At 39.3% G+C, this 288,358-nt stretch overlaps 4 protein-coding genes, 1 long non-coding RNA gene and 1 pseudogene across 8 annotated transcripts; 1 reads left to right on the top strand and 5 right to left on the bottom strand.

Moving 5' to 3' along the window:
- The first annotated feature begins 84,246 nt into the window (after positions 1-84,246).
- On the top strand, positions 84,247-219,155 carry Abca1 (ATP binding cassette subfamily A member 1). 3 transcript variants are annotated; one of them, XM_058581593.1, is made up of 51 exons: positions 84,247-84,533; positions 102,232-102,280; positions 104,367-104,528; positions 115,880-115,973; positions 119,654-119,795; positions 121,084-121,202; positions 138,270-138,391; positions 140,439-140,615; positions 153,489-153,581; positions 158,039-158,279; positions 160,574-160,713; positions 161,043-161,159; positions 164,904-165,101; positions 165,790-165,995; positions 166,569-166,745; positions 168,165-168,387; positions 169,679-169,900; positions 170,994-171,198; positions 172,265-172,378; positions 174,756-174,927; positions 176,051-176,182; positions 177,185-177,327; positions 177,545-177,682; positions 178,395-178,615; positions 179,897-179,975; positions 180,778-180,980; positions 182,094-182,142; positions 182,379-182,492; positions 183,551-183,699; positions 185,378-185,502; positions 186,697-186,795; positions 195,131-195,320; positions 196,220-196,314; positions 197,444-197,476; positions 198,508-198,613; positions 199,474-199,548; positions 200,047-200,216; positions 201,727-201,904; positions 203,845-203,960; positions 204,070-204,214; positions 205,720-205,843; positions 206,866-206,995; positions 207,255-207,375; positions 208,351-208,413; positions 209,026-209,132; positions 211,755-211,896; positions 212,238-212,372; positions 213,410-213,513; positions 214,116-214,208; positions 214,875-215,118; positions 215,721-219,155. In XM_058581593.1, exons 3-51 carry the CDS (start codon positions 104,463-104,465, stop codon positions 215,859-215,861), a joined length of 6,792 nt encoding a protein of 2,263 aa, XP_058437576.1. In that variant the 5' UTR covers positions 84,247-84,533; positions 102,232-102,280; positions 104,367-104,462; the 3' UTR covers positions 215,862-219,155. The 3 variants fall into 3 exon arrangements, with proteins under 3 accessions (XP_058437576.1, XP_046307467.1, XP_046307468.1); XM_046451511.2 differs by lacking the exon at positions 102,232-102,280; XM_046451512.2 differs by lacking the exons at positions 102,232-102,280; positions 179,897-179,975 and adding an exon at positions 179,797-179,869.
- On the bottom strand, positions 182,475-211,759 carry LOC124097199 (uncharacterized). Its single transcript, XR_006853151.2, has 3 exons — positions 209,008-211,759; positions 187,070-187,177; positions 182,475-183,883 (listed from the first exon to the last, which is right to left on the bottom strand). It is a non-coding gene; the product is annotated as an uncharacterized LOC124097199 (long non-coding RNA).
- Positions 219,156-224,780: 5,625 nt separating the features above from the next.
- Positions 224,781-235,567, bottom strand: LOC124097195 (protein NipSnap homolog 3A). 2 transcript variants are annotated; one of them, XM_046451508.2, is made up of 6 exons: positions 235,436-235,567; positions 232,229-232,439; positions 230,781-230,939; positions 228,426-228,575; positions 225,720-225,806; positions 224,781-225,630 (listed from the first exon to the last, which is right to left on the bottom strand). In XM_046451508.2, exons 1-6 carry the CDS (start codon positions 235,532-235,534, stop codon positions 225,554-225,556), a joined length of 783 nt encoding a protein of 260 aa, XP_046307464.1. In that variant the 5' UTR covers positions 235,535-235,567; the 3' UTR covers positions 224,781-225,553. The 2 variants fall into 2 exon arrangements, with proteins under 2 accessions (XP_046307464.1, XP_046307465.1); XM_046451509.2 differs by lacking the exon at positions 235,436-235,567 and adding an exon at positions 234,645-235,048.
- Positions 235,568-250,119: 14,552 nt separating this feature from the next.
- Positions 250,120-263,726, bottom strand: LOC124097196 (protein NipSnap homolog 3A). The gene is made up of 6 exons (XM_046451510.2): positions 263,566-263,726; positions 258,023-258,233; positions 256,161-256,319; positions 254,607-254,756; positions 251,182-251,268; positions 250,120-251,091 (listed from the first exon to the last, which is right to left on the bottom strand). The coding sequence occupies exons 1-6, from the start codon at positions 263,623-263,625 to the stop codon at positions 251,015-251,017; spliced, it is 744 nt and encodes a 247-aa protein (XP_046307466.1). The 5' UTR covers positions 263,626-263,726; the 3' UTR covers positions 250,120-251,014.
- A 3,289-nt stretch (positions 263,727-267,015) lies between these two features.
- Positions 267,016-269,461, bottom strand: LOC124097189 (WW domain-binding protein 11-like; annotated as a pseudogene).
- A 14,952-nt stretch (positions 269,462-284,413) lies between these two features.
- On the bottom strand, positions 284,414-285,304 carry LOC124097194 (olfactory receptor 13D1-like). The gene has a single exon (XM_046451507.1). The coding sequence runs from the start codon at positions 285,302-285,304 to the stop codon at positions 284,414-284,416; it is 891 nt and encodes a 296-aa protein (XP_046307463.1).
- Positions 285,305-288,358: the final 3,054 nt, after the last annotated feature.

Here is a 288,358-nt window from a genome sequence, read left to right as displayed (position 1 = left end):
GGCTCTTGTAAGATTATTTTTTGAGATGGCAGTTAATTGGAATACCGGAAGATTGAAAGGCAGCCCAGCCTAACAGGCAAAGATTGAACCAGGTTTTCAGTCTCTAGCTTGAATTTTGAAATATTAATTTTGTGTGGTCTCAATATGCAACCTTGTATCACTGTGACCATGATTTGATAACTCTGTGGCTAGGTTTGTTCAACAAAATTAAGGTATTACTACCCAGGCCTTCATTTTGCCGTCAAGGGAAAGTTGGAGACACAGTGGAATAAATTTATTAAATCAATTTGATTTTTGCTGAAATAAAATGGCTTCTACTAAATGAAAGGTCATATTATTTTTATGAGCTCGAGAATCATATGGAAATCTATAATTGACAAGGTTAAACCATCTCATTTTTTTGTATCAAAATTGAGATCTCTGAGAGTGTTTGAAGTGGTAGACTAATTTCTTATTTATCTGGGAGAGCAAGGTAGTGAGCCACCATTGATCTAATATTTTCATTAGATATTAGTTTTCCTGACTCTGTACAGGAAGTTTTAGAATGCATATTTTGTTTTTTGGGGGCAAATTATGATTTTTTTTTTTTACTCTTGTAGCATTGGGTCTTCCAGTTCTCTTTCTTACATTACCCTGTGAGTTTCTCAATCAACTGGAAAACAGGGAGTGCTAAAGATGCAGAGGAATGGTGGAATTGATGGCTGTAAGTCTTCTCTAAAATCTAGATTTTATAGCAATGGGACCATGAGCAAGTGGAGGAAGTTATAGAGTCCTTGCAGAATTAACTGGGATGCTTTCCATGAAATCCACCATGGCAATTTGAGTCTGATAATATCCAAGGAGGTTAGAGCTGGTGTTTGGATAAGGAGAGGGAGAAGAGCAAAGATAAGTAGTAAAAAGAGAAAGGATTGGAAAATCTATGAAAACAAGCCCAAATTTCTCCCTATACATGGGAGGGCTGACCTCTACACCCCATTCTCCCCAGCATCAACTTCCTCCATTATTTTCAAACCTGATTTCTAGCCCACACCTCTCTCTAGAACCCCAACTTTAGATATCCAGCAGCTACATGGTTGTCCCACACCACTTCCACACGACCCAAACCTAACTGAAATCATTTTCCTCCACCCTAAGCTGCTCTTCCTATTACATTTCATACTTAGTTTAATCAACCATCTGAGTACCCAAGCTGAAAAATCTGCAACCATCCTCAACAAATCCTTCTCCTTCACCCGACACCATTCATTCAGTAAATACTTACTCAATATTTACTGCGTAACACTGTCAGATACTGTGCCATAACATAAGGCATACTGATTAAGACATGACCTGGGGATATAATCAGCTCAACTTGGCAAAAGAAGCATACAGGCAACCGAAATATACTCAGATACAAATCCTTTTTGTTCAGTTTCTTTAAATGATTCTTGAATCCATTTTCCCCTGTCCATTCCTGCTGCCAATTCTGTCATGCAGACCTGTTTTGGGCCTATTTTCTGGTATAGCTCCTCCTTCTCCTATTCTGGAAACACTTGTGCCAACTAGTTATTTTAAAGACGTGATCTGGCTTCAACACATACCTTTTCAGTACCTCCCAGCATTCTCTGTACTAGTCTCTGCCCAATTTGAGTCACTAGAGCTTTTGTGGCCTTGAGGATATTATTTCTCTGCCTAGGATTCTCTTCTTTATGCAGTGAGTTCCTATTTATCCCCAAAGAGGCATTAATGCCCTTTCTTCCATGAGGCCTTTCTAAAATTCTCAGGCAGGAATTGATGCTCCCCAGATAGTGTTTCTATCTCTATTTATATGAACTATCATGATGGGGTTTTGTTTGTTTGTGGGTTTTTTCTTGTTTGTTTTGTAGTGTGATCTCACCGGCATGTGGCCTTATCAAAGGAATGTACTTTACTTCTCATCTAATCTCTAATAGCCAGATTAGTGATTGGACTAGGATAAGAGCTCAGAAGTGTTAGAATGATGAATACCTTGTAATAAAGCATGATTGTGAACCAACCATGGCTCTCAGTATACCAAGCCTTAGAACCAGGAAAGGTTGGCTTCTTGGGCATTGTCCCTGGAATTGCCTTGTAACAGGGGTAGGGTCACCATTACTCTGAGCTTCCATCTATCCTTCCACAATGGAAACCATGGCAGAGCCCAGTTTTGTAACAGTAAAAGGAAACTAAATACCAGATAATAATGCTAGTGCCTGATATTATAAATATCACCTAATATAATCCCATTAATTGTATGAAAGAGATATTCTTATTTTCATTCTATGGTAAACAAGCTCATGAAGTGAAGGAAGTTTCCAAAGATCTTGCAGCAACAAAGGGCTGAGCTGGGTTTTGAACCGAAGTCTGATTCACATGGAAGCTACCACTTTTTACTGATGCAAGTTACATGTCATGATTTGAGTAGTAGTCAATTATTAGCTACCTCAGAGTAATAAGATCATCAAGTCAAGTCCTTGGTAAGAATTGGCAATTATTTGGTGAATTACTATTCTGTAGAGTATGAACCTGGAAATTTTAAGGTTTCCAATTTTGGGAGCATCCAATACATAGTCATTTGAGCTTGTGTTCTAGATTACAAATATGAATTTGGGGTTATAAAGAATTAGGATGGTATAGTAATTCCTTATGTGCAACATTTATATATTCCATTTGGGTTCCTCCACCACCAGATAGAGTAGTGGTGATGATCTCATGCAGTTGAACGAAGTGGGTAGATAAACCATTCTCATTAATTAGGATGTGATGTTTGACAATGAGGGCTGTGAATAGAGAATGAAGGCATGATCTCTCAGGAATCTGCAGAATCTACGGACCAACCCAAATGTCAAGAGGTTACTTAATACCAGAGCCAGGATAGAGAAGCCAGGTTTTAACTTAGAATAATGCTCAATTTACTCTAAGCTACCTTCATGAATATGATGGTAGTTCACCGTCAATCTGGACACATCAGGACAAAAGTGTATTTTAAAAAAAGTAAATTCACTTGTTTATTGTTTCATTAGCCCATTCATAGTCTCTTTCATGTAGTGGGGTCCACTTAATGCTTTATAAACCTTGTTGTTTGACTAATTGCACCTTATTTTAATGCTGATGTGTTTTTTCCCCTCCTCTTCTTCCTCTTTTTCTTCCTAACTGTGGGGGAAGCAAGATTAACATTCTTCCTTTCCTAAGCCAAATTATCTGTCCTTATGTTCACTGTCCACAGGATAAAGAAACTCTGAACCTAGAAACTAGAAAAACAGCTCTCTCAAGGGTATAAGTTGAACATTAATTAGATATACAGATAACGATACTTAGAATAGCCCTTGTATTCCCCCACTTTAAAAGCCATCTATTTCCCTTGGCAGTTAGAATTGCAGCCTTTGAGACATGAGTCTGCTGCATTTTCTCATTTGCCAACAAATCAATAAAAACTTCTTCTCCTTTCTTTTCTCAAAACCTTGTCTTCATTATGGGATCTGCATCAGGACAAGAACCAAGCTTTTGGTATCACATTTTGTGTTGCTATACCAAAATATCCGAAGCTGGGTACTTTATAAAGGAAAGAAATCGATTTAGCTCATAATTCTGTAGATTCAAGAGCCTGGCACTGGCATCTGCTTGGCTCTGGTGAGGGACTCAGAGTGGATGGCATCACAATGATGAGAATGCATGCAGAAGAGATTGAATGGCAAGACAGGAAGAGAGAGAGGGGGAGAGGGAGAGGGAGAGAGGGGAATAGAGGGAGAAAGACAAGAACCAAGCTGAGACAATCAAACTTGCTTTATAACAACCAATTCTAGTAAGAACTAATCCACTTCCTAAGACCAACATCAATCAGTTGCTTCTGAGAAATGGTGCCCCAGTTACCGCAATACCTTCCATAAGACCCACCACTTAAAGGTTCTGTCATCTCAGCACTGCCATGGGTACCAAGCTTCTAGCACATGAGCCTGTGGAAGCCACAGTCAAACCATAGCAACAGTCAAGTTTCTTTTTTCCTTATGTCTTGCTGATTTTTGTCTATAGTTGTCACAAACTAAGTTTTTTTGTTTGTTTGTTTTTTTAAGTACTGGGAATTTAACTCAGAGGCACACAACCACTGAGCCACATCCCCAGCCCTATTTTGTATTTTATTTAAAGACAGGGTCTCACTGAGTTGCTTAAGCACCTCGCTTTTGCTGAGGCTAGCTTTGAACTCTATCCTCCTGCCTCAGCCTCCCAAGAGGCTGGGATTACAGGCATGCACCACTATGCTTGGCTACAAACTAGGTTTTTATACCCTAATCTATGTAGGGATAAAATTCCCTTGTGTGGCTGTATTAGACTTATTTACCTGCTCTTCTATTGATTGACATTTAAAGTTTATTCAATCTTTAGTATTATAAAGAATGTGCATAGTGAATATTTTTAATGGCTAGAAGTTTTTAATTGACAATTGATTCATTGATCAAATACCTATCAAAAATCCATTATGTGCCTGACCTTGTGCTTTTTACATCAGAAGAGCAGCCTCTCCTATCAGCTCATAAAATACAAATGGGAATTCTGCATCAACTGCCCAGTCCTTAATATCCTTCATCATGAGAGCTATAATTTCAGGAGGGCTTGTTTTGTGCCAGCAATTGTGCTAGACATTTTATATGCACTAATCTGTAGATAGGGAACTAGTATTCTCAAAACACAGAGAAAGAAACAGCACTAGAGTATTATGTAACTTTTGCATGGACACATAAAGAATAAATTGTAGAACTGAATTTGTTCATTCATTCAAAAAAATTAAAAAAAAATTGTTTTGCACATACTTAGCACCATCCATTATGCCAGTCACATTGGTAAATAATACAGTGTCAAATAAACCAGGTTTAAATCCCATACTCTATATAACAGACAGAAACAAGTAAGCAAAGGTAGAAATGCATAATTATAAACTGTGACAGTGCTGAAAAGGAAATGACTGGGGGTGAGTTAGAGATGCTCAGGCTGGATGGTCAGAGAGGCTTTTCAAAGAAGTTGGCTTTCTGCTGAATCCATGAAAAGAGAAGGCAGAGTTCTTCCAGGCAGAGCCTATGGCTAGTTCCAAAACTCTGAAAAAAGGGAGGGGGATGGGGCTTGGCATACTTGGGAAACCAAAAGGTTTTCCATGTGGCTGCAGGAAAGGCCAGAGAGGAGGGTGGGGCGATGGCAGCTCTAAGACCCTGAGGGATTTTTCTAGACTATGAAGACATATATACATTTTATTTGCCATGGAATGAGACAGTCTTCAAGGGTTTCAAATGGGAGAAAATGTTCTTATTTATGGCTTAAATAATCACTTTGACCTTTCTGTAAAGAAAAGGTTAAAGAGAGAGGGAAGAGTGGAAATGTTGAGATAGCAAGGCTGACATGCCAATAAATCAGGTTAGGGACAATGAGGACTGGGGTTCAGGTGGTTCTATTGAGGAGGGAGGGAAGTCCAGATCTGTCTCCCTCCCTCTTCCCTCTCTCCCTTCCTTCTCTCTTGCTCTATGTCTTGCTGACTCTCTTTTTCTTTTGATCTACTTGCTTTTTGGTGGTATAAATGATAGGACTGTGACCCTCCACGATCTTTCCTCTTTCTTGTGCTGTAAAATTATACCTCACTGGCTGGAAATGGTGAAATCTTATGGAAGATACTTATTTCTGAAAAACTGAACCTTCTATGTTGGTTTCTGAAAGTTGAATACTCTTTTCTTTCCGAGGACCTGAAGATTTCTTTTGTCCTCGGTGACATCAGCCCACATTTATGATGCACTGCTGAAACATTTCTGCAGATGGGGGTTATGCATATTGTTCTCTCTTAGAGGAACATTGCTCACACGACTCCTGAATTCATACATTTTGCAAATGCAGAGCTCAAGTGAATGTGACTTCTTGCTGCTTGTGGCTTACAAGGCTGCAAGGGATGACTTTCTATGAGGCAAATCTGATAATGGGCTATTATTTTAAGTTACAAAGAGTTGGGTAGCAAAGGAGTGGGGAAGGAGACCAAAATGCTTTGAATGAATTATTGGGTTTGTATGGTCCAATGTGACATTTCTTATTTTTCCTTTGTAAAATATGTTTCTTTTATTATTTTTTGCCTTTTCTCAAAAACAATGAATATTTATTACTGGAAAATAAGACACTATACAAAGAACAAAACTCACCCAGGGATATCCACTATAATGACTTATAATGTATATGACTTGTAATGTAATGTATAATGTATATGATTTATATTGAATATAAAGATAAGTTTTAAACAATTTGTTTTATTCTTATTAACATGAAAAATCAATTGTGCTTAGGGCTGGGAGTGTAGCTCAGTAGTAGAGAGTGTGCCTATCATGTGTGATGTCCTGGATTGTTAAAAGAAAGGAAGAAATCATGCTCATTATAGATAGTTTAGAGAGTATAGAAAAAATTCCCTGTTTTCATTTCACTCCAGTCAGAATGGCAATTATCAAGAAAACATGTAAAAATAAATGTTGGCAAGAATGTGGGAGAAAAGGGACACTCATACATCGCTGGTGGAATTACAAATTGGGGCAACTCCTCTGGAAAGGAGTGTGGAGATTCCTCAGAAAAATTGGAATGGAACCATCATTTGATCCAGTTGTTTCACTCCTTAGCATACACCCAAAGGACTTAAAATCAGCATACTATAGTGACACAGCCATATCACTGTTTATAGCAGCACAATTCACAATAGCTAATATGGAACAAACCTAGGTGCACTTCAACAGATGAAGGGATGGGAATAGAAAAGATAGTAGAATGACTCAGACATAACTTTCCTATGTTCATATATGAATACGTGACCAGTGTAACTCCACATCATGTACAACCACAATAAAGGGAAGTTATATACTCCATGTATGTATAATATGTCAAAATACACTCTATTGCTAAGTATATCTAAAAAGAACAAATAAAAAAAATTTGAAAAAGAAAATATTCCTGTTGTCCTCATCAAAACTGAGGTCCACCATGTAGAGAAAAAAAAAAAAAAAGAAAACGTTCACTGGTGGTATTGTACATTAGACTTCAAAGGACCACCATGTGACCCAGCTATAATGTTCCTTGGTATTTATCCAAAAGAATTAAAGTCAGCATATTACAATGATACATGCATACTCATGTTTATAGCACTCCTGTTCACCATAGACAAGTATAGCATCTGCCTATCTGTTCATCAACAGATGAATGGATACAGAAAATGTGGTGTACATATACACAATGGAGTTTTGTTCAGCCATAAAGAAGAGCAAAATTATGTCATCTGCAAGAAAATGGATGAAACTTGAGAGCATTATATTAAGGGAAATAAGCCATACTCAGAAAGTCAAGAATCATGTCTTTTCTCTCACTTATGGAGACTGGAGAGAAAACAGAAAAAAAAAAAGAAGAGTGGGGAATGTCATGAAAATAGAAGAAACACCAGTAGAAGAGAGGAAAGAGACCAATAGGAAATGAGAGGGCAGGTACTGAGGAATGAACTTGACCAAAGTCTCTTGTGTGTATGTAGGAATATGCCATAAGGAATTCTACTACTATGTGTAATTATTATGCACCAATTAAAATTAATTAAATTTTTTAAAAAGAGCATGTAGAAAATGAGAAAGAAAAAAATAATTCATCATCCCTGGACAGCTGTTGGTAACAATTTAATATGTTTTAAGTCCTTTTCAATGCATATTTTATATATTCAATATTATACCATCTATTTACTTTTCCAATTAGTATTGCTATTAATAATTTTTCCGTTATTACAAGCTCTTCATAATTATTATATTTAATCAGTGCATTACACTGCCATCTGTATTGGCTACTATGAACCTTGAATTACTGATTGTAAAACAATGCATATATAGAATAAAAGCAATACCAATTCACTGATTTGCTGGGGGCATCAAGTGGGTCAGATGAGTTACTATACACAGGACAGTGCTCATCATTTCCTTCCTATGAATGTCATCTGTTTCATTTTTTTATTATCTATGGGTTATTCCTCAATGAAAATGATTGTCGATAAAGCTTGTTCTTGCACAGATTATTTCCATTTCTTTTCGAGTCAATGCCCAGAAGCAGACTTACCAGGTCAGAGGGTAAGTGTAATATTAAGAATTTAACATGATGTTTCTAAGTGTCCCCACGAGACACATTGGAAGTACTGTGATTTAGACTGTTGTGAGTGGCCGCCTTGTCAATGACCGTGAATGGATGAGTAATGTCCCGCTGGATGATCCACGGTGTTAACATTCTGTATTTAGAACAATATTGATTCTGACTGGCAGCACAGGGGAGAGGGACGAGTGCCTTCCTAAGGCAGTCCAGCAGGACCATCAAGGGCTCTCAGGAAACATTCACCCTACCTTACTCTCAGCATTCTAATATTCCTTGCCAGGGCAGCCTGAAACATGCCTTTCCCTCTGAAAAATCCCACCACCCTCTGCCACTCAAATCACTGATATCTAAATGCCCACTTTATAGATTGGAGTGCATTGTTTCTTTCAGATATACTGGCCAGGGAAATTTTTTTGAGAAGCCCTCAGTGGTTTAAGAGATGGCAAATAGTGTTTAGGACTCAGGGTCTGAAGCAAAAGAGGAGATAGCTTTTGTCCGTTTGAGAAAGATTGCTCAGTCCATCCCTGTTGGTGCCCAGAGTAGTCCACAGTTGTGCTCTGGGTACCGCCTTAGATGCTCTGGAAGACTATCTGCTGGATTTAAAGTGTGTGGTGCTAACAGCTATCACAGAGCCACAGTGATCTTTTAGTTCAGCTCTGAGATCCATTTCCAGACCCAGGGTTGTGTCTTTTTCATTCCCTCAACCTGACTCTACCTGGTTGCTTTCTCCTGGTCCAAGTCACTATTCCTCATCTACCTCCTCTTCCTCATTCAGCCTTTCTATTAACAGCACACAGCTCTCTGGTTCCCCTTTCCACATTCTTTGAGTAGGGTTTACTTAGCTCACCCCCAGCAGCCAACCTGGCCAATCATGTCCTTGGCCACTAGGATTGGTTCGGGTGCAGGCATGTGCCCAATGGGAGCTTTGTTTCTAGGGAGGATCAGGAAAGATTCTTCCTCTGAAGTGCAAACTGAGTGGATGATGTAAGCACCAGCTGTTGGAAGCCACTGAGCAGGAACTTAGCTCGCAGAAAATCTGGCCAAATGCACAGGGAAGAAAAGCTGAGAGCTAGAAAGACAGAAAGCACATGGACATTGTTTGAGCTCCTGGGTTTGCCTGTAGACGTTGCAGGCTTCTCTTGAATCTCTCTCAACTCTCTGTTTTTTTTTTTTTTTCACAGCCCAAATCAATGGTTCTCACTAAAAGAATCAAATACAAATCAGCATCATCTTACTTTTGATGAGTGGAGAATATTATTCACTCCTCTAATTCCTTGTGGGCATGGACACATGTAGCTGAAAAATTGTTAAGTGCTCAACATATATTTAGATATGAAATATTAAGTAAATAAGTGAATGAGTCGATGGTGTCCTGTCCTTAATCAATTCAGTTTCAGAGCCAGAATCTTAAAGATTAGATCATTAACCCAGAATAGACAGGGGAGATGAACCCAGGGCATTGAATAAGATGGCCCAACTGTTAAGAATTCTAGGCAGAATCAGATTCAGGTGAATTGAAATGCAAAGTTCCATCTACTGCCAAAAAATGTCTCACAGCTGCCACTACTGTTTGTCAAAATAGCATCTCAGAAACGGGGCCTGAGTCTAGGGAGCATTTCTATTTTCCCTGCCAGCACACATCTCTGTCTCTCTGAGGGCTCCCAGCAGTTTTGTCCAGGGGCTTCTTTATGGGTGGTGCCAACTGACAGGAATGAGACTACAAGGACATTGAAACAGTAGCCACACAAGGTTCAGTTTGCTGCCACCCAAGAGAATCAATCCAAAGGCAGATCGATGGAGGAAGCAACACGCCAACATTGTTGAAAGATGGTTGGTCTCACCCTCAGAGACGGTCTGACCCCTTGCCCTAAGGGAAAATATTTCATATGGTTTTTCAAGGGAAGATATGTGGGTCTCAGACAGGTGGGCGCCTCCGTTGTTTGGAAAAGTAGCCTCTTCTGGACTGTGGGCTGTGTGCATCTTGTCACATTCACACAAATCAGCAAGAGTTGCAGTTCAGTGGACCTAAAAAAAGACATAAATGATCAAAGTTTCTGTGTTGATTAGAGTGGCTGATGGCTGGTTTTAGTTGGGTCAGGGTCACTGATGAGTACCTCTTCATGTGTGACCTTCTTCTGTTACTTGGGACTAGGGAGTCTTTGGTGGGGGAGGGTTTTCACAGGGCGGGGCATTAAGAGGACTTTCAAAACCATAAGGCTATTCAGAGATCACATCAGGCAATGGGCTATGTACATTTAACCTGTTACTTATGCTGACAAAGAGTCCTAAAGCCCAGGAATGTAAATTAACTTACTTAAATTCATACATCTTGTGCAAGAGCCACATTATGACCCAATGTGCCGAGATTACCTGTGAAAGGCTCCTCTCACTAGGTTAGTGATCTCCAGACCTGGATGCACATTCACAACACCCAGCCTTCCTACAGACTCATTAATCTGAATGGGAGGAGGACAGAGTTTCTCAAAAAAGCTCCACATTTGATTTTACTGGGTAGCAAAGTTTGAAACCACTGCAACATCTGTGTTTTGTTTTTAAACTTTCAAGACCCTTGGTGACAAACACCCGAAACATAAGACACAGGTTTCAGTCCAAGTAATGTCCTAAGCTGGGGACACCTGGGTTTTCCAATGCTTTGTGCTTAGACAAACACATGGAAACAATTTATTTCTTATAAGCAATCTTATATTCAATATCTCAAGTGTCCTCCCCCAAATATTATGTTATCCTTCTATTTCCCCCCAAAGAAACAGAGATTCAGAGAAGAAAAATCACTTGTTTGGGGTCATCCAGGTAGTCAACAGCGGCCGGACCTAGCACTCTAACTTCAAATGGTGTGTTCTTCTATATTGTGCTTTCTTTGTTAAAGACGTCATCCTATTTTTAAATAGGTAATCATACACCAGGGACAAAATTCAACAAGTACAGTGGGTGAAAAAGCATATGCTCTGTACCCTACCCTGATTTCCCATCTGCCCATTTAGCTATTTGAGTTGTGTCCTTTCAGAGATTACCATGCATTCTCAAACTCAGAGGTATTTCCCGCCCCTCTCCCAGTGGATGGTAACTTAGTATTCATACACAGCACCTTGATTTTCTTAAAGGAACTCATTTTGGAGATCTTTCCTCCTCAATATGCACAGAGCAGTCTCATTGACTATATGTTACATGGAGTCCACTGTCTGGATGTGCTATACATTATTTGACCACTTTCATTTTGACTGGCATATGTGTTGTTTATGAGCTTTTGGTATTACAAACAATGCTGCAGTAAATATCCTAATACATACATTATTTCAACGTGGTAAGCTAAATTACTAGAAACAAGCTTGTTGGTAAAAGGAAATGTATATTTAAAATTCTGATAGATCTTGTCAAATTGCCCTTCACAGAACTGTTCTGCTTTGCTCTGCCTTCAGCATCTATAAAAGTATTTTTCCACATTCTTGGCTATGATCTGTTACTAGTCTTTTTCATCTTTGCCAATCTGATAGGTGAATAAATAGTAACTCATTGGAATTTTAATTTGTACAGAGGAACTTTTAAACTTGACAAGCTTTAGGGATTTGAGAAACAGGATGGGATTGTGGAACTTGGAGAGTTTGAGCCTTTTCTTGTTTTCCGTTCTTGCAAAGCAGTTAATGTAGTCCCTTTTCATTCAGTATTATTTTAGGATTCCAAATCATTCTAGAATGATTTCTGAAGTTTGGAATCTTGCAACCCTAATAGGTTCTCTGGTGTGGGTTCATTCTAAAAGTAACCATAATTAGTAAGTATCTATCATCTGTCAGTCTCCCTGTAGGTTCTATCACATATGTATTCTCATTCATAGCAAGTACTCCTAACAACCTTATGTGGTAGGTGTTATGACCCTAAGGTTATAGTTGAAGAAACGGAGTTCCAAGGACTTGCCCAAAGTCGCAGATTTAGTAAGAGTCAGGGGCATTTACAGCCTGAACCACTTGATTTAGAGGCTGTCCACTGCCACCCCCACCCCACTCCCACCATGCTACTTCTAGATGGGACATAATCTACATAGCTTAAGAAGTCCCTGAAGTTCATGCAGCTCATTCTATCCACAACCACATTTAAAGAAGAAACAAGAGTTTTCCCGAAGTTATTAAATGTGAAGTCACTTTTAAAATTCAAGTCTTTTATGGAATATTGAAACAGATCTAATTTCTAGCCCAGAAATGCACTTCTCAAAAATCCTTTTCCTCCATCTCCCAGTTCTATTAGACCTCAAAATTGCTCTGGAGTTTTCAAATACACAACTCCCAACCTCTTTTACTGCTGTTTCTTCCTCTTCTTCATCTAAAAAGAAAAAAAAAAAGCAATATGACTTCTACCCTCTTAAATATTTAAATGTACAGTATATTATTGCTAACTCTAAGCACAATGTTGTACTGGAGATCGTTAAAACACTTTCATCTTGCATAATCAAAACTTAAAACATATTGATTAACAACTCCCCAATCACCCCCTCTCCCAGCCCCTGGCATCCACCATTCTACTCTCTGTGTCTGTGAGTATGACTGCTTTAGACATGTAAGTGCAACTACATAGTACTCGTCATTCTGTGTCTGGCTAATTATACTTAGCATATGTCCACAAGGTCCATTTTCTTGTATTTCCTTTTTCTCCCTATATCCCAATTGGAGGTTTCACTGGGAAAAAGAAAGAGGTCAGTACCTTTTTTCTCTGTTATCACAGAGAAGATTGGAATATTTGGGGTTCTAGAATTGCAATAACCTCTATGGTAGTTGTTAGCCGCATGTGGCTCTGGAGTATTTGAAATCAACATGTGCCATAAATATAAAACATATACTGGATTAAATGAAAATAGAATGAAATGAAAATGGAAATATTTCATTAGTGATTTTAATGTTGTTTATGGTCAAATTGACAATATTTTGGATGTATTGGGTTAAGGAATTATGAAAATGAATTTTTTTGCTTTTTAAGATGTGGAACCTGAAAAATTAAAAATTACATATGTGGCTTGCATATTACATTTGACAGAGTCATTCTAGAAGGATTCTCAGTAGCTAAAGGGCAAGATTACAGCAAGGTGCTAGGGTTAGGTAGGGTTTGAGAAGGGTGGGGGACTAGGAAGAGGAAGAACAAATTATGGGTTCTAATGACATTTTTCTAGTTTTTCAATTGTTTTAAGGTTTTCCTATGTTACATGTGCACTGCTAACATAAGCACGTTCATAGGCCTATTTTATTATAGATTATAATTAATATATATAACCTATAATTTATATATTTTATAATTTCATAATTGACACTTTTTGTGGGAACTCTTTTTCCTTTGGCTCTTTATCATTTGAAAGAATGGATTGTTAACAATATAACCTTGATAAAGAGACTTTATGTTTCAGAATCTCCATGTCCCTAACCATTACATAGGTATTAAATTCTTGACCTATATATTTAATGAGGTTTTTGTGAGTGCCAATTGTAATTTAGAAAGTGTTTGAAAAGTGAAATTTGTTATTCTGTATTGTTTGAAAGAGCTAAAGATCCTCCTCAATTCCATCTTGAAGAGAATCTTAATAAAATTTTTATAGATTTTGACTGGCTGATTATGCTGCTTTACTTTCTATTCAACAGAACATTTCTGATAAAGTGGGGGATGGTGAGGGTTGGAAAGGGACTGATTGAAGGTGAAGTTGCACATTTATATTTACAGATTGGTGTTACCTGGAGTATTTGCTTTATATTGCTACAAATAGGTGGCATTCTGACTTGGGCTTTAAACATTTGCACATGAAAATAAGCCTACATTCAAGACCACAGAGTCTGCAATGCTGAAATCCCCAAAGAACATAATTTTATTTTTATTTGGCAGCCAACCTGGACATAAAATGATGTAAAACTATCATCTTTATCTCACTTGCCATGAATACATACACACACACTTCACTGCAGAAACAGTAGTGTGCCTGAGTGTTTTTCCAGACCTTACTGGAGTGTTATGTATAAATAGTAAATACATGACATTTCCTTTTGAAAATCTGAACCTAAACTAATCAGGTCCCAAGAATTCACATAGGGATTATAAAGTTGCAAAGGGGGGTCTTCACTTACTGATTATAGCAGGTTGAAAAGCCTCAGCATGTGACATTATTGAAAATAAGATCTACACAGATATAATTAGTTAAATCAAAATGAGGTTATATTGGATTAGAGTGAGCCCTAAATCTAATGGCTTGATGTACTTGTAAGCAAATACATGCAGAACAAAGGCACATGATGGTGGGGTCAGACATTGGAGTGATGCATATACAAGCCAAGGAATGTCAAGGACTGCCAGCAACTACCAGATTCTAGGGGAGGGTATGGGAGTGCTTCCAGAAGGAAACGACTGTACTAACCCCTTGATTTCAGACTTCTGCGCTTCTGAACTGTGAAAGAACAAATTTCTAGTGTTTGAAGCCACCTGGTTTGTGGTAATTTATTAAAGTCATCTTAGAAAATTAATACCCTGGACCATAACCAATTTAGTTGTAGGAATAACAATAGGAATGTGTTAAAATATCGAATGTTTTATTAATTTATTCAACAGAATATATCTTTTCAGCAAAGGAATGACTGCAGAACTGTAGCTTAATAGTGATATAACATTCTTTTAAAAATAGCATAAATACAATATTCATTGCAACACTGCTTTTAATAGAAGACATAATTAATTATAGGAAAAAGCAAAATCAATTACAATTCATCCGTACTATAGAATAATTACCAGTTAAAATAATTCATGTTTTATGCCACAGGAAATTGCTTGTATTGGGTTGAAAATAGGATCCAGGAGTTGTCAGAACTTATTACATTGAACATGTGAGACTTGTGCACTTTATTGCCTGTATGCCATACATAGGACACATCTAAAAAAAGGGCGACAAACCAACATTCAATTCTAGTTAATATAGTGGCATGATTTAGCAATTCTGAAATTTTCTGTGTATTCTAGGCTTAAGCAAGTGAGTAGATAAAGTAACAATAATGGAAGCCATTTTTTCTGTTGAGAAAGGGAGCTACCAACATGAATAGGTGGAAGTCTAAAGTGAACTTGAAAGGGTTGGATTAGAACTGGAGGTATTAGTTGAATTTGTGCTCTTTTAATATTTGTGTGTATTTAATATATATTATAAGTATGGATAAATGAGTATGGAAAGAGCATAAACATATAGACAGAAGTAATTTTTATAGATAGAGATATTTCCTAGCTTTCTGCTGAGAGGACCTGGAAGCAATGACTAAGTAGTAACCATGAGCACTCCTGTTACACACCCAGGCCTGTTTTTGCCTGTTGCACAGTATGCCATTCACTGAAGCAATGATTTGCTAGTGATAAAGAGTTTATTTACAAGGCAGCCAAACATGAGGAGATGGGAGACCAGATCTCAAATCTGCCTCCCAGCAAGGTGATGTAAGGCATGGGGAAAGGTAATTGGAGTTTAAGTAATCGGTAGTCTGTGAGTGTACAATCAACTTTATATTTTTATAGAATGTATATTCAGAAAATGGTGATGTTGGCATGATCTGAGGGTCATCTACAGCAAAGCTAATGGGAGACTGACCATATATTGCTCAGCTGTATGACCTCCAGAATTAGTGATTTTTAAAGTCAACTTAAAGCAAGTAACTAAAAGCAAGCGAAGCTAGAAGTTTCATTAAGGTTTTCTCTTGGAATCACACCTCGCACCCAGAACTTAGTTTCTGAATCCCATTTTCCAATAAAAAGAAATAAGGCTTACTGGAGAAATAACTGCTTCCTGAGCCAGTTCAGGGAAGTGCAAGATGAGCCTACATCATTTTATACTGGAAAGTAAGGAGTTTCTTAAAGGACAGAGAGGACATATTAAAAGGACAACAAAGGCAACTTGAAGAATTTCCACTGGCCAATATGGAATAATTTGTGCATCAACATAAATAATGATCACAACGATTTATAATCCATTAAATAAAATTAAAATCTATGAGGTCATACTGATATAAATTCAAAAATAGATAAAATAAATAAAAGTAAATTAAAAAATGAGCAGGGAAGAATGTTTTTTTTTTTTGAGTAGGATGCCAACAAACAAATATAGATAGAATGATACAGATGGAAAATCATTAATGGATGTTAAAACAGGTGAAGATCTAATGAGCAACTGAATATTTACATAGTCCCAAAGTATCTCTTCATATATCACTTATTAATTTTAAAGGGAGTCGAAGTGATATTAGATTGTTAGGAGAAAATTGGCAGACTCTACTTTAGCCAAGTGGTCAAATCTAACAAACCAATGTCATTTTTCTCTTGATGAGATCCATTGAGAAGGGTACAGTATGACTTTGGTGGTATTTCTGCCAAAAAGGCGAAACCTGAATCTAATCAAACAAATGCAAATTTATAGACATTGTACAAACTAAATGGCTTTACTCTTCAAAAATGTCAAGGTCAAGAAGCCCAAAAAACAGGCGAGGAACTGTTTCAAATTGAGAGAGATTAAAAAGATGTGAGAATTAAAAAGAATAGTTGAAACTAAGATTTTTAAATCTTAAACCAAGGGGGAAAAATCCATAAAGGAAATTGATGTGATGGCTGATAAAATTCAAATATAGATTATGGACTATGAATTGCATAAATATTAGGTTTTCTGATTTGGGGAGCTGATCTGTAGTTATATAAAGAATGAATACCCTTATTCTTAGGAAACATACACTGATGTCCCCAACTTACTCTCTTGGCTCGTACACAGTAATAGCCTAGACAGATACATAAATAGTTAAAATGATAGATTAGGTTAGGCAAAATGTATTGGGTAAAGGGTATACAAGGATTCTTTGTACTGTCTTGAAACTTATCAATAGAGATTGTATTAAAATAGAAATGGGATACAAATCCCTGTGCCATATGATCATAAGTTTGAAAGAGTAAAACATTAAAAAGATTTACTTACATACACAGGAAAAAATGGAAGGGTTAAGCCTCATTAAAGTTTGTAAGTTATTTTTAAATGTTCTTATTTATATTTAAAGTATGACTTCCTATCACACTTCTAGTAAAACCCAATAACTGTTAGATGTGGTAGTTCATTCCTGCAATCCCAGCTGCTTGGGAGGCCGAGGCAGGAGGATTGCAAGTTTGAGGGCAGCCTGGGAAATTCAGCAAATCCCTGTCTCAAAATAAAAAAAAAAAATGAAAAAGGCTGGAGATGTAGCTCAGTGGTAGAGCGCTTGTCTAACATGTGTGAGGCCCTGGGTGGAATCTCCAATACTGCAAATAAATAAACAAAAATCCCAATACCCAGTGACTTTATTTATTTATTTATTTAAATTAGGTATATATGACAGCAGAATGCATTTTGATTCATTGTACACAATTGCAACACAACTTTACATTTCTATTGTTGTACATGATATAGCATCGCACCATATGTTCAGTCATACATGTACCCAGCGTAAAGATGTCCACTCATTCCACCATCTTTCCTGCTCCCAAGCCCCATCCCCACCCCTTTCTCCATTTGCCCCATCAAAGTTCCTCCATTTTCCCATGTCCCCCCCCCCATTATGGGTCAGCGTTCTCTTATCAGAGAGAACATGCGGCCTTTGGTGTTTGGGGATTGACTTACTTCACTTAGCATGATATTCTCTAACTCCATCCATTTACCTGAAAATGCCATGATTTTATTCTCTTTTAATGCTGAGTAATATTCCATTGTGTATGTATACTATGCAGTTTCTTTACCCATTCATCTATTGAAGGGCATCTAGGTTGCTTCCACAGTTTAGCTATTGTGAATTAAGCTGCTATAAACATTAATGTAATTTTAAATGCCCATTCCCCTCTTCAGAAAGAGGTTTTTATTACTACATTTAAATTAGCCACCCTCCTCTTTCCAGTCATTTCCTATTCCCCCTTTTCTGTGTTAATGGTGTTTTTAGCTGATTTTAATTGGCATTTTGGAAACAATCAAACTTCCAATATCAAGATTGGCATATAATGACATATATGTGTATATACACAGACACACACACACATACACAACATAAAATCTGGTGGATGTGTGTATATATGTGTAAATATATTTATAATGATATATAGTATATGTATAATGGTATATTTATAACATACACATATATACATGCATCTATGTTTTATATATATATATATATATCACTATATTCTGAACTATTAGGCAGTCCACAGCTAGAAAATCTATATAGTGTATTAGTCAGCTTTTCATCATTATAATGAAATATCTGATAATATCATAAAGATACTTATGAAGGAAATAGGTTTATTCAGCAAACAGTTGTGGAGATAAAGTCCAAATGGCATGGTTCAGGCTCCAAAGCATCACCCTTTGGGTGCCTTACCTCACGATGTAGATAGTAATGGTGGCAGTGTAGGTGGGAATAAGCAAGTGATTATATCTTGAACCAGAAGTGGAGAGAAAAGGCAGGGCCAAGGTTACTCCTTTTATAACAACACTTTCCTGAGAATTGAAAGGTTGCACAAGTACTAGACCCCAGGTTCCATACCAACAGGATCACCTTGGGAAACAAGCCTCCAATACATGAAACTTTTCGGGGGACAGAACTAAGTCATATTTAAACCATAGTACTGTGTGTTATCCCCCAAACAGAATTTGGCTACCCTGCTTCCTGGTCTGTGATCAAGCTATTAGAATAAATTCCTTCCTTTCTTCTTTCTTTTCTATGCTGTGGTTTGAACCCAGGTCCTCACACAAGTTAAGCAAGAGCCCCAACAGTGAGCTACATCCCCAGGCTCCAAATTCTCTTTAGCTTTCTTCCCTTTCCTTTTGAGTAGTTGGAGAGAGTCAACAGACCTTGGAATTCAATTCTCATTCTTCTTTGTTTATTAGCTCTCTACAACTTCAGGCGATTTCCAGACTATTGAGCCTCTGAGCTCTAGTTTTCCCCTTGGTAAGTTGGGGGAAATGCTAAGTATCTTACTGTAGTTGTTATGAGAATCAAGTAGGCAATACTTGAAGGGCCCCCAAGCACAGCGCGTGCTTCACTGCGAATGGCCAAATTCAGTTCTCTTGCAAACTCTGATTTATCCTTTTTCTGAGAAGTCTTTACAGGATCTCCAGTCAGAACTAGTTGCTTTATCCTTGGTGCCCTAGTAACTTTTTCTTCTTTTTTTTTTTTCTTAAGAGTATTTGCCAGAGTGAGTTGAGTTTTTTCTTTTTATAAGTTTCTCTTCTCTGGCTGGGATGAGAACTTTTTCCCTGAGTGCAAATATGCCAGTGCCTGGCAGAATCTATCAAGCAGCAGAAATCAACAAATGCTTATAGAAAGTGGGAATTCCAGCCTTTGTGACCCTTCTCTCATGATTTCTTGGTCCTTTAACTAGAAATAATTTTTTCCCTCTGGTGGGAGCTCAGAGTGCTCTGACCGCATTGTGTCTTGAATCATAGTTATTTGTAAGCTTTTTTTTTTTCTCCTTTTCTTTTTAATTTACCCTCCCACTGCCTCACACAGTCTCAGTCATATGATGGCTGGAAATTCATCCTATTCATCTTGGAGGCCCCAGCAGTGTCTGTCCCATGCATTCCCTCATTTGTTTAGGATATAATTCTTCTTGAGCAAGGAGCAAGGGATATGACTCACACATGTAATGTACAATACGGTTTTGACCTTTTTTGTGTAGGCCTGCTCAGCAAACCACTTCCCTATTGCACAATGAGGAGGGTGGGGCTGTTCCCTATGTTAAAACCCAGCCAGGGTTATTAGGAGTCATTCACCTACCTCTAGATAAAAGACACTTTAAAGAAATTAATTCATGACACAACTTCAAATCTGGGCCTTTCTATTTCACTGAGAATGCCAGGATAAAAATCTAAGCCATTAGATATGTGCAAAATATAATATAAACTCTTAGTAGGCTGAGGATTAGTAGAGCTGATGAAAAGATAAAATAAAATTGAGATACAATAATAGCATTGTAGTTCCCATAGATACAGAGTTTAAGTAAAGTTGTCTCACCTTAGCAGCAATTAAATTGGACTACCACACATGACTCTAAGATTAATTGCATAGGTTGGCATTACATTCTATTAAAGTTACATAGTGGCTATAGAGCAGGTGAATAGAGATTTTTCCCCAGCGTCCAATAGCAAATCTGTAAATTTTTCATCCACTCACCAAAGTTTACTGACCTTTTACCATGTGCCAACATTATGCTAGGAATGGCTGATAGAGAGATAAATAAGACTGTCCTTGCCCTTATTTTTTCTTTCTTGCTATTAAATACTCTCCATTGACCATATTTATCCTGGTCATCAAACATGCAGATTGCTACAAGGAATGTAGAGAATGTTTGTAAAGCAGTTCAGATGTTTTGACAGGTATTATGTAAGAACTTTATGTGACTCTTCTCCAGCACAATATTAAGTGTTAAAAATCAACCTTGAAATTGCATTTCTAAGGCCCCTCTTGCTTTCGACTTTAAAATTTCTTAATAGTCAAGTCCAATGAATCTTTTTTAATTATTGGTTTTTAAGATTAAACTTGTTTGCACTGTTTAACAAAGAAATAGTGTTTTGATTACTCTTAGACTATAAATGCACCATTCTGTGTGATTTTTCTATTTTGCTATCCATATTTTCTTCTCAAACTCACAGAACCTTAGAACTAGGAAGGAATTCGGGCACCATCAAATCCAATGCTGGTAAACATTTCCATTCTTTTCATAATCTTTGAAAATCCTCCCTTTTTGTAGATTGGGGTCCTAGAAGACCTTTACTTATCAAATAAATTGTATTTAATTACTAATTACTAACATTTCATCTTCTCAATTTCATTAAAGACACACTACTAATCAATCGGTAAAAGGTAATGAGATTTCCCAGCAGATAGTGTAGCTGTTGATTCTGGAGTCTGATTACCAGAAGTTGAATCCTCCCTCCACCACTAACTAGCTGTATAATCTTGACAAAGTTCTTTAACTCTCTGTGCCTCCGTTTCTTTATATATTAGTGATAACAACAGGACATGCATCATAGAGTTGTGAGGGCTCCTGAATTATCACAGTCCAAACAAAGAAAAAAGTTCCACTTATGGTCCTGTCAATCCTAATGTAGGATAAATGCACATTTTTCACTAGGGTTTCTAAAACTTTAACAATATTTTAGCTCATGAAAACTCATCACTACCTCACAAGACTCCAAAGATGTTCTAAGATTCCAGGAATCGTTGTTTGAGAATAAACTTCTCAAGACAAGGAATTTTGGAAACCTAGAGGCGTGATTTGCCTGAGGACACTCAGCTAGTCAGCGCCAGAACCAGCCCTAGACCCTAGAACCTCCAGGATTTATTACACTAGTTAGAAGTCTGTCCTCAGAGGTCACAAACGCACCAGGATCAGACACAGAATAAAGACGTTAGAAGCACTGGGCACTCTGGCACACCCCTGTAATCCTAACGACTTGAGAGGCTAAGGAGGAGAATCACAAGTTTGAGGTCATCCTAGGCAATTAGCAAGACCCTGTCTCAAAATAAAAAATAAAAGGGGCTGGGATGTATCTCAGTGGTAGAATGCCCCTGGATTCAATCCCCTATGCTGCTAAATAAATAAACACAAAAAGAGAGAGAGAGAGCACTAACTCATTGTCAAGGATTCTGAAAGCACTCAAGAGTTGAAATTCCGTTTCATTTAGAATAACAGCAGACTCTTGACATCTGTAAGGACTATGTCTCCAGAATTTGGAAATTCCAAAGTGTCCAATGTCACTGAGCCAAAATAACTTCCTCCAGAAAAAATGTATCAAAAATAACTGTGAAATTGGAAGTTACCCCCATAAGACCCTTAATAAGTCTCTAATTATTAAGGTCATTTATAAGGCTTTTAAAATGTATTCTGTTACAGATATAAAACTGACCATAACATCATTACTGAAATAAAGCAAACGATGAGCTTACCTGAATGTGCAAAAATAATGATGATGAGAGCTGACAACTGCGTATGACCAGGACTGCACTGGGGTGGAGGCAGGGCTGAGGAGCCAGCAATTTGCTGCAAGAGGAGCCAGTGAGTCCCTCTAAGCTTCTACTGTGAATGCACACTCTGAGCCCCCAGCTAGACTCGCAGGTGCTAAGTGATGTCCTCAGACCAGTCTTGACAGTTTCGTAGTCCTGTCTCAAACAATTACCAAGTACCACATGTCAGAAACCTTCTGCGAAGTTCCTGAGCGGTAGAAATCTGGGAATGATAAACTCCCAAATGCCAACAGTCTATAACTCAGTGCTGATGAGGACTCATTAATACTCATTTATATTGCTGGTGGGACTGTAAATGGATACAAACTATGGGAAAGGCAATGTAATACTATAATAAGTCTTAACACTATTCATTTACTTTGACCAGTAAATCCACATGTAGAAGTCTATTTTAGGGGAAAAAATAGAACCTTACCCAAAGGGATAAAACAACTACCTAGCAGCACTGAACAAAAGCAAAATTTAAAAAAAAACAAACACAATCTTAATTGCCATCAGCAGGAAAGTGATTAAAAATTATTGTATGTTTATACACTAGAAAACTAAACAGCTGTTAGAGATGATATTTTAGAAAAAGTTCATTATTGGGAAGAAATATTTGGGATCTAACATTGAGTAAAAAACTTAGAATACAAATCTATACTTGTACATTATGAACACATTTGTAAAATATTTTGTGTCCTCAAGTAAAAGGAAGACAGAAAGGAAATAGACCAAAATGTAAATAATGGTACATTTAAGAGGTGGAATTTTAAATGATGTTTATTTTTCTGTATGTTATACAGTTTCTAAACTATATAATACAATTAAAAATCCAAAGTTTCTGTATTATAGAATTGTGTACACAATTCTGTGTGTGTGTGTGTGTGTGTTAACATTAATTCTTACACCAATGGAAGAATTTCACAAGCACCGTTTTACACTTCACTTTTATTTCTCTTAGCAATACATCTTGGAAATTGTTCCACACGAACAAGTATACAGCAAGCCCATTATTTTATATTTAAGTTGATTTATTTTTAATTTAATATATAAAAAATTGTACATATCTATGGGTTCCATGTGGTTTTTCAATACATGTATACTAGTATAGTACCTTATTATTCTTAATGACAGTATAGTATTCTTTAATATGAGTGTAATATTGTTTCATTTCATCTATTTAAACTCTTAAAACTCTAAGTTGTTTTCTTTCATCTGTTTAAACCCTTTAAACTCTATTTAAGTTGTTTAAGACATGTAAACTGTTTTCTATCTTTTGCTACCATAAGCAGTGTTACAACAAGCAAACTTGTATGTTTTCTTTACATATAGGCCTAGGTATCTGTGCAATAAATTTGTTGATTTAAAATCACTGGGTCAAAGGCTTATATTACACAACAAAAAATTATATGCATAAAATTTAAAGTTTATCTAATTATAGCAAATGGTCCAGATATACAGTTTTTAAGAAGCCCCAAATATAATAATTCTAAATACCTAGTTTATTTTTATTTAAATATTATTTTGGTTGTTTTGTTTATCCTTATGTGTCTTGCCACTATAATACAAATAATTATAGTTTATTGCAGAGGCGATATCCTCTTGTTCATTGCAAATTTCTTCAAGTCTCTGAAACAGAATCTGCTTCATAAGAGGTAATTCAGTAAGTATTGATTAAATAAATGAATGGATAATGAACGAATGAAATTCAAACATAGGTTTCATTACTAGCCACTCTTAGTAACGATGCATTATTGTCCTAGAAACAGACCCTGAAATGGGGATTTGGGTATATTTATTGAAAAAGTGTTGGCCAAAGAATCCTGTAAGGAATGAGGAAAGCAGGATTGGGCAGGACGAGAGTCAGGCAAAGATGTTGCTTCAGGTCAAGTCCAGTCCTGACCTGACCCAAGGGAGCTTGGGAGCATAAATCACACTGCCAAGTTGGTCCCACCCTAAGGAGAGGTACCAGATATCTAACCTCCTATCAGTCAGATTTTAGTTGCAGGCTGGGTCAGTGGGGAATATGACCTCCTCAGGGAATCAGCTCCCATTCCACAGAGGGCAATTTCTGGAAAAGGGAGCCATTGTGAACCATTAACAGTGAATACTCAAAGCAGCTGAGGGCCAAACAGATGCCTGGTCTACAGGAAATCTGGGCAGGGAACCAATAGTGTTCACTACACCAGCTCAACCATTTCCTAGTTTTATCCATATAAAAAAGCTCATTCATAAATGTACTCATTGTTCTTTCCTAGCTACTGATTTTAAAGTCCTCATTCCTTATCTATTATATATACTTGTGAGGGAAGCAAACAAATTTGTTGTTTCCCCTAACTTGGCACAATATTATGTTTGCTTCTTACCTTTAAAACACAAACTCAACACACAGAAACATAAGTAAAACAAATTTAGCAAAAATAATTAATTTAGTTTAATTATTGGCAATGAACTAAATAATATCCTCATTGTTCTCAAATACATATTTTTCCTGAAGTAGATTTTGTTACTGGATTATGACTGATGTTTGTGGGGTTTTGTGCTCAAATTTCAGTACATATCAGCATTTTTCAAGTCTTACTGGAAGTTTTTGAAAACTCTACTTTTAGTTTTAAAATTCTCCTTTCCTTTGGAGGTAAGCAGTGTATCTACAAGTCCATACCAGAGGTGATCAATAATTAAAAGAGCACGTAAGGAGTGACTAATCCACATCTCTCAGTTTACAGGTATGAAAACAAGCTCAGAGAAGGGAAATGAAATGACTTTGATACACTCATGGCAGTGAATTCAAATGTGAAGAGGGATAAAGAGCAGATAGGGTTGAACTTGGATGTTTCCTTGACACTTCAACAATTTGGATTATTTGGATTATTTAGGAAGTGCCTTAGAGGCTTGGCTTTCCTCAGTGTAATTGTCCTTGGAATTGCCACAAGGCTCAAGGAAGAAATGGGGCTCGTGCTAATTATTTACAGAAACTTTCCAGGGAGACCAGAGTTGTCCTCCGTGGACAGTTTTTTAGGATCCGAGTCCTTCTGCATCTCCACCCTAAAAAGGCTGGAATCTGACAGGCTACCCCTGGGAGCAGGGGAAATCTCAAGGCATGACATCTACACAGAAGGGTAATTACAGTCTTCAGACAGAATGGGGTTATGCTTAATTACAGAGTTGTTTTTTTCCCAAGGGGCCAACACTTGCACAGGTTTCTCTGTGGATAAGGCGGGGGGGGGGGGGCGGGGAGGAAGAAGAAGAAGACATTTTTTGAGTCTAATAGGAGGCTCTGAAGTTTTCTTGGACCTATATATTTAGAAGAAGCTGTGGAGCTAAATGCAAATGAATGGGGTCAGCTTTGTTGGTCTCTGATCTCTGATCTGGCATTGACTCAGAATGGGGAAGGAGGAAGAAGCTGCCATTTCTCTAGAGTTTGTCCCCTTCCTGGCATCTTTACCTCTTTTTTTTTTCCTTGTCCAATCCCATAACATGTTATGAAGAAGGTATGAGAGTCCTTATTTTATAAACAAAGAGAAGATGATGCCCTAAGGCCATGGAGCTGTTTAACAACCCTGTGCAGTAAAGCCTGGCTCCTAACTTTCTTGCAAATGATCAAAAGGCATCTCCTCCTGTTTTCTCTTTCCAGCTCTCTAAAAATCTTAGGGCAAAACAAAGAAAGTATTTTGTGTGGCCAAAGTGGGATTCCATTTGGGTTTGTTTTGTTTTGTTGCACATAGGTATAAGCCCGGGTTTGTTGATTTATTTATTTTTCTTTTCATTCATTCTTTCTTTTTGTTTGTTTGTTTGTTCTAGACAAAATAGGCTTCATCTTTTGCACCCCAGCCAAAGGCATCTCCTTGGGGAATTTCTCATCAGTGAGGCTCCTTTGCTCTTAAATCCTTTGATCATGCTGTTTGTAGACTTTACTATGTTTGTAGATTTTACAAGCATCCACTGTCAGGCCCAATTTTTAGGGCCAGGCATCCAATAAGGCTCAATAAATATTGGCCACTGTGACAGACTTGAGCACAGTAAGACTGAGATGGCAGAGTTCTCACTGAATACAGCTGCTCTGGGATGCTCCTTTCTCCTGCAGCCACTGGAATCAAGTGACACATCCATATCTCAGTACAAAAGAGGAAGATAGACTCAAGGTTCAGGCACGAGACCCAGCAGGCCCTGCTAAGTTCCTCCACTGTCCCTGTGCGGTAAAACTCTATGTCCTGCTATACTTCAGACTAGCTGGAAAACTTCTAGCCCAGAATCCTTCTGAGGTACTGACTGTACAGCAGCCCATTCCACTTTTCCTCGAGAGGACTAGGCTCAGTGCCTAGGTAAGACAACCCCCCCCCCCATATTATCTTGGAATTATAAATTAAATTAAATCAAAAACTACTTATCAACTCCCTCCTCTTTTACATATTCTATATTACTTAATTTTTTTGATATTCTTAAAATTACTCCAGGAAGGAATTTCATACCCATTTTATCCATGGGGAAATGAGGATTGCTTAGGTTAAATAAAGTACAAAAGCAGAAACTCAAATCTAGGACCTCAGACTCCATATCATATGTTTGCCTCATGTGGGAGCAAGAACCATATCTTATTCACCATCCTCCTTTGTACCTCATAAAGAGTGCAAGGTTTTATAGAATGAATGAAGGTCCTTTCCTAAGCTAGCCACACAAATCACACGCAAGAAACCCCACAAGCAGCAATTCAACAGGGAATGGATGTGGACCAGGGTTTTGCTGCCTGATCCACAATATTGTTTGCCAATAACCTGCCAGGATTAGTAAACTTTCCATCAATTGTTCAAAAAGAAAAATTTCAAACTTCAATAGGACTATAAACTCTGTCAGCTTAAGATTGGAAAATGATTTTCCTAACATATTTGCAGCTCATGTAGAAATTCTCCCATCGCTCAGACTTTGATTTATTTTTCTTTCTTTTCTCAAGTATTTGGGAACTATTTTTTGAGCATGTAACATGAGCCAAGCACAATGCTAGGCACTTGATCCAATTCCATTCTCTACCTTCTTTCATTCATTTCTTTACAAACTCACTCAGTCATTTAACCATCTGTAAGGCATGGACTTTCACTTGTTCTACACTTCTATTGAAATCTTCTGGGACAATTAAAGAAGAAAGGGAAAAACCTAGGGATAATTTTCCCAACTAGCTCCAAGAATCTGTCCTACTTTTGTTTCAATACAAAACAATAAAATTAATTGAGTCTCAGCCATGCCTTTTACTGATTGAGTGATGAGAGGAATCACTTAAGCTCCTCTGAGTCTCAGTTTTATTCCCTGCAAAATGGGAATCACACCACTTACTACATAGGACAGTGGAGGATCCCTTGAAAATTCAAGTACTATTGTCTAGCACAGACTCCTGGGTGGTCAAAGTTCTCAGCACATGAGACTTTCAACAGGGCAATGATGTAAGTCCCCAAGAAGCCTTATTTCTGCTAACACCAGCAGGCAGGCAGCTCACAGAGGCATCTAGACAGCACTGAGCAACATATGATCTTCCATGGTGAACTTAGGGAGGCTGCAAGGCAGGGTTACCTTAGGGCAAAGACACTCCAATTGCATTCTCTGTCTTAATCACTGTGAGCAGCAACACAGTTGGGGCACAAGGCAACGACATTCCAATTCCCTGACAGGACACTCAAGGAATGGGATTTCTTGGAAACAGAAGAGTTTGGAGGGGGCTGACCCCCTTTTCTGCAACATTTTGTTTCCCAGACATTTCTCTTTGAGTAGTTGCCTCTGTTTCCAATGCCTTTTCAGAAAAGGAGGAGAGCTGCTTGTTTCCTGATCTTTGTGATTTTGAGGAATAGCTGGGGCACCAAGTGGGTAAACAGAAGTGGGGGGTGGGAGGGAGATTGGGCTCCTGAGCCCTTCCTGAGTGATGTACTTCTTGCTTCACAGGAAACTCTGATGGAGGAGGGGGAATAAAAATCTTCCACCATGCATGAAGGTGGACAAAGTCCCAGATGACCGGGACTGTTATGGACTGAATGCGCTGCTGCAAATCACTATGTTGAAACCCAGTATGATAGTTAGGAGGTGGGGCCTTTTGGATTTAGATGAGGATGGAGTCTTTATGATGAGGACCCTTATGAGACAAGACACTAGAAAGAGATCTCTGTCTTTGCCATATGAGCATACAATGAGAAAACGGCTATTTGCATGTCAGGAAGGGAGCCTTTGCCAGAAAGCAATCAGCTAGTACCTTGAATTTGAACTTCCAGCCTCCAGAACTCTGAGAAATAACCATCAATGGCATTTTGTTATAGCAGGCTGATCAGACTAGCAAAAAGACTCAGAACAGAATTTTCAGGAAAAGCAAGGAATTCTTGCCCTGCATGCCCACCATCCTGTTCTCCAGTTATGTGCACATCACAGTGGATTCATTTCACCGAGTGGATGCTGAGTGTTTGTTGAATGAATGCAAGGGCTCTTAAGCGGGAAAAGCCATGAACAAGCAGTCACTTCACCCATTGCCAGACACAGTTGCAGCTTCCCTCAGGATAGTTTAGGGTTGCAAATGTGTCCATTCAGTTACAAGCTCACCCAATAAACATCAACTTCAACAACTGAAAGCAGGGTAGTCTGTCCCTTCCTTCGATAAACTAACAACCCACTACCTCCTAGAAAAGCTAGTCACCAGATAATTCTAAACTAAAAACCTGCAATCAAAGGAAAACTCCAATAATGAGAACTTCTTGATTTCTTTGTGACCTGGGCCACTCATCTGATGGATGATGTGGCCCAGGTCACAAGATGGATGGTCTTGTGGGCATGCAGGCTAGGAGTGGAAGTGACCTTGAGCTTGAACTTTTTAATCCCTCTTAAATGGGGCAGAAAATCTCAGCTCTGCTAGTCTCTGTGTGAGTCTGGAATAACTTCCTTGAGTCTCACTTTCTCCCTCGACAAAAGGGAAATGACCACAGGGTACCCTACCCACCTTACAGGTTTCAGGGAAGGATGGAGGAGCATAATGCCTATGTGGATGCCTGCAGGTGCACGACATATACTAGTTGTTTAACCTAGGACACCCTGACTCAAACCGCACTCAGGGAACATAGTCCCTTACTGACTGGCTGACCTCAGGCAGTTAAAAGAACTCCCTGAATCTCCTTGTTTTCTTAGTTAAAACTAGAGGTCAAGTTACTTCCTTCAAAAGGTATGAGAATTAAAAGAGCATATGTGATGTGTCCAGTACCACACAAGGAACACGATGATGCGGAGTAAGTGGTCCTCTCCCCTGCACTGTGCCTGGACCTCATTTCCCATTGAGGACTGGGTGACAAGAATTTTCCAAATCTGCTGGAATCCCACACCCCTTGATCACGCACTGCTCCAGGCCACACCCACAGTTAAACGAAGCACAGACTTGCAGAAACTTGGGAGGCCACAACCAGCAACCTAGCCGGCGCACGCGCGCCTCTGCGGACGCCCGGAGCAGCGCCTGCTAGTTACCTTTCACCTAGTTCGACACGACTCGCCGCGCGGGGTAACTGGAGGTCGAATTCTGAACCCCGTGCGCCTGCGCGCGCTGGCTGCCGGCTGCAACTGGGCATCTTGAGCATTTTTTTTTTTTTTTTTTTTTGTGGTTTCGATTCCGTTCTGAAACGAAGAGTGTGGGCTTGCGGACGTGCCCTAATTTCTGGGTTCTGGCTGGGCTGAGCACAATTTCAAATCTGGCCGGGCCACCCAGGCCCCTCAACTGTGATCCAGCCCGACAACGGTTAGCTCCCGTTCCTCCCCACTCCCTGTCTGTCATCTTCACCCTCCCGGGTCTCCCACAGCTGGTCACAGTGCAGCTCTGCCCCTCTCCCCATATCTCCCCCACCAAAAGGAGACCCCGCTCACTCCGGAAAGGAGCACACGCCAGCGAAACAGCCACGTGGCGCAAACTTAACTCTCCTGTTTCTACCAGCAAGGGGCTGGACCTAACCACCAGATTTCAAACAAGAAGGAGCACAGTCTTATTTTTCTCTTCCTAAATGGCTACGTGGAAGACAGCCGAGGCTGCTGCGAGCCTGGGGTTACTCCCGGGCACCGGGCGGGCGGGGCGTGCGCCGCCGCAGGGAAGGACTTCCTCGGTCTCCGAGACCACAGTCGCAGAAACGCTTCTAACAGTCTGCAGAGGTTTTAAGTTCCCAGCCACAACATCCTCAATGATGATTTTCAGGAGTCCCTGTTAGCCCTTCTGCTTCAGGGATCCTTCCTCTCTTGATGTCCCCCCCCCCCCCATTGGGGGAGGGATCATTCAGAACCAGGCTCCTGCAAAATACCTTTTCTTGCAATGGCCTGTCTCCCTCTCCACCTGCTTCAGATCCCTGACGTCCAGCAATAATTCCAAACGAGTGAAGGCAGGATGACTGGATTGATCCGGGCTTCTGCCACAGATTGGGGATTTAGATAAGTTCTTTTCCCACTCCACCAACTGTAAAATGGAGAGGATTAGTCAGGATGATGCCCTGGCCCTTCAGCATTAAAGTTAGGTGAGAACCCCTAAGATTTTCCAGTTCCAAAATGTCAGGTCTCCTTCATTACAGACAGGTTCGCAAGGAATGTCGTTAAGGAGAATTACTATCAAAGTTAAAAGTGGGTTCCATGGGTGGACATTGTGAGGTTTTTGTAGGATTCTTTGAAAGGTTACATAACTGTTTCAAAACATTTACAATTAGGGTTAAGTATGTAGGTCATTTTCCCAAAGGACTTACAGACTCAGGACATACAGCCTTATATTTTTTGACTTTATTGTTGTCCCAGTACAATGTATAATGCAGCCACCTGGTGTGGATTCACTCTTTAATGAATAAAGAAAAATTTGTGACTAGCAAGGGAAGGAGTCCTGTGTTTTCATTTTAAAGATTTTTTAAAAACACATGAACAGATAAATATGTCTCTTGAGGAAAAAAGTGAGAAACCTGAACAGAGAAGCATTTGGGAGCAACCTTAATCTGATAAATACTAAATAAATCTATGCATTTTAGCACGGATTGGTAAGAAGTCCTGCACTTTAAAAAATTCATGAGCACCTTTATGAAGGGAATGGAAATGGGACTTATTTGCATTTCTATCTTGTGTAATCTTCATGATAATGCTGTGAGTTAGGTGAATAAAAAATTATGGTTTCCATTTTATGGAAGAAGAAACTGGCTATGAGCATCTTGCTCCAGGTAACACATTGGGCAGGCTAGAACTGAATCCAGAGTTTCTTAGGCCAGGCCTCTGTTGTAGGAGATCACTTTCCAATAATAGGTTTGGGGTATAGAGTGGCACAGTAGAGAGATCAGATTTATCTGGAGGCGAGGGAGAGAATGGGCATTTGTTATTATTACAGCTAATATTTATTGAACTTTATAATGTTGCTAGTACAGGTAGCATCTTGTATGCATTAATTCATTTAATTGTTCTAACAGCTTTATGAAGTAGACAACAGTGTCTCTTTTAGAGCAACCAAGGCGACTGGGACTTTTAAAAGGCATGAGTTGTCCACATTCTCACTAGAACTGGTGAAGCAAGGATTCACCTTGGGACTGACTCTAGAACTCAGGGAAGAGCTTTGTTTTTTAGGATTTCTGTTGACTGAAGACCGGGGATAAATCAGAAGTGCAATTTGGGTTCAAAGAGCCAAAGGGGCCTTGGGTTGGGTGACTAGAAATCCAGAGTTAAGAATGAAGAGAGCAGGGCCCTTCTCTCTTGTGTGCTGGCCACATCCCACCTGGAAGATTGGACTCAGGTCTGCTTACCACAAATGAAGACATGGACACTTAGATGGCAGCCAGGAGCACAATTGAGCATTGTCCTAGATGAAGGATCTAGGGAGCAGCTGCATTTGCCTTCTCAGATCCCTGCAACTACCTCGGGACACTTTAGGTTCCCAAGATTAAGTATAACAAAATGAGTCAGTGTGCTGTAGTGAAAATTGTGAGGGACTTAAATTCAGACTGATGTGGTCTCTGGCCTTGACTCTTCTCACCCTTTCCCAACTAGATCATCTTGGGTATAGTCCTGAACTTCCTTCAACCTGTTTTCCCAGTTTAAAACGAGAAGAATCAGATCTACCTTGTAGCATTACTATGAGAACTAATTAAAATAAGGTATGTTTAATAATCTTCCTTTTCCTGTTTCCTATCCCTCCCATTCCCTACAAACACCGTGGGAGAACCAGTTTAAGCTTTGGCTAATAATTTAAGAAGTATCATTTCAAATCTTCAGCAAGGTTGTTGTGTGCCTGAAGTGGTGGCCTTTAAGAGTTGAGCTAGGTTTTTAAACAGTTGTGGGCTTCCTAGAACATAAAGGATTCATATGTACTAGAACAAGAGGAGTTTGGAGTCCCAGCCAATCGGAGAATAAAATCTTGAGGAGAGATAGTAGATTCTATAGTCTCAATGTGTACCCCCCTCCCCAATTCATATGTTGAAATCCATGAAACTTATTCCCAGTGCAGTAGTATTAAGAAGTAACACCTTTGAAAAGTGATATGGTTTGGATCTGGAATGTTCCTCCAAAGCTCAGGTGTTGAAGGTTTGGTCCCCAAAGCAGCAAAGTTCAGAAGTGGGGCTTTTAGAAAATGATCTATCACAAGGGCTCTACCTCATCAGTGGATTGAAACCTCTGAAACTGAGCCACAAAAATTGCTTTCTCCTTTAAGTTTTTCTCAGGTAATTGTCACAGCAATGAAAAAGCAGATAGTGATTAATACAGAGGTGATTAGGTCATGTGGATTCTGTCGTAAAAATTAGTGCCCTTATAAGAAGACTTGGGGAAGCTCACTTTCCCCTTCTGCCATGAGACAACTCATAGAAAGCACCATCTAGAGCAAAGAATTCTCACCAGACACCTGCTGGTACCTTGATCTTGGACTTCCCAGCTTCCAGAATTGTCAGAAATATATTCCTATTGTTTATAAGTTAGCTAGCCTAAGGTATTTTGTGGTAGTATTCCAAATGACCAGAGACAGTAAGGAAAAGGAAGTAAGGGGAGAACTAAGGAACCCAGCAGGAGATGGAGACATGGGAAAAGGCCTTGTAAAGAATAGGTATGACTGATATTGAACTTAAATCAATTTAAATCAATATTGGGTTGTTGTAACATAGACCCTCTCTTTACCAAAAAGCCCAGTAAAGGTTGCTACACACATGAAAGTCTTGGCAAGTTTGGTGTGGTTATTGATCTTAAACATCTATAAGACACTCTGGGGAAGGGAAAAATGATCTCTAAACAGAATAATTCTGAAAAATTTGAAGACTGAGCTATCCAGAAATGCAAGACTATCTTTGGAATTCAAAGAACTCTTGGGGGAGGTTATTAGGTTTTTCTAGTCTCCATGGAAAGGGAAGTCTAAACTTCTTCCTATGTCCATCTAAAGAGTTAGGACAGCTCCATCTGACATCCCATCTTCAGATGTCAAGAGGCTGGCATATAGTTTCTATATATGAGGCTTTAAATGTAGATTTAAATTTTAAATGTTGATGATTTTTCAAATTCAATGTATCCAATCATTATGTAGCTTTTTCTGTGTGCTAGAAACCGTTCTAAGTACTTTATATACTTATAAAGCACTTTTAATCCTCCTAACCAGTATGTATATTCATTATTGTTACCCTATTTCAAAGATGTGTACCCTGAGTCCCAAAGAAAGTACCACAACAAACAAGTGGTATAGCCAGGCAAATCTGCATTCTACCTCGCAACAATTGGCATTATTATTCATGCCAAATCCTTTGTGGGAGCTGTGGCCATAGATTGACATTTACTGGAAGAACCCCCAAATGCGGTAAGGTAAAACAGATGCAGGTTTAGATGCTGTTGTAAATGAACTTCTCTAAGCCTCAGTTTTCTCAAGTACAAAATGAGGCAAATGACACCTATGTCACAGAGGTATTTATAATATAAAATGAGATGATGCAGGTGAGCATGCTTTGAAACTATAAATACACTACAGGAATGTCATTTGCATTGCTGAGAAAAAATGGTGTTTGGAACATTGTTCATGATCAGTCCACTCCATTTCCAGCTACATTTTGTAGTGAAAAATCCAACCCCCAAAGAGAAATCAGTGTCCCCTCATCAAAACAACAAAAAAGAAAACTTCAATTTGTTATTAGTTTGCATTAGCTTGCTCGATAGCAGATATTCCATAATTTGTCACACTGAATCTTTCCACTGCTCTATAAGCCAAAAAGAGAAATGAGACGAGCCAGCTGGCCACAGGGGAAAGTGCCTTCTCATCCATTAGCACATCTCCCTCATCCATCACAGGCCTTACCCGCCATTGGATGCATTTCTCATTTGCTCCCCTTTTCCTCCTCTGGCAAGTCTCTCTGTCCTTGGGTCAGATTGCATATCATTTCCCGGATACAGATTACCTTCTCCTGGGCCCCCTCCACCAGCCCAATCAACTCTCTTTAGGTATTGACGAATTTTTCCTCTCATATTTTGGTACCCCTAAGCTCCCAAATAAAGATATTTAAGAGTCGTTCCTGCTCTATAACAAGAAATCAATGTGCTAAAGGAAAATATAGATTTTTTCGGGGTGGAACAAAAAGGTTCTAGGAAGCAGATCATCTGTCACCTTCATAAATGGTGCCAAAGCTTCTCATAAATGAGACAATAAGGGTCCATCAGTTTATGATCTCTTTCACTTCATAAACATTAAAGATAAAGGGCATTGTTTTGTATTCATTTGCTAGATTCAGAGTGACCAAATACATTTATGAGAAAGATAAGATTTTAAAAGTCCATAACTCGGAAACATCAGCCACTAATATAGCATCGTCCAAAGGCATCATTAGCGTGTAAAGACTGTGGGGCTTAAGAGGAGGGATGATTCTTCTTAAATTTAAAGCTGATACAACATCAATAAAGAATGTAAACTAACAAACTCTTTTTTTTGGGGGGAGCAGGTACTGGGGATTGAACTCAGGGGCACTCAACCACTGAGCCACATCCCCAGCCTTATTTTGTATTTTATTTAGAGACAGGGTCTCATTGAGTTGCTTAGCGCCTTGCTTTTGCTGAGGCTGGCTTTGAACTCCTGATCCTCCTGCTTCAGTCTCAGGAGTCACTGGGATTACAGGTGTGTAGCACCATGCCCAGATAAACTAATAAACCCTTGAAGCAGTGAATGTTGGTTATTTGATTCCTGATATTTCTGCTGCTTTGACTTCGACCAACTCCATCCTTTCATTCATAACCACATTTAATGATAGATACAGTTATTGAACATTTATTTTATTCTGAGCATTTATGTAGCATCTTATATACTTGTCCTCATGTAGTCCTCATAATATTATCCAGTGAAGTCCTAACCTTGAAGATGAGGAAGTGGAGGCAAGAGGAATGTTAACCACCTTGTCTGACACCACACTCTAGTAAGTAGCAGGACCAGCAAGTCTACTTGGATGCTCTGAAGTATTGTTTAGAGCTTCTCCCTGTTTATAACACAGTATGTTCACACTTCCCCTCCATATTTGGCTTCTATACTACTTACTCTAATAAATTATTTTTATTGCTTTCTTGAACAAGACCCATAGTTAAAATCATACAACAATATCAGTTACCACTGCAGTATTTATTATGTGTCTTTTGCTGGGCTGGTTTCTCATGGTTAAGTTCAGGTTTGATTGAGCCCTACACCCCCATTCCTTCTTCATTATCATCCTATGACAGGAAATTGGGAAACAAAAATGAAGTAAATAAAATATTGTAGAGACACTCAAAAGTCCTGGAATTCCTAACATGCAAAATTAAAATAATAGCAACATTCTGTTTGCTTCACAGTGTGATTGTGAGGTTTAAATCAGATAATGCATAGAATAGTGATTCAGAAAGGGGTTGTATCACTGGGAGGTATGATTGTGAGCTATGTCAATATTTAACATGTGATCTTGGCAAGCCACCAATTCTGAAGTTTAGTTTCATCACCTGGAGAGGACTCCTAGTTCCTACCACTCAAGGGTATGTGAAGATTAAGGGCCCCTTGGTTCACAATGAAGGGTAGTTGAATCTTTATTTCACTGATACTCTTTTAATTTTGTATTCAAGGCCATGTTCTCTGCAAGTTTTTCAAGTGCCTCTCTTCCTCCTGTTCCTAGTTCTCCTTTACTGTTAGTGTCTTCCACACATCCCACACTCGGCTCTGTGGCCCAATCTGCGTCCATTTCCACAGGGGATCTAAGCTGAAGATTTTTGTTAAAATGCAGTTTCTGATTTAACAGCCATGGGTTTGGGCCATATTTTTCATTTCTAACCAGCTTCCGAGGTGATGCTGTTGCCGGCCCATGGAACTGAGAATCTAGCCTGTGTGTTATTCCAGAAATCATCTGGCCTGCGCTGTGCTGATCCTGTAGTCTTCAAAGCAGTTTCACAGGCCTTTACAACCCTCAAGCCCCCCTGTCCAGTGTGACCGAAACTACTCCCTGCCTCCTGATTCTAGTTTATTCTCCATGGTGATAGAGCCTTTCCTTCCCCCATTTCTAGATAGCCACCCAACCCTCTGGAATAAAAATAAAATGTCCTAATCTCCATTCTGGCTAGCTATGGTCACGTGACTGCATTACGGATATAAGCAGAAGTGATTTGCAATGCTTTCAGGAAGTACCCTTAAGGGAGAGGAGAGAACTTTTATTTCCCTTTCCTTCTTCCTATTGTTCGAATCAAAATATGGTGGCTGATGCTTAACAGTCATTTCAGGCCATGAGACAGGCAAGGCATGCAGAACAACAATGTGGAACAAGCCTGATGGCTTACTCTGTCTTCTGTTGCTATAACTTAACATCCCAGAGTAATTTATAAAGAATAAAGGTTTATTGAACTCCTGGTTCAGATGGCCAGCAAGGCAAGATCAGATCACAGTATCTGGTGAGGTCTTTTCTTGCTGATGGGGACTCTACTGAGTCCCAAGGCAGCACAGCGCATCAGATAGCAAGACAAACTGAGCATCCTAGCTTAGCTCTCTCCTTTTAATGAAGCCACAGTCCCATCATCTTGGGGACCCACCTTTATGGCCTCATTGATTCCAATTACCTCCTAAAGGCCCAGCCTCAAAATATCATAGACAGATCAAACTTCCAGTCTCTTAATACCTCACAATGGAGATTAAGCTTCAACATCAGTTTTGGTGGGGACATTTAAATCATAGCCCTGACTACTTCCAGACTTCTTTCATGTGAGTGGTAAATGCAAGTCTTGATTGTTTAAGCCACTGATATTTGGAGTTCTTCGTTTCTCCTGGTTTAATCCTAATAGATGCTGCTCCCTGACGGATTCCTGTCCATGTCTGTGTTGAGTGGCAGCTGGTCATATGTTCCACCCAGTATTGGAGGGGTATGACAGTGTCCACCTTACCCAGGGCTCCACATTAGTTGTTTCCCCAACTCAGAAGTGTTATCATTTTGTTTTCCACTGAACTTCTTTCTCAGGCCCGACTCTGTGTCAGTGGTCCTGTAGGAATCACTGGTGGCTTTGTTTCAAATATAGATCACAGTCTGTCTGGTCTAGGTCTGAGAGGAGTGCTCAGAATCTGCATTTTAACATGGATTCATCTGACTGATTTTGATGCAGGTGGTCTGTGGACCAAATATTGAGAAACACTGCCCAAAGCTTGCTTTCTTCTCCCCCACCTAATATGTAAATTCACAACATATTTTGATCCTAGAGAAAAATAAAATGAGAGTAGCATAACAAATTCTTTGGTACTTACCCCTAGCTTTGTCAATTTTCACTTATTTTACCTGTTACCAAATATTCCACAGCAAATGAATAAACCAAAATGTATCCGTTCTTCCATTGATGGTTTTCCTGGTTTTGCTCCCGGATTTTAACAACTTGTGAATAATGTCAGAATGAACATATAGTTCCCTGTGCAGACTTGAAGCATTTTAAATACACTTCACATAAAGGAGGTAAACGTGATGTGTGTGCCATCACATCAGGCATGTTATATACATACTTCCATCTGGAAGTCTTATTGCAACCTTGACTATCAACTCAGAGAAGGTATGTTTACCCCCATTTTTCCAGGGAAGTAAATAGAGGCTAAAAAATGTCAAGTGCCAAAGTCAATCAACAGGGAAATGGAAGAACTTGAAGCAAGGATTCTGGGGTCTGAGTGTTTTGCCCTCCCTCAGCCCATGCTGCATCAAGTGGGGTAGACTCCACTAAATCTCCCCAGCATCAGCTCTTCTTCCTCTCACTGTTCTTCTCACCAATTGGCATGTTCTTTCTCTTACCACACCTTCGTGTGTCTCCATAATTCTCATTTTCAAGAACTGGCATAGTAGATACTGTAGTTGTCTATATAATATCCATTCACCCTTTTTTCATTATTACCAGAATTTTAGTTTTGTTTGGCATAGCAATATGTTCAGTTTTAAAAAAAGAAAAAAGATAGAAAGAAACACATTACTCCCCCGTTTCTGTTTCTGGGTTGGGGGACTTGGAGCTTTGCAGGTGAAGCTACATAGAAATCTGCTGGGGAGAGCCTGAAAAGTTTTCTTTTCCTCATACCCTGTGACTTGGCTTTTCTTCTTAATATATTTTCTTTTTTTCTCTCTGAAATAAGGATGGGAAGCTAGAGGTAGAGCCCTCATCTTAAACATGAGACTGAGTGTAACTGTGGAGTCTGTCAAAGCAAAAAGACAGGAGGTATTTGTTTGCTAAGGCTGCCATAACAAATACCACAGAGAGCGTGGCTTAAACAACAGTAATCTATTTTCTCATAGTTCTAAAATCCAAGATGGATGTGTCCGTAGGCTTGATCCCTTCAGAGGCCACCTTGAAGATGACCTCCTGCTTGCTGTGTCCTCCCATGGTCTTTCCTCTTTATGTGCTTTCCCCTGGTGTCTGTCAGGGTCCAAGTTTCCTGTTCTTATAAGGACAGCAGTCAGGGGTTGATCAGGGACCATAATAGCCTCTGAAAACAGAGGGAGAACCTGAGCACTTGGTGGCATCATGGATCCTCCATCCCAACCCAAGGGCCCACGCAGTCCCTGGCTATGTGAGAGGAAGAAGCAGGCATTTGAATATGCCTTTGTAGTTGAGTTTCTGTTCTATGCAGCTAAATTCAGGCCCAAATTGATAGTAAGAATGTCACTTCAGTTACTTCTGCTTGTTTGTATCTTTCTTGGAGTTTTCTATGAACTGGAGATCTCTCTTCCATTAGAACAGAATCTTAGGCTGTGTTGGTCTACACTTAGGTGAGTGTCTTTGGCTGGCTAACTAAAATTTGAGCTTAAATATAATAAAGTCCAGGCAATTTGAGGCCATACCAAGTCCATTTAATGGTGTGATTCTGGTTCTCTGCTATAAGAGAATCTAATTTTTACCTTAATCTGACTTTTAGAAAAACTTCCTGGCTAAATATGAAATCCTGATTAAAACATTTTGCCTTTTATAGACTTCTGTGTACTTAAGTTTTAAATGGTAGCATGAACCCTGACACCAAAAGTAAGATCTCATATAATAATTACTTATTTCTTTGAAAATCGGGATTCATTTATAAGGTTGGAAAGTCAAATGAAACAGAAAGCTTTGCTGAAATGTATGTGGAGAAACCACTCCTCTGAATATTGCACATTAGTTCATTGACATTTCATTTAGATGCTATCAGCATCTTCTTGATAAGTGCACACTGATTTTTACGCTTGGCTTCAGTAATGCTGAGCTGCCTCACAGGAGAGCTTTGCAGAAATACCAATGAATATGATTGTTATGCATTTTTTTCAAATATGAAGTACTACAAAAATGCACAGAACAATAATATGGCACCACCTAGGCTAAAACATGCTGTCCAAGGCAACTCTAGAAGAAGTACTGAAGCATAGCCATCTAGCTATGTTCAGTGTACAGCCAAAGCTAAAAACTGGATCTAGTCTTTTGAGACACCATCAGATAATAAATAATTTTAATTTTTCATTTTAATTTTTCTTGTGTTTAGCATAACGTTATCTCTAATTTAAACAATAATTCACTGGGGAATGGCAGATTCACACTCAATAGTACATCCATATAGGATCAACTATGCTGTTAAAAACAAACAGTTAAAATTAGTCTAGTTCATAAGTGGGCTGTTATTTATGAAAACTTCTTAAAAATTAAGATTTATCTCAAAACAAAACAAAATAAAACAAGAATTAGAGAGCAATTTTTTCTCCAAGGCATCCTTTACCTACCCAGCTCCGCAGTTAATTTATTAATTAGCAAATATTTAGATAACTACTATATGCCAAGCATGGAGAAAGGAGCTAGGGAGATGAGGTGAATATTAAGTTGGACATCATATATGAAAACACTTAGGACCCTCTTGATTTGTATGAAAGAGAACCAATAACACAAGTGCATCAGAGAAATACAGGAGGCAGTTTAGAAAGAGAAGATGGAAATAATGCCATAGTCTGGTCTGATAAGATCTCTGAAATGCAAGGTGAGAATCTGCAGATGTTACAGGAATAACAGTGGACAAACTACTACAGCACCTCAGGAAGGTAAGTGAGGCCAGGAAACAATGGAACTATAATGTTTAGTGGGAAGGAAGACTAGGGATAATGAATCAAAGAAGATGAATGTTCACTATGAATGGTTTGAGAACATTCTTGACCAGTGACCACCGGACCTAATCAATATGACTTTGAACTGCCCACAGTGTTTGGGGGAATATGCCTAGGTATACCTGTTAAACCTGTTAGAGAGAGAAGAAAAACCCTGTAGGAGTAGCCCAGTGAGTCATAAAAAGATAATTGTAAGGGGAGCTGGAAGCAATACTTAAGAGCTTGAGGTGTCCATATACCTATAGGTTGTACCTAGGTCATAAACAACATGCTCTTGAAATTATAACAGGATATTAAATATGATCTTTTAAGTTGTTATTTGGTAAGATGGGAATCAACAGCCAGTTTCTGTAGTATCAGAGAAGAGGATGTCTATGATATTGGATGTGAATTATCTAGTATGTTACCTTATTGCACAGGGTAGTTATTATTTTAAACATAAATAGCTATAATTATTTGTACATTTCTAATCTACCTTCACCTCTACTCCTTTTTTAGTAAACAGACCATAATCTATCCATTTCTGCAAGCCTAGAAACTTGTCATTCTCCTAATTTTTGAAACAAACATCAGCTCTTGTTATTCCACCTCATAAGTGTTTATGGCACCCTTTCACTTCTCTGCCTCTCCCAATATCACCACTTCATTATACTTCGGTCATTTCTGGGTCTATTCCAATCATTTCTTAACAAGTCTTCTCAATTCGACTCCCACCACACTCACATCTAATGCTCTTCATGCATTCAGGACCATTGTTTTAAAATGAAATCCATTGATGTCACTTCCTATGTAAAACCCATTTGCTATTTCCCAGCACTTTGGGTAAAGACAAAGAGAACACCTCAACACAGCCTATCTACAGCATTCATGAGCTCCAGCCTTCACCTGATGCTCCAGCCTTTTTTTCTGTCTTTGTCTGCTATCTTTGGGCTCCTAAAATATGCCGGCCTCCTTCCCACCTCAGGTCTTTGCATGCACTATTTCATCTGCCTAAACATGTTCTCTTGACATCTTTGCCCAGTTAATTCCTACTTATCCTTAGATCTCAGTTTACCTGATGGTTTTCTTTGGCAGTTACTTTCCTGACCATTCTAATCCATTATAATTCTGCTTTCCTTCATCACAGTTTGTAAGTAATTTTTTTTGTTGGTTAATTCGTTCTTTATTGGATCTCTCTACTGTTAGACTATGAACAACATAAGGGTATGAACCAGGTTCATTTTGCTCACTGTTATGGCCCTAAGCCCTATGAAAATGCCAGGCAAATTGTGAAATACTATATATTTGTTAGGTATAAAAAAGATATATGGGGGGGGGGCTGGGGTTGTGGCTCAGTGGTAGAACACTTGCCTAGAGTGTGTAAGGCACTGAGTTCGATTCTCAGCACCGCATATAAACAAATAAATGAATAAAGGTCCATCAATAACTAATAGAAATAAAAAAACATATATAACCTATATCTGATTTATTTATTTATTTTATTGGTGCATATTAATCATACAGAATGGTGTGTTTTATTGTGGCATATTCGTGCATAGATAAAACATAATTTGATCAATTTTGTTTGCCAGAAACTCTCCACCCTCTTTTCTTCCCTCCCCCATCCTCTTCCTCCACCTCACTATATTCCAATCTAATTTCACGAATCTACACACACCCCTATTTGTTGTTGTTGTTGATGTTGGTCCTCAAAATTATGATCTCCTTTTCCACCTGTTTTCCTCAAAATGACATAATTTTCTTCTTTATGGCTAAATTAAACTCCAATGTGTGTGTGTGTGTGTGTGTGTGTGTGTGTTTGTGTGTGTGTACATTTTTTTTGTTGTTGTTTTTATCCATTTATCTGTTGATGGACACCTAGGCCGATTCCTTAACTTGGCTATTGTGGATTGTGTTGCCATCAACATGGGAATACATGTATCTCTTTAGAGTCTATGTTGATCTTACTTATTTTGGATAAACACTAAGAAATGGAATAGCTGGATCATATTTTTAGCTTCTTGAGGAATCTTCATACTGATTTCCATGGTGGCTGCGCTAATTTACATTCCAATCAACAGAGTGTAGGAATTTCTTTTTCTCCACATCTTGCCAGCATTTATTGTTATTTGTATTCTTGATGATTGTCATTCTGACTGGAATGAGATGGAATCTCATCATTGTTTTGATTTGCATTTCCCTGATGGCTAAAGATACTAAACACTTTTTTCAAATAATTGTGCTTATTTATACTTATTTTGAAAAGCATCTGTTCAGTTCATTTTCCCATTTATTGATTGGGTTATTTGGTTTCTTTAATGTTGAGTGTTTTGAGTTCTTTTTATATTATGGCTATTAGTCCTCTGTTGGAAGACTAACTCACAAAGACTTTCTCCCTTTCTCTCCATTATCTCTTCAGTATGTCAATTATTTCCTTTGCTATGCAGAAGCTTTTTAATTCAATACAATTTATTGATAATTTATTTCTTGAGCTATAGGAGTGTTATTCCAGAAGTCTTTTGCTGCACATAAATGTTGAAGTGTTTCCCCTATTTTTTCTTCTAACAGTTGCAAAGTTTCTGGTCTTCTAGTTAGGTTTTTGATCCATTTTGAGTTTACTTTCATGTAGGGTAAGAGATAAAGATCTTGTTGCAATTCCCTATGTATGGATATCCAGTTTTCCCAGCACCATTTGTTAAGGAGGCTATCTTTTCTCCAATGTACTTTACTGGAACTTTTGTTAAGGAACAGATGACTATAGCTGTGTGGGGTTGTCTTTGTGTCTTCTGTTTTAATGCCAATATCATGCTGTTTTAGTTACTTTAGCTCTGTAGTAATTTGAAACCAGGTAATGTGATGCCTCCAGGATTGCTCTTTTTGCTCAGAATTGCTTTGGCTATCTGAGTTTTTTGTTCCTTCTATATGAACTTTTGGATTGTTTTTTCTAGTTCTGTGAATATCCTTGGTATTTTGATAAAGACTTCACTGAATCTGTAGAACCAACCTATATCTGATTTAAAGACTAGATTTACAAAGAAACCTATTATGGTACTAGATGCTGATAGTGAGGGAGGCCATGCATGTCTGGGAATCAGGCTTATAAGAGCTTTCCATATATCCTGCTCAATTTTGCTGTGAATCCAAAGATGCTCTTAAAAATAACGTATGTTTAAATAAAAGAAAATAATTATGGAGAATTTTAAACTTATACAAAATTAGAGGAAATAGTGTAATGAATCTCCATGAACCACCACCTTATAGATTTTAATATAATTTGGGTGTTTGGGATGACCAGTGAAACCATTCCTCTTTAAATTAACTTCATCTTTCATGACTGATATCATCCTAATAAAATGACTTATATTTAATATATCTTATGGAAATGGTAATGATGACTCCTTTTTAAAAGAAGAACAATATGAGCCTACGCAATTTTGTACTTTCCAGTCTCTAAAAGATTCAAGTGTGTTTTCACAGCTATCTGAACTCCAAACAACAGGACATGTGCTGTTGGCCACTTCACCATGTTATTTGGATATCAAAATGCACTGTCCCTTCAAGAGCATTCAGAATCAACACGAAAGACCCTAATTCACTTCAATGACTATCCCATCCTTACACTTCAGCACTTTGGGACAAAAGTAAAGACAGTTGGCCAGGGTAAGCTATAAAAGTAAATAAATAAATAAAAGATTTGAAAACAGAATACTATAGTCAGATCTTTAATGTCCCTCCAAAAGCAAATGTGTTGAAGGCTTGGACCCCAGGCCATGCTGCCACTGGGAGGTGGTGAAATCTTTAGGAGGTGGGACATAGTGGAAGGAAGTTAGGTAATTTGGGAAATGCCCTGGAAGAGGATATTGGGACCTGACCCCTCCTCTTTCTCTCTCTTTTGCTTTCTGCCCACCACGAGGTGAACAGGCTTCCTCTGCCACAGGGCCAAAGAATTAGGGCCAAGAGACCATGGACTGAAAACTTTGAAACTGTGAGCCAAAATAAACCTTTTCCCATATTAAGTTGATTATCTCAGGTATTTTGTTATGGGCATAAAAAGCTAATACACAGAATGACTAAGATTTTTACCCAAAGAAATGCTTACTGTTCCTTGAATATGTTGGGCTTCTTCCAACCCCCAAGGCTTTGTACTCACTGCACCTCTGTCCAGATGAGGTTCCTGTCTAGATCCAGAAAACTCCTATTTATCCTTTGAAATTCAATGCAAGAGATCCTTAACCTCCCCCTAACATAAAAGACCTTGCCTGGTGCATCCTTTGGTAACCCCTGACACACTTGTTTATTCCAACTCCCTGTAAGTTGTATAAAAGAAAAACCATTGATCTGTATAGTGAGGCATTATAATGTAAGTCACAATAAACAAACTTTGGAGTTTGTGAGAACTGGGTTCAGATATGATGCCAGCACTGGGTGGCTGTGGCTTCAGCATCCTTTTGAATCTGAGCCCCTATTGTGGCACACTGTAAGTAAAGATGCTAGTATCTATACCAGCATTGTTGCAAGGGTGATGTGTGAAGCACTTAGAAAAATAAGTATCAAGCACATAGTTGTAGTTAATGCTCAAGGAAGATGTACTGCGTGGAAGAAAAAAATAAACAAAGAAGAAAGGAAAAAGAAAATGGAAGAGAGAAAGAAAATGGAGTAATGTTTACTCAGGCAAAAAACAAGCATGAAAAATCCCCACAGCTGATAAGAGATGGGACCTTCACATTCTGAAGCTGAAAGTATATGTTTACACTTGATCTTTTATGGAGGAAAACACATTTTTCAATTCCTAAAGGGGAATTTGCTGAGCTGCCTTTCTATTTCTCCTCAGGGGCTAATGTGGTTTTCATCTTTCTGCTGTTCTTCGGTATCTTTGGACTCATCCATTTTTTAGTAGATTTCATAGCCTTTATTAATTTGAAAATGACATTTACTGGGCATTGGCTACCTCAGAGCACTACAGCGAACACACGTATGACATAAAACGGTCTTTTCCACTCTGCCTTCCTATCATCTGGGCGTTGGCAGCATTGAGCATGCATGAAGTGAAGTAGTGTGTGGAGAATCAACACATGGAGGGCTGTGGCACAGAAGAGGCTGGACGCCCGAGGAATTTTCAGGAAGCAGGTTTATTGACTGCAGTCGGTCCAGAGGGCTATTGGATAGCCTAAAACATTCTCTGGACAATGAGTCTAGAAATTCTTTGAATTTTATACCCAGTGGGAGGAGGGGCTTGGAGGTTTACAGAAAAATATATTTTTTTTCCTTTGAGTTCCCAGAAAGTGCTTTTTAGGCCAGACACAGGTCTTATAAGTCTTTACCAAGAAAACAGAGATAATATCTTTTTGCACAACAAGCTTCCAGACTCTCTGTGACAGCTTTTGTGTGCAAACCTGGCATTTACAGAAAGGGGAAACTACCAACCACAAGTCCCTCCACAGACATCCCACCTGCTGATACTCTTTTTAAAAATCTTTCTGAGGAGAAGAGAAGCTTAATTATGGCCAGGGTCTTCTGAGTGGGGGTCTCTGGCCTGCTTCAGTAGTTCCTGCATGTGGACACTCATCGTTGAAGCAGAGGCTCTGAGTGATGGAGACTTTCAGCTTTCTCAGAAAAATTCAACTTTGAGCACCCGTGATAAGTCTGGCACTGTGGCAGAGCCTCAGGGGACACCAAGGGAAATAAGGCCCAACACATGTCCTCCAGGCGCTGATGTCAAAAAGGGGAATGAGTCAATAAGTATAAGCTAAAGAAAATGCCACAGGAGAAACACAAGAAAGGTCCTCAGGCTTCCAAAGGAGGGAAAGCATAATGTCAGGTCAGAGATATCACAAAAGGCTTTATTTATTTATTTATTTATTTATCCATTTGTTCATTTAATAAAAATATTTGTTGGATGCCTGCTATATGCCAGACACTACACTAGATATTCAGAATAAGATATACACGAGGCAATATTCCTAATACTGACTTAATAATAAAGTGGGAGGGGGACATGTAAACAAATCATATAATTCATTCACTTCTTCAACATCTATTGGTTATATAGTAGTATCCAAGTTGAAGGGTGAAAAGATAAAAAATGTCTCTGTGGGAAAAGAACCTGTAGTCAAGTTCAAGAAGTAAACCCAAAATTTCAATTCAGTGTCTTAGATGCCATGGTAGCTAGGTCAAAAAATTGCAAAGTCACGAAGACAATGAACTCATTCTGGGGTCAGGAAGGCTTCTTCTCCAGGGCACATGGTAGAGGCAATGTGAGAAAATGAAGTTTCCCAGAAACTCTAAGAGGTGAAAGAAGAGTATTTGAGGCAAGTGGCATGTAGCTGGAAAAATAGAGAGGTGTCAGAGACAGAGGCCACAGGTGGAGGGCTTTTAAGCCCTGGAGCTGAAAGGATGGGAAGGTCAAGGTGCAAAGACCATTCAGAGGAGCAGGTGAACAGCTGAGCACAAGAAGCATGGAGGGAAGGTCAGGGGGAAACGCACAGTGCAGCAAGTGTCCAAGTGTCTTAAATGATGTCGAGGGACTTACTAGGAGAAAGGAAAATAAAAGCACCTGATTTAGAAGAAATGGCATTTCTCAGGGAAATTGTCCCCTTTTTGGATTTTGTAGGGGAAAACAGTGGAGAAAAGGGATTCCAGAGAGGAAAAAGAGCTTGAGCCAAAACAGGCAGCAAACCCGTATACGCATAATCAGGAGGTAGTGGACCCAGTTATTCTTGAGTCTCCAATCTCAGTGAACTCCATGTGTCCAGCCCGGACTTTATGGATTGGACAAATTAAACTAGCAGAGGTGTCCTCTAGTCATCCCTTTCTTCTCTTCAATAGGAGTGTGGAGGTCTTGGGTATTCAGAGGTTTTCTTTTTTTTTTTTTTAATTGGTTTTATTTTTTAAATACATGACAGCAGAATGCATCACAATTCTTATTACCCATATAGAACAATTTTCCATCTCTATTTGTATATAAAGTATGTTCACACCAATTCATGTCTTCAAACATGTACTTTGGATATTGATGCCCATCACATTCCACCATCATTGCTAACCCCCTGCCCCTTCCCCTTCCCTGGAGGTTTTCAAGTTTAGGAACTCCAACTTGTTTAAGGCCTCCAGATCAATAGTGGCTGATATACTAGTGACCACCAGCCCCAGTCCCTCCTTCTAGACTGATCCACACCCAGGACTCTGCCCTATGGTGAGGGCTGAAAGGGGCCAAAAAGGAACACCCCTGTTTTCTCCTTCTGAATTTGGAACCAACTGAGAAAGAAGGCTAAGAGGCAGACCAATGGAGATCAAAACATCTGCTTTACTTATTGATAAGCTGATCTGGACCGCAGGGCCTGACCTGTAGCCAAATGGGTTTTCTGAAAGCCTTTCTCAAGCTAGCAAAGTGCTGGCTTCCTGGTACAAGGCAAAGGTAGCTCAGCTACTCTCAGCACAGGGCCAAAAGAATGCAGGTGGCCTCCTGAAGGACATCGAGAGGAGGCAGAGATGAGATCACCAGGCTGGTCAGTCACCCCACCCCTGCAGTGAGGAGAAGCTCTATACTTTTGTCTTTCAGGTGAGTGGAGATTCTTTTCTCCCCGTGGAACATGAAAAATAGCCTATCTCCCCTACCGTGCACTAACTTACCTCCTTTTCTTTGTAGGATTTTATTTTCTAGCCACTAAATACTTAATAATTTAATTCCATAAGTGGGAAATCTTTAGTTTGCAAGCTTCTTAAGGTTGGAAAGTATCATTGTGTTTGTTTTCTCTTTCTTCTCTCACACAGACTAGGGAGGGGGAAGGGAAAGAAAGAAAAGGGAAGAAAAAGGGACAAAGAGCACAGGGAGGCATTTAATCCAAGTAGCCCTGAAAAATGTAAAAGTTTATGTTAATTATTGGTTCACAAACCATTTTTCATGCTGACAGACTCAGATATGAAAATATAGCCCATGATGTGATGGTGTTTCCTATGTTGCACAGATTTTTAAAAAAATATTGTGTATCATTCATAAAAGTTTTTATGCCCAAAACGCAGCGGTTGATGCTGAAGAAGGCTGAAGAAAAATATATTGGCATTGGCATTATCTTTAGGAAAATCACTAATATAAATAAAAATATAGAGACACATGAATGGAAGTAAGAACAAAAGCAGAAGACACACAAATATAAATGATGTAAACCATTCCATTCTTTTTCTTTTTTCTAAGTTGATACTTAAAAAGTGTACTTATGAACAGAGTTCATGTTATATTTTGATACATGTACACACTGCATAATGTTTAAATCATGTTAAACATATTTACCTGCTCTAATATTTATCCTTTCTTTATGGTGCAAACTTTCAAACTCCATTCTTCTAGGTTTTTGAAATGCACAGTAATTATTATCTATAATCACCCTATTGTGCAATAGCACACCAGAACTACTTGTTCCTATCTAATTTTAACTCAGTGCCTATTGGTATTTCCTAAGTCATTTTCAAAAGCACATGCTAAAATATAATTTTTAAAAATTCACTTTGGTTAACAACAGAATCCATATGTTAATGTATGTTGTCTATCATTAGATAAATTGTTCAACTCTTAAGGAAGATGGGATAGAGGAAAGAATGGACCCACAGCTGGTGGTGACTCTCCATGACTAGCTGCTCAGCTTTTCCCTGGATGGCCCTGAGAGTCTCCCGGATTCATAGTTGGAGTCAGCTGCAGGATCTCACTTTAATCCTGATGGCATGGCTTCTGACCTAGTCTCAAGTCACCATGTATCCTAGTCCCTGGAATGGAACTTTTGCTGCCTGGGATTCAGTACCAGCAAAATAATTCCTTTGCTTGAATTCTGTTTAAAATTGGCTCATTTTGGAGAATGAATCCTCTATAAGAATTTTCACTCTTCAGGCGGAACCCCTGTGTCTGGCCTTCTTTACTGCCTGTCTGAGCTGCTGATGGTTCTGCCCCTGGCAGTAGGATACTCCAGCACTCTCTTGCCTCTTTCTAGACTCCCTTTTGTTTTCCAAACTCATGTACTACTCTGAGCAAGTTTCTGTTTTTGAAGCCTCTGCCTTCCTTCTCTGATTTGGCCTGTTAGACAGATTCCTGGTTCTGACACCAGGAAGCTGGTATCTTCGAACAAGTACACTAGCACTTACACACATCCAAATTAAGACTTGAAAAAGTCACTTAGGAAGGTGGCATTATATGCCTGCTCCAGTGATGCTGCTATTTTTTCAAAAACATTTCTGAAATTCCTGTTGAAATTTCAGAGTCACAGACAAAACAGCACCACAGACACTACCCACCCAGTTGTACCCTCTACTTTGTATGTGGGGACATGAGGCTCTGGGAGCTCTGGAACCCACCAGGACCACATATCCAATTTCAAGCAAAGATGAAAACCTGCCCTCTACTCTACTAACACATGACCTTCCCCCATAACCAGTCTACAAGTCACAGAATAAATCATCTCCTAAGTATCTCCTAAGTATCTAGCAGTGGTTGTTAATCTTTATTTATTTATTTATTTATTTTTAATCTAATAAAAGCAAAAGGTATGATGCTTTAGAAAGTATACATACACTGGAAGCTTCCACGGGATGGAGAACTCCTGCCTTGTGTTAACAACAACAACAATAACAACAACAACACCTTTCCCCAAATTTCTGCAGCGACAATTCTGTTGCCCGATTGTCTTTCTCATCCTCCAGACCTGTATCCAAATGACTTCTGGCTGTTCCCAAATTTCAAATCCTTTGAGGAACAAGATGTTCCAGTGCTGAAGAGGTTCAAAAGAATGCGCTGTAGACTTAAAAGGAATTTCCACAAAGAACATTCCAAAGATGTTTAAAGAAAGCTGGGGTCCCTGCACAGTGCAACTTCTGCAGACGACCTGGAAGAGGGGCATCTGTGTGCCTGGGTCTGGGCTGCTGTTAAATAATGAGCCCTTTTTCCTCTCAGGGGAAGCTCATGTGGAGGCTTTGGTGCTGTAACTTCTATCTCCTCATGCAATGAGGCACAATTCCAACTGCAGCAGAGACTCCCTCTTAGCAGATACTGCTTTTCCATGAAGGTTTCTCAGACCTCTCCAGACTGTAATACGTCCTTCTTCCTTCTTGTTCCCAAGCTTTCTATAAACCTGTATCACCACCTCTGTTTTCATTCCCACCTCTCCCAACAGACATTGGGTACAGACCTGAAGGGCTGAAACAGTATTTCTGCATTTCATTATTTATATGCCTATTTGACATTTATGTTCTCACTCTTGAGACAATGGAGAACAAAACAGTGCTGCAGTGTCTCAGGAAAGCCAGACAAACAAGTAATCACACAGCAAAATGTGACTAACCTATCCTTTGGAAAATGCAGAACACTTTACAATATAATGTGGTATTTTTTCGGAAAGGGCTACCCCTTCAGCTAAGATCCAATGTACATCTATCTTTCCAGGGCCCAGCTCAATGTAAATTTTCTGTGTTGTTAGCTAGAGGGGTCTCTTAGAAGGGCAATTGCTCACTAATTTAAGAGTCGGTAGGGCCAGGGCCAAAAAGCAGGTAGGATGCACCTGGTTACCTCTTTTAGCTCTTTCTGAGACATCTAAAGTGGCAGAAAAAGCAGCAGACCCTAGAACTTCTGTAGGTTTCATTCCTAGGGTTCTGCCACTGACTCCATTTATGGGTTTTCACTTGTCCTTTTCTATGATGCCACCTCCCACAGCAAAGGAAGCTATGACAGTTCTTTGCAAACTGAAGGAATATTTCTGTCCATCTGTCTATCTCTAAACTGTTGTGTAGCTGGTTCTATCTCTATCTGCCTGTCTGTCTATCCATCATTTATCTTTAATCTATTGTCTAGCTGGTCCCAGTACTGCAGAAGGCGGCAGTTTAATCATAAATTTAGGAGAAGTGACACGGGTGCTGACTTTGTATGGCCTATGCCTCAAGCCTTTTGCTGCCTCACATGACCTGGATTTGGCAAAGAGGGGACAGCTTGAATTCCAGGCAGGCTAAAAGGCCTTGGCTGAAAAGCTCCAGCGGATTTCACAACACAGCAGGGAAAAAGACTTCCCACGGAGAGACAGGGAGTGGGGGGTGGGGAAATCGGCAATTCTACAAATTGGGAAGAGATAACAGGTGGGATGATTCAAAAGGCAGGATGGGCAACAAGAAATATCCCTGATTATGTACGTCTACCCTAGTCTCTGCGCCAACAACCAAAGCCCACAGCAGTACTATCACAAACTTTAGCCGCAGACCCTACGTCTATCTGTCCCCTTTCCCTCTGCGCAGGAGGGGCGCGGGCGGAGCAGCCACCCCCACCCCACGCCGACGCATGCGCGCCGTTCACACTGTCCCCACTTTCTAAACTTCTGAGTAGCACCCCTATCCGCGTTAAAGAAGGCTCCTCTCTATTTATGCCGGGGACTGCACGATGATCAATCCACTGCAGCTTCAGAGTGCGCAGGCTACTGGGCCACAGTGAGGGGGCTGGCCAAAGGGAGTCTAGAAGTGCATGGGCGTGGAACTACAACTCCCAGCAGACACCGCGCTGGCCCCGCCTTCCCGCCGACGCGCCCGAGGCCCCGGTGCTTAAAGCGGCGAGACCGGCTGGGCGCCCCGACTGCCAGGCGCTGAGGCGTGCACTGTTTCAATGCGGAAGGTGGCTACGAGGTGGTGTTCTTCTGTGTTTGCCTGTTGTGCTTGAGTTAGCCAACAGCACAATAAAAATAAACGATACTTTAGTGCATTTAGAGGCTTCTCAGGCAGAGCCGCTTATTCCCCCTGCTTTGAATTGTCGATTTTACAAATGAGGACCTGAAAAATCATCTATATGTTAAATTTCTGTAAAATAAATGATTTTTCCCACCATGTCAATGAAAAATTTTTTTTTCTCGTTTGCAGGTGTCAGTGGACGATGTCTAGCATCATTGTATTTTCTTTAAAGACTCAGCACAATTTATAAGAGGGAAACCTTTTAAAGACATCTTAAAGGGAATCATCTTGATAAAATAAAACTTGCTTGTTTGATAAAATTCATGCTTTAATTTTCTAAGTTCTAACTTATGTAATGAAATATCTTTAAAATACAGCATATTTGAAAGCCTTTTTGGGAACTGAAGATTTTAAAATCTATTTTAAATGTAACCTTATCTTTGAATAGGATGTGGCAGAATGGGGTTTAAAATTGCTATTCTTTTGCTTCTTGCTATCCGGAGGCAAAACAATGATAGTTCTTAGGTGGCATATTCTAGAAGGGATAGCTACCTTCTAGAATAGTGCTATTAGTTCTTACAGCTACAGTGGTTCTCTTGAATAGGGTGGTTACTGTGATAAGAACTGTCTTGAGATTTTATTGGCTTGAGGCACTAAAATATTTAAGAACTTTTATATTCTCTTCCCCAGCTCCTAACCCTGATTTATTACAACCATTAATAAACAACCTCTACATACTAGCAGTGAACTCCTTTGGTTTTTTGCAAATGTAAATTTTAAGAGCCTCAAAGGGAATCAATTCAGAACTCGAAGGCAGAATCATTTTAGAGTTGGGTTTTTTCCCTTTGCTTTTGGACTCTGTTTCAGTCTGCTGAGTTTTATGACTATGTGTGCATTCAGTCTTAGTGTGGCATTTGTGGATGATATGAAACTGGCCAACTGTGCCAAAAATTAATAAGATGTAGAATTTTTTATTTGTTCTTTGTGTAGGGCAGACCAGCAATAGGCGTGCTGGAAAATGGAAATAATAGTTGATGTATAGTGATTTTAGAGATGACTAAAACAGCTATTGTGCTGGGAACAAATCCCTCCATACATTCTGAAACCGCAAATGGGGAGAACAGTACTCGTGACATTTGGTAATGTTTAGATTTTTCCAAAAGTGTTCTCCTTATAGTCATAAACAGAACAAGTTTTCTGGATTCCAACTTTTCTATTAAATATTCAATTTATCAAGTCCCAGCCAGCACAAAACAAGAATGCATAAAAGACAATGTCATTGTGTATAAGAAATTTTCATGAGAACTTAAAATCAGCAATACTTTTAAGGGAGAACAGCTAGAAATAAGTACAAGATTCAAAAATCTTTTTTTTTTTTTGGTATCATGAGCAGCAAAGGACAAGCATTTATTTGACAAAAGATACCACTTGCAGAAGTACCAAAAATATTGGTAACCTAGAACAAATCTTTTTTAAAAAGAAGTACAGGGCTGGGGTTGTAGCTCAGTGGTAGAGCACTTACCTTGCATGCGTGAGGCGCTGGGTTAGATCTACAATACTGCTTAAAAATAAATAACTAAAGTGATTGTGTCCATCTACAACTAAAAAAAAAATTTAAAAAGAGAAGATGTACAACATCTTTATAGAGGGAAGTATAAAACCTCACTGAAAATCATTAAGAAGGGGCTGGAGTTGTAGCTCAGTGGTAGAGTGCTTGCCTTGTACCTGTGAGGCACTGGATTCAATTCCCAGCACCCTATATAAATAAGGAAATAAAATAAAGGTCCATCAACAACTAAAAAAAAATTTAAAAAACCATGAAGTAAATATTTAAATAAATGGAATGGATAGAACATCATGTTCAAGGATGAATTATCAGTTCTCCTCAAGTTTATACATTTCATGCAACCAGAATCAAATTATTAATAGTAGTATGTGTGTGTGTTGACAGATTTATTTTTAAATTTATTTGGAGACATAACACTTTAGTAATAAAGTAATAAGTTTTACACTTTAAAACTTTTAGCTTTTTTCCTATATGTGTTTATGAACTTGATACAAGAAATCATTTATTAAACAGATTACAGGGAGTTCAAACTAAAAAGGAAAAGAGTGGTGCATTCAACTGCATTAAAAACAAGTGAACTACCATTTGACACAGCTATCCCACTCCTTAGTCTATACCCAAAGGACTTAAAAACAACATACTACAAGGACACAGCCACATCAATGTTTATAGCAGCACAATTCACAGTAGCTAAACTGTGGAACCAACCTACATGCCCTTCAATAGATGAATGGGTAAAGAAAATGTGGTATATATACACAATGGAATATTACTCAGCAATAAAAGGGAATAAAATCATGGCATTTCAGGTAAATGGCTGGAGAATACAATGTTAAGTGAAATTAGCCAATCCCAAAAAACCAAATGCCAAATGTTTTCTCTGATTTAAGGATGCTGATTCATAATAAGGTTGGGGGTGGGGGGCATGGGAGAATTAGAAGAACTCTAGTTAGGGCAAAGAGGAGGGAGGGAAAGGGAGGGGGCATGGGGGTAGGAAAGATGGTGGAATGAGATGGACTTCATTACCCTAAATACACGTATGAAGACACAAATGGCGTGATTCTACTTTGAGTATAACCAGAGATATGAAACATTGTGCTCTATATGTGTAATATGAATTATAATGCATTTTGCTCTCAAATATAACAAATTAAAATTTAAAAAATAAATTAAAAAACAAGCAAACACTTAAATGAAACTTCTGTACCTTAGAAAGTAGAAAACAGGAGTGAGAAGGCAAGGCACAGACTAGAAAGGCATTGACAACTCAGAGAGACCAAGAATTAGTATCCAGAACATTTAACTACTACAAATCAATAAACCAAAGACAAATGATGCAATGTAATAATACATTATAAATGAACCAATGTGATGTACCAAATCCTAGAAGAGGAAAATTGAATGGCTAAGAGATACAAGGAAAATACTCTACTTCACTAGTAATCAGAGAATACTAATTAAAGCAACAATACTATTTCACATTTATCTAATTAGAAAAATTTAAAGCACAAAAATATTAAGTGTTGTCAAAATGTTGAGCAATAGATACTTCCCCAGTGCTGATGTTGGTGTAAATCAGCTCAGTTTGTCAATACTATGAAAGTCAAGATTATGGAGCAAGTCTACTCTGGGCATATATTCCAGAAAACTCTTGTATATATGCATAAAGGGATATGTCAAAACAGTCATAGGTGATGGTAGGCAGAATAGAAAATCATGAAAATACCCCCTCAAGAGAAGAATGGATAATTGATTCAGTGAAAATGAATGAATAAGAACCACATTATCAGCATGTATAAAACTAAAAAATAATTGGTGTAAGAAGAGAAAGTTATAGTTCATGTGTGCAATGCCAATATTGTATCACTTACATAAATATTTTTTATAGATTTATTTATTGGTACTGGGAATTTACTACTGAACTACATTCCCACCCTTTTTGTTTTTTTTATTTTGAGACAGAGTCTCACTAAGTTGCTTAGGACCTCATAAATTTCTGAGGCTGGCCTTGAACTTGGGATCTTCCTGTCTCTGCCTCCTGAGCTTCTGGGATTACAGGCATGAGTCACCGCACCCAGCTCTATGAAGTTTTAAGCATTCAAATTGATACTAGTTGTTGATTTTAAATACTTTCCTATGTGGCGAATGCATAAAAACATACATAGGTTTAATAAAGGCCAGATCCAGTATTCAAATGTGCTTGTAATATTTTATTTTTTGATTTCTTGAAATTGTTCATTGAACTATTTAGGGAAACGAGGCTACATTTACATTTTTAAATAACTTTCTGAGTTTCTCTTATAATTAATCCAATAAGCCATCGCCCTCTATAGATCCTCCTTGGCACAAAGGACTAAGACACGTAGAAGCTTGCTGACTGCCATCTGCCCGGCTTTCTGTCTCCATAACCCTGAAACCCAGTGGGATGAGTGCAGATAACATGGCTAGCTGGCACTAAGGAGCCTAATCTGGCCAAGGATCTTTACCTAGCAGCAGGTCAGGTACAGGCTGAAAGTGTGGCTTTCTGTGGTGGTTGCAGAGAGAAGATTCACTTTACAAAATAATAATAATTATTATTATTATTAGAGCTTTATAGTTATACACAGTACTTGGGTTTGTCCCAACAAACTCATTAGAAGATACCCTTTTAAGCACTTATACACCTCCTCTCTTGGTTGGCACCTTTCAATCAAAATGAGCAGGCTGTTATATTGGAGTTCCAGATGTCAGTGGGTTGGTAGTTGATACAAATTCTCGAATAAGGGTATTTTTTTTCTCCCTGATGCAATCACTTTTCAGTTTCAGAAAACATGTTTTTATTTTTTTAATTAACTAATTAATTAATTTAAGGATTGGCACAGCAAGAGATTCACCTGCAGAGAATGTATTTTGCTTGATTAAAGGTAACTTGATTGTGAAAAATCTAATTCTGCTGAAAGTTATACTCTGTTTTCTTACTATTTGAGTAGCTTACTGTCACTGTTGTAATTGGCTACAGGACTTGTTGACTTGTTGCCATGTTCAACTTTATACCTTGAATCACAGGTCTTCCTGGATTCTCAGGTGACATGTACGGCTTTGGAATGCTTTTCCATTTATCACAAACAAAGTTTATTGATTAGGCACCCACGTTTGCACAATACTAAGTACCTAATAGAAGGGGTTTAAAAAGACACTATCTTTGGCCAATACGGGCTATAGAACTTGTTGTATGGGCTTTTTAGTCTTCCTCCTTGGCTACACCATCATTGCCCATCCTTTATAATCTCCAGAACTTTGGAACTGTTAGAGCCAGGACCCTTGTCTCCATGTCATGGGTAGTTACTAAATGCTTTGCCTGAAGACGGTAGGAAAAAGTTTCTCTGTTCTAGGGGACAGACTGCTAAGTTTTGCCATTAGCAACTCTCTCTGCTGGTTTAAACATGCAGTTTTCTATGAGGCAAAGCCAGATACAGGCTATTTCAATTGAGTTGCACCACAGAAGGGAAAGTAGTCCATGTTTGGACCACAGTGAAGAGCTCCAGCAATCAAAGTCACCAGGGCAGTTATCACCAGCAGCTAATCACCCCCACCCACATATACACTTGGGTTCATTTTATGGGGCTTATTCCCATAAGAAGGAAAGCCAAAAAACATTCACCAGTGTAAACATGATAAAGCTCAGTATCATACGGCTGGAATAAATAACTCGGTTCAGAAAAACATGTCTTAGTTCATAGAACTAGGATCAACACAATTTAATATGAAAAGTTCCATTTTTATAAAAGAAAAGGAAAAGGGTGATGGTTTTAAAAGTGTGTGTCTGTCTTCAAGCTCATTACTTTAGTTTCTTTATCAATTTACAGACCAGGCTGCCTCTTTCTTGGGCAAGTATGCTTTCCAAGGTGGGGGTTTCCGACTTTGGGCAGGAGAGGAAAAGGATTCCCTTCTCTTGAAGAATTGATTAGGTGGGGCTATCTAATTTCAAAAAACAGAAAATCAGGAACTTGTTATGGAGGGTCCCAAGGACTCCTGTGGCCATAGGTATGAGGCTTGCACAGGAAGCCATGGTTATGGGAGGTGGTGTGGTGTCTGTCACCTCATGGCTCACCACCTTCCCAGAGGACCATGTGAGACTTCAGTATGTTTCTCTATTTTTTGTCGGCATAATGTAAGGCATTGTTAGTCATCAGATGCTGGTTATCTATGTAGAAAAGTTTATTTTGAGTTGGGAATTGAAATGCTTCAGAGCATGGTCATTTCTGATTTGCAAGGACTCTATTCACAGGATAACAGAAAGAACTGTTTCTTTCTTTTACTTCTTTCCTTGTTCCATTTTCCTCTCTTCTCTTTCCCTCCCTCCCTCCTTCCTTTTTTATCCAGCCCACCTATCCTCCATCCATCCATCTATCAATATTCACGGAGTATTTTCCATAGCCAAGCCCTTTAGACCAGTGGCTGTGGTCCAGAAATGCAGACAGGAACCCTATTCAACAGGGCAGGGACGGTGTGACTAGGGTAGAGGAGAGAACTGAGAGAGTATAAGAGGCAGCAAACAATGGGAAGTGAAGGATGGTGGAGAAGGAGGAGCCAAGAGTAACTCCTGATGGGAGAACTTTCCCCTGTTCTTGTGTAGGAAAACTCTGGAACTGGAAGGTTTATCATGGCTCACGGTTTCGGAGGCTTCAGTCCATGTCATTGCTTTGGGCCTGTGGTGAGGCAGCACAGCATGGTGGGCAGCAAAAGAGAGAGAGAAAGAGACCAGGCCCACAATCCCCTTCAAGAACACAATGACTGACAGACCTCTCACTGGACCCCACCACTTAAAGTTTCTACTACCTCCCAATTGTGCCTCTCTGGGGACCAAGCCTTTAACATTTTGGCCTTTGGAGGACATTTCAGATGCACACTATAATATTCTGTCCCAGGTCCCCAAAAGCTCGTGTCCTTCTCACAGTGAAAAGGACATTCAGTCCATCTCCCAGAGTCCCACAGTCTTAACTGCTCCAGCATTGCTTTGAAGTCCAAGTCCAGAGTCTCCTCTGGGATATGAGGCACTTATAGAGCTGTAAGCCTCTGTAAGGGGGGGGGGGAAAGAAGTAATGTCTTTCAAGATACAGTGGTGGAACAGGCCACCTATTCCAAAAGTAGGGGCGAAAGGAAAATATTGAGAGGAGGTCAGACAAAAGCAAAACCAAAACCCAGCAAAGCAAACATTTAATCCTACAGCTCCATGTCCAGATCTGGGATACATTATGGAGCATGTAGGCTTTTAAGGGCTTGGGAAGCCCCACACCAAGGGCTTTTCCAGTTGCAACGCACATGGCCACTCTCTTGGGCAGATTTGATCTGCGGCCTAATGCTTCCCTCAGCAGTTCATTCCATTTTCCCAGCATCTCTGACTTCTTGGGGTTTTCACTGCAGCTTTGGCTCCACTCCTATGGTTCTACATGTCACCTTGCCAGGGACTGCCTGGCTTCTGAGGCCTTCCTTTGAAATCTAGGTGGAAGCCTCCCTGATCCTGTAACTCTTGTTAGCACCTCTCCTCCTGATAGCACCACTAGCTGGGAACCAAGCCTTTTAACACATAGGCCTTTGGGTGATGTTCTAGATCCACACTATAGCAAATAGAAAACAAAACAAAAGAGAAAAGGAATTGGATATGAGAAGTGTACAAATACCCTGGGACCAATCAGATACAAATGCTGATGATAAATCATTAACCAACCTGGAAAAGCATAATAAGAATAAATATGTTTTATAACAAAGAGAGCTTCAATGCATGATAATTAACAATTTATGACTGCCAAGACCAGAGGATTTCCATTGACCTACTACTGTTGGAGACACCCACTTTATCACAAGAGCTGTTTATAGTGGACAGAGGCAGAGCTGAGAGCTGTAGAGGATATGCACAGGAGGACAACTCATGATAGATAGCTCTATGTTGCTGAATCCAATCACAGAACCATATGTTGCTCTCTCAAGAGCCTGATTATTGAATACATTAAGGGCATCTAAGAACATAATTGTTAATTTTGCTTATAATGAAACGTATGAATAAATGCATTAAGAGTTTAGTAAAATATATTAACATATGATGGGTTGGGAGGTGCAAAGTACCTAGGGAGGACGGGAAAGGGGAAGCCTTCAGATGGGAAGAGCTGTGGTGTCATGTTGGCAGAGACCTCCTGTGTCCTGGAATAATATACTGAGGTCTTAAAGACACTGGAACACCAAAGACAGCTGACATTCCCTGCCTGCTTGTTCTGCTTCCTAAGGCAGGCACATGTCCTGAAGTAATTTTACAAAGATTTCTATTAATAAAAATAAAAGCAAACATAATATTTGCCCATTAGTTCTAGGAAGGGGAATGGAGCTGGCAGAAGGGGCCCTAGATCACCTGAATCCCAGTGTGGTGATTCTTTTTCTCATGTATCATACAGCAACTTAAAATTTTACTTTATTTTTCAACTTACTATAGGAAAATTCACTCTTCTTAATGTAAAGTTCCATTTTGAAAAATACCTAGAGTCACAAAACCACTACAAAAATTAAGAAGTAGAATAATCCCATTGCCCCCTAAAAAAGTAGTCAGCCCTGTGTCTTACCTTTAACCCCTGGAAACCATTGATCTCTGTGCCCTTACCTTTGCCTTTCCAACAGTAACATGAAAATGGAATTGTTTTGCAACATAGCAACTTTTTAGTTAAGAATTTAAAATAAAAAGAAGAAAACAAACAGCAACAACAAAAAACATTGCTCCATTCTGTAAATATTTCAGTCAAGTAAAATTTACTATATGGGATACCTCACCTGTTCCTAATGCATTCCAAAATATATTTCCTAATAAAAAAAAATTTAGTTTTTGTTTGTTTTGTTTTGTTTTTGTGCTCACCCTTGATTGCTTAAGAAATTGAGGGGGTAACTAAGTTGCTTCCTGTGTGGCCGTGATAGCGATTTTGTCTGTACTGAGACTTGCCTTGCAAGTCTGTCTCTGAGAGGAAGGCAATGTTGTGTTTTTCTAGCAATTTTTATAAATATAATCTGAACCAAAGAAGAAAACTCATTCCATGGGGATTTCATCAGGATTTTTCTGAAAGATGTCAAACAAAAAGGGCATGTGGGAAGAACAGCTAGACACATACAAATCAGAAAAGAAACTCTAAGGGCCAGCTTCCTACATAAAGGACCTAAAATTCCTGAAACATCAAATCACAAGGCATGCAAAAAGAAAAACAAAAACACAGTGCTTATCAAACTGTTGGGATTCACACACAATCTCAGTGGCCTGCTTCTGTGAGGCAGACGGACTAGCATGAGGCACACCATGAGTTAGTTGCTTCTTTCCATCACTCTATCTGTGCTTATCTTTGGAGCATATTGAATATAAAAATATATGGTATAACAGATAGATTTTACCTCAAATTTTCCTTGGCTATTACTTTTATTTCTTTAAGGGACTTGGGGGTATGGGCTTATTTTGTTCCATTGTATGAACTATGTATTTCGACCACACTACACATTGGGGGTGCGGAGGGGGTAAAATGCAGGTTGCACGCTCCATCCTCCTGGCCCTATTGATTGTGCATCCACACTGGCCTGGGGTTGTTGCTGTTGAGCTGGTGCTATCACAGCGGAGTTATTTTCTTTCTAGTATGTCACTGTGTTGGTTCATTTTCTGCTGCAGCAGAATACCACAGTCTGGGTAATTTACAAACAATGAATTTTATTAGCCCCCCAGTTATGGAAGTTAGGAAGCATGGTGCCAGCATTTGGCCAGGTCGTTTGTGCTTCATCTTAACAAGGCAGAAGGGCAAGTGAGTAGAGGAAATTTGGGCTGAACTTCTCCTTTTATCAGGAGCCTGTGATAACTAAGGCTCCCTGATAATGGCATTAATCAGTTCATGAGGGAAGAACTCTTGTGACCTAATCACTCTTATCGGTCCTCCCTCTGAGCATGGCACTGGGGATTAAGTTTCCAGCAATGGGCTTTGGGCAACACATTCAAACCACTGAACTCACCTTGCTTTTCCTACCAATTATTAAACCATTTGCATCAGACCAATGAGTAAGCAGTTGGTTTGGGAGCAGCAAAGGGGACTGAGATAAACACCACATAAACACAGAGAATATAGTGGTCTAGTGACCCTGGAGACACTGTCAGAGTGAGATTCCCATGTTTTCTCAGTTCTCAAGTTGTGGTAGAATCGAGGCCCCGACAAAACAGAAATTTGTATTTTTATTTGTGAATGCATTGTATTCAAAATTGTGCCCCAATATGCTATGCTTTATTAATAAAAACAAAACAAATTTAGTTCTATGTGCAATCAATCTAACTTCTAGTGAAAGTAAATTCGTGGAACTTGTGAATTTAACGTTCAGTCCTTGGCATCTGATGATGAACAGATGGTTTGTCAGCACACAGCAAAGAAAACAGTGTGGGTTTACTAAAAGCAAGCCATGCCGAACTAACCTCGTTTCCTTTTATATTAGGGTTGACACTGACAGAAAAGGAAAATTTCTTAAAAATCAGTGCATCTTGATTTCAGTCAGATTAAAATATTTCCCTAGGGGTGCAAAATGCAGAAAACTCAACTGAATCTAATGTGATAGATTTATTGCTACTTAAACAAGTGGTAAATGGGCCACAGGTTTATCCATAATTTGAATGAAATGTATAGGTCTCTTTACATATGTTGTGAGATACTGAATGCAATGTATATTGAAATAAAGATTTTTTTAAGAACAAAAAAATGGTAGGTTGGAACACTATTCAAAAATTACAAATGATTTTTAGTAAAGATAAAAGTAAATCTGAAGACTGTACTTTTAAATACATAAAAGTATAGGATGCAGCAGCTCCAGAGACTTAGGCAGAAGGATCGCAAGTTCAAAGTCAACCTCAGTAACTTAGCAAGGCTCTAAGCAATTTAGAGAGACCTGTCTCAAAATAAAAAAATAGAAAGGGCTGGGGATGTGATTCAGTGGTTAAGCATCCCTGGGTTCAATCCCTGGTACTAAAAAACTTTTTTAAACATAAAAAGTATAGGATGGGGGAGGACTGACTTCCTATTGGTTTGTGAATACAAGATGAGGATATTTTAATCAATTTCAAATTTAAGTGAATCAACGGTATAAAACTCTTCCTGAATAATAGGAGAATAATATCCTTATCAGATGGAAACACCAATCTTTCTGCTTTCTAATAGCCACACTCTCAGCATCACTGTTTACAGAACCACGAGTCTGAGTTTAGGAAAGACACTAGTGAATTGGAGAAGATCCAGGGGAGCTGGACCAAGTCAGTGAGCAACTAAGGACCCCATCATGAGAATAGGGGAAGACACCGACATGCATCAAGTGTCTACTTCAAACACAAGAAGGACAAAGGGCTGGAAGTAGAGAGGAAGATGAAGTGAATAGAGGTCAGCTTCCTTGGGGTTTGAGTAATAAGTAAACATCATAGGAAGGAGCCCCAGTTCATAGGATTTCAAGGACAGAGAGACAGGCAGGGTAATCTACATTACAGCCACTGCTCTCACCCAGAATAAGGTTAAGGCATGCATGTGTGTGGTTCGCATGTGCCCGCATGAGTGTGCATACTTGCACACAGGTGCATTTGTGTGTCCAGGGAAGTAGACCAAAAAAAAAAAAAAGTTGATCAGAAAGTACATTTCCGCTTCCACTACTCTCAGAGTAGCTTCTCCCAGTAGCATTAAAGCAGATCTTTGTTCTTGGGCACATTGTTTTACTCATTCTGTGTCCATTTTTGTCACCTACTTTGGGCCAGTCCGTGTGTCAAAACTGGAGGTTCGAAGTAGAAATAAGCCCAGGCAGTACACAAACAACAGTCTAGGGGGACAAATGGGCACTGTGGCTGCAGATCTGCCCACTGAGACCTGAGAGGTGAAGTGATGATCCGGAGTTACTCAGTGATCAACAAAGTGATCAAACATCAACTTCAATGACTCTCAGAGCTGGGGGGAATTTTGGACACTGCTCAGCATGTGATTTTCAAACAGTGCCTTGTGCAAACCCAGGGTATTTGCAAAGCTCTCTCAGGGACTGCGATGTGTGAGAGGCAAGATCAGATCAGAAGGTGTCTGGGGTCCTCTGTTCACACTTCCCGAAGAGCAGCTTCACTTTTGTTTTATTTTCCCTTCCTTCCTATGAGAAGTAACTTGAAGAAGGTGGTACTGCTACTGTTTAGTATTTGACCAAGCCCCACACCCATTTAGAGGATAGTGAGAACATTGGCTCAAAGGTGCTGTGATTTCCCTGATGTATTAAAGAAGGATTTTTTTGTTTACCTCTAATGTGGTCTTTCAAAGAGTATGAAAGCTATTCCTGCAGTGACATATTGAAATGCCCAATGATCCTCTTTGAAAATAATTTTTAGATTTTCCCTCAGATGTATAACTTTTCAAACTTTCCAATGGCGTGAACTTTGCCCAACTCATTTTTATTTAACAAGGGTCTAACACAGTGCCTGAAATGCACACACTTTCCAAATGATTGCTAAGTATACAAGGGAGGAATTAAAATAGCATGCTACAGAACCCAAAACAGATCTTCTGACTGATTATGGAAAATGAAAAAATCTCATTAACCTAATAAGCTGAAAATAAATACTATATAGATACATTTCCAGTCATGTATCTCTCACTGATGGAGACATGTGGTAAGAAATGCACCTTTAGGCAATTTGGTGGTTGTGTGGACATCACAGAGTGCGCTCACACAGACCTAGATGGTATACGTCTATCAATCGATATGGCCTCTAGAGGCAATCTAGAGATGTGATCAATACAAGACAAACCCATGAGGCTGTCTGTGGCTGCGGGCACAAATAAGACATTGGTTATATGGCATTCAGTTTTAGAGTAAGATTTTTTAATATGTAGAAGGAGAAACTCTAAACCAGCAAAACAACACATAGCATAAGTACATGAGCCAGGAACAGAGACATTTGTTATCTTTATTAAGTATCATGTTGTTACATAATTGTGTTAGGCTTTTCTATGACTAGCAGTGTCGTAGTTGGTTAACCACCATGTCACCACCAATGTGGGAATTATGCCTTGCCCTGTGACTTAACAATGATCATGGCATCTCTAGGCCATAGGAATTTTCCTATATATATATATATATATATATATATATATATCTCCTATGCCGAAGCATATATGTTGTTGGTCCTATAAAATTACAATGAAGCTGGAAAATTCCTATGACGTAGTGATACCATGGCTGTTGTTAAGTCACAGGCAAGGCATGACCACCACATTGGTGGTGACGTAGTGGTTAACCAACCTACTGCTCTGCCAGTCATATAAAAGCTACGTGTACTTTCTTTAAGTGGAACCTTTCCTAGGTTGTCACCAAATAAGAAATAGCACTAACTATAGCAATCAAATCATATATTGATCTGTGCTGATGAACTGAACATTTGGCTCTGAAGCAGTGTGATTTCTTCCTTCTGCAAACATTCAGTCTCCCGGCCCTCCTTAGTGAAATGAATCCCGGAATCTAAGTGATAAACAAGGACAGAATTCCACCAAAGACATTCCTCAGAGAGGAATACATAAACCCTTTGCTGCAATGCCCTGGCTCATTGAAGAGCTACCCTTGTGAATCCCAATTAGCAACATTTCTTCTCTCTGGTCAGATTTTCAGACAAATCTCAAATGTCAGGGGGTGTGGACACTCCCAGAAGCTCTCAATAACTAACCGATCCATGATTGTCTGACTTGGGCATGGGCAGATCAAAAGTCAGACATTGTGGATTCCCAGAGAAGGTATTCTTGAATGTGAGATAAAGATAACAGGATTAGAGATAGTGCCTGGGGAGAGTGCTTTTTCTAGTTTTACCCACAGCATTAACTTGTAACTTGTTGCTACCAGCACACATACTCCAGCAAACACTGACATACTCATGGGAAACAGTCGTTAGTGAAAAATGGAAGCCAAAATATTATGGACCACAGAAAGTGACAGGTGTTCCTGCAGGAGACTTGATAGGAAATGCTATTAGTTAACTCAAGAAAGCAAAGAAAGTCCCTGGAAAGCTATGGGAAAGGTTAAGTATCCCACTTTTGATAGCAATCCATAGCTCTTAAGTTTTATAGTCTTTGGGGCCATCCCCTTTACCTAGAGTAAATTGTACAAAGTAAACATTACAAATGGTTCCTCAGACTCACATCTGTGCATTCCGAGGTCATGAATTTAAAGGAGGATATGATTTTTGTCATTCTGGACAACTGACTTCTATAACTAAGGACACTGGGATAAACCTTTAGTCCAATGAAGAGTGGGCATATTATTATTTCTTCTCCCATAAATGTCAAATGATGCAGGAAGAGAACCCAATGCCAATTATGGAGCCTATGTGGATATTATCTATTTTCTTCAAATTCCTTTCCCAAATCTCAAGATGGCCTCCATCTTTTCAGTACAGCTCATTCATCCTCTGAACTTGCTTTTCAAAGCTGAAACTATATTTCATTTAATACATATAAAGAATACATTCAATGCACATAAAGAATCTATTGTATTCTGGGTGCTAGAGATACTGCCATTGTCCGCACCTTCAAGAGTATACTGGGGTCAGATACAGTGGCACCTACTTGTAATCCCAGCTACTCTGGAGGCTAAGAAGGGAGCATCATGAGTTCAAGAACAGCACAGGCAACAAAGAGAGACCCTGTCAATGAAAGAAGATATACTGGGAAAAGAGACAAGTGTTCCTGTTATGCATTGCTGTGCACAAAACCACCCAAACTTTCTGCTGAAAACAAGCAACAATTTATTTTGCTCACAGATCTCTAATTAGGGAAGGCTCAGAGTACCAGCTCATCTCTGCCCCACATCTTATGAGAAGGTTCTCAGGATGGAGGCTGGTGGAATCACCTAGAAGCTGCTCTCTACACTCTGTCTGGAAGCTGATGCTGGCTGAGACATTTCCTGGGGCTGGGGCCACAATACCAAAATATGGCTGGTCTGTAAGTCTTTCTACTTCACCACTGCATGGTGACTAGGTTCCAAAAATGAGTTTCTCAAGAGAAACCAGCAAAAGTCACTTGGCCTTCTCTGACCTTCTTTAAAAAGTTACCTAGCACCACGTCCATGGCATTCCATACCTGGAGAAGTGACTATCCACTCACATTCAAGGGAGGAGAATTAGACACCACTTCTTCACTGGGCAAGTGCCAATATGCAGACACGTTTAAAATAGACAACTCCAATAAGTCCTGTGAGGTGAGTTGGGATTAGCCAGGAGCATGAGGGCAGCATGATGAGAAGAACTGTGCATGTAGAACAAAGGGCCAGGTGATAGAAGTACAGTTAATTTGATAAAGTCAAATACAGTGTATAAGAAAGCATAGAAAGGTGTGACATTGGAGAAGGGGTCTATGAAAGGACTTGTTAACTATTATAGAGGTCTGGACTTTAATCTGCAGGCCATGGGGGAGTCATTGAAGTATTTTAAGCAGGAATCAACAGATAGGATTTGTATTTGATAAAAAATATTGTGAGTGTGGTGTAAAGAATTTAATATGCAGGAGGTATGGGGGTTAGACGGACAACAGCCAGTACCAAGGCTGTTAGAGTAACCCAAATGAGAGCGGATGGTGAAGTGGGGTAAGGCAGTGAGAGAGTGGACACTGACAAAAGTCAGGAGATCTGAACAGTTAGGATTGGCTGGACTTGGAGTTGTTAGTTATGGGAGGGAGATAAAGGAATCAAGGGCAAGAACACGATTTCTGCCTTGAGTTACCAGGTGGCATCATTCAGTCTCATAGGGAACACGAGAAGAGGAACACTTTTGGTGATGGATGATGAAATTCTGATGGATCCTATTTTGAGTTTGGAGTGTTTGTGGGGCAGTCAATGGAACTGGACAGCAGCCTCTTGGACGTAAGTGTTGAGGACTCATCTAGGATGCCTGTCTTTAAAAAAAAGTATTTAAGGGTCATAAACACATTGATGGCAATAGGTGTGTTGTCATCTCTGTGTGACAATATAGAAATGGCAATTGAAGTTTTTGGTGAACAGAGTAAAATGAAAGCTAAGAAGGAACCACGAGTTTCACAACTATTTAAAGAATGGGAAAGATGAACAGGAATACACAAACTGCATGGTAAAGTAAATTAGGGAGTTCTTCAGAAAACAAAATAGTGTGGTATCATGGAGGCTAAGTGAAGGCTGTTTGAAGGAAGGAAAGGTGAACAGGAATACAGACTATGGAGAACTGAAGAGAATCTAGGGTAGCTGAGACAATTAGGTTCCTGGCCCTCTCTGTTCTCTCCTGACCCCTGTAAGAGGTTGATATCAGGGATATGGGTGTCCCAAATAATTGTCAAAATCAATTCTAATATCATTATTGAGTAATATGAAGTTTTGCTAAAGATTTTATGGGGAGATGGAGGTGTAAGTGCATACAACCTAGTAAAACTTGATGAAAATCTTTATACTCCTCTCTTTTTCCTCCAAAATTTTCCCTTCCTTTATCTCTTTCCCTCTGTTCTTTATACATAAGCCTTTCCCCCAACTTCCTTAATACAACCCTCCTCCAATCTTTTGTCTCTTATTTATTTCCTCTCCCCTTTGCACTTTGCTCTAAGGGTCTGTTAACAAATAATTTTATTTATTTATAATAATGGTTGTATTTGATAACTGGGGGTTCATCACTAACAAGGCCAAGAACAGTTTTAGTATAGCTGTGGGATAGCAGGGCAGGTTACAGTTGTTGAGAATGAGTGACATTTCTTGCTTAACATTGGATTCAACATATATATGCATTGCCGTAGTCTCTTTCAACCTTGCTAATGAGGTTTCCATGAAACTGTGCTCTTCAGATCTCCTGCTCTAAGGAGCATGACTCTGGCACCTCTGGATTCATCTCTACATTTTGCTTAGGCTGTACTTCCTATGGACTGTTTCTGACAGTGCATGGTGAGGATCTTAATGCAAGCCCATGACTGTGAGACTCATGATTTCTCCAGTGAGTGACATTGGCTCAACATCTCTTTCTTTTAGAAAAATTTTGAAGATCTGTGACTTATTAATTTCCTAAAGTTCATATATCTTAAATCTTAGCTTTATAATTTTTCTTCTGCACCTACAAGGATAACATGATTTTTTTGCCCTAAAACTAACTGTTTTGAATTTTTAGAGAATATCTGAGTTATAGGAGGCCCAAGTACTTAGCAATCTGGGGTCTTCACATGGGTTTCATAATTTTGACATGTCTTTGAGATGCTGTTGGTACTTGTAGAGTAGTAGCACCTACAGTGGTTGCCCTATAGTGGATGCTTCTATCACCTCCGTTCATCCATGCTCACTGGAAGCTATGATAAACAATTTTTAGAGAGTAGATAGCTTCCTACCTCAAATATCTGCATCTCTGTTTTTCTTTGTCTAGGGGCTTTCTTGACACTATGAGAAATTGGCAGAGCCACAAACAGGCTCACCCAACAAATTCAGGGACTTTAGCATTCCTGGAACAGGAAACAGTTTTTGACCAATGGGAGATAAAGTCAGTGGATAAATTTTCCCTTCTTCCCATCCTCCCTTGGGATGACTCTGAACAGGGCTAACTCTGCTTTTGCACAACCTGAGCTTGACTAACCATGAGAGAAAGTGTCCCCTTAAATTTGGTTCACAAGGTGACTCATTCATTCCACTCTAGTTCTGGCTCTGATTCCGAGGCAAAATCCTCTATAGTTTCTGAGAAGATCCACAGCAGGACGGAGCCCAATAGCCCATAGTGAATAGCCTGTTTATTAACATATCTACTTGTATGTAGTCTGTCTGTACCGCCAATAACAAAATACTTGAGTCTTGGTCATTTATGAAGAATAGAACTTTATCTCTCACATCATAGAGGCTGACAAGTCCAAGATCAAGGCATCAGTAGGTTTAGTTGTCTGGTAAGGGCTACTCTTTGCTTCCAAAATGGTGCCTTGTTATTGCATCCTCTGGAGGGGAGGGACACTGTGTCCTCACCTGGCAGAAGAAACAAAAGGAGTGAAAAGGGAAAGGATTCCCTCTGGCATTGATTCATTGATAAAATAGCAGAGCTCTCATGACGTAAACATCCCCCAAAGGATAGGACGGCAGGGATTGACTGAAGAGCTCCAAGACTTTTACTCACTTCAGTCTTATGGCTCAAGGTCTGAAGAGGCGTGGCATACACGGGTCCTGCTGCAGACCAAGGTGGCCAAAGACAGCTCTCTGTTAATGAGACAAGCACTCTGTGGTCCTTCCTACCCCGGCCCCAAACCCTGCCCCTATTCCCAGAATACATTTTGCACATTCTGGTTCAGAGACTGGTGAGCAGAAATATTCAGACCTAGATGGTGCATTAGGGAAGACCAACCATGCCACACTCTCTGTAGGGCATGGCAGCTGGGCTAATGGAGAACCTCATCTCCCAACAAGGGGCTGGGGGCTGCAGACAGTTCCTGAACAGGGCAAAGCAGACCAAAAGTAGGAAAGACTTTGGAAAGGGGAGACATCTCCAAAGTGGGTAGAGGCACAGTGCTTTTAGGAAATTTTGATAATGTGACCTAATCTGTAGCCATAGACAGGTGAAACCTGGACTTGTCAGCAAGGCAATGTTTGCTATAAGCTTGCTGGTATCCCGGTGACTTAATCATCCTGTTTTGCAGAAAGCCTGGCAGTCAAATATCCCTAGCTCTACCTTCTTTATTAAAAATAGCTCCAGGAAAGCCATTTGGCTTCCATGTGCCTCAGTTTCCTTCATTTGTATATGCTCTCATTGGGCAAGATAAGACCTAGGTTTTTTTTTTTTTTTTTTAAATACTGAGTTAACCATAAAATGCTTTGGGAAATGCTGAGGCCTTAGATAATGTGTCTTTTTGTTTCTTGCCCTCCAAGTTCTGAAGTGGCCCATAGTACTGGGATCACCTTTTTTTTTCTCTTTGTTTTTTCAATGATGCTCATGCTCCTGGATGAAATGCCCAGTTGCATCAGACACTGTGTAATTGAAAAAGGAGTATTAGTCACAACTTTTGCATGAACGTCCATACAGGGACTTTGTCAATAATGTGCAAAAAGATAACTCTGAAGTTGCAGTTTAATGGTGCTTGAAACCCATACCTTGTTGAGTCCATCCTAAATCATGAATCAGATTATGAAACAGTCTGCCAAACTGGCAACTAACCACACCCATTTGTGGTTAGTTTGGAAGAAACGTGACAGTATCCTCGCAGCTGTCTACTTATTCCCTGCCTGGTCTCTGGTTTCTCTCCCAGTCTTTATAACTGACACCTTTTTATTATTTTCACTACCCACAGAGCTGGCAGATTGCGGTTTCAGAAAATTAAATGGAATGCCTCCAGTGGGCGTGTGATAGCATGGTGTCCCGCTTTCTAGAATGGAAAGTCTACCTCTATGCTGCTATAATCTGGGAGTCTGGGGTGGAGACTTCTCCTCCTGGGGCTGTGCTCTGGGTGGCACAGCCAATCTGGCTGTAAACTGTACACTCATTTCTGATTAGCAGCCAGGCTGGATGGGGATCACACAGTCCAGCCTGACAATAGCAACACACTGCTGTGCTTCAAAAACAATTTTTAAGGAAGGATGTTGTCCTCAGAGGGGGGTGGGCAGAACGGAGGAAAGAAAACAAAAATCACATGTGGCCAAATCAGAGAGCCAGTGGGAAAGCACATGATGAAAAGAAACTTTTGAAGAGCATATTATTAACTTCAGAAAACTCTATGACCTTCTAATAAAAGAAGAACTAATTATTGTCGACTATCTATCAGCTATGTCCCAAGTACTTCTACATGTATTGACTCATAAATCCTAATTTTGAACCTATGGGGCAAGTACTATTATTTTCCCTGAATTATAAATGAAAAAAAAAAGACACAGAGATGGAAAATAATTTGTCCAAGACACGGAGATGGCAAATAATTTGTCCCGGGTATTCAGCTACTCAAGGGTCAAAGCTGGGTGACGATTTTGTTTCAGGGCTCACATTGAACCATCCCTCTATGGCCTTAAGAAGAAGGATGCTTCCATTCACGTAACAATGAGGATAGGGGCCTCTTTAATTACTAGGATATTTCAGGCTAAGATAGAAGTGGAGAGGTCACAGGGAATCCAAGCCACCAGCCTGGCTCTTTGGACCTTCCTGACTTGGCCTTGGACAACGTTGCTAGTCTCCACTTCCCACTGAGTGGCTTTCCTGAGCTCCAGCTGTAGTAAGCAGCTTTGTTCACACTCACCTGGTTTTACTTGGTTGCTTGTGCTTTTATATTTCACACATCCTTCCTGGAAAGCTCTACTAACTGTAGGGAAATCCTCAGACTTCTAGACTCTGCTCAGTTGTCAGCTCCTTTTTGAAATTTTCTCAGACCTTTCAGACTGGGCTCTTACTCATTTGTGCTTCCTCAACATCTGGCTTACACTTTAATCATAAATTGTGTCGTAGAATATTGATTTCTTGTTCTTTTTCTCTCTCCTCTAAGCTGTGAGCTCCTTTACAATATGGGTTGGGTATAGCACAATGTATACAGGTTATAGCTGGTGTCACATAAATGTTTACTAGAAAAAAAGAATGCCTAAAGCAGTTGTTACCATCACTAGATAATTGTGGACATTCAGAAATTCTTTCTTCAAAATTATGCAAAGAACTTTATTTTTGGCTCTAAGGATCCTGACAATTTTCTCAAACTTTTCATTTATTTTTTCCTGTTTGCATAGATCGCTGACAGTTTGTAAATATTTCACTATTTGACAATGAAGACACTAAACTATGAAGTAAGGAATCACTCTGAAGATAATGATGCTGAAGATAAAATGTATGCACAGGTAACACACTTATTTTCAGGCCCAATCATGGAATCCTCCTTTTCCAGGTCAGCAGGTGAGCAGGTATTGCTGAAAGAGGATATGTTTGCATTCCTTTCCTGGGTATGACAGAAGTTGGAATTTTTAACAGAATTAATGAGCATTTGGGGTTATTAAACAAGCCCTTGAGAAAAGGGACACATTTGAGAATAATTTATATATAATATATAGACAACCCATTAGTTGATTTTACTAAAGAGTTACAATCAACAACTCATTAGAACTTATGCCTTTGCTGTGGGTATAGCTTTCATGTCTCCCTAAACCGTTGCTGACCCAGTCAAGGATACCTGCCCAGGTGCCGTAGGTTCTCAGCTACTGTTTTCTTTTCTCCTTCTCCCTCATGGGGCCAGTCATTTGCTTTTTTGCACATTCTTGCAGATGCTTTTCTCAGGGTGTTTTCCTACTGTGTTCTTTCTCCTGGTGCCATTTGTCCTCCTGCATATAAACATTTTCTCTTCTCTTCTGTAGTTCGTTTCCCTGGTTCTCTTCAACATGGAAGGAGACCCTGCTTCTACATGCATCATGAAGATCTCTTTTGAGGGGTGGCCTCTGCTTAGCTCAGTCATTTACTCACTAAAACTGTTGTTTGGGGTGCATAGCTTCTAAATCAGGATCTCTAGTAATTAGCTCTTGCTTTTTGGAGAGGCCATTGTCTTTCTCTTTGAGGAAAAGAGAGAGAATTCTCACCAGTCTGGACCTACCCGACCTTTACACTCCCCACAAAGCATCAGAATAATTTCCCTACTTGGACTATAGCTTGGCTTGGCTTTCCCTTCCCATCTCTGCAGACCATTTTACATATAATTTTGAGGAGGTGCATAGAATGATCCCTGCTGATAGGAAACATGGTTTGAATTCTTTTTTTTTTTTTTCAGACAATGATGCAGCTGTGTGCCCTGACCCTTAGCCCATTTCTGAGTCTCTCAGCACTGGATGGGGGTGAAAGAAACTGGAGATAAAGTCAGATGTTTAATTACTTATGCAAGTGCTCAAGGAAATGTGGTTCAATATTTCTATAAACTTAAAATAGAGATAGAGTCCTCAAACATCAAAGTCAGAAACTCTAAAGGAAAATATGTAGAGATGAATGAAAAATGGCAATCTGGGAAAAAATGTTTGCAATATATGTAACAATCAAGAGAGAAATATCTGGTTTAACCAGAGCTTTAACAAATAAATAAGAAAAAGTTAAGCACTGGATTTAAGAAGTCTGTACACATGAAAAGATGTTCAATCAAAGAAAATATAAATCAAAATTTATATTAATAAATTGGGTATAACTTAAAGACTGAGAAGAATATTGATAAAGGGATGAAAAACTAGGCATACTCATACATACATATCTATTACAATGTCCGAACTAAAAGATATTGAAAATATTAAGTTATGAGAAGGATGTGTAGGGGTTGGAGCTCTCTCATAGCTGGTGAGAATACAGAATGGTACAACCACCTGGAAAACAGTTTGGTTATTTCTGGTAAAGTTCAACATACACTTACCATATGACCCAGTCATCACCCTCCTCAGTATCTACACTAGAAAAATGAAAATTTATATTCATGCACAAAAAAACTTGTGAGTGTTAATAGTAGTTCTATTTTTGGGGAAAAAAAGTCCTTCAATGGGTGAATGGAGAAATAAATTGGTGTATCCCTATAATGAATTTTTAAAAATTAGAAATATTGATGTTTATAACAATGTGGATAAATTCAAAAGCATTCTGTTAAGTGAAAGAAGTCAGTCTCAAACTTTTCATACATTTCATTCCATTTATATGACATTCTTGAAGAAACAAAATTATGGGGATGGAGAATAGATCAGTGGTTGCCAAGGGTTAAGGTGTGTGTGGGGATATGATCATAAAGGAATAGAGCACAAGGGAGGTTTGTTGTTGTTTTGATAGAGAAAACTGATTATGATGGTGGTAACATAAATCTATGTATGTGTTAAGATTTATAGAATAGTACATCAAAAGGGAAATTTTATTTTATGATAATTCAAACAAAACTAGGCTTTCTCATGTTCATGAGAGTACAGATTGATACCAATTATTATGGAAGACAATTTAGCTATATGTATCAAAATGTCCAGTTGTTTATTCTGCTATTCCTAACTTGAAAAATTATTCTAAGGGATCTTGGAGCATGTGTAGAAACAAAGGTGATTTGGGCTGTATTTTCTAATGACTATTAAAAAAAAAGAGAGAAAAATGAAATGTCTATCAGTAGGGATTTGCTTTCATTTTATGATAGGTTCAGGTGAATATTATGTATCCTTTTAAACTGACAGAATCTACAGTTTGCATGAAAAAAATGTCCAAGATATATTATGTAGTGAAAATAGTTCACCAACAATGTATATACCATAATACCCAAAATATACATATCGAAATATATTTATTTGTAGAAAAAAATTTTATATATATATATATATATATATATATATATATATATATATATATACCACAGTGCTTTTTTTTCTTTTTTTTTGGTACTGGGGATTGAACTCAGGGGCACTCGACCATTGAGCCACATCCCCAGCCTATTTTGTATTTTAGTTAGAGACAGGGTCTCACCGAGTTGCTTAGTGCCTTGCTGTTGCTGAGGCTGGTTCTTCTGTCTCAGCCTCCTTAACTGCTGGGATTACAGGTGTGCACCACCGTGCCTGGCTGTAGAAAATAATTTTGAAAGACTATTAATGACACATTAACAGAAGTCATCTCCTTGGCGGGGGTCCTATAATTATTCTTGTTTTCTTCCTTCTGCCTTTTTAGTAATCATTTTATTTTTATATTTTGTTGTAGTCTGAACACTTGATTATGAGCATGTATATTACTTATGTGTTCTTAAAATTTATTTTCATTTTTTACTAAAATCCACGCAAAGTTTGAGGGTTTGAGTTTGAGACCATGTTAAAATTTCGCCATCAACACAGGCTTATTCAAAGATTATGTACCACAACCCAAAGTGTCCCGCTGAACTATATACCACAAAAGAAAGCATTTAGCTGCATTTTTAGGAGACTGCTGAGCCCAATAATACTATTTTCCCTGTTTAACTTTTCACTTTCAATATGTGTACATTATAAACACTCTTCTATACTTTTGAGAAGTTGTTTTTGATGTTTAAAATGCAAATTCTTGGGCTGAAGAAAATAACCTCCAAATATTTATGAGCTTAAAAATCAAATAATATACTTTATTTAGTAAGAAGTATCATTTTATGTATAGGATGATAGGGACAGTGAAATGGAAAGATTATCTATGACTAAATTTAGAAATTGTGTCCTGATGGATTGATGGTTGATTTAAATATAACTTCTTGTCCAGCATTTGTTTTTAGAATCAAATTACTATGACTCTACAGTTTCCTTGAAATCTCAGTCTCACATTTCTGTTTGCTTTAGCCTGGTTTTAAGAAAATGAAGAATGCAAAACTGCAAATTTAGTTTTCATTGTATTGCATTTTAAATGATACTTTGGTCATTTCTTAGACATGTAAGGTGACTAACAAATCACTCACAGAAGATATAATTGCTGTTATCTTGTTGAATCTCAGGCCACTGAAAATTCTCTTGCCACATGCTGAAGACTCATTTGGGAATGCTTTTGTCTCCCCAGCAGCCCACATGTTTTTCTGATCTATGGCCTTTCCGAGTTGCCTTATTGTGCACCCCCAGTGGAGTGCTGTTTTTCATCTTGCTTTCTTTTGTTTATCTTCAGGGTTCAGTTCAATAAACAAAGTGGCTTATATCAAACTTTGGACTCTTATGGGTTTGATGTGTGCTTTGGTCTCATTTTTACTCACCAAAGGAGAGGCCTGCCTCTGACCTCCTTGACTCTCCCCTGCTGATTTTACTAGGCCTTTGATTCTGGAGAGGGGTGAGATTTTTGAGGCAGTGCTATTGCTTTTGTTAGAGGTAGTAAAGCCTTTTATTGCTTTTTGACTCAAGTAGTGTTCATAAATGTGTGCCTACAGAAGTCAAGCTCAAAGTGGCAAAAGTAGAAACTCAGGTTTCTGTAAGATCTTCGAGGAAAGATGGGATTCTTATTACTAATATAGACACAAAAATCTGGCTACATTTATAAAAGGATTCTCAGCTAGGTTTAACTTCACCAAGGTTTAGGTTAATTCACTGCCTACTATACTCATAAGCTGAGACACTTCTCCAATAAATTGTTGGAGTGCAGGAGGTACTACTGCATCCCAAACTGCCTCCTCTACCCTTGTCATATAGCCCTTCAAGAGCTTTTAGGCCAAAGGGCTACCAGTCCAGAAGACTACAGAGATCCGGCATGTAGTACAAATGAATCAGGTAAAATGTTGAAGAAAAACAGGGATTAGAGAGGTCTTTGGCAGAGTGGAAGGAGCATGCACCTTTTAAAGAGTGTTAGCCATTTGTTGCTATCTGGGAATAAGCATGTGTGGTCAAATTTTCCACCTCTAAAGATTTTTGTGTGACATTTCTAGTCTTGTTGACTACTTCAAATAAAATATCAACACATTCTTCAGCCCAAACCACATGTCAAAGAGCTGGATGTGGACAGAGGGCCCCTAGTGTGCAACTTCTGATAGAAGCTAAAGTATATTAACTTTGGGAGACTGAGGGCACGTAATGGTGAGGCTGTTCTGCCCAGCACGGCCATGGTTTCAGCAGTGGATAAAGCAGGTGGGACTTTGTGATCCAGTCTTTTGCTAAACTGCTATGTGTTTGTGACCATGTCATTGGTCACTAAAAATATGCAGCTTGATGGTGAACAGATTGACTGCTCTAGATGTATAGAACCTCAGAAATTTTAGGCAATTCGGGGTTGTGGGGAGGAAAGGATGTCTTAAAAAAGAGATTCTGAACTTCCTCCTACTATATGGGAAGTATTTGCATAATTAAACACAATTTTAAAAGAGATATGAACATATTTGATATTCAGGCTGATGAGTCATTTCACACTGATTAATTTAATTGAGAACATCAATTTAAAAATCCAGCCAGGCAAGGTGGGATTACATACCTGTAATTACATACCTGTAATCCCAGCAGCTTGGGAGGCTGAGACAGGAGGATCACAAGTTCAAAGCCAGCCTCAGCAACGACGAGGTGGCTCAGTGGTTGAGTGCTCCTGAGTTCAATCTCCAGTACCAAAAAAAAAAAGAAAATCCATAGATTGATGTTTTGAAAAGGAGTCACATTTAACAAGCTATTATTGGATTCTGAATAAATCATATTATATTATTTGAGATAATGATGTTAATGATGACAAATGGCAATAATAGCAACAGTTCCTATTTAACATGTGCATTTACCACATGGCAAGCCCAGTACCAAGCACTTCATATGTACTAACTCATCTAGTACCCATGCAAACCCCATAAGGTAGCTTCTACTATTCCTTCCATTTGACCAATGACTAAACAGAAGCACAGAGATGCAAAGAAACATACATGTTCTACAGATATGAGGGATAAATCAGAAGAGCACATAAGTAAGAAGGTTGAAATATATAGGACTTTTCACTCAGTAGTGAGCTCTTAGGATTGGTTTGAAATCTTCTCTCTTTGTTGTCTTTTATAGTTCAGAAATCCACCTGCCAAAGAGTTCTAGCTGTCTTAACAATTTATTTCTCCAAATTCTCTTCTGTTCTGTTACTGTGAACTCATGTTTTTGAAATGTTTAACGTGCTGTTTTCATTTTATGGTTTGCTTTCTGAAGTTGCAAATTCTCTCCTCCCACTGCATATGTACAAACTGTTTTTTATGTATTTTTATAGTTAAAAATAGCATACGTTTATCCTAGAAATTTTGAAAACTATAGATGTACAAAAAATTACTCATAATTCCACCACCCACAGAAAATTGCTATTAGCATCTAGGTGGGATTCTTCCTAGTCTTTTCTGTACAATGAAATGACTACAAGTATATTAAAATTATTTTTACTAAATATAAATCATATATACACATAACTATAGCTTTGGTTTCTTATTTTTTCAATTAACATTTACCATGAGTAGTTTTCTGTACCACAACTCTTTGAAAATATTTTAGTTTTCATGGCTGTATCATTGTGTTGGTCAGTTTTGGTTACTGAGACCAAAATATCTGATAAGAACAACTTAGAGGAAGAAAACATTATTTTGAACTCATGATTTCAGTGGTTCAGTCTATGGTTGGCTGACTATTGCTAGGAGCCTAAGAAGAGACAGAACATCATGGCAGAAGGACATGCTGGAGGGAAGCTGTTCCATTCATGGTGGCCAGCAAGCAGAGAGAGAGAGAGAGAGAGAGAGAGAGAGGGAGAGAGAGAGGGTGGGATGCGGAAGAGGCTGCAAGAAAGCGGAACTCTTCCAGGGAAGGCCCCCAGTGACCCACCTCTCCAACCATGCTCCACCTGCCTACCATTACCATCAAGTTAGTCTATTCGAATTAGGATGAACTGGTTAGGTTACATCTCTCATATTCTAATCATTTTAGCTCCAAATATTCCTGCGTAGCATATGAGTTGGCGGGGGCTACCTCATACCCAAACCATAACAATAATATTCTATCATATGAGTTTACCAGCACTTATTTTAGAATTTCCACAGTTAGATAATTACATATTTTGATAATGATCCCTCATAAACAATTTAGTGAAAAATATTCTTGAACATTAAGTCTTTAATCATATTTTTGATTATTTCTCTCCAAGTGAAGTTAGTGGATCAAAGATTCTTGATGCATGTTGTAAAACTGTCAGAGTATTAGGCCACTTTGCACTCTGCCCCCCACCCCCATTAGGTTTCTTTTCCCATTTAGGAAGTGTATCCAGGGCTGCCCAATCCCAGTGGTAAGGAGGCAGCTGTGGGGACTTCCTGGGGCACTTTGAAGGCTGAAGGAGCTGATCAAGAGCTGATTAAGTAGAAACCTGCTTTAGGGTGGGCTAAACTGGGAGCCTATTACCCACTAACATACCGGGATAAGTAGCCAGAATTCTAAGAAATGGCTTAGAATTCACTGGGCAACATCAGTCACCAGAGAAGGGCCACAAGGAAGGGAAATCAAAGCCTGCCCCTCCAGTGTGGTGTAGTCACAGCACATGTGGACATTCCTACCCTTCCCCTCATCTTGATGATCATGTTTATCGGAAAGGTTGGAGAAAAATAAAATGCCATTTAGCTTAAGAAGTTGTAAGTTATTTGATAATCAACTCATTTCAGGGGTGGAAAAAACTTTGGGTCATTTGCTCTTTGAGGAGGCATGAATATTTGTTTTGTTCAGACAATTTTTGAGACATGATGAAGGGTCCACAGGATAGGTCAAAACAAAACAGGACAATTAAGAACAACAAAGGGAATGCCATGCATTACTGGAGGAATTGTCCCCAAATGTCCAGGGAGGAAAAGAGGCTTGTCTCTCCAGGGGCATAATAGGCAAGGGAATCTGAAACATTTTTTAGGATTTCTTTGTTTTCTTAAATGACTTACTCTCTTATTCATATGTCAAAGGGAAGGAAAGCTTTTGGCTAAGAAATCATAGCCAGGAATATGGATTCTTAAGTGCCAGAAAAATACTCTGAATAAGAGAAGAGATGGATACTTCATTTCTATAATAAGTAAATGCTTCATTTCTTTGAATCCTGAGTCCAAATATTTTCTTCTCAAAAGTAAGGCTACTGACTACCCACTGTGAATCTACTGCTGTGCTTGCTAATAGATCTGACTGTGCATGGGGCAATATTTGTCTATTAATTTGGACACTTTATAGATCCCACCCTTTGTCCCACAACTTCTCATTTAATGAAAGAAATGGATTCTGTAGGCCTTATAATTTCTGTCCCTCTTATCTCACGCTTTAGAGTGACAGAACAGAACAGAGGTGATGGGGGAGGAGTTTCTAAGCCGCAGGAAAGTAAATGGTAAATTTGTGGGATGGGGGTGGGTAAGGGTGAAATAGGGAAGGATGTGCACACAATTAGGCTTCAGAGGCTTTCAAATGTCATGTTTTCAAAGGTCATCTTAAGGAACTTTGTGTTTTTTCTTTGTAAGCAAAGGACAGCATAGGAAGTTTCGAGTGGGGAAAGATAGGATTAGATTGTTTTTGCTTTTGTGTTGACTTGCTTAGCTTCCCATCCCACCCTCCCTGAGTAAAAATTACTCCACTACAGTTAGGAAGATAAATAGGAAGGGGAAAAACTGGACACAGGAAAGGAGTTTGGAGGGGACTGTAATACAGGAAGGGACAGTTTTAAAAGATTTTGGGAGGTACAATTGACCTGACCTCGGTGTTTTTTTCAAATGAGAAGATTGAGACAAAGAGGAAAAAAGTTAAGCAAGAAAGACTATAGACTATCATTTCCCATAGACAATATCTGGATGATGATGTCATTGGAAGAAGTTTTGTAAAAGGCAAATGAATGAGGGAGTTTTAAAGGGAAGATAAGAAACTTGGGGTTTTCCTTCTTGTGTGTGTATGTGTGTGTGTGTGTGTGTGTGTGTGTAGGGGGGGTTACTTGTACAATGTCTTGATAAATTATGTGCTGGTGTTAACAAGTGTCTTTAGAAAAATAAAACCAAACCAAAATAAAAGGAAAGAAAGAATTCTTTGATGTATAATTTCTAATGGTGTGAATACTCACACTGTTGGTGATGTTAAGGTGGCCCCAGGGAGGTTACTTAGGAGCTGGGAAAACAAGCCATGCAGCCCAGAGCTGGTGTGAGCAGGCTCCAGCACACCACTGGTCCTGCTGTGTGTTCTCCAGTGTGTTAGGTAGCTGGGCAACATGAGTGCTGGCCATACAGGGCTTAAACAAAGCCAGTGTGGTGCTTGGGGAACATGTAGAAATAAAAAGAGGAAAATCAATATTAGAGGACATAGTAAAACAAACAAACAGGAAGAGAAAACATGGCTAACGAGGCAGAGTCAGAAGAGAACCAGATTCAAGAGAAGAACTAGTTTTCAGAAAGGAAGGTGTGGTCAATAGTGTCAAATACCGGAGAGATCAAATAGCCCTTGGGATGGACTTAAAAGAGGTCATCAGCCTTACCAATCAAGCAGTCTTTCTGAACTTGAGATATTTTTCTCTGTAATTTCTACATTAAAAATACTGTAATGACAGTAAATTCTCTTTGGTTCTAACTTTTGAAATTCAGTATTTTTATCATATGAAGCTGTCACACTCGGAGAGTATGCCACTTATGTCCTGTGTAACTTGGCAGAAACGCACACTGAGCCTCTTTAGGGGTTTGGGCTCTTTTGACAGTAGACATCAATAAGACGAATAAACATGTTTCAAACGCTGCCGGGTGTTGATGCGTGCATTGTGGGGATGAGCAGATGTTTTGTACCACAGGTGGTCTTAGTTAAATGCAATCAAGTTTGGCTATGGGCCATAGACTTACATATTTATAATCAATGGTTGTCCTCACTCTGGGGTTTCACTTTTTTCTTGGGCTCCATTCCTTTCTCCGGCATCCTATCTTTATCTTATTCCTATAGAACTTATCGCCACCCATTCCCCATTAGAGCAATCTAAAGGAATGTTCTTAGGAACCATATCCTTTAAAATTCCAAAATGAATGATTTTTGTGGTGGGATTTTAAACTGTAATGTGTGGGGGAGGGTAGAAGGAGACAGAGACTCAGGGAGATCTAATCACTCCCTAAAATCATGCTAGGGGTGGTAGCTCCTCCTGTAGGAGTTGTCCTTTATATACAGAGATTCAGAGAGATTCATTGTCACTCTTTGCTAGTACTGGTGTTGTAAAACTCTGGCAGGAGAAAAACTTTATAGGCCATAGGTGGCAACTGAAAATGACATTAATAGCTAATGTGTCCTTCTCTGTTTATAGTGCTTTCCTCTAAGGAGCTCTAAGTTTTCAACAAAACTCATTTTCAGAAAACTCCTGAGACAGTAAGAGCATAGGTAGAAAGATTACTTAAATTGTGGTTTATGTAGTTTTTTTTTTTTTTCCCAGTTTGATGCTAGCATCCACTCTCTTCACCAGGTTGTCCTTTGATTGAGGTTTAAGGTGTCCCTTTCCTGGGCCCCAACTTTAGAAGGGTTGCTTTTGGCCTTCCTTAAATTCCATTACAGCTTAAGGGCAAGCAGCCTACAGAATAAATGGACCTAGCTACCCTGAATTATGTATCTGGGACCCAAGAATTCCTTGCCCTCTGGCTCCCCAGTGCACTTCCGAGGACTGCTTGGGTTTTTTCTATGGGTCTATCCTGAATGTTGACAGAACCACTCATATTTGCTGTGCCTCAAAAGTGCCTGTTAATTGTGCAGGGCGTGTGTGCAGTTGGGGGTGCACCTGCAAGCAGTAAAGTTCTGGAATATGATGAAACTCAGGGTGTAAAGAGAAGGGGACAGGGAACAGCTTTCCCATTCCACTATATTAGTGTCCAAAAGCACATCAAGCGGTGAGGGGGTCTAAATGTGATCTTGCTTTCAAGGCTTCTGCAAAGTTATCTTTTTCATGGTAGGAGACATTTATTGTTGACTTAAGACCTCAGTATTTAAACATATAGCATGTATGCTCCGTTCATACTCTTGCCTCTGCCCCTCATATGTTTGGGGCAATCTTGTACCTGACTGCCAAAGCCAAAGCCAAGGAAGAGGCTGGAAAATTGGAGTGGTTATATAATTTTACATGCTTAGAGATGGTGATTCTCTACCTGAACTTTGTAAATCTAAACAAGCTAAAACACAAGCCCTGAGTATTTACCACAGGGACCTTAACCAATATAATGAAGGTAAAAAGGAGTCTGGCCCACACTGTTCCTCTGCTCCCACCCATCCATGTGTCCCTCCTCCCTATTTAGGAAGACAAGAAGCAAGATTTCTTTATTGGTACTCCAAGGAACCTGGGGGACTCAAGCAGAGAATCTCAAAAGCAGTAGTAGGTCTCCTACTGAAAACCAGAGTCAAGGTTTGGGGTAAAAATAAAAATTAAAAAAAAAGTTTATCTAGAGACTGTCCACATTTGCCCACATTCTAGGTCTTTGAAAGGAAGAGAGACTAAAGGGTCGCCCGCCTAGAGGGATGCTGACCTCCAGTTCTCTCCCTCAATCCCATGGTTGAGTAAACTAACAAAGCGGGGTGGGGGGAAATGAGATAGATTCAGTTTAGAGGAAGCCATTCCACCAGCGCCTTTGGCTGCCCAGAACACAGACTCGAGTCTTGGTCGCAGCTGAAGCCCAGTTGGTCGCAGCTGAAGCCCAGTTTCCCGCTCGTCTGAGGCTGGCAGGTCAGGGCCGGGGCAGTGGGTGCGGAACACCGACCGCGGACCCTTTGGGTCTGGAGCACTCTCCACCCCAGCCTAGCGCTGCCGGCCGGGTCTGCGTCGCCGGTTTAAGGGGCGGGCCGCAGCTCCACGTGCTTTCTTGCTGAGTGACTGAACTACATAAACAGAGGCCGGGAAGGGGGCGGGGGAGGAGGGAGAGAACAGGCTTTGACCGATAGTAACCCCTGCGCTCGGCGCAGCCGAATCTATAAAAGGAACTAGTCGCGGCAAAACCCAGTAATTCCGAGGGAGAGTGAGTGGGGCCGGGACCGGCCGAGCCGAGCCCACACCTCTCTTCCCCTACGCGCGTGGGCAGGGCAGGGGGCTCCGCAGGACCGCGCAGCCGAAGCCCATTTCCAGGGGCGCTTTGCTCCCCGTTTTCCCACACTTCTTTCTCTGCCCTTCACCGGAACGGTTGGTCAAGGGGTGGGGGAAAGAGACGCAAACACAAAAGTGGAAAACAGGTAAGAGGCTTTCTAGAGACTCGGACATTATTGTTTTGCTTTGGGGCGGAAGAGGCTTTGGGAAGTACCCGGTTTCGGGGACTCTGTTCCCGGCCCCCACATTCCCACTCCTTGCAATACAAATGGGGTAGGAGCGGCGTAAAGGGGGAGAGGATGCCTGCTGTGCAGACCCCGGGTCGCCGCACTGCTGCTACCCTCGGGGCTCGCCCTGTCAGGGTGTCCGGAGAGCATCTTTGGGCATGGAGAACCGGGAGCAGTACCTTGGGCGCAGTGAGGTCGGGGTTTCCTGGGCATGCTGGGGGCGCTGCTACTGAGGTGGGGAGAGTGGCAGATCCGACGCAAAGCGCTTCCCTTTGTTTGGAAGCGCCGGGGCCGGCTGGAAGCCCCTCTAGCTGCGAGTGAGCCGGCGCCCAAGGGGACAAATGCCAGCTTTGAGTCCTCACTCCTTTCTTAAGAAACTGGTCGGTGTTGAGCTCTGAGCTCGGGATCAGCTCAGCGCCCCAGGACTGGAGAGGCTCGTCGTTGTATCCACAGAACTGGAGTAGTTGTGTCCCAAACGGAGTCGGATGTGATATGGCTCGCTTGAGGCCCGGGGGCTTTGTTAGACCTGGGGGTCCTGCCTGCAGTTTCCGTGCGCTCGCGGAGCTGTTGTCCCTGGCACAGAGGGTGGGGGTGGGGGAATGAGTTTTGTTCCTTTCAAGACTTAGAAGAGCCTGCAGAAACCAGAGCCGGGGGACCCATTCTGCTTCACCTTCTGCCCCATCTTCTGCCCTTTGCTGCTCGTCCCTTGGGACAGCTTGAGGACCGGCGCGGGTGGCAAAGCTGGGGCGAGGTGGTGCAGCGAAATGACCGCGAGTAACCCCGGCGGGCGGCGCAGAACTCGGAGCTGGCGGCTGGGCTGGGCTCTGCGCGAGGAGATGGGGGCTGGGCGCCGGCTGCCAGTGGCCCCTGGAGAATGGCCCGCAGCGCCTCCTGGCCGGGTGGTCCAGGTATTGGCCCGTGGCTGGAGCAGGGCGGCCTCCACAGTGGTGGGCTTCACTCCCGAATTCAGACTGTGAATCTGGTGAAGACCGGTGGTTGCAGACTGGAGGAACCCGGAGGCTCAGGAGAAAGAAAGCCCATCTGAGAGAGAGGAGAGAGACAGAGAGAGAGAGAGAGAGAGAGAGAGAGAGAGAGAGAGAGTGTGTGTGTGTGTGTTCGCCTATTTCTCGACTCCCAGGCCATTGCTAAACCAGAGGTTTTTGGAGAGTTGCCTGGATCTGGGTTGTGTGTAGATGCCTGTTTTTATCAGCACTTATCAGAAAGAAGGAAAGAAATAAGATTAAAGTTAAAGAAGAAAGAAACAAATATCTGGCACTAGATAATTGGCCTTCCTCTATTTCCATGGATATCACCAGCTTTTAAATCCTCAGATTTTTCAATAATACTGCACATAAGAAGTGGATGGTATATGTATTCATATAGTAGAGGACAGCTTTGGTATTTTTAAAAAATTTCTTTGGTGATGGGAATCACCATATCACTATTTTGGCTCAGTCCTCATCTCCTACAAACATCTGAAAGTTTTCTCCCCAAGAGCAGAGTTTGACTCTTTTACAACCAAGTTCTGATTTTCTTTTCAGACAAAATTTAAATGCCTACTAAAAAAAGTACTTAGTTTCTCATCTCGCCTTTTATTTCAGCCTGCTTTTCTCAAACTTACCACAAAAATAATGGAGGCTTTCTGTTGTTTGTAGCATTCTTTTAAGAAACTCTTCCCACATTAAAGAAATATTTGGAGAATATTCCTTAATAGAACATCTTCAGTTACTAAAGTAATTTTTAAGTACGAAATTTCCATTTTTTAGACTGTTTCCCATATGTTCCCATAACCCATTAAAATAATTCAGGATGAGGAATTTTTGGAAAACCCTGGTTTCACAGAGTGAATCAGTATTTATTTGAAAACAAGCAGTAGAATCAGAGGAACCAGGGAAGAGGGTCTCTGGCCTTCATGATGACCACAGTCCCTTTATGGGACAAGAATTGCTACTATAGTCAAAGTAATTAAAGAGTCCCTTTGCAAAACAGCATTCTCCCAAAATGACATATCTGACTATGACCCAAGATATATATGTCTTGCCTATAGATGAGCATTTGAAATCTCAATTCTTAAAAGTATTTTGATTGGCATCTAAATGCAGGCTTATAATGGACCTTGGGCACATTTTGGCTTAGAGGGTATTTACAGTTCATGTGAGACAATGCATTAGTCTGGAATTGGAAAAGAATACTTAGGGCTTGGTTGTTTCCAACCTCTGCTCAGGAAAAGTTCCAATCCAAACATTATTAAAAATGAATGAAACTCAGCAACTCAAGCTTTTTATTATCCTTTGTAGTACCTACCTTATAGGAGAGGGGGTTGGATATTTTTACATTTAAACTATTTGAGGGGAGGGTATCTTCTTCTTCATAAGCCAGGATGCATGTGCTTACTATATTTGTAGAGGCAAATTATTAGATCTTTGCTATTTCAAATTTTAGCTATTAAAATAGTTAAATGGACACTGGTCTCAAACTCTTTATAATCATGAACCTTTGGCTATCTAGAAAATACCAAAATGCATGTTGTTTTTAAATTTCTGAAACACTCTAAGTCTAATATTAAAGAACAAAATTATAATGTCCCATATGGTAATTACTCCAGCATCAAATTTTTTTGGGGGGAGGAGTACTAGTGCTTGAACTCAGGGACACTCAACCACTGAGTCACATCCCCAGCCCTATTTTGTATTTTATTTAGAGACAGGGTCTCAGTGAGTTACTTAGCACCTCACTGTTGCTGAGGCTGGCTTCAGGTATTTAAATGTGGAATGTCACAGACTTGCCACAGACCTGTAATCCTCCTGTCTCAGCCTCCCAAGTCACTGGAATTACAGGCAGGAACCACTTCTCCTGGCCAGCATCAACTTTTAAAAGATCATTCTGAATGCTTGTTTTATGTAACTGTGCTGAGAGAGGGCCTACACTAAAAACTGAAGCCATCTTCACATCTGCAAGTGAAACTAGCATGAATGCCCAAGTTATTGCAGTGTTTATGTAGTAGACACTTTATATAGCACTGTGTCAAGTACTGCTCTAAATGCTTCTCAAATACTAATTTAATCTTTACAACAAACTCATTATCTTAATTTTGCAGATTAAGAAGCTCAGAGGCTAAATTGTCCCTGGCCATACAGCTTGCCGGTGGCAAAGCTTATATTTGAACTCAGTTCCAGAGTTCTTAACTCCTACATTAAGTAGACCAATTTCAGCTTCTATGAGAAGGGAACTTTGAAAGATGCCCAGTGTGGTCTCTTTGTATATCCATCTGCTATAGTCCTTATCAGAATCTACAACATTTATTATATATTTCCTTGGCTGCCTTTAGTGGGCCAGCCAAATTCTCTTCAGCTTGTTGAGACCTTAGTTGCAGAGGGATTGTGACACTGCGTGACACACAGTGACATTTACTCAACTCTAATTTTTTAAACTTGGTTTAAACTAAAAATGATATGATTGCTTTAGCCAATTATTTGTGAATAATCTGTAATCTCAAAAGTGTTTTTCTGTGTGATATACAGTATAGAAAATGGAATGGTGGAGTATTTGGCTGCAAATGTAAGGAACAAAGAAAAAGGGAAGAGAAATGTTAGCTTAGCTGTTAATCCTAGCTTTGGTGAATTTTTAAAAAATTGGTTATTATACTGTGTGATTCTTACTTCACTTACCTCCTAAATGGGTTGTGAACCTTTTGAAGTAAGCTGTTTCTGTTACTGCTATTATCGTCTAGAAATGAAATCAGCTTTTTCTTAGGTTTATTCTCTAGAAGTAAGTACAGTTTCAGAGTCCGCCTTATAAAAGTGAAATAGAACAGAACACTGCATTTCTTCTCAATTGGTGTAGCAAATTAGAAATAAACTCTTTGAAAACCCTTCTCGGTAAAGCAGCTTGTATTTACTCTTGACTTAGTGTGTGCTGAATGTCCTTTCAAGGGTTTTACATGTGATAACTCAGTTCATGCTCATGTGAACCACATGAGATGGGTCCTATCATTATCTTTATAGATTGGGAAACTGAGTTAACTAGCCTGGTTATGGTCCCAAGTTATCTCCTAACTAGTTCCGCTTGCATGAGTTTACCAATCTTGGGGTTAAAAACTTTGTTAAAATATAAAAAAGTTTTGATAAATGAAGTACTAGCAAAAGGAAAAAAAATATGGATCTTCCTTTTGAGTATTTTCACTTGAAGATAGTGTCCTGAGTTACCAGCACCGATGTTATTAGAGCTACACTTTAGAAATACATGAAGCTAGTGGATGCAAATCTCATATATAAGTGTTTTCAAACCAGGGCCTTCAGTTACTCTGCATCCCATTAAGACCATAAACTATTAAAGCAAAGAGCTTTTACTGTTAACCATGCAGGAGCATCACATTTGGTTCCCAAGACAAACTACAGTTAGAAGTCCTATCTTTTTTCCATTCTGAAGAGGAACTTGGATTCAAAACCCTGAGAAGTTTTTGCAAACCTGCTTTAAGACCTGATTTGAACATCACCATCCTCACCTGGGTTCACACTTCCCTTCCAACACTGAGTTAAAATTAGTTATCCCCTTCTTGCCCCGCTGTACTCTTCATGTCCTGTATTTAGTATTTTTTAAAATTATAGTTAACATTTATTTGTCTTTCTTTTGCACGCATGCTTCTCTAAAAAAGGTCTTTGACTCACTCTCCCCTGTCCTTAATCATTCCCAGTTATACGGAAGGGGTTTAATAATAAGTGGTGACTTGCACAAATGCAACAGGGAATGGAACCTCATGCTTGTTTCCTGTTTTCTTAAAGTTTTTTGAGTTGATGGGATAACCACTGAAAAGCATTAGCAATAAAATTACAGGACAAATAACTGTAGTTTAAGCTAGGTTTATGATAGATAAAGTTTAGTGCGTATTTAAATTATTTAGGCAAGATTACTTCTTGTAGAACAAACAATTCTGTTTTGCTCAGTTTCATTTCCCTTTTGGAGGCAGCTGTGATTTGAGAAAATGTGCAAGTCTGTGACATTCCACATTTAAATACTTTGAGTTGTACATTGATTTATTTTTATGGAGAAGAAGGAGATAACTCACCAAGTAATTCAGAGATTTAAGCACTTTTTTAAAAAACAAAATAACCTGGTGTGCATAGGATCTATTCCTTTATACTTTTGTTTTTGTTTCTGTTTTTTGGTGTTTGCTGAACTGTGCAATGTTTTCTATGCCAAATACAACTTCCAAGAAGCATTTGGAAGTCAAAGAATTTTATCTGGCTAGTCTTAAAATCAAGATGTTTTATCATAACTGGTATTTATTATATGCCATTTTTCTAGGTAGAATTTGCTGTTAGTGATCCATTTATAAAATACTCTTTTGAGGCTATCTTTAGAATATTTATTTAGTTCTTTCTAAACAAGAAAACAGACATATTGTTTCAGGGCATCTTGAACTACAGTGCAGATATTATGAAAATGAGCATGGATATTAAACTCAAATTAACATATATTGGAATTCTGGTCCTATCAGTGAATATATGCATTAGGCAAGTTGCCAGTCTCTCTTTACCTCATAATACATAGTTAAATATGTATTTTTTGTGTGTGTGTGCAGGGGGCGGGGTACGCGTTTATATAGTGTTAAGCATATGATATGATGCTTGAAATATTGCTATTCATTTTACACTGATTTTTAAAAACTTGATTTTTAGTTTACTTCCACCTCAGACTGTTTTATTGCATGTTACTTGCATTGATATCTCACACATGGAAAAAGTAGATGATAATTATTGAATTAGGTTTTAATCTTACTAATGATTATCATTTTGGGGGACAGGGGCTCCTTAGATAATTTCCTTAGGATGTGTTGAAATTTATGGATTCTCTCTTAAGAAGAAACGTGCATGGGCTCATATACTCCAGATTCTATGTTTAATTACAGTATATTCAGAAACTACTCCAAAATCACTAAGAAACCATGAGGCTCTGGGAAAGTCATTTTACTTTTCTGAGATTTAGATTGTGGGCCTATGATATGAAACTTCATGACTTTTAAAAAGCCCTTCAAGCTTTTAGGTCCTCTGACTCCAGGCCTGTACATAGGAGAAGGGGCAGTCTTTTGATTTTGGACATCCAGAGATGTGTTCTAAGGGACATATTCAGCATTATTGTAATGCCTCGTGTGATTTGGAGTGGTGGGGAAAAGCACCCCAGAAATGCTTCAGAGCATTTCTGAGGAAGTGAGGATGAAAGAAAGGAAAATAATGGAAGAGGAAGGTGGAGGAGAGAAAGCTGTTGAATTTGCCTATTTATCTGTATTGAGGGGACAGAGAGTTGGATCAAAGTCTCAGAATGAGGTTCTTATCTGAAATGCAAAGAAAGAAAGTTGGTTCAGTTTTAATAAAATTCAATAGAGCAAACTTGGTTGAATGAAGACTCTTGTTTTTCCTCTGATTGACCATTTGGAAAACCCCTCCAAAAGAAAGTATGTTTCCATCTTGGACAGCTCCAATTTGGGCATAGGTTTTGCTTTTTATACTTAAGCCAGGTCAAAGGAAAAAAATAAAAGACTGCTAAGACTCATTCAGCCTCCAAGAAAATAGCACAGGTGCTTGTGCTGTATGACAATTGGGCTAACTTTATAGGGATATTTCTAAAGAGCTTGGAAGAACTTCATTGTGAGTAGGTGGATAAGACCCATTACTTCCTAAAATATTTCCTGAATTTGTTGCTTCAAAAATCATATTAGAACTGGGAGGAAGAACAAAAGGTTCTTGACAGGGTTAGGGGATAGGGGAAGGAGCTGCTAAGAGGTTGCTTGGGTGTCAAATCCTTGCTTGTTCTCGTTTTGCGAAGTTCCTTTTGGGGACCAGGTTTGGAATAATTTATTTTTATTTTTAATTTTAATTTTTCTCCACAAATCAAACTAAGCTTGTTTTCTTAAAGAAACGAGTCTCTGGAGGTGGCAGTTTGAAATCGATTGGATCTGGTATTTAGATGATCCAGATTTGACATAAAGGCAATACCGATGAAAGCAGCATTATTGGGAATGCAGAGAGAAAGCAAAGGCCCAAACTGATGAGCTCAGATGACCTGCAGACCTTTCTTCACTTTCAGACACAGGGCATTGGAATGGAGGTGGCAGTTTACTTTAGCTGGAGTGTGGTTGATCGCTGCTGCTGGGAAAAGGATGTAAGAGGAATTACACGATTGACAGTCACAACAACAACTACAAAATATTTACGTATTTTGAAAGTAAATGTGCTAATATCCAAACAGTATTGTTAAACTGAAATTCATTTGTTCAGCAAATGTTTATTAAACACCACGTACCATATAAAATATTAGGCTCTGAACAAACGTCAAGACGTGTAAGGATCTGTCACTGTAAATGACTTCTTTAGCTTGGCATTCAAGGCTCTTTAAAACAAGCTTCAGATCTATTTTGACAACTTTGTCCCAGATTATAAGAAGTGTATTAGAAGGAACTACCTGGTGAGTGACTGACGTATTGTATCGCTCAGTAACTGTTAAATGAATCTCCCTCTACAGTTTTTATCTTTTCTCTGACTTCTGCTTTGAGAACTTGTCCCTCCTTGTTGTTCTAGAATCTCACATCCATCTTTCATGTTTGCCTTTGTTTTCACTGTGTCCTAAACTCATATATTTGCCTACTGAAATTTGACCCATCAACCACACCACATGGCTAATGAAAGCCCACTGTGAGTTGGGGCTTCCTGCACATCATCTTTTTATCTCATTTAATATTCACCCGGGACAGGTAGCATTCAAGATGGCTCAAGTTATTTAAATTGGCTTACATTTTTGTAATCATCAATATATTTTAAAAATTAACATTCCATTAAGCCTACAATTTAAAAAATGTTGTTGTAAATAGAAGGTAATTTAAAAATAATTAGAATGAAATGGAATCACTTTTGTTGATGTCTGTCTATAAAATATTGCTTTCCAAAAGCACTAATTAACTCAGAAACTTGTTCTCATTTTCTTAAAAAGGGAAATTATCAAGAAAAAAGAGGTGCCGAAGAAAAGACTAAACAAAAACTATCTCCTTTATGTAATTAAGTTTTGAGCTAAAGAAGTGCGAAGCAACAATATTTTCCCATTTTGTGATTCAGTGTTTAGTACTGTGCCTGTCCATCTTTTAAACCCCTCTGAGTATTACTTTAATCTGTCTTGTGTGACTCTTTCACATTTGAGGAAATGTTGAGGTTGTCTGTTTTAGTCCCATTTTCCACATGATGCACCTGACAGAGAGAAGTTCATGGTTCCTGTATCTGGCTAATGGCAGAGCCAGGGATTCAAATTCAAGTCTTGCTGATTCCTGAGTTTGTACTGTTTAACTTGCCGCATTTGTGTTAGTTTTCTATCACTATGACAAAATACCAGAGACAATCTACTTGTAAAGAGAGAAGGCTTATTGTGGCTCACTGTTTTGTGGATTCAAGTACCTCAATTGGCCCTGTGGCGAGGCAACACGTCATGGTGATAGTGGCAAATAAAATCACTCACCTCATGGCTAGGGAGCAAAAGAGAAAGAGGAAGTCTCTTAAGTCTTTTGTGTCTTTAGTCCAGGCTTCTTTCTACTGTACCCATAGAGTATTCTTTACAGTGCCATGTGGGAGAGAAAAAAGAATTTGTATCTATAAATCCTGTCCTTGTCAGCTTAAATTGAAACGGAAATCTTAAATATCAGGCTGGTCTCATTTTTTTTTTTTATTCTATCTGTTGGGCCAATTTGAATGAGAAGGGAATATTTGTAGAAATCCTGAATGTTGAGAATTTCCAGGCACTGTTTCTTTATGCAAAAGTATAAAATCCTGTGCTAATTTTGCCTGGTTAAGATTAGTTGTGATTTGAGGCCAGATATGTGTGTGTGTGTGTGTGTGTATAATAATTTTGATGACTGTGTTAATTGTAGTAAAGGACCGTGAGTTCAAAATAAAGAAAGCTTTTGGTCAAGTAGTATTTATTCAGTTGTCAGTCTTGCTGCAGGATTTGCAAATTTAATGGAATTAGTGTCATTTTCCAGTTTATAGTGCCAGTAACATTTCACATGGTCACAGCATGGCTTTCTCCTCTGGGGAGCAAATGGAGGGTTGTCTGACACTTGGTTCAAATGGCTTCCATTAAGGGGAGTAGATTGCCCCAGGAGCCTGCAGAGAGGAACAGAGTTCTTGTCCTCAGGCGGAGCTGCATCTGGGGAAGTTGGCGGTCTCCTGAAGTAGACACTTAGCACACTGTTACTTAAATGCCACCATAAAACCACAGTTGAAAAACAGGAGACTAGCAGAAGTTCCGCCTAATAATTTAGTTCCATTTTTCCTTGAGAACATTTTCTTTGATATATGGAATATTTGACTTGTGAAAATTTTAACCACATTGGCACTTTTTACAAGGAATAAACAGAATCTTTGATAATACTGGAGTAATACAGGTGTATTTCCTTTTGTGGGATCCTCCCAGATCTCAAATAATAGTGTTCATGTTGCAATTTTTTTTTTTTAAAGCTGAAAGCCTTATAAGTTCTTGTTTTTCAGAATCACAAGTAGAATGTGGATTTAAACTTATGATCTGATTCCTCTTTCTTCTCTTAACTTAGGCTGCCAACAAAGTGGCTTGTTTTGGTTTACTTTAGAGGAGGACTTCAGTTATTAGGCTTGGAGGGCAGGACCTGTTCCTCTGTGCCCTGCCTGGCACCTTGATGAAATCCTCACTTATCTCGTCAGCTGGCTCTCACTGGACTGTGAAAACAGAGGTGCCTGGGACACATGACATCCTGCACTGCCTCAAGAGCCGGCTGGTAAAAGAACCCTCTGGAGAAGGGTCCTGGTAGTGGTCACACACTCTCTGAGCTAGAACTAGATGTGAACCTGGAGATTAGATGACTCAGTTTGGCCAAAGTGGAGGGAATAAAGTATTATTACGGAAAAATCTTATACAGGTGTCAACAGCTTTTGAGTGAGTTCTTGACTTGAGCCTGTGGGTTTAGAGTTCAAGCTCTTGAGCAAGACTGAAAGTCTTGTACTTTAGGGTGAGCACCTAGGGAAGGGGTCTCTGTCATGTTCACAAGGGTTCCAGAGCTTCTGCCTGGCCAATTCCATATTCTCTCTTATTCTTACAAAGTTAATGAAGATGAATGACTTTCCCAACAAACTACAGACACTTTGAGGGAAATTGAATAAAATGTTCTTCTGTTTAAACTTGCTTCTTTGAACACAACTGGAAATATTTCGTGGTTTTGGGTACCTGAACCTTTTCTTTCAGTGAAATTTCTGGTTTGTTGCTGTAGTAAATCTACCCTGTTTTCTCATCCCTGAGGTTTTTTCCCAAGGGCCTCATTCTACAAATGTTTATGTAGCACCAGGTCATCCTTGGGCTCAGGATGGCAGGGAATAACATATGGAGACACACTAGCTTGCTGCATACAGCTTATAATTTAGTACGGCCCATCTGATAATTTGATCTGTTGAAGATTATTATAGATATCTTTAAAAAAGTTGTAGGAATTCCAAGGCTCAGATTTCTAATGTAAGGAGTGGAAAACTGAAGTATTTGCTGAAGATTTGGAGGAAAGCAGCTGTGGGTTAGGAAAACAGGAGCTGAGGGCTGGGTTGTGGCTCAGAGGTAGAGCCCTTGCCTAGCATGCATGAGGCACCAGGTTCAATCCTCAGCACCACATACAAATAAAATAAAGGTATTGTGTCTACCTATTACTAAAAACAAATATATATATAAAGCAGGAGCTGAACGCCATGAAAGTGTGGGGAGAACAGTACAGGTGAGTGGGGACCCCTGAAAGGGAATTTTATGGTAAAACAATGGCCAAAAGTGATTCCAGGATACCCAGATAACACTGTCACTTCTTCCAGTGAGTTTGCTGGGCATTGGAGAAAGCTCCAGTTTGCTCTGGAAAGGCCTTTAAGGGAAATGATATCCTGTGAAGACAAAGAAGAGAGATTCCTTTACTTAATGCCCCACCCTCGCTGGGCCCCACCCTGGATGACAGCTTCACTCTGCAGGTCGGCCTTTCTCATCACGGTAATAGCTACTGTGTGCTGTACTTACTCTGTTACAGGAACTGGATAAATGCTTTATACATTATTAGCTCAACTTTATGGAGAGGATACAGGGACTCAGAGTCGCTAGGCCCAGAGCCAGTGAATAGGAGTGTCGCGATTCAAAGGTAGTTTCTCTGACTCCAGAACTGTCTTTCTTCCTACTGGACCAGTTGATTCAGGAAAACAGAAGAATTAAGGATTGGGGGAGTTTGCTGCATAGCAGAATAAATCCAAAGGAAAGGAAAGAGTGAAAGATTTGGGTTTTCCTATCCTTCATATCTTTGAGCATTTTTTAAAATATACGCTCTTTAGGCTTGGGGAATGCTGGATGTCTAAAGACCTTTCAGAGATTAAGCCAAACAAATAATTTTTGCTAAAAATCATTTTCCTAAAATCCTCTTGGAAAACCATACAACAGGGAATATTAAGCCATCAAGTCTTTCTGCAGCTCACAGATGCTGAGTGGGGCTTGTTTGCTGGTGTTTCTATAGCTCACGGTGTTTGTAAATGCGAGAGTCCCTGTTCTTTAGGTTGCCTTTATTCTGGCATTATCATTATGGTTGGAAAATGAGATTTTTTTTTCTTATGACCTAAAATGCTGATAGTTGTTTCTTTTCTAAGAGAAAATTTCATTTTCTTATGTGCTACATAGACTGACCAAAGAAAAAGCAAATAGTTGTTTTGTTTGCTGAAATCTTCCTTTGAAGGTCGCTCTGTGGAAACTAGTAGGGGAAAAGGGGCCTCTCTTAAGAATTCTCCATAATTCTACTACAATGAAACAAGGATGTGGGTTTAAAACAGGCCTTCTTCCACAAAGCCTGACTCTTCAAAGATTTGTAGGTCCTAAGACCATTTAGCTGGTAGCATCTGGATTTTTGAGAGTAATGCATAGAATCATTGGTTGTCTAATTGTCAATGGCATGATAGAAACAGCTTTAAACTTTCAGGATCTCCTTTAAAACAGAATTGTTGATAACATGAGAAATTATGCCTCTCAAGCACTAGTTACAGCCGGGCACGGTGACACATGTCTGTAATCCCAGCAACCTGAAAGGCTGAGGCAGGAGGATTGCAATTTCTAGGTTAGCTCCAGCAACTTAGTGAGACCCTGTCTCAAAATAAAAAAAATAAAAAATAAAAAGGGCTGGAGATATAGCTCAGCGGTAAATTGCCCTGGGATCAATCTCCAGTACCCCCAAAAGAAAGGCTAGTTATAGATTTATGCACTATTCTTGGATTTCTTCTTTCTTTTTTTGTATATTCACTTCATAGACACTTCATAGAAAATTGGCTATTAACAAATAATTTTGTCTGGAGAATTGGATATGTATTCCTGAGTGAAAGAAGGGTGTGCAGTTATCATATCTTATTGTTACTAATAATCAAGTATGCATGATGAATTTGGTACTTTTAACCCCCCACCTCATGTTACAGACAGTTAGAATTAATAAAATTCATTGGATCTATGTATTTTTAAAATGGGATGTGTGTTGGTAGAGCTTCTTCTAGAATGATGGAATTCTTCTGGAATGGTAGAATGACTTCATTTTATCCTTGACATTTACCTTGGATGATTTCTTAGCCCTTGTTTTCTCAAATTTGAGTATTAAAATCACAATTTAGGGACACAATTTCAGGGGGACTGAGTATCAACCCTTTATACCATGGCCCTTTGGTAGCTCTCTTTTTAATTCAGGGTGATGTCATTGGAATTGACGGTCCATGGGATGGTTGTAGAATTTATAGGGTGTGTGTGTGTGTGTGTGTGTGTGTGTGTGTAGGGGTGCAATTTTAGGGGTACTAGCAAGTATGTCTTTAAGGACAGAGAGCCCATTAGCTTCTGGAGGCCAGAAGAGTTAAACAGAGGCAGTCAGAGTAGCCTAAGGCTTGCTAAAGCTGAAGGGAGAAATCAGGGATGACTCAAAATCCTCTCCTGCCCCCTTGGCAGCCACATTCTGTCTTCAATCATGGGTGCTGAGCCTGTTTGAGCCAGATCTTCTGGCCTTTAGTAACCTCATTAGACTTTTCCCTGAAGATGGCTACTGATCCAGAGATGGCCAATTCAGAGAGGCAATTAGAGAACAGGCCTTTTCCAAAGCAGGCATGCTCTGCTGGGCTTACAAGTTTCATATCCTAATATTACAGGACCTTGTACATCTCTCTGGAGCCTGGGCACATGATTCACATCTGTGATTCTTGCTTTTGCATCAACATTTCATAAATAGATGGTCAGTTGAGCCTTAGCACCGGCATCTTTCTGTTCATGTCTAATGTCATTTACATTAAACTCTTGCTTTGTAGTTTACTGGCTAGTTGTTTATTAACATAAAACATCTAGAACACTATAAATATGTACACTCTTTGTCCATTTCTTACCTCAAGTAAGAAAAGGATATTTATGAACAGTTTCATCAAGAGAGATACTGAGCTGTTGTCAGAAATTGCAACTTCTGTCTCACTTCTGGTAATGATGTGGAAACTTGTCTTAAAGCACAATATTCACATATACATTTCTCTCTCTCTCTTTTTTACTTTTAGTTTAGAGAAATAGCTATCATATAATCACTGGTTTTGAAGAGTGAAATTAACTGCTGCCTGTACATTCTGGATATGTGAACTGTTTGGATAGAACTCATAAGAGAAATGTGTTCAGAGGAATAAACAGTCATAGGAAAAATAGCTTGGTGGGAAGGAGTAGTGCGAGTCATTGAAAAAGTGATCTCCTGAGCTCCCTTGGAGCAGCTCTAAGTCACTTGCTCTGGGTTCTTAGCTTCTCTATCTACATGACTACATGACATGTGGTAGGATTGGGTCTCCAAAATCCCAAGGCCCTCCATCTACTACTAATACAGCAATCCGACAGAGTATCAACTTGGGAAGGCCCTTCTCTCCTGCCCAGAAGGGGTGGCTTCTGTCTCCTTGGGACCTGACATTGATGTGGTCCCTGCCTGGAGATCTTGTTCCTGGGAACATGCCTGATTAAGGCACGTATACTGACTGCCACCCTTCAAGAGGAGCCCGGTACCAGAGCTCTCATGCTGGCCATTTCTTGCAAGAAAGAGCAAGACCAGATCAGCCTTTTGTTACATGTGAGGACGGCTTCTGGTAGCAGGGCAGTCCTGCACAAGTTCCCTTCCTCCTTTTCCATAGACTGCGTGCTACAGAGGGTAGAGCTCACAGGAAGGAGTTCCTGTTTTTCTTTCTGCTGTGCCAAATTGGGGGAAAATAAATCCTCCTCCCACCTTGACTTTTTAACTCTTCCTTTCTTCTTTTTTAAAGTTAAAATTTTTTTTTTAAACTCTTCTTTCGTCTCTCTTGGAACTGGACATGTCAAGTTCAAAAGGGAAAAATGTTTTGGTGAGAAAGGGAGGTGAGGAGAATAGCTTGGAGCCCAGGGTCATCATTTCTCCTGTCTTACCAAGCTTCTTGTGAGCTATTCTTCTTCTTCTTATTATTATTTTAAAATTATTTTTATATTTTATTTTTTAAATTTTTTCCTTTTGCAGCATCACTGGGCCTGACTGACATTCCAAGTTCTGGTCTAGGGAAAGTAAAAAGAATGTCTGATACTGGCTGTTATTTCAATGACCTCTTTGTGGGTAGCATATGACTGGGCCACTGTCACTTCATTATCCTCAAGATGCTTCCTCAGAGGAGTTATTTTCCTTTCCCTGTTATGCTCTGTGTCCTTCCTCTTCCTCCTCTTCACCCACTGTCTTGGCAACCCACAGTTATTGTCTACTTTCCATCTTCTCTGCTAGAACAGAGATCCAATGAAGGCTGGAAGCTTGTGTCTCTTGTTCCTTGCTGAATCTCTAGGGTCTTGCAAGCACCTGGCACATGATAGATGCTCGACAAATATTTGTTGTGGCTAATGGGAGCCTTTCGAGTTAAGGCTGCAGTTGTGTGTGGAATTAATAAGTAGTTATGAATGTTTATCTACTTTTTCTTTTCTGAGGGGATCACACAATAATAAGGCTTTCTACTCTGTGGTTCTTAGATCTTCCAAGGTGTAATTTGACCTTTAGGCATGTTAATTATTATAGCAGAAGGCAGATTTTTTTTTTGGTGTTGGGTTTATTGATATATAATTTAAATACAGTAAAATTCACCCCTGTAAACTATGCAGTGTGATGCGTTTTCACAGATGTACTACCACCACTCTTCTAATAGAGAACATTTCTATGCCCCTACACATTCTATCCTCTTCCCCTGCCATAACCCCTGGTAACCATTGTCCTGATTTTCGTCTCTTTTGTTTCACCTTTTCCAGAATGCCAAATAAATGGCTTATTTCTCCTAGCATAAGGTAATTGAGATTTATGCATGATGTTGCATCTATCAGTAGTTGGTTCCTTTGTGTTGCTAAGTAGTATTTCATTTTTATTTATTCTCCTGTTGATGCACATTTTGATAGTTTGCAGTTTGGGGCTACTCTGTATAATACTTCTGTAAACATTTATATTTATGTCTTTGTGTGGACATATACTCTCATTTTTTGAAGGGTAAATACCTAGGTTGGGATCGGTGGGTGATGTCCCGAGTATATGTAAACCTTAACAAGAAACTGCCAAACTTCTTAAAGTGTCTCTTTCATCGTGTATTACCACAATCAGTGTCCTGAGCTCCAATTACTCCACATATTCCCTAGCACTTTTTTTTTTAACTTTCAGTGGATATGTAGTGATATCTCAGTGTAGTTTTAACTTGCATTTCTCTGCGATGTGTGATGTTATGCATCTTTGCTTATTGGGATGATTCTATTTTTAGCAATCTTTGGTATTCTGTAGATATGAATAGCTTCAGAATATCAGTGGCATTTGAAGTGAAAATTTCAGAAAAACATTTGTCACATTTGAGTAGTTACTTCTTCCAGATCCATGATGCCCCAAACAAGTTTGAGATATGGAAATTACCAAATTCTGGCCAGGAGTGACCCACCTGAGTGACTGATGACAAGACCTAGAGAGCCCGCCACTAGGACTTGAGTCTGAGGATTGGCAGAAACGGATTTCAGCGGTCCCTGTGGCTTCGGGAGGGTTGCTCAGTCCGTAGCTAAGCCTGATGTTTAAGCGAAGCAGATTTAGATTCAATTACAGTTTCCAGGATGCCCCAGGAGCCACCTGGCAAGCTCAGCAGTCCTTTGTGACCCTCTTCAGTGTGAGGTGGAAGGCTGCTGTACACAGAGCTTCCTCTCTGGGGACAATTTGTCTGAATCAGTTAGTAAAGCTTATGAAATCAGTTACCACAGGCCCGTGAATGTCACCACCCTTGAATGCTGAGACCCTATTTCTCATGTCTATCATTTTCTTAATTAATTAAGTCAACATCCCCTGAGTTTTGCCTGTATTGTCTTTGAAAATAGTCATGAAGGAACCGGGACCCAGAAGAGGAATACTCATATAAGGGAAAACAGAGGTCTCCCTGGGGCCACCTAGGAAGGGGAGGTGATCAGGAAAGGAAGCTGAGGAAGTGATGACTAAGTGGAGACCCAAGGTGGAGGAAGACTTGGCCAGGGTGACAGTGCTGGAGAAAGGACAAGGGAACACACCCGAGAATTCCCAGCGGTCCTTGAGTGTACCACAGCCGGAGCCTGTGATTCAGAGCTCCAGGCATTGCTGAGCAGGTGGGGAATGGTGAGAGAGTAGGCTGGAGTCCCAGCCAGGAGGCCAGAGGCTGGTGAACCTTGTGGAGGATTGGACCTCATCCTCAGGGCGGTGAGGAGCTGGAAAGGATGGTGGAATGGCATATTTGGTTTGGTCAAAGAACTTAGGTGCTGTGGGTCAAAGGGATGGACATGGGGCAAGACTGGAGGAAGGGAGGCCAGTAAAGTGGCTGTTGTGGTTCTCCAGGAGCAAGATGAGAGTAGCCTATTGACTGGTGATGATTGTGAAGTGGGATCCTTTCCAGCCAGTAACTGGAAATGTGTAGAAGGGCAGGAGTGAGCCTGCTATGCTTTGAAACATTGAGAAATCCAGTACATTACGTAGTACTGGCTTTTTTTTTTTATGGTTTCTGGTTTTGTTTGTTCACTTCCTTGGAAAACTGATGTGGTAATGTCCCTTTGGCTTTGTTACCTGGGCAGAAGGGTTCAGGCATTGACAAACCCTTCTCTTTGGAGAGACTTGCTCCCAGCCTTGATCATTGTGCTCTGAGACGGGGGCGGAGGTGGGGGATTGTGTAGGAGGCCAGGAAATGCCAAGGTAGGCGGGAGGAATTGGGGCAGGAAGCCTGCCTGTTTGCACACAGTGAAGCCAGAGTAGAACTTTCTCCTGCTGCCCTGGGCTACTTCTTGCTAACCATCCGTTTGTCTCTTGAGGGTCTGTGGGGTCCGCACCCATGTTTGAAGACCTAAAAATGCAATTTTATATAAATGCCGTCCAAGAAACCCCCTCCTGGTTTTCCTTTCCTCCTTTTCTCATGAGCATTCTGGTGGTTCTTCTCTTCCTCTGAGCTTCTCCGTGCATAGTTGAGGGAAGGAAATTCTATACTTGGGTTCAGCCCTGGAGACCCTGGCTCTAGGCCACTCAGATTTCATCCTTCTTACTTGATCTCTCCTTCCTTTCCAGGAACTCACAATGGATTTGCTAGAAATAATGGAATGACCAGTTTGAACAGGTTGGAACCATTTATCTGGGTTATACTAAAACAGAGAAATATAAGTAGGAAGATGGGAACTCATATTTCTTTGGCAACTTAGGTTTTGCCTTGGACTGTTTTGGGAACTTATTTTATCTCATTTAGTCCTCGGATTGCCACGGCAGGCAGGTATTATCACCCCCTTCAGCGACCCTGAAGCCTTGGCCATGGACACATGCTTGGGAAACTGGGGCTAATTCTGCTTTCTGTTGGTTAGTTTTTCCTTTTTTAATAGCAAACTTTGTTCTAGATTCCTCAATGTTACCTTGGGGATCTGAAAAGGTTCCGGTAGTATATAAATCAACTAAGTGATTCCCTGAGAGAAGCTTTCTGCAGGAGAAAAATCTAGTTAATCATTTATTTTTTTGGCAGTTCTGGAGTACAAACCCTGTCCTAATCCTTAGCCATTTACAAAACAATTTGAGATTATAAACGCGGGCCTCCCGATGCCTTTCTGGTTCTCATGCCACGAGTCCAGTTGACATCTTTAAACAAGGAACTGCAAACCAGTGTGATAGTTCTGGTTTAAGTCTTTCTCTTTGTGGCATGAGAAACTTTGGAGGTTTGTGTCTATTAGCAGTTTGCTGAACAAATAATAAAGAAAAGAAAGTCTTGACTATCTCGAAAGAATTCCTGTTTTATTGAATTGCTAAAGAACGAAGTAGAATAACTTATGATAGGTCATCCTTTCTTCTCAGACACTGGAAATTTCCTCCAGTCTCTTTGCTTTCCTAGAAGATTTTAATCAGAGTCTTTGTAGAGTGGGGAACAAAGGATAATATCTACTGCAGGGTGACCTTTGCACACTGAGAGCTCCTCTGGATTCAAGGATTTTTGGTCCAGTTTTTGGTTTCTTATCCATAAATGGTTTCTACATCCTTAGCTCCTTTTGCTGTTGGTTCCTTAGGCCTAATGTCCCACCTTGTGCCACTAGAAGCCACAATCATCATTTATTTATTTATTTATATCAATAAAGTTTCTGGTTCTGTTGAGGGTTCATGACTACCAAGTACTGACAGGGTACGACTTTAACCTGTGTGTGCCACACTCTTCTCTCTCTCTCTTTTCACTTTTCATTTTTTTTGCCTCTTTCTCAACTTTAACTTTAGCATAATTCCTTGTGATTATTTCAGCATTCAATAAATACAGCTATTGGGTGGACAGCTGGAACACACAGAATCTTGTATCTCCACTTTATGAGAACTCCTTGTCCCAGCGTGGTGAAACCCTTCTCCAAAGGAGGCAGCTGTGACACCTGACAAGGAGTAGTCAGCCGTGCACCCAGGTGCAGGTTGAACAGGGCCAGAAGTGTGCATATGCCCGGGGCCGTGGGAGCTTGTCAGTTTCACAGACGCTGCGCTGTATCTGCCTCAGCAGCCCTTGCTTCTCTATGGGATGTTGTTTTCTTTCCACAGAGACACAGCTCTCGGGTTGTCTTTATCACCCGGGAGCCAGATATTGTGGCATTTCTTTGGTGCTTATTCACAGTCATCAAAGTCACGTTGAGGCTTTCCAGACAGGGAAACTGCTTTATTGATGGTGCCATTTATCATTTGAAGGACCCAACTTTGTGGCCACATGAAAATTTTGTCTGCAGTGAATTTTAGGAAATAGCATAATAGTCACGCCAGGCTTGAGGCAAAATTTATCAGTGCTGCTGACACTTTATGTAAGGGGAGCTACTTTCTTAGAGAAGGGAAACAGGTCTGGGATTCCAATGTGCCGTTTCTGTCCTCGGTGTTTTGATCACCTAAGTTTGCTCCCTTGAATCTGTTTTTCTGAGTGCATTTTTCATTCCCAAATGATCACACCAATGGAGTTCAAATGATTAGGACTATAATGATTAGCTCCCAGTCTGCTGCCAGAAAGCAGCAGTTTGAAGCCCTGTTTGCTGGAGTATCCTGAGGCTGGCTGGAGTCCAGGATACCTGACCATGGAGGAGCAGTTAGGACGTAGACTTGGGTTTTGGCGGTCTCAGGTGAGAGGGCTGGAGCCACGGCCCTCATTGGTGTATGACTTTGCATCAGTAACTGACGGCTGTCTCCTCTTCTGCTTTATCTTTCAGTTAATGACCAGCCACAGCGTCTGCTGTGAGCTTCGGCCAGTGCCTCCAGGGCTCCTGAGCCACACACAGGTTGCTTTGGGTGCCGGCTGAGGTAACATGGCTTATTGGCCTCAGTTGAGGTTGCTGCTGTGGAAGAACCTCACTTTCAGAAGAAGACAAACAGTAAGTGTGGGTTTCTCTGCGGGACTCTCTCATGCTTTCCTCCATAGCGGGTTAGAGGAGGGAGGGAAGGGAGTATTCTGGATTTCCAGAGAGATTGAATGGATCTGGCACTTGTGGACCCAGGACTCTGCGATCCTGATGTGGCCTTGTGGCTTGGCATAGAGGGAGGATTTGCAACCAGGCAGGAATATTGTCTTTGGTTTGTGCTAGCCCCTAGACCCATGAGTTCTGACTTCTGAAACCTAATAGATAATTGCCACTGGCCACCTCACACCAGTATTTCCTTTTGCTATAGCCCTGGGAGCTTCCTGGCTTTCTAAGAGCAACACATGGGCCCCTGTATTTCTGGGAATTGGGAGTGCAGTGAGATAATGGCACAGCTTTAGAGATCAATTCCTGGATCTCTTGGTGTCAGACTGTGCTCTGTCCTTCCAACTTTGTAGGCCTGGAGGAATATGATAAGCAAGGCCTGTCTTATTTCTGTGGAGGATTCTATGCCTTTCACCTCCCAGATAGGTCAGTAATGCCTTGAGTAATCCTGAGGAGGTCATCTTTAATGCACAGGTGCTTGGTATTTTTCCAAAGGAACAGGAGTGCTAAAAGGCAGGGTGAGCTCCCTGAAGCTCAGGCATCAGTTCTTTGCTGCTTTACCTCTGGCTACCCCTCCTTAGTGATTCTATCTAGTCCTCCTGGCTTAGCTACATCTCTCTGTAGTTGGTTTCTAAATCTCTCTTTCCTGTTCTGCCTATTTCCCGAATTCCAAGCCTGCATCCCCACTTCACTGTCTTAATGAAGCTCAACTTATCTGGATCCAAAAAATGTTCATCTTTCAGAAACACAAATAGCAGTAAATAACCTTGGAGAGAATTTATTTCAGTGTTTCTCAAAGTAGAGTGATGCTTGGACCTTCCTTAAAAGAACAAAAAATGTCAGGATACCCTTTTGTTCATGTAATTTTGATTTTAGTGTTACTTAAGTCTGCTCATATATATAACTAGATATATATCTTTTATAGGCTGTGATATAACTATATGACCCATGTGTATTTTTACAAATTAAATGCAAACAAAATTGCAAAAAAAATACAATTAAAATTTAACACAATAAATGTGATAAAACAACTGACTCTGTTTAGCTAAAATGCATATTATAAGCTGCAACGTGAATATAGTAGTGGGTGGTACAGGACTGTTCCTTTTGAGTTTGGCAAGTCTGTATTTCTGTGTGCTAATTATTCAAATCTCTGTACATTTTCCTGCATGAACAAGTTTCATTTGATGTCATTTGGTTCATTCCCATCATTCATAAATCGAGTTTCATCTGTTCCTTTCTCAGTCCTCTACAGTAATTCTGATGCCAACACAAACGCATGCACGAATATAAACTTGGGCTTTGAAGTCTTGTGCCAGCACTTGATTCTAAAGTAAGCATTCAGAAAATCCAGATACTTTATCAGGATTTGTTTAGATAATCATTGAAATGAAAACACAAAATGTTTAAAATCCTTGCAGAGAACTCACGTATAATGCTTCCAAAGTATGCATACTGCTTCGAGATTGAGAAACACTGATTTTGTCCAGCCTCTCATGTTACAAATGGGGAACCTGAATCCCAAGGTCACTAGTAAGAGAGCAGGGACTAGCTCTCTAAATGTATCCTGTCTGTTTTAGTCAAAATAGTAGTGAAATATAATGCATAATATTAATATAAAAACAAACATAAGCATCCATGTTTCAGGCATGAAGTGGATTATTAACTGGATTATTCCTTTTAAGGCCTCATAAAGTGCTGTTTTTTCTCATAGCTGTCATTTCTCATGTTATGAGGGATTTGATAGAGATGTTAAAGAGAGGGATTTGATAGACAGAGTTCCACATTGCTGACAAGGAACACAGGTAAGGTTCAAATCCAGATAATCTCATTCCAGAGTTGATATTCTACACCACTGTGCCATCATTATTAGTAACAACATTATTTTAGTAATGATTAGTAGCATCATTATTTTTCTATCCTCCATCGAAAATCTTGAAGTTTCTGACTTCTTCCTTGCCTTAACTCCTGCCTCTTGCAGTTGTTCCCAGTCTCTGATATTTCCATTTTCTAGTAGGTTTGTCCTTATCTCTTCATTTCTTAGCTACTATGTGGTCCATGTTCCCCGCTTCTTTTCAACCTAGTGGCAGCGCCTTCTTAGTGGGAAATTATCTTTGCCATGGTGTGTCCATTAGTGAGTCATGGAACGAATCATATTAACAGTGAAAGGGGGCCGGGATTCAAGGACAGTCCAGTTCAAACTTGTGGTTTTACAGATGAGAAAGCTGAGGCACAGAGCATGGGAGGGATCCCCCCAGTCATCAGGTAGCACCTGAGCTAGGACCAGAGGCTGTGATTTTCTCATTCCGTCCATCACAGTTCTTTCCTTCTCTCTTCCAAATGCTTAGCAGCTGCCTAGCAGTGCCCAGCCTGGGAGAGGATTAAATGGCAGGGAAAAGCTTTTCTGTGCTTGACCAGGAAAGGAATCAGGGAAAAGAGTAGAACAGGATGTGGGCTGGATCCTCCCGTCTGGGCCAGTCTACACTGGTTTTGAGCTTGTTTTGAGCTTTTTGCTCAATATTACTTATGTCTTTACAAGGGTTGGGATTAGAGAGATAGGGAGGCTTAGTTAAAGGCAATTTGTGCAGAGTTCTTGTTGAAGAAGGAAGTAGGAACACGGTCCCCTGACACAAAAGGCCTTTTTTAGACGCTGTGCCATTACCTGCTAGCCTGTTTGAGTTACTTCTCTTCCAAGATTTCTAAAGGAATGCCATTTTGTTGAATCAGAAAGAAAGGTGGTTTATTTTAAGTCACAGATGCTCAGATTGTCAGATGGGGCTGGAGCTGGAAAGATCTGACTTGCCTCTTGTATATTTGATGGAATTAGGGTTTGGAGGGATGGAGGGGTCCAGAGAGGGTCCATCATGAAAGCAGCACCAGAACTAATCTTCTGGTGGCCTCAGTTGGGTACAAATAATAAGGCTGGATCCTTCTTAGCAGGGTTTATTTTATCGACATGAAAGTTTTTATATTCTTGAATCTGAGATTCTGACTGGTGGATACCTCTCAATCCTGGCTTGAGTTTTTACATTATATTGTGTAGACGTTGGAACCTGCTAAAGGTTTTGGTGCCACTTTGTTAGCTCACATAGTCAGAGCCAGCCCTGACTATGATACCTGCATGACCATGATATGACCATGATATCTGCATGATAGCTCTTGCCCACAATAAATGCCCATATTGCATGTTTCCTTGCTCCTGAGATCCAGGAATGCATATACTTGGTCCCGAAGCCCAGCACAGAACCTGGAACTTGGGACATGATTAATGAGAGTTTGCTGAATGAGCGGTCAATGTATTCCTGGTTCGTTAGTGTGGATCTTGAGGAGGTCAGGGGTCTGGTTCAGGGGTCTTGTTTGTTGCTTCCAGGAGGAATAGAGAGATCATGTCAAAGCCCAGAACTGAGCAGTACATCCCAGAGCAACCTTGTTGAAAGGTAGCTTTGCCCTTCTTGGTGTCCTTGTTTGCTGATGTGTCCCAAGGACCCCTGTCCTGGGCCTTCATTGTTGCAGACTCATGAGGACCATCAGTCAGGGTTAGTTTTCCACTATTTCTGTTGGGCAAAGAGTTCACTGAATTGAGTTGCGAAAGTTGGGTGCAAAGCTCAGTTTGGGTTCAAAGTAACAGTTAGCTTGTGTGGGTGGCAGTCATTCAGTGCAAACAGGTTTTGGGACAGGAAGGGGGAGGGCCTTCAGAGCTTTTAGGCTCTTCATCTGGTGTTAGGCTGAGCCAGAGGCCAAGGTCTCCGTGGAACAGGTGGGACAGAGTGAGGGTGACCATGTGGCCTCTTTCCTTTTTCCTTTACCATTACTTTTTTTCAGTTAGATCACTTTTTCAATCATGTGGCTAAGAAAATAGATAATGTTTTTTTATAACTTAGAAGTACTACTATTTGGGTACTCTTTAATATTAAGGAATAAATTATCAATCAATAAATAAAATTCCTCCTTTCTGAGCCATTGGAGAATTTTACAGTGGATGAATAATCTGTACCCCCTCCCGACTTCCAGTTTCACTGACACATTTTTTTCCCCTGACTTTAGTCTTAGCCCAGCTCCAGTGGCCATGATCTAAACTCACCTTAGCCACTGTGTGCCTCAGTGGTCATTTCTTCCAAGCTTTAGTTCTCTCTTCTATGGAATGAAGAAAATCAGAACAAATAGCTAACTGTTGTTTCATTTGGATAAATATTTATTTAGCATCTATTACTTTTGGGAGATTATGCTGGGTATATATTGATAAACCACATAGTCATGGTCCCTGTCCTTGCAGAACTCCCAGTTTAATGAGGGAGGCAGATATGAAACACATTGCACAAAAATAAAAAATATAATCATAAACTATGATAAGTGTTATGAAAGACACAACCAAACGATGGTACTAACAGGAGTAGGGACTTGAGTTAGAATGGAAGGTCATGACATTTAACTTAGATAGAGCCCTGAAATTTGAGCAGCAGTGTTGACCAATGATCAGGGGTTCTGAGATCAGAGGCCCTGCATTCCAGGCCAAGAGACTAGGGGTATATGTTCTTGGATCAAGGAACAAAAAGAAGCCAGTGGCACTGATGGAATGAAGGAAAACTGGCTGGGGAATGGATGGAAAGAGGCAGGGCCAGATCATACAATGCCTTGTAGCTGTGATTTTATGTTCACAAGGAATCTTTGATGGTGGGCTGTGATCTCTAGGATCAGTCTTGTGGTTCTTGACACTTAAGGAACTTGAGTGAGAAGAGCCCCAGGGGGTAATTATAATCATTACATACATGTGTACCATCTTATGCTGTTTTCTTCTTTAGTTTAACAGTACTTATTGTGTATAATCCCATGTTTCCAAATAATCTTTATATTTATAATAAAGATACCTGAGGGTAGGCTGTGTTTGGTAGTAGTGGAAGTGCTTTTATACCTATTATAACTCAGTTTTCACAGTGATGTTGAGAGCTGTGCATTGCAACTTCTGTTCCACAGGTGAAGAAAGTACTGTTAGTAAGTTAGTAGGAGGAAAGGCTGGACCTTTGGCTCCAACCATAGGATGACACCATTTATGTTCTCTAGTAAGCCATCCATGCAGTTTTCATTTTATAAGCTCAAACCCTATTGACAACATTTAATTTGCTCTCAGCATTTGCTGTTACAATTAAATTACTGTAAAGATTTTATAGACTTAGACTTTTCTTACTTTTGTATTATTTCCTCAGGCTAAAATCTCAGGACTAGGATTACCGGGACAAAGGGAAATGGTCCTTGAAGTATAGGACCAGATGTCCTTCTAAAGGATAGACCCAATTTAAAAAGCCATTATCAATGTATCAGGCTCAGTAGTTCCAGGAGGGCAGCCTGGTTTTAAAAATTGTATTTCCCTCTAGCATTGGTCTGATTTAATCTTTCAGATTTCACTTCAGTTTTCCCACACCTCATTGAAACACACACGGTGTTAGGAATGGGTCTAAAATTAATTTTTCTTTACATTCATATAATGTTATCCCTGTAGCTTTTGTAGCCTAGTTATTTTGGGGACATTCATAAGACCTTATGTCTGTGGGGGTCTATTCTGGAGTTTTTTGTTTGGTTGACAGGTGTTGGTTACCTGTGTGTTAATATAGCCCCAGGAGTGTCCTTACTTTGGTGACCATTCTGATACCTGGGGGAGCTTGTGTTATAGGTTCCTTTGATTTGACCTCTTAGGATATCCTTTGTTGTTTCCATCCATTTCTTTTTCTCATTGAATCTTATTTCCATATGAAGTTCTAAAAAGTATCACTATTTCAAGTGAAATTATGTTAAATCTATAAATTGGTTTGGAAAATTTGGATATTAAATGTTCCCATCAAGAAGCATGGCTTAGCTCTCATTAATTCCCATCTTCCTTTATTTACCTCACCAAAGTTCAGGAATATTTAACATTAAGAGAATATCTAACTTTTCTGTTTATGTGTCTGTTCTTGCTGTGAATAGTAATTTTTTTCCTCCTATCACATATTACTAATTTAGCTGATTATCACAGGCCTCCAGAAATACCATTATTTAGATTTACCTTGGTTCTGATTAATTTACCCCTATTTTCAATTCAGTTTCAATTTCAGCTTTTTAATAGATTTTGTGGGCTTTCCTAGATTTGTGACCATGCTGTAAATGGAAAGGACATTTTCATCTCTGCATTTCTGATGTATATTCTTTTTGTTTCTTGTTTCATGCCCCATTGAAATCTCAAGCATTTTTTAACTCAGTACTAAGAAACAGTGATTTCTTTTTTCAGTATGAAGCGAATTTTTTGGGCTTCCATTATTCAGGAGACCTTTGCCTAAGGCCAAACTTTATTTCACTGGTTTCTGTGTTCTTTAAACATGGTCCTTGCTGTGCCCAACTTTGAATTAATATGCATAAATCTTGAGAATTCAGGAGTTCCATGACTGTCCTCAGGCTAGGTAGCTAAATGCTTTCGCAGAGTGACTGGATTGTGGTATATGAACTTTTGCAACCAGCAGCAATGAACACTCAGGGGACAGTGAACATGCATAGTGTGTGAGGTCTTGGCACAGTTCTGAATGAGGATTCAAAAATGGCTTGATGCATATTGAATAACATGATGATCATAATAGCCATGACGAGCTGGACTGTGTCCTCAATCCTTTACAGGAAATGATATTTAATTTTCACAGTTACTCTAGAGCAGTGATTCTTATCTAGAGGCAATCTCCCTCCCCCACCCTGGGGCTTTTGGTAGTATCTGGAGAAGTTTTTGGTTGGCACAATCCTGGGCATGTGTGTGCTGCTGGTATGAATGGGTGGAGACCAGGGATTCTGCTAAACACTCTACAGTTAGTAGGAGAGTCTCCCACACAGTTATCAGGCTCAAAATGTTGGTGGCACCACTGTTGAGAAATCAGGCCCTCATGATGATGAGGAATATCAATGGGAAGTACACAGTAGTGCTCTGGCTCTCCCCAGAGCGTCTTAGACTTTGGTGAAAAACACTTTTTTGGAAGCAGTGTTCCTCATCTTCCCAACGCCATGGTGGGGAGGTGTGGAGTTTGGTGGTGTACCAAAGCAAGACTTAAGTTTTCTACAGAAGTGTATTATGGTAAAGGGTTATGGTAAAGGGTCCGCTTTTATTTATAAGTTATTTCTGAAAGCCTGTGCTTAATAAAAGTACTAAGCTTAGTGGTGGAGGAGAAATCTGATTTTGATGAGTGGAGCAAGAACTGCATTTCTTTTTTTTTATTTTTTTTTATTGGTTGTTCAAAACATTACAAAACTCTTGACATATCATATTTCATACATTAGATTCAAGTGGGTTATGAATTCCCATTTTTACCCCAAATACAGATTGCAGAATCACATCGGTTACACATCCACATTTTTACATAAAGCCATATTAGTAACTGTTGTATTCTACTACCTTTCCTATCCTCTACTATCCCCCCTCCCCTCCCATCTTCTCTCTCTACCCCATCTACTGTAATTCATTTCTCTCCTTGTTTTTTTCCCCATTCCCCTCATAACCTCTTATATGTAATTTTGTATAACAATGAGGGTCTCCTTCCATTTCCATGCAATTTCCCTTTTCTCTACCTTTCCCTCCCACCTCATGTCTCTGTTTAATGTTAATCTTTTCCTCCTGCTCTTCCTCCCTGCTCTGTTCTTAGTTGCTCTCATTATATCAAAGAAGACATTTGGCATTTGTTTTTTAGGGATTGGCTAGCTTCACTTAGCATAATCTGCTCTAGTGCCATCCATTTCCCTGCAAATTCCATGATTTTTGTCATTTTTTAGTGCTGTGTAATACTCCATTGTGTATAAATGCCACATTTTTTTTTTTTATCCATTCATCTATTGAAGGGCATCTGGGTTGGTTCCACAGTCTAGCTATTGTGAATTGTGCTGCTATGAACATCGATGTGGCAGTATCCCTGCAGCCCTTCCCACTAGAGTGAGGCTATTAGGAAAAGAAATACCTAGAACATCCCCCTGATCTTGGAAGGTGAATTCTATGTTCAATGGTAGAAGTGTTTTTAGAGGTATAGGAGAAAGGGACATGATTACGTTTTGTCTCATGAGTTCCCTCATTTGGGTGGTGTGAATATTGGTGGCAGTGTCTTCACTCATCAGTACATGTTAGTGTCTCTGCTTAGCAGGGGCTTTGAAAGATCAGGGGTCTACATATTCTGGCCATAGGAGGGCAGAGGACCTAAGGAGGTTGATGTGATAGTGGCTATGAGCAGGGACTCAATTGACTTTGAATATCAGCTCTGCTATTTACTAATCTTGTACTCTTGGGCAATTCATTAACTTCTTGTCCCTCAGTTTCCTCATCTATAAAGTGGATATTATAATACTACTACTACTAATTGAGTTGTTTGAAGGGTAAATGAGTCAATATTTGCAAAGCATTTAGCATATTGTTACATAGAAAGACCTATTTTAAGTATTAGCTGTTATTACTGCTATCTTCAATGTGACTTCTTTCCCTGGTCTGCTTACCCATGCTAGCTTCAGCTGCTAACAGTGGTTTGTAAGATTTTCCTTGTGCCTTTTGCTACCAGTATCATGGGGAAGATCCATTCATTTTTTTCAAGTAACCAACATATTTTGAGCATCTGCTGCTCTACAGGGTTCTAGATGTGGATCTGCAGAGATGTCCAGAAACATAAGGCCTGATTCATTGGGTCAGATCAGTTCTCAGCAGGGCTGGCAAGTACAGGGTTCCACTTAAGGGGCAGATCTTAAAATGGATATGTCCCCAACATTGTTCAGTGAGAGGCAGCATGACAGCATGACCAGAGCAGAAATTTAGGGGTCAGTAGATCTGAGTTCAAACGTTGGTGCAGTCTATTTTCAGGCTTTAACTCGTGGTTTATCTGAACCTTAGTTTTTCACTTTTAAATAGAAATGATACAATCTACCCCTCAGTCTTGTTATGGATTAAATATTGGAGATGAAATGTACAAAAATCCCTGAGTGCACAGTAGGTGCTCAGTATTGGCTGTACCTTTTATAAATCTGCAAGCTGTGAGTTCATCTTGTGTCTATGGAACCTACTGCTGTTTTTAGTCCCTGCCACCTAGTGGGGCCATTTCCTACCTGAGACACCTGCAGTATCAAATAGGATTCGATGTGCCCTAGAGATGGGACAGAACTGGCCACTAATCTCAGCCCTGTTGCTCACAGGTTCTGTGATTCACTGTCCTTGAGCCTTAGCCTTTTCATGTATAAAGTGAGGACAGTAATGGTTCCTACCTCCCAGGGTTGTTCTGAGGATTAAATGAAATAAGCCATAGAAAATATGCCCAGTACATATTAGACTCTAAGTGAATAGTAGCTACTGTTTATCCTACCAGTGCAAATGGTAGCTTCAGAGCTTCAGGGTTGATGACTATTTATCTTATGCATACTCTCTTTACTTTTATTTTCTTCAAGGTTCATTATTCTTTTCTGAATTCATTTTTGTCTGATCATTTTTTAAAAATTTCATTCCTGTCTTTGTTAATATTTGTAAGTGCGTTTATTTAGCTGTGAGCTTGGAATGCTTATGACTTTGTGTCCTTTTCTTTAAATTTTATTTTTGGTTAATGGTATCTGTGTTTCATAAACATTGTTATAATGACTGCATAATCCATTGCCAAGTAGATGTACCATAATTTAATCATTTCCCTATTGCTGTGCAATTAAGTTGTTTCCAATATTTTGCAATTATAATGTTTCAATGAATAACTTGATGGATATAGCTTTTTGACATTTTAAATTTAGTTCCCTAGAATGAATTCCCAGGAATATTATTTGGTCAAAGGGGATAAACATAACTTTTAAATACATATTGCCACATTGCTTTCCCAAAGGGCCCACTTGATTTATGTTTTCATCTTCATTATTTTATAAACTTTGGTTCATTCTCTCACCCAAGAAACACTTTTAAGCCTTTATCATGGGGCAGACTTAGTGAGCAGCAAGTGACACTGGAGTAGAAGCTCCTATATGACTATAGCCCTGCTATGCCAAGAGCTGATAAAGGCACAGAGTACCTGGGGATCTGAGTACCATCCAGAGGAGGGACTTCCAGCTCAGTTGGTAGAGATGTTTATTTTGAGTGTCACGGCTTTGTTCTGGCAGAAAGGATAGTTTTCTTTTTTCCCTCCAGCTTTATTGAGGTGTAATTGACAGATAAAAGTTGTATATATTTAAGGGGGGCAATGTGATATTGTGATATACATATATATTGACTTAAAAATTAGTATGAAATAAAGAGACATTAATAAAAATTGGTATGAAATAAAAGGGAAGAAGCTGAATGTCATTTGCAAGCTTGGACATTTCAGTGTGTTTTGTCTTTGGGGGATTATTTACAGAAATATTTAGCAAGGCCAACCCTATCTTGGTCTTGGTAACCCCATAGTCAGAGTGTTTTCTTCCAGAGATGGATCCACTTGCCTTTATAGTTTTATGGTGATAGTGTTTTTTTTTTTTTTTTCAATTAGAGAACTAATACAGGGTTATTGTGGAAAATTTAGAACAATAAGAAGGCATTTTTTTTAAAAAGTCACACGTGCTCTTATCACCCTAGAACATACATGGTTATCATCTTGTATTTCCTTCCCCAAAGAAGATTTAATGATGAGTTTAATGGAAACCATATCAAAGTTCTTGGGAAATTAAAAGTCAATTATTTGAAACAGCAAAAAATCCAACAACAAATAATCAACAAAACAAACCCTCCATTAAACACTCTGAAGTACCAGCAGTAGCAGAAAGGTTAAATTATGATCTTGTCATAGAATGGAAATATGAAGTGGCCATTAAGAGCCATATTTTAAGAGAATATTTTCTGCAATGGAAAATATTCCCAGTGTGATGTTAAGGCTATGGTGGGGAAGCCAGTGATGCAAACAGGTGACTTCAAGGGCTCATAGAGATGCACTGGGAGGAGTGTGCCTGGGTTACTGGGGGGAGCCCAGGAGACTGGGCTTCTCAAACTGAGAATTAGTAAAGGACACCATGGTTGAGTCTTGAAGACTAAATAGAAATGAGCCTGATGAAGCTGGCAGGGAAGCATCTTTCCTGACTTAAGCCATGCACAAAGGTGTGGAATGGAATGTTACAAGGTGAGACCTGCAGACAGTTCAGTGTTATCAAAGCTCATGGAAGGAGAGGCTGCAGAAGATGGTCAATTGTTAATGAATTTCTCTGTGGATTTTTCAGAACCCAGTAGTGTTGGGTATCACTACTTTTTGAATTCACATTGCTCTGTCTTATTTCCTACTCAGTGTCAGCTCTTGCTGGAAGTGGCCTGGCCTCTGTTTATCTTCCTGATCCTAATCTCTGTTCGGCTGAGCTACCCACCCTACGAACAACATGAATGTGAGTACCTGTGGGTCATGCCTGAGACTCACTTCTCCCATGAAAAATTCAGGCAATAAACATGGTCTGAGTTTACCTTTCCCAAAGACTCCAGGAAACAACACAAATAGCTTGGCACAGAACATCTAGTCTTCTAATAGTTTGATTTTGATCCCTAGTGAATAGTGATAAGAGTAATGACAACAATCGCTACCATCTGTTTCATACATTTTTAAATCATGAAAATAAAGTAACTTTACTTTATAAATAGAGTTCAGACAGTGGCCACTAAAAAGCATCCTTAAGGCACTGCTCTCTTTGGTCCTGCTGGTCTTTACCACTGTATTAATGTCTTAAACATGCAGTTAAAATTATAGAACATATATTTTTAAGTAGCCTTTGTGCAGAACATCTGACTGATATTATTTGACTGATATTATTTCATTTGATTCAGTCACAACCCCCTAGACTTTATTATCATTTGTTTCAATTTCTTGCTAAGTAAGTTAGGACTCACACAGATGCAGGGACTTGGTAATAAGGATAGAGATGGAATCAGTTCAGGTCGTCTCTCAGTCATGTGTTTTGAAGGACAGCCCTTTACAGTGAGAAGTGATGAAGAATGCATGGTTTTCTGGGTTTGAATCCTGGCACAGCATTCACTAGGCTTACATGGTGGGCGAGTAACTTTACTTTCTTGTAAAGGAGGCAATAATAATACCCCTGTCATATTATTGTTGTCTGTGTTGTCACCCACAGCCATAGTCTTTCTCTGTGGCATGGCTCAATGGGTAGATTGACATGGCAGAGCAGTCCAAGTCTAAAGGACCGACATTTATGTAGGCGTTTAGCTGAGTCCTCAGCTCCACTGTTCTAGGGACTTTTCTTGCCACTAGCCAACTGTATCTATATCTCCCACCAGACCCATAAATTTATAGGACTCTGTTCTCCTAGGAAAGCTGTGGAGGCCAAGGCTACTTTTAATTTTTTCTCTTGGTCTGGCCTCATCTCTCACAGCACAGAGCAGAAGTTATTTACATGCTAATTTGCTAATACACCATCATACATATTCAAGTTACACACACACATACACACACACACACAACTGAAGAACTCTCCCTCAGGCATGATTTTCTTACTTCACCAGAAAGGAATGGAACATCTAATGAAATCTATACTCAATTTATGGGCCTGTGAGGTAATTCTACTTTCTCTTTTACAATCTCAAAGAGAGGTTGATTAGCAAATGGATATTTGGTTTTATTTAAACATTACCCTGAGCCCCACAGAAGTATGTTTCAGGGCGTGCTCAGCATTTTCATCCCCTGGGCAGTTCTCTTTCTGGAATGATCACAAAGAGGGAAGGTAGTGTAATGGAATTGGCACAGACTTTGGCACCTGACAAATGGGGTTTGTGTGGATGCTGCCTCTGCTGTGCAGTGGGGTTGTAATCTAGAGTAAGTCGTTGAATTCTGACCCAAAGCCCTCTGACCCCAGACCATAGAATTTTGGAAATCTGTGAAATTCTTGAACATATGGAAGACAGATGAGACTTTGCCCATCCATCCATGTCCTTCCTGTTCTCACTACCTTCCTAGGGACCTAGTTAGAAAGGCAGGTTGAAAGCTAAAGTGAAGTGCATGGACGTGTCTTGTCTTTGCAGTGGGAGGAGTGTGCTTGGGTTACTTACTAGGGGAGCCCAGGACAGTGTGCTTCTCATTCTCCTGAGAAGACTCTGTCCTTGGGAACAAAGGGCTGGTGATACAATTCTTCCCCATAAAACCTCGGTTCAGCCCTAGTCATCAAGGTCCCATTAACTTCCCTGGGTCCTAGGAGTCCCTTATGCTGTCATCCTGTGCACCCAGTGCCTAGTCCTCATCTTGCTTTGTTTGCAAATGAGATAGAAGACAACATGCCAGAAAGGGCCTTTGCTTCCCCCACGGAAGGACAGCCCCAAATACCTCAGGGCCTTGTGCTGCCTTTGGCTGAACCTATCTGTTCTCAGTTCCAGTATCTTCCGGAGTTGAAAGGGGAGAATCCCTGGGTCCTTGGAGTATTTGACTGGATTACATAAATCTCTGAATGAGGAGCAGCTGACTTAGGCAAGGGGCTTTGTTTGATTTTCCTTGAACTGTTAACAGGGAGATAAAGAGATTAACTAAGTAAATGTTCAACAGGCCAGAGTCCCTGCAGAGAGTGACTGCAGGGATTGGATCCTTGCTTTGGATGTTGTCTCTGGTTGGAGTATGGAGAGAAGAAAGATAGAAGGCCCCTGATTCGAACATGCCAAGTGCAGCAAGCTCTGGCTTTGGGTTAACTTCTGGGAAGCCTCTGTTAGCCCATTTGCATGAAAATAGAAGGATGAATAAAATGAGGGTCCTACTTTGGAGGAAGAAGGTAGCTGTGAGACTGAAGGAGTATTCTGGTTTGGCAACAGCAGAGGAACTACTACTGCAGGCTCACACCACAGGGCCTCCAGAGTCTGCACAGACCTATTTGTTGAGTTTTTGTTCCGTGCTAGGCACTTTGCCAAAGTGCTCTACCTAGAAGAGCTCATATAATACTTAACACATGCATTTTTATCACCATTTTACAGATGAGAAAACAGAGGATTAGGGGGTCTGTCAGGGACTTGACCAAAGTTGTTGCTTAGCAAGTTGCAGGGACCCAATGTGAAGCCCAGTTGGTCTGACCCAGAAGTCTGTGAAACTACAAGCTCTTCACTACCTAAAGCTGTGGTTCTTAATGGCTGCCAACTCTTCGAGGGTCACAGTTAATCCTGAGAATCTGAGGATAGCTGCAGCCCTGGCCTTTTTGTTCAAACATAAATAGGCCCTTGGGTTAAGAGTCCCTGATCCAGGGCACATTTATCTTGATCCCCATAAGCAGTATCCGTGGGTGACTGCCACATGCCAACCTGGGCCTTCAAGACCTCGGAGCCAGCCCAGACATGCCCATTCATCCTGTTTGTAAGAAGCTCCCACGATGAGGGGAGAGGCAGGTGAGGAGCTCACCTGGTGGATGGGGCTTCCTTATTTTGACAAGTGACAAAACAATAGCAGCGAAACAAAAGTAGCTTCATGGATGACATCTGCCCCCAAGTCAGCATGTTTTCGAGGTGCCCTTGAGAAGCTTTGGAGCTGGCAGAGGAGCAAACTGACAGACATCTGGCAACCAAGGAGAGTACCAGAGGGAACTGTGGAGTAGATTACAAAGAAGGCCACAGTGTGAGGAGGGGGCTGGGCCTGGGATCATGGAGATGCAGGTTCCGCTCCTAGTTGTGCTCCTTGAGGGTTCTTCATTGGCTGTCTGTCTTGCTATAACTTCCTCTCAGAGTGTAAAGAAATTGGACTAGGTCATCCCCCAGACCCGTCTGGTGGTCCAAGGTGAACAAATGGTGGCAAAACACTTGCTACTTGGCCGGCACTTCCTGTGCATGGTCTAATCTACTCCTCTCATTACTTCTCCAAGGCTGATGTTGTGAATCCCACTCTACAGACATGCCATGTAGATCAAGAACCATTATCTGATACCAGGTTTCCAGCTCAGGGTCAGATTAATCCAGAGGAGGCAGGTCTCTGGGATGAGGGGAATGGGACACACAGAATATGGGACAAAGTATTGGGTGGGGGGAGTCTCAAAATGGCTTCAAGGAATTAATATTTCTCCGTGTGTTTTTTTCTTCTCCTTGATTTCAACAGGTCACTTTCCAAATAAAGCCATGCCCTCTGCAGGAACACTTCCTTGGGTTCAGGGGATTATCTGTAATGCCAACAACCCCTGTTTCCGTTATCCAACCCCTGGTGAGGCTCCAGGGGTTGTTGGAAACTTTAACAAGTCCATGTAAGTACCAGATCAGGTTTTCTTTCTCAGACTTGTCAGTGAATACTTATCCTTCCCTTCTTGCTCTCTGGAGAGTTATGAATGGCTGGATTTGAGCAAAGTTGCTTCTGTAAAGGTTTGTGTGGAAAAGTCTGCAGAATGAGGGAAGGGAGGCTCACTGCCAGGATTTAAGACTGTGGGACCTTACTTTGATGTCTTTTTGGAGTAACAGTAATATGTAACCTAAGCTGTCTGGTTGGAGGCTGTTCTTCTGCACAAAGACTGGTAAGTAGTGAAGGGACACACAGTGCACTGGCACCATCTCATAGTTAATCTGCCTCACTCAGCAGTATTTACTGCACATCTCAAATGGCTGGTTCTAGATTTAGGGTGCAGGGGCAGGCACCAAGGTGCCCCCTGGATGGGTTGTGACCTCCAAGGAGCTTCAGATCCAGACTGGCAGAGCCCTTTTCTATGTTCTCAGATCCATGCTCTTACCTCTTTCACTGCGTCTCAGTCCTCAGTGTCACTGTGTCTGCAGGTCTTTCTCTCCTGGGTGGGAGATCCTGAGCACAGGATTCTACCTTGGGTTTATATTCCTGGCTTCAATGTGGACATAAGTATGAAATTAATAAAGCATCTAACAAATGAGCCATTGAAGATTCTTGAGATATCTGGAACCTTGACATGAGTTAGAGTGTGCTAAGGACCCACTTGAAGACAATTCTGAGGGAGCGGCAGCTGGGGCAGGCAGAGCCACATTATAAAGATCATGGACCACAGGCTTTGGGGCCTTCACGGGCCCTTTCGTCTGTGAAAAAAATATTAAAAATTCCATTTTATGACTGTTGGCATAAAAGCAAATATAATCCAGGTAGATTCATTACCAAATGTGCTTTCTTATTATATTCATTTAAAATTTTGATTTTTATAAAAAGCGAAACCATTTTCATGATCCTTTAAGATTATCGTGAGCTCACTGTGCCTTGTAGATAAGTCTGCCCTGGGGGCACGCTGGTGTGTGTGTGTGTGTGTGTGTGTGTGTGTGTGTGTGTATGAGAGAGAGAGAGAGAGAGAGAGAGAGAGATGGGCTGGGCCTTTGAGGTTGATTTGGGTCATAGGAAGGGCATCTTGAGGCAGGGATGGTGGGTGGGAGCACAGGTTGTTAGTGAGGCCAGGCAAGGGGAGAGGATGGCATTGGCCTGTAGAGGGCCTGGAAACCAGGCTGGGGCAGGTGGATGGTAGTCACTTTCTCGAAGCAGCAGCTGACCTAACCAGGGCTTTTCCACTTTTCTTGTACTCTTTACAGTGTATCTCGCCTGTTCTCAGACGCTCGGAGGCTTCTTTTATACAGCCAGAGAGACACCAGCATGAAAGACATACACAAAGTTCTGAGGACATTACAGCAGATCAAGAATTCCAGTCCAAGTAAGCAGAGCCTTCCTGCGTAGCCTTTGGAATTGGACATTGGCCTGCCGTGGTGGCCTGGGGCTTGTTCCTTTTAGCTCTTCTTTAAGAGGTTTTTCTCATCACTGGCTGGGAGCTAGGGCTTCTCTGAGCTGAGGGAGGCACTAGAAACAAAACTAGGGAAGCTGGTTGCCACAGTGAATGGACTGGCCTTCTCTGGGAAGAGAAATCCCTAGACAGGACAGCACAGGCTTGGTGAGAGGGAGTTAGGGGTGCAGGTTGCTGCCAACTGCATTTTTTTTTTTTGAGTTGGGCCAGTCATATGGTTGCTGTGAATGGACATATTTACAGACAGGGGATGCTTCTGTGTATATAAGCAGTGAGAGTTGCAACTTGATACAGGTAAGGGAACGTTGAGTGTTTACTTCTTAAAGGAAAAGGCAATTTATCTTCCCTGTAGTCATTTGATTTAGTCTGTTAGGCATTTGAACTCTGATCTTTAAAAAGTGAAATCTTTCCCTCTGATCTGGTAAGTGCCCAGGCGGTTTATTGCATGCCACTGAAGTGTCCGAGGAGCAGGCGGTCTGCTGACCCAGGCATTGGCCGAAGAAGTCACAGTGCAACCTCCCAGTCTGTGGCCTGCCAAGGGACAGAGGCCAGTGAGAACAGTCCACTGAGGGCAGGCAAGAAAGGCATGATGATCTAGAGGATTCAGAAGCAATAATGAAGTCTAGTGAAAGCCGGTTGGCTTTTTGTTATCACCATGGACAGTGGTTCCAAACCGTGTCAGGGATGAACAGTCCTGGCCAGCATGGGCCAACCGCTGCCTCTGTTCCAGGGAGGTACTTTTTACTTTTTTTTTTTTTTGGTGTCCGAGGAGAGAATGGAGTAAGTTGACTTTTGCTGAGGGGCTCCCAGTTTGTGATTCATTTTGCAAAAGAAAAAAATGGTATAGAGTTTAAACCAGATTTTTCTTGGGCAGACAGAGGTGTATTCTCCTTGGGCAGGAAGAGGCAGTGGGCAAAATGGGACCTGATGACAAAGGGAAGCAAAGCTGTCTTGGGGATGGTACAGAGGATGTGTTGCTCCACAGTGGAGAAATGTGGCTGTACTTGGGCCCCTGGGTCGGCTATAAGTGGTTTCCCACTGGACCATTGCTGACTCTATGGATGGATCACCCTGGGTGCTGTTTCCTTGACCTGCAGGCCACTGGTCAAAGCCTCAGTCCTTCCTGATGTACTAGAGGGCCCCTATCTGGTTGACCAAGGGTAGAGCTGGGTTATTTCTTGTACCACCCAGGGACAGTGTGTCACAGAGGAAAGAGTGTGAGCATACTTTGCTTTGTAGCTATGTGACTTTGCGAATACGTTGGTTAGCCCCTTTTGGGACATTTCTTCTTATCTGTAAAAAGGAGATAACAGATAACCTATCTAGGATTGTTAGGAGGCATAAATGAGATAAAACATTTTATTGCTTGAAAATACGATTTGACACCTAGGAAGTACTCAGTGAATACGAACTATGATTGTTTTGGATTGTTGGCATCTCAGATCACAGATCTCTTTAAGACTTAATTTTTTTTCAGCTATAAAATAACACCTATTCTTGCAATGTAACATGTAAAACCCAATACAATGTCTGGCACTTTGGAGATGCTCAATAAGCAGGAGCCCGTGTTACTCTTAGATGACAGTGATGCCTTTTGACCTTCTGGTTGAGCTCTTCTGCCCCTCAATCCATGGGGCTATTGAAATTGTCTGATGGCCTGAGTTGTCCAGCATTTTCAGATCTAGTAGAGACAACCTTAGAAATGGAACTATTTTTCTCCTTTGAGCAATAGGAGATATGAGTTAGGTTGGAGAGGAGAATGCATGGCTGTACAGAGAGAACGTCTCCTGCTCCTCCCTCTTCTCCAGCTTGTCCCCTTTACCGCCCTGCAGGTACTTCTTCAGTTCCTACCATCTTCTTTCCTTTGTGTTGCAATGAAAAGCCAGATCTCGTTCTACTGGGTAATGCACAGTCTTGCTACTTCTTTCTTCCTAGAGGAATTCAGTGAATGTGTATTGATTTTGAATAGCACTCTGTTTCAGAGAAAATCTGCATTGGGGAAATGTCAGTTTTGATCCCTTTGGGCGTGTGTTTATCTGCTCTGACACCCTGGTCCTAGCATGATGGGCTTCACCCTATGTACCATTCCTCTCAGAGCTGGAAAGATCCTTGGAGATGATCTGGTCCGGAGCTCTGCCCTGGTTCACCTTCTCTACCGCACATATCATTTCCTGAAATAGTGACCTATGTCTCAGGACGAAGTGCATTTTGGTGTCAACAGCTCTATCAGAAAATATTCACTACCATGTTATCATTCCAAGGGAACAAGTCCAATTTTACTTTCCTTGGAAAGTTGAAGACGGCTCTACTGTTTTTTCCTTTCTTCCTGGAGCCTTTGAATTTTCTAGGCTAAATGTCCTCCATTCTTTTTTGGAATGCTTTTCCTTCCAAATTTCTGCCTGTTCTCTGATGATGTCTCCATTGTGTTTATCTTCTTCTTAAAGTTTACCAGAAATTACAAAAGTATTCTGGTGTGGAAGAGAAAGGGACTTTTGGCTCCTTTGTTCTAAGTGCTTTGCTTCTGTTCACGCAATCTGAGATTGCATTAGGCTCTTTGGCATTCACCGTACCCATTGACTCATAACCCATGTGTGGCCAACCAAAATGGCAGATTCTTTTAAATACAGAATTGCAAGTGGCTTGTTCTCCTTTTCTAAATTGTGCAGTTGACTTATTGAACTAAAGGAAGAATATGTATCTTTTCTAATTTCCATTTTAGATTCCCTGTGCCATCTAATCCTACCTCAACTATTTTACATTCTGATTTTTCCATGTGTTACATCTGTTGCTGCTTGTGTCCTGTTGTCTAGGAATATGATGAATAACTCTCTTTGTTCTCATTCAAGTCATTGATTACTCTAGGACCAAGGTTTGAGGCTTGGATCAGTTGCCTGGAGATTATCAAACGCTTCAGACACTACCCCTAGAATCTTAGAGAACTACCAGCTTTCCTTGTTACCAGTGTTGGTGTCACTGGGTCCTGTTTTTGGAGGATTTACCTTTTCTTCAACATACATCTGCTGAATCCAGTGGACTATCCACAGATAAGTTGTGGATATGGAAGTCTCTCCTCAAATACTCTCTTCTAATCTCATGGTTTCCTGGACTAGAACATCCTTTTAATTTCCATCTTTTGAAAGAGACCTTAGAGGCTGTTTAATTCATTCATAGATAAATGGGTTGATTGATTCAATCATTCAACCATGCCAATCGCTGTTCAAGATGCTGAGATAGAGAGATGTACAAAACAATGTAAAACTTCTGTTGTGGAGAGTAATCGTATCCTAAAAGGTGAGGTGACTTCTCCAAGTTTGTACACCCCTGTTGCCCATGCAGTTCTCCTTCTACAGTGCTATCATGTGCTGTTGTGATAATCTTCCATTTGGGAAGGCCTCGAGTTTTGAAGAATTAATTCATAGACGAATCTTCTAATTGTTCTGGAAGTTGTACTCATGAGAAGCCCAAGAAAGGAGGCTAACAGAGGTGGCTAACCTAGTTTTCTTATCATGAGAACTTTTTGGTGAACTTTTTGGTCATCTTATTTCTGAACCAGAGAATAACCACAAGGTTGAGGGGTGAACCATTGATGTCTGGGAGTCAGTGTAAGAAGAATTCATTCTTCTTAAATTCCTGTCATGACTGCAGCTCCAAGGAAATACAAAAAATGGCTTAATTTTCAGAAACCCTAGAAATGTCTAGATTCTGATCCTGTGAGATGGAGATCAACAAAGAACTCACTTCTCTGAGTGAGTTCTGAGTGATAGCTGAGATGATTTCAGGCAGTGCATGGATGATATCTGTTAATTCCAACTTAGACTGTAGTTTCATAGATATTGTTACTAAAAAGGATGTTAAATAGGAAGAAAGATAATTAAAGAAAACATCATCTTACATGGATATGGTAAAGTTTGCGAGAATAATTTGTGAATCATTGAAGACTGGAAAATACTGGTAAAAGAAAGAGTTTTGAGCCCTGTGTAAAGATTGTTTTGGTAACAAATTCAAGCTCTATCCCTCATTAAATATGAACCTTTGGCAGGTTTAGATTATTTCTGGTGCTCTATTTACCTAAAATGTGGAGATTAGCTATCCTGAGGATGGTTGAACGTTAAATGAGATGATTTCTGTGGCTATCTGGTAGAGAGCTCCTAACCCGTAGTTGACTCATAATTATAAGTCTGAGCTGCTCCACTTCCCTGTTGTTCCTGGCTGTTTGACCTTGGCCTTGGCTACACTTTGCCTGGACTACCTTCTCTGGGCCTCAGGTTTCCTTGCCTCAAAATTGAGATTTGGCAAAACAACCCAAAGATGCTTGGAAACTTGGGAGGACAGTCAGGACCAAACCGTGTGCCTGACCTCTAGACTCTGTCCCCTTCATAGGCCCTTTTTCTGGTTTTATCCCAGGCACAGCACAATAGCAGGTAGGGTAGGCAATCAGTTCATCTTCATGGGATGAAGCTAAGAGAAAATAAAATAGCTGCCCTTTCTCCTTCACACAGTGTTGAAAGGGTCAGGTGAAATTGGTTACAAAAATAAGAAAATCCAGCACATGTAATATTAGAATTGATTCCCTTGTATGAACCCAGGTCAGCAGGGCTCAAAGTTAATACTAGTAATAGAAATTCTTAGAACAGTCTCAACTTTCTTTCTTTCACAAAGTTTATTTTTCAGAACTTTACCTTGAACCCAGAGGCATAACGTGCATTTACTGGGAAACTGTTTCACTTTCATGGCCCCCTTGCAACCTGCTCTGAGGAGTCTTAGCAATGTATTTACACATTCTTTCATAAAGTCTGCCCCCACATTGTGTCATTTCTGGGCCTCACAAACCTGCATCTACTCCTGCCAGGACACTGGGAAGGAGGAAGAACTGGCTCCTTCCTCAGCCTTCTCCCTGGCCCTGCCCTTCAGCCTCATTCTCCACCCACAGCCACCTGCCTCACTGTGTCCCTGCTCCGATGAATCTGTCCTTTCCAGGCGGGATTAATAGCAGAAACTGGCCCAAGCTAAGGCCTTCCTGGTGGGGCTGGTGCTTCCAGAATCAGGATGGGGCTGGAAAAGGAGGTGTCCTTTTGTCTGTAATGTCTTTACTGCTACTTTTCCTTTTCAGTGACTCCAAGTGCATTGCTTAGTGATGCCTAATGGTCTCATTACCCTGCTTCCTGCTGAGCATTTCTGCTCAGGCATCCATTTGTCCCAGTGCTTGCTCCTCTCCCAAATCCTGGAATCTTGACTTCAGGCTCCCCTTCAACTCCAGGTGGCTCCATGGACACAGGCCCCACTTGAGTGGGTACCTCTGTGTAGCGGTCAGGGCTTTCTGCTAGCCCTGGAAGTTGGAAAATGCATATGCTGGGGCTGAGGCTTCTCGCCTCTCTGGGGTGGATCATCCATCCTCTCGGTCTCTCTAGGAAGTTCCTCAAATCCCCTACCCCCTGTTTCCATAATTAGCTGGGCTCTTGTCCATTGCTGTGTCCCCCATGGTGGCTCTACGAGTCTCACCATTGCTTATGCTGATCTGGGGATAGTTCCTGAGCGTTTATGGGTCCTGTGGAGTTTTTCCATCTTTTATCGCTGTGACCATATGGATAGGGCCTTGGGTTCTGTGATATGGCAGGATGCCAGATAGCCAATCTCCCCTATGAGTAGGACTCAGCCAAGATCTTGGCTCTTAGTTTTTACAGGTGTCTGGCCCTGTCCCAAGTTAGGGCAACACAGACACCTTTTAACTACAGAAGACCATTGGTTACTTTGTGGGATTGCAGATCATTTTCTGCACCTGTGGAATTTGGCCATGAGGGTAGATGCGTCAGCTGAAGGATGCTTTCCAGCTATACCCAAGGCTGGCAAGTTATACATTTCTGGATGTGCATGTACCCCATGGTGCATGTGAATGGCACTTTCCATGAGAATTGTACTCTACATGGCATTTTTTTAAAAAAATTTTTATTCTAATTTTTTATACATGACAGCAGAATGCATTACAATTCATATTACACATATGGAGCACAATTTTTCATATCTCTGATTGTATACAATGTATATTCACACCATTCATGTTTTTGGTAATGATGTCCATTTCATTCCACCGTCTTTTCTACCCCATGCCTTCTCCCTTCCCCTCCCATCCCTCTGCCCTATCTAGAGTTCGTCTAACCCTCCCATGCTCCCCCTACCAACCCCACTATGAATCAGCCTCCTTATATCAGAGAAAACATTCAGCATTTGTTTTTTGGGGGATTGGCTGACTTCACTTAGCATGGTATTCTCCAGCTTCATCCAATAAATGGTGTTTATTGAAGGGCAGCGCCATATGGATCCCAACATCCTGATTTTTCTATCTCTTCAGCTAGGTTTTGTGTTGAGTCAATGGAGTGGTTGCCATTTTCCATATATTCAGCATACAATCTGGCTTGTTTGACCTTTCTAATGGTGCTCAATTCAAGGTTGTTGTACAAGTTTTGCTGGACTTGACTTAGGGAAAAGGGTCATAGTTTTCTGCCTGTCAATCTAGGTAACACCTAGAAATCATGGTATGGGCCTTTGATTCTGCTTTAATCTTTGAAAGCCTAGAAGATATGAGTTCCAGAGGGCCAGTGGATGTGGTGACATGGCAAGGTAGTTGGCTGTGGTCAGCATTTGAAGATAGGGCTATAAAATTAACATGGTGTAAATATCCCCTAGGCTGTACAATTTAGTGAATTGACATGGCAACGAGGCTGCCAGGGTTCAAATCCTGCCTCTGGGTGCTGCTTACCAGCTACTTGCCCTTGGATAATTTCATAACCTCTCTGTATCTCAGTTTCCCCAAAATGAGATAACAGCACCTTCCTTGGGGATGGTTTAGCAAATAAATGTATTAAGAAGGGGAAAGCACTTAGTACATGGTTACTACTAGGCTTCTGCCTTGATTTACTGCATTTTCACAGTCATCATGGAATGTAGGGGATTTAATTTTTTTTCTACTCAAATGAAGGAGCTGAAGTTCAGAAAGGCTAAGTAACTTGCCTAAGAAAGCACAGCTAGCAAGGGGCCACAATAGGAACAGAGTTCTAGTCTTAAGTGCTGTGCTGTTTATTATATCCTAAAGAGAGTTGCCCGGGAGAGCCAGAAACTTCTCTGAGGGGTCACAGGGCACTGGGTATGAACAGGCTGTGGTGAGAAAGGAGACAGAGGGCCAGACTTCCTCCCCTTCCTGGTTCTATGGGTAACAGGCACGGGGACCGGTAACATGTCCCAAGGCCCATCTATAACGAACTTCCTGTGACTCATAGCCACTTCTCCTTTCTTGCCTGAAGTCCCTCATTCCATTCAAGCAGCGGCTGAAGTTGAGGTTATAGTTCTAAACTTCATTTTCTGTCCTTGGGTACCCACCCCATGTGTCATCTCATAGGGAGATCTGATGACATATGTGTTAGAATTTGTCATCAAAATGGAAATCCCTTGAAATCTTTGGGTGGTTGCAATTCATATTCTGCGTGCACTTGTCAAAAGTTTAGGATGGAGGCCTTAAGAATTTCATGGTTTGAAACCTTTCCACCTACCATGAGAAGGTTTTCCCAGACCTGTCAAAGCCAGGGCTGTGTCCCTGAGTACAGGCCATTGGTTTTCATCAGGGCAGGAGCCTGGCCCCAGCTGGGCTGTAAGCAGGGGGGTGCAGCGCTCCACTGCAGTGTTGAAATATTGCTTGAACTAAATCAAATCAAAGGTCAGCTTTACCCAGACGAGAATAGAAAACACAATTGCATTCAATTACAGAACGGCATGTACCCCACCAATATCAGATTGCTTTAAAACTTTTTTGAATTGTTAACATCAAAAACAGTGTTGCATGTCCCCTGCTTTTCCAGTGTAAGATTTCTTTACCCCATAGGTGGCAAAGAGCCCCTGGGGGTCCAGTTTATTTCTTGCTGAGAGCTTCCCCATTTCTCATTCTTCCATCACTGTTGCATTGAGGCACAAAAAGACAATCTTAGAGCGACTCTTTGTACAACAGACCAGGTTGCACCAGGTAATGATGCTGTTTTATGTCTTAAATGGATTATTTAATTAAAGGCTTAAAACAACGGGTTGGTGGTATCATCCCCATTTTATTGACCATGAAACTGAGGCTTTAAAGGGTTCTGTCTGCCACCCCGGACCACAGAGTAAAGTTGTAAATTGAATCCAGGTCTGTGTGACTCCAAGCTCAGCCTCTTTCTGCTATGCTGTCATGTCATCCAACACCAGGAAATGTGGGCAGCAATACTAGCTTTCAATTAAGCATTTTTAGAGAGTGAAAAATTCATTTAATTGCTAATAAAGTGGAAGGGACCAAAGCTTTGTAGCTGAAGCTGTTTGTGTTGAAATATGCCACTCTCTGGTTCTGTGACCTTGAGCAAGATGTTAACTTCCAGATCTGTTTCCTTGCGTGAGACATGGGAGTAATAATACCTTTCTTATAATCTTGCTTTAGGGATTCTGGAGAATAATATAAGGTGTCCAAGGCTTAGTAAATATGAATCACCTTTCTTTCTCTGCCCACAAAATACTACCATGTCTTTAACAAGTGTTATTAATTTTAGAAATTAGGAAAAATTAAGCTATTTGTACATTATGTATATTAACAATTCTTCCTAGACCAGCCCTGGACAAAATTCCATTGCAGTCCCTAATTTGTAGACCCATCTTTCTTTCCTTCCTTTTGTTCCCTGGACCTTGCAGGTCCTCGCAGGATAATTCTAGCCCTGTGTTATGTGGTGTTTGGAGTTCTTGGCCCCATGTTTAGTCAGAGCATCTCACCTGTGAGAACTGAATGCCTCTAACTCTTTCTTCTCCCCAGCTCTTCTTCTCTCTGCCCCCTTCTGTTTGATTCAGCCTTTCTCATTTCTGGACTCTGCGTTTCTTCCTACTTTAGACTCTTACCCTCTCTTCACCCCTTTATCTTCTGGGCTTCCTCTTTCCTCTCTCTGCCTCTCTGGTCTTCCCAAAGGGTTCTCTGCATAAAGTTCTCTTCTCAGCTATTGTGATTTGGACCCTTGTTTCTTCCTGTCTTTCTGTTTAGGTTCAGAACTCATTTGGGCTCATGTGACCTCCTCAGTATTAACTTTCTTTTCCTCCTGGGCTTCCCCCACCAGCCTGAGGGTGCTCACAGCCTTCTGTCCAGTGTGATTTGTCAGATTTAAGCCTTTCAGATAAAGACTCCTTATAGCCATTCAGGTTCTTACCAGTGGACATCAGTCGTTATTCCAGTGGCTTCCAACAACCTTTCCTACCAGTCAGACCTGGGTATTGTCTTAGTCGGTTTGGACTGCCATTACAAAAATACCCCAAACTGAGAAATTTTACACAATAGAAATTTATTTCTCTGGAGGCTGGGAAATCCGGAATGAAGGTGTTGCAGATTCAGTGTCTGGTGAGGGCTGCTTTCTGTTTCCAAGATGGCACCTTGTCACTGCATCCTATGGGAAGGACAAACACTGTGTCCTCACATGGCAGAAGGGACTGAGGGGGACATAACCTACCCTGATATTGAAGGTTCTGCCTTTATGACTTATTACCTCTTTAAGGTCCCACCTCTTAATACTATCACATTGGTGGTGAAGTTTCAACAGAGGAACTTTCCAATGTTCAAATTATAGCAGGTGTGTTACTGTCTTAGGAGATGAATGTGGGGAAAAAAAATGAGGACACTTTCTACCCCTGATTTCAGTGCTGCTGACAGACTACAATGGCAGATGGGGCTGGAGGCTCACCACTCTGCTTACCCTCTGCCTACCTCTTCTTGGAAGGGAAGGGATTGTGCCTTCGTAGGACACCTCTTTTGTTACAGGGGCCTGTCTTTGGGCAACACTGAAAAAGGTCTCATTCCTTTCAACCAAAGCACTGGGTACAGTAGCTATTTAGGAGTTGGTTGAATGAGTATACATTCACATGCGTAAAATTCTTTAAGAAACGTATGGTTCTTAAGGCTATATCACTTCCATTGGTCTAAAGAGAAGACTCTGGCTTCCCTAGTACGTTCTGCAAAGATTCGGGGCACATAACCACAAACAGTCTGGTTTCTCTTGGGAACTCTTCACATAATTGTCATAATGACTTTATCAACCTTTTTTTTGAGCATATTTAATTTTCAGCCTGATTTTCTCTTGCATTACATGTGAGTCAGTATTTAGGGTAGTTAACACACTTGGGTGCTATTAATGCTTGCGTAACCCACAATCGGAGGAAGGTAGACCTTCATTTACAAATACAGAGGCTCAGAGAGCCTAACAAGTGACTTTCCCAAGCCCATGAAACTGGAAAATTCTGAAACTGAGATTCGAACCAGGTTAGCCAGACTCCAAAGCCTGAGTTCTCTCAGGCCTTGAGATTCCTCAGCAAGCCTTTACTGTAGAGAAAGAAACTAATTCAGGTCCCAGATGACCAGCAGGGAGATCTAAAGGCCATGTGCCCCATCTCTGTGTGCTCCCTGTCTCCTGCCCCTGCCTTAGGGAGTCACACCAGGGAGCAGCCTGTCACTGCCTTTCCCCTTCTCTAGCTTGGAACATCAAGGTCTTCCCAGAGAGGGCTCAGTCATCTCACCCCCTGAAGAAAGTAGAGCCCCTGCATTGGGAGAACAAACCAACAGAACACAAGGATACCCTAGAAGACAGCAGAGCATATTTGTTGCCAGCCCCTTTGTAGCAGAGAAATGTTCCAAGGTCTTGGTTTTTAGGCCAGACAAGTTTAGGCACAGCCAGCCTGTCTCCTCTGTGCCTTTCCACCCCTCCCCTGGCCATAGTCACTGCTCATCTGACATGGCCAGGTCTGGGAGACCCAGCCACTCCAGTATCTGGGCCTCCAGTGCTGAGTGATCTCTTTCTTTGCTTCTCCTTTTTAAAATTTGCCTTCTCCACCCTCTTCTCAAGCTGCTGATTGCTGCGGTTCCTTTTCACGTGGAGCCCAAGGCTGGGGAGATCTTGAAACCTGAGCTGGGTCCTGGAGGGCATTGACCGCTAGTAACCCCAGCCAGCTCGCCTGCCTGAGGACGTCCCTCCTCGGCTTTCCGCTGCCCTCCCTTGTCCCCCTCCTCTGCTCCTCCCTCCCTCTCTTTCTGCATCCCTTCTCCCTCATGGCTCTCTGTTTCAGAGGTGGTGGCTGGCCTTGGCTGGGCAGGCTGCCTGGAGAGAAGGGAAAGAACACTAAGTGGCCAAGAAAGCATCCCCTGGGGCAGGGCCTCGCCTCTCCACACCCCTTTTCCTGCCTGTGGAGCGCTTCCTTAGTGTGGGCAGAGAGGCCCGGCCTCTATGGATGGCGAGGAACTGAGGATTCTGCCTAGCTCTTCCCCAGCCCACAACACACACATTTCACCTGTTTGTTCTTTGTAGACACTGAGTTCTTTTTGGTTTTGCTTTTCCTTGCTCCTTTCCTTTGCTCTGCCACACTGCACTCAAGGCAAAAGTTTCTGGGGAATTGGTAGGCCCCTATTTGCTCTTCCAGGCAAAACCAAACCAAGAGGGCTGAGCTCAGTGGTACTTTGGTCAGTACTGAAGACACTGTGGTAGGAGAGCTGTCTTGGCCCTCTGCTGGAGAGCGACTTTCAGTCTTCCCTGAGGGAAGCAGGGACTCAGGTTTATTTTAGCAAGTATCCTGGCTCCCCGTCCCTGCGTCTGTGACAGTGGTCATACCTTCTCAGTTTCCCATGTAAATACGTGAAGCCAGTCAGCCCTTCCCCAGAGCCAAGCACTTTCATATTTCTGATTTTTGGTTTTCACAATAATTTGTGGATATTATTAGCTTCATGTTTACATCCAAGGAAACTGAGGCCCAGAAAGACCAAGAAAAGGGGGAAAAGAGTTTCATGTTACAGTTCAGCTCTTCTGATGCTCTCTCCAGTTTTAATTTGACCTTGTACTCCTCTCAGTACCACAAGTAAGAATACCTCAGAGATCCCACCCACAAGTTTTATACACGACAAAATCCAGGTCCATGTTTGATCAAACTTAAGTGACCTAGTACTGTCCTTTGCATCAAGTATTCCCAGTCGGCTGGGAATGGCTGGTCTTTCTAGGTGGTCATCTTCTACCTGTCTCCATCCTTGCAGAGACCAGCAGATATGATCGGTAGGAGTTGATTCTCTGTAAAATGCTAGATTTATTTGTTCTTTTATAAAGTCCTGAATAGACAAATCAGTCTGCTTCAACCTTTCCTTTGCCTTGTAGACAGTATCACCAGCAAGAATTCGTCAGTTCTATCAGCTCAGGAACTCAGCCAGGCAAATACAAAATGTGCCCGTACATATGCACACACATACGTGTATAAACGTAATTGGACCGTGAATTCAGCACGTCAGCATATTTGGCAAAGTCACTTCTCTGTTCCCATCTCTTCTGCATATGCTTCCCTGACCTTCCCACCCTTAAACTAGGTTAGGGACCCTGTTCTGTGCCCCCATAACAACCTGCATTTAGGGTTAATTTAGGTTTGAATTTAGGAATGATATTGGTCATTCCTAGAAAGGCTGATAATATCATCCATTCTTTTATGGAGCATCTTACTCAGTGTCGGGAACTATCCTGGGCCTACAAGTATGTTCTGTCATTCGACCCCAAGCTCAGCCCAGTGAGGCAAATGCCAGTGACATTTTCATTTCATCATGTATTGACTCAGCCTCCCTCTGTTCTGTTCTCCGCTCTGCTCCCAGCTACTACTTAACCCGATGTTTCTTCTCTTGACCTGCACTAATGTGACCCAGTGGGCTTAGAGGAACTTGAGTTCCATCTGCGGTAGCTTTCCCTCCAACCCTCCACAGTGGCAGTTTCCCAGATCACATCAATTCATTAATTTATTCACTCATTTGTATTTGTTCGTTTGTTCATTCATTCATTCACCGAGTGCTCCTCTGTGCCAGGCATTGCTGGCTTTGGAGTTACAAATCCTGGTCTTCAACACATTTTTAGTGTTCTGGGAGAAAGATGTACACACAACTAAAGCTTTAGACAACTAAAGCTTGATCTGTACAGTATTTTGGGAAAATGAAGTTGCTGTCAGGAGACAGAAGAGGGTTGCTAACCTAGTTTGAAGGTGGGAAGGTGGGAAGTTCAGGGAAGGCTTCCTGGAGGTGGTGACTCATGGGCCCAGTCATAAAGGAGTGAGAGAAGGATGGCCGCTTCAGACATCTGGTGTTCACACTATTCTTGGCTTCCCCACTTGTTTTCCAGTAGGTACAGAGCCACCCTGCTCTGTCCTCGCACACACACCCGTCTCCTCTCTTCTTCCTCCCTACTTCTGAAATCTTAAGTTTTGAGGAATCTCTTCTCTTTAAATTTATTTGCTATTTTATTCATTCATTCATAAACAATTATTGAGCACCTATTGTGTGCACAGCACTCTGAGTACATGAGTACAGGATGACTTCATCCTTGCCATCAGGGGAGATCTTACTCTTTCCTTAGCAGCTTCTGGGGATTTTGGGCTGTTGGGTTCTTTCTAGAACTTGTCCCCTGCAATTCCCATGAAGCACTTGCAGATAAACCTCACCTTGGACAAATGCTTCTATTAATTCTCTTCCTTGGGCTTTCTTATCTCTTCTTTTGCTCTCTCGAGTCAAATGTGCCTCTTTGTCTTCCTCATCAGCCCAGAAAGTTCCTTGAAGGCAGGACTGTGTCTTGTCTTCTTTACAGTGCATCGTTGTACAGTGGTAAACCTGAAGGAAATCGTTTCTTCAATAACAAAATATTACCACTTATTAAGCACCTGTCATGAGCCAGCTGCTCATTATTCATGCTTTACATATGAATCTCTCCAGTCCACACGTCTTCAATAGGTGGGGGCTGTTACATTCATTCATAGGCAGGAAAATTCCATCTCAGGAAGCTAAGTGACCTTCTGTGGTCATATAGCCAATTCATGGGAGTGGGTACTACTAAATTTAGGCTTTTCTAGTTCTAACCCCTGATTTTTTCCCCTCTGAATATTATTGTTTTTCAAACTTGGTCAGAGTCACCTAGAAAGTTTTTTAAAAATTCTGATATGCCTGAGTCTTACCCCTGGCAGTTCTGATTAGGCATTCTGGGGTGTGGCCTAGGCTTTGGGATTTTTTTTGTAAAGCTTCCAGGTGAGTCTAGCATGCAGCCAAGACTGAGAATCAGCTTACAGTACCACGTTGCCTTCCTGTGTCCACATGAGTGCAGCTGTCAGGGGCAATGTGAGACTGAGCCAGCATGTGTAGATATCCATGTGACCAGACTGTGAGTTCTTCATAGCCAGGGCTCTTTGGCCCTCTGTGCCGCTTCCCCACCCGGCCATCCTCCCACACCACGCACGTGCACTGACAAAGGTTGTTGACTATTTAACCAGCCTCTTGGTTCTTGTGCCTCGTCCAGGGGATAGGCGGTTAGAGTTTGATCACATCCAGCTGTTTTCATCCTCAGAGCCTGTTGACATAACAGAAGAGTCTTATAAACATGCTGAGCACATTTGCTGGTCCCTAGAGTGTTGGTGGATGACCTAGACCCATTGAAAGTGCAGTCTGGGTCAGCCTCCCACATTTCTGCCGCCCTTTGTGGGAAGGAGGGGGTTGTTCTGCAGTTCCTTGGCACAGTGCTTGTGCGCTGCCCTGGCTCTGCTTGGGAGGAGTGTGTGGCTGAACCGGTTGATGAGTTAGTTCACATGTTTATTTTGTTCTGTCAAGGGTTTATGGGGACTCTTTTTGGCCCCTCAATTTTGGGAGTAAGGCAGTGCAAGCACAATTAGGTGAAATGACCTGGTAAACAAAGATGCAGAACCCCCCAGGTTTCTGACTTGCTGGTGGTTTTTTTTTTTTTTTTTCTGTTGCTGTAGGATAGTCGGTGTTGGCCTTCTCTTGCTAGGCCTCAACTGAAGTTGCCACATACCTACCACTTTCCTTCCTGTTTACCCCTGTCACGGGTAAACAGGAAGTCCTGGATCACTTTCTGTCCCTAGGAAGGCTGTTCTAGTGGCTCAAGGTCCTGGGGTATGGCTTCGGGATGGTCCTGACTTCCCTAGGCTCTTCCTGGGCTTGCTCAGAGATGGAAGGAAATCTGGGCTGTTGCTCAGATACTTGTGAATCTTTTCAGTCCTAATCCCATCTCCTGGTATTTATTATTTAGCTGTCATTCACTGAACGGTAATTCTGTGCTGGGCCCTGAAATGGGAATTGGGGACACTAATAAAACACATATTCTTTGACCTTATGGGCATGGTCTAGTGGAGAAGCATGTAAGTAAAACAGTGTTTCTTAAAACATGGCTCTCCGACCCCCTTCCTTAGAAGTACTAGGCAGTTAATTAAGATGTAGACTTGTGGGCCACCCTCTCCAGATCCATTTTTAGAATCTGTAAGGATTGGACCCCAAAACTGCATTTTAGCATACTCCCCTAAGTGAGTTTTAGGTGCAGTCTGCATCATGTGTGAGGGGGAACACCAGGCTGGCGGCAGTTTGCAGGAGAACCTATTCTGAGAAAGACACTAAAAGGCCCAGGAAGCTTCTGGGGGTCATGAGGAATCCCTAGGAGCTGGTTACGTAGGTGTCATGGAGAATCATTTCTCTAGAGATGCGAATCTTTCTTAGTTATTTTTCTAGAACTCCATACAGTATTACTGAAATTTGCTTAAGGCAGAACATGCCTGGATCACACAGCTCTAATGGAAATCAGCATGATATGTAGGGTCCTAGCTGCTACTTTATGTCTGGGCTTGACCCTCTTAGTGTAGGATTAACTCACTAAGCCTCACACTGGAACCCTGTGGTCAGATCGGACCTCTTCAGGTGAATCATTTGTGTTTGTAAAGTTTGCCCCCTAGAGGTCAATTTATGTCTGGGCCTGGGCAAGTGACTGCCCAGCCTGCCTTGAGGTCATGATGAGCTGGTTTTATCTTGATTGCAAACAAGAATTTAGACTATTAGGAGGATGGGGTGGAAAGAGAAGAGGTAGACAGTCAAATGAAATAAGACTGGGAAAGTGATATTATTTCAGAGTCAGAGAGCCCCTCCAGGCATCTGCTTAGAAATCTCTTGTTTTGGAGGTGAAGAAACTAAGGTTCAGAACAATGGCCTGAAATACCCATGTGACATGGTATCAGAAACAGCCTCCAAATCTAGGCTCTAGAATTCCGGGTTCCTGACCAGTGCTTTTTCTGATTTGCATCACTGGATTGAAGCTTTTTCTAAATGTACCTGGCTGGAGAGCTTATTGTTTAATAGGAATCTATATGAAACCCTTTAGCAAGTGAATTATTTGGTAGGGTGGATTTAAAAATATATGCCTATGTATTGTTCTAAGGCATGGCAAGCCTGGGCTTTAGAGCCTAACATCACATGTTTTGTTTCTAATTAAAATGGGACCAGGAGAGTGCTTTGATATGCACCATGTGTACACCAGTGGTCCCTGGCAGGCAGCATCAAATATCCCCTGGAAGCTTGTTAGAAATGCAGGTTCTCCAGCCCCATCCCAGGTCCACTGAATCAGAAATTCTGGGGCTGGGGTCCAACCGTCTGTTCTGTCCCACTAGTAATTCTGATGCACATTAAAGTTTGAGAACCATTGCCAGCTCCATGAGATCTGCCCCTATGGCTTATGGAATAAGCCTTTAAATGGCTCAGATTTTAGCTATGGGAGATGGTTCCGGGGAGACAGGAGTGGTGGGGGTTGATGTCTCAAATCTCTGGTGGAAAGGATGAGATCATTTAAAAGATTGGGCTTTTTGTTTGTAAAGCAAGGAGAGGCTGTGTGTGTGACAGCACTGTGGCACTGTGTGAGTCTGGGAGCAAGACTCCACTATCAGAAGGCAGTCTCTTCCTGTCTCTCCTGATAAGGCAGAGCTCCCCTAGCTCATTTCGCTGTGTGCTTAAGCCAGAAGCCTGTGCTCATCAATCAGTTTAAAACAAGGCAATCAATAGTATGATATTTTTCTCCACCTGCCTCGTAGTGCTTTTTGTTTTGTTTTGTTTTGAGTTACTTATTAAATGAAAACAAAACACCATTTTTTTTTTTTTGATAGGCTTGAAGCTTCAGGATTTCCTGGTGGACAATGAAACCTTCTCTGGATTCCTGAATCACAATCTCTCTCTACCAAGGCCAACTGTGGAGAAAATGCTGGGGGCTGATGTCAGTCTGCAGAAGGTAAGTGGCCGCTTCACTTCCTCAGCCGGCTGATGGCAGTTACATTGTTTGCCTAGAAAGAAAGGAATAAACCTCTCTCTTTATAATGATGGTGAAGGAAGAAGTTAGCTCGAATTCATCTTCACCTAATGTGACTTCTGGAGGAGGCTGGGCATCATGAAACCCTCCAGAGAGCAAAATGTGCAGCCTGGCGTCAAGGGCCGGCTGGTTGAAATAAAACTGATTTACTGTCCGTTGGTTGGCATTTATGATGACTTCCTCCCAAAAGGGTTACATTTTAAGTTCAGATGAATTAAACTTTCTAAAAAAATAAATTTCACAGTTCTGAGATAAGAACCAGGGTTAAGGATTTTTGACCTGGAGAGATTCTGTCTATATAATCTAAGACAGGAGATTTAAAAAGCATAATGCTGCTTTGAAAGAGAGCAAAGATATATAAGGAGAGTTTTCTTTTTAAATGTATAAAAGCAGGAAGTAATATTAGAGTTTATACGGTATTTTAACCTTAGATTCTTCGAGAAAGAACTTCCTGTGGCATCGTTAATTCTCATGGAGCTCCTGCGCAGATGACCTGGTATCGATTTTTCAGAGATGCTTCTCAAGTGCATTCTCTGGCAGGAAGGGAACTGCTTTCTTACCCGGTCTCATGTCTGCATAATATCTTGTCTTTACAATAAGCAGAAGTAGTGGAAATGTTTATGTTTGAAAATAAGGTCTTTGCTTCACAAGATCCAGAATTTTTAAAATTAGAAAAATGTGCTTACTGCTTGCCCTTATGAAACTAGGAAAATATGCCTTGTGTTTACCAATTGTGTGGCTGGGAGGTGGGCCAGAGGCAGCAAGCTTTTGAAAATGGTTGTGTTTAGCACAATTTCCATTGTCCCCTGCCAATTCCATATCTGTCACATCCCATCAGTTTAGAATAAGGGGCATCCTAAGCATGGAGGTGGTCCACACATGGTGGTTAGTATTTCTGAGTTGTTGGTGTTCTTAAACACAGACACTAAAGGTAGACTGGCAGCCTGGCGGCAAGAATTGGTTAAAGAAAGGAGTAAAACAGAAGTGCACTTGAGGATCTGGCATAGGTAAAAATTTATTGGAAACCGTGGCAGGCCAAATACTCTGCAGTTTATTTGAGAAGCTTTTGGCCCATCACTCACATTAGGTTGTTCTATTAGCAAGACAGGCTGCATTTATTTAAACTAATAGGGAAGTTAGTAACTCTACATATAAAAAAACAGCCTGTATCATTCATTCATTCAACAAATCTTTATAGACTCTAGTGTTCCAGTTCTATGAATACAAAGTCAGTACTGAAAGTCAAGGCCCTGCTTTTTACAAAGCCTTCTGTCTACAGGGGAATAAGGACCAAGAAGCACAATTTATTCAAGACTAGGACAGCTAATTAAGTAAACAAAAAAATGACCAAGGAGAGGCTTCCTAGTGGGTTTGCTATTCTGAATAGATAAGAATGACTTAAACTGGCCTATCAATGAGATGATAGGAGGTCCAACTTTCCAATAAATTCCAGTAAATTTATTTTCCAGTAAATTCCAAATTCCAAATTCTGCCTTTAGTTCTGTGCATTGATTAAATATCTAGACCTGTAGACAAATCATATTTTTTTTTCAGAATCCACCCCAATCCCAGTTTAAGAAATCATAAATTCCAAAATAGCAAGGATGTTTTACTCTAATAAAAGTGGTTCCAGGAGTTCAGATTCTGGATTCCTATTCACTGAATCATGTGTCCCAGCACTGAAAAAAAGAGTTGGATTCAGAGTTGGATTTCTCTCTGCAAGAGGGACGAGAATGTGGAAGATACTAAGTCAAACACATCATGCAGGTTTAAAATGTGCTGTCAGATCATGCCATGATTTATTCTGAAATTCAGAAAAAAGACCCGATGCCTTAAACTATCATCAGCAGTGCTCCTTTTAAGACCTTCAAAGCTGTACCTGTGGGAAGCACCCCAAGGGCTTCAAGGACCCTGCTTCCCATCTTTGTAATCCCATTTCACTTGTCTCTCTTTGCATGAATATTTCCAGGTATTTTTGCAAGGTTACCAGTTACATTTGACCAATCTGTGCAACGGATCCAAATTAGGAGAAGTGATTCGACTTGGTGATGCAGAAGTTTCTGAGCTTTGCAGTCTACCAAGGGAGAAACTGGATGCGGCAGAGCGAGTGCTTCGTTCCAACATGGACATCCTGAAGCCAATCGTGGTGAGTGGACTTACTCTGTGGAAAAGAAGCTTCACGTGCTAATAATGCTATTGGAATGTGAACTTTTTCCTTGGACAACATGTCTTTGTTTTTGTAGAAACATAGGGCTGGCTGGGAGTTTGTGATACTGTTTAGCCAAGTGGTATTTTAAGTGTGAATGAGGGAAGGATGTGCAGGGTGTGGCTAAGTCCAAGCCCAAGGTCCCTTGTGCCCATTTCAATCAGAGAAGACCTGCTTTTTCATGTTTTTCATACTATAACTATGAGTCAGAGTTCTTTTGAAGAAAGCGTTCCCTGGATTTTTTTTTAAGTCTCAAAACCATTGATGGGAAGATGGCTATTTATAGGTGCTTTAAAAACACTCAGAAAGGAGATACAGTAGGCTGTCACAGTAAAACCCTGGAATTAGAGGGGACCACACCCAGTAATTAGCTTAATCAATGACAAAATTGTATCCAAAGGAAAAAATCCCAACAAAATTTGATCAGCTCAGGAATCCATTGTTCAGAGAAGCACTCCATGAGAATACACATTCCTTTTTAACCAAATCATGTGGATGAGCATGAGCCTGTAGATAGGAATTCAAGAATAAAAATGTCTCTGGGTTTTCTGAGAGTTCTGGTGAAATGCCCAGATATCACTTAATGTTCAGGATTCAGGTTTCCTACTTAACAGAGAGTAAGCTGATTTGTCAGTAAGTTCTCTTAAAACCAGGAAAAGAGCCCTGGAATAAGAATGTGCCTGAAAAGAGAGATTCTTTATTATTAGAAAATGAAATTATAATTCTCTTGGACTTTGTGTGCCATGACTTCTCTATAGAGAGTTGGGTCTTCCCTGGGGAGGGTGGTCCTAAGAATATGCAGTTTCTGGACCCTGTGCCTTGGATGTGACCTTAGAAACACATCTCAGGTTATGGACTCTGGACTGACCATTGAGAAATTCTTATATACTGCTCAACCCTATGATGCTGCAGCCCCTTCCTGAGGAGAAGGTTGTAGGAACACTGTGAGGTTCTAGGTGCCTCTTGGCGGACACTCAGCTCAGTCTTTATGACCAGCTTATGCCTGATGCTTAAGAACACCTTTTATTTTATTCCAGAGGTAGTACATTCTATTTCAGTTAAAAAAGAAATAAGCTTAGTGCTTTGTTCAATGGTCTGTGATTCTCTTGGCTAATGTTTCTATATTATAATTTCAAGTAAGATCTATTTTTTTCTTTTCTTTTTTGGTACTGGGGGTTGAACCCAGGGGTGCTTAACCACTGAGCCACATCCCCAGCTCTTTATTATTTTTTTTAAATGTAGATAGGGTCTCGCTATGTTACTTAGGTTCTTGCTAAATTGCTTTGAACTTGTGATCGTCCTGCCTCAGCCTCCCAAGCCATTGGGATTATAGGCGTGTGTCAATGCACCTGGCTTGATCTATTTCTTTATGGGGATGTTTGAAGCCCCAAGTAACATCCCTAAATTTTAGATAAGCTCACTTGTGCAGAGATTTGCAGCTTACTAGCATTTTTCACTGTGAGACATAGAAAGTCAGGGTTATTACAAATGGTACAAAAGGTTGGGGTACAAAACCTTTCCTTGGACTGCTTTTGGCTTCTTCACTTCACTACAAGACAGGAATGTTCATCCTTCATATTTTAGAAAGATGAGTGTTTTTACAAGACATAGTAATTTATTCTGGTGCTCCTTCATTCTGTTTTACTTCTGTTTACTCACTAAACACCTGTTGTATACACAACCCCAGTACAGAAATCCACCCAATCACATAATGTCTGAATTACACTCAGAGAAGAATGCTGACAATTAACAGCTCAGCTTTCAAGTTGAAATTCCTCTCCATTTGGGACAATCAGCAACATGACAAGTACCTGGAGAGGGACCTTCAAACCTGTCAGCCGCGTTGCATCCCATCTGCTTGTGTGGTGGCTGTACAGGTGTTGACTAAGGTGGCTGGAGGACGCTTGCAGCACATCTCCTGGGTGTCCAGAACATCTGGGGTTCTGCTTCTGCCCCTCTGCTCTTGCGGAGAAACCTGTCTTCATAAAGTCAGAAGATGGGTTAGTGATGAGTTACTCTGAGTGGTTTGGATTGTTCTGTGGAAAGATGATTTTGGAGGTTGCCTTTGAAATAAAATGACTTTCTAACATTTTGGGATGTTATTTATTGAATTAAGCCCAGTGTTAATTGGAGTCCCTGGACTGATATTTGATTTTCAGTAAGCAGGCTTTTCTTCCTGTCACTTGGTTGCAATTTTAACATTTGTGATGGTAGATGTATGTGACACGTGACATCATCGAACGTGGCCAGTTAATTATGCCAAGAACTACAACAGAAGCAGCAACCAGATGCCAGGGACAGCATCATGGGGGGAAACTTCTGTCGATATGTGTTTCTGTACCAAAAGGGAATCATCAGGAGGGACATATTTTGAAACATTTTTTCTCATTTAATTATTTTTTAATGTGGGTGTTTCCTCATTTTTCAGCCAAGGGTATTCTGAGTCTTTTTCCTGGGCCTCTTCCAGTCTCTGAATGACTTCTGGAAAAATAGTGTTGGGACAAAATGGGGAAGTGTGGCAGAGTTGGAAGGGCTGTGGGCTTGGGGTCAGCTCACCTGGGCTCAAGTGCTGCTTCTGCTGTTTCCTGGAATTGACCTTGAAAAGATTATTTTAACCTCAGTAGGCCTCAGCTTCCACTCCTTTTACTTGTAGATAAATATATGCTAATCTTTGCTGTGATTATCGGCCACATATATGAAGAGCCTCGAATGGGACTTGGTACATAATAGGTGTTCAATAAGTAGAAACTGATCATTTAATTGACACAATATTAATTATGTGCTGAAAATAATTGCTGGTAAGATAGACATTTCCTTCCATAGATCAGTGTAGGGAATCATAGTTATACCAAGGAAGGTGATCCTGGAGAATATTTCCATGAAAAACACATTTTTTGTCCAGATATTACCCAAACCTCTCACCCTATAGAGCCTTATTTATATCTGTGCTGCAATCCACACCTCACATGAAAATGAATCCTGGATGGTGGAGTGCTTCAAGTTTTCTACGGTTAAGAGATGTTTTTAATTAATATTTTTCTATTTTTTACTTAAAAAATATTCATTCATAGAGTGATATTTATTGCTTATTATGTAGCTGGATTAGCTGAGATCCTCAAAAAATATGGCTTTCTATATCAATGTTTATAGAAACATAATTCACAGTAGCTAACCTATGGAGCCAGCCTAAGTGCCCTTCAACAGATGAATGGATAAAGACAATGTGGTATATATGCACAATGGAGTATTACTCAGTCATAAAGAATGATTTTATGACATTTGCCAGTAAATGGTTGAAGTTGGAGACTATCATGCTAAGTGAAATAAGCCATTCCCCAAAGTGAAAGGTAGAATGTTTTCTCTGATATGCAGAAGTTAATCCAAAATAAGGGGGGTGGAAGATTTTAAAAAAAAAGAATAGAAGAAAAATCGGTGGAGTAGACAAAAGTGAATGAAGGGAAGGGAGAAGGAATGGGATAGGGAAAGACAGTGGAATGAATCTATCCTAACTTTCCTATGTACCTATGTGAATGTACCACAGTACATCTCACCATATATGCATCCACAAGGCACTAATTTAAAAAAAAAAAACTATAAAAAAATAGATCAGTATCGGAGAGGGAAAGGAGGAGGGAGGAGGGGAAGGAAAGAGGAAGTACTGGGGGCTGAATTAGAACAAATTATGTTACATGCTTTTATAATTATATCAAAATGAATCCTGTTGTCATGCATAACTAGAAAGAACCAAAAAAAGAAAAAGAAAAAGAAAAGAAAAGAAAAGAAAGAAAGATGGCTTTCTGATGGGTGGGTTCATACATGAAATATTACCTCTGGGTCTAAGGAAGGCTCATGTCACTGAGTGTTTTTCCTGTAGTAGGAGCTCAGAGCCACCTGGCAACCACAGGTGGCCTTCTCCCGAGGTCCTTCCTGAAGCAGCACACATCTTTCCCAGAGAGCAGACAGAAGTGTTTGTGGGGACCTCCCTATGTTGCCCCTCAGTCACCTCCACTCCGTTTTGGATGGCGGGAAGGAGCCATAATAGTGGGTCAGCAAATTTTAGGAGGAGTGATTTATTTGTTTCTCTTGTTGAGGTCCTTGCTGGTTGTATTGGTTTATCTCTTGCTGTTATAATAAATTAGCATACACTTGGCAGCTTAAAGCTATTTGCATTCATTCTCTAACAATTCTGAAGGCCAGAAGTCTGGATTCGGTGGAGGTCCACCTGTGATCAGTTAGGATCTCACTGACTGAAATCAAAGTGTTCTCAAGGGCTCTGCTCTTCTCGGAGACTCTGAAGATGAATCTGCTTCAGAGCTCATTTAGCCTGTCAGCCAAATTCAGTTTTTGGTTGTTTTTTTTTTTTTTTTTGTAGCTGTAGGAAGCAGTCCCTGTTTCCTTGCTGGCTGTCAGCTGGGGGGCTGGGCTTTGCTCCTGTAGGCACCAGTCCCTTCTCATCCTTTTCATGTGGCCCCTATTCAGCAGGTGGGTTGAATCCTCTCACACTTTAACTCTTACTTCTCCTTCTGCGGAATCTTTCTGCCTCTAGTCAGAGGAAGTTCTGTGCTTCTAAGTTTTCATGGGATTAGCCTGCCCATCCAGATAATCCAGGATACTCTCTTTATTTTAAGGTACACACTTCAAGTACATCTACAAAGCACATTTTGCCCCATAATGTCATGCATTCACAGATTCCAGAGATTCAAACATCCTTGGAGGAACATTCACCTGTCACAAAGGCCTTTTGATTGGAGGGTGTATCTCATTATGTCTTTGAAGTGTTCCTCCGTGTCCTAGACTTGTACTGATTCCTTGTCAGCTCTCTACTTTTTCTTGCCCATATTCTGAGAGTGACAAATTCTACCCAGTAAGGTTTTTAATGCACAGAACAAAGAGAGGTGGGAAGCAGAGCATGAGAACCAGGCAGGAGATTTTCAACCAACAAAACCCAACGAATGTTCCTGGGATGCTGCTTTGCACCAGGCACTGTTTAGGGACTGAAGGTACAGCCATGGAAAGGCAAGTGACACACATATGGACCCTCTAGTAGGCACTGAGAACTAGCTTTAAGGCTGCAACTGGGCATTTGAGGAATTCTTCACAGGTTTTGGGGGTGTGATTGTGAGGACTGCCCTCTCACCCTACTTTCAATGATGACCTCCCAGCCAACTCCCTGATGGCAGTCTTTGACAACATGGGACACTGAGATGCAGCGGGAAGAATGTGGGATGGGAGTTAGCCAGGTTTGGGTGCTGGCTCGCCATTGTCTCCATGATGTGAAAATGGTGTCTGATCCCTGAGGGTGGAAGGACAGATTTAAAGATTACCGTCCTTCATTGCAGTAACAACTCAGATATTGCACACACAACTACATGCACTGATTGCCTTGACCTCTGTTGGTACCTTCTGCCTTTTTAAAAGGGAGAGTTTTGCTTCTTTGGAACAAAGAGTTCTGTTGGAGTGTCCTTTGGTGCCAGCAGCCCACCCCAGCAGGGCAAAAGGTGTCTCATAAGTGAGGGTCCCCTGAGGCCCCGGGACCAGTGGTCTCACTGCTGGGCTGTGGATAGGTTGAAGGGGTATATGGGTAAGGGATGGATAGTCATCCTTTTCTTGAGGGGTCTTTGTTCAGACTCTTCTTTACTCTTAGACAAGGACTTGGAATCTAGATGGGGCTTGGGTTACCTTCTGTCTCATGGCTGCCCAGGGCCAGATCCCTCACCTTGTTACATGGCTTCTTGCAGGGGAGAACACTTGCTTTTCCTCTCCTCCTGCCTGAAACTCAGATACTTGTGGACAGGATCAGATTTTGTTCGGCTTTGTTTGATTTTACTGCCCACCTGTTTACAAAATAGGATTTTACCCTGGAAGCAATTGCGGTCCTCATCATTGGGTGTCTGGTGCAGCAACATGCAGTGTGGATTTGTTCCTTAGCCTCTGTGTTCACCTGATTCCCACGGGAGAAGGAGAACAAAGAACTGAGGGATGAAGTGGTGAATTCAGCATTTGTGTTGGTACGACTACTCAACACCATCTGCACATTTTTGCCTCAATTACATTATTTTGGTCCTTGAAAAAAAAAAACCTATCATTTATAAAATAAAGGTTTGATTTTTGTCTTGAATCATGCTGGTAAATACACCTAATCGTGTTTAGAAGCAGCACAAAGATGAAATATTTTAATGCATGAAGTACCACAAAGGTAAAAGTTGATATTTAAGTTGTTGAGTTGTTTTTTGGAATATTAATACCTTCCTCAGACATGACTTTTATCATTTCCTACTTTAACTAAAAAAAAAATTAAGATATCCCTCAAAGGAAATTTTGCTGTCATAGAAATCATTGGAAAGAGACAGTGATAGTCTTTGTACCTGGTAGGTGACTGACTTATTTTCATTTTGAACTAAAACATATTAAATCCTAGCCCTAAGTCGGATTTTCTGCATATGGAAAAAAATAAGAAGAGATTTGCATTTATTTTGTGAAGGTATTTAAGGGAAATTGGAAATGTCCCAGTGATCACATTGTCATGTACGATTATAGGAGGAAAACAAAATTGTATTGAAAATATGATTCAAATATATGCACACTTACATCTCACTTTATTTAGTAGCGGAGTTTCTGAAAAATTGGGATGTGGATATGATTTTGTAAATTGAAAATAGTTTTCGATTGCATTTTAATTTCATGGATGTTCTGTCCTCTATTTATATTTGTGTGACTTCTAATGCATTGGCAATATTCTTTTCCAGTTTTCATTTTATGTAGTGGTAATCTGTAAACAAGTTCCTTCATTCAGCCAACATTTATTGAGTCCTAATCAGTGCTGTACATGGGGCCGGGGAGGCAGTGGTGTGGAAATATAGCTCTCTCTGAATTTCTGTTCTGTGGGACAGACTAGGAAACGAGCCCATGCTGTGTAGGGCCACCGGGGCTCAGCTAGGCGCTGTACAGGGCCTCTTAACCCAGCTGCAAAGGATCAGGAAAGAAGCATCCTCTACTTAGGCACCTGAAGAGTAGATCTTAGCTGGGTAAGGAACAGGGAATAGAATGTTCCAGGCAAGGACCTGGTATACACATGGGTCCAGAGGGAGAGGGGAGAGGGGAGAGAAGGTGGCTTTCATGGGGAGCTGCACATGAGAATGAAGAAGATGTAGCTAGGGAAAGCTTGTAGCCAGGGGAAGGTGGCACATGGCAGTTTGAAGCAGGACTGGCACCAGCCCATCTATCACCTCATCGAGGTACTCTTCCCTTCCTTTTAACTTTTCTTCTGCCCCCATTTGCTGGGTGCCTGGCTCTGATACTTAGGTGATGTGTCAACGGCCCTAAAATAAAATATCCACTCAAAATATAAAGCAAAATCGACTTTGCTAGGTTATTGCCTTCTTCCACTTTTCAATCTTCAATGACTTAACTGTTAAGCTAGTGAGGATAGGAAGAATATAATGAAGTCAGTGGTGAGACCCAGGAAGGATGGAGCACAGTGGCCTTTGTCATGTTGGGGCATGGTCATCCTATTAGTAAATGTTATTCTGTTGTGATGAACATATTTTGAAGAAGCGGGTGTGGATTTTTGAGTAATACAATAAGCATTTGTGTTTTATTCCCCTGAAGATATTATGGTGTTTAGTTATAATGTAAATATATTAGATAATATACGAATTCCTGTTAGCACAGGAAGTATAGTCCATACATAAAGGTCCTGTTCCCCCTAATCCCCTTTCTTTACTCCATACAAGAAAATCATTTGCCTCCTGTGCACAGTGAGACCCCATGCATGAGTTCATAGCGTAGAGAATGTTTTTGGTTAGGAAAAAATAACAGGAGGAATTTCAAGTTGTGAATTATTGACCAGAGCACTTTGAGAATATGATTTGGCATGCTTTGTCCCCTTTGTCAAGGAGGAGTGTGTGCCACAGACCACAGTTAAGAGTGGGTGCCGACATGATTCTCGGATTTTGTTTTGTAATCTAGTTTCAAGGCTTGAGTTAATTCCTGGGGTTAAATTTTCTTCAAGGAGCCCGGCTGTCTTTCAGGTCTGATGTGTGCTCAGGCCAACATATATTCTTTACCCTTCCTGCGTTCCTATCCAAGCATCTTCCTTCTGTTAGCCTTTCATTGAATTAAAAATCAGGAAATATTTTAAACCTATAAAACAGTATAGAGAATAATATAAAGAATACCCTTAGATTACCATTCATCATTTTGTCACCCTTGCTTCAGATTCTGTTCAAGATAACATGGTAGATTCAGCTGATTCCACCTGTATATATCCCTGTCTCTTTCTTCAGAGAGAATCCCTGTCTGAGCTGCATGTTTTCATACTTCATTCCATATGTACTTACATTCTGTCAATAGTAGATAAAACCTTGGCTTGCATGCATTCACATTGGGTAAATGTGATATTGATCTGCCCTGCCACTGGTCCTTTTTATTAAATATTATCTTTTTGAGATTTATCAGTGTTGATAGATGTAGCATCTGCCTCATTTTATCGGTTGCATGGTATCCCATTTTTATTCTAAAAAAAATAAATCCATTCTTCTAATCTTCAGTTTGTTTTCTTAGGTGTCTTTGTTTATGTATCTTTTGTGTATCTATTGTTTATGGTATCTTTTGATGTACAGTTTTTACTTTTAAAATGTGGATTCATTTTTTTTTCTTTTTGGTTGGGGTTTTTAATATTTTGTTTAAGAAATTCTTCCTTTCCCCAACTTCATAAGTTTATTATCTAATAGTTTTTCCTATATATTTTGAACTTTTCACTTTTACTTTTACCTCTTTAATCTAACCAAGAATTTATTTTTGAATAGGAATGTGAGATGAAAAATATTTTAATTTCTCTTGTACAAATAGCCAGTTGACGCAGCAGTAGTTATTGAATAGCTTATCCTTGCCCTGTCAGTTTGTAGCATTCATTTTGATGATTTGTGTCAGCCTCTTCTCTGTATTTTATAGTGTCCAGGCACAGAAAAGTAAAGTGAAGTCTTGAGCAAAATATCTGAATAATCCCAGCTTGAAATTTGAATTTTGTCAACCCATGCCTCTATAGGTAGCTCCAATTAGCACACCTTTAAACATGGAAATTTGCATGTATTGTCACTACTGTTGAAGAATACTGAGCATTTTTTCTTAAACAAGCAATTAGTGTAAAAGGATCCTTATAATGGTGTTGACTGCTCTACCTCATTATTTATGGATAGGCTCAGACAGTTCCTTTGTTTAGAGACCAGAATCAAAATCAGTCCATCAAACAAGCCAACAGAGCAAAGTACAGACTAGTGACAATAAAACCGTATCATAGGACATGGTTTCCATAAAGGTCTGACGTCGACAGCAGATTTAGTGAGGTTCTTGTGTTGATATCCATGGTCAGTTACACTCCTGGGTTGAACAGTCATGTAGTAGGTCTGCTGTGTGCATGGAGTGTGCTGAATTATGGTACTTTTAAAATGAGCATAAGTTAAGGCATTCAAATAAAATCCTTGAAGAAAAATCATTACCTATGAAAATGTAAATGTAGATGGAGAAAACAAAGTCTGAGAGTGACAGGAAGTGCTCACTGATAATACCCTTTCGGGGACAGATGCCTGGTACTGGTGATAGTGGGCCAGTATTGGGTCTGAGGTTTTCAAACATCTTTTGTGTTTGGTGACTTGTACACCTAATTGGCATGACACATATGGTGGGACCATCTTGGAGTCTCCTCAGGGCCAGGTGGGCTGACAACCTTTTCTTTACTGCTTCACAGTTCAAAGCAGATGGTGGTGTGGAATGCACAAATCCCACAGTCATGCAAAAAGCACTCTGAAGGAGAGGCTCTGTGAACGTTGTCCAATGCTGTGTGTTAGTGGTGCACATGGATATACACAGAAATGAAGGTGTGTGTTTGTGCGTGTATATATGATTAGGTAATGAGTTGTCTGTCAGGGTTTCAATAGAAATGTTAACTTCAATTCAGGGCAGTGTGTGTGTGGGATATATGTATATGTATATATATGGTACATATGTGTATATGTATATCATATATATGTATATTATATATATGTATATATTATATATAGTATATATCTCTGTGTGTTTATATAGAGAGACTCATATAGATAATGTTAAGTGCATGAAATGTGAAATATTTTTTCCAGTTAACATCATCTTTTCTTCATAGTTTGGCACACACCGAATAAAAGACAAGGGCTACAGCAGAGAGGAAGGCATTTTAGCCCCAGCCTGTGGTAATTAGGGTGAGGATATCTAACTTTGCAGTGAGGAGTGTTTGTAATTTTAGAAATAGCACGTTGGTATGTGTTTGATGTGCTGTGGGATGATAACTCTTGTTCTCTGCATGGTGTAGGGAGAGTATCCTAACAGGAAAAAAGGCCTAGTTAAGAAACAGAGGAAGGATTTGTTTTTTGAAGAACTGGAAAAGTCAGCCTGCAGATAGGACCCTGCCAGTCTTGACAGTAATTTGTGTGCGTGTGTGTGGGTATCTGTCTGTCTGTCTATTGGGGGAAGGTACTGGGAGATTGAATCCAGAGGCTCTCTACCACCGAGCCACACCCCCAGCCCTTTTAATTTTATTTTGAGACAGGGCCTTCATAAGTTGCCCAGGCTGGCCTTGAACTTGTGATCCTCCTGCTTCAGCCTCCTGAGTTACAGGCCTACACCATCACTCCTGCTCCACGGCAATAAACTTTTGAAGAAGGAAAGAAAAAGGCAGGAGATGAAATTGTTTATAATTGAGAGGACTTAATATGTGCCAGACAGTGTACAAGGTGCTGTGTACATATCCTCTAATTCTGTGTTCCTGAAAACACTGTGATGCATGCACAGCATTGTTAGCTCTGCTATACAGTTGGGAATATGGAAGGACAGGGAATTCAAGTCATTTACTCAGGGTTCTGTGGCCACCCCAGATCCCCATGACCTGAGAATAGGAGACAGGGGTGAGTGACAAGAAAGAAGTATAAGAATCTTACTTCCATTCACACTTGATAAAAGAAATGGATCACCTACCACATTACAGATTACACTTAAAAGTCTCAAATTTTTACCTTAAGTGAATTTGGCATATTTTGTTTTGTCCTGGTTTGCTTTGGTTTTGCTCTACAATCCTGAACATTCATCATCCTGTAGACCTCCTGGTAAACATTTTACCTCCTGTCGCTTCCAATTAAGATTTCTCCATTTGTAAGAGTTTCCCTCACTGCAAGTTTTTTTGGAGGTTCAACTTGCAGTGTGATAATCTCCAGTTAGGAAGTGAACCTAAAGGGGGAAAGTGAAAACAAAACACCCCACTGTTTCTGCTCATGACTTACTCCCTCTGGAAGGAACAATCGTGGATGCCATCTGCGAGCGGCTGCAGAGAGACCTCCCTGCGTGGAGCAGTTGTGGGAGATGTTAGGGCCCTCTGGGGACTGAGTCTGGGAACACTGGGACTCTCATGAATAAGCCATTCCACAGGAGTCCCTGCATCGGGCTGGAAAAGTTCTTACAAGAGAACTATTAGGCACATTTTTTCCAGAAATGTACAGTCAGGATTGTGCTTGGATATTATGGTGATTAAGATGATAGTAACCCAACCCTCTGCACTTGGAGATCTTCTTAAAAGAACACAACCCAGGATGCTCTTTCTCATAGTCCACTTCTAGCCATATTCTGTGTGGTCGACATTATAAGTTCACAGCAATGTCTGATAGGACAAATGTCCTCCTGATTCAACCTTCTCTAGAGGGTGTCTGATATGATATCAAATAAAATGAGGCCCATAGAAACACCAGGGAGAGGTACGTTTTCCCTGGAGAGTTTTTCTTTCCTCTTTAACAAATGAGAAAGATGAAATTGACCTAATATCTTTTTTTATTTGGATGCCTAAAAACTCACAACCAATCTGAAGCTTCTCAACTACAGCTATTCTGGCTTCAGAATCTGTGCATTATTGTTCTTTCTTTTTTCTTTTCTTTTCTTTCTTTCTTTTCTTTTTTGTGGTACCAGGGATTGAACACAAGTGTGCTTGACAGCCACATCCCGACCCTTTTTATTTTGAGACCAGGTCTTGCTAAGTTGTTTAGGGCCTTGCTGAGTTGCTAAGGTTGGCCTTGAACTTGTTATCCTACTGCCTCAGCCTTCCAAGCCTCTGGGATTACAGGTGTGTGTGCCACCATGCCTGGCTGTGTTCTTTCTTTAGCATAAGCTTGCTGCTCTGACTTATCTTTCCCTTGAACCTAATTAGTTATTTTCTTGTATTTACCCTGGTCATAGATAACAGCAACTAAATGAATTAGTAAACATAAAGCTTTGACTCAAACTAGACATAAAACAAGTGTTCTACTTTGAATTTCCAGCGTTACAGTGCTGACTTGAAGAGAGCAAAAAGAGACAATTGCTTCTTCCCCCATTTTGACAGCTTTAAGCTTTACATTTTCTTCCTTTTCTGTGAGACACCACACACTTGCTTCTCAAGGCCATTCCCACATGTGTGTCTTGTAGAATCGTGACTTGGGACATTGTGATCAGAGCACGGTCACACACACTCACGCGATTTTTATCCATTGCACGTTTGATAGCTCTTTTATTCTATATATTTCCGCAGCATTTACAACCATTTATCAAAGAATTAGAAATTCTTATCTGAAGAAAAAAAAGTCACACAGACATACAACTAGAATAATTGTTGTGTCCCTTTTTTTTTTTTTTGGTTAGGAGTTGGTTTCTTATTCTTTAATTCAGGATTGGGCATGGTTTTAATTAACTTGTTTATTTTCAATAGAGATTTCAGGCTTCCATTTGAACTTAGGAACAAAGCGTTGTTTTTCATTCCAGACAGGACTGAACTCTACATCTCCCTTCCCAAGCAAGCAGCTGGCCGAAGCCACCAGGACTCTGCTGGATAGTCTCGGGAGTCTGGCCCAAGAGGTAAGTGGTGCCTTCCTAGCACCAGCAAGTGGACCATCCACTGTGGTCAGTTCCAAGTTTGGCTAAGAGGGTCCTTTAGATTGGAATATCATGTTAGATGCCTTAGTGTCAATTTTAGAAATATAAGTGATCAAAAAGCATCATCTGTTTTAATCTTCTTACTTTAGAGAAGAAGAAACCAAGACTCACTGATATCTCAGAACTAATTAGTGGCTAAAGGGTCCATAACTAGTCTTGAACCCACCCCCTTATCCCCTACCCCGTTCCCTCAGTCCCTGATAGTCACACACTTGTGAAGAGAATTCTCTTCTACCTGCTTTTGTCTGACCAGAAACTTCTCTATCTCTACACTGTGTATTCAGTAGCAAGATCCTTCAGTCATTTTATCAAAATGTGTTTGCTAATAATGAGATCATGAGCTATCTCTAATCCAGCTCTTTCCCTTATAAAATATGGCCTCTGAGCTTCAACTTGGGGAATATGGTCTCTTAAGGAACATTTAGTTGATTTGGCCTTTTAGGTCCACACATTGACAGATGTGTCAGAGTAATCTTTGTCCTCGGACCATAGGGCCTATAGATGTTGCAAAATATTTAACCCTTCTTCTGATTCTCAGTTTCTGACTCCCAGGCTCAGTTCAAGTTAGATTGGGCAAGGAGGAGCTGTTTGGAGCCATCATGCCTAGTGGCTGAGCTGGGCAGTGGTCATCAACAATGTAGGCTTTAATGTATAGGACATAGGAAAAGAGTAATATGTGGAGACATTTTTTTCAAACTTGATCCGGTCTTGTTTTTAGCTGTCTTTGACTCATTTTTAAAAATACTTGGACCATTTTTTCAAATATCATGATTTATGTTTTCAGACAACAGCAGAATTGCATGTTCATTGTGGAAAATACAGAAAACCCCGAGTTACCACATGCCAACCCTTTAATGTATGTCTTTCTTTTAATTCTGCCCATGTGTCTCTGACAGCAGAGGCTTGGCTTTCGGAGCAGCCTCCTTTTAGGAGCACCTCTCTTCCCACTTGTTATTTGTACTTTGGTTATGAAGGCTGGTGACCTTTGGCTAGGTGGAAAGGCTGTGCCATCTGGGGCTCTTCCAGGAGACAGAAAGAGAAAGAGAAACTGCTTTGCAAGCCTCAGCTGTTTCCCCAGGGCCCTCCTGATGGACGTGGACATGCCCTGCTTTGCTCTGGCAGGTTCCTTCACAGCCCTCCTCTACCCTGTTCATTCCTGTCCGTAGAGAAAGCAGAGCAGGGGTAGTAACAGGGAGGCTGCCTCGAAACTCAGGGTTTGTTAACAGTTGTTTTCATTTACATCACTGGCCCTAGTTTTTGTCTAGGGTAAAAAAAATAGTTGAAAACACATAATGTTCCCGTTGCTGATGTGGTGTCAACAGCCGACAATGTGCATTTCCCTTGGCAACTGCTTCCTGGGCTCTGCTTGCTCTGGTCTAGGATAAGTGAGGGGCACCTGCTTCTCTTAATAGAACACCTTCAAATCACTTTGATCACAAGTTATTCATTGTCTAACTTGCTATTTCTGTGAGACAAATGGGAAGAAGATAAAAAATGCACTTCTGTGTTTGGTCAGTGTTTGGAAAGAAGGTTAGTTATTTTCACCAAAACACCAGCTTTGAAAGAAAAAAAAAAAAGAAAAAGGGATCCTGCATATTTTGAAGATCTGCTTTGGTTCAGGCATTTTTACTTTATTTCCCTGGATGATCTGCATGACAAATGTTAGGTGGATTTTTTTTTTTTTTTTTGGTACTAGGGATTGAATCCAGGGGCGCCTAGCCACTGAGCCACATCCTCAGCCTTTTTTATATTTTATTTAGAGACTGTGTCTCACTGAGTTGCATAGGGCCTTGCTAAGTTGCTGAGGAGGGCTTTGAACTCGAAATCCTCCTGCCTCAGCCTCCCGATCTGCTGAGATTACAAGTGTGCACCACCACGAGCAGCATCAGGTGGATCTTCCTGTACCCATTATACAGTTATGGAACCGAGGCTCAGAAAAATGAGGCAACTTTCCCAAAGTCGCCCAGTGAGTTAATTTCAAAAGTGAAATTTGAATCCAGGATTGTTGGATTCCAAAGCTCATGTTCTCATTTGTTCCTTTCTATTTCAATAATTTGTCACAAACCTTGATAGTAACTAAGATGGAAAGGAGACTCTTCAAAGAAAGAAGATATTCATTAGCAGACTTGGCAGTTGGGGGACTTTAGGAGTGAGACGTGTTGGGACTGACGTGAATTTCACACCTGGATGATGGGGAAGGTGTGCTGGACAAGAATGAGAAAGCAGGACAGAGAAGTGGTGTCTGAGACACCCGCACAGTACCAGTCAGGGGCTTGGCATTGCTAGATGTTGAGGACTCAGTAGTGAACACAGTAACTTCTCTGTCCTCAGGGGTTTGCATGGGGTGGGAGACAGAAATAATCAGGTCAGTGTGCAGTGTGACAGCAGGGATATGTGCAAGAAGATAAATCAGGGTAAGGGGCATAGAGAGCGATGAGGTGCCATCTGAAAGGGAGTGATGAGGATGGGTGGGGGGACTATCTGCAGGAAGAAGAGCAGATGCTAAGTACCTTGACTCCAGGGCATGCTTAAGCCCTTAGGGACCTGTTTAAAGACCAGGAAGGAGATCAGTGGGGTTAGAAAAACATGAGCTAGTGGGAGCATGACCAGAGATGAGATGATAGAAGCAGTTGGGATTTTCACCACTCGAGATGGGAAGCCAGTGGAGGGTTTGGAGCAGAGGGGGCTGTGGTGTGACCTGGGGTTTATAGACTTGTTTACACTCTGACTGCCAGTCTGAGAAGAAACTGGGGCTGGGGCAAGGAAGAATGAACACCTTGCAATGGATTGAGAAAGGAGGAAGTTGGTGGCTCGTTCATTCACTTGGGATGGTTATTAAACACTGTCAGATACTATTGCCATCTGTGGGCTGGAGGACGAGTGGCCACCCTCCCTGTGAGTCAGCAGGTAGAGGAGAATGAGCAGGAGTCTGCCCCTAAGGCAATGCTGGGAAAAACCGACAGTTTGGAATAACTCAATAGTTACTCCATCTTTGTCTCCAAAGGTGTGCTGGCTTTTTGTGGGAAGCATTTTTGTTCTTGAGGTTGGGAGGTGGCAGTGAGGCAGCCTGTGGAAAGCTCAGATTCCTTGTAATTTTAAAAATCCCTAGGGATGGTCCATCGACTGACAAAGGGAAAGGTAGCCTCTCCCTGACTATGTGTCCCATACAGGTTATGAAAAGGTAAAGCAAGGAATAGCTGTTCCCCTAATTGTGTTCTTGGGGGATATACTAGATGCTCCCTCTATGGAGAGAAATCTTTGTGACATCTGACCTACCCTGGAGAAGCTGGTTCCCATCTGGAGGCAGAAGGTAGTCTAGGAGCTACCATGTCCTAGACTGTATTACTCACAGGAACCAGCAGCCTCAGAAAGGTAGAAAAACTGGGCAAATGGAGTTCTTCAGGGTGGGTGGGATCCTGCAGCCTCTCCCACTGTTCTCCACAGCGCAGTCTTCCCAGGTGGGGAGAACATACAGTGACCTTTCAATGAGTTAGGAGTTTATTAATGATTTATTGTGAAATATGTGGAAATACAAAGTACTCCATATAGCAGTTGGGCCAAGAACCCCATGAGGTGCTGGAGTACATTTGCATGTGAGACCAGACACTGGCTATGTCGCTGATGCTTATTGACTAAGTCTCAGTCACAGCCCCTGACTGCCTAGCGCTTCTGACTCATCCTGTTTGGGACTTTTCTGTGCAATTATTCCTTACCAGGCTGTTTTATCTTTGTTGTCTTGATGAGAAGTTGGGTCCTCAGAGACATGCAATGACTTTTCTAAGGCTGTAAACCAGTGAGGGTTGTAGCTAGGATTCAGACTCAGATCCCCCGCCTTAAACTTTTTCCATTGCCTATCACGTAACTGAGACCAGGATAGGGAACTTCATGCCCTCCCAGAAGAGGGCTCCTCATTTCCTCACTGAGTCAGCAGCCAACGACGGGACTCAGCCAATGATGGGACTCATCCACCGTCAGGAGTAGCGGTTTAAAGAAAGCGTTTTCTGCTATAAGTCATCCTAGGGGCTCCATTAATTTCTCTGTTTCTCCAACTTTAATGGGCATTTTAATGGGTCATTGCTTGGGTATCTGGTAAAAATTCAAGTGTGAATTCTGCTGCGGTGCAGAGGGGTCTTGTAATCTGCATTTCAAATAGTCCAATGCAGATGCTGCTGATTCTAGGGCCACAGACAAGGTAGGAAAGTTCTAGCAAGCCCATCACAAGGCTTTGAGATGATGTCAGACAACATATGTTCTGGGACATGGATTTTAAGAGGTCAAGAGAATAAAGTGTTTCTTTCTCTTCTCTGTCCCCAACCCTGGCTGTGCCCTTGGCTTGCCTTCCCCTTCCCTCTCCTCTTCCTGCCTGTCCCTGACATCAGCTGTTCAGCATGAGGAGCTGGAGTGACATGCGACAGGAGGTGATGTTTCTGACCAACGTGAACAGCTCCAGCTCTTCCACCCAGATATACCAGGCTGTGTCCCGCATCGTCTGTGGCCATCCAGAGGGCGGGGGGCTGAAGATCAAGTCTCTGAACTGGTATGAGGACAACAACTACAAAGCCCTCTTTGGAGGCAATGGCACTGAGGAAGATGCTGACACTTTCTATGACAACTCTACAAGTGAGTGTCTGTGCCACCCAAAGCCTGTCCCCACTCCTCACGTTTACCTTGGTCTCTGTAGCAGCCTTTGACATTGACGTGTCTGGTTTCTCCTAATGAGCTCAGGAAGGAATCTTTTCTTAGACCAGCTCATTTCCCCTAGTTCTTTGAATGGGGCCTGACACATCTTAGGTGCACAGTGGTGTTAATCAAAACCACCCAAAACCAGTCTCCCTAGCTTTCTGGAGGATGTTGGAAGGTGGCTCCCAGAGTAATCATGATGAGATGCTGGCAGAAAGAAAATTCAATATGATCTCACTTACTTGTAGAATCTTTGAAAATCAAACTCATGAAAGAGTAGAATGGAAGCTGCCAGAGCCTGGGTGTGGAGGAATGGCAAATGTTGGCCAAAGGGTACAAAGTTTCAGTTTTATGCAAGATGAATTTATGCAAGATGAATATATTCTGGAGAACTAATATCTAGTAGGGTGACTATAGTTCATAACACTGTGGTGTATACTTAAAATTTACTTTGAGAATTGATCTTAAATATTCTCACCACACACACACACACACACACACACTCTCAAGATAACTAAGTGAGGTGTGGATAACAAGCTGAATTGTGGTAATTGCTTCACAGTGTATGCATATATTCATATATCAGGTTGTATGCCTTAAATATATACCATTTTTGTTAATCAATTATACTTTGTTAAAGCTGAAAAGAATTTTTTTTAAAAAGGATGAGATGATGGTCTTTTATCATTATTATTACAAATATTACCTTTGAGTTATGCTTTATAGTAAAAACCAAAAAAATCAACCACAGTAATAGCCGTAACAATAATTATACAGAATCTAACATGTAGGCAAAATTTCTTATGCATCATGCCTTCTTTGTAAATTATCTCATTTCACCCTCACAATAACCCTGCAGGGAAGGTTCTATAACCCTGCATTTCACAGGCTCAGAGAGGTTGTGACTTGGTCAAAACCACATCATAGCTAATTCAAAAGAGCTGGGATCCAAGCCCAAACTCTCCTGGCTCTGGGCCTTTTCCTGTAAACCACACTGCTTTTAAAATACCTGTTGGCATGTGTGTACCATCACACTTGGGCCGTTTGATCTGCTGTTTGTTTTGCGTCCGCAGCCACAGGCAGTGTTAAAGAACTTTGTAACTCCATATCTGCTTGCCACACTCGGGCAGTTTTATGGGGATGTGAGTCTTGCACCAGGGGCAGCAGGGATCCAGTGTTAGTTTTCAACAATGGCATCCTTTTCTCTGAAAACATGAAGCAACTGAGCCTTTCTCCATTTCCAGCCACTGGTGTGTCTTTCAGACAGTGAGTGAGACAACTTTTTGTGCATTACTGTAACACTAGAACCTTCTATTCTTCTCTGGAGTAAAACACTCCAGACAGTTGCAAGTTGCTTTACCAGCCCTAAAGAATGGTATTAAAACTGCTTTATGAAACACCACGGCCTCTTCTCTCCCAGCCTGCAAATCAACTCAGGAGAGGATTCATTTGTGCAATAGTTGTAATTGGGAGAGTATCCTCTCCATAAAAAATTCTGGGGCTGAGTATGCAGCTCAGCAGTAGAGCACTTGCTTAGCATGTGCGTGACCATGAGATGGGATCCCCAGCATACCAATTCTATTATCTTTGAAGCATATAGAAGTTACTTGGTATCACAAAACCAAAATGAAAACGAAAACAAATTGAAAAACCCAGAATGAACTTTTTAAAAAATGTCAGAGATAAACCCCATTGGTCTGTTACAACTTTGGATTTTTCAGTTTGGGGTTTTTATAAATGTCAGCATACTTGTGATGAGGTCTGTTAATTAAAGGGATGATTTTGGCTTTTCTTTGAAAACTAAAGTCTGAATTCAGGCCTCTGGTTGCTCGTTGGGAATCTTGTTTATTTTCAGTGAAAATAGAGTTCAAGGGCTGGCATGAGAGTATGATTCTAGAGTTATGAGGTCTTGTACATGGTAAAAACATTTTTCTAGATCCGCACAGTTGTATGTTACAAGAAGCTCTGATTATTTACAAAACATCATTTTAGAGGCTTTACTGAAAATGTCTCAGATAATCCTCCCCACATCTCTACCAAGTAGCTGTTATGAAGTCTATTTTTTTACAGAGTATCAAACTGAGACTCAGACAAGTAACATTATGTTTATGTGACTGTTACATGGTAGTGCTGGGATTTGAATCCATGACTGTCTTTCTCATTCCCAAACCTTTGTAAATTCCTACCAGTATATGACCAGGTATACGAATGAGTATCTTCTATCATCTTTGTAGCTCCTTATTGCAATGATTTGATGAAGAATTTGGAGTCTAGTCCTCTTTCCCGCATCATTTGGAAAGCTCTCAAGCCTCTGCTTGTTGGGAAGATTCTGTATACACCTGACACTCCGGCCACGAGGCAGGTTATGGCAGAGGTAAGCTGCCCAGACCCAAGACTCCCTCCCCAGAGTTCTGTTAGAATTAGGGGCAAAAATAATAAAGGTGGGTTCAGATGGAGTGTGCATATGCTCTTGGCCTCTGGGACTTTTAAATAGTGGAAACCTCAAGTCCGATCCAGCCCACAGCTGTGTGGGGACCAGCTCCCCAAGCCTAGGTATTTGAATGATAGCTTCAGGCAGGCACTCCTTGGGGATGAGAGAGGACTGGGCAGGGGCTGCTATGATGGAATGTCTTTTTAGTGAGCACTCCCTCACCATCTCTGCTTCTCCTCTTCTGTGGCCCCTGGCTCCCTACCTGACTCCAGGTGAACAAGACCTTCCAGGAGTTGGCTGTGTTCCATGACCTGGAAGGCATGTGGGAAGAGCTCAGCCCCAAGATCTGGACCTTCATGGAGAACAGCCAAGAAATGGACCTTGTTCGGGTGAGTGTCCCTCTGATTGCTTTGTGCCTGGCTTGATCCTGGAGAGGTGAGTTTTCGGTCATTTTGCCAGAAGCCACTGAGATGAGAATTATTTCATCGGTTGAGATGTAGTGAGCATAGCTCAATCCACAGGGCTGTCCCCCATCCAGAAGCAGAGGCCACAGTGTAGCGATAACTCTGTGCACTTCAGCATCAATGCCTCGGGTGGTCAAATACCTGTTTCCTAAAAAATGTAGAAAGGACTGATGTTGGGAAATAGTTTGGTGATTGCGGGACCCTATTTTCATTTCTGGCTTCATTCACTGGAGGTAGGTCTTGGAAGGAGGTGTGGGAGCAAAAGCGTCATCTGACATGCAGACTTGCTGGAGATGCTGGTCCCTGAGGTGCTGCATGAGTGCAGAACTGCCACTGCTGCGTGGAACAGGAATTGCACTTAATGCTTCCGAGCCCCTTGAAGGAGATAAGTGCTCTGGAGACAATTAGATTGAAAAGCAGAGCAGCCCAAGAAGAACAGAATGTCTGCTTTGCTTGAGCCCGAGAGTCATTTAATCATATCATCCCTGCCTTGGGCTGAGTCAGAATCTGTGGATTATTTCCTGTTCCATGGTGAGGGAGTATGCTTCTTATTGTCTCTGCTGCCTTTAAGAGGCAAAGGAGACTCTTGCCAGTTTGCTTGTTTTGCACCTCATTGACCCGAGGGGCGTGGGGTTTTGGAAGCTGTACCCATCTGGAGGGAACTCCTTTGAAGTTTAGAACTATCCCCTTGAGGGCAGGTTACTAAGGAAGAAGCATCCTGTGATGGAGAAACCCAAACCTCCTGTGCTGCACTAATCCTGTCACACATGTGCAAAATTCTTATATTGGGGCCTTTGAAAACATGGGACTCGAGTGAGAAAAACATGAACAATGATTGATATGGGCTGATACTGAATAACAGGAATAGCTCATGTCCCTTAAGCATAGCTCTCTGTTGGGCTTCAGTCCATCTCCTAAAAGGGAGTCACATGATCTATCCACCAGCAGTGCTGTAGAGCTAAGCGTGGTCTCAAGAGTTCTTCTCCCTGGTCTTCTTCTTGGAATTTATATTTCTATTAGTTGGACTTGTTCTCTCTGGTCTCAGAATGATAAAGAGCCCAGTTGAAGGGATTCCATGAGCTTTAATTTGGGGGGTAGGTAGATGTTTCCCTGCTCTTAAATTGATAGTTTGCCTTGGAATCTCCAACTGCTTGTAAGCTCCCAGTTCTTAAGGCAAAAGACCCTTGTATACACGATGGTGGTCATGTTGGCATTTGGGGTAAGGTCTGCCCTGCCCAGTGTAGCTTCTTAAGGCAGTATGGCCAGAGAGGGCAGCATGACCAGAGGGATGTGCCCAGTGAGATTACCATGTAGCAGCAGATCTGGGGACTTGAGAGGATCAGGAGCTCTAAGGGCAGCTTCAGAAATATGACCAGGAGAATCTAAGATGTGTGATAGGAAGCAGGGGAGTGGAGGCTGGAGAGAAAGGCATAGTATGCCTTGGAGGGCCTTGTGTGTTATGCTCTGGATCTTTAAGCTTGCGGGGGGCAGTTATGAAAGGATTTTAAGCAAGTAGAGACATAGATGAATTATTCTGATATGACATGGATTGAATAGGCAAGATGGGAGGATGGGTAAACACGAGGGCAGTGTCTGTGCAAGTGAGTGGCCAAGGCATAGATAGAGAGGGAGGCCTGCTGACTGCTTGGTTGAGGGACTAGGATGATTCTTGATTTCTGGCAGGCTGGTGGGAATGTCCAGCAGGCTGCTGGCTGCTGGGATCACAGTGCAGGAGGGCAGCTGGACTATGGACACTGACTTGGAAGTTGTCAGTCTGTGGGTTGGAATCACTGGAACCTTGTCCAGTGGCTTTCTTCTCTGGACTTAAGGAGTGTTTCTTTAACTTCACAAGCATGGGATTCTCAGTCTTCAGCACCTCCTGCAGCCTGGCCTCTGGTACATGAGTCAGTGCCTGAGGCTTCTGCTTCTGCTGGGGTAGCTCTTCTCTTTCTGTGGTCTCTGGCTCTGTCTGCTCCTATTACATCACCCTGTAGATCAGGAGGTACTTCTCTTTGTTGAGTGCCAGCAACCTTTGATGCTGATTTGCTCTTTACTGAGCTGCCCTTGGCATTTCATCTCCAGGCCCTGGTATGTCTCTGCCTATGCTCCAAGGGCACTCTTAAGTCTCCTGGTCCTCTCAAGCTCCCAGAACTATTACATGGTCAGTGATGTCACTGGGCACATCACTCTGCTCTTGCCATCCTCCTTGGCCATATTGCTTTAAGAAGCCACATCTAATAGGGCAGGCCTCACCCCAAAATGCCATATCCCTTTACTCTACTCTTATTTGTCTCATGCATCCAAATAAAGTAGTTTCAGAATTGCCTCTGTGCACTTCTGGGAGGTACAGTTTTGTATCTGTTTGCAAAAATAAGTACTAATCTTTACTGATGACAGCATAAATTGTTATTCCTTATTGAAAACAATTTTGAATGAAGGTTTCAAAAACCATGCCATCCATGTACCTCCATTTCATATACCCTCAGGGATGTATCCTACAGAAATCATTTTAAAGACGTCACCATAGGAAAGAAAATATTATTGCTGTAATAATTGCTATTGCAAGAAATCAGAAATAGACTAAATGTTCAGAAGTTCAGGAATAGTTAATGAAATTACAGTATATGTACTCTGTAAAATCATTATGATGTGACAGACACCAGGGCCTGGAAATGAAGGGCCACAGAGGAAAAGCTTATAATGTTAGTGAAAATAAGATTGACTTTCAAAGGTAGTTTTCAGACCCTCGGAGAGCCAGTCCAGTCCAAGCCAGGGCTTCCTCTTCCCTCTTGAAGCTGTGTTGAAAGCTGCGAATCTTTGCCAAGCTTACAACTGCTTTATTTTCCTGGCCGCAGACCTCTGCAGACCTCTGCAGACCTCTGCTCCAGCCCTGCTTGGATGTGGGTCTGCTGTCTGAGCACCAGATTGACTTACCCCTCTCCTTCACACTGACCCACACAAGCAACCAACTGGTGAGGGAGGAATAAGGAATGGAAAATGGGTCTCCTTCGCATCATGAACCATATATTGCTGAGATTGGAAAAGACTGCATTTGTTTTAACCAGCATCGTCCCCCACCCCCATCCACTAAATTAAGCAATAAAAGTGGGCTTAGTGTAGATTTAGGGGTTTTATTTGGGTAATCAGACTAGTCCTCAAAAGAAGAAGGTATTCAATAAAATGGGTGCACTAGAATCAGAGGACTTTGCTACTTATTAACTGTGTCTTTATATGAGAGACAATTTCCCTGAACCCGAGCTTTCCCCTGTGTGAAATGGGGAGTATTAAAAAGTTACCTCCTTCATGGAGCTATGTGAGATGTAAAGTATATAAGTCACTCAGCATTGTCTTGCTATCTCCATTGTTACAGTTAATATTGGAGGCCTGAGCTGTTAGGTACAGTGGGAAGCATGTGGACTGTGAATTCAGACTGATCTGACTTTGAGTCAGCCCCATGCCTATTAGCATGATGACCCAGCTGTGGTTAAGATCATTATTTTTAAACTTCAGTCTTCTCTCCTGTAAAATGGGGACACCATAACATACCTCAAACATTTTTTTGAAGTCACACAGAGAGACAGTGTATATGCCAGGGTTTGGTGCATTATGTAAGTGTTCATCCAGATGTAGTTGTAGATCACCACTCATACGTTCCCTCTGGAATGGCAGACGCTGTTGGATAGCAGAAGCAATGACCGCTTCTGGGAACAGCAGTTGGACGGCTTAGATTGGACAGCCCAAGACATCGTGGCATTTCTGGCCAAGTACCCAGAGGATGTCCAGTCTGCCAATGGCTCTGTGTACACCTGGAGAGAAGCTTTCAACGAGACCAACAGGGCAATCCAGACCATATCTCGCTTCATGGAGGTGAGGATCTGTTGTGTGTATCATTTAGAAAAAGCTTATGGCTCTTTTCTTTGATGTGTTGTAATAAAGTCAGAGGCAGGAGGAAAGCTTTGAGTTGGTGTCCAGACCCATTTCCAGCAGTATCCCCCAAGCCTAACAGTTTGGGGTACAAAAGACATTCTATAAATGTTGGTTAAGTCCAGCTTTATTCTTGTGTGGATTCAAGTGTTTCCATCCATTTTCTTCTAGGTTTCCTGGCATCCGTAATGGCAGTAAAAATATTTCCTTAAAAAAATCATTATTTTTGAAAGATAGCTGAGCTTTAATTAGGGACAGATTAAATATTAGAAATATAATCCTGAAAATTATGGCATATTGTAGGGATGAATAAAGAGTTTTGGGGATCTGTTTAGTTGGTTATTACTATGACTCAACAGAGGAAATAAGATATAATGATTGCTTCAACTTCTGTTCCCCCACAAAAATCAATATAAGTAACTTTTCTCCAGATTCTTCCAGCATTTCTCTTAAATGTCAGTTAAAAACGAAAAGACCCATTCTTGGTTAAGACTGGAAAAGTACTTTAGAGAGGTTAGATCGTGAGGGTTTAAGTCACGCAATCAGTTCTTGCCTCTCGGGGTGGGGTCTGCCTGGGCTACTGCTTGCTTCCTGGCCCCCAGTGTTCTCATGAAGCCTGTTTTTCCATCAGTGTGTCAACCTGAACAAGCTGGAACCCATACCCACAGAGGTCCGGCTCATCAACAAGTCCATGGAGCTGCTGGATGAGAGGAAGTTCTGGGCTGGTATCGTGTTCACAGGAATCGCTCCAGGCAGTGCTGAGCTGCCCCATCACGTCAAGTACAAAATCCGAATGGACATTGACAATGTGGAGAGAACAAACAAAATCAAGGATGGGTAAGTTGAATCCCATAACACTAGCCCAGTCTCGGGGAAGTCAAGACAGCTGTTATGTCTAGAGCTTCTTTATTTGAATTAATAATTTAGTAGAAATTTCAAGGGAAAAAAAAATCACTGGTTACAGTATGGTACATTCATTGCTGGGGGCTATGATTTCGGAGGTCATAAAATATTAGTAACTTTTGATTCAGCATTTCCACTCAAGAGAACTAATCTCAAGAAATTAAGATAACAGAAGAAAAGGAAAAAAAGCCTTTAGGTTCTTCATGCTAACAGTGTTCATTTTTCTGAAAAGGATCAAACAACCAATAAGAAGGAAATGGTTAAGTAAATTTTGGCTTATCCACTCAATGCAGTGTTAGGCACTAAATGGAAGGTGGATAAAAACCAAAGTAGTCTGTTTATTTTGCTTGTGTCTATTTAAAAATATGTGTACATATTGACTGAAACCAGAAATTAAGTTATGGAAATAAAAAGAGTGGCTTGACAAAGGTGGTGGGATTGTGGGGGATGGGATTTTCTTATTGGAGGTTTCTGAGCAATGTTCAATCACCTGTGGTTTGGTTTTAGGTACTGGGATCCAGGTCCTCGGGCTGACCCCTTTGAGGATATGCGGTACGTCTGGGGGGGCTTCGCCTACTTGCAAGATGTGGTGGAGCAGGCAATCATCAGGGTACTGACGGGCACTGAGAAGAAAACTGGTGTCTATGTGCAGCAGATGCCTTACCCCTGTTACGTCGATGACATGTAAGTTACCAGCAAACTACCAGCTTTATTTGAATATTCAGTTAACTCTGTTCCAGGTAGAGAGAAAGAGAGAGAGAGAGAGAGAGAGAGAGAGAGAGAGAGAGAGAGAGAGAGAGAGAGAGAGAGAGAGAGAGAAAGTGAAAATAACTAGCCAGATATAAGTGGTCAGTAATTCCATTCACATGGCAGAGAGACACATATGTACACACACTTAGTAATCCTCCTTCCTTTGTCATCTGTGGTTTCCAGCACTTCTGTTTTTTGTACTCTTTTTTTACACTTTTGGTCAAAAATTTACCCAATTTGCAAAATTTGTCATGACAAACACATGCAAATACATATACGCACATCCTCCCAAATTCAGAATGGCAGATCTGTAAAAGCAGATTTCCTGTGAATTTGTCTGCTTCCTCTGAATGATTGTTGCACCACATTTTGAAACAATGCATGTGAGACTGAACAAAACCTATTTATCTTAGACTTTTTAGATAGTCTTTTAGCACTTAGTCACTATGCAGCCAAGTTCTCATTATGGGAACTGTGCCCTGGGAGCTAATGATTTCTCATAAAGAATGGGCAGAGGTAGATGTAGTTATTGCAGGCATCTCAAATATGTCAAGTCTCCAAATTCTGGATAGTTTCTTATTCTGTGGTGTGTGTGTGTGTGTGTGTGTGTGTGTGTGAAGGAGCAGTATTCCTCTTCTGCATTTGCTCTCTCTTGCATTGAACTACCCATTTCCTTGTATAATGAACTCTAGCTTTTCCAGGCCACTAGAAATTCTGTTTTTTTTTTTTTTAACCTGAAATGATTTGATAGAATTTTTCAAAGGAAGACTTTTCCAAAGAGCCCTACACCAAGGCTTACTTTAGGAAGGATGTCTTAGGATGAGGGTACTGGAGTTCAGAGGTACTAAGGGCCTTTGCCTATGGTCATGAGTAAGTTCATAAGCAGTACAGAGGGGATTTGAGCCTCAGCTTTTGGGATCCAAAATCTGTGCCCCCTTACTTTGTAGCACTGTATTTCCTGTGCTAGTTTGGAATCTGAAATGTTACTGACAAGAGCCACTGGAAATGCTTCCCTGCAGTGTGTTGAGAATTAAACTAAGCAAGTCAGTCGTGAGATGACCTTGGAGATTCTGAACCTCTGTCAGAGATTGAGTTGGGATTTTATTTTTTAGCTTTAGCTTAACACCATCTCACAGCTATCAAGTTACTAAAGCAAGTCTCCAAAGAAATTTGGGTTGGCAATACTTCATTAGCCTAGCTTTTATCTCTATGTCAAACCTGTATATATTGGAGTCTAGGGGCCTGCCCCAAGTGGTCCAAATGCGGTGCTTCTCTAGCATACAGGCTCAGAGGCCTTGGCCTGTGGCTCACACCTGTCTCTTATTCTTCCCTGCTCCTCCTTGCTACCTTTAGCTTCCTGCGGGTAATGAGCCGCTCAATGCCCCTCTTCATGACGCTGGCCTGGATCTACTCTGTGGCTGTGATCATCAAGGGCATTGTGTATGAGAAGGAGGCGAGGCTGAAGGAGACCATGCGGATCATGGGCCTGGACAATGGCATCCTCTGGTTTAGCTGGTTCATCAGTAGCCTCATCCCTCTACTCGTGAGTGCCAGCCTGCTAGTGGTCATCTTGAAGGTGAGGCTGCTTCACTGCTCTTCCTGGCCAGGGAACTCCCAAACAGCCCAGTATGAGCTAAAGGAGGGGAAGAATAAAAGCCAAAACTCTAGGAGGGAAGGGGGAGCCTTACCTGCCATCCTCTCATCTTAGTGTTAGAGAAAGGGAGGTCCAGAGAGGGTCAGTGACTTGCCAGGGTCCACCTAGACGATTAGTAGCTAAGGTGTACCAGAACCCAGGACAGGCAAACATCTAACCACACCCACTGTCTGTTTTACAGTGTAGCTGTGCCTTTCCTTAGATGTATTAGGTGGTGATTTGAGCCACTGAAAATACTTCTCTGCAATGTGATGAGAATTAAACTAAGGGAGTCAGTCGTGAGATGACCTTGGAGATACTGAATTTCTGTCAGAGATTGAGTTGGGATTTTATTTTTTAGCTTTGAAGTAGCCCACCTTTAGCTTAACACTTAAACTCTTACTGAATTTATAAAACCAATAATCAGAAGGACAACTGTTGGTGCAGTTAAGGTTGTCTGGAAGCAGAGGCTGAGACAGAGTATGGCACATGGGAATTCATTAGGGATCAACAGCTGTGGAAGAGATGAAGCCTGAAGAATTGGCAGAGGGAGGAGTGGAGCTGTGATGCGGGGCCAGTGTCATGGGGCACTCTGGGGGGGCATCCAGATGCAGGCATCCTGCACTGAGCCGAAGTGTCCGGTTCTTTAGCTTACCCATGATGTTACTCATTGGATATGGGCCACCCTGGGCAGGCTGTGCCCCAGGGCCAGGTGGCTCTCTCTAGCTGTGACAAACCCAGAGATGCTGACACCTGGAGGCCACCTTGTGACAGCCAGATAATAAACCCTCCCTTCAAACTGACTGGGCAGTGCCGTTCTGTGTTTGTCCCATACACTAACGTACTTCCCAGTTTTCTTTCTCCATACTTATTTATATAATGATATATCATGTAAAATTAAATGTTTGTAAAGAGTGGGGAGTGCAACGGGACAGGAACTAACATTCACTATAACACTGACTACTGTCTGTTATGCATAAGTAGCTACTGACACCAGACATTGTTTAAAACACATTCCGTGTGCTGCCTTATTACTTTCTCATTAAATGACCCATTTAGCATGCAAGGAAAGGAGGCTAAGGAAGGTCAAAGCTTCTCCAAGGCTCACAGCAGGACTACAGAATCAAGATTTGATTGCTTTCTCTCTCAGTCAAGAATGATGATCCCGCAGATCATGCAAGTGAGTTCTTGGGCTTGTGGAGGCAGCACATTTAACGAGTCTTTTCCTTTCCAGTTAGGAAACCTGCTGCCCTACAGCGACCCCAGCGTGGTGTTTGTCTTCCTGTCTGTGTTTGCTGTGGTGACCATCCTGCAGTGCTTCCTGATTAGCACACTCTTCTCCCGAGCCAACCTGGCAGCAGCCTGTGGGGGCATCATTTACTTCACGCTGTACCTGCCCTATGTCCTGTGCGTGGCATGGCAGGACTATGTGGGCTTCACAGTCAAGATCTTCGCGGTGAGTAACTTTGGCCTTTCTGCAGCGGTTGTAGTCACAGCCACAGCAGGTGTTTGACCTCCCCTGATGTTGCCCATGAATCCAAGCAACAAGCTGTGAATACAAGATGAGAGAGTTGTTTTATAAAAGGACTTGAATCTTAGTTCTAGATCCTAATTCCTTTGAAGGCAGGGACTATGGGTTATTAAATTGTTTATGTTTAGTTCTCTCCGTGAATGCTGGTTGGATTGAATTGAATGGAATGTTTCCTGGATCAGACTGAACCTTAAACCTGCTGGGGGTACATTGGGGAATGGCTTTCGGCAATAGATGCCATCTCCACCCTCAACCTCCCAGTTTTGTTGGCCATGTTTAAACTGGCTGCAAAGTCATAGCCACAAATAGACATGAAGCTTCTTGAGGTCAAAGATGGCTCATTCTTGACTCTTGCCTTCCTCGTGTCCGGTGTGGTGTTTGGCTTGAGTAATGTTTTATGAACTGAGGGAGACTTAGGAGCCAGTGCACCACAAATCCCTGAGTTAGATATTTCCTTTCCTTGAACAGAGTAGGAGTAGGCTTTGAGGGCATGAGAGCCCCTGTGAGAGCAACTTGCCAGCTGCCCCCTGAATCACTTATAAGGGAAACTGACTGTCACTCATAAGGAGCTTCAGGTGCCTCAGTCTGGGCCCCATAGACATCTGCAGCCCCAAACAGGCTATTATACAAGATCCTGAATGTTCCCTGGCTGAGCAGGGAGCCCATAAAGACCTTGATGAATGTCACTATGGGTAGGAGGTGGGAGTAGGGGACTGGATAGGTGAGTCTTGGAGCATCCTTGGAAGCATAAAATCCAAAAATTTCACATGCTATCTTGCATGAATTTGTAAAATGTGTGTGCATAATGAGTAGTTATAAATGGAATAATTTAATATGCTGTAAGGAAGCCCACTCCCCTAAAGGGACTCTGTAGGTGAATACTTCTGTATCCTATAATTGATCTATTTTGCAAATTCAAATTTCTCCAAGTGTGGAATTTATATTATAAGTTATGGGAAAATGAGAGAGACAAGGAATGAGATTAATTAGATAAGTGACTCTTGCCTCTTTCTCTCAGAGCCTGCTATCTCCTGTGGCTTTTGGGTTTGGCTGTGAGTACTTTGCCCTTTTTGAGGAGCAGGGCATTGGTGTGCAGTGGGACAACCTCTTTGAGAGCCCTGTGGAGGAAGATGGCTTCAATCTCACCACTTCAGTCTCCATGATGCTGTTCGACACCTTCCTCTATGGGGTGATGACCTGGTACATTGAGGCTGTCTTTCCAGGTACACTGAGCCTCCTCCCTGCTTTGGCATCTGTCAGGGAAAGAATTCTGGCTGCAGAGCTTCCCTTTCTTTGTGCTGGAATTTCTTCATGGCATGGGGCTCCCTGGAAAGTGGTTTGGACTTTAGACCTACGGCAAACAAATAGTTCCAGTAGAGGAACCAGTGCTGAAAAGTACTACTACTATGGCAATCATTTCTTGAGTACTGTGTGTTCAGCACTGTGAAGTGTTTGATATACTGTGGTTCATTTAATTCCCAAAAGACTACATAGAAGTTTTACTGTTATAACTGTTATTTCTCAAATGAGAGAACTATGACTCAGAGAAGTTAAGTAACCTGCCTGAGGTCACTCAGCTCCTAAGTTCTGGTGCTCAGAAGTGAACCCAGTTGGGTTATACTGGATCAGCAAGCCAGGAGATTCCTCCCTGTGCTGACTCAATTCTGTAATTCCATGTCTCCAGGGAGGGTAACTTTACTCTGATTACAGTTTGTGAATAATACAATCTGTTGGCTCTAAGCCTTTACGTGTGATTAAAATAAAATTAATATTAAATAAAAGCTCATTTTGATACTTTCATTAACAAATCCTCTTGACCAAGTCCAAGAGGAACCAGCCTTGGGATATGTTTTCATACAAGATGAAACTGTGGGAGAGTGAAGGTTTGCTCCATGTAGTTCACCTTCTCATTCTCCTCTGAGGAGGTAGACATGAGATGTTTATCACCCCTTCCTGAACTTCCTTCACTGAATATGCAATTCTGCATCATGCAGATCTGGATTTGAATTCTGAGTCCTTCACTCATTGGCTGAGTGTCCTTGTGTAGGCTGCTTACCCCTCAAAATGAGGATGGTGCCTCCCTCAGGGAGTTGTTGGGAGGCCTCAGAGAAAAGCAGAATGTACACTGTTTTTAGTAGGTTTCAGCGAAGGTTACCTCCCTTTCCCCCCATTCCATTCCAGTCTATTCCTTCTCCAAAGGGTGTGTCAAGGAGGGAGTGGGCTGGCTGGGACACCTGAGGAATACAGGAATGGTGCTCAGCTTGGATCACACCTGTGCTTTGCTTTCAGGCCAGTATGGAATTCCCAGGCCCTGGTATTTTCCTTGCACCAAGTCCTACTGGTTTGGTGAGGAAAGTGATGAGAAGAGCCACCCTGGTTCTAGCCAGAAGGGAATATCAGAAAGTAAGTATTGCTGTCCTGCCCTCCTCCAACCAAGTGCTAACAGGGGCAAGTGATGGATGGATCCTGCACTTTATGCTGAAGTCACTTTAAATAAGCCAGTCCTAAAAAACCAAAGATCCAATGATTTCTCTGATAGGTGGAAGCTAAACACAACAAGGGGAAGAACACATATGCAATAGATTAGACAATGGGGAAGGGAGGGAAGGGAGGGGGGGATAAGCAAAGGAAAGACAGTGGAATCAATAGTTTTCCCATGTACATGTATATGAAAATAACACCGTGAATCCCACCACCATGTATATCCATAAGAATGGGACTCTAACTAGAATAAGATGTATTCGCATTTTATGCTTCTATAATTATGTCAGAATGGATTCTGCTGTCATATATAACTAAAAAGAAGCAATAAAAATAAAATAAAATATTCAAAAAACGAATAAATACACGAATGCACATAAAAAAACGAAATTACTTTAAAGACAAAGAAATCTCACACAATGTATCCCTTCCAAATTGTCCCACACCATTCATGTCCAAAGCTATGAACTTGATGGGTCCCTGGGGAACATTTCCTGTTTTCTTGGCTCCTTGCAAAGTGTCTTTTGATCACTGAACTTTCACTTATTGCTCTCTTACTACCATGCTGTCCTAACAAGCTAGCAGGAAGAGGTAAAGGAAGCCTCGCTGCCTGCCTTGTCCTGGCAACCCATATAAGAGTCTGTGTAGGTGGGCACCAAGTGGCTACCCTCGAGCTCAGCCTGTTTCTTTTTTTTTCTTTCTATTTTGTTATTGGATCTTTTTAGATATACATGACAGTAGCTTGTATTTTGACATAATATACATACATGGAGTGTAACTTATTCTAATTAGGATCCTTTCTTGTGGTTGTACATGATGTGGAGTTTCACTGGTGGTCTTTCTTAATATTCTCACTGGTCACTACTCGGAGGCCTGCCGCTCCCAGCGGCAGGTGGAGATGTCCACAGCTCAGCAGAGGTTCTGCCTTCTGGGTTCTCTGTTTAGGTTTGCGCTCAGTGTGGATCCTTCCCAAGTAGTTAGTAGGTCCCTCTTCAGCTGATCTCTTGTGTGTCTGTCCCCTGATGGCCAGTGGTAATTGTACGAAGCTCCTTCACATGCCACTGTTCTGCTTCTTCTCCTGTTGTTCCCACTCTCCTTCCCTGCCTCCTCTCTGCACCCAGCTCCTGTCAGCCACTTCTGGAACTTGACACATTGTTCTCTGTCTTGGTACCTTTGTCTGTACTGTTTCCTCTGGGGGGCACCTTTTCTCCTGCTTTCCTGCTGTTTAAACTCCTAACTCTTCAAGGTCTGGTCAGTATTTCCTTCCTGGAGCAGCCCTCCTAGATTCTCCTTCCTCTGAGCTTCTGTTGCGTGTAAAACAACACATATGCACACACACGCACACACACACACACGCACACACACACACACTCATACACACACACATCCTCAACATTTTCATATTAAAATAATTGTAGATTCACTGTGTGAAAGGGTTCCCTTGAATCCTCCATCCAGTGGTGGCACCAGGTGTAACTATAGCATAGTATCAAAACCACGAAATTGACACTAATACAAGTCACACACCTTCATATTCCTCTAGTTTTGACATGCACTCAATCGTGTGTGGTTTTAGGTCTGTATAGTTTTATCATGTGTACATTCATTAGCTCAGTCAAGAAGCAGAACTATCCCATTACCACAAAGCTCTCTCCTGTTATCACTTAACAGTCCCAGCCATCTCCCTTCTTTCTGGCTCCCTGACACCTGTTAACCTAACCACTCATCTGTTTCCAAATTCTCCAATTTTTTAAATTTCCAGAATGTTATGGCAATGGAACCATACAATGTAAATCAATCTCTCTCTCTCTCTCTCTCTCTCTCTCTATATATATATATATATATATATATATGTATATATGTGTGTGTGTGTGTGTGTGTGTGTCTGTATATATATATATAAAATCTCCCAGCAGAATTTCCTAGAGATCCACTCAAATTGTGGTGTGTATCAACAGTTCATTCCTTTTACTTGCTGAGTGGTATTCCATGGTATGCATGTCATAGTCCCATGGCATTTTCAGATGTCTTTTTAAAACAGCAGTTAGCATTCTGTATTTTAATTGCCAGTCAAGTCTTTCTTCCTCAATAGGCTGCAAATTTTGCTTTACCATTTAATTCTGACAACAGTGCCAAGAGGGGCCCTAAATAAATATGTATAGCTTCCTGCTTGCTTATAAAACCAGAGTGGCTATGGACAAAAGCTGTTCTAAGAGTCCAAGTGCAGCCCTCTGTGTCTTTACATTCTACTTTCAGTATATTCTATGGGTTCATTCCTTTCTCCTCTCTTTTCTCATAGTCTGCATGGAAGAGGAACCCACCCACCTGAAGCTGGGTGTGTCCATTCAGAACCTGGTGAAGATTTACCGAGACGGCATGAAGGTGGCTGTTGATGGCCTGGCACTGAATTTTTATGAGGGCCAGATCACCTCCTTTCTGGGCCACAATGGAGCAGGGAAGACAACCACCATGTAAGAAGGGGAAGTGGCCATAGAGTCTACCACTAGAAGGTTCTGCAGTGTACTTAGAAATTCATAGCTGAGGAAATTGGGGTTGGTTGCTAGGGCAAGGATAGAGCACATGAGGGGGTGATAAGTGTAAAACATCACATAATCACGAGTGTGCTTTCCAAGGGTTAGTCTTTGCTAGATATTTTTTTCTTCAGCCTAAAGCAGGGTGGGTGTTTTGATGACCTTTCCCAGGTAGGGCTCAGAATTATGCAGTGTTTTTGGAATCTGAGGCTATGACAGCTTTGAGAAAGGGTCTCCTTCTGAGGTGGTTTGGTCATAACTGTAAAGCAAAAATCTGGAAAGAAAGATTAGACACTGGAGGGAGATGGCAATTTCCAGGAACTCTGTCTCTAAGCAGATGTGGGAAGTGGGCTGTTGGCTCCCATTGTCTTCCCTGGCACCCATGAGGACCTTCTGCCTGACAGCTTCTGGAATGGGTAAGGGCCCCAAAACACTAGTTAGCCTCAGTGGCTTTCAGTATGGCCTCTCAACCATTCCAAAGGGTAGATCTTCGAGGGTGATGTTCTTTTCTTGTTTTTTTTTTTTTAACATAAAATCAATATATTGTGGGTATAGCTGCTGAATATTTTTTAAAAGACACTTGAAAATCTTACCATCTAACACAAACATTATTATTATTACTGGTATCAGGGATTGAACCCAGGGAAACTGAGCCACATCCCCAGCCCTTTTTATTTTTTATTTTGAGACAGATGCTGAGGCTGGCTTTAAATTTTCAATCCTCCTGCTTCAGCCTATTGAGCTGCTGGGATTATAGGCATGCACCACTACACCCAATTTAAAACAGATATTGTCTTTTTATCATTGAATAATTTGTTTTGATCTGTCTGTTTTTCATGGATATAACCTTAGGCATACAAAATACATATTTTAAGGCTCACTTTCCATTGTATATTAGAGGATTCATTTTCCAAATGCTCATATTTTGCTTTGTTGGGGATCTATTAGGGTCCATCAGAAAGGAATAGAAGCAGGGTGTTGGTACCCCGTGCTCACCGTGATGGGCTCTGCAGTGGTGGGGTGGGCCAGCCCTGATGCCTGCATTTGTTAATTTTGTCCTCAGGTCAATCCTGACTGGGTTGTTCCCTCCTACCTCTGGCACGGCCTACATCTTGGGAAAGGATATTCGCTCTGAGATGAGCACCATCCGGCAGAACCTGGGGGTCTGTCCCCAGCACAATGTGCTGTTTGACATGTGAGTACCACAGCATATTGAGAAGAGAGGCCCCTTTTTGGATTTAGAAGTCATGGGTGAAATGGGAGTTAGGCATTTTGCCTTCTTTGGAGATAGCAGTTCTTATCTCTTTAGACACATTGAGATCTGTTTTAGGCAGGAGATGTTACTTCAGTCCAGATGGCTGATGGGGGATTGGGAAGCAATGGACTTCATCATGTGCCTCTGGAGGGTCTTTCATCCCATCCTTTCCCCTGCTGCACCTGTCCCTAAAGTTCTAGTTCATTGACCACCCCCGTCTCCACCGCCAATCCCCTGGCAGGGCCTAAGGACACTTGGTACCATGGTCCTGTGTTCATTGATCATGACATTTGCTCCCACTCAGCTTGTCCCATCAGCAGGTAAGACCCCAGAGAGCCCTTGTAGTTGATCAGAGAAAACCCATTTTTTTTTTTAATCTAAAATGAGCAGTTTGAGCTTCTGGCTCCCTAGGAACCTGCTTTTGCTCAGAGTCTGAGGTTCTTTGAGATTCAGGGGACGCTTCTCCAGGTTAATGCTGACCCAGCATGGTTGATGGAACTATGGGTGAGACGTTTGAGGACCTGAAAAATAAATTGCAATTGCTGATGCCTGGTGGCCAGCCCTGTGAAGAGTAGGTTGGAAATGATCTGTTACCTTTAAGTTTTGACTTCCTGAGAAGCTCATGTTGTTGTTGTCTGTTGTTCTACCTTGAATCTTTCCTTTTGATTATATTTTTTAGAAATTTAAGGGGATAGTACTGGGGATTGATATGGATAAAAATGATATATGCATTTATGAATATGTCAAAACAAAACCTGCTATTATGCACAACTATGATGCACTAAAAATAAAAATAAAAGAAATTGATAAGTCAAAAAAGAAATGTAGGAATGAAGTGGGAAAGAAGAAAAACATGCACATTGTTTTCTGTTCTGGGTCAGGAGACACTATATCCTGGTGTGTCCTGTAGGGCCCAGAGCTGACCTGCCCCTCTGTCCCCAGGCTTACTGTGGAAGAGCACATTTGGTTCTATGCCTGCCTGAAGGGGCTTTCAGGGAAGCATGTGAAAGCAGAGATGGAACAGATGGCCCTGGATGTCGGTCTGCCGCCCAGCAAGCTGAAAAGCAAAACAAGTCAGTTGTCAGGTGAGGCCCTGAGCACCTTCCCTGTCTTTCCCCTTCCTCCTCCACCTATCCATACACAGAGGAAAAGCTGCCCAGGGTCCCAGGCAGGGTGGAAGGTAACAGACCCTTTTCCTGGGCTATGTCCCCAGATGGGTGCCTGTCTTCATCTCTCACCCCCTCCTCCTTCATTCACCATCTGGGGCTGGTTCTGGAGCCTATCTTTTGCTCTGTCTTATAGGTGGGATGCAGAGAAAGTTGTCTGTGGCCTTGGCCTTTGTTGGGGGGTCCAAGGTTGTCATTCTGGATGAGCCCACAGCTGGTGTGGATCCCTACTCCCGCAGGGGAATATGGGAGCTGCTGCTGAAATACCGACAAGGTAACCAATGTGTACTCTGAGTCACGGATTTGGGGAGAGAAGGGTTATTGAGAAGTATGGCTGTATCTCATGGGGGTAACAGAATTGCTTCTCAAAGAAAAAAATGGAACTTTTTTTAAAGCTCAGTGTCTGCTTTTAGTATGGATATGGGAGACCTGGTTGTAAGATACTTGAAGTTTATGCTTCATTACCTAGGGGCCTGCAAGAACAGAAATGGTATAGACTTACACGGGTGTATCGTGATTATACTACGCTAAGATAGATTCCTGAGAGCAGAGGCTCTGTTCATTGTTTTGTCCCTAACTTGTTGCACTAATTTTGTTTGTTGAAAGAGTGGATGAATAAATTAATGGAATGGGAAAGGACAAGAACGCGTTTGGCCGTGTGCTTAGAGCTTGTGCAGCCCTGATGCTTTGGAAAAAAAAATCACTTAGCTTGGCCCCATTTCCTTATCTGTAATAAGAGTGGTGCTTACCTCATGAAGGGTAAAATTAATTAAAGAATATACATAAACCACCTAATATGCTTTCTGACACCTTGCAAGTTCCAAATAAATGTGTTGCCAGCCTTGGGGTCATGGCCAGAGGGTTGAAGTCAGCTTTCAGTCTTTCTTGCCTACACCCCTGCCAGTGTCTCTATAGTCCTTGCTACTACAATCAATGAGAAAAGACAGGACTCACGTGTCCCACATCCTTGTATTTGTGTCTGGCAGGTCGCACCATTATTCTCTCCACACACCACATGGATGAAGCAGACATCCTGGGGGACAGGATTGCCATCATTTCCCATGGGAAGTTGTGCTGTGTGGGCTCCTCCCTGTTCTTGAAGAACCAGCTGGGAACAGGCTACTACCTGACACTGGTCAAGAAAGATGTAGAATCCTCCCTGAGTTCCTGCCGAAATAGCAGTAGCACTGTGTCATACCTGAAAAAGGTGAGCTGCAGTCTCAGTGCTGGGCTGGGCCGGGCCGTCAGGACTTATTGGCTGCAGATGGCTTGTTCACCTCTGCCCCATTCACCCAAGTTGTGGCCACTGTCTCCCTGCTCTGTACCCTTTCACATCATACTGCCTATGTGGAAAGTTCTAGAGCCCTCTGTTCTCGTAGTGCTAGTTTTGTTGAGTCCCATTTTTCCTTTTTCCTATTCAATGAGCAATGGAGAATGTCCTTTCAGGACTTTATTATGTCGCAGAAAAGAGACTAGCTAAGAGGTAAGAGTTGGCTACAAAATGTCCTGCTATTCCTGCTTATTATCTTTAAATCTCATCGATCTTTACTTTTAAAGTATAAAACACAAATATTTATGAAGCACTTATTTCAGACCACACAGACTGGGTGTAAAAGAAAATAATGATAATAGTTATTGTTTTGTCACAATTTTTTTTCCCCATCTGGCATCTCAGAGTACAGAGCAATCCTAGGAAGACAGGACATGATTACTATCCTAGATGAGGGAAGTGAGACCTGTAGGGATTTGTTAGCTTATTACAGGTCATCTAAAAAATAAATAGCAGGTGGGACTAGAACCTCCAAACCAGACATGTTCTCTCCTCTATCATAGTACATGCCTGAGATTTATTCATGGATTGAAACCAGTGGCACCTAATACATCTTAATCCTAACCTTGAACTCTGTCCACTTACTTACCTTTTAACTAAAGCCTCCTTACTTAAGTGTGGTGTGAGGACCAGCAGCATCAGGATTAGAAATGCAGTAACTTGGGTCCAATTCAGACCTACTGAGTCAGAATCTGCATTTTAATGGGGTCCTAGAATGGTTTAACATATGTTAAAGCTTAGGTTGCATTGAATTAGACAAGTAGCCAGATAAATCCCATGCCTGCAATGATTGGCAAATCCTGGTTGCACCAGGATTCCTGCCAAGCCACAGTTCTGTTGATAGCTCATAACTCACCCCAGGAAGAGAGGCTGTCCACTTGGCACACACATCACATGGTGGCCTCTAAAGCCCTGGCTTCCAGCTTCATGCACACCAGGAAAAGCTTTTGCTGCAGTTCTTACACAATAGAGCTTCTGGAAACCCTCGCTGGCAAAGGTGGTGGTGGCTATACCTTGCTTGGTCCCTGACCCATTCTCACCTCCTTCTTTGCCATCAGGAGGACAGTGTTTCTCAGAGCAGTTCTGATGCTGGCCTGGGCAGCGACCATGAAAGTGACACGCTGACCATCGGTAAGGACTCTGGGGTTTCTCATTCAGGTGGTGCCTGAGCTTCCCCCAGCTGGGCAGAGTGGAGGCAGAGGAGGAGAGGTGCAGAGGCTGGTGGCGCTGACTCAAGGTTTGCTGCTGGGCTGGGCTGGGCTGGGTGGCTGTGGGAGTGGATGCAGCTTGGTGGTGGTGGCCTAATGCTTGCTGGGGGGCCTGGGGCTTGGTCTGGGAGCTGGCAGGGCAGTGTCCCAGAGAACTGAGATGACTGGGGTTTGGGGAATCCCTTAGGGGAGTGGATCTGGCTGGACACCGGATGAGCCATTGAGTGTCAAGCCAGCAGGGAGGGATTTGAGCTTAGTATATAAGGAAGGTGAGAGCCCAGGAGATAAGAAGCAGCCTTTTAGGCTTTTCTTGGCAGTGCATATGGGAACCCAGTGTCGTCAGTAGCATGTGGAACAGAAATCATAACCTGGCCATCTCTGCTCAGTTCTAACAGCTGGCTTTTTCCAGGAAGACTTCTGCTTCTATGAACTGTTTGGTTAGCCTCTATTGAGGTAAATAGAGGGAAGCTCCCTTTGAAAGAAAGCTTAGGAAAGGCTGAAAAATCTCTATGATTTTTCTTACTCAAGTTTTCTACTAAAGAATCCCAGCGTATAAGCTGTAGATACCAGATCTTCAACCTCAGCAAGTCATCCATCCATCTATAACACATGGAGTACCCACAGTGTGCCTAGTTGTGGTGATATAAAGTGAATGAGTTACAGTTCTTGTCCCCTGGAAATCTTAGAGTTGAACATGTGGAATGGCTAAAATATCTTGGACAGTATGGTGTATAAGCAGCAGGCTTCTGAGAAGTAGGCAAAGGGGATGACTGGCCTTTGCTGTGGAGCCTCTGAAATGACTGAACCATCTTTACACTGTGGTCCTTGCAGATGTCTCAGCCATCTCCAACCTCATCAGGAAGCATGTATCTGAAGCCCGGCTAGTGGAAGACATTGGGCATGAGTTGACCTATGTACTACCATATGAAGCTGCTAAGGAGGGGGCATTTGTGGAACTCTTCCATGAGATCGATGACCGGCTCTCAGACCTGGGCATATCCAGTTATGGCATCTCAGAGACTACCTTGGAAGAAGTAAGTTGGGTGGCTGACTGTCAAATATAGCAGCCCCAACCACCTCAAGGTCAGACAGGAAGGAAACAGGATCACCATGGGGTTGGTCATTGAGATTTTAGGTCATTGATATCTAGGTAATGTTGGCAGCAGTGAACCAATTAAGATCATAGTGGGAGATAGCAGGCAGGAAAGAAGTACTAGGATTGCCCGTGGTGTGGTTGTGTTAACTGGACTTAATGCATCATAAGAAATGACCAACATTTATAGTCTACTAGGGCCAGGTACCAAGCTGTACGTTTTTGGTGTTTCTTTTTGATTTGCTTTTTTAAATCTTTGTAATCTTGTGTAATCCTCATAACAAGACAAGAAAATTAACTAATCAGGGATGTTGAGTTGGGATTCAGCATGGTAAGTTTGGGCTTCAAAACCCAGGTTGTTTTTATGAAGTAGTAATTCCTCCCTTTAGAGACACATCACAGACTTTGAGGGCTGGAAGGGCTATAAAAGTTGTCTGGCCTGGTGATTCCATGCTAGATTGTGTAGTAGCCATGTGAGGATATTACTGACAATAAAAATTCCAAGTCTCAATTCTAGTGTCTTTGAATTAGGATTTCTGGAAGTAAGGCCTTAACTCTGTACTTCCACTGCATATGTCGTACACAGTGGTCTATAGACAAGAGTTTGGAAATCAGTGGCCTCATTCAGATTCTCCTCTGATGTTTGGACCTCTGCCATGATATTTCTACTTATGGGGAGTCCATGTCTCCCTGACCATTCTGTCTTGACTAACTTAGCACAGTGCTGTTCTGCTTAAAGATTTGAAGCCACAGCCTGAAAGAAACCACTTTACTCATTCCCTATAGGTTCCTAACAGATTTCCTTTGTCTCAGTGTCCTGATGTCATAGCTGTATTTTGAAAATGATTGTCTGGACTGATAGTTCTCACCACTAAGGGAATGTTTTCTGGCAAAAATACCTCCCAAATAACTCTGATCAAGTGTTATTAATAAATGTAGCTTCTACTTTCTTTGTCTTAGAGGTGGTAATATGCAAGTCAATAATGTAGTCAGGATAGTGATGGCTATTCTCATAATGTTGGTACTTATATTGTCACCAACTCTAATTTTTCAGATATTCCTCAAAGTGGCTGAAGAGAGTGGGGTGGATGCTGAGACCTCAGGTAACCCTTTTGAGAGGGACTATACAGTCTGGCTAGAGTCTTGAGCAGGCAAACTTCACTCACCAGTGTTGTACCTTTCTCTTCATATTGTTCTTTTTATTTTTTATTTTGTTTTTTTTTCCCTTTACATTGTTCTAATACAGTCCCATTTTTAGAGTATATGTTTGTTACAGGTAGAGAAGGTTTGTTTTGTTTCAAATAAAGTAAAATGAGGGATTCCTTCCTTTTGCCTTCAGATGGTACTTTGCCAGCGAGACGAAACCGACGGGCCTTTGGAGACAAGCAGAGCTGCCTTCGCCCATTTACTGAAGATGATGCTATTGATCCCAATGATTCTGATATAGACCCAGGTTCGTTTGGGCAAGATCTAGGTTCTATTGTTTGAAGAAGAATTTCTCCTTTATGTTCTTCTCAGCTGTTTTCTTTTGATGAACAAGATGATAGATTCCCTGGAGGGTCCAGAAGGAAGTGGAAAAATGAGAAAAGCCGCTTGTCTTTTTCCAGCTTTGTGCATGTGTTTAGGTCAAACATGAAAGAGCCCATCCTCATCGTTCCTTCAGTTAGCTGAGATCTTAAGATGCACATATTAAAAAAGGACTGCTCTTTTATTGTCTTTTCTGTAGGGTTCAAGTTTCTTGCATACATTAAGTGTTTTATTGTTGAATAAGTATTTATTGAATGGATGAATGATTTTGAGAAAGTCAGGGAGGGTAATTTGCTTTCAGTTAATGTGCCCTTAGATGTAGGTATTTTGGATGACTGTGTCCTTGTGTGTTTGAAATGAAAAGGAGAGGTAAGAAATCAAACAAATTTGATGTCAGAGTGTCTCTGTTAGGAATCATTCATTTCAGACAAGAATTTCTACATAATTTTTATGAACAGAGAATTTTCTCACTGTCCCAGTCCATGGCACATGAGCATGTGGCTCTTATGTTCTCCCTGACTTCATGCATTGTTAGTACTTAGATCATTTCAAATGTGTCCATTTTTTTAACAAAAATATAAAAGATTAGAGACTGCCATTGTGTGTTCTCAAGTGTGTTCATCTGCATACATGGCCTGTTCCATAGAATAATCTGTAAGAAATCAGCAATGTCTCCACTCATCTGAATGATGTTCGGTAACACCTAGGTAAGAATATGTGAACATCTCTGCAGTAGTCTCAAGGCACCTTCATTCTTTGTACTCACCAAACGAGGACTAAAAGGCAGAGACTGCTCCTGTTGGACATGTTGAGTCATTAGTTTTTCTTGAATATAGAGGTATCATTAAAACCCTTTACCTCTGTGAGATACTTTCAATTTCAAACACAAGCCTCCAAATGGTTTCTGAAGATCTTAGAAGAAGGAATACATCATGTCAAAAACACCTAACATAATAGGTGACCTTCAGTATTGGCTTCTTGCAGAATCCAGGGAGACAGACCTGCTCAGCGGGATGGATGGTAAAGGCTCCTATCAGGTGAAGGGCTGGAAACTCACGCAGCAACAGTTTGTGGCTCTTTTGTGGAAGAGGCTGCTGATCGCCAGACGGAGTAGAAAAGGATTCTTCGCTCAGGTGAAATATGCTGGTTTCTGGCTTCATGGGTGGGCTACACACTCTCTGACCAGTGAAAGCAGAATGCTGCTGCAGTCAAGATATAGATATTGGAGCTAGATTATCTGTATTTCCATCCCAGTTATATTTCTTGCCAGTTTTGTGTCTGCCAGCAAATGACTTCTCCAGGCCTCAGTCTCCTCACCTGAAAAATAGAGATAATAATGTGCCTATGACACCATGTTATCCTGAGGATAAACATGAATAAATGCTTAGAATGGAGTCTGATGCTTGGGTTTATGGGTATGTATGTGTGTATGTATGTATGTCTTTTATTTTAGAGAACAACATAAAAGGGTAAGCGTTTAGAAAAACTGTTAGGTAAATTCAGCTATCATAACATAAGTGATGTTATGCTCAGATGCACTTGACATATGCACTTATTAGAAACATGATTTTTCTCTAAGTTGATGTTTAACTCAAATGATAAAAAGATACCCAGAGAGATCAGAATGTAACTGGCAAATAGAGAAGACTCATACTACTCCCTTCAAGTCAGAGTTTGTATGCTCACTTGCTTAGTTAGAAGAGTTAAAATTATTTCACTCTGTAAAAATTAAGAAATGTGGAGAAAAGTTTATAGAGAGTCTTCCTTACAGACTGTATGTATGATACTAAGAGTATGAGTTTGGGACATTCAGACCTGGATTTGAAGTCTGGTTGTGTTACTAGCTGGCTTTGTGACCATGAACAAGTAACTTGACTTTCTGATCTTTAATAACCAAGTTTTTGGATAGTGGCAATGATAGTAACACCACAAATAACAGCATAGGGTAGTAATGATAATTAAGATAATTATCATTAGAGTACTTTCCAGTAGAATTGCTCACTTAATGATAATTTTCTGCATTGAAGCCCAAGAGCCAGAGTCAATATGAATCCTTAAGTTTTTAAAGGATAAGTTTCTCAGCAATAAATGGAAAGACCTTTGAGTTTACTTGTAAAGTGTGTATGAGTCATTGTTTTCAGAGTAGGTTTGTAGAAAGTTTGAGGAATTTCAAGAAGGAGTTGCGTATTTATGCTTTGAGAGGTGATCATGGCAGACAATGGCTGCTATTGCTTGTGACTGGAGTCACTGCTTTTAAGAACTGGTTTCAGGATTATGGGATCTGATCTCTTCTCAGTCCTCAGATTATAATGAGAATACTGAGGCCCTACAGTGGTGATGTCATGTGGGTACACTTGTATTAGTGTCAGACCCAGGATTCAGGACTTGTGGCTCCTAGTCCAGGGCTTGTTCACTCAGTTTTCTTCTGAGCTGAACTGCGCTCATGACCCATTGTGGTCTTTATCATCTTCATGGGAAGAAATGCAGGACCCAGAATTCTGAGTCACCCTAACGTGGGGTTACTCTTTACTCTGTGAAGTTCCTAGCCTAGTGCTTCTGCCAGGTGACTAGAGACTCTGGCATTGTGCTGCCAGATTCTAGAAAGTCCTAGAGGGAAGATGTTTAGTGTTCAGGATCCATTGCTTTCACTCTGCCCACAAGGCCTTGGGCCAGCCATGGGCCCTGTCACCCTCCTTCTTGTGCTGCCTGGTCTGGGAACCTGGCTGGACTTGCAGGGATTTGCTCCTTGGACTTCTTTCTAACCTTATCTTTTCCTGCCATCCCCCTACCCCCTCCATTGCCTGGTTACAGATTGTCCTGCCAGCTGTGTTTGTCTGCATTGCCCTGGTGTTCAGCCTGATTGTGCCACCCTTTGGCAAGTACCCTAGCCTGGAACTTCAGCCCTGGATGTACAATGAGCAGTATACGTTTGTCAGGTACGTGTTTGTCTTCTGGGCCCAGGGGAGAGGAGGGTTCAAGTAGATCAAGGGTGATCACTGTGCTGAGGGTCAAAAGAATAGAGTCAAGAATTGCACAGTGGAAGGGGTTTTACCAGCTGTGCCTCAGGCCCCTATGTAAGCTACTACTGCATGCCAAGAACATCAGTGAGCTACCCTTGACTTAGCAGCTAGTCCTCTCTCGGACATTTCACCCCTTCTCCTTATGCTGTGAGTGTCAGGACAACCCTGCATATTTTAGATGATATGCCCTTGATAAAATCTAAAATTGTTTTAAAATATTTGTATTTTTAGAGTTATGTTTTAATTTTGTTATCTAGTCATAGGGCTTCCATACAATGTCAAAACAGAAGCTTCACATTCTTATTTTCTATATAGTATAATTCATGTAATTATTACCTACTCTTTAAATTTATGGTTTTGGCTAATGTTAACGTTTGGCAAAAATACTTTCTACTCCATAGTAATCCTATGCATGAAATAAAAGGACAAAGGAATTTCTGGATATTGTTTGGCAAAGGTTTTCTGGGATTTATAGGTGTATAGATAGGAGAGATATATAAGTGATATCTAGAAGAGGTTTAAAAATGAAAATAACATATACCAAACATATGAATTTGTCTCTTTTTCTCCAAACTATGCTTTCTTCTTAATTCAGGTTTACTTGCCTTTTTCCCTTCCTAGCTGTTGACCTTGTATTGCCTATAGCTATAAAATATGGCATGTGTTTGTGACCTGTGCCTATTATTTCTTGTACTTTCGAGTTGTCTGTGTACACAGTCAGTAAAATCTGCCTGTCCTTCCTGGAAAGTACTGGTTATCTGGGCCAAATGGGTAATCATGAAAGTAATTTTGAAATACTGATCCTTAATGAGTCTCATTACTTCAAATTACAATATATATGTAAATGTGTGTATATGTGTGCATAGGTACACACAGGTACACACATCTTCATACATATTCCAGTTTGGGGTGCTCTATACTACCCAGATGCTGAATATATGGCCAGAGTCCAAGCTCCTCATACCTAGTTTCTGTATTTTATTCATTTTTCTTTTAAGAGCCTAGAATCCAGGAAGTACTTAATAGAGTGTTTAATTTAGAAAACTTTTCTTTCTCCCTGTTCCTGGTTTAAATGAATTACTGAGATGGTTGCTTCCCATGTACTCACAGTAATGATGCTCCTGAGGACACTGGCACCCAGCAACTCTTGAATGCCCTCACCAAAGACCCTGGTTTTGGGACCCGGTGTATGGAAGGAAACCCAATCCCGTGAGTGTCACTTTCCCCATAAGTTGTCTTCTCATGCCTGCCATCTGGTTTGATTTCTGATATACTGCATTTATCAATTGCATGCCACATTGTAACCACTATTATTTGTCTTTTGAATCACTTTTTATTTTTAAAAAGTGAATATAATAACCTAATCAGACCCATCTAGGAACATTTAGAGAGACTTCTAACATCCTGCAAAGGAAATCATTAAAGACATTTGTTTACTTCTTTAGAACGTTAATATTTAATTTAAATAGCACTTTATACTTACTAAATGCTTTTATCACTTCTGCCCCCAACTCCTGTATTTTAGTGCAACAATAGGCTGCCATCGTATATAATTTGCAATTTTGCTCATCAGCTTCTTCACCTTAACAACCTGAAAAGATAAAATAGATTTTTCTAAGAGGGGACACTTTCTTGTTCCATTGCATATTTTTTCTTCAGGATAATGCTTTATTCTTTTATTAAACAACTTTCAGTGTAATAAGTGTATATTTGTTATGTACCAAATAATCACAGTTGTTATGTCTTTCCTTAATACTCAGATAGTCCCATATTAAGCAAATGGGAACCCTTTCAGGTTAGCTCCTGTGTCCCTTTAAACCAGTGTCAGTACTTGAACATTCAGGAACATTTGACCTTAATGTATTAGGTTTACTTCTTATTTCCTGCCCTAGATCTGGAACCAGATATTTATCCAAGATTTTTAGTGCCTTTTAATAGGAAGCAGTATTTATTTTATTTTAAATTTTGATTTGTTACATATGACAACATAATGCATTACAATTTATATTACACATATAGAGTACAATTTTTCATATCTCTGGTTGTACACAAAGTAGAGTCACATCCTTCGTGTCTTCTTACATTTACTTAGGGTAATGATGACCATCGCATTCCACCATCTTTCCTACCCCTCTGTTCCCTCCTTTCTCCTCCCTCCCCTTTTCCCTTTTGCCCTATCTAGAGTTTATTTAATCCTCCCATTGCACCCTGCCCCCCCCCAGCATATTATGAATCAGCATCCTTAAATCAGAGAAATCATTTAGCATTTGTTTTTTTGGGATTGGCTAATTTCACTTAGCATTATATTCTCCAGCTTCATCCATTTACCTGCAAATGCAATGATTTATTTTCTCTTTTAATGCTGAATGCTTAATAATATTCCATTGTGTATATATACCACATTCTATATCTATTCATCTACTGAAGGGCATCTAGATTGGTTCCACAGTTTTAGCTATTGTGAATTGTGCTGCTATAAACATTGATGTGGCTGTGTCCTTGTAGTATGCTGTTTTTAAGTCCTTTGGGTATAGACCAAGGAGTGAGATAGCTGGGTCAAATGGTGGTTCCATTCCCAGTTTTCCAAGGATTCTCCATACTGCTTTCCATATTGGCTGCACCAATTTGCAGTCCTACCAGTGTGTCTTTTTCCCCACATCCTCGCCAACACTTACTGTTTGTATTCTTGATAGTTGCCATTCTGACTGGAGTGAGATAAAATCTTAGTTTTGATTTGCATTTCACTAATTGCTAGAGATGTTGAACATTTTTTCATATATTTGTTGATTTATTGTATATCCTCTTCTGAGAAGTGTCTGTTTGGTTCCTTGGCCCATTTACTGATTGGGTTATTTGGTTTTTTGGTGTTAAGATTTTTGAGTTCTTTATCTATTCTAGAGATTAGTGCTCTATCTGACGTGTGTGTGGTAAGAATTTGTTCCCAATTAATAGGCTCTCTATTTACCTCATTGATTGTTTCTTTTGCTGAAAAAAAACTTTTTAGTTTGAATCTATTCCATTTATTGATTCTTGATATTAGTTCTTGCACTATAGGAGTCTTATTGAGGAAGTTGGGCCCTAATCTGACACGATGGAGATTTGGGCCTACTTTTTCTTCTAATAGATGCAGTGTCTCTTGGTTTAATTCCTAGGTCCTTGATCCACTTTGAGTTTTCTTTTTTTTTACTACCTTTATTTATTTATTTATTTTTATGTGGTGCTGAGGATTGAACCCAGGGCCTCGCATGCCTTGTGCATGCTAGGCGAGCGCTCTGCCACTGAGCCACAACCCTAGCCCCGCCCCCATACACTTTGAGTTTTGTGCATCATGAGAGATAGAGGTTTAATTTCATTTGTTGCACATGGATTTCCAGTTTTCCCAGAACCACTTGTTGAAGAGGCTATCTTTTCTCCGATGCACATTTTTGGCACCTTTGTCAAATATAAGATAACTGTAATTATGTGAGTTAGTTTCTATGTCCTCTATTCTGTATCATTGGTCTACAAGTCTATTTTGGTACCAATACCATGTTCTTTTTATTACTATTGCTCTGTAGTATAGTTTAAGGTCTGGTATAGTGATGCCACCTACCTCACTCTTCTTGCTAAGGGTTGCTTTAGCTATTCTGAGTCTATTATTTTTCCAGATGAATTTCATGACTGCTTTTCCTATTTCTATGAGGAATGTCATTGGGATTTTGATTGTATTAAATATGTATAGTGCTTTTAGTAGTATGGTCATTTTGACAATATTAATTCTGCCTATCCAAGAATAAGGTAGATCTTTCCATCTCTTAAGGTCTTCTCTAATTTCTTTCTTTAGCGTTCCATAGTTTTCATTGTAGAGGTCTTTCATTTCTTTTGTTAAGTTGATTCCCAAGTATTTTATTTTATTTTTTGGTGCTATTATAAATGGGGTACTTTTCCTCGTTTCCCTTTCAGAGGATTTGTTAATGATACATACAAATTCCTTTTGATTTATGGTTGTTGATTTTATATCCTACTACTTTGATGAATTCATTTACTAGTTCTAGAAGTTTTCTGGTGGAGCTTTTTGGGTCTTCTAGGTATAGAATCATATCGTCAGCAAATAGTCCTAATTTAAGTTCTTCTTTTCCTATATCTATCCCTTTAATTTCTTTCATCTGTCTAATTGCTCTGGCTAGTGTTTCAATAACTATGTTAAATAGAAGTGTTGAAAGAGGGCATCCCTGTCTTGTTCCAGTTTTTAGAAGGAATGCTTTCAATTTTTCTCCATTTAGAATGATGTTGATCTGGGGCTTAGCATAGATAGCTTTTACGACGTTAGGACATGTTTCTGTTATCCCTAGTTTTTCTAGTGTTTTGAATAAGAAGGCGTGCTATATTTTATTGAATGCTTTTTCTGCATCTATTATGCTGCATCTATTATTTCTGCATCTATTATATGATTATATGTCTTACCTTTAAGTCTCTTGATGTGATGAATTGCATTTATTGATTTCTGTATGTTGAAGCAACCTTGCATCCCTGGGATGAACCCCATTTGATCATGGTGTACCATCTTTTTGATATGTTTTTGTATTCAATTTGCCAGAATTTTACTGAGAATTTTTGCATCTATGTTCATTAGAGATTTTGATCTGAAGTTTTCTTTTTCTGATGTGTCTTTGCCTGGTTTTGGAATCAGTGAGATATTGACCTCATAGAATGTGTTTGGAAGTGGTCCCTCTTCTTCTATTTCCTGAAATAAATTGACGAGTATTGGTGTTGGTTCTTCTTTAAAGGTCTTATAGAACTCAGCTGTATCCATCTGGTCCTGGGCTTTTCTTTTCTTTTTTTGGTTGGTAGGCTTCTGATGGTGTCTTCTATTTTGTCACTTGAAATTGATCTGTTTAAATGTGTCTATCATCCTGATTCAATTTGGAGAAATCATATGACTCTAGAAATTTGTTGATGCCTTCGATATTTTCTATTTTATTGGAGTACAAGTTTTCAAAATAATTTCTAATTATTTTGAAGATAATTTCTAATTATCTTCTGTATTTCTGTAGTGTCATTCATGATATTTCCTTTTTTATCACGTATGTTAGTAATTTGATTTTTTTCTCTCCTTCTCTTTGTTGCATGGCTGACGGTCTGTCAATTTTATTTATGTTTTCAAAGAACCAACTTTTTGTTTTGCATTTTTTTCAGTTGTTTCTTTTGTTTCAATTTCATTGATTTCAGCTCTGATTTTAGTTATTTCCTGTCTTCTATGCTTTTGGAATAAATTTGTTCTTTTTTTTCTAGGACTTTGAAATGTAAAGTCATTTATCTGTTGACTTTTTCTTCTTTTAAGGAATAAACTCCATGAAGTGAACTCTCCTCTTAGAACTGCCTTCATAGTGTCCCAGAGATTTCGATATGTTGTGTCCGTGTTCTCATTCATCTCTAAAATTTTTTTAATCTCCTCATTGATGTCTTCTGCAACCCATTGTACCTTCAGTAGCATATTATTTAGTCTCCAGGTGTTGGAGTAGATTTTATTTCTTACATTGATTTCTAATTTCATTCCATTATGATCTGATAGATGCAGGGTAGTATCTTTACTTTTTTATATTTGCTAAGGGTTGCTTTGTGGCATAATATATGTTCTATTTTAGAAAAGGATCCATGTGCTGCTGAGAAGAAAGTGTATTCTCTTGTTGAAGGATAAGATATTCTATATATGTCCTTTAAGTCTAAGTTATTGATTGTGTTTTTGAGTTCTATAGTTTCTTTGTTCAGCTTTTGTTTGGAAGATCTATCTAGTGGTGAAAGAGGTGTGTTAAAGTCACCCAAAATTATTGTGTTGTGGTCTATTTGATTCTTGAACTTGAGAAGAGTTTGTTTGTTGAATGTAGATACTCCATTGTTTGGAGCACATATATTTATAATGGTTATGTCTTGTTGATGTATGGTTTACTTGAGCAGTATGTAGTGTCCTTCTGTATCCCTTTTGGTTTACTTTAGCTTGAAGTCTACTTTATTTAATATGAGGATGGAATCCCCTGATTGTTTCTGCATTCCATGTGAGGGGTATGATTTTTCCCAACCTTTCACCTTCAGTCTGAATGTTTTTTCCTATGAGATGAGTCTCTTGGAGGCAGCATATTGTTGGGTCTGCTAGTTTATATCTTTTGATCCATGAGTTTAGGCCATTAACATACAGGGTTATTATTGAGGCATGCTTTGTATTCCCAGCCATTTTTAAATTTTTGATATTTAACTTGACTTGATTTCTCCTCGGATTAGTTTTTCCTTTAGTGTAATACCTCCCTCTGCTGATTTTCATCATTGTTTTTCATTTCCTCTTCATGGAATATTTTGCCAAGGATGTTCTGTAGTGTAGGCTTTCTAGTTGTGAATTCTTTTAACTTTTGTTTATCATGGAAGATTTTTATTTCATGAAATAAAACTAAAGTTTAATTTTGAAAACTAAAGTTTAATTTTGCTGGGTATAAGATTCTTGGTTGGCATCCATTTTCTTTTAGAGCTTGGCATATGTTGTTCCATGATCTCCTGGCTTTGAGGGTCTGGGTTGAAAAATCTGCTGAGATATGCATTGGTCTCCTTGTATACATGATCTGATTCTTCTCTCTTGCGGCCTTTAAGATTCTATCCTTATTCGGTATGCTATAATGTGCCTTGGTGTAGATCTGTTGTAATTTTGTAAATTTGGTGTCCAGTAAGCCTCTTTATTTGGTTTTCCAATTCATTCTTCATACTTGGGAAATTTTCTGATATTATCTCATTGAAGATTTTGTGCATTCCTTTGGTTTGAAACTCTGTACCTTCCTCTATCCCAATAACTCTTATATTAAGTCTTTTGATGGATAGCAAGAATTATGGGATACCATACCAAGATTCTTGATGTTCTGTTCATGGTTTCTTACTATCTTCACTTTGTGGTCAACTTTATTTTCCAGATTGTATACTTTGTCTTTATTATCTGACATTCTTTCTTCCAAGTGATCTAGTCTGTTGGTTATACTTTCCATTGAGTTTTTTATTTGGTTTATTATTTCCTTCATTTCAAGGATTTCTGATTGGTTTTTTTTTCAGAGTCTCTATCTCTTTCTTGAAGTATTTGCTCTCTTATCTCTTTGTTGGAGTGATCAATTTTTGACTGTATTCGCTCACTTAGGTCATTCTTTAATTCACAGATCATTTTAATTATGAACCTTCTGAACTCCTTCTCTGACATTTCATCAACTTCACTGTCCATGGGTTCTGTTATTGTAGTATCCTGGTTTGTTTATGGCACTTTCCTCCCCTTTTTTTTTTCATGTTGCTGCAGTACTGATCAGATTTGTAGTTACTGATATCCTTTCGAGGCCATTTATCTATGTGTCTTCCTTTCTTGCAGTGTGGATCTGAGATATTACAGTTTCTACCCCATATTCTTATAGTACCCGTGTAGATTGTCTGTACCTCACCTTGATGTTGGGCTTCCAGACCCTGCTGGTGTCCCTCAATGTATGCTACTGCAACTAAAGGTGGTGGCAGCAATAGCAGAGGTAACATGAGATAATAGTGGGGGTACCCCAAGATGGATGCAATGTCTTACAGAGATGGGGCTGAAAGGGTGGGCCTTACACTGTCTTTGGGATGCCTGCTCTGAGATGCAGCTGCTTCTAGGCCCTGACTGTTGTCAAAAGGTAGGGGCTACTGTGTGGGGAAGGCTATGGCGATGTCTGCAGTGTCTCAAGATCAAAGTGGGTTAGGCTTGGGCATCCAGGTGTGTGTGTGGGGGTGGTGAACTTGGACCTACTCTGGGCCTGTCCCACATATGTTGATGTGGGTGGATCTAGGCCAGGCCTGGGCTCCCATGGTGTTCTGTTGGTCTGAAGAGGTGGTCCTGTGCCAGAGCCTGAGTTCCGGGGAGTGTCTGCGGATGGCGGAATGGACCCAGGCCTACTGTCCATTGCATATTTTTTACCCTACTTTCCTACAGAATATTTTTTAAAGAGTAGGCAAATAAATTCAGTGATCATATGCAAATGACTCTTTGAGTTAAGGGGAAAGCAAGTCAGGAGATCATGTGGTAAAGACAGTGGTGGCTTCTTGTTCCTGTGTCTTCTCTTCTACAGTTGTTGCAGTACTGATCAGATTTGTAGTTGCTGATGTCCTCTCCAGGCCAGTTATCCAGAAAGATAGACCATCAAAACAGAAAATTCCTTAGAAAGAAATTCCTTAGAACTTTTCATGCTCAAAGATTCCTGGAACTAAGTTGCATGTGGGAAAGGGCAACCATCCTGGCAACCCCCACTGAAATTCCAATTTTAGGTTTATAGAAGGTGGTAGGACTGGAGAAAATTTGACTGGGTACTTCTCAGTGGTCTTTAAGTTCATCTCAGTCAATTGTCTTTTGAAGGTTTTAGGAGCCAGCTTCAGGAGGACACAATGTCTTAGTTTGACTTTTCCATTTAGTTAACAGGCTTTAAAGAGTGGGAGATCAATCTGAAAGGCTGTTCATTTGATTTCTTTTAATATATAAGAAAATTGTATGAAGTCTGTGGCTCTATTTTAAATTGTAGAATTTTGAAACTGGAAGAGAGGCTAGAAATAACAAGTCATTTTGTACTTTTACCAGTGGAAAAAATAAGCCCTGAGAGGACAAGGAAGTTGCTGATGGTTTCATAAGAATTCAGAGTTCATGTCAGAAATAAAGGCCATGTGTTTTGTCTCCTGGGATGCTTATACTAGCTCTTCTTATACCAAGCATTCTCACCCTACTCGCCCCACCCCCCTGAATTCTCTACTCATTTTAGAACATAGATTGAATCTTGCCACTCTCCACAGGATTTTTGGCACATTGAGCATAAAATCCAGACTCCCTTCCCAGGCTCCTTCTGGCACCTGCCTCACTTTTCTCCTTGTTTATCATCTCTCTTCTTCTTAGCTTATCACATTCCAGTCACACTGTCTTCCTGTTGTTCCTCAAATACAGAAACACTGCTTCTCAGGGTCTTCCACCTGACTTTTCATTGCCTCCGCTTGGAGTATTCTTCCCCCCCAGATCTTTGCCTGGCTTGTTCTCTCTCATCATTGATGTTGTGGCTGAATATTGTTTCTTCAGGAGGAGGCTTCTTCCCATGTGCTCTCCCCTTATTTTGTTTTATTTTTAGTCATATAAAATTAAATTGTTTATTTGCTGTCTAACTCCTTTTTGGCATGCAAATGCCATGAAGGCATGGAGTTTGTCTTGCTCACTGCAGACTCACAGACATGCACAAAAGCATCTGGCTCATAGCCAATGCTCAGTGTGTGTGTTGTTTCAACAAATGTTGGTGGCTGGATCAAATAGAGTTCAGTTTATGAACATTTAGGATCTGTTTGTATTCTAATTTCCTTATCTATAAAACAGTGTTGCAAGGCTTTTGAGAGATCAGATAATCAAACAAGGCTATGCCCATTCTTTGTAAATGGTGAGGAATGGGCTTATGTTTGTGGTTGTTACAGAATGATCCTGTGCTCTTAAGGCAATAGGAAAGGCCAGGCCCTCTCCAGTAATCCCGCCCCTGATGCTTTTCCTTTGCAGAGACACACCCTGCTTGGCAGGGGAGGAGGAGTGGACTACTGCCCCAGTTCCCCAGACCATCATGGACCTCTTCCAAAACGGGAACTGGACAATGCAGAACCCTTCACCTGCCTGCCAGTGTAGCAGTGACAAAATCAAAAAGATGCTGCCTGTGTGTCCCCCAGGGGCAGGGGGGATGCCACCTCCACAGGTGAGTCCCCATCAGAGTAAGACTGCATAGTTCATGCAGGGTCAGCAGCCAGCATCTGCTGGGAGCAGGAATGAGTGAGATGTGAGATTAGGATAGTTTATTTCAGCCTCGAGGTTAATGCTTATCATAAGGAAAAGCAAGGGAGTTTTGAGGGAAGGGGATTTGGACCACAGTGTACCTATGCCTGTCCCACAGTGTTGGTGTCATAGGAAAGAGAGTGGTAGGCATGGCTTCTAACCCTCGTTCTGCCACAAATTAACTGGTGGCCTTCCAAAAGGCCATTTTAATTCTCTGGGCTTCCTTCTTAACTGCTGGATTAGGGAGGCTGAACCAGAAAACTTTCAATGGGCCTTACCAGTTCTGAAATTTTTCTGCGATTCTGAGTTTAGGACAGTTATCTGAGCCTTTTTGTTTCTTCCTCACAATTTTAGGAAGTCTTGTTTGTGCTACCTTTCTGCTGCTTTATCAGCATCCAAGTTGAAGGGTGAGAATAAGGCATTTTAAGCAGATGTAAGAAGTCATGGTTACCACTCTAAGTAGCTAATCCACTCAATGAACTCCAATGAACACAAGAATTCACTAGGCAAAGTTTGTGATTCTGTGCCCCAATATCTCTTGTGGTAAAGAAAAATCACATCTCAGTGCTTATTGTTTAGTTATTCCAAATAATTCCCTAGGGAAGACCTTGGTGTGGTATAAGTGCATGACCAGTACTGAGGGCAGCATGGACCAGATCTTGGTGGTGGTTGGTGGAGGGTGATGCCTGGGCCCTGTGGTTAGGGCTCCAGTCACACAGTGGCATGTGTTGGAGGAACATCTGTCACTGTAGCCCTTGATATGTTTTATGTGCCAATTCTTGTCTAAGAAGACACACATGCTTGATTTTTATGTCGTGACAGAGAAAACAGAACACTGCAGACATCCTTCAGAATCTGACGGGAAGGAACATCTCGGATTACCTGGTGAAGACGTATGTGCAGATCATAGCCAAAAGGTGATTATTTACGCAGTGTGGCCTGTGTTTTATCATCCCTGATTAGAGGAGTTAAAGGCCTACAAATAGTGGACCCACATGGTGGGGAGATTGCCAGAGTATGGCTTGATGTTTCTACTGGAAGTTTAGGATGTCATCCTAAACTAGAAATGATGCGTAGAGGTACTGTGAGCATTCAGTTTTTAGCTTAAAGGTTGAGGCAGCATTGTCTAGAATGAAAGTAAGTATGCATTCAGATTTGAATTCTACCACTAACTAGTTGCTTGACCAGGAGCATTATCAGGCAGAACCTTAATCTGAAAAAGGGAGTGGTGGTGGTTTACCTCCAGGTTAAGGGGACAACTCTGAGTGACAGTAATCAAAATTTTCTCTTTGTTATCCTTTTAAAACTCTAATTTGGGGGCTGGGAATATAGCTCCATGGTAGAGTGCCTGCCTACTATGCACGACACTCTGGGTTCGATCTCCAGTATTGTGGAAAAAAAGTCTTAATTTATATAAAAGTGATATTACTGTTGCTCCTACAAGTTTGTTGTGAGAACTAAATGAAGTGAATTATGTGAAGTGTCTTAGATGCTCATGTGATATCATGGGGAGAACCTTGAGAAGATACAGTAGCTCGTGGCTATGGAACTTTGAAGCTTCTGGGACCTGGTGGCATAGTGTCAAATGTTTAGTTAATGCTCAGAAAATTTGTGTTCTGGTTCCCTTCCCAGCAGCTTGATAAAGAGGGGTATCTGTGTTAGAAGCTCAGTATCTTTAAATGATAAAGCTGATCAAAAATGTAATGACCTTGAGTCATTAACATAACTTCTCCATATGTCATTTATAACTGATGTATTATTTGAATTGAAAAATCTTCTAGTTAATTCATGCCTTGGTTTGTAAGGTGGTTTTTAAAACTGGCTCAACCCAAGTATGACCTTAATGTAAGGTTTTTAAGATAGAATACAAGGTATGTTGAGATTAGGCTTCTTTCCACTGGTACAGTCCTGTAGTGCCAGCCTGATGATAGGATTACTTCTGGTCCTTTCTTTTGTCTTCAGGTAGATGTTTACTCCTTTTGCATCATCAGGTATAGCATCAGTCTTTCTAGAACTGATTTTTGGTTTTTGTCTTTATTTCTGCAGCTTAAAGAATAAGATCTGGGTGAATGAGTTTAGGTAAGTTGATCTCAAGATTTTCCCTGGTGCTTCTAGTCTTGGGAGAATGATTTTTATGCAGGCATATTGGATGGAGGGGAAGCTGTTGGTTTCGGGATTGTTTGCCCCTCACACACTCCTGGGTGCCACATCACTGTGAGGAGAGAAAGGCCCTGTAGAATCTATGGAGCATGTGGGGTATAGACAGGCTTATATTAGACTTGGATTTTCTGCCCAGAGCATTTCTACTCAGTGTCCAGCTGCCACTTCAGAGGCCTTTGAACAATCCGGTTCACTGATTTCCTTAAGGGCACTTAGAAATCTCTTGTGAGTCTCCAGGGACTAGTAACATTATGAGGGAAATACCTATCCTAGTTGCAGTTTTACCCAATCAGATTCCCACGGGTTCCCAGGGACTCAAGAACAATTTTTCAGGCCTTTGGCATAAGATAAAGAAGGTCTTGGAGAAAATAAAAAACATTTTCATATTTTAATCCATTTGTCCCTCTGGGTCTTGAAGATGTGAGGGGGTAAGGAAGCATCTTTGGATCCAGTTTATATAATCATGGAAATGAGATGGCTGGTGTGACTTCATCAGGAGACCTTAAAGGCTCCCTGTTACTGTTTCACACTTTTCTTCCTTGCCTTGTCCCCAAGGGCCAGGATCTTTGAAAACTCTGGGCAGAGCAGAGTAGCCCTCATGCTAGTAAAGATACAAGGTCTCTTATCCCCATCTGGCCCACTTGGGACAGTGTCCCTCACCACCTACCCTTCTACCCCATCTGCTTGCCTACAAAGACAGTAGTGAATGTGAAATAAATGACCTTACTTTTCTCAGTGTCTCAGATATCTAACTATAATCAGACCCAGGACCTCCCTACTGGGCAGCAACCCAGTTAATAGCTTGCTAGAATCCAAGGTATAACTTGTCTGAATCAAACTTTGGTTGAATAAGAAATGGGTCTCTAAGAGGCTTGTCCACACTCATGTGGTGTCTGCTGCTGGTGATCACATGTGGCATACTGGGTTTTAATGTCAGGCTGTTCTTCTAGGTATGGTGGGTTTTCCCTCGGTGTCAGTAACTCTCAAGCACTTCCTCCAAGTCAAGAAGTTAATGATGCCATCAAGCAAATGAAGAAACACTTGAAGCTGGCCAAGGTAGTATATCCATCTTGAGACATGTTGGAAGAAAGGGCTTGGAGCTACTGGGACATGAGCATAGTGGGCAGATAGATCTGACCAGCTAGCAGCTCATTGTTCAGATTATCTTTGACTACTGAGCCATCATTGGTATTCTGTGACTTCAACAAGACGGGATTGAATTATTCAGTGTATACTTAAAATCCTGAAAGTGTAGACCACAAATAGATTCAGAGATTTAAAAGTTCTTAGAATAACTGTTTGTCAGTTTGGCCAGTAGTAAATAAACTGGCCTTCAAGCAGACTTCCAAAACAATCACTAACTAAACAGAAATGGATGAGTTTCATTTTTAAGTTGGCTGGCTGGTCTTCAGGTCCTAGTGAGCACACACTTCATTTCTCTGTATCTCAGATTTCCCATTTTGAACTGAGAATTGAGGGAGTCATATGACATGGATTTTGTGATCCTGGACAGCAGTGATAGTCCTAGAGTCCAGTCTGTACTTCTGCCTTTGGAACACAGGCCCTAATGTCTGACACATCTGCACATAAATTGTGTTTGTGGTTCTTGGGATGATGCCAGGGGAACACTTGGAAGAAATTCTCATTGCCAGGTTATACAGACAACAGTCTTGGGACTTCAAGCCACAGGATTTCTCAGATATTTTTAAGACTGTGGCATTATGGAAACATTCATGCTGTAGGCTTCTGGTCAGTTGGTTCTCAGGAATCATTTAATGGCTTTAAATTTAATTTTAGTGTGGTAGTGGTGGTGTTGCTCTTGATAGGGGTGTCTTGTTGTCCACAGCTTCCGGACTGACTGTTGCCCTTTACCTGTTTGAATCATCACAATTGAGGTGGGTTTCTGTTGTTTACAGGACAGTTCTGCAGATCGATTTCTCAACAACTTGGGAAGGTTCATGACAGGACTGGACACCAAAAATAATGTCAAGGTAAAATGCTGTCTGTGTTTTACTAACTTTTTGGTAACCTATCCTGTTCCCTGAAGTATTTTCAGCCATAGTAAAATTGGAGGGGTATTCATGACAGAAAAGAGCAAATGGTTAAATCCACTAGGGAGGCTGTATAGTGGAGTGATTAAGAGAATTTGTTTTGTTGCCAGACTTTGACTTGAATTACTTAACCTTCAGTTTTCTCATCTGTAAAATGGGGATAATAATCATGGCTCTCTCCAAATAGTTATGGTGAATATATGAATTAAAGATACAAGGTCCTCAGTACAACCCTGGGCCCCATGGTCGGTGGTTGTATCCTTGTGTTATCATCACTCTGCCATGTTCTGCAGTGTTTTGTATTGGTATATGACTTGAGTTTCTAAAATTTAGGTGCATGATTTGTGTGTGTGTGTATGTGTGTGTGTGTGTGTATGTACCTACTTCTGAGAGTAGTGTTTAGGAACATTTTCTTTTACCTGCTATGTTTTATCTCAGGTGTGGTTCAATAACAAAGGCTGGCATGCTATCAGCTCTTTCCTGAATGTCATCAACAATGCCATTCTCCGGGCCAACCTGCAGAAGGGAGAGAACCCTAGCCAGTATGGGATTACTGCTTTCAATCACCCCCTGAATCTCACCAAGCAGCAGCTTTCAGAAGTGGCTCTGTAAGTATGGCTGTGTCTAAAAGAATGGGGTGAGGAGAGAGTACTGGGGAAATCTGGAGCAGGAGAGGGAAATAGAAGGCTCCTTGTAGGGTAGCTGTTGCAGAGTCAAGTACAGTATGTAAGTCTGGGTCCATCCAGACTCTGGGCAGAAAAGATCACTTTACAAATTGACCAGCAGGGCCTTTTTGAATTGTAGAAGAAAATGGCACAGATATGCAAAAATCATTATATTTGGTGATTCATATAAAGCAAGTTGAAAATTGTTAATACAATCCTAAAATAAGTATATTCACCATTAACACATAAAAGTCAGTTTCATTTGTTTTAAAACTGTTTTAACCCAGTGAAATATGCTTTAAATAGTTTGACTTGAATTTGTCTTGAATTTGTGTGTGTGTGTGTGTGTGTGTGTGAAGTTTAAAGCCAGTACAGTCTTTGGAATTATAGAGATCTGGGTTTAAATCTAGACTGTCAACTTTCTAGATGTCTGATATTAAATGAGGCCATTTATGTAAATTGCCAAGCCAAGCTCCCAGCACAGAGTTGACATTCAATATGTCATATCCCCTTTCTATAAATGGAGCATGATGCAGTTAGTTTCTACTTAATTCCTATAGAATATCAATAATGGACACTAGGGATCTTTATACCAACACCTTCTTAATTGGCTTGTAAAGTGTCTTATAAAAAGAATCTGATAGAATTGTTATATGTGTTAGATTGATATGCTACATTGTGTTGTTCTAAAACTTACTTAGAGCAATAAATATTAACTTATTTGAGTAGTTTCATACCATTATTTTTTGTGTGTATGGATATTTATTATTTATTGCTCTTACAATGTTAAGAACAATGGACAAGGGGCTGGGGTTGTAGCTCAGTGGCAGAGCACTTGTCTATCACATGTGAGGCACTGTGTTTGATCCTTAGCACCACATTAAAAAAATAAAGGTATTGTGTCCATCTACAAATACAATATTTTTAAGAAAGAACAATGGATAAAATTGAATATTGTTAGACCACACCCAGACTTCCTTTAACAGCTTCATATGGCAGTGGACTCTTTAACCTTAGTGAAATCAGCTTTGCATATGATTTTTAAAAAATAATACCAGGAATTAAATCCAGGGGAAGTTTACCACTTAGTTACACCCCTAGCCCTTTTTATTTTGACACAGGGTCTTACTAAGTTGTTTAGGGCCTCACTAAATTTCTGAGGCTGATCTTGAACTTGCGATCTCTTGCCTCAGCCTCTCTAGTTGCTGGGATCATAAGGGTACACCACTATACCGGGCTCAGGTTTGCATTTGAATTGTCATTTTTTTAAACTTGCAAATGATCATATTTAACCTTGAATAAAACATATTTGGTGAACAGATGTTTTTCCCTGAGCTTTCTTTGGATGTGTGTGTTTATGTCTCTCTCTCTGTGTATGTCTCCTCATTTGTTGTATTTCCACAATAAATGCATCAAAGACATCTCTGATTTTCACTGCCTTTTTTCTTTCTAGGATGACCACGTCAGTAGATGTACTTGTGTCCATATGTGTCATCTTTGCGATGTCCTTTGTCCCAGCCAGCTTTGTTGTGTTCCTGATCCAGGAGCGGGTCAGCAAAGCCAAGCACCTACAGTTTATCAGTGGAGTGAAGCCTGTCATCTACTGGCTTTCCAATTTTGTCTGGGATATGGTAAGGGTACAGGCCTACTATCTTTGTATGAATCTCCATCAGGGCCATGAAATGGCATATATAAGACAGAGCACCTGTCACTGAGAATTGTTCCAGTTATTCTAAAGGTGCATGAGAAAAGGAATGGGAGAGACACTTATACACTTATACACTTCCATAACTCCAAATATGGTGCTGGATGCAGAGCTGACTTCACACAGGAAAGAATATCTGACTATACTGATGACAGTTATTACCTAATTTCCTATTTGAAAACTTTCCCAAGAAACAGAAATGGAAGGACCTTAGTCTCTCCCAAGCCAGTACTTTTAACTTCTCTGATAAATTTTGACCTATAGAGTCAAGATATTCTTTATCTTGTTAGGAAAGCCATATGTTCTTTAAAAACTCCATACATTTTACCATAAATTTATTCATTCATTTGCAAATGTATTTTTGTACCAGCTATAATTAATATATTGCTTCTATTTGGACCAATATGGAAGCCTTCAAAGAATTTTGAAGTTCTAATTTAATAATAAAGTGAAGTTGACCTATATTTCCTTATGAATTCCATGAATTCTAAGCCATAAGGAACAAATCTAGTTCTTTCCTCTTTGGATGGCTCCTCAGATATTTAAAGACAACTCTCATCTAACCAAAGTCTTCCACAGATGAGATGATATATGAGAACACACTTAGTCATCTCTAAAGCACTGTAACAATGTGATAATGATGGAGATGATGATGATGTCTTTACTTATTATACCAAGACTCTAAGACTGGCCCCATATTCCATATTGTTAATGTCCCTTTTGAAAAGCAAAGTCCAGAATTAACCTTGTATTCAGGCGATGGTTTGAATGGTTACAAGTCTAGAGGGAATTGATCTTTCTTCCATACTTCTATTCTGCATTTTAGAAAGAGCACTGTCTTATTGGCAACTTGATAGTGAACTGGAATCTTACTTCACAAAAATGACTGTTAAATTGGAAAGCTTTTGTGTTATGCTAATACAATTAACTTTTTAGAACTTAAACTTTACACTTATCCCTTTTAAACTGCATCTAGTTAAGTGTCTATTGTGTTTTGTTTTTGTTTTATCTTGGTCCAGTAATTACTTCATTCATTTAAAATATACTGAGTGCTTACTCTGTGTCTGACTATGCCAGGCATAGGAGATTCAGAGAGAGATGGAGTCCCTACCTTCAGGGACATCACTTATATTCTTGTATATTATCTGCCTCTACCTGGTTTAGAATCTGCAATTTGCTATCAGCATATCTTCATCTAAGTTGTTGATAAACACATTGAATAGGATAGGACTAATGCAGAGTCCGGTAGCCTTAAGCTGCAATTTTTTTAACAGCTGACAAAAATCACTGTCACCTCCCTGCCTGTGCTTTGCCCTGCCAGCTATGAAATCTCATAATCGTTCTATGGTCAGGTCTTTATTTCTGCATTTTAATGCCTGAAGCACTGTCAGAACAGACTTTCAAATTATTCTCAGTGTGATGAAACAATTCTGACATTCATGTTATGAGCGCTTACCTTACAAATAGATTACATGTGAGATTGAACTTGGGCAGACTATAATATAGCATTAATGATGAAACAGACACAATCATCTCTGGGAAGAATAATGGAAGCTTATTTGTCTCCTGTGAAATTGAAATTCCTCCGACTGAGGATCCATCGTTCAGTGAGTTTACTGAGCGTGACACCTTGGCTTAGTTGTGAGAAAGACAGAAAGGGCATGCAGTTTATAAAACCAACCAAGGGTAAAATGCTTGTCACAATGTATTGTCCGTATTTTGATTAATAGTTTATGTGGCTTCATTAATTCAATATTATTCTCCAATATGTTTGTCTGCCCTTTCTTGTCTGGTGATGGTAAAGACTTGGAATGTGCTGTATTTTTGACTTACGAGTTAACTTTATTTCCTTGTTTTCTCTTTTAGTGCAATTATGTGGTTCCTGCTACATTGGTCATTATCATCTTCATCTGCTTTCAGCAGAAGTCCTATGTGTCCTCCACCAACCTGCCTGTGCTAGCCCTTCTTCTTTTACTATATGGGTAAGGCACTTTTGGGTAGAGGACTCTAAAAGTGGGTAAGGCATATAGTACCCAATGTCATAGGGAGGGTAGAGGACTCCAATGGACATTTATCTTCTTGTCTCACCAGGTGGTCAATCACACCTCTTATGTACCCAGCCTCCTTTGTGTTCAAGATCCCCAGCACAGCCTATGTGGTGCTCACCAGTGTGAACCTCTTCATCGGCATCAATGGCAGTGTGGCCACTTTTGTGCTAGAGCTCTTTACCAACAATGTGAGTTCTGTAGAAAGAGCACCTCCTACTGGGATGGGCACTTCTGGGTGCCAGAGGACAGTGGTTAATTAGGATCCTATTCCACTTCTCTGTGACTTTGACTCTGCTGACTACTCCGTCCTCTTTCAGATACAGCCTTCCGTGGTCTACACAATACCTTTGTCTCCTGCTGTGCCTTATATTTCCCTGGCCAAACATTTCAGTTTCTTCTGTCAAGTTCTTTTATGCTTCCATTTCAGTGTCACTTTGCCCAAGGCTCAGTCCTCTGTCAGCTTTGCTTTCCACTTGAGACACCATATCTGGGCAATGCCATTCAATCCCAAGGCGTGCACCACTGCCTTTCTCAGTGTCTTATTGTTCTCTCAGATTTATGCCTTGATTGTTCCCTCGAACTCTACTCTCCCATTTTCACATACCTGGTGGATGGCTTCATTTAAATAACTTATAGATACCCAGAACTGGATATGTCGTCATCTTTCCCCTTAGAACCTAGTGTTTCTCTTGCCATCCCTGTCATACTTGCTGGCATTACCATCCAATGCAGTTGCCTAACCCAGCTCTCTTGGAATCATCCTTGATGCTTTGCTATTGCTTATTTCACATGTTTGACTGGTCCCATCAGTTCTTTCAGTTACACGTCGCATAAACAAGACTCCTTCCATTCCTGTTGTCACTGCCTTTGTCCAAATACCTTAGCTCAGCACACAAGGGTTTCATAGATGAACAACCTTTCCTGGCCGCTTCCCACTACACCCTTTCTCAAAGCCCTGTAACTTTAGCAGAGTTGTCCCGTAAACTCAGTATAATCCTGTAGGCTTGGCTTGAAATGCCCTTCTTGTATTGCAGAGCCTGGTACTATTCTCCCTGCCCTTCAAGATTTAGCTCAAAGGTGATGTTGTGCTACTCTGCCCTTTGGGATGTGCTCTCTTTTTCCCTGGGCCCTCAGAGCCCTCCGTTCTGCCTCTAGTACCACACATATCCAGTTACATAGTCATTTCCTATTTCCATGTTTCTCTTCCTAACCACAGAGACTATTTATTCATTAGCTTTTACCTCTCCCATGCCCCAGCACAGTGCATCTTACAAATAGTAACTTCCTTAATCCCTGGATATGTGGCCAATGTTGGCTGGGTGTCATAATAATTTTTGATGTATTTAAGAAGATTTTTATAAAATTCTAGCAAAATCCTAAAATTCAAATATTGACCCAGACACAAGCAATTTGCTTTTAAAATATTAAGCAAATATTTTGTTATGGATTTGCTTCTGGTCAAACATAGCCTTGTTGCTATTCTTTGTTCATTTCTTTATACCCACAGCATTACTCCAAAGTTTTTTAAAAATATGGAAAATGCCTACTCCTATTTATTGGTATCCAAATTCAAAGGTTCATTTTATTCTCAGGGAATCAAATTGTTTCTTTACTCCCATATTTCAGACTTGGATACATTTTTAGCCTAAACTATGATTGACATCCATACTTTCTCTCTCTGTTATCTTTTTAGAAGCTGAATAACATCAATGATATCCTGAAGTCTGTGTTCTTGATCTTCCCACATTTTTGCTTGGGACGAGGGCTCATTGATATGGTGAAAAACCAGGCAATGGCTGATGCCCTGGAAAGATTTGGTGAGTGGAGCAGTGGCTGCTAGAGGTTTCAGAAGAGATGGCAATTGCATGGGCCTTGGGCCCTAGCTTTTGTTTTGGAAAGGGACTGATGAATGGGCACTGGATGTCCATATTCCTCTTGCCCCCCTGAATGTTTATGCCAGTACAGCTGTTCTGGTGTAGTGTGACATAGCTATTTATCTGTGAAAGGGCATTTTTGGGAGTAAGGAAAATGCTGGCATTTGCTTGTACCCAGTGCCTCATGCTACTACTTGAGTTTATTGGAATTACTGAAAAAGTAACACAGCATTGGGACTTAGATACAGAACAAGAATCAGAAGGAGAGATGTACACTTTGACTCTATTAGGAAAATCACAGGCCTGGAGGTCATATATTATCTTTTACACAATCTATAAAAAGATAATTCACTGCAGCTCTTTCTACCTTTAGAGTGGTTAAAAATATTTCTCATATCATCATATGACTGTCATTCATCTACTGGCTAATGTAGTTAGATGGGCCATGTCATTTGACAGACATAGAAGAGGGACTTTCTTCAACTTGGAGGTACAAAGGAGATGTATAAGGAATTTAAGGAATAGTTAGATAAAATCAGGTGACTTAATTGAGTCACTGGGTTACATTATGTGCCGTTGAAATGGTCATCTTTTTAATGTGCTTTCTAGTATTTCTTATTACTAAAAACTTGGAATTCATTAAAATACTGACCTTAAAAATTATCCTGGATTGTTTGCCTTATCTAAAAGGATTTTTGGCCTATCTCATTCAAAAGATATTAGCTATCTGACATGAAGTTATAGATCTAAGACATGTTGGCTCTAAAATTCTGATTGATACAGGGTAGTAGTATGTTCCCACAAGTCAGATTTGAAAAGTAGTCACTCTCATTATTTTTTCTCCTTTTCTTTGGTAATAGCCATTGGTGTTTCTAGGAAAATAGGTGAACTGGACCCCATGTTTGAAGAAGGACATGGTTCTTGACACCTTCATTCTGACTTGATTTCTGAATTTTGTTTACTAGGGGAGAATCGCTTTGTGTCACCACTCTCTTGGGACTTGGTAGGACGAAACCTTTTTGCCATGGCTGTGGAAGGGGTGGTATTTTTCCTCATTACAGTTCTGATCCAGTACAGATTCTTCATCAGGCCCAGGTAAGCTTTTGCTCAGAACTCATGGAGCACTTGGTAGAGGGTCACAGAGGGGACACAGGGAAACACTTGCCAAGGATGGTTGGATCGAATTTGAACTCAATAAAATCAAATTGATTTTCCTATTATGGGCATCCTGCAACGCCTACCCTGCCAAGGCTGGAAGTTGTGGCAAGCAGGTTTTAGGAGATTGCTTTAGAGACTGGATTTTGTTTTTAAAAAGAGTTTGAAAGGTTGTTTTTCTTAAAATTTTTCTTCTAAGACCAGTGAAAGCAAAGCTTCCTCCTTTGAATGATGAGGATGAAGATGTAAGGCGGGAAAGACAGAGAATTCTGGATGGTGGAGGACAGAATGATATCTTGGAAATCAAGGAGTTGACTAAGGTGAGATAGTGAGTAGGGGCTATTACAGGCTTAATTTTTCAGTTGTATGTGCTGGAAACTACCCTAGTTGCTTAATGAAAAAGCTTGCTTCCCCAAATGTGCATCTATACTAAGCTACTGTCAATTTAATTTTATTTTAAAGATACATGGAAACTTCTTAATTAGAGAGTCTACTGAGAATACTTTTGTAATGTGAATTTCCATTCTCAAATTTATTTCTTTTACTTATATTTATTTGTGTGTTAGTTATTAAAACATTATATTGTTATGTTGTATGCATGTACAGATATGTAACAACAAATCCCATCAATATGTACAACTATAATGCACCAATAAAAAATGAAGAAAAAACATACTAATATTATATATCTAGTCAAAACTGAGGTATGGAGAATAAATTGTTGATTTTAAATTTTATAATCACCAAAGCTGACATGTCTCTAATGCCCGCTTAGATGGCAGAATCCCAAATTTCACTTTTTGTAACACATAGAATATTTGAAATACTTTGATTGCAAAATTTTATCCTGTAGAATCTAATTTTAGGCTGGGGTTGTGACTCAGTGGAAGAGTGCTTGCCTAGCACATGTGAGGAACTGGGTTTAATCCCTGGCATCATGTAAAAATGAACAAATGAAGTAAAGGTATTATGTCCCCCTACAACTAAAAAAAATTTTAAAAAAATTAAAAATGAACTATAAATAATACATGGAAAAAATATGTAGATATTAGTGACTGATATATTTTTTAAAAGACCCAAATTAAAAATTAAAAAGAAATTCACTTTTATTTTGAGCTTCAAAGTTACACCTGGTTGGCAGAGAGAGAAATGGCTCTTAGCACATCATATATGACTTAGTCTTATTGATAGAGTCTTATTTCATGGCGTGTTTGGGTTATAATCCTCTCTGCCACAGTTGCTTGGAAGAGCTGTGAGTCACTGAAGCTCATGAATTTGCATTTTGTCTGTTGCAGATATATAGGAGGAAGAGGAAGCCTGCTGTTGACAGGATTTGTGTTGGCATTCCTCCTGGTGAGGTAAACACACTTTGTCTGCATTGTGTTTGTTAATTCACACTGTATCTATCCAATCAAATAACCATGTTTATAAAGGATGAAAATGGCTTTCAAAGTTTCTCTCCTTATGCCTGTGTGAAGCAATCAGTCATCAAGAGATTGGGGACCCCTTATATCAAGAGAATGATTTTGGATAATCTCGGGCATTTTAAGAAAAGCATGTACACCCAAAATGTGCTTTTGTGATCTATTTCAGAGGATGAGGGAATTCAAATAGATTTTTCTCCTTCTCATTTCTGATGTGTCCTTTTATGCCCTTTAGTCAAATAAGGTGGTATAATTTGACTAACTGGCTTTCATTACTGTTTTTCACACATCCATTAACTTTGTCTTAATCTGACAACTCAAATGGTACTTAAAAATACAGACTTGCTGAAAATGATCCCATTATAAAATACATATTTAATATCTGTATGATGTCCTAAACCAAAAAGATATTTGTCATTGATATTTAAGAATGATGTTTCAGGATGATGTCATATAAAAATGAAGCTCAGTTGGCTATTTTCTAGGGTTGTTCAAATTTAGTTTTAGTAGTTTGATTATACAACTCACCTGGTCTTATTCTTTCAGTGCTTTGGACTTCTGGGAGTTAATGGTGCTGGGAAATCATCCACTTTCAAGATGCTAACTGGAGACACCACTGTTACCAGAGGGGATGCTTTCCTTAACAAAAATAGGTGAGAAAAGAAGTGATCTGTATTTTGTTACAAGGACTTTTTTTAGTTTTAAAGAAACACATTGTTATTTTTTGATTATAATAGTACACTTTAGATTTCATAAAAATGAAACTGTTAAATATAGTAAAGTTTAAAGAAGAACAAAAAAAATCATCCATAATTTCACTACCTGGAGATAACCACTCTACATTTTCTTTCAGTCTTACTGCATCACTTTTATCAGCTTTTTCATACGTGTAAATTACTTGTTTTTATTTTTTATTTTTTTAAATAATTACTTTTTAGTTTTAGGTGGACACATATCTTTATTTTACATTTATGTGGTGCTGAGGATCGAACCCAGTGCCTCGTGCGTGCTAGGCGAGCACTCTACCACTGATCCACGACCCCAGCCCAATTACTTGTTTTTAAAGAACAATTCAGTAATTCTTAGTGAATTCACAGAATTGTGCCATCATCACTACAATCCAGTTTTAGATGTTTTCTATCACCCCAAATCTGTCTTTCTACACATATAAATGTATCATAAAATTGAGATTATTCTGCATATAGGTTTAAAATTAGTTTTTATTGTTAATGGTTATATTATGAATATTTTCCAGTGGGTTAAAAATACATTGCTCCATAAAATTCCTCTGTGTACATGTACCTATAATTTGTTTAATCAATTCCTTATAAATGTTGGGCATTTATTAATTTTTATTTTTTACTATATAAATATGTGCTTGTATACAACTTTTATTGTTTCTTTGTATTAGTTTCTACAAGGTATTACCTGCCAGCTCATCTTCTAGAAAGAGTGGACCCACTGATGAAGCCATCACTAGGCTGTTTTCTGAGACTGTACAGTTACAAAGCAGTCTGATCTTTGGGAGTACAGCAACACATTAGAGGCCTGTTAGGCAGTATTAACCTTGAATGCTCTAAATATGTGGGGTTTCTTCAGGCTTTCTATATGGATACATGGTACAAAGGCAGTGACCTTTAAACTTTTCTGAACCATGATCCATGTAGGATATAATATTTTATACTTCAGCCTGATACAAGATACATTAACACACATATGATTTAATGAAATTTTTCATAAATAGTACCTGCTGTTACTACTTAAAATACACTCTAATAACTCTTATTTTATTCTCTATCATGTCATTTAATTTTGTTGTTGTTGTTGTTACTGGGGATTGAACTTAGGGGCACTCAACCATTGAGCCACGTCCCCAGCCTAATTTTATATTTTGACTAGAGACAGGGTCTCACTGAGTTGCCTAGTGACTTGCTGTTACTGAGGCTGTCTTTGAACTCAAGATCCTCCTGCTTCAGTCTCCAAAGCCTGTGGGGTTACAGGTGTGCGCCACTGCGCCCGGCATATCATATCATTTAAAAAGTGCTGGTTGTGGATTTATTTTATAAATCACTAATGGGAGATGACTCTAAATTTGAAAACACTGAACAGGGGAATAGCCAATAATATTGAAGAGTGAGGAAACTGATGTACTCGTTGATCTTTTTTCCCCCTTATCAATCATTTCAGTAGCAACTTAAGAACCTTAAAAGAACAGAACTTTTGGGAATACCACTGTTCCCTAGGCTTATTTCTAATGCTCCTGGGGCACTTAGCAATGGCAGCAGTAACTGGCTCAACCTAAGGTTTATCATAGTAATGGGTTATAAGAACTGACTCAGTCATAATTCTGGAGAAAGCTGACACTGGGAGTTCTAAATAGATAAGCAGAGATGAATGACCACTGCCAAAAGGCCAAGTTCAAGTAGGTCACAACCAGTACTTTTCAAATGACATGTTAGAGAATAGAATAAGAATTATCAGAATGTACTATTAGTAGTAACAACAGGTACCATTTTATGAAACATTTCATTAAATCATATGTGTGAGTATTAATGTATCTTATTGAGGGTGTGAAGTGCAGGCATGAAAATGGGATATAGACACTGAAATTTTCATACATTAGGGATTCTTAACCTTATTGGCATCAAAGAACCTAAAAATTGCCCCCACCTGTAAGATTGTAGGTGTATTTTTCTGTTTCCACATGTTCAGAGGGTCTACGATAAAGGAACAAGCAAAAAACCCTTAAAAGCTAGGAGGGTTTCTGGGCTAGGTATTTGGTAGGACCAGAATATGTGGAATATGCACACTGTGGTTGAGTCAATGTATGGCTCAGCAGAAGGCAGAAGGGAGCTCACACCCAGGATTTCTGGGTCCAGATGGTCATGAAGACAACTTTGGGCTGACAATGCACTTGGTACATATGACCACAGGAGCAAGTCTGGGATGAAGATGTTAAAGCTCCAGATAGTGTTATTTAGGTTGTTGGTAAAGACTGCTGCAGTGGGCATGGACTCAGGGATTTTGAAACAGGACCAAGCATGCATGTTTGAAATGCTGGGAGATACAGATGCAAAGATAAGGCAGGGTAGAGACAGAAACCCTGACAGATGGGAACAGCTATCATCTGAGGGGCAGAAAGGCTGTTCCTTTAAGCAGCAGATATTGGTATCTTTGTAAAGCACAAGCATACTCTATAGGAATGTTAACCCAGATTGTCTGATTAGAATATGTCTAAATGCTTAAAACCTAACAAGTTTTATTTTCATTTGCAGTATCTTGTCAAATATCCATGAAGTACATCAGAACATGGGCTATTGCCCTCAGTTTGATGCTATCACAGAGCTGCTGACTGGAAGAGAGCATGTAGAGTTCTTTGCCCTCTTGAGAGGAGTCCCAGAGAAAGAAGTTGGCAAGGTACCACGGATACTAGAAAGCCAACCTGCCTCTTTGGCATCCTGACACCATACCTTATGGATTTTCCACATATGACTACTTCAGGCTGTTTTCCTCATGCATGGGTGGGAACCCATAATGGTGGGGGAGTAGGGGTGGGTAGGCATGCATTGGTTGGGGGTGTGCAGAGAGGGAGTACTGCTCCCATCACATAAATTTCCTCTCCTTTTTTCTGGTACCTCTGTAGTTGCAGGTCATGATTATAGAATCCAGTCTTAATCAAAGAACTTTCACATATAAGTGTAACAAAGCATGCTAAAATTACCAAGGCAGACAAAAGTCAAGGTGCTTTATCTCTCCAGGTTGGTGAATGGGCAATTCGGAAACTGGGCCTTGTGAAGTATGGAGAAAAATATGCTGGTAACTATAGTGGAGGCAACAAGCGCAAGCTTTCAACAGCCATGGCTTTGATTGGTGGGCCACCTGTGGTATTTCTGGTAAGTGTGACTTTGGGTGGAAAACTACTGGTCTGGCCTGAATGGAAAATAGGCCATTGACTGTGTGGCAGAGCAACCTTCAAGAAGAGGGGAGTTTCTTTCTTGGCACAAATAGGGGTGACTCTGTCAAATAGACACCCCACGTACCTCGCTTGGAGAATCCCTATAAGTCTGTGAGGCTGAATGTGTGATTTGGTCCTTCTCTGGAACATTCTTTCTGATCATCTATGTGTTCATAACCTGAATATGGAGAGTGAGGACACAGCTTCAGATCCCCTTAGTAGCTGGGTGTGGTTGTGTACATCTGTAAGTCCAGTTACATGGAAGACTGAGGCAGGAAAATCACAAGCTGGAGGTCAGCCTGGGCAACTTAATGATACCCTGTCTCAAAGTATTAAAAAAGGGCTGACAGTGTATCTCAGGGGTAGAACATTCCTGGGTTTCATCCCCAGTATTAATAAAAAAAAAAAAGATCTCTTCACTGGATCATAGTTCCTTAAGAGAGATAAATGAAAAATACATTAGACAGCAGTGGCCTTTGATCTCCTTTCTTTGCTAGAGAAGAACACTGAAGTTATTATAGGAAGAAACCTTGGGTTAAGGTTATAGAATAATCTAGATCATATGAATGGTCTAGACTATAACCAGATAAGCTGAAGTAGACTAGAATAAAAAAAGAAGAAAAGGAATTTTACTCAAACCTTATCCTGACAAAGAGAATTTTTAGTATATACTTGTTAGTAATGAAAAGATGATTGAAACTAATGGCTCTTTTCCTTCCCTATTTATTTGAAGAAATTTGTTTAATTTTTAAAAAATTTCCTTAGAATATTTGAGTTTCTTGCTTCAATGAGACATTCATAAAAGTGAACTTGTTCTAAGTGAGTTTGAAATTTATTCTGTTATTTTGGTTCAAAATAACTAAAATAGTAAGTTAAAACTTATGATGTTTAAGAATGCTTCAGCTTTTAAAAACAAGTCTATCTTTGGTGTTTTATTTATAGCAAATGATAAAACTTATTTTACTTTAATTTCAGGATGAACCAACCACAGGCATGGATCCCAAAGCCCGAAGATTCTTGTGGAATTGTGCCCTAAGCATCGTCAAGGAGGGGAGATCAGTAGTGCTTACATCTCATAGGTCTGTAGTGAAGTCTTGGCTTGACTTTTACATTGTGTTATTTGTAAATCTGCTAAATAGTATACATGTTCATTTAGTAAAAGCTAGAAAGTACAGCAAGGCCAAGGTTACATTTATCACCTGAAATTGTATTACTTGAAAACATCTATTGTTCTCATTGGCTTATGCATGTTTGCAGGGATTTCCTATGCAAACCTATGTGTACTTGTGTGTATGTATTTTTACAAACAAAAATGCAAGCATAGTGTATATATATACTCTGATCTTTTTCACTTAATATTATTGTGAACATTATTCTAAGTCAGTAAATTTAAGTATGTCATCATCTCTTATAGCTGAATGGTATTCCATTAGTATATATCCTAATTTATTTAATTCTTTCCATTTGTTAGACATTTGAATTGTTTCCAACTTATTCACAATTCTAAATGGCACTGCAGAGAGGAGCTTCATCTGTATATCGACATGTCTTTAGAATAGGATGTGATTATGCACTGGAAGCTGGGAAACTTTTTTCTTTGAAATGCCAGATGTCATGGTGATGTTGTGATGTTTATGGGAGCATGTCTCTGAAACTAAAACTTTGTTCTGTTTTCCCACAGTATGGAGGAATGTGAAGCTCTTTGTACTAGGATGGCAATTATGGTCAATGGGAGGTTCAGGTGCCTTGGCAGTGTACAACATCTGAAAAATAGGTAAAAGAGACTATTTCTTTAGGATAGCACCTATTTAGAAACCTTGATGATTATTCTTTCATTGGTGTATAAATGGTAGCTTAAAAATAAAGAGAAATTAAACTGGGAAAAATAGTATGGTGCAAAGAATCAGGGCTTTGAAGTCAAACTGAACCATAGTCAAATTCTGTCTTTATTATATACTGGTTGTTTGACTCATAAGCAAGTTACTTAGCCTTTCTGAGAGTCTATTTCCCAAGAATAATACTTCCTGGCTTTGCTTTATTTATGAAATTAAAAAACTCACATGACAGTGTGATTAACAGCACAAGTTTTGGCGTCTATGCAAATGGGTTTGCTTCCCCTCTACCACTTAGGAACTTTGTATCATGGGCAGGTGACTAACTCCCTGGGCTTAAGTAACATCTGTCAGACTTCATGGATCCAGGTGAGGATTAAAGACACTGAGAAACAGGGCACTCAGCATCAGGGCACTGAGCATCTGGCACTGCTCATAGATTCTCAATAAATGATAACTGGTTCCTTCTCTCTGAAACTGATCTCTGGGTTTTTCAGGGACCTCCCATTTTCATGGCACAAGTTGGTTTCTCAGAGGTAAATATTCTTCTGAGAAGTTTCCTGGGGATACTTCATTTGGGTGTTTTTTTTTTTTTTTCCTGCTTTCAGGTTTGGAGATGGTTATACAATAGTTGTACGAATAGCAGGATCCAATCCTGACCTGAAGCCTGTCCAGGAATTCTTTGGACTTGCCTTCCCAGGAAGCGTCCTAAAAGAGAAACACCGGAACATGCTACAGTACCAGCTTCCCTCTTCATTATCTTCTCTGGCCAGGATATTCAGTATCCTCTCCCAGAGCAAAAAGCGACTCCACATAGAAGACTACTCTGTTTCTCAGACAACACTTGACCAAGTAAGCTTTTAGTGTCAAAAATAGATTTTCTTCCCAGGTTGATGATTCCTGCCTACTCACACCTTCACCACAAGCCTGAGCACAGTTCAGACTATCTGTGCTTGAATTCCTCATCTATGATTACTAGCAATGCATTTTACTAAACCTCTGTGAACCAAAAAGGAAGATAATGCTTTCTACCTGACAGAATTATTATGAGAATTTACTGAATTAATACTCCAAACAACTATAATTTATTGAGTACCTATCATAGATAGGGCATTTTGCTATGTGCCTTGTCCCATTTAGATAACAAAAACTACTAAACAGATCCTGGCATTTGATAGGTTTTCAGTAAATGTTCTCTTCACTCTTCCCTTTAATCAATGGAAGTTGGTGATGTGGGATTAACACAGAATATGAATTTTTAAATGATTATTAATGTTTTTCAAGTATCTTATCTTCCCTCACACAGTTTTCTAGTTAATCTACTTATGCAATTCTGTATTCTCCTGCCTGACCTAATTTCAACATGAGGACAATGCAATTAGAATAAAACTGCAGCTAGAATAAAGAAAGAACAAGTCAAGAGGTACTTATAAAGCCCTTCTTTGTTTTGACAGGTATTTGTGAACTTTGCCAAGGACCAAAGTGATGATGACCACTTAAAGGACTTGTCATTACACAAAAACCAGACAGTAGTGGATGTTTCAGTTCTCACATCTTTTCTACAGGACGAGAAAGTGAAAGAAAGTTATGTATGAAGAATGTCGTTCATACTGGATGGCTGAACATAAGGAAGAACGAGATCTTCCTTTACACTGTGTGAAGTGTTCCAGAGGAACAGGCTGGAAGTTTTTGTGGGAAGAAGTAAACTGGATACTGTACTGATACTATTCAATGCAATGCAATTCAATGCAATGAAAACAAAATTCCATTACAGGGGCAGTGCCTTTGTAGCCTATGTCTTGTATGGCTCTATGTGAAAAAGACTTGAATTTAGTTTATTACCTTTACCTATGTGAAACTCTAGTATGGAACCCAGTGGACATTTGGGTTTGAAGTCATACTTTTTTGTTCCTGTGTATCCTCACTGGGATTGCAGCAACAATTCATCAAATAACCATGGCCAGTGATTATCAAAATCAAAGGCGTACATCCTCATCCATTAAGCCATCCCATTCCAGGAGACCGGTTTCCTGGTGACACAACCATTGCTGGCAATGAGTGTGCCAGAATTACTAGTGCCAAGTTGCTCAGAAAGTCTGAAACACCATAGTGTGTAACATACACCTTTGTAAAGCTGCTCTTCTCAGAGTCTATCAACATCATTAAATATCAGGTGACAAAATGGTGCCATGTACGGCTAACGTCCTTCTTTGAGTCCCTTTTTGATGAGCTGCTTTGGTGGCTGTAATATGTAAAGTATGGATATCTCTACACACAGGAGACTTGGTTCCATTGTTATGTTGCCCCATTCTTGGGAGCCATGGGTTTCCAGGGTCTTTCTGGGACTGTTTAAATCTACTTAGATCCTGGTAAGAAGCAAAGGCTCAGCAGCCAAACTGTTGGAACTGTAAGTTGCTGAAGTCAAGGCATGGGATTAAAGAGATGGTGTATTCAAACCTAGTGCCCATTTGTCCTGATTGCTAACACGGTACACTGCATCTCAAAAATTTTGTTATTTGACACAGGTGTAGTATTATTTCTGGCTTTTCGAATTAATCTAGAAATGAAAAGATTGAGTTATATTTTGACAAAAATCTTTGTACTATTATGTCATTTGGAATTTTCAGTTATATCAGTGATTTCTGAAACCTTAGAATGACCTCTTTTAGGACCTGTGGTATAGAGGAGTATGGTCACACTGCCTCACTAGCTTTATTTTTCCTATGCAAATTTGCAGATAGAATGTCTGACTAGTGCCTAGTGACTAGAAAACAACATGGTGGTCAAGATCTCATGATATTGTTGTTGAATTTAAAATCACGTAGAATACTCTTAAATCAGTTCATCAATCAAGTATTTTTTGAGTATATGCTATAGCTGAATGTGTACGTATAGATGGATGGATAGAGAGGAGAAATTAAGAAGAGAAATTAAGTCTCAGTAGATTTCCCATGCCATGTTATTCAGCTAACTGGTTTACAAAAGATAGGTTGTTTTATTGTGATTATGGAAGCCCACTTAAAGAATATTGGCTAGACTTTTTTTTTCTTTTAATAGCAACAGTGCAAAAGCCAGAAAAGGTCACAAGGCTGAACAATGGATTCTTTCAAAGAGAAATCAGCTAGCTTGGGAACTTGTTGAATACAACTTGTACTTATGACATTTAGTACCTCCACATAATTGGTTCTGCAGAAATGTTAGACACCCCATTAAATCTCTGACAATCTCAAATTTTGCATCTCTTTAATCATTAAACTATCCTGAAAAAAATAAAAACAGCAAATGCTTCCACAAAGAATAGTTTTCAGACTTAATCTTATTTTAATTTTTAAATTAAAAATATTATTTCACTAATGCTCAGTGTCATCTTTCTTGAGACAAAACAAAAATATGAGGGAATTGCTATTTGGCAAAGTTCAAGTGAACTTTCAATATCATCATTAATTTATTTTAACTATTTCTAAAATTTAAATATTAACTCTAAAGGTATACAATTTCAGATATATTTCAAATGTGTATGTATATATATGTGAATATATATACATATATATTTAGATTCATAGACTGTTAAGTAACTCCTTTAAAAGAAAAATGATTTTCAAAAAATTAATGTCATTATTTTCTAAAATGATAAAGCATATTTTCAATAACTGTTAGCATGAGATTACTACATTCATGACATTTTCAAAGATATAAGAATAATTTAGTTTTTAAGAATAATTTAGTTTCTCATTAATTTTAAAAATAAAATCAAAATCTGGTGGTTTTCTCATTTCACCATGAATCACTCTCATTCATGATATTAAATCCATGAGTGACTCTTTGCTTCTAATTACTCTGACTTCAAGGTCACATTTTAAAACTTCAAAGGCACTGTGAACTATTTTGAGAAAAAAAAAATTAAATGTAGATTTAAAAGAGTCTTTCTGAAGCTAGAAATAATATACAGTTCTACATTAACTTCATTGTTATTGTGTTACCTTTTAGACTATCCAAATAGTAATCTTAAAGTTCCCTGTGTAAACTTAATTATGGTAGAAATTTTTACCAACTCTATCCTTAGATAAAATTTCTGTATATTAACTGTGGAAATGTAACTATGTGAGTTTCATAAATTCTCAAAAAGTGTTCAAAGATTTCTGCTCTTGCATCTTTTGGATACCTTGGAAAACTTACTAACTGTGAATATAAAAAATACAAAAGAAAATAACAAGTCCTCTCTATATAAATACCCAGCACTATTCATTGTTATAAAACAAACAACCAAACCTCAACTACTGTATTTTGATATCTGTACTGAAAGCATTTCTTTGTGACTATTAAATGTTGCACATCATTCATTCACTGTATAGTAATCATTGACTAAAGGGATTTGTCTATGTTTTCTTCTCATGGTTGTATATATCAGGTAAAATTTTTTCCAAAGAGCCATGTGTTATGTAATAATGAACCACTTTTATACTGAGATATTAATTTGTATTTACTAGTAATAATGTAATACCATAGTTAATACTGCTCTAATTCTTTTCAAAATTGTTGCATCCCTTTTTATAGAATGTTTATATTTCCATAAGGATTAGGTATGCTATTATTCCTTCTTATACCCTTGGGTAAAGCTGTTTTTGTGCTTTTTCTTTATCATTGGCCCTTCATTCCAAGCACTTTATGCTATCTGTAATGGATCTATTTTTGCACTGGAATATCTGAGAATTGCAAAACTAGACAAAAGTTTCACAATAGATTTCTAAGTTAAATCATTTTCATTAAAAGGAAAAAAAAACAAAAAAATTTGTATTGTCAATAACTTTATATGATGTATTAAAAAGGCTTATTTCTATGTTGTATTGAGTCACGAAATAAAGCTGTGACAGTTCTGTTGTCTATGCAAATTTACTTTTGTGGATTCACAGCACCACCTGCTGTTGAAGTGTTAATAAAGCCTTGCAAAAGTAAGAAGAAATGTCCCACATAGATCTGGGGATGCTATTTGGATCAAAAGTAAAAATTTTAGAAAAGGTTCAAATATTTTATTAATCAAAACAGAACTCGGGACCACTTGAATAGAAAGTGGTGTTATGCTCTTTCATGACTCAGTTGAGATAAGAATAACTGATATTAAGAAAGTTTAAGAGGTTTGTAGATGAACTTATTCTATGCAATGATTGTTAACCCATTAAGTCTCAAGCTTTCAATTCTGATAACTTAATACTCAAATATTATTTCAAGGTTATCAAAGAGGCATATTTGTTGCTTAATTTAAGTTTTTATAGGTGTTCCACATCTGGGATGATGGAATAAAATGAGCTAAGCTGCAGAGATGTCTGAAAATACTCTGTAGCTAAGCTTCTTTAATAAAAATTTCACTTTGGTTTTGAGGCAGTTACAAAGGCAGCCTTTGTTGTGCTTCTGTTTAACAAAAAATACAAGAACATAGTATGGCATGTCTACTGGCAAGGTGCAGTGATGAAAAAGGTGAGCACACAGCAAGAGTGGCAATGTGGGAAGAGAAATACCAACATCAAGATGCCTTCACCTGAAATAAGTGCTGTGCAGTCTATACACAAGTGGGTGTTATGATGAGACAATGCGGATGTACTTTTGATAGCTCATTAAGAACCAGTCTCATAAACCGATGTATGCTTATGTTGATACTTGAAGAACTTCTGTCAAACAGTCCTTTTTCTGACAGCACATGAGTCCTGGTTCCACTGTGATCTCTTTGGAATAGCTGCAATGACACATGGTTAAGTGGTCCTTCTGCTGAGGCACAGATCTGAACTTTGTGTACAGAAGTTTCTTGGCTATTGAGTAGCTTAGATGACTCCTCTGTATCTGCATCACAACTTCACCCTCCCCTGCAGTGTTCCCATCAAGTGACTTTAACAGAATGATAGAAAACACTGTTTGCAAAAAATCCCAATAGAGAGGGAAACAAACAAAAAACTATAGAAAAACAAAACAGCAGTTAATGTAGATGAAAATAAAGGTTACCTATCAGTACTGTCCAAAACCTAGACAAAAGCCTATATGGACTTTTTCTAGATTCCAAGAATTCTAGACCCTTTGGAATGCATATATTAAGAATGGAAAAGTCTAAGAAAACCAGCAACTTCTTTCAAGTTTTTACTGTGTTGTCAGACACTTTCTTTGATCTTCAACTGATCCTGTTCTGTGAGTTAAGTAGTATCATTTTACATGTGAATAATTTGTAACTCAGAGAATAAGGAATTTGTACAAAGTTATAGGGCGAAATGATATAGGTTCTTTTTGTTTAAGTTAGATACCAGATTTGTCCTTGTAAAATCTGCTTTCACCATCATTGTTCATAATTTAAATAATAGCTAGTTTTATGTGTCAATCACTCTTCTAGATTCTGGGGCTACAACGTTGAAAACAGAATTCTGGCTTTACTAAAGTAATATATTGGTGGAGAAGCACAATGTATGTGTAGACAAACAAATCTGATGCAATAAGTGCTACAAAAAAAAAATGTGGTGATGGGTTAATGATGGTAAGGAGTCAGAAACAGCCTGAGGAGTGGCCTTTAAGTTTAGATCCAAGTTTAATAAGCAGGAGCAACATTTGAAGGTGGGTGACAAGAATACTCCTGGAAGAAAGAACACCTAATACAAAACTCTAAGGGGAAAAAAGCTTTGCAAGTTGAGGGAGATTAAAAGAGAGAGAATATTCCAATGTTCCTGGTGCAGAGTTAGCAAGGAGAGAAGTCATAGGAGATGGAATCCTAGAGAGGGCAGGAACCAAGTCTCATAGGATTTTGCCACCAAGGTATTTGGATTTCACTATGGGGCTCATGAGACAATGACAGAAGATAAAAATGTGCAAATCAACCATATGTACATATGAGTTTTAAGTCATGAGACTGAATGAACTTAGGTAAAGTGAGCAAAAAATAGGGAATGTTCTTGAGCCTGAGATTTATAAGAAAAGCCAGCAAAGGTAATGGAGAAGGACTGGCCACAGAGGAGGAGGAAAATTGGAGTATGATGCCATACGTTGAAATTCAAAACATTATGTTTGGGGAAGGCAGTTGTAAATTATGTCCAAAAACTTCTGAGAAGATGAGTAAGGTAAAGGCTAAGAATGACCACTACACTTGATAAGAAGTCTCTTTTGTAAATCACTGCAGCAGATTGACAGGATGCAGACCTATCTAGAATGGATTCAGGAAGAACAAGAGATGAGGATACAGTGAATATACACAAATCTGCAGGGGGTTTTGAAGAGAAGCAGAAAAACAGGACAATAGCTGAGTTACAAAAACTTTTATTTGGATTATTTACTTGTCTGTTAATAGTATAGGCTACAGCTGGCATCATCTCTTCTTTCCTTTATGGATTTTTTTTAGCTTTGTTTTTAGTCCTTTAGGATATATATATTTTTTTCATCAGAAGCTTTACACACATTATGATTCACTTTACCTTAGGGTCTTGGGCCACTACCTCAAAGAAGAAACCAAACCATGGTCTCCTGGAATAATGTGTGCTTCTTTTAAGATGATACCCAGAAAAATAGCATTCTAGGTGATGGAAGTTATGAAAAAATGTCTCTCTAAGGAGCATTATGCTTCTTCTAACATACTGCAGGTTCACACTCCTTTGAGGACTGAATCAACTGCGATTTCAGTTGCCATAACAGTCAGCTGTGTAGGATTTGCTCAGTTGGTAAGGAGCTAGTGCTGAGAATGAAGTTCAGAGGGTGAGTCTATAAACAGCATTTACTTTTCCTCTGGGAGTTATGTGGTGGGTGTGGAACCAGATCAGATGGGTCACATAATCTGTTTCTCTTCCTCCACAGTCTGGGATAATAACTTATAACCAGCAGGCAATTAGTATTATTTTTGCACCTACAGCAAGAACTTTCATTGAATCGATCATTCACTGTGTGTTTCAGGAATACTTTCCAGAGGTTGGTAAGGCACCTCCAATATCAGTCAGGTAAACCACTGTTAATGGTGGGCAACATAAAGTGTGTGGAGGATGATGAACTTTTTTTTTTTAAACTCAAACATCTTGTATTAGTCTGTTTTCTATTGTTACAGCAAAATATCTGAAGCTGGGTAATATATAAAGCTCATAGTTTTAGAGGATGAAAGTCCAAGATCAGGTGGCCCCTGATCAAGCCCCTGTTAAAAGGCCTCATAGAAAATGGCATTATGGTGGAAGTATGTGAAAGAGGGAGAGATCACACAAGACAGGAACCCAGAGAGATTGAGAGGTAGGCTTGCTCTTTTTATAACAACTTACTCTCAAGAGAACAAAGGTCCCAAGAAAACTACGTTAGTCATCTTATGTATACCCCATGACCTAACTACCTTACACTAGGCCTCATAGTTTAAATGTTCCACCATCACACTGAAGCCAGAATTAGACGGGCAGTCAGTGTAATAGGTAAATTGAGTCAGGTAGGATCAAGAAGGCCAATTTTGAGTCTAAGAAATTGGAGACTGTCCCCTGAGGGATTAAAATGTTAATTCCTTCAGAGCCCTTCCTCCACCCTTATCAAGAATCTGTTCCTGATCCAACCTGCTTCCCAGGTAATCTTTCCCAGGATTTTCCCCTTCCTACAGTGAGCTATAAGGTTGTTAATGTGTCTTGGCTACTCCATCCAGCTCTCCCCCGCTTCAGCCCATCTGTTACCCACCTTTTGGCCCTCCCACTGAGCATTCCTGGGCCTAGTCACCTATGCAGGAAGGAGAAAGATAAAGAGGAAAAGGCAGGAGAACAAAGAAAGCCTAGGACATATAAAAAGGTCAGAACATCTCCACTCTGGGGATACCAGGATACCAGCTATGGCCCCTTTCTCCCTTGCGGGAGAAGTCTATGTTACCCCTTTTAAAATAAACCCTGCTTCATATGCTTGCCTTGGCGTGCTTCTCTAATGTTCAAACTTCAACATGTGGGGAAGCAGGATTCATCATCGATAACAGGCAGAATCAACACCACCACTATAATGGGAAACCAGCTTCCAGGACATGAATCTTAGGAGGACATACTCAAACCATATTTAAACCACAGCACATTCCATGTGTTAATTCAATCAACAAATAGTGAGGGCTTACCATGTTCCAGGCAGTGATGACACTACAAAGATTAAAACAATAACCCCCACTGTCATGGAATTTAGTTTCTAGTAGAAGAAGACATATAATAACAAATCATAAATATGCAATATATTAATTATGATAAGTGACAAAAATAAGGCAGGGGTGATAGACAATGTCTTACTTTAGGCTGCCATAACAGAAGAACATAGACTGTAGTTTAAACAACAAACATTTTTCACAGTTCCAGAGTCTAGGAAGTCTGAGATAACAGTACCCGCATGATTGAGTTCCAATGAGGTCCCTTTTTCTAGTTTCTTCACATGGCACAAAGGAAAAAGAACTCAGGGCTTGTCATTCCCTTATAAGTTAGGGCATCAATTCTATCTTGGAGGTTCCAATTCCTCACAGAAACATAGTTACCTCCCAATGGCCCCATCTCCAAGTACCACTGAAGCCAGATTTAAAGTTAGGTAGTCAGTGTAGTTAGGTAAATCGGGTCTAATATCCAGTAAGATCTAAAATGGAGGCCATGTTGAGAATGAATGCCTGAAACAACTCATGGAATGTTAATGAAGTCCAAGAAAAAGCCCAAGGCCAGAGCCCATCCCAAAGAGGTGTTAATGAACAGCCCCCAGCAAACATGAAGATAGCTTATTCCAAAGAAGTGTTAATGAACAGCCCCCAGCAAACTTGAAGGTGCTAACTCAGAAGTCCTTCCTAACCAGATTACTTCTTTGGCCTACCTGTGTCCCACCCCTCGGGCCTTCCCACCTACATTCCATCACTGAAAGAAACTATAAAATGGAGAGACAACCGCACTTCCATCTCTTGGGTCCCCTTCTTCCTCTAGGAGAAGTCTTTTCTGGTGTCCTTTAATAAACTTATAATTTTCCACTCTGACCTTGCCTCTGCGTGCTTCTCTGGTGTTATTCTTCAACATTGGGGAAGCAAGGACTTGTCACCAGTCAACAGCGGTAACACCATCATGGACAGAATACTGAGGCAGTCTATGTAAACTGCCATGGCCTACCTTTCCTGAATAATATCACCTTGCATAATAGTTCAGATAAACTACAGAGCACATGGAGCATGACAGATGAGAGGAAACTCTACTCTCCATTTTCCTTAAAAAGCTAATTAATTATTTACTATTTAAGTTTCAAAATATTTTAGAAACATAAAATAACATAGCTATAAATACAGAATATCAAGAGAGCCTTGGAGTACTAAACCTGGTTTAGAATGTAGTGGCATTAAGTAAAATGGAAATTAAAGAGGTTTCAAAGAAAATGCAGTATGGTAGTACTAAAGGAACTCTGCTTCTGGGGGTTGTCAGAATGGTGTTTTCATGATGTAACTTAGTATTTACGGTAAAGTATTACTATGTTACTATAGCAATAGTAAGGGCTCCAGAGAGAGGATATAACTATAAAACACAAAGTCAAAAAAATCAGAATGAATATATATATTTTTTATTACAGTAAACATGTCTATAATCATAAATATTTCTTTAAAAAAAAGGTCTTAAGATCTTTGTGACACAAGGTAAGTAAAAATTAGTAAAATTAATTATAAATGAACATATTTCAGCATATAAACCAAGTCTTCCTTGAAACTGTAATAATGTGAGCTAATTATATTATTTTCTAGAATGACCTAATAATTAATGTGAAGCCCACAGTTAATACAGATGACACATATGATACTGTACTTTTCCAAAGTAAAGAAATATATTTAATTTAATATTTTTGTCAATCCCATTTAATATCCAAAGTAAACTTTACTGGGTAAAAATATAGTTTTAGATATCAGAAAAAACAAACATGAAAAGATAGATATATTATATGTACTTAATTTAAAAATATTGTCAGACGAGGAAATGTAAATCATTATTTGAATTTGAGAAAATATTATAAAGCAAAGGGCTTTCAAAATACAGAAGATATTCTGAATCAAATGAAAAATCAAGATCATGAAGTAGTGACAACTATGTCTCACATATAACAAACACCGACACATCATGGAGAAAATGAATAGAACTATTTCCTTAAGTGGTGATAAATAGATGACAGAGTTGGCTTTAAAAAAATGCAAGGAACATAGTAAATTAACTTACCACCTCATTAAAATAAAAGTGAGAATAATTCTCTTGGAAGAACTTAAGCACCATTAGCAGACACATCTTAGGCCAATTAATGAAATCTTTTGTGTTTCAGTAGAAAACTATTTCAATGGTGAAAATGATGCAGGAATCAGAAGCATATTCTGCTGAGACACTAGGTAGTTGACACTTTCCCGAACTGGAAAACATTTCATAAGAAGGCATATAAAGTTATTGAGCAAATCAAGTTTGTTGTAAAAATAACCCATGCCTAGTGAAATAGCTTACCAGCTGCCACGACCCTGGGATCCTCATGAGACTGATGCCTCCCAGCTGCACGACTATCTGCACTCTCATTCCACCACAGAACATGAACTGCAGAAATAAACCACACAGTAGTTTTACATTAGTTTCTCTATAATAGTTCTAAATAATAGATCATAGACAATTGTGCATGCTGTAGAAAATTTATATACAAAGAAGAAAACTAAAAACTAGAATCATCTTAACTATCTAGATAAACCTCTGTTAATATATAGTGAAATTCCTTTTAAAAAATGGTGGTACTGGGAATTGAACCCATGAGCTATATCCCTAACCCTTTTTAATTTTTTTTAATTGTTGAAAATTTTTTTTATATCTTTATTTATTTTTATATGGTGCTGAGGATCAAACCCAGTGCCTCACACGTGCAAGGCAGGCGCTCTACTGCTGAGCTACAGCCCCAGTCCCACTTTTTTTTTTTTTAAGACAGGATCTCCCTAAGTTGCTGATTCTGTCCTCAAACTTCAATATTCCTGCCTAAGCCTCCTCAAAATCACTGAGATTATAAGTCTGTGTCACCACAACCAGCAATAATATGATAACTTTCTGTCAATGATATTAATTTAAAAAAATAAATTTTGCCTGCTACATAAAAACATGAAAATGTATACATTAATGGCATACCATGTAATGTTAATATTATTTTCAATGACTATATAAATTTCTTCTTATAACATCTTTTTTTACTCCAATTTCAATTGTTGATTATTTAGATTATTCTCAATATTGCAGTATTCTACACAATCTTTTCTCCCAACTTCTTATTGTTGATTTTTAAATTCTCAACATTGTAGTATTCTACAAAATGCTAAAATAAATGGGTTTTTTTTGTACATTATTACTTATAGTTTTTTATAATTAAAAATTTCTTTTTTCTTTGCTACTCAGGATTGAACTCAGAGGCACTTGACCACTGAGCCACATCCCCAGCCCTATTTTTTATTTTATTTAGAGAAATGGTGGATGAACTTTACAATGAGTTGCTTAATGCCCTACCATTGCTGAGGCTGGCTTTGAACTTGTAATCTTCCTGTTTCAGCCTCCAGAGTTGTTAGGATTACAGGCGTGCATCATCATGCCTGCTTTTATCATTAAAATTTACTATAATAGTTATATAGCTTTTGGAAAATAAAAGAAGATCATAACAAACATATTTAATCCTACCACTCTGAAACAACCACTTTTCTATTTGGCATATTCTTTACATACTTATATGTATATATGCACTTAATATTTATGTTTCTGTATCTACACCATATATATATACATAATTTATATATATTTCTAGTTAAGAATTATGAGTTTATTTATTACATAAACAGGGTCAAACCGTGTTATTTCCAGTATTTTTCTACTATAAACAAAGCTGGCATAAACCTCATTAGAGCAGTACCTACATGTATATCTATAATACAAATGTCATTAAGATTAATTATGATTAATATGAATTTGTACAAAATATGAATACTTATTTTTTCCTGACCAAATAGTATATCCATATAAGCACATTAATTAAAATGTGACATCTCGGTATGTCTTAATCTGCATTTTCTTTAACATATAGGTGGTTGTTACTTGTATGTCTACCTTGATGTAAATTTTTATTTTCCTTTTTGCTTTTGAATTTTACTCATGCTGATATGGAGCATGTGGAAAGTTTAGGCCTTTGTATAATAAAGGCATCAAGTTGATATTTTTCCTCTTACATAGTTTTTTCATTTACGTTTTGGCTTAGAAATATAGTCTCCATCCGTATTATTACCAAAATTAATTGATATTTTATTTTAACAATTCTGACTTTTACATTGAATCTACATTCCATTTTAATTTACTTTCATTTTAATACATGGTGGGAGATAGAAATCTAATAATATTCACAATTCTTATCTTCTTCATATATTCCTCATCTTAAAAATACATTTTTAAAAATATATTCTGGTTAGTTTCTTTGGACATATGACTAGTCAATTTCTGGGTAAAGATCAGGAGCTCAGCTTTGATTGGGGTAGGCCTGAGATATCTATTGAACATTCAAGTGAAAAGTAGAGAAGGCAATTGGATACAATGGATCTTTCAAATATTTTATTAGCTCTTCTTAATCTTCTATCCAATGGGTGAACTTTACACAGATATTTTAGAGTTAGCCACAGAAAAACCTCTCTGAAATTTTCACTGAAATTATATTCAGCTTTAAGAGTTAAATGCTCCAGATATGGTTTATTAAAATTTGTTTCTTTATATCTATTTTTCTATCTATTTATCTATCCATCCATGCATCCATCTATCATCTATCCATCCATGCTACAATGTTATGAAGTTATTACCAGTCATAGATATACATTGTTTCTATCCTTCTTATATCTGATAACATTTTGGTTTTTACATTCCTGATATGTATGCATTATTTTGAAATAATGGGAAATGAGTAATTTTTTTCCTTTGGGCTTCTCCATGTGTTTAGCATTTGTAAACGTATTTATTAAATTTTCATTCAAAAAAATCTCTCTAAACTAAGTAATGTTATTTTGAAAAAAAATCAAGAAAAATATATTTTGAGAAAAAAAGACAAAAATAGTATTTTCTTAAGGATCCTTCCAGTTTATAAATTTTAAACCAACAGAAGAAACATAGATCACCAATGTACATTACACCTCCATAGAAGACATGTACCTCTGTTGAGTGTTCCATATTCTGTGTGGAAAACACCAATTAGTCTTGTGTAGCCTCTATCAACATGGGCATTAATTGCCCTTTTAAATGCATCACCCCACAGAGCTGGGCCACCAGGTTTCATCTGAAAAGTAGCCAGCTCATAGACTCCTAAAATAGGGAAAAAAATAATTATTTTACAGAGGATCTTGAAATAATTTTTAATCAGTTGTGCTTGATTCCAGTAGTGAAGGACTAACATATATACATCTACATAACCTATATAAACATATATTTATGTCATATTAATTAATTCTTTGCATTATTTTTCCTTGCTTTCATGTTTAGAAAGTTCTTGTCCATGTTTAAGGGCCACTTGTTAAGTTTAATCAAAGAGAAGAAAAGGAAAAAAAGACCAGAAACTATATACAAAGCTATTATCTAAAATATTTTTAATCTATAAAACTTTGTTGATGCAACAGATATTGAGAATTTATAATGAAGTCAAATTTTGAGTTTCTCAAGTCTATAAGAAAATAAATTGACAAAAGAAGTATTTTGTGATCTCCTATGTTTCCCTCTTTTTAATTTGGAGAGCAGATATTTTATTCTTTGTATATTTTTCCATTACAGAATTCCATTTTAACAGGAATTAGCAAGCAAATGGTTGACCTGAAGTCATATCAGAGAAGACATTCGGCATTTGTTTTTTAGGGATTGGGGGGAGAAAAAGTCTGAAAGAGGATTTTATGATTCCTAAATATCCATATAATATTGAAAAGTTTTATACCTATAGTCACAAGTATAGAGAGGATAGAGACAAAGAAAATAGGGAATGAGAAGATCAGACAATAAAAGGAAAAAAATTCCAGAGTTACTAAAGAATTATGAACAATACAGAGAAAGTTAACTAAAATTTGACAGTACTACAGAAGACAACTATTTTTAGATAGTACTGAAACCAGAGGGGAAATATAAGTGAATAAGAATCCCAATAGATGTTTCAAATTTCTTATAATATAAAATACACTACAAGTTGGCAATAATATAGAAAATAATAAGAAATTTAAGTTAGTTTATGCTTTTCTAATCTGACCTTTGTTTAAAAGTAGATTGAGGTAATAGTTTCTTTAAATCAGTAAGAAGTAAAAGCAGCATGAAGACATCTTAAGGAATTATTTTCAAACTGAGAAACTTTCTTTTTTTTTCTTTTTTTATTAGTTGCACATGACAATACAATGATCTTGACATATCATACATTTGAATCAAATGGGATACAATTTCTCATTTTTCTGAGAGTATAGGTTGCAGAATCACATTGGTTATACAGACACGTATATACATACAGCAATACTAGTGTCTATTTTATTCTGCTGCCCTTCCTATCCCCTTTCCCTTCCCCTCCCCTCCCATCACTTCTGTCTACCCAATCTAATGTGACACACTTCTTTTTTTTTACCCCTCACATCATCATACATGTATTTTGTATAACGATGAGGGTCTCCTTCCATCTTCCGTGCAATTCCCCTTCTCCCTCCCTTTCCCTCCTACCTCTCTTCCTTATCTAGAGGTAATTTTCTTCTCATGCTCTTCCTCCCAACCCCATTTTGAGTCACCTCCCTTATATCAGAGAAGACATTTGGCATTTGTTTTTTAGGGATTGGCTGAGAAACTTTCTTGACACAAAAGTTAGACTACACTAATACAGCTTGGCAGTTTCAGTAAATACATTCTCCCCAGTCAATTTTATGAACAAAGATATACTTAATGATTTAAGATTAGTTGTAATTTGTGAAAAAATATTTTTTGCAATACTGGGATTCCATCTGGGGCCTCACACATGATAGGCAAGTGCTATCCCACTGAGCTATATATAGCCCAGCCCTTTCTAAATTTTACTATGAGACAGTGACAGTCAAATTGCCAGGCTGGATTTCAATTTGGGATCCTCCTACCTCAGCCTCTCAAGTAGCTAAGGATTATTGGTTGTGCACCACCATTCCCAGCTATTGAATATATTTTTTTTACATTTAAATGTTTTATTACTTTGAAATTATAACAAAACTTCATATACTATTCCTTATTACCTGCCCCCAAAGTGAAATTTCTTAAACTTTAGCAGCTACATCAATCTTCTACAGTGTAACTAAATTTACCAATCAACAAAAATCTCAATTTGGAAAAAAATCTTAATACTCATATTTTAAGAATAAACAAAAAGGCATAATTTAATTTTATCTCAACAATCAAAGTATGTTACCATAAAATAAAGAATTAGCTTCCTTGTTTGCTAATGGAACTTCACCTTTTATCACTTAAAATCTTTAGTATTTCATTCATCTAAATTCCAAGTGGTGAAGAAGGAAGATGACTTACCCTCTTTTGGAGGCTTTTCTAATTTGCACCATGGCACCAGGTAAGTAATCTCACTCTCTTGCTTATCAATGAGAGCCAAATTTGGAATGAGGAATTGTTCTTGCCATTCCTTATCTTTAGCCAAGGCTTTCCGAACTGCAGTTCGATGAGCAAAATTATCTAGGGGAGACAAGAATTAAGAAAAAGAAACATTTACAACTTAAAATCTCCTATGCTTCTCTGGATTTCATCCAAATCTTCAAACATTCACCTGTAGCATAGAGGAACACTGTTATGCTTTTGGATATACTAACATAAGGAGATGTGACATCTGTACTCAAATTGCTCATGGGCTTACGGGGAATAGAATTGCAAATGACTAGTGTAATGTCACAGAATTGACTTCATAGGTTCTATGACTTTGCAGGAGGAAGTTTTTGTATCCTTCTGCATTCAGTTTCTTAGTCTGTGTAATGGAGAGAATGCAACATTGTTCTCCAGGCTTGTTATGAAGGTTAACTGAATTAATACACAAAAAGAGCTTAGAACAATGTTTAGCATCTAGTTAATTTCAATATTTGTGGAATATTCTTATTAATTCAACTGAGGCATTTAACTGATAGTGCTAGTTCAGAGAAAGAAGATTTTTCTTTCATGGTGGCAGGTGCTCAGGTCAAGGTACACCTTGAATCAAATTACAATAAATGAAATTAAAATGTATTTGGTGAGTCTCTTCTCCTTTGAACAAAGAGCCTTCAAAGAAATAGTGTTGATTCTCTTACTTATTACCAGCCATTTCCTCCCCCCGCCAGCACTTATTTTTCTTCTGAGTTATTCCAACAGGTATCGACGTTTACCCACATATGGGCCTAGTACTGTATTTACTATGAAAACCTTATAAGACTAATGATAAGAGTTTTATATGGTTTATGATGGTGATAAGAAATAACATCTATCTCACAGCTTAAGTGAGGTAGATCAGGACTTCATTAGTTTTCTTAGTGGGCCATGATTTAACTTGTAGCACATCTAAAGCACAAGTTGTGTTTTAATGGGGCTTGTTCTATTACAATAGGTAAAAATCCTATACTGTGCCCATGATAAGTGTAGAATGAATATATTTTTATAATAAAATATTTTATGAATATTAATTTGGGCACTGATCAAATAAACCATTCCATTTTTTTATGAGAATAGAAGTTTACCATATTATGATTTATGACACAACAAGTTCTCATTCATAATAACTGAAGAATTTGAGCCAGAGGTTGTTAGAGATGGACCAATGGAAGAATTAATCACTAAATACACACACACACACACACACATAAAGGTGTCATATATTTTAAAAGATTTACTTAACCTGTATGTATCGCTAGTAATATAAATCCAAGAACTAAGTCTTATACTCATGTAACATGGAATGCAATGAAAATCTGTACTGAACACTTAACCAGGATGATTCATACCATACTTCCAAATGTGAAACACTTTATTTATTCTGCCTCCAAATTCTACACTCCAATATCCAACCAATTCAGAGTGAGCTGTCCGAAGATGCACATTTTTCTTGAAGTTTTCTAGGAACTCATTCACCTTTGAGGGTTTAAGAGCATAGGTACGAAATTCATAGAACATTCCATCATTTTGTCTGGGGCCTGTAGCAAAAGATGAGCACACCTGAAGAAAGATAAGGCAAATTTAAAGATTTTGGGAAAGGTAGGATGTATCATGTTACAAAACAAGCAGAACATACAGCTACTCTTTCCTGGCAAGAGTTCACAAACTTAGCCACTTTTCCATGAGAAATTGCTTATATGAAGGCATTGGTATCAATGATACTTCTGTACTGGAGAACTACAATTGAAATTCGCATAAATTTACAGTTTTCCTTACTTGGCCAATATTCAATTTTTACTTGGTAGTATATGTGCTAGTTATGCATCTGAAAGAACTTTGTAAATTCAGTATGTATGTCATTTGGCAGGCACAATGAAATGTTTACTAGAAGACCTTTTAAAAAGTGGAAACTGCCACACGTCTGTAATCCCAGTAGCTTGGGGAAGCTGAGGCAGGAAGATGGTGAGTTCAAAACCAGACTCAGCAAGTGAGGTGCTAAGCAACTCAATGAGACCCTGTCTGTAAATAATACAAAATAGGGCTGGGGATGTGGCTCAATGGTTGAGTGCTCCTGAGTTCAATCCCTGGTACCCCCCACCAAAAAAAAAAAAAAAAAATAGAAATTGCTATTTAGGTCAAAGTATTTGCTACATTCAGTGAATTAAACCATTGGTCAAAAATGTAGAAGGTGCTATGTGTTATTCAATTAATGGTAATATAGTGGTGGGCTGTATGAATGCTGAAGAAGAAAAATTCAAGATGAATTGTATGACTCATTATTAGTTTCTAATGACAGATGCAAAATGAAGCACATTTAATGCATCAGTCATACCAGTTTGATGGACACATCCCCTAAGAGCCAGTAGTTCCTTTTGTAATAGTAATATGCTCAGTATGAAAATCTCTAATTCGTGTTGTCAGTGAACTTAATATTCATTAGGGCACATCTTGCCATAAATTATCCTGTATATGTATATGTCTATATACATACATATGTGTGTATGTGTATATATATATATATATGCACATTCATATGGCACATATATGTACATGTGTATATACATGTATATATGTATATTATACACATATATTATATATATGTGTATAATATATACACATATATACATACACACACACACACACATATATATGCACATTCATATGGCATTCTAATTTACAAATACATGTTATGTAGGTTTCACTAGCCTGAACTATGTACACCAGAAAAATATTTTAAAACAGTTTTGGTACCCACAAATCTACAAATTAGGATTGACATTTATAACTTTGTATATCCCTTTTTTTTGCTCTGATTTTTTAAAAAACTTTATTATATGGTGCTGAAAGTCGAACCAGTGCCTCACAGATGCTAGGCAAATACTCTACCACTGAGCCACAACCCCAGCCCCTGCTCTGATACATTTATCTAGAAAACACAATAGCATATGGGTTTCATTTAATTGTATATAAAGTTAATATCAACATCTCACTTGAATTCATTCCACTCATGTCTATTAGGAGTTATAGTCATATGCCTAAAATGACTGTTTGCCATCAATCACAACTGCAGCTGGTCTTGTTTGGTGGAAATTCTGTACTTTTAAACCAAATTATAATAACAGAATGTTAGTGGAACAAACAACTTTTGTCCACAGTTTAAAAAATATGATAAATAAAATATGTCAAAAATGAACCAATAGTACATAAGGAACTGCACATTTTAGGTTGGTTAATGAATTTCTATTTGGAAACAGTTATTCAAACACACACACTAAAGTATAATCTTTCTCAGGAGAATGTGTATGTGTGTGTGTGTCTGTGCACATATACGTATTTATACACACATATACACACACAGAGTAGAGAACCTGCATTGAGGGTAAGGGGCTTGGCTGGGGAATGACGTCATTTCCTGATTTTTGCTGCAGGACTAAAACCTTGCTGGGGCAGAAATCATCAGTGCTTCATACTCCCTTTAAGTTAGGACTCATTCTTGCGAGCAATGACTAACAATTCATTGAGTACCTTTGTAGAAATGTAAAGTTTACAGAAAAGTTGTAAGGAAATAAATGTTGGCCCTGCTCCACCTGAGAGAACCAATAGGATAGAGACTGCATTGTTAGCCAGGCAAGGTGGCCCATGCCTGTAATCCCTGCGACTCCATATTCTGAGGCAGGAGGATAGAAAGATCCAGGCCAGCCTCAGCAACTATATGGGACCCTGTCTCAAAACAAAAAAATTAAAAGGGCTGGGGATGTACCTCACCGGTAAAGCGACCGTGGGTTCAATCCCCAGTACAAACAAAACAAAAATCTGCTTCTCCTTTTCCATTGTTTTTGGAAAGGAATTTTAAGCCTAAACATGGAAAGGAATACAATCTCGACGATAAATCCACTGGACCACACACAACAAGCCGATTCCCACGGTTCAGATCCAATCCCTGGCTTCTTTTTGGACCTTTCTCATCTAAGGCTGAAGCAGGTCACGTTTACGGTCTTCAGGCTCAGGCCCCCGCTGGGCTTGGGGACCACCGCAGGACACAGGGAGGGCGGCAAGGTGCCCCACACTGGGACCCTGGCCGACTCTCCAAGGTTCTCGGCAAAATGCTCGCAAGCTGCGCCTTCCTTTCAAAGGTGAACGCTGGTGGGGTCGCCAGTCGTCGGTGGTCCTCTCCCGCACCTTTAGTGTGGACGGAGCGAAGACTTGTCAAACCCACACCTACGCGAGGCCGACGGCTACAAGGCCCCGCCTCGAAGCAGCGCGAGCTCCCGGAGCCGCAGCCGCCACGGTGCTGGCGGCAAAATCGCAACCGCCAGTGCTTTGGGAGCGACTTTGGGGCTGGCTGCTTGGCTCCCATGCCAGAAAAGACTTCTGTCCACCGGGTAGACGACTCTGACCCAAGGGATCCCTTTTCCTCCGTGGCCGCCGCCCCATATCCACTAGGCAGAGCCGCGTCCGGCGCGCGCGTGCGTGGGACTCGCTTACCAGCCCCGCTTCCGCCCTGGCCCCACCCCGCCCCACTCTGCAGCTCGGGCGCGCCCCCCGGCGGCCGGTACCTGGGGCGCGAGCGTGCGTGCGGTCAGAGCCCGGGCCAGGACGCTTCGGAGGGGCAGCATGGCGCAGCGTGGGGCCAGGACACTTCGGAGGAGCAGCATGGCGCAGCGTGGGGCGCCCAGGAAGGCAGCCAGCTGGCATCCGACGTGAGACTCTCCTCGTACGGCTTCCTGACTGGAAAGGCGCAGCGAAGGGACAGTTAGAGGACATGGGCTGGGGCGGGACTGGCGCGTCAGCTCCGCCCCCGCCCTGGAGGTGCACCCCGGGGCCCAGTGTGCAGGAGTGTGGTGCCAGCCCTGACCCAGTATTTCCCCTTTGTTTCCACGACAGTTCTTGCCCCAAACGTTAGAGTTGATGTTGCAGTAGCTGAAAGCGGAGTTCGTACTGTTCCACCTTCTGGTCTGTCGCCTCCTCAGAGCCCTGTTGTGCAAATGTTCCGGGTAGATCGCGTGTGTCTATGAGCAGGAAGGTGCTGTATGGATGCCTGCGTGTGCAGGCTTTGCATTTAAAATCATGATGTTTTTTTTTTTTTTTTTTCTTTTTTGTTGACAGAGAGCAGAGCTGGGAGCCTTCACTTGTCTTCACTGCAGATATTCTCCATCCCACTTGCCAGGCCAGCATGGCTTTGAAGAGATTCAGATTAGTTTTTTTATGCACTTAGAGGAATGGGGGCACTGAAACTGGTATGAAAATTCAAATTTCAGCATACATAGATTGAGATTAAATAATTCAGTAAGACTCAATACAGTCAACCTCTCACGTGGTCCTGTCTGTGTAATTATTGGTTCCTATAGTAACTATTTTATGTTTTAAAGCTGTTTCCTCTAATTCGTGTTTCTATCTTTATCAAACAGGCATATTGTAGTGCTTCATAATTTTTCAGTTGTAAATAATGTTACAAGGCACCTGCCTGCTGAGAGACTGTCAGCTGGGAACACCTCTGGATTCTTGCATTCAAGCCATAAAGAGACCTGTCACTCTGAGTGATCAGCATGAGTTTATGAGAAGGGCTAGGAAAAGGGGATACTCTCAAGGAAGAGAGCGGGTCCTCTCAGAGAGAAGAAGGATGGCTTGCTCTTCCAGCCTTCTGGTTTTATTGGGGGGTCCTAGGGAAGTTTTCAGAAAGCCTGGCCTAGGTTCACCTCTTGACTTTTGACTGACAGCAGGATGACATCAGACTTTCAAGTCTCCATTGCACATGACAACTCTAGATTACTTTGGCTCATGCTGACTGGTTTGTTTAAGAGTCACAAAAGCTTTCCCCTCTACCCTACCAGGCAGGGTTGCAGGTAAATTTTTTCTTGGGAAGCATGTGGGGGTCAGCATAGTGGGCCCACCACTCACATATGTCTGTTCCATATCTATAGTATCTATTGATTTGTAAGATAAAGATTTAGATTTCTTCATCCCACTCCCCAAAATACACTTCTTTTCCCATGTTTACTAATGCTTACATTAAAAGTAATTCTTTGATTGTCACATTAATGTACTTTAGTCTATGTTTATATTTACTAACAGTTATATAGTACACATGTTTAATAATATTGTTTAGGTCATTAGGACTACAGAATTACAGAGATCTCATTGTATAAGTTGTGTTTTTTGGGAAGGGCTTTTGAGTCATCTCTTCAGTGGAAAGGATCCTTTATAAAATTATTAATTCTGGATGTGTTGCCTCAGTTTTCCCGGAAGAGAAGATCCATTTTTAACCAAGCAAGACTAAATAATGCATTGTTTGTCAGAACTGGATCTAGATGATTAAATTTATTTCCAATTAGCAATTTGATTAACTAATCACTCACTAATTCAATTAATAGTTAATAAATTCCTTCTGTGCTTCAGGCCTTTTTCCAGATACTGTGGTACTGAGGGAAACAAAAGTCAAAGTTCTAGTACTTTGGGGGCAGGCATATAGGGTAGGAGAAGAGAAAATATATCAGGGATTAATAAATATCCAATATAGCAGGATATAGGGCAATTAATTCAGTCGGATATGGAGAATAGAAAGTACCAGAGGAAGACAGCAGAGACTGCCAACTATTTCTCAATATCCACTCTTCCCTCACACTTTTAAAAAGATGAGTAATAGAATACTTAGCTTACTGAGGCTGTGTGATAGAGTCCTGACCAGTGGGAAGTGTTAGTGCATTAATGACCTGTAAGTGATCTAAAGGGGTGCAGGAGAGAAGAGTTGTTCCTGTCTTTGTTCCTTCCTTATTTTTTTTTTTGCTACTATATAGGCATAATGGCTTGAGTCCTTGGCCTACAAGATAGAAGGCACATGCTGTTGATGATGGAATAAGAGAGGAGCAGTTTAGGTTTCTTATACCATGAAGCATTAGGAATCCTGAACTTCTCTCCTTTGGATTTCTTTTACAAGGAAATCGCCTTCTAGTTTAAGCCACTGTTGTATGTCTTAAACATGTACTTTATTTTTTAAAATTTTTTATTATTTGTTTTAATTAGTTATACATGACAGTAGAATGCACTTATATTCTTTGATGTATATTACATAGATGGGATATAATTTCTCATTTTTCTGAGTATACATATTGTAGAATTATATTGGTCATAGAGTCACATACATACATACAGTAATAATGTCTGTTTCATTCTACTATTTTTCTTATCCCACATCCCCTGCCTTCTCCTCCTTTCACTTCCCTCTACCTAATCTAAGGTAACATTATTTGATTTTTTGCATTACAATTCTTAATACACATAAATACCACACTTTTTGTATTTCTGTTTGTATATAAAGTATGTTGACATCCAATTTAAGTCTTCATATGTGTACTTTGTATAATGATGTCCATCACATTCCACCATCCTTGTTCATCCATGTACTTTAAATGAGAGGGTGAATGTTTCTTCTTTCTCTTTCTCTCTTTTACTTATTTGCTTGTATTCTTTTTTTATACCTATCATTTATTAATCACTAAATTCTGTGCTAAAGTCATAAATTTTCTCTCACCAGGATTAAACCCATTCATCAGTTTATCATTTTGATACTCTGGAATTAACATCTCAGGACTCCTACTTCTCTTGCTTCAGGGTGTACTAGTTATTTAAGATGGTATAACAGAGATTCAGGGATCTCCTTTTACTGGTGTCCCAGGGAATTTAATTTTCCTTGTGTTGTACCACCATTTCAGGCTCTTATATTTCCCTATGTCCAAATTTTAGGGGAGGGTACATAGCAATTAAACTTTTGAAACTTGCGTCTCTAAAATTATCTTTATTCTGCCAAATTTATTCATGGTTTGGAAATTCTACACTAGAAATCTTTTGTCCTCATATTTTTAAGGCAATGCTTCATTGATAGATTCTAGTATGAAATTGTTTCTTTTTTAAAATAATTTTTTAAATTTATTTTTAAATTTTAATTGTTATATATGACAGCAGAATGCATTACAATTCATATTACACATATAGAGCATAGTTTTTCATATTTCTGGTTGTAGAGTCACACCATTCGTGTCTTCATACATGTACTTAGGGCAATGATATCCATCTCATTCCACCATCTTTTTTTACCCCCTTGTCCCTTCCCTTGCCCTCCTGCTAAGAGCCACAGCCAAGTAATATGATGCATGGCATTTTTGGTTGAAAGGTGATGCCAGCAAGCCATTGAGATGATATGATTATGTTAAGATTTGCATTCATATGGATATTGGACTCCTGCTGTTCACCTAGGCCTGCTATGGGACTCCTGGAGAGTTCCCATTGGTTGGGGAAGTGCGGTAGGAGGGAATTCCGGAGGAGGAACTTCCTCTTGGGATCCGGGAGAACGCTGTGAGCACCAGTCGGCAATCTTCCTGAGAGCATACGGGGGCATTGGCGGCAGTTTCAAAAATAAAGTTTGTTCCTGCTTAAGTGGCTCGTGATTTTGTGCCCAGCCAGACTGCAGCACCCTCCCTCCCCTTTGCCCTATCTAGAGTTCATCTAATCTTCCCATGCTCCCCCTCCCAACCCCACTATGAATCAGCCTCCTTATATCAGAGAAAACATTTGGCATTTGTTTTTTGGGGCTTGACTTCACTTAGCATTATATGAAATTGTTTCTTATTCTCAATGGGAGTTGATGTGCCTTGGAGGAGGTTTATTTTTTTCCTTAAGGTACTAACTGACAAATCTAACGGTGGGTGTAAGAGATACAATTATGAAGTCATAATGAGCATAAAAGGAATTCAAGTGTACTTGTTACAACTACAAGTTAGAATTTGACAATATCTATGATTTTTATTGGCTAAAATGTCACAGGTCTTGTAGCTCATTGCCTCTCTTCATACATAAAGGAGATGCTTAATTTCAGATAGAAGTTGGTGACAATAAAGATGCAATTTTTAACTGTCGAGGTTAATAGACCCTTTGAGTTCTGTCAGTACTGTCCCTTGAGTTCTGTGTACTGGAGATTACAAACCTCTTCAGTAGACTACATATGCAGCAGTGGAAATCCTGGACCATAAGTTATGTGCATATTCATCTTTACCAAATAGCGACAATATGTTTTGTAAATTTATACTCTTATTGGCAGTGATGAAGTTATTTTTTTTAAAGAATGTTGTCTTTTTCCACATTTATCTTGTTCATTTATTTATTTTTTTTATGTGGTACTGGGAATAGAAACCAGTGCTTGACGCATACTAGGCAAACGCTCTATCACTGAGCCCCAGCCCCAGCCCTGAAGTTATTATTATTTTATAATAAGAACAAACTTTATTGCCCATCTGGGCTGATGAATGTGAAGATACATTTTTATGTCTCATTACAAACAGGTATGACTTGCAAGGTGACGGAAATTATGAGGTGGCTTAGTGTGGTGATAGTGCTCCTGCTTGGTTTTGTCCAAAGACTGGGCTCATGAAGGTGTGCAGAAGAAAGCAGGAGAGGTAGATCCAATGCTGGCCCAGCTGAGTAGGAAGGTAGCAGCTACAGGTCAATTATAGATGCTGCATCTGGTGCTGCATTCCTGGGGATTTGTCCCCTCTCCCCCACTTCTCTATTCTGCAGCTACCAAATGGTGGCATAGACCACTGTTCCTTCCACTAGGTGTTAAACTGCACACATCTATTTTTGAGTTCCTGTAATTTAAACAATATTTATTTAAATTTAGTGGAGATAATTTAATAGTTTTATGATACTTACACATGTATCAGAGAAGAAATTTCAGTAAAGGTTGAGTTACTATCATAATGTTTATGGGTTGCTTTTTTATTATTATTATTATTAAAAGGCACTTATAATAAAACTCAGTTTCATTCAGGATTCCTCAATAACTGTCCTACTCCTGTTACCAAATATTTTCTAAGTGTCTTTGGGGTGTTGAATATTGAATGAAATGCTGTGTAGAAGGATAAAGACCAAATCTTTCCTCTTGAATTTGCCAATACCTGTTTTTATTTCTGTCTCAGCCTATTTGCTGATATCCTTATTAGAATCAGTGGTAGGAAAGAGTCATGAGCATCTTAATATTTAACTATATATACATTTATTTGTTATTATTTCTATTAATAAAACAAAGTATCTTTAGCACTAAAACACATTTATATATCCATTTGATATATTCATCACATCCTTTCAAGATTCTTTTTTTTTTTTTTTTTTTGGTTACTCTCATTTCATTGTGAAATCTAGATTTTTATTTTATGGAGTTAAACATATAGAAAACATTCATTCAAAGAGGTTAAGTACTTGTCAAAGGTAATAAGCAGTTTAGAGCTGGTTCATTCATTATTCTCCACTCTTCCAGGGGATGACTATACCAAAATTTTGTTATTCCTTTTCTACTTATGTTTACATGTTTCCATATATTTATTGTACAAATACTGCTTCACTTAAAAACTTTGTTTCTATCTCCCTGGGCATACCTGTAAATAGAATTACTGACTCAATTCCACTAGATCCTGCTTATTTTAAGTATCAACTCATATTCTGACAGGCAGTGAATAGGATTTCCTTTCTTTTCATCTTTGCCATTTTTTTCCTACTATGTGAGACTACTATTTGCCTTGATTTGCTATTTAAATTGCAGTAACTCACTGTTAATAAATTCTCTGATTTCTGGCAAATTAATCATCTTTTTGCATTTTTATTTTTTAAAGTCCTAGTTTATTGCATTTGTTCAGTTTTCAGTTCATATTTTTTCTTATTGACTTGAAGGTTTACTGAAGATACTGGAGGGAGGAACAAACAACTGTTAGAAATACCAAAAATGACTTTTAGTGTTGGCTTCTTGCAGAAGCCTGAGAGACATACCTGCTCAGTAGATGAATGGCAAAGTCTCCTACCAGTGAAGAGCTAGAAACTCACACAGCAACAAGTTATAGCCCTTTCATGGAAGAGGCTTCTGATTCCCAGATGGAGTTGGAAAGGACTTTTTGCTCAAACAAGATCTGTTGTTCCAGGCTAAGCAATCTGGGTTCATGATTGGGCTGTAGGTTGGACCACTGAAGTCAGAATATGGTCATAGTTTAATTCTGGAACCAGATTTTCTTTTTTTGTATTTCATTTGCAGTTCTACTTCTTGCCATTTGTGTATCTGCTGGTAATTTACTTCTCTGCACCTTAGTTTCCTAATCTGTAAAATGGGGCTAACAGTGTTACCTATGTTACAGCATTGTTATGAGGGAAAAATGAGTAAGTTCTTAGAGTGGGGACTGATACTAATAAGGACTTTTTCTTTAAACTTTCATAATATGAGAGATGTTATGCTAGCTAGATGCACTCAGCATATGACCTATTGGAACATTGATTTTCTTTCCAAAGTTGATGTTTAACTCAAGCTGATAGAAAAGTTAGGGAGATTAGAAAATAATTGGCCAACAGAGAATACTCTTTACACCATTGCCCACAAGTCAATTTTGCATGCTAACTTTCTTGATTAGGAGGGAAAAAGTTATTTCACTCTATAAAATTAAAACATATAGATAATGGTCTGCAGAGAATCTTCCCTAGTAGATGCAAAAAACCTAGCACACAGTCTTAGTTTTGAATACTGGTTCTGTAAATTATTAGCTATGTGTCCTTGGGCAGGTTACTTAGTATCTCTCAGTCCAGTTACATTGTTTGTTGATTGCTGAAAGTGATACTACTATTTAGGGTAGTAATGACAATGAAATGTTTTCATATAGTATTTTCCCATAGCATTGCAGTAATGTGTCATTTAAAAACAAAAATACATTCTGAGAAATGCATAGTAGGTGATTTTTTTTGTTCTTGTGTGAATACCATAGTAGAGTGTACTTACAAAAACTAAGACTGCTGTGATGTCACTAGGCAATACAATCTTATGGGATCACTGCTGTTTATGCAGTCCATAATTAGCAAGACATGCAGTATATGACTGTATTCATTAAAGGATAATTTCCTATATTGAAACCTCACAACACTAGAACCAAGGACTTCATTTGAATCTTAAGTTTGTAAAGAATAAATTTCTCAGCAACAGATGGAACAACCTTTGAATTTACTTGCAAAGTTGTGCAAGTATTATTTTCAGAGAAGGTTTGTATAAAAAATTTGAGGAATTTCAAGGAGTTACATGTTTATGCTTTTTGATGTGATCATGGCAGGCAATGGCTGCTATTGTCTGTGATTGGAGTCACTGCTATAGAGTTGGTTTCAGGACTGTGGAATTAGAATTTCTTCTCAGTCCTCAGATTACAAGTGAGAACAGTGAGGCCTTATGGAGAAGTGATTTCATGTGAGTACACTTGTAGTACAGTTAGACCCCGGATTCAGGACTTGTGGCTCCTAGTCCAGGGCTTGTTCACTCAGTTTTCTTCTGAGCTGAACTGGGCTCATGGCCTAGTGTGGTCTTTCTCAGTCTTCAGGGGAAGAAATGCAGGACCCAGCATTCTGAGTCACCCTAACGTGGGGTTGCTCTTTACTCTGTGAAGTTCCTAGCCTAGTGCTTCTGCCAGGTGACTAGAGACTCTGGCATTGTACTGCCAGCTTCTAGAAAGTCCTGGAGGGAAGAGGTTTAGTGTTCAGGACCCATTGCTTTCACTCTGCCCACAAGGTCTTGGGCCAGCCATGGGCCCTGTCACCCTCCTTCCTGTGCTGCCTGGTCTGGGAACCTGGCTGGACTTGCAGGGATTTGCTCTTTGGACTTCTTTCTAACCTTATCTTTTCCTGCCATCCCCCTACCCCCTCCACTGCTGGGTTACAGATTGTCCTGCCAGTTGTGTTTGTCTGCATTGCCCTGGTGTTCAGCCTGATTGTGCCACCCTTTGGTAAGTACCCTAGCCTGGAACTTTAGCCCTGGATGTACAATGAGCAGTGTACGTTTGTCAGGTACGTGTTTGTCTTCTGAGCCCAGGGGAGAGGAGGATTCAAGTAGATCAAGGGTGATCACTGTGCTGAGGGTCAAAAGAATAGAGTCAAGAATTGCACAGTGGAAGGGGTTTTACCAGCTGTGGCTCAGGCCCCTATGCAAGCTACTACTGCATGCAAAGAATAGAGAACTACTGAAATAACAGTCTAGTTTTCTGGTGAGTACTTCAGTCAATATCTCTAACTGCTGTTTGATGAACCCAGCCTAATTCCATTTTAAGATTAGGAGCCATCTCATCACAAAGTCATGGAAAGTTAATTTCTGTTTTACTATAAATTACTGCGATTTCTAAACTTGTTTGGAATTTCTGCCCATGCCTTGAACTTACCCATGCCTGGCTTTCCCTGACCAGATAACAACCCTCTCTAAAACCTTAGTGGCACCTCGTAAATCCTGGCTCCCCATGACCAGATAACAACCCTCTCTGAAACCTCAGTGGCGCCTTATAAATTTTGATGTTGGGATCTAAATTTTTTCACTACCTTGAAATGTTAAGCCAGGTAGATCATTAACCTACTATATGCCTTTGTATTATGCTTGTCGAAATCCTTTTATCTGTAAGTTAACAACCCCTCTTTGCAACTTTTTGTGCTATAAAACTATGTTCCTAGAGAGCTGGGGTACTGATTTCTAGTCCAGAGTTTTGGGAGAGACAGTCCTGGCTAGCTACTGTGTACACAAATATAAGGTTGCTTTAAATTGATTGAAAGTTGGAGTCAGTGGTCTTTTCTTTCCGTCGTGGTTTAATACTGTTGTGGGGAACAACCATATGTGCCTTAGGTAAAGTAATCTGCCCTCAATAAAAATCTATGATTATTAAATTTTTAGAAATGTGCTTTAATTTCATGTTCATCACAGGGCTTTCCTACACTGCATAAATTTCCACAAACTTGATTTCTGTACAGTGTGATTCTCATAATTGTTATCTGTTAAGCTGTACTTATTAGCTAGTTTGTATTCTTTAGACAAAAATATCTTTAACTCCATAGCAATCTAGTGCTTTAATTAAGAACAAACGAATTATATGGATGTTGTTAGGCAAGCTTTTTATTTTTAGTCCTGTAAGATTAATGGCTCTGCTGACAGGGAAGTATGCTAGTAATACAGAAGAGAAAGGAAGCTTTTTTAAACAAAATTCCTACACACACGCACACACGCATGCACTCATGTATTTATTAGCTCATTTGCTTTCTTCGAACTCTGTTTTCCAAGCTTAGGTTGTGTTTCCCAGAGCTATAGAACACAGTTTATTTTGTGTTTGTTACCTATACCCATTATTGTTTGTGCTTTCTATTTTCAATGCAACTACTTGGTCAATAAAATCTGTATACCTTTTCCAGGAAAATCCTGATGTATGTCGATAATGGATAATTGTGAAAGCCCCTTCTAAATACTGATTTTTAATATACTGACATTTAATACACACACATATACACATACCTTCATACATATTTATAAAACCTCTAATTTGGAGTATTCTATATTACCTTGATGCCAAATATTTGGGCAGAGTCTCAGTTTTTCATAGGTGGTTTCTATATTTTATTCATTTTGATTTTAAAACCTGGCTCCCAGAAAGTGCTTAGTAGATTATTCTATGTAGAAAAACATTTCTTCCTCCCAATTCCTGATTTGAATGAATTACTGAATTTGCTTGTAGTTACAGTAATAATGCTTCTGAAGACATAGGCTCCCAGGAACTCTTGAATACCCTCTCCAGAACACCCTTGCTTTGGGACCTAAAGTATGGAGAATGCCATGTTGGCCACGAGATTCTCCATGGCTGGCTTCTTATGCTTGTCACCTGCTTTGATTTCTGATACACTAAAATTTACCAGCTACATGCCACATTATCATCATCATTTGCCCTTTGAGTTATTTTTTATTCTAAAGAGAGTAACTATAGTAACTTACTCAGAACATCTGGGAGTAAACATTTGGAGAGTCTAACATCCTGGGAAGCAAATCATTATAGACCTTTTTTCACTGCTTTAGAACATTAAGATTTATGTAGCACTTCATATTTACTTGTCAAATGCTTTCTCCTTCTTCCACTTTTCCCAAGTCTTTCACCTACCTGTTACAACAGGCTTTCATTATATATAATCTGAAGTTTTGTTGAATTCTTCCCATGAAACCTGAAAATATCATACATTAACTTTTTATAATAATCAATTTCTTCTTAAGAGTTTCATATTTTTATTATACTGTCCATCAGAATCCCTTTTTAAGGCCTATATAAATTCAGTGATGACTCAGGATTCCAACTATGTTGGTGGGGGAATGTAAGTCAGATCACTGAGTAAAGACCATGAGAATAGGTAGGCAATTATGAGTCCAGTGATGGCATGTTTTCAACTCCCTGGGTACAAAGACAAAAGAGACACTGCACCTGATGCGAAGAGTTCTGTGTTAGTGAAGAACACCACTGATGTGTGTTGGAGACTAAATGAAGGAAGAGACTCTGCCCTGACAACTTGGAATGAAATTCAAATGTTAAAGTGTTTGAATCTGTGTTGGGATTGAGGGAAATCTGACTAGGACATGCCCATGGGTATTTAAATTTTTCTCACCAGTCATCTTTTGAAAGTTTGCACTACAAGAGGGTACTGTAACTAGTTTGGCTTTTCTATTTATTTAAGGAACGTTAAAGATAACAAACCTCAAAATTATTCATTTGATGGATTATTCAATACATATGAAAATAACAAATATTGTGGCTCTTTATAGAATTCTGGAACTGGAAGAGACATAGGTACAACTCAATGAAACAACTCATATTTTAATTTTACTAGTGAAGAAAATAATCCTACAGAGAGGGCAAGTGACTTGCTGATGTTTTCTCAGTAATTCAGAGCTTAAGTCTGAGATAAAATCTCCTGGGGTATTTTAAACAACCTAGCTTTCCTATACCAAGCACTGTGTCTTATTCCACTCAGGCTGCTATTTTAACAACACACAACAAGATGAGTGGTTTATAAACAACAAACATTTATTCTCATACTTCTGGAGGCTGCAGATTCCAAGATCAGGATGCTGGCAGATTTGGTGTCTGGTGTAAAGATCTGCTCTTTATATATTTGCTGCTTTACTGTATCCTTACATGTTGTAATGGGCAAGGCACTCTCTGGGTCCTTCTTATAAGGGCACTAATCCTGTTAAGACCTAATCACCTCCCCACAGATCCCACCTCCTAGTCCCACAACGTTGGGGGTTAAGATTCAGACATTCAGACTACAGCTCACTCTCATTCCCTCTCTTCCTCCAGTTCTGTACTCATTTTCAAAACTGAAGTGAGTCTTGTCATTCTCCAGAAGATTTTTAGCACATTGAACAGGCCTGTGTCATCTGACTCCTCTGTTTCCCTCTTCCTCATTTCCCATTATTCCTCCTTTTGGTTCATCACCTTCTAGCCCTACTGCATCCCCTGTTGTTCCTTGTATATAAAAACTCATTCTTTCTGAGGATATTTGTACCTATGCTTTTGTTGACTTTGGTTGTAGTGCTTTAGTGTATAACTGAGCAAATGGAGGGGTGGGCTGGTAGTTTCTGTTTGTGATCAGGAATGAATGAAATATCATGTCATGTTTGAGCTGTGATCTTAAAAAGCATATGAGCTTCGAGGGGAGGAGTTTTGGACCACATTGTGCCTCTGTGTGAGGGAACTTAGCTTTTTTCTCTTGAGATCAGCATAGGTTTGTTTTAGTTAAAATCAGAGCAAAATACTCTGGATGAATGGGCTATGGAAGACATGCTATGGCCTGTTCCAAAGTGGTGGAGCCATAGGAGACTGTCACAGATCTAACATCTAACTGCCACAAGTTAGCTATGGGCCTTCTACAGGTGAAATTAACACATAGGCCTCTTTCTCTTTTTTTTTTTTTTTTTTTTTTGTGGTGCTGGGGATTGAACCCAGGGCCTTGTGCATGCAGGGCAAGCAGTTTGCCAACTGAGCTATATCCCCAGCCCACGTAGGCCTCTTTCTTCACTTCTGGATTAGGGAGGCTGAATCAGAAAACTTTTGTAGGCCTTATCAATTCTGTCATTCTCTGATATTCTAACTTTGGGAAGGACATCTGAGCCATTTTTTTTCCTGACAATTTCAGGAATGGGGTATTGATTGTGATGGCTCTCTGCAATTTTATCAGCATATAGGTTGCAAGGTAAGGACAATCGATTTTAAGTGGATGTGAGAAGTCATGGTTACCACCCTAAAATAACTGCTAATCCAGACATCAGTATAACCCCAATGAACACAAAAACTCAATAGGCATAGTTTACAATTTTGCTCCTTAACATCTCTTGTGGTGAAGAAAAATCACATCTCAGTGCTTATTGTTTAGCTATTTAGAGTAATTCCCCAGGGAAGATCTTGGCATGCTATATATGAACGACCAGTACTGAGGGCAGCATGGACCAGATCTTGGTGGTGGTTGGTGGAGGGTGATGCCTGGGCCCTGTGGTTAGGGCTCCAGTCATATAATGGCATGTGTTGGAAGAACATGTGTCACTGTAGCCCTTGATATGTTTTTTGTGCCAATTCTTGTCTAAGAAGACACACATGCTTGATTTTTATGTGGTGACAGAGAAAACAGAACACTGCAGACATCCTTCAGAATCTGATGGGAAGGAACATCTCAGATTACCTAGTGAAAATGTATGTGCAGATCATAGCCAAAAGGTAACTCTTTACTAATTGTAGTCCATGCTTTATCATCATTGATTAGAGGAAATGAAGGCCTACAAATAGTGCACCCCCTGGGGGGATTGTCAGATTATGGCTTGATGTTTCTACTGCAAAGTTAGGATGTTATCCCTAACTAGACATGATGGCGAGAGCTATCGGTGAATATTCAATTTTCAGCTAAAAGTTTGAGGCAGGCTGGTCTAGAATGAAACAAAGTATGGATTCAAATTTGACTTCTGCCACTTACTAGTTGCTTGATCAGAGACAACCCATTATCCTTTTAAAGTTCTTGTTTATATAAAATATAATGTTAATGTTATTCATAAAACTTTGTTGTTAGGATTAAGTGAAATGATGTACATAAAGTGTTTTAGATCCTTTCTCACAGATGGACTCTAATACATGGAATCATGAGGAGAGCCCTGGGACGACTGAGCCTATTTTGACTGTGGAATTTTTTTTTAAACAGCCTTATTGTTTCCAGACATCATAGTACACTGTTGAATACTTAGCTGATGCTCTAGAATGCTTTTTTAAATTTTCTTCCCAACACCTTGGTCAGCTGAGTCTCTAGGTTAGTAGTTCTCAATGACTTCAGATGGTAAGAATGTGCTGGAGTGATAATGAGCATGAATTTCAGAGAAAGAGGCATGATGTACAAATATGTCATGTATAATGCAAATATTACTTTGAAATGAAAAAGCTTCTAGTTGGTCAAACTTTGATCTGTAAGGTGGTTTTTAAAATTTGGCTCATTCAAGGAATGTTTTTCATCTCCTACTTACTCTTTCCCCAAAGTCAGATTTCCAGTTGATCATAGGGACTCAAGAAGTATTCAGGCCTTTGGCATGGGCCCAAGAAGGACTGGAATAATAGAGGTATCAAAACTGCCTATATTCCTTTCTTTTCCTTCTGGGTTTTGAAGGACCATCAGGAACTAAGGAAGACTAGGGAAAAGAATAATTCTTAAAGTCAATTTATACCATTGGAAAACAAAGTACCTTACATGGCTGCCTCAAAAATTATCTCTATTATTGCTTCTCAGCTTTCCTTTGTGCCATTTCCCCAAGGTCCAGGACCCATAGAACTCTTGAGCAGAACAGAAGCAGACCCTTATAGTTAGCTTGTCTCATACTAGAGAGAAAGTCTGTCCACGGTGACTGCAATTAATACTACCTCCACCACCCAGTTTCCTATGTGAAATCTTTTCAAAGGAACATCAAGAAAAAAACTCTTAAATATAAATCAGAGCTAATGGCTCTAATGTCTTTGATAGGTTTTTACCTCCAGAGTCAAAAGTATTCTTTGCCTTACTATGAAATTAATCTGTCCTTTGGATTTCTGAGGGCTCAATAAGTGAGAAGTGACATACTTCTTGTTTTTCAATTTTATCTCAGACATAATTCATTATGTTATATTTTCAATACATGTTAAGAATTAACATAATAAAATCAATAAAAAATTAAAATAATATAGTTGTAAATACAGCTATGAGGAAACTTGGAAGTATGAAATCTCTTTTAAGTTGGAAGCACTCAAAACAAAAACTAAATTTGTAGCACATCTGTGGAAGTACTAAAGAAGTCTCATCCTGAGTTTGGTAGCATACTGTTAAAGCAACAGCTTCAGAGATGATAAAAATATAAAACTTAGAAAAATAATCAGAATATACAGGTAGGCTTTTATTAGGTCAAACATTTCCATATCCATGAAGATCACATTCAAAGATATCTCAAGCATCTTATGTTAAGTAGGATCCAAAATAAAGTAAATATTTGTAAAATTAATTATAAATGAAGACATTTCAGCATACAAACCAAAGAGTCTTCAAAGACTTTAAATACCAGGACCTAATAATTTTATTTTCCAGTTCAGTGACAATAGAGCTAATGTGTGACCATAATTAACACAGATGACACAAATGATAATGTACTTTTCCATGGCAAATAAATATGTTTAATATTCTCATGAATACCATTTGATATTACAAAATAAACTTTACTTGACAAAAATTTGGAAAATCAGGAAAACAGACACGATTAAAAGTTTGACAATGTATATTAATAATTTAAAACTATTGTTTCAATCATGGAAATATAACATTAGTATTTGAATAAAGGTTTGTCAACATACAGAAGACATCCTCTGAAATGAATGAAAAATCAAGATCTTGAAATAGTGGCAAGTATCTTTGTTAAGTAGAATGCAAAATGAAGTAAATATTAGTACAATTAATTATAAATGAAGGCATTTCAGCATGTAAACCAAAGAGTCCTCAGAGATTTTTAATCTCAGGACTGAATAACATTATTTTCCAAATGGTAGATATTTTTAATGTGTGATAGATATTGAAATGCCTTGGGAAAAATGAACTTTTTACTTCCTAAAGTGGTGGTGACAAACAAGGGAGAGCTTTATAAAATGCAAGGGACATAGTAAATTAATTTATCACCTCCTTAAAATAAAAGTGAGAATAATTCTCTTGGGAGAACTTAAACACCATTAGCAGACACATTTTATACCAATTAATGAAATCTTTTGTGTTTCAGTAGAACACTATTTCAATGGTGAAAATGATGCAGGAATCAGAAGCATATTCTGCTGAGACACTAGGTAGTTGACACTTTCCCGAACTGGAAAAACATTTCATAAGAAGGCATATAAAGTTATTGAGCAAATCAAGTTTATTGTAAAAATAACCCATGCCTAGTGAAATAGCTTACCAGCTGCCACGACTCTGGGATCCTCATGGGAATGATGCCTCCCAGCTGCACGACTATCTGCACTCTCATTCCACCAAAGAACATGAACTGCAGAAATAAACCAAAATTGTTTCTAAAGAGTATGACATTGACATTGCCATGGGCAAAAGAATAATTCTTAAAGTGAGAGTGAGTAAAAAAATCCTATTATTTTAAATTAAAATGTCAGTAAATAAATATTTAGATGATAAGATTTCAGAGGAATCAGAGACTTGAGAAAGAAATTTATACATGAATTAATCAAACTCACTCTCTCTCTCTTTTTTTAGGTGTAAAAACAGAAAGCTGGAAAAGGAAAGTAAGGTAAGACAGTTAAAGACACACTCAAATTTCATGACTTCCCACTACAGTTGACTTTATTGCAAAAAACCAAGGTTATAAAAATTGTGTTTATTATAGAAAATTTATATGAAACAAACAGGAAAACAAAAAATAGCATAATGTTAACTACCTAGAGAAAACCCCTAGGGCATTTCCTTTAAAAGTTAACTTAGGGTCTATTGTATATTATGCTTACTAATAGATTCTTTAAAATTAACAGTGATTATCTTCTGTGGCAATAATATTATTTTTTAATGATGATATGGATTCCTTCATAATACACAGCAACTTTTTATACTAATCTTTATTGTTGGCCATTTAGATTATTTCCAATATTTCACTATTCTATAAAATTCTGGAATAAATATTCTTGTATATAATTATTTATACATTTTTTTATAATTGCAATGTAATACAAAGTAGAGGTATAGAAAAATACAGATAAACACAAAGAGAAGCTAGGAATCATTTCTGGACTTCCCAGAAATAACTAGTTTTATATTTGGTTTATGTCTTTCCATACTAATACATATTATATATACGTTGTTATGTATATGAAATATATGAATATTTACAGACATATCTATACATATATTTATATCTATGCATACATTTTATACTACAAATATATATAGCATATTTCTATATCACAAAATATATTACATAAAGAAGGTCATACCACATTATTTATTATATAAACAATATTTACATAAATTTCATTTGAACACACCTATGTATGTATCTATAATAATGATGATGGTGACTACTATTGCTAACATTTAATTGCCTGGAATGTGTTTGTCTCTAGTGATGGAACCTGTCAGGCCTTGGGCATGCTAAGCATGTGCTCTACCACTGAATTATATTTGTAGTGCTTTTTATTTTTATTTTTAGATAGAATCTTGCTAAGTTGCCCAGACTGGCCTTGAAGTTGTAATCCTCCTGCCTCAGTCTCCTGATAGCTAGGATTTCACATGTGTAATACCTTGCTTGATTTTAAACATTTTTCATGTGTTAACTCATTTAGTCCTCATAATAATCTAGATGGTAGGTTATTACTATCATCATTGTATAGATGAGGAAACTAAGGCCCAGTGAGGTTAACTTACCCAAGGTCATAAAATTACTAAGCAATGGTGCTGGGATTAAATCCAGGCTGTTTGTATCTGTTTATTTCCTTAACAAAATCTCCTAAAATGTAAAGTGAGAGATCCAAGGAGTATATCTTATATACATATATATTTTAAATTTTCAAATAGTGTATATATTATACTGTCTATATATTGTATGTATTATACACTATCTTCCTAAAATGGAAGATAAATATAAAAAGAAGCTGTACTGATTTATACTCATCATGCCACATTTTCTTAGGATACTGAAAATGAATTTAAGAATAAAAAAGTTATAAAAATCATACATACACAATATCAGAGATTAAAAGACAGACTTTCAGTAATCTTTAATCTCATCACTCAAATATGACTACTTTACATACTTTCAAATTTCTTTCGTATATAACTGAAAGCCCTTATAAATATATGCACTCCTGCATATTTTCTAGAATACTGCCAAAGACAATGAAAATAATTTTTTATTTATATGGCCCAATTTGGGAAGGAAAGATTAATGTGAACCGTATATATTATATGAGTACTTATTTACTCCTGATCTAACATTATACCCATGTAAGCAAGTCTACATTAAGTAAAAAGTGATATCTGCTTACTATTTTTAATCTGCCTCTTCTTTTATATTTGACAGTCATATGTGTTACTACCTTTACATAAATTTTCATTTCCTTTTTGCTTTTGAATTTAACTTATGATGATTTGTTCCACATATAGAGAGTTTGAGCCTTTTTATAATAAAGTCATCAAATTTTTTCTTCATTTTTGTTTCTATTTTTAGCTTAGGAATATAGTCCCCATTCATATTTTTAAGTAAGTTCATCTACATAAAGTTTTAGCAACTCTATGAATTAAATTTTCTCATTGAAATCTATTAAAGTCTTGGTTTTATTTTAGCATATAGTATGAGATAATTTTTATAATAATTTTTCTCCTCCATTATTTTCCAACGTAAATATACATCTGTTTTTGTATATTATGACCATTTTCTTATGATAAACAGGCTGAATATCCCTAATCCAAAAATCAAAAATCTGACATACTTCTGGTCCATGCATTTCAGAAAAGAGATGAATTTTCTGTGTTGAGTTGGAAGCTCAGCACTGACTATATTAGGTTTCAGATTTCCATTGTACATAAAATAGAGAAGATAAAAGGTAACTGCGTATTATCAGTCTTTCAAATATTTACTAGCTATTCTTTGTCATCTGTCCTTTCAGATAAGCTTTACAAGTATTTTCAGAATTTGTCAAAAAAAATCTTGAAATTCTGATGGTAATATCTTTCAAATTTAAAAGTTAAAATACTCTGGGCTGGGGATATAGTCCAGTGGTAGAGCATTGCCTAGCATGTGCATCGTCCTGAGTTCAATCACCAGGGCTATGCACACAAAAAAATACATTTAAAAGTTAAATACTCCAAATACGTATTTTATTAAAGAAATTTATATTTACAAATTTACCAATGGATATGTACATACATGTATATAAATACATGCCTCAAATAAAAATGGGTGAATTTTTATGGGGCGACTTTAGTATAAATAAATTAATTAATACGTGAATGAATAAATAAATTATGTTTTTACTCAGAAACAATCTCCCCAGAAATGTTGTTTCAAAAATCAATAAAAAAATTCAGAAGAAAAAATATTTAAAAGGAATAGGTTATTTCTTGAGATTCTGGCACCTATTAAAATTTAATCATTTTGATAATCAGGAAAATAGCAGTTTTGTGTTTGAAAAGGCTTCATAAAGATGTTAACATTCTAAATAAAAAGATGTGACACAGGTTTTTTTCAACCCTTAAAATTGACAAAAATACAAAAATTTGGCAATAAAAAATAAAATGTACAGTATGAGAGAGAGAAACGTATCCAAGGAACTTATTAGTAGATCACCACTGAAATTTTATAGATAAAACAGATAACTATACCTGTGTTGAGTGCTCCATATTCTGCATGGAAAACACCAACTAATTTTGTATAGCCTAGATTTACATGGGCATGAACTGCCCTTTTAAATGCATCACCCCACAGAGCTGGGCCACCAGGTTTCATCTGAAAAGAAGCCAATTCATAGACTCCTAAAATAGAAAGAAAAAGGACTATTTTACAGAAGACATTCCAGCATTTTCTAATCATGTCTGTCTTGTTTCCATGGAAAACTAATCTACAAATACAGATTTAGAGGATCATATATGGTTACATAGACATATTTATTGTATTTGCATTATTTTTCTTTGCTTTGGTTATCATGCAGATGATAAAAAGTCTGGAGTTATAAATATATAAACTATGATCTGAAATATTTTAATATAAAAATCTATTAATAAAACAGATATTAAGAATGTATAATGAAATTGGATTTTTGAGCCAAGTCTATACTTTCAGAAAAGAATAAAATAATTTTCCAATGTCTCCTATATTTTCATTCTTCTTTCCAATTTGTACTTTTTTCCATTTATATTTCTCTCTCCTTAAGTTTCTTTTTCTAACAGGAAGAACATAGAAAACAATGAAAATAAAGAAATGTCTCTAAGTTTTGGAGGAAAAAAACCCAAACAAACCTAATGAGATTTTATTGTCCCTAAATATCCAAGTATGTAGTTGAAATGTATCTTATCTTCTGGACAGAAATAAAGGACTGGTAGAAAGAAACTAGAGACAAGTAGATTTGAAAGGTACAGGAAAACATGCAAAGATTACTCAGGTTAATAAAAAAGAGGAAGAGGATCAACGTTAGACACTGAGAAGTCAACTATTTTATCTAGATAGTGCTGACAGAGAAAGAGATCTAAGTAGGATCTAAATAATTCTTGTCAAGTTTCTTTGTAGTGTAGTCTAAAAACAGAGTTGGAAATAAAATAAATCTAAATTGATTTTTCTATTCTGACCTTGGTTTAATACTGGATTGAAGCAATAGTTTCTTTAAATCATCAAGAAGTGAAATCAGCAAGAAGATATATCTTAAGGAATTATTTTCAAACTGAGAAGAAAGAGGAAGACACAAAAGTTAGACACAAAAACTATAGTGATATAGCTTGGTAGATTCAGTAAATTCACCCCCCTCAAATAGTTAATTTTATAAGCAAAGGTGTACTAATGACTTAAGATTAATTATATTTTGTGGAAAATATTCTTATTTAAATATTTATGTTATCTTAAAATTATTCTTTATTTTCCCACATGTGGTCCCTATTTCTAATGTGCAATTTCTCATCTTTAACTGACTATGTAGACTTTTTCTGTAACAGCTAAACTTAGCAATGTGTAAAATTTCAATTTGGAAAAATTCCTCATTATTTAATTCTCATTTTAAGCATAAGCTGGAAGATTCAACTTCGTTTTATCTTAACAACCACAGTATGTTCCCATAAAACAAAGGATTAATTTCCTTGTTTGCCAGTGGAACTTCACCTTTTATCACTTAAGATCTTTAGTATTTCATTCATCTAAATTCTAAGTGGTGAAGAAGGAAAGTGACTTACCCTCTTTTGGAGGCTTTTCTAATTTGCACCATGGCACCAGGTAAGTAATCTCACTCTCTTGCTTATCAATGAGAGCCAAATTTGGAATGAGGAATTGTTCTTGCCATTCCTTATCTTTAGCCAAGGCTTTCTGAACTGCAGTTCGATGAGCAAAATTCTCTATGGGAGAAAAGAATTAAGAAAAAGAAACATTTACAACTTAAAATCACCTATGCTTCTCTGGATTTCATCCAAACAACATTCACCTGCAGCATAGAGGAACATTGTTATGCCTTTGGAAATATCAACACGAAAAGATGTGACATCTGTCCTCAAGTTGTTCTTGGGCTTAAGGGGAATAGAAATACAAAATGTCACAGAATTGGCTTCATGGGTTCTATGACTTTGCAGAAACTTGTGTGAATTAGGTAAGTTACTGTATCTTTCTGCATTCTGTTTTTCAGTCTGTATAATGGAGAGAATATAACATTGTTGTGAAGGTTAACTGAATTAACACACAAAAAGAGCCTAGAACAATGTTTAGCACCCAGTTAGTATCAACATTTGTGGACTAATTAATTCAGTTGAGGCATTTAACTGATAGTGCTAGTTCAGAGAAAGATCTTTCTTTGGTGGTGGCAGGTGCCCAGGTCAAGATAAACCTTGAATCAAATTACAATAAATGAAATTAAAATGTATTTGGTGAGTCTCTTCTCCTTTGAACAAAGAGCCTTCAAAAAATAGTGTTGATTCTCTTACTTATTACCAGCCATTTTCCCCCCAGCACTTATTTTTTTTCTGAGTTATTCCAACAGGTATCGACATTTACCCATATATGGGCCTAGCATTGTATTTACTATGAAGACCTTATAAGACTAATGATAAAAGTTTTATATGGTTTATGATGGTGATAATGAATAACACCTATCTCACAGCTTAAGTGAGGTATATCAGGACTTCATTAGTTTTCTTAGTGGGCCATGATTTAACTTGTAGCACATCTAAAGCACAAGTTGTGTTTTAATGGGGCTTGTTTTACTACACTAGGTAAAAACCCTACACTGTGCCCATAGTTAGGTGTAGAATGAATATTTTTCATAATAAAACATTTATGAATATTAATCTGGACACTGATGATCAAATTGTAAATAAAATTATTACCAGGTCTTTGGATATCCACAAGTCCTGATATGACCCTAACAGACTAGATTGTGGAGAAACAAACATTCTGGTGACTCTTGAAACTTCTTTTCCTTCCTCAGGGGTAGGTCAGTGTGACATGGGAAGAACTGATTCCTTTTCCTTTTGAGTAGTATGAAAGTAAATTCCTTGAAACTCTGGGGTGTAAGAAATGAAACAAAAAATTGGTTTCTAAACATAACGGAAATATTAAATCTCATGGTTGAATGAAGTTTAAAATCTGTGATCCTCTCTAAATCTCAATTTACTTAATGGCCCTAAATTTTTAAATTATTAGACTTCCTCTTTCCTTTTGTGATCTTAACACGTTTAGGCTTTTTCAAACACCACCTTAAAATTTTTATCAACCATCTTTGTAATAAACCATTCTAAATTTTCTGAGTGTTAAAGCTAGTTTATAATTTTATCATTTCATATATGAGAATTAATGTTTTCCAAGTTATGGTAATATAAGACTTTGAGCAAGGAATTGTTAGAAGTAGACCATTGGTGAGAGTAATCACTGAATTTACTTTTTTGGTACTGTATTCCTTTTTAAATTAAGATTTTACTTAACCTGTACGTATCTATAAATATATAGATTTATAAATATAGTTTATAAATATAGATTTAAGAACTAAATTTCATGAAACATGGAACAGAATGAAAATCTATAACAAACACTTAAGTGGAATGACTCCTACCATACTTCCAAATGTGAAACACTTTATTCATTCTGCCTCCAAATTCTACACTCCAACATCCAACCAATTCAGAGTGAGCTGTCCGAAGATGCATGTTTTTCTTGATGTTTTCCAGGAACTCATTCATCTTCGAGGGTTTAAGTGAATAGGTATGAAACTCATAGAATGTTCCATCATTTTGTCTGGGGCCTGTAGCAAAAGATGAGCATACCTGAAGAAAGATAAGACAAATTTAAAGATTTTAGAGAGAGAGAATTTATTATGTTATAACCAAATCTATGTTTGTACTTGTCAATTCTCTATAGACTTTTTGTTATGCAGAGATTAAAGATAAAAATCATTTTTTGAGGCTATTGTAAAAAGAGTAGTTTTCCTAATTTCTCTTTCAGAGGATTCAATACTGATGTACAGAAATGCATTTGATTTATGGGTGTTGATTTTATATCCTACTTTACTGAATTGATTTATTAGTTCTAGAAGGTTTCTGGTGGAATTTTTCAGATCCTCTAAGTATAGAACCATGTCGTCAGCCAAAAGTGATAGTTTGAGTTCTTCTTTTCCTATTTGTATCCCTTTAATTTCTTTTGTCTTTCTAATTGCTCTGGCTAGAGTTTCAAAAACTATGTTAAATGTAAGTGGTGAAAGACGGCAATCCTGTTGTGTTCCAGTTTTTAGAGGGAATGCTTTCAATTTTTCTCCATTTAGAATGATGTTGGCCTTGGCCTTAGCATAGATAACTTTTACAATGTTGAGATGTTTCCATTTTCCCTAGTTTTTCTAGTGTTTTGAAATGAAGGGGTGCTGTATTTTGTCAAATGCTTTTTCTGCATCTGTTATGATGATATGATTCTTATCTTAAGTCTATTGATGGGATGATGAATTACATTTAATGATTTCTCTATGTCGAACCAACCTTGCATCTCTCAGATGAACCTCACTTAATTGTGGTACACTATTTTTTTTAAAGAGAAATTAGGAAAACTACTCCATTTACAATAGCCTCAAAAAAAAAAAACTTGGAAATCAACTTAATGAAAGAGGTGAAAGAACTCTATAATGAAAACTATAGAACGCTACAGAAAGAAATTAAAGAAAACCTTACAAGATGGAAAGATCTACCTTGTTCTTGGATAGGCAGAATTAATATTGTAAAATGACCATAGTACCAAAAACACTATGCAGATTTAATGCAATTTCAATCAAAATTCCAATGACATTCCTCATAGAAAAAGCTATCATGTAATTCATCTGGAAAAATAAGAGACCAGAATAGCCAAAGCAATACTTAGTGAGTGAAGCAGGTGGCATCACAATACCAGACCTTAAACTATACTACAGAGCAATAGTAACAAAAACATCATTGTATTGGCACCAAAATAGATTGGTATACCAAATGGTACAGATAGAGGACACAGAGACAAACCCACATAAAAACAGTTATCTCATACTAGACAAAGGCACCAAAAACATATACTGGAGAAAAGATAGCCTCTTCAACAAATGGTGCTGGGAAAACTGGAAATTCATATGCATCAAAATGAAATTAAGCCCCTATTTCTCACCATGCACAAAATTCAACTCAAAGTGGACAAAGGACCTAGGAATTAGACCAGAAACCCTATGCCCCAAAGAAGAAAAAGTAGGCCCAAATCTTCATCATGTTGGATTAGGCCATGAGTTCCTGAATAAGACTCCTAAAGTGCAAGAAATAAAATCAAGAATCAATAAATGGGATGGATTCAAACTAAAAAGCTTCTTGTCAGCAAAAGAAACAATCAGTGAGGTAAAGAGAGAGCCTACAGAATAGGAGGAAATTTTTACCACACACACATCAGAGAGAGCACTAATCTCCAGGTATATAAAGAACTCAAAAAACTTAGCACCAAAAACATAAATAACCCAATCAATAAATGGGCTAAGAAACTGAACAGACATTTCTCAGAAGATATACTGTCAGTTAACAAACATATGAAAAATATTCAACATCTCTAGCAATTAGTGAAATGCAAATCAAAACTAAGATTTCATCTCACTCCAGTCAGAAAGCCAGTTATTAAGAATACAGGTAACAATAAGTGTTGGTAAGGATGTGGGGGAAAAAGCACACTCGTACATTGCTGGTGAGACTGCAAAGTATTGCAACCAATCTGGGAAGCAGTATGGAGATTCCTTAGAAAACTTAGAATGGAACCATCATTTGACCCAGCTATCCCACTCCTGGGTTTATACCCAAAGGACTGAAAATCAACATACTACAGTGACGTAGCCACATCAATGTTTATAACAGCACAATTCACAATAACTAAATTGTGGAACCAACCTAGATGCCCTTCAATAGATAAATGGATTAAGAAAGTTGGTATATATACACAATGGAATACTACTCAGTGTTAAGAGAGAATAAAACCATGGCATTTGCAGGTAAATGGATGGAGTTGAAGAATATCATGCTAAGTGAAGCCAAGCCCACAAAACCAATGTTTTCTCTGATAAGTGGATGCTGATCCATAATGCGTGGTGTGTGTGTGTGTGGGGGGGGTGGTGGAGGCGGCAGGATGGGAGGAATGGAAGAACTTTGAATAAGGCAAAGGAGTGGTAGGGAAGGGAGGAGGCATAAGGGTAGGAAAGATGGTAGAATGAGATGGACATCATTACCCTAGGTACATGTATGAATACACAAATGGTGTGATTCTATTTTGTGTACAACCAGAGAAATGAAAAATTGTGCAATTGTGCACCATTTGTGTACTAAGAATCAAAATGCATTTTGTTGTCATGTATAACGAGTTAGAAAAAATAAATTTAAAAAAGATAAAAATCACACAGAATATATATCTGCTCTTTTACTGGAAAGGGTTTACAACCTTTAGTCATTTGTTTCATGAGAAGTTGCTCATATGAAGGCATTGGTGTCTTGATGATATTCCTGTACTGGAGAACTATAATTAGAATTCCCATAAATTTAGAAAGAGCTTTCCTTTATTCAGCCAATATTTGATTTTTAGTTGATAGCATATGTGTAGAGTTATGCATCTGAAAGAACTTTATAAATTCAGTATGCATGCTTTTGGCAGGCAAAATTATTTTAAAATATAGTACTAATAGAAAATTCCACTTTTATTTTCTTAAAAAATGGAAATTTCTCTTCAAGTCAAAGTATTTCCTACATTAAATGAAGTAAACCAGTGGCCAAAAATAAGACTGGAATTTTAAGCATTAGGAAACTATGTGCTAACTCCATTGTAATATAGTGATAGACTTTATGAATGCTGAAAAAGATTAAATTCAAGGAGTCAGGATTTTCAGAATCATCATTAGGTTCTTAAGACAGATGCAATGTAAAGTGCATTTAATGCATCCAGTTATATTGGTTTGATGGGAATTATTTTTTTAAGAACCGTTAACTTGTTAAAATGTTTATATGCTCACTATATAAATTTCTAAATCTCTTTCTGAGTGAACTTAATTTTTACTAGGCAGAATTATCATAACTTGCCAGAATTATCATCTGTGTACGTATATGTGTATATTAAAAATGCACACATACAGATACTTATATAGCATTCCACTTTACAAACTCATGAAGTGTGATTAGTAGGTGTAGGTGCCTATTTCCAAAGTAATTATACCAGAAAAATCTGTTAAAGAAGACTTGGTCCCTACAAAACTATGGACAAATTAGTGCTTACACTGACCACCTTGCATGTTTAGAGAAACAGGAGGCTTTGTTCTTATATATTCTTATATTGTTGAGTATAGACTTAATATAATCATTTCAATTGAGTTTATTCCACTCATGACTGTCATAACTCTTAAGTTATTTTCCTATTGCCCAAAGGACAAAGCTTTCTATCAAAAACAACCGCAGCAGTCTCTGCCACAGGTAGATATTCTTTTTTTGTGCATTTTAACCAGATTATAATAATGTTAGTAGAATAAACAATAACCTAATATGTACAATCTAAAAATTACAAGTAAGATATATCAGCTGTAGACTAATGGGCATTTGTATTATTTTTCAATGAGACGATACACAGAAGGGACACCGTAGTGATAAAGACGGGTGTATGTGTGAGGAAGTGAAGAGATTTTGTAGGTTTTTGTTGCAAAGCTAGTTAGAAATATGCTGGGGCAGAAATCTTCACCATTTGACCTTCCCTTATCACCAAGTTAGGATTAATTCTTGTGAGCAATTACTAAGAATTCACTTATACGAGAATGCTGCTAGAAATGTAAAAAAGAAAAGTCGCAAAGAAATAATTCTTGGCCCTGCCCCACTAGAGAGAGCAGAATAGACTGCATTGTTTTTTTTAATTTAATTTTTTTTTTATTGGTTGTTCAAAACATTACAAAGCTCTTTACATATCATATTTCATACATTTGATTCAGGTGGGTTTTGAACTCCCAATTTTACCCCAAATACAGATTGCAGAATCACATTGGTTACACATCTACATTTTTACATAATGCCCTATTAGTAACTGTTGTATTCTGCTACCTTTCCTATCCTCTACTATCTCCCCTCCCCTCCCCTCCCATCTTCTCTCTCTACCCCATCTACAGTAATTCATTTCTCTCCTTGTTTATTTTCCCATTCCCCTCACAACCTCTTATATGTAATTTTGTATAACAATGAGGATCTCCCTCCATTACCATGCAATTTCCCTTTTCTCTCCCTTTCCCTCCCACCTCATGTATCTGTTTAATGTTAATCTTTTCTTCCTGCTCTTCCTCCCTGCTTTGTTCTTAGTTGCTCTCATTATCAAAGAAGACACGGGGTGAAAGGCCATTAATGGCTCTTCCTTACTCTTCTCCTGAAAGTCTGCCTCCAGAAGCGGCTAAGCCCACAGCCAGCATCTTGCTGGCTGAGAAAGGAGTAAAAGCCTCAAGATGGAAAGGAGAGACTCCCTAGGATGAATCGGAACAAGCAGGTGCCCACAGTTCAGGCTTGATCCCTGGCTCCATTTTGGATCTTTCTCATCTAAGGCTGAAGCAGGTCACGTTTGAGGGTCTTCAGGCTCAGGTCCCTGCTGGGCTTGGGGATCACCGCAGGACACGGGGAGGGCGGGCACGATGCCCCACACTGGGACCCTGGCCTACACCAAGGTTCTCGGCAAAATGCTCGCAAGCTGTGCACTTCGTTACAAAGGAAAAGGCCGGTCGGGTCGCCACTCCTTGTTGGTGGTCCTCTTCCAGCACCTTCAGTGTGGACGGAGCGAAGGCTCTTCAAACCCACACCTCCGCGAGGCCAATGGCGCCTGGGCCCCGCCACGAAGCGGCGAGCGCTCCCGGAGCCACAGCTGCCAAAGTGCTGGCGGCAAAGCCGCAACCGCTAGCGCTTCGGGAGCGACCTCGGGGCGGTCAGGCTCCCAAGCCAGAGAAAGCCTCGCTCCGGTGGGTAAACGACCCTGCCCCGCAAGGACCCCTCCTCCACGGGCGCGGACCCTCAGCCGACAGAGCTGACCGCGCGGCACGCATGCGCAGGGCTCACGCCCTCCCAGCCCTGCGCCTGGCAAAGGGCGCGCCCACCCGGAGGCCGATACCTGAAGCGCGGGCGTTCGCGAGGTCAGAGCCCGGGCCAGGACGCTTCGGAGGGGCAGCATGGCGCAGCGTGGGCCGCTGAGGAAGGCAGCCAGCTGGCGTCCGACGTGACGCTCTCCTCGTACGGCTTCCTGACTGGAAAGGCGCAGCGAAGGGACAGTTAGAGGGCGTGGGCGGGGGCGGGACTCGGCGGGTCAGCTCCGCCCCCGCCCTGGAGGTGCACCCCTGGGGCCAGTGTGCAGGAGTGTGGTGCCAGCCCTGACTCAGGGTTTCCCCTTTGTTTCCTCGATGGTTTGTGCCCCAGACGTCAGAGTTGATGTTGGTGTAGCTGAAAGCGGAGTTCATGCTTGTTTCACCTTCTGGTCTGTCGCCTCCTCAGGGCGCTGTTGTGTAAACGTTCCGGGTAGAGCGCCTGTCTATGAGCAGGAAGGTGCTGTATGGATGCCTGCATGTGCAGGCTTTGCATTTAGTCATGGTTTTTTTTTTTAATTAATTAATTAATTAATTTTTTTTTATTTTACAGAGAGCAGAGCTGGGAGTCTTAACTTGTCTTCACTGAAGGTATTCTCCATCCCACTTGCCAGCCCAGCATGGCTTTGAAGGCTCCCAAAGGTTTGAATTAAACTTTCCAAGAGCCAAAAGAATGGGTGCACTGAACCTCACATATGAAACTCAAATTTAAACTTGCGTAGATTGAAATAAAATATTTCTATAATACTTGAAATAGAACTGCTGACTTCTCAGGTGGTCCTCTGATTATTGGTCCCCCCCCATCTTGGTTTAACAATTTTAAAGCTGTTACTCTCATTAATGTTCATATTAAAATTAATTTTCTTGTTAACTTATATTAGTATACATTATATTAATATTTACATTATTCTTGCTAGTAGTCACTTTATGCACATGTTTAAGCAACATTGTTTACATCATGAAGCTGTAATTATTACAACCTTACCACCTGTGCTTATGAAAGGAAGACTTTTTTTAAAAATTTATTTGTTCTAATTAGTTATACATTACAGCAGAATTCGTTTCAATACGTTGTATGCAAATGGAGCACAATTTCTAATTTCTCTGGCTGTACATGATGCAGTCACACTGGTGCTGCAATCATACATATACACAAGGTAATGATGTCCCTCTCCTTCTACCATTCTTCCCACCCTTACACTCCCTCTCCTCCCCTCACTCGCTTCTGCCCAATCCAAAGTTCCTCCATTTTTCCCTAGCTCTACTCCTCCATTATGGATCAGCATCCACATAATCAGAAAACATTTGGCCTTTGGATTTTTGTGGATTTTTGTATTATTTCACTTAGCATGATATTCTCCAACTTCATCCATTTACCTGCAAATGCCATAATTTTATTCTTCTTTAAGGCTGAGTAATATTCTACAGTTTGTTTGTCCATTCATCTGTTGAAAGACATCTAGGTTTAACACTCAGAAAATTTAGAATGGTTTATTACATCTAGGTTGGTTCCATAGTCTAGCTATTATGAATTGAGCTTCTATAAACATGGATGTGGCTGCATCACTGTAGTATGCTGATTTTAAGTCCTTTGGGTATAAACTGAGGAGTGGGATAGCTGGGCCAAGTGCTGGTTCTGTTCCAAGTTTCTAAGGAATCTCCATACTGTTTTCTAGAGTGGTTGCACCAATTTGCAGTCCCACCAGCAATGATAAAATATTTTAAAAATTCCTTCTATTCTCTAGGTACTTTTCCAGAAATGGATCCAGAACTTTACATAAGACATAATTCATTTCCTCTTGAAACTTTCAGCTAGCACAAAACAGAAATACAGTCACTTCTCATATTCACAAGTCCAGAATTGGTGGACTCAACCAAAGATGGAAGGAGAATATTGGTAAAAATGTTGTGTCTGTACTGAATATATACAGATTTTTTCCCCCTGGACATTATTAACTAAACGATATAGTTTAACAATCATCTAAAGATGATTGAAAGCATTCAGGAAGATAAGTGTAATGTTGTTTGCATTTTATATAAAGGATCTGGGCTGGGTGAGATGGCACATACCTGTAATCCAAGCAGCTTGGGAGGCTGAGACAGGAGGATCAGGAGTTCAAAACCAGCCTCAGCAAAAGTGAGGTGCTAAGCAACTCAGTGAAACCTTACCTGTAAATAAAATACAAAACAGGGCTGGGGATGTGGCTCAGCGGTCTCGTGCCCCTGAATTCAATCCCTGGTACACTCCCCCTAACCCCCCAAAAAAGAATTTGGCCATCTGTGAGTTTTGTTATCCTCTTTGTATCCTGAATCCAGTAACTTACAGATACTGTGGGTCAGCTGTCTATCAGAGTTTAATAAATAGTGTGAAGAAAATATAGTAGAATATGAAGAGCAGAAAGTACTGGAGGAGATAAAAGAGACTCCTGGCTATTTCTCAATATATATTCTTTCCTTTCACCTTTTATTTTCTTTATTAAATGTTTGTATTAGTGCATTATAGTTATACAAAATAGTGGGGTTCATTTTGACACAATCATACCTGCATGGAATATAATTTTCTCCATTTTAGTTCTCAGTGCTTCCTCTTTCTTTCCCTTTTACCCTCCATTTCCCTTCCTCTACTCTGCTGGGCTTCCTTCTGTTAAATTATTGTCTTTAAAAATTGATACACATACTGGTGAAATTTTTAGATACACATATAGGTGGAATTCACGGTGGTACACTCATATATGTACATAGCATAATTTTGTCAGTTTCATTCCACATTTCTTCTACTTTCTGGTTCCTCATCCCCACCTCTCAATCTCCTTCTTCTCCTCCACTGATATTCCCTCTATTTTCATGTAACTCACCGCCCCGACCACTTTCCCCCCTTACTTTGCTCTGCATTCTGCATATGAGAGAAAACATTTGACCATTGACTGAGTTTGGCTTATTTCGCTTAGCATGATGCTCTCCATTTCCATCCATTTACCATTAAGTACCATAATTTCATTCTTCTTTATGGCTGATAAAACTCTTTTGTGTATATATACCACATTTTCTTAATCAGTTCATTTGTTGTTGGGCACCTGGGCTGGTCTCATAAGTTGGCTATTGTGAATTGTGCTACTATAAACATTGATGTGCCTATATCACTGTAGTATGCTGATTTTAGTTCTGTTGGATAAATATTTAGGAATTGGATGGGTGGATCATATGATGGTTCTATTTCTAGTCTTTTGAGGAATCTCCAAACTGCTTTCCAAAGTGATTGTACTAACTTATAACCTCACCCACAGTGTATGAGTGTACCTTTCTTTCTACGTCCTTGCCAGAATTTGTTATTACCTAGTTCAGGGTGAACTCTCAGTGTAGTTTTGTTTTGTATTTTCCTGATTGTCAGGGATGTTGAACTTTTTTTCATACATTTTTTTTCTTGGTGTAGAACATTTATTTTATTTTTTCCATGAAACACTCAAAAGTTCAGATCTGTGGGAAATAATTTTAATCAAAGAATTGTACATTTTCTTCCCACATATCCTGCTTTGTATTAGGAAATGACATTGTGATCCATTTCACTACAAGTAAAATTATTACAAAATATTTACAGGAAAATATTAAAAATAACCCAAACACAAAAGGCAAGATGAAATAAACTGGGTTTTCAGAAATCTCTACTCCAGTGCCCACAGCACACAAGAAGAGAGTCAAAACAAATAAGTAACTAAGACTCCCCTGATCACAAATTTCCAAAGAACTGGAGAAGGGGAAAAAACTGGACGAAGATGGTAGTGTGAAAGGAAATGGATGTTAGCAGCACTGCTGCAATAGCCAATCTATTCTGAGTGAAATAACCTCTTATGTGCAGTAAATTCTGAACAAGGCTATATTTTAGGATTTTCCTTGAACTGAAATTAGAAAATAACCTGACAGTGGAAGTAGCTCTTTCACCTAAGTTTAATAAGAGCCTCTTGCTCCACAAACCACTGTGGTGAACAGAAGCCTGTTCTGACATCAAAAGCTGTCACAGCAGCCCTTCTATTTCTTTCATGAAAGCTTCATAAACATCATCCTTAGTTTGTACTGAGATAGGGACAGAAGGACCAGATTTGGGGGCTGCTTTGGCAAGAGGCACAGCAGAATCATCCTCTGACTTTCTTTGGGTGTAGCAGTAGCCCCTTTTTTTTCCCGATGTACAAATCGAGTAATCTCTGCCTTGGGATTAGTGATCTGTGGCTTGGCACTGATAGTTGCTGTGGCTTTCTTCTCAGTGGTGGCTGCACTTGTATCATCCGCCTTGGATCGCTGAATCAAGCTGGCTGGGGTACTCAACACCCCCGGATTCGGCAAGGGAGCCGGTGGAAAAGCCCAGGTGGGGCAGGTTCAAGTGGAGGCACCAAAGGTGGGCACATCATGCCAGGGAGAGGAGGAGGGATGCCTGGAGGTGCAGGGGGAGGTACCCTTGGTGGGGGTCCCCGAGGAGGAGGGCCAGGAGGCAGACCTGGAGGTGGACCTGGGGGAGGGCCAGGGGGTCGGCCTGGTGGTGGTCCTGGAGGCAAAAGTCATGGTAAAGGCCCTTGGAGTCCTGGCATTCCAGGAGGTCTCAAAAATGGAGGAACCCCTGGAGGTGGTCCAGGAGGAAGGCCCGTGGGTGGCCCAGGAGGTTGTAAAGGTAGAGCAGGTGGTGGTCCAAGAGGAGGTGGTCCTGGCATGGGAGGTGCTTGTATCTGAGAAGGAGGAACAGACTGCGGGGGAGCCTGCTGCTGTGAAGAAGCAGTAGACGTGCCATCAGTATGAGGGTCCTCTTTATGCTGTTTTTGTGATTGTTTTTCTGCTTCAGAATCATCAGAACCATCTTCATCATCATCCTTTGAAAATTTCTCTACTTCCCGTCCTTCCTTTGGGATTTCCTGACCCGCCATTCGAAGCATCATGGCTTGAAGAGGAGTCAGCTCCTTCATGTTCTTCTTTTTCTTCCTTGATTTTCCAGGCATATCTTCAAATCGTACACTCAGACCTGACATTTTTTCTTCATTATTGTCTCTCTCACTATCATCACCGTGCACAAATTCATCCCCCTCACTTTCTCCATCTGATCTGTCAGTGTCACTGTCATCGGCTTATCCTGATCCATGTCCTCAGGATAGCCATCATCTTCACTAGTACTGGACACATCATCATCATGCCCCGTTGAGCAAGTTCTGGACTATACAACATGTCTTCATCTCGCCTACGAGGGGGAAGATCTAGAGCAAAGCCCACTTTACTGCCATATATCTGCATGACTTGGGGAGGAGGTGGACCAGGTAGAGGGCCGAGGTTTTCTGCCAGGGGGCAAACGTGGAACACCATGTCCAAGAAGAGGAAGGATAGAAACTGCATGAGTTGGGGTTCCATAGGTTGAGGTCTTCTTTAGGATGGAGGGTGGCTGGGCACCAGGAAGTGGAATGTCCTGGATCAAGATATTAGAAGGAGCATATGGCATATCTGGCAAAGTAATACTCTCTTCTTCCACATGCTGAGCATTCTTGACAGCATCAAAATATTGGCTAAGTTGAGCCCTCTTCTGTTCATATTCTACTTCTAGCTTTCTCAATTCTTTGTAAATATCTGGATTCTCTTTTTCATAAAGTCAGAATACGTTGAAAAGTTTCACGCAGCTTTTTACATTTGTCTTTCAGTACTTTCTCATTTAACTGTGGTTGTTGCACTGGGTTAAACTCCATTTCATCAATTTCTCCATGTCCCGGATAATCTGTTTCAGATCTTTCATCTCCAAAACTGCAGCTGTACCATCATATGCTGTTTTTTGTTCTTTTTAAATTCTCTCTTCCGGGCTTCCCTTTGGGCTTGGTCTGTAGGGTTCATACATTTTCCACTTTTGGTGGATGATGTTGATCTCCGTCTCATGTTGACAATATGTATGGTTCACTTATTCACTTAAAAAAACAAACAAACAAAAAACAACAGTACTGCTGGGCTCCCAGGATTGCAAGAAGCGGGGAGGGGGCGATTCTGGGCCCTTTTCACTTCGTAGGGGCCTTCACCTCCGTTTTGCATACATTTTTGTTGGACATTTGTATTTCTTCTTTTGTGAAATGCCAGTTCTTTTGCTCATTCATCATTTTTTGTTTTGTTTTTTAGTTCTTTGTATAGTTTGAATCTTTTCTTAAATGAGTAATTGAACCCTTAGTTTGGTGTGGTCATGTGATAGTCCTGGCTAGTGAGAAATATCAGTGCATTAATGATCTGTAAGTGGTCTAGAGGGATGGGGGAAGAAGGAAGGTGTTGTTTCCTTTTTCATTTCTTCCTCATTTCTGCTTGCTGAAATGTGGATGTAGTGGCTTGGTCTTTGGTCTATGAGGTAGAAGGCACATGCTCTTGACAGTGGAATAAGGGGTGAAGCTTAGGTTTCTGATGCCCTGGAGAACTCTACTAGGAGCCCTGACTGCCCTTCTCTGGATTTGTTTTATATGAGAAATCATCTGCTAGGAAAATGCAAGGAACTGGAGTACATCATGTTAAGTGAAATAAGCCAGTTGCATAAAGACAAGTATTGCATGTTTTCTCTCATATGTGGAAACTAAAACAACAACAAAAACAAACAAACAAAAAGATGTCCTCAGAGTAGAAGAGGGGCTATTAGGGAAAAAAATCAGAATAAGTGGGTAAGAGGTAGTAGGAGAGAGGGGAGAAGGAGAGGGTAGACGAGAGGACAGTCCTGATCAAGGTACTGTATATCCAAGTAAGGAAATGCCACAGTGAAACCCAGTATAATTAACATGTATTAATAATAATAAAAATAAATCATCTTCTATATGACTATAAATAAATAGGAGGAGGCTATTTTTCTGTCTCCTTCTCTGTCTCTGTGTATGTTTCTGTCTCTGTCTGATTTTGTTTGTATTGTTTTCCTTACTTCTGACATTCATTTTATTTATTTATTTTTTGTGGTACCAGGGATCAAACTCAAGGTGTCGCACATGCTAGGCAAGCTCTCTGCCAATGAGTTATATCCCTAGCTCTACTTCTGACATTAATCACCAAATTCTTTGCCAAAAGCATAAATTTCCTTTCAATATGATTAATCAGTTTATCAGTGTCAACATCTCAGGTCTCCTAGTTCTCTTGCGCAGGTGTCAGCTTCTTGTTCTCTAAGAGGTCCCACAGGGATTCTGGGATGTCCTTTCACTAGCATTACTGGGAATCTCATTTGCATTATGCTGGACCTTTTGTTTCCAAGATCTTGGAATTTTTTTTTTAACTTCTAATTTTAGGAAAAGGAGATGAAACTTTACAGAGTTGTATCTCTAAATAATAATAATAATAATAATAATAATAATAATAATAATAATACATTATCAACCCCCTTAATTTATAGTTTCAGTGGGCATAAATTCTATATTGAAAATCATTTTTCCTCATATTTATGAAGGCAATGTATATTGTATTATAAGTTGTGGTGACAAATTCATGTCATTTTGCTTCCTAATTCTTTGTATATGATTTGTTCCTCATTCTGTAAGCTATTATGATTTTTTCTTTGTCCATTATCTAGAATTTCACAATCATGTTCTTCAGAATAGGATTTTTTTAAAATCCATCATTCCTTATATAATAGATCCTCTCAATCTGTAAATCTTAAATTCTGAAAAACTTATTTTCTTTTTTGGATATTGGATTCCCCCTGCCTTGTCTCTGGAATTTCTGATATTCAAACACTAGGTTGTTACTTGATCCTCTATTTTTTTTTCCTTTTTTTTTTTTTTTTAAATTGCATGTGGAGAGGTTGGAGTTGTAGTTCAGTGGTAGAGAGGCATGATTCTTGGCACCACATATAAATAAATAAAGTAAATAAAGGCCAATTAACAACTAAAAACTTTTTTAAAAATTGTGTGTGTGTGAGTGTGTGTGTGTGTGTGTATTTTGGGAGTGATAAATGTCCCACTTTTTTTCCTTCTAGTTTATTTGCAAAAATTTTAAACCTCTAGTCTTATAATATTTATTTTCAGTAGTTCCTTTTTTAAACTTCTTTCTCCAGAATATCTCTCTTTTTTCCCCTATTTTGACTGTCATCAGAAATATTATCCTACTTTTGTTTCATGGATTCAATATCTCTTTCTTACTGAGTCATTGTGAATGCTTGTGTTCCTGCCATTATTAGAAATAGGAGATATTGCCAGCAACTTAGAAGTTCAATTCTGGTCAGTTCTCTTTTCTGGTCAATTCTCCCTACCACACCCTACCTGAATTTTGAATTAATCATTACATTGATTTTCCTTAAAATTCAAATACATAGGTATATAACTTTGAACATTATATTATTTTGTTTATCTTAGATTGTTCTTCAAATCTAATCAGACTGCTTTTATTATTTGTTGCATGATTCTTTATTTTAACTTTAGGCTTTTGAAAACTGTGCACATTAGTGCAGTTGCAGTAATTCATTTACTTTTCTGTTGCATTGTAATTTATTACATACTCATTAAGTATTTCTCTAGAGTAGGTATTCCTAATCTTTTCTTGTGTAATAAAACCCTTTGTCAAACTTTTGAGCCTATGCATGTCTAGGTTTCTAAGTATATGGAAAATGCATAGGTTACAAAGAAAACAAATACTTAAAAAAATTGAACTAGAATAATTAAAATATAACATTAAATTTTTCAAGAAGAAATGGACATGTATCTTTATCAGGGCACTAAATAAAAAGATCTAGTGGTGGGTGTAAGAGACATAATTTTAAAGTATGATGAGCCTAAAAATGTTGTTGTATTTTCAGGACCTGTAAATGAAGTTTGACAATATCTATGATTTTATTGACTAAGAAAGAAGTTCTGCTAATAATATTATGGTTTATTACCTCCCTTTATTAACAAAGGAAATGCTTCATTTCAATTAGAAGTAAGTGACAATAAATACACAACCATTAACTATGCAAGTTACTAGATCTAGAGAGTCTTCAATAGACTCCCTTTGGCTCTGTGTGTACTAGAGATTACAAACTACTGCTCTAGAATATACCTTGCAGTGGAAATCCTGGGTCATAAATTATATTCACATTAATATTTACCAAGTAGTGACAAAATATTTTAGAAATTTATACTCTTAATAGCAGTGTATGAGGTTTATCTAATTTTTTATTTTTGCCAATTTGGTCTTATAAGTGTGAAGATACATTTTACACCTGTTACTACAAATAGGTATGAATTGCAAAGTGGTGTAAATTATAAGGTGGTGCAGGGTGTAGTCTACTTGATGATGTTCCTGCTTGGTTTCATCCAAAGGCTGGACTTATACAACTGTACAGAAGGAAGCAGGAGAGTGGATTCAATCCTTGCCCAACTGAGTAGGTGGGCAGCAGCCACAGTTCAACTCTAGGTGTTTATGTTCTGGAGCTATATCACTAGGTAAGTACCTTCTTGGTTTTAGTGTTATTATGTAGTCAGTAGATGGAGACATAGACCAACCCTTCCTTCATTAGGCTTTTGAGCATGTGTATCTATTTTTGGTGTATGTGTGTGTATATGTTTGTGTCTTTTAATTTTCCTTGATAAAAGCTACAGATATTGACTGGGGATTTTACTTTCAGGTGTGTGTGTGTGTGTGTGTGTGTGTGTGTGTAATGCTGGATTATATTAAAAAACTGCAGTAAAGTTAGAATTTGCATTATTATTATTAACAGTAATTGGTATTAAAAAAATAAAATCTTACATTCACTTTTCCTTACAGAATCTTACTCGAATCTCTAGATATTTGTTAGGTAACTGTTGTGTGTTGAATATTGAATTAAATGTTTTGGGGAGGAAAATAAAACTAGCCACTGCATCCCTCTTCTTCTTTTTAAAAATGTATTTTACTAGTGTACTATAATTATACATAGCAGTGGGGTTCATTGTGACATATTCAGAAATGTACGTTACATCATTTGCTCCAATACATTTCCTAGTGCTCCTTCCAAACCCCGTAATCCTTGCTTTACTTTTCAGGTCTTCCTTCATTTATTTACAGATATTTTTAGATTAAAAGTGGAATTCATTGTGATGTATTCATACATGTATCCCTGTTCTTGAGTTTGTCAACAAGTCTTGGTATGTCTTTGTCAGTTTCTTTGTTGCTATTATTAGAATAAGTGATAGAAAAAATTAAATATTGAATTGTAAAATTTCTAATGTTTTTATTATTACAGCAAAGTATTTTTTATTACTAAAACATGCATTGAATGGATATGCATTGTATCATTTTTAAATATTAAAAATGAATTAACTTTCTTTAGGTGTTGCTTTGGAAAGTGAATTTTAGTGCCAATGACATTTTAAAACTTGTTATCAATAAATGCAAACATTTTCCAAATATGGCTTTGCACATCTTTTGCTTTGAATAATCTGTGACTAGATCTTTTGTTATTTTTTTTTAGATTTTTATTTAATTAAATATGGCTTGTTTCTTTCCTAGGTATAAGTTGAGATTCCTTCTATCTTTATGCACTTGTACACAGCCTGGAACATTTTTTCATGAACACCCCCCAAAACACCTGTATCCAATACTCTCCAAAGTATATATTTCTCTTTACCTCCACAAGTTGTCCTAGGTACCTAATAGCTGAGAAATTAACTTTTTTATTCTTGTTTCTTTCTTTTTTTTTTAATTGTACCAGGGTTTGAACTCAGGGGCATTTGACCACTAAGCCACATCCCCAGCCAAGTTTTGTATTTTATTTAGAGATAGAGTCTCACTGAGCTGCTTAGTGCCTCACTTTTGCTGAGGCTGGCTTTGAACTCTAAGATCTTCCTGCCTTAGCATCCCAAACCACTGGGATTATAAGCGTGTGCCGCCGCGCCTGGGCTAGTAATTCAATTTTTAACTTCTTTTAGCTTCTCTTGGCCCTCATGAACACTTTTACATTTTTATAATTTGTTCTGTTTTACCTAGTCTCAATATTGTGTTGAGGAATGGAGCATCAATTCATGTGCTTGTGGGACTCATTAGGTGTTTAAGGATACTGCCTGGGATGTGTCCATACACTCTATGATCTAAGTTCAGATGTTCTATCTCTTATGAAGGTTGACAGACATAATTTGTGGAAAATCAGAATGCTTTAGATAAAAATTTTGACTGAAAAACATTTCAAATTATGTTTTCAAAGTAGTGTAATAGGGCTCTTAACAGTAGGCTTCATATTCAAAATGAATTTCTTCACATATCTGGACAATTATTGTTAAAAATAACTTTCCTAGTTCATATATGAATACATGATCAGTATAACTCCTTATCATATACAACCACAAGAATGGGAAGTTATACTCCATATATGTGTAATATGTCAAAATGCACTCTACTGTTATGTATATTTTAAAAGAACAAATAAATTAAAAAGAGAAAAAATATATATTTCCCAATTTTCCTATTCCTTTAGAGATTTTGGAGGCTTCTCTCACTTAGCATAAATTAAAAACCAAAAAGAAGGAAAGTGAAAGTCATAACTTTAAAGGCTACTTCGGTATAATTCCTGTTTTATACCCCTTTTAATTGGAAATCAGTTGTTTCTAAGCCTTTGTTTCTTGGAAAGAGGTATTTCTGACAATCCATGTTATAGAGGCTCTTTCATAATTACCTGTTTAACATGTGCTGAACCCTCATTTGATTGGTTAATCCTCAGACCTATTTAGCTGCCATTCTCATTTTTTAACAGTGGTTGTAATAAAAATATATTTTATAAGCATATGTATATGTCCCCTTTTCTTTCATAGAATATCACTTATACCTATTTCACAGATGAGAAAATTAGATTCTATTATACGTAATATTTTATAGATCTGTTAACGAGTCTTTTACTTAATCCTTTCATACTCTTGTTCATTTCACTTTGTGATGTTGCTGTTTATATCTTACAGATTTAACCCACAAACAGCAAACAGGCTCAAAGATATTAAGTAGCTTGCCGGGGACAGCAAAATAGTTTAGAATTGGCTCAGGCATTTTCATTGTGCTCCTATAATTTAGTGCTTGAGTGTGTGAGCTGGTTCTTATTTATTTCTTCCCCTTTTCTGTTAAGTGATCTTGTATATTTATTTTGTAAATAGTGTTTTAATGAGAAACTTCATAGATATATTCTTGGCAACACTGATGTAAATAGAATTATTTTGTCAATTTCTGTTCATAGTTTCTATTCATATTTCCACAGGCAGTAAAGAGAATTTCCTCTTTCTGCACATTTTTGCCAATTCTTGTAAGACTTTCATATTTGCACACCATAGGGGTTAGAAATGTCTTATTGGTATAATATCTATTTCTTGGATTTCCTGTGATCAAGCATCTTTTCACGCATTTATAGGCCACGTTATTTTCCTTTTTGTTGAGGTCCCTGTTTATATTCTTCTCCCACATTCGTTTTGCTGGTCATGTTTTTCATATTGATTTGAATTTTTTTTTTAATGTTCTGAAGTTTGGTAGGTCAGCTTAGTAGCAGAGCATATGCTTAAGATGCGCAAGGCCTTGAGGTCAGTCTCCAGCACTAAAAATTAACAAACAACGAAACAAAAAAATATGGATTCTAATATCTACGTGTTATTGATCTAGGCTTTTATTTGTGGTTATTATTTAAATTTTTTAGGAGTTTATTTTGCCATATAAAAGTTTCTAAATTTATTAGTCTTTTATATTTTCTTCTTCTTTTTGGCCCTATTATGTTATACATTTACATTCCTTGTGTATGAAGATACTTTAATATTTTCTACCAGATGTTGTACAGTTTTGCTTTCAGTCCTTAAATATTTAATCTGTCTTACACTTACTGTGGTCACAGTGTAATGTATAGATTTAATTTGATTTTTTCAATATTAGTAGGCCATTATTAAAGCAAAAGTTATTAAATAGTTGATCATTCCCTACTGATTTGTAATGTCAACTTAAATCAAATACCATTGGTTTAGGATACAAAATTCCACCTAAACGCAGATTATTTCTGCTGGCTGCAGTCTATTACATTGTTATATTCCTGTTGAACTGTGCCAGAGGTAAGAAACCAGAATTACTGTTGCTTTTTATCCATCTTGTCTTTTGGCAGAGTATATATTCATTTATTATTACAACATTGTCTTGGCTATTCTTGATTGATCCTACTTCACAATCAATTATTTGTAAACAATTACTTGTTAAACTTAAGAAATTAAAAATCTCTCAAGTGTATTTTGATTGAAATTGTGTTAATTGAATATAGAGAAAATTGGGATGAATTTGCAAATTTATTTTTGAGTTTCTTCACCCAGCTTACGAGAGGTTTTGTGTAGTGTTTTTTAATGAAAATTAATATTTTTCTTAAAAAATTCTTTGTGCAGTTTTGTTCAGGGGCACTTTATACTTTTTGTAAGTTTTTGGTTTTGATATCCTTTCTTTCTCCTCCACCCCTCCCCTCATCTTTTCTTTCGCACCCCATCCTACCCCATGGTACGGATATTGAAACCAGGAGTGCTCTACCCCTGAGCTTTATCCCCAGCCCTTTTATTTTTTACCTTGAGACACTGAGGCAGACCTTGAACTTGTGAAGCTGCCTTAGCCTCCTGAGTAGTTGGGATTATAGGAATTTACCACTGTGCTCAGTTTCCTAATATGCTCTCCAAGTATGTTTTCTAACCATTTGTAAGTGTTGCATAACTACTACTGAATTTTATACATTGATCTTGTGCTTGGCAGCCATGCCAGAGACTCTTATGAGTTTAAATTTTTTCTTTTTACAGATTTTTATTTTCTGACTTTCTATGTAGACAGACTTATTTTCAGGCAGTAATGACAGTTTTGTTTCTGTCTTTACAGTCTTCACACTTCCTGTCACTTCCTTTCTTCTTCTTGCCTTTCCTTATTTTCTTCCTTGTGTCCTCCCTATCATTCTCTTTTTCATTTTTCTCTCAATTTTTCCTTCTTTCACTTATTCTCCTCTTCCTATTTTACCCTCCTCATCCCCCTTTCTCTATGGTGCTGTAGGACCTCTGCAACGTTGAATATGGGATGTAAAAACAGGCATCCTCATCTTGTTTGGAACTTTAAAAAATTTTGTTAATTGTAAGTTTTCATTAAATATCTTTTATGAGGTTATTAAGGAAATCTTCTCTTTCTAGTTTGCTAAGTTATTTACCTTTTAAAATTATGAATGACTAGGGAATGTTATCAAAATATTTTTCTGCGTTTACTGAAATTATAATTTGTTTTTAATTCTTCAATTAATATTATGGTGAATTGTGCTATTGTATTTTTTAAAGTAAAGATTTCCCTGCATCTTGGGAGAAACCCTGTTTTATTGTTAGGTATTGTTGATGTGAATTTATAATGTGTGTTACATTGTAACCATGGATTGTGGTTTGAATGTCTTTGGTAATCATTGAAACTTGCTTTCTTTCCTAATGTATCCTCAATTTCATAAACATTTTATTGCATTTTAAAACATTTTCTACTATGCAAGCACATTCTCCACCCCCACCTCCCACACACAATTGCCCTAACTTTAAAGATGGGTATACAGGACCTTAAAATGTTCACATTTAACCTCTCTTATCATCTTTCATATTGTGTCTATTCTTTTTTTTACCTTGTTTTTAAGTACATCTTTCATTTCTTTCTTTCTCTTACAAAACTAGTGACAGTTTAGATATGTATTTAGTAATTTTTTTGTTTACTGTATTTTCATCTCTTTAAGTTAAGGAAATTCTTGTTGCTAGTATTGTCTGGGTGGTAAAAATCTTTTTTATTTTTTCCCTAAAAATGTCTTTATTTTGCCTTCTCTCATGAAAGTTTAATTTGATATAGAATTCCCAGTTTTCAGTTATTTATTTGGATAATCTAAAGAAATTATTCCATTGACCTGAGGCCCTATTTTGAAGCATCTCAGAAAATAAATGCTGCTATATGATATTAAGATATGATAATATCATTCATTATTAAGAGCAAACTGAGTTTCAGTTATCAAGAAGCTGGAATAGTATTCTATGTGGGAAGCATCATGACTTTCTTAGACCAATTTCCAGGTTTCCTTTTAGGCATTTATTTTTACCATTACATTTTGCTTATTTATAAACATGCTTATACACTTGTATTTACTTTTTAAAAGTGAATTACTTAGTTGCAAGCATTATGTAATCATTGTTACATATTATAAAAATGATGAATTGAAACCACCTTTCATAAGTTTTAGATTTTAAAATTTAAATGAGCCTGCAAAATTTTACTACAAATCTAGACTGCATTGCACATACAAAAAACCAGAAAGGTGTCTTCTTCAGACAGAATCTTATTCTAGGTGTTATCAGTTTACTCTTTATGTTGCAAAGCTAAAAAGTCAATTCTATATTTCATAACTTGGCATCTTAAACATCTTAAAGAAGAGATGTAAGGCAAATACCAATGTCATAATGTACATATCAAAACATTATGTAGTTTTGTACACATTATATACTTATACATAATCATTCTATGACTTCACTATTGTAATAAGACAGCTGTTTAAAAACATAATAAAATTTCCTAGCCTTGTTCAAAGCTAGAAAATATAGGTCACTCTCTTGAGATCTGTTTTGCTTTATGAATCTTACATAATTAATTTGATATTTGCCAGGGGTTGTTTGTTTGCTTTTTTGTTCCTGAATATCATTCCACTATATGAGAGAGTATAAGACATTAAGATACCTAAATCTTCATGAATTTCTCACAAAGACATCATTCCTTCTGAACCCAGAGCATAAAATTTATACTCAGTAGGCCTTTCATCACCAATATCATTAGTATTCATTATGTAGAGTAGTCTCATCTCCCATTTTATATAATGATATAGAGTACAGCCTATATATTAACACCTGTGTTCTGTAATCACCCGAATTATTATTATAATATAACCACTGTCCATTTATGTTAGCCTCACCCAATAGTAACTCATATTTATAATAATTTTTGTCACCTATCTTGTGTGAGAATGTGAGTAGCATGGGATAGAAATAATTCAGCCAGCTTATACATTAATTGCTTGAAATAAACTTCAACTTATTTTTTATAGAGATTCCAAGTCAGAAAAAACTCTGGGAAATGTGATCTTGTAACTTGATTGTTTTAAGGGTAGCAGTGTTACAAGGTGTATAGGCAAATATCTTGTGTAAACATGAATGGCATCATCAAAATTTCTTGGCTTTAATTGTATTGAAAATGTATACTTAAAAAGTAAATACTGTAGTAAGAGCCAACTTTAAAGCCAACTGCTAAAGTCTATACAGTCTGATATGCCCGGGGAATCATTAGTTCCATCAGAAATAGCCAAAGACACATGAATGACCACCATCAAACTTCCATCATTTCAAAGAAATTTATTGTTTTCTCTTTTTCTTATGTTCTTACAATTTGATTCTGGTAAATCATCTGATCTTCTTCTTTTCTTCACTTTTCTCCTCCCCTTGTGCTCATTCCCCTAGGATTAGTGACTAAAACCCTGACAAGAGTTCAGTATAGGAAATTAAGTTTCACAGGGACCACTAAAATTTATTTTTAATTTCTCTCTTGTAAAAGTTGTAAATAATCCATTAAAAAATTTTCCCTTTTAAAATAGTAGAAATTTTTCTTAAACTAAGTTTAAAAGAATTTATAATGATATCATTTAGGATCCAAATTCTGTCCTTGTGTCATCATGGATACCAAATTCATTCAAGAGGTGTATTCCTGACAGATTAATGATATATTTTTTTGGTTACCGTATTATGAAAATTTGAAACATAAAGAAAAACTGAAAAAATATTTGTTAAACGTTATATACCCATCAACTTACATCTACCATCAATATTTTACCAGATTTTCTTATATCATTCTGTGTATTTATCCAGCTCTGTATCCCTCCATTAATTCAAGTAATTTTTTGAGTGTATATCTAACTATAGATATCATTGTACTTTTCTTTAAATAGTTTAGCATGTTTATTATTAACTAGAGTTTAATATTAGTTTTTCATTTAATCAATTGTATTCAACAAATATGAATGTAACAACATTCTGACAAATGCATGCCTGTTTCACTGAAATGCATATCAAGTTATAGAATATTAACATAACCTCAGAAAAGTTCCCTCATGCCCCAGCCCAGTTGATACCTGAAATCACCCCTCCCCCACAATGACAGCCACTATTCTGATTTAAAAAATACCATTGATAGGTTTTTATTTGTTCTATGGGCTAAATATGTATTATTCTAAAAACAACACTCTGCTGTGCAAAGAATGAATTGTGGGAGAACAAAAGTGGAGTTGTGGACAACAAAAGTCTGTAAAGGGATTTGGGAAGCCTTTGCATTAGCATAGGTGAGACCATGTAGCTTGGAATAGTATGGTAGCAATGGAGGTGATCACAGAATATTGTGGTAGTGGGTTGGATGGGCATTCCTGTGTGGTGTTATACTTCCTGAGATGAGCAAGACTTGAGGAATAGTTTGAGGATAGGAGAATCAACGTTCTGTTTTGGACTGGTTATATTTAAAATACCTATTATGCTAGATCTCAGGGCTGAGGCACACATTGTTCTTCATATTAATGTCTTTTTGTTTTGGTTATTGTCAGTTATAATACACTCTATAACTAGCTCAGTGATTATATGTACTTGTAAATGGATTAGGTAGACTAAGCCAACCTGTTATTAATTTAATGATGACCAGAATTAAAAACAAAAACAAAAACAATATATGTAAAACAGGACATGTTAGTTTAACCAGGATTTTTGCTATAGTAGTTGTATTACATTTATCACAGTCATACTTCCCATATTCTGTGTTAATGAAATTCCCTTAAGTGAATAAATTTCATAAAAAAGACACTATATAATGGTACAGTTACTGTATTCATCGAAGCCCACTTTGTTAATAATTGTGGGATTTCAAGACCAGACAAGTTGGAGGCTTTTCTCCTAGTAAAATTTCAATGAATAGCAGGTTTATCATGAAGAGAATATAAATCTTAACCAGATAAATATACCAAAAACTAAATAGTTTGCTATAGAAATTTAATAGTGGAAGAAGAAATAAGAGTTGTGCTAGGGTTTTTAAGAAGTCTTTTAAGTCAGAGGAGATAGTTTTGAGAGGCAGTTTGAGTTTTTATAGGTAGATTACAGGGAGGGCAATTTTAGTGTAAGTGAATGGCAATTGTAGGGATTATTTAAGCAATGGCAAATATCCTTATTTACCTATAGCATAAGAAAGGCAGTCACATTTATTCAACACACATTCACAATAAATGCCTGTTTTTTTTCTGGATAACAAGGTCTTTTAAATAAATATTACTTTCATGTCTTGCCTTTAAGAAATTCAGAGGCTATTAGAAGAGATAGTTGTATATGCGTACAAGTATAAGGAATGTGCATGTTTCATTGCATAACATTAAAAAGTACTGAATAAAATATTTTGCATTTTTTTATTCAATCATAACACTCCCCACCACCCCGAGCTAGGTATTAAATTCAACATTTTAGTTTATGGGAAATATAGAATCTAATAAATAAAAGTTCATAATTCTAGTTAACTATAGTTCATAATCATTTCTTCTTGACTTCTAAGCCCTTCCTCCAACTGTGCTACACTGAATAACTATAAAACATGTAACAAGAAATGTAATGGAGGCAAATTATAAAACCTATGTTAGAATAGAAGAGAAAGAAATAATTTCTTCTTGAAAAAGTTGATAGAGTTGTAAAAAGATAACATCTGTGAAGTGTGGCAAAAAAAGCTAAGTTTATGTTGATAAATAATATAGTAAAATAAAACTTCTCAAGAATTTTAACATCTTTCACCCCAGAATTTAAGGGTTAAATTGCTCAATTCTTTTAAAATCCATGATTCTCTATTTTTTTTTTTTTTGCTCTCAGAGGGCACACTATTTTAAATAAAAAAGACTATTCTTATTAAGGAAGGATGGAATGGAAAAAGAAAAGGTGGAAACTGTAAGAAGACTGGTCTTAGTAAATGGTGGAAATAGATGCTCCAGAGCAGCTGTGAGCTGAAATACAAGGGGATTTTTAAAAATATTGCTGTAGTATTGGAGCTTCTAAGAGACTCAAATAAAGGATGTTAAAAGTACTTTGGATTGCTGGATTCCAATCATGGTTCTTCCTTTGTTAAGAATGAATCATGTAGATCCTAGTTTTAGAAGGGCTTTGATGATTATCCTAATATTCATAATGTGAGGCAGGCAATGGGTTGTATATTTCTTTATTGGATCTTTTTTGAGAGTGGACAAATCCTAAGTGTGCAGCTTGATACATTTTTCAAACAGAACTCATCATTCAGGTTCTTATAGATTGGACTTCAATATTTTAAAATCATTAAGGCCCAATTTCCTGGTGATTACGCAGTGTTCTTTAAAAATGAATAGACACTATCAACCTGGTAGCAGGAAAGTGATAAAGAGGAAAATAGACTTGAGAGGGGCCCTGGGCATGGCTAAGAGATAACAAAATCAGTGATGTTTAATATTTTTCTTTTTCTTGCTGTATCATCAATCTTATTTTTCAGTCTAAAGAAAGATGTTAAATATTGTGATCTTTAGAATTGGATATTTAGGATAGTTATGTCTATTATTTGTGGGCAAAATATACTCTTGAGAGTTTAAAAACAAAGAGGCATATCGGATTACTCACAGGAATGGTAGTAAAGTTTAGAATAATATTCTGGGATACAAATGAAAATCAGAATGTAGGAAAAAGTAAACACTGCTTAGAAATTATTGGGGAGGTGACTAGAGTATTTACCTGAATGAAGAATCAAAATTATATGATTATCAATTAGTTAATGAAAGAAAAAGGAAGATCGCTGAGTGCTGGAGAATTTGGGACTACTTAAATTATATATACCCATAATTTTTTGCTTCAAAAATATATATGGAGAGGCGGGAAAATAATACATTAGTTACAACTCTTTGATTCTAAGTAATTAATAATCTAATTTAAAGTTAGTTTTTAATAGAAAGGTGATTTAGTTACTCATATAACCAAAAGAACATTTGTGAATTTGATTTTAGACACAGCTTGATCAAGGAGTTAAAGTAACTGCATCGGACATCCTCTCCCCCTCCTTCTCACAACTCTGATTTTTCATTTAGACTTTCTCCATGTATGGGCAAAGATTGGCTCCAGAAGCATTCTCTCTATGTTTAACAACTCTAGCCGGAAGTGTTCCCTTTTTTTTTCTCCTACAGGGACAATAACCTTGGATTGAGTTTGGTTAGCCTGACTTGGCTCACTTGAAATGCTGAATGAATCACTGTGGCAAGAAGGATTTTGTTTTTAATTGACTAGGCCAATGTTCGGTTCTTTCCACTATTTACAAAAGGTTGGATCAGCCCTGTCTAGAAGCACATAAACTTAAATGGATGGACCATTGACTCATCAAAAGAAGGATACTTTTACCAGAAGAGACTGTGCAAGACAAACACACACACACACATATATATATATGTTCAATTTAAAATCATTGAGAAAGGAGATTTAAGAGGACGAAGGAAAAGTAAATAGGTGACAGAGGGAGGAGAGGAAGGACAAAAGGGAGAAGGAAAAGGAGCAGAGAGATTGAAAAATAAGGAAGAAAGAAAAATAGGAGAGATGAGATACCAGAAGGCAGAGAGGATAAGATTCATATGATAGAAAGGTGTATAGGGACTAATTAGAGGAGCTGTGCACATACAGAGTCTGCAAACAAGACAATATTCAGAAGCTTTATATGAGCATTCCATGTTGAAAATAACGGAGTCCTATGTATGGCCTTACAAGCAGACTTTTTCTGTGACTATAATACACCTAATCTGATCCTGTGTTGAGAGAATCACATGTTTCAAGGCCTTTCATACTTTTGTTAGATGCAAGTGTCTTTTCAAAACTTTCTTCACAGCCTCTTTTACTTCCTATTCCTCAGGCTATAGATGATGGGATTCAACATTGGGGTTATCACTCCATAAGACAGTCCAATGATTTCATCAGATACTTTGGTGTTCTTTGACTTGGGTTTCATGTACATAAAAAGGGCTGACCCATAGAATAAGATCACCACAGTCAGGTGGGCTGAACAGGTAGAAAAGGCTTTTTTTCTCCCCTCAGCAGAATTAATTCTTAGGATGGAAGAGAGAATGAAAATATAGGATACAAAAATTAACAGCAGAGGAATCACCAATAAAACAACACTTGCCACTGTCAGAATAAGCACATTCATTGATATATCTGAGCACACAAGTTTTAGAAGAGCCAGGATCTCACAGGTAAGATGATCAATAACATTGTTACCACAGAAAGGCAACACCATTGTCATGACTGTTTGCACTAAGGAGTTCATGCAGCCTATAGCCCAGGACCACGCAGCCAAGTGCATGTATAACACCTTGTTCATAATGATGGGGTACCTCAGTGGGTTGTGGATGGCTACATACCTGTCATAGGCCATCACAGCCAGGAGGATACATTCAGTGCAGCCCAAGCCAAGGGAGATAACCATCTGCAGAGCACATCCAAGAAAGGAGATGGATTTTATTTCTGACATAAATATAATAAGCATTTGGGGAATAGTTGATGATGTGTAACAGATGTCTAAGAATGAGAGATTTCCAAGAAAGAAGTACATAGGGGTATGGAGGTGAGGATCCAGGATGCTGATGATAATGAGGAGACTGTTTCCTAGTAGGATAATCTTGTACATGATGAGGCAGAGCACAAAGAGAAAATTCTGGAGTTCTGGGTATTGAGAAAGCCCCACTAGGAGGAATTCAGTCACTGCAGAATAATTCCCCATCTTCATGTGTCCTTGTCATCTACAGAGTTCATGTGAGGACATGAATCAGGAAAATCTGACTTTTTGATGTAGATATATCTAATCATTTTCTTCCATTATTATTATTATTTTTAGTTTTAGAAAATGTCCTGGAATCAGCAGGGATAGTATATTAATTTTGCTAATGAAGAAAGAGGCACTGAAAGATAGGTAATACTACCTAGCTTCACACAGCAGCATAGATTTGGAATTGTGCTGAGAAGTTCTAGGCTTGTGATTACATATAATCTTAGGACAAACTACATTCAAATCTGTACATAAAAATCACCTTATTAACAAAGATTTTGAAATGAAACCATTCTAATAAAGCTCATTCTAATTTAAAGTACCATGTAAATTTTTGATTCAATGCCAATTATCTTTACTATGATCCATTTTAAGTTACCTAACTATTTTGAGTTTCAACTAACTAAGCTCCTAGTCTCAGCTAGAAAAATGGGGGATGTTATTAATTCTTTGGTAGACTTTTGTGAGAATTAAATGAGATAACATCTATTAGGTGGCAGGAACAGTAGACAGGTTCAACATGTCATCTAAACCTACCTATATGTGACAATATAATAAAGTATATAAATATATAATATTATTAAATATACATTTCTATATTCATAAGTGTCAAAACCCACAATTTTTAAGTGTACTCGATTGGCTTAGAAGGAAAAAGTTGATAAAAATGAGTTTTGAAGTTGAGAATCATAATTGATGAACATAAATATTTTCTGATCTATGCGATAGATTCTGAGACTAATTGAAGTTTGGTTTCTAGGAACTTATAGGCACTAAGGAGACTGGGATGCCATTATGTAGAGGTTTTCTTTTCTATTTGTGAAGGAGATACCAGAGATTGAACCCAGGAGCACTTAACCACTGAGCCACATCCCCAACCCTTATTATTTTTTATTTTGTACAGGGCCTTGCTAATTGCTAAGGCTAGCTTTGAACTTGTGACTTTCCTGCCTCATCCTCCTGAGCTACTGGGATTACAGGTGTGCACCACTGCACCCAACTATGCACAGATTTTTTTAGGGCCTATAATTCACCCTCCTTCAATTTAAGCCACCAAACATTACCTTTCCTCCTAACTTTTACACATTTTCAGTCAATCTAAATTCTCCATTCTTTTTTCTCTGCCATTTAGTTGCATATTTTATGTTTTTCAGGCATATTCCTGTTATTTCATAAATTTTTATTAATATATATTTCATTTCTTTATATTTGATGCTTTGGAATGCATCTCTGTATCTTCCACATTTTTAAAAATTTTTTTGGCCATGAAACTTCCATAAGTGGCTAAACTGATATTGGCTAAATTTTATTGAGCACTTTGTTTTAAGCATATTACATTAATGTAAGCACACTGAATGTATTAACTGATTTAAACTTCAGGAAAACTCTGTAATACAGATACTATTTTAAAGTCCCATTTTATGTGGAGTAAACAAAGACACAAAAGTTGAAGTAACTTTCACAAGGCCATGGATATAATAGATGATAAAACTAGAATTGAATATTTGAGTCTTGATTCTTGAGTCAGCTCCCTTAACTACAAGACCAGCCTGTAAGTCACAGATTCCTATACTGATTAAAAGCATCAGAAAACTATTAGAAAAATGTGTTACAAAAGAATCATCACAGTTGTTTTATTTCTGACCTTAAGTGTTGGACAGAAAGCTCTGAAGACTGGAACATAGCCTCCTTAATTTTCTACATGTAGGAAGAATTTTCACAATTATGAGGATTAGCATTATCAGGAATAATGCATGAGAACCCTTACCATGTTATTTGCCTCTAACAATCACTCACCTGGAATCTTTAGCCTTTGTCTTTCCTCTCAAAATCAGTGTTTCCTTCAGGAACTTCAGTTGTCTGAGTTTTGAACTTTTTTTTTCTTTTTTTACCTTTTTAAATTTTATCCTTTCGAGTTATACTTTACAGATTAATTTTATTATTTTTCTTTTCCCACATTTTTATTGATGCATGATAGTCATACATAATTATGAGATTTATTCATATTTGTACATGTAAAAAATGTAGTGATATAATTTGGCCAAAGTTTTGGCCTTTTCAACTTTCTCCCTCCCAACTCATATTTTTCTAAGTTCTTTCTACTTATAACTTTGTCATTATAACGTATATAACCTTATAACCTATATCATTAATAACTCAGTTGTGTTCCACTAGTTTTATACTTATTCTTTTAACATGCTCAATCATGTGTGTAAATTTATTATATAAAGGACTCATCTTTATATTATACATTACTATACATTTCTTTAGGCTCGTTTGTATCCCCAAAGCTTGAAGGTGTAGATGAAAGTCTTACTGCTTGGCTGGTCACAGATGACAGGACTGTCTTCCTACATGGGACAGACAGGATAAAAAAATAATTTCATCTTCATTTTTTTTTCCTGGACATTTGTCTTCCTTTTAGAGAGTATCGCTTGGACAGTGATTTTCGGTAAGGCTAAAAAAAAAAAAAAAAAAAAGATACTACCAGTATTAGTATATTGAAAAATATTTCCTTCTTCCTATCTTTCCTTTCCTGTCTATTCACTTTGGCCACATGGACTTATTCCACAAAGGAAAGAGTTAAGACAGCAGTTTTAATTTGTTGTAAGACATTTGTGGAAGAAGAGAGGGAGGACAGAGAGGAAAAGAAGAAGAAAAGAAGGAAAAGTAGTCAACATTTACTGTTAAATAAAGTGCACTAAAGATTTGTATTCTGGGTGGAGTTCTTGGAAAGAAAGGAGTGAAAAGTGGCTTCCTTTTGCTCTGTCCAAAAAACTTGCAGGTAAAGTTGCATTATTTTTTGGAAATCAAGGATGAATAAGAGAAAGAAAACCCAGTCATGTTGCCAAAAACATAGTTAACCCATCATGAAAAGTCTATCTTAACTCCCTCAGTTTTATATCCTCTTCTCACTTTTAATATTACTCCTCCCATGATGATATCAAGGAAGGAGTTACTGGGTGGGTTTGCCCTGGAATAATCTTCATCAGGACCCTGATAAAAGTCACACCA

Source organism: Marmota monax, unplaced genomic scaffold (genome assembly GCF_021218885.2).
Source record: "Marmota monax isolate L192 unplaced genomic scaffold, Marmota_monax_Labrador192_F-V1.1 WCK01_AAM20220418_F8-fsc00020, whole genome shotgun sequence".
Classification (NCBI taxonomy): Eukaryota; Metazoa; Chordata; class Mammalia; order Rodentia; family Sciuridae; genus Marmota; species Marmota monax.
Note: the sequence above shows the minus strand (reverse complement) of the source record. Positions and strands in the feature narration are given on the sequence as shown.

What these genes read in the sequence shown, in the direction of transcription:
- Abca1 (XM_046451511.2), top strand. Translation starts at nt 104,463, where the DNA reads ATGGCTTATTGGCCTCAGTTGAGGTTGCTGCTGTGGAAGAACCTCACT. An exon ending in CTTTCAGAAGAAGACAAACA is followed by an intron (nt 104,529 to 115,879) that starts GTAAGTGTGGGT and finishes TTTCCTACTCAG; the next exon opens with TGTCAGCTCTTGCTGGAAGT. An exon ending in TGATGCCCTGGAAAGATTTG is followed by an intron (nt 205,844 to 206,865) that starts GTGAGTGGAGCA and finishes TTTGTTTACTAG; the next exon opens with GGGAGAATCGCTTTGTGTCA.
- LOC124097195 (XM_046451508.2), bottom strand. Translation starts at nt 235,534, where the DNA reads ATGCTGCTCCTCCGAAGTGTCCTGGCCCCACGCTGCGCCATGCTGCCC. An exon ending in GTTTCACATTTGGAAGTATG is followed by an intron (nt 230,940 to 232,228) that starts GTATGAATCATC and finishes TGTCTCCCCTAG; the next exon opens with ATAATTTTGCTCATCGAACT. An exon ending in TCCCAGGGTCGTGGCAGCTG is followed by an intron (nt 225,631 to 225,719) that starts GTAAGCTATTTC and finishes AATGTTTTCCAG; the next exon opens with TTCGGGAAAGTGTCAACTAC.
- LOC124097196 (XM_046451510.2), bottom strand. Translation starts at nt 263,625, where the DNA reads ATGCTGCCCCTCCGAAGCGTCCTGGCCCGGGCTCTGACCTCGCGAACG. An exon ending in CGCGAACGCCCGCGCTTCAG is followed by an intron (nt 258,234 to 263,565) that starts GTATCGGCCTCC and finishes ATCTTTCTTCAG; the next exon opens with GTATGCTCATCTTTTGCTAC. An exon ending in TCCCAGAGTCGTGGCAGCTG is followed by an intron (nt 251,092 to 251,181) that starts GTAAGCTATTTC and finishes ATGTTTTTCCAG; the next exon opens with TTCGGGAAAGTGTCAACTAC.
- LOC124097194 (XM_046451507.1), bottom strand. Translation starts at nt 285,304, where the DNA reads ATGAAGATGGGGAATTATTCTGCAGTGACTGAATTCCTCCTAGTGGGG.